The sequence below is a fragment of the Dermatophagoides farinae genome, chromosome 4 (genome assembly GCF_024713945.1).
Source record: "Dermatophagoides farinae isolate YC_2012a chromosome 4, ASM2471394v1, whole genome shotgun sequence".
Lineage (NCBI taxonomy): Eukaryota > Metazoa > Arthropoda > Arachnida > Sarcoptiformes > Pyroglyphidae > Dermatophagoides > Dermatophagoides farinae.
The window spans coordinates 3,104,021-3,319,930 of NC_134680.1; the positions used below are offsets into that span (position 1 = coordinate 3,104,021).

Below are 215,910 nucleotides of genomic sequence, written 5' to 3' on the forward strand. Positions count from 1 at the left end.
AGTTGGAAAAAAAAGTTTCAACAACAACACTAACAAAAAATGAAATTTCATTTAATCTATGGATTATTGACAACAAATTAAAAAATATCATCATGAATATCTAGATATTAATTTAAAATTTAAAACTTGTGGTGATTGTATGATGAATAAACTAGATCTAATGACTTCTTTTCGTAGAATCCGGTACATGAAATTTCTCACAGTAATAGTGTTAATCTCCGTTCATTTAAAGTTTAAGGGAACAAGCCATTTTCTACGTTTTTGTTTTCGGGGTTTTTGTTTTCGGGGTAATTTTTTTTCGGGGTTTTTGTTTTCGGGATAATTTTTTTTCGGGATAATTTTTTTTCGGGGTTTTTGTTTTCGGGGTTTTTGTTTTCGGGATAATTTTTTTCGGTCATTTGGTTTCGGCGTTTCGGTTTTCGGGGTTTTTGTTTTCGGGATTTTGACCTACAACCGTTTAATTGATCAGTATTTTGAGGGAATTGGTCAGTTTTATATGAGATTGATCAGTTCTTTGGAGGATATTATTGACCAGTTATTTTTTGTTGAAAAAGAAAACTTCAACTATTACACAGAGCTTGTAGTAAAGTTCAAGTTCTTTTATATTCATATTTTCAAGCTTATATAAAAGCAAAATTGTTATTTGTTCATGACTTCTGATTTGTCATTCAATGCAAATGTTTCATTGATTTAATAAAACATAAACATTTTTCTGAACATTTTTTGTGTTAACAAAAATTTGTTACATTTTCTTTGAACAGATCTTTTAAAAAAGAAAAAGCACGTTGTTTGTTTTTTTGCTTTTTTATGTTTAGACACAATTTCCCGATTCCGGTTCTGTAGGGAACCGAACCGGTTCTCAAAAAAATTATCAAAAAAAATTTTTTTTTTTGTTAATTGTTGTTATTAAAAATTATTATTAAGAAAATCTTGTTCTTTTCGAATCTCATAATCTTGAACCAAAAATCAATGAAAATTTCGACTCTATTCTGGTGAGAAAAATCTCATGTCTTATGGGTGAAAACTGTTCGAATCGTTTAATGCAAATCATCAATAATGAATCTAATTTTGCTATATTTCGAAACAAAACATTATAATTTGGGCGTAAAAACTTTAATACCATTTAAAGTACTTGAATATATCGGCGAATATAGGGAAGAGATAAAATCAATCAACGCTGAATCTGGCTACAATATGAAACAAAAGCTTTTTTGAAGAACAAAAAGCGCATATTTAAACTGAAGTGAGCATCTTTGAACAAAATTAAAAATTTTCTCAGTTACATCAAGAAATAAAAATTTGTACCATCTAACATTAGTCTTGGTGAACTTGAAAATTGGTGTTTGCAGCATGATAAAATTCCAGATAATGATCATAAACCATTTGTTGTATCTTATATTGAATCATTTAAATTAGTTATAAATTTTTAATCGATGATACATTAATAAAATTGAATAAAAAATTAATAAAAATGACTTATTTTGAATTTTCACTGATTATTTTTCTTATTTTACCAAACCGACCGGTTTTCATTTTAAAACATTTATAAATTAACTGATCAATCACATAAAAAACTGACCGAAATTCATATATTTTCTGATCTTTTTCAAATAACCAAAACTTTTAAAAAATTACTGACCAACCCCTTATAATACTGACCGAAAAAATGGCAACCAAAAAAAAAATTACCTATAATCAAATCTTTTGATTGAACAAAAAAAAAAGAATTCAAACGAATGAATATGGTTAAAACTTGTCGTCGACAATAACAACAACAACAACAACAACAATACACATGAAACATGCACTTTTTTCATTAGATGGAATCATTTTGTGTGCCTGTGTGAGTGTGTATTTGATGATGAAATCTTGCCTGAAGACTGTATTCATTTGAATGATTTTTTCTGTTTTTTGTTCCCGTGATCTATGATCTACTCATCGTTTGGCAAGTTATTTCGGTTATTTAACCTGATTATACCTAAAATACAAGATAACTTTTTTCATTTAACATAAAGAAAATGGAGCATTTACGATATCACCATAAGCCACAGCGGTTGACGATTCAATGTTGAGTGTCTTCATGCGATGAACCCACAAGGTTATCCTATAGGATCTATAGACACAAACTTGGATTAAACATTGGATCGATTATCATGTTCAGTCGCAATATTGAACCACAAAGTGGTTTGCTCAATGGCACGCGTTTATCCGTAAATAGACGCAGCATTGATGCTTGAATATTGACAAGGAGGCTATGATTCATTTTGCAGCAAAACGATCGAGATCTTAAGCTACCATTTAAATTGGTTCGTGGACGATTTCCTGTCGTATTGGCTTTTGCTCTGACAATTAATTAATGTTTTAAGGAAAATCTTTCGATAAAATAAGTGTGTACCTTCCTACACCAGTATTGCAACATGGAATGATTTATGTGGCTTTTTGCCGCTGCAAAAATCCTAATAATCTGAAGATTTTTGTTCATGAAATTGAGGAAAATATCAACAATGACCACAGTATCTATACCAAAAATATTGTATTTCTTCAACTTTTTGATTAGCAATAATAATTATGCTGTTCGGTGTACGCAACTTTTTCAACGGTATCAGGTGCAATGCACAAGTGATGGCTGACCCTGCGGTACCAAACCGAAGGCCGGAAGCAACACGCCGTGCATAGAAACCCACCGTCAGGCACGAAGCGTTAAAATTGACACCTTTGGCTGGGTACCAAGCAGGGGGGGCGGCGCAGCCGCCACACCTGCGGGTATCCAGCTATATTGACCGTCAAGGATTGATACCTTTGACTGGATACCAAGCAGGGGGGCGGCGCAGCCGCCACACCTGCGGGTATCCAGTTATATTGACCGTCAAGGATCAGCCCCGCAGGGCCAGACCAGGACAGGCGCGAAGCGCCTGTTCTCGGGCTGGTTTTACTATATGTTTATCGTAAAGGTACAGTCCAAAGTTCAATACGTTTCCAAGATGTAACCGTTATCCAAATATTCAAATTTCCAAGGTTCGGGATCAAATCAATTCCGATGATACAATACCAAAAAACCAAATTTTCAAAAATTCGCGATACGAGTACCACGATCCGAATCAATTTCAATATATTCGCAACCACAAATTGATCACGATCTAAATACAAATCAATTGTCGTAACCAATGTATTACGTCTTAGTCCAAATTTTTCGCAACAATTTAGCTACGTCCAAAAAACGGGAAAACGATAATCGTAACCAATATTACGTCCAAGTCTTAGTCCAAATTTTCGTAATGATTGAGCTACGTCCGAATCGAGTCCACGATAATCGTAACCAATATGTCACGTCCAAAACAATATTCGCAACCAATGAATGATCACGATCCAAAATTTTCGTAATACTTGAATTACGTCAAAATCAATATTCGAAATCAATATATGATCACGATCACAGTACAAATCATTTAATAAATGTGAAGAAATAACCAAGACAACTTTCTTAGTTAAATAAACGTAGTTTATTAAATGATTGTATCTTAATACAATTCAAAAAGCAAAAACTAAACAATAAATACAAAAATTTTGACAACAAAACACATGTACAATTTTCTTGCTAATACAGGCTCGCTCACTCTTTTTTAGTAGAATTTGCGCCAATTGCTTGGCCCGTTCATCGAGGACGACCCACTTCACGACAAACAACAACAACAATAACGGTAATTTTTTGCTATAAATCTTTTTTCATGTAACCAGATGTCGTTTATTAACTGATTGAATGAAATGCAAAAAAAATATGATAATCTACTCTTATTTGAATGAATTTTAGATTTTTTTTTTCTTTCTCTCTCACTATCCAATTACAATCGATTGGATTATTTTTATTGTTTAAAACGAAATGATGAATATAGAATATATATTTGATGATGATGAGAAAACACATGAACACAATGAGAGATGTGAAAATTCAATTAACAACAATATGCCATAAGTCTCTCTCTCATGTACATCATCATATACGTAATATAATGTGTTTGATTCCATTGTTTTCAATGTGATAAAACATTTGATCCAATATTTCATTCATTTGGCATCGATAGGCTAAACAATCAACTTTCATAATCATTATAATGATCGTTAGAGAAAATTAAATTGAATATTACATGGCTTGAAGGCTTGTTGCCATCATAGCGAATAGAAAAAAAAAATATCTCTGATCATTATCATTTACTGAATTGAGTTGAATTGATCAATCCACTTTGATATATGATGATAAAATGATAACAATAACCATAAAAGATCCAAGATTATTATATCACAAACAGTAGTAGATTGTTAGTTATTTTTGATTAGATATAATCAAAACTTTTCATCGAATCTTTTATATAGGTGGTTATATTCGAAGAAGGGATAAAAAATCAAATAATCATTCCATGAATTTTTAGTAATTTTTCATCCATAATAATGATCAAAGATTATAATTTTGTTACCATATTTTGTTGTTGTTGTTGTTGATGATGATGATAGAAAGAGAAAAATTCCCAATGGAATGGAATTTATCAAATTTCGAATCCAAAAATTCTTTGCTAGCTCATATTACGACAATTGCTACACGCACGAAAAAATCATACCACATTTTCGTTGTTGTTAACACTTTTAGAGCTGTACCACTGTTTCTTTCATCTGTGGCATGATTTTCGTGTGTGTGTGTACTACTACTTTTGCTACTACTATTACTAAAACTAAACAATAATTTGTATACAACTATAGTCATCCACGCTCGATTTTACTGCGACAACAATTGAAGTAGTAGTAGTAGTGAGTAACCATATTATAAATATTGTAACCATTTTATATTTTGGACAATTTAGTCAAATTTGAATTTTGTTTTTTCGCTCTCATAATCTGGTATAATCGGAATAATTTTCATATATCTTCTTGGATCAAATCATATATCATTTTCTTGTTGAAGCAAGGACACATTACAATATGGATGATGGTGAATTTATGGTCACATCTATCACAGAGATGGCATCTAATAATTATTCAGAAAATGATCCAATCACCGAAACTAATTATGATCAAACAGCAGTTACAGCTATCTTGAGTTTGTCGGACCAAAAACAGTCATTATCTGCATATGATGAAACATTACCATTGGCCGAACGAAATCTTTACATAATGGACAAGAATAATCAGATTGTATGTATTGAAATAGCTTTTTATTTGGGACATTGTCATTGTAGTTTTTTCCTCTTTCACACAAAAAAGGTTCCACTTGCCTCAATTCGTCAAATCTTGTCTAATGAATCATTAAAACACAATATACATGGACCAATAATACTGGAAAGTCTGCATCATGAACAACAACTGAATATTAATGGAGAAATTGGTGGTACAACCCTTCCGGATAAAGAAATGAATGAATTTACACGTATTATATGTGATTATATTATCGTATTATTTAGCGAATATCCGGTTCCAAACCATTTGGTATTGTTCGCTCGTATGATAGCGGAAGAATTTCCGAGGCTTGGACCCGAAGAATTATGGTTTTGTCGTGCGGATCATAAAGCCGGTATAATGAAACATTCAGGAAAGCTTTCTACACGGCTTGAAAATCAACGTAAACCTTATACGTATAAAAAACGACGTTTACGAATTATGGGACCAGATGGACAGCCCACCATTGAACATTTGCAACCAGTACGGCCATCAAAAGTGAAATTACGTTTTTTCAACTCTCAAGGACAATCTGTACATATCGAAGGTTTAAGTATGCAGGAATGTACTTCAAATAATAATAATAATTCCAAAACCGAAACTGTAAGTAGTAAACGTTTAAACAATCGTAATAAACAACTGAACAATCAACATCATCAACGTGTAACCCGTAATCAATCACAAAACGGAAGCGCAGAAAAAGCCATTGTAGTAGGAGGAGATGAAGGAGTAGTCACTGGTGGAACATCCGTTACAATGTCTTCCATACAAGATGATAATAATGATGAAAACGGGGCAAATGATGTTTTTGAAATCTACGATGATAATCATTTGAATTTGGAATCACAAATAACAATTGATGGTTCTAATGATAATATTAATGATAAATCAAATCATCAGGGATCATCAAAAAAAAATGACAAAAATGGACATTATTTTCATATGAATGATAAACCATTCGAAATTCATGTAAAACGCCCAACATCAAGTCGATATGCTGATGATAGTAATGATGATGATGATGATGATGAAGAAAGAGGTGATAGTGATTGCTGTGAAAAATGTGGTGCTCGTCGTCATTCGAATCAATCGGAACACGATTCTGCAAAACCAAAAAAGAAGAAACGTGGACGTGGTGGTGGTTTCAAAATTGTTCTCTATTGTTATCCACTTGATGATTGATTTCTATCAATTGTAAATTCATAATTGTGATGAAATAACAAAAACAAATCCAATAAGTTATTTTAAAGTTGGTTTATTAAATGATTGTATATTCATAATTCAAAAAGAAAACAAAAACATATACCTTCTTTAATTTACAAAACAAAAACATAATTCGGTATCATTTCATGACACATAATGGCCTTGTTATTAATTACATTTAAGTTTTATTATCTCTCCCATATTTGAATAAAAATATCATGTTTTTTAGAAATTTTTTTATTTTTCGAATTTTGGATTCCAAAAATTGACATTCATAAATAAAATTATTATTATTATTATTATTATCATTACATATCTATATTTTATGATTTCTTTCTTTTCGGCCGTGATCACAGAAAAAAAAACCATTCATCTCATCGTTTGTCATGTTTGCCCTATAATCATCATCATCATTATTATTATTCCAGAATATAAATTTCAATTACGCATTCCTTATCAATTTCTTTTTGTTGAATTGAATAATCAAAATAAAAAAAATTTCATAAAAGTAGATTTTATTATTATTTTGTTGTTGTTGTTGTTGTTGTTGTCGTTATTATTCATTTTCAATTTATTTTTTTTTCATTCAACATTCCACAAATAAAGCGTGTAGTGAATCAAAAACAACAACAACAACAACAACAACGACGAAAAAAAATCTCAATAGAAAAGTCTGATTTGTGGAACGAATAAAATGCAAAAAAAAAAACGTTTCTGTGTTTCTAACCTTTTTTCCTTTGAGTCTAGTAATAAAAACAACTTTTTTTGGTTTGATTAAAAAAAAAATTCATCAAAATTCAAATAATATTCTTATTAAACAACGGTAACAACAACAATCATGATCATCATCGAACAATAACAATAATAATAACAACAACATAGAATATATGTTCCAAACATAGAAGCGATTGTAGCAAAAAAAAAAAAAAAAAAAGAATTCGGAATAAAAGTATCAGATGTTTGTATGTGCAAATTATGATTATGATTATTATAATTATATGAAACTATATAAGATGTATTGAAAGATGAAATTGTTTTCATGTTGTTTTTTTATATTGGTTTAGTTATATTTAAAGCTCATTTTTTATCAAAAAAAAAATTGGCAAGAATTCCGAATCGAGTTGATTTTTTTCACTTTTTTTCGTTTCAATTCATCAAACATCAAATGAAGAATTCTGTTGCTTGATCATCGTCGTCTTCATTGATGTTGCAGATGTATCAGATTTACATTGATTATGATGATTATGATTGTGGTTTTGATTTGGATTGTACAAATTTCGATTTAAAGCCAAATTAATATTTGGATCGGAAGACATTTGTCGATGATGATGATGATGTGGTGATTCGGCTATAAGAGTTGTATCAATTTTTCTATCTAATTTTGTTGTCGAATAACAATGATCAAATGAATATGAATTATAAAGTTGTTGATTATTATAATTTCGTTGTCGATGATGATGATGATAATATTGTCGATTTGATTGTCGTTTCACTGTTGATTGTTCATTCGATTTTCTTGATTTATCTACTTTATTCTGTAGATTAATAATATTATTATTGTCTAGTTTTTCATCATTATCATCTTCATCATCAATGTGTTTAGTATCCACATTTGAACTTTGGCTATGACCATTTGATTTTAATGTCATATCAGACGATGATGATTGTTGTGTTTCAATGTTTTGTTTTTTATCATTGTTATTTGATAATGTATGATGGCTATTATGATCCAATGATTGGTGGAGAATCAATGAAGAATTAGCTTTCTTTCCCAATATTTGTTGTTCATATTGATTCGATTGTAATTGAAGTGAATGACGATCAATTCTATCGTCTCTAAAACAGTCGCCAGCTTCTTGATCAACATTTATTGATGCCATTTTTGTCCTCATTAATGTTGATGATTGTCGATTTTTACCCATCGATGAACATGAATTCTGACAAATTCGATTACATGTTTGTGACATATCCGAACTGAAAACATAACGTACAAGAATTCTTCGAAATGCCTCACGAAATTCTGTGTTAAATATACTGAATATACCCAAAAAAACAAAGACATTTTACAATGATAATCTACTGTGGAATAGGCGGTTATTACCTGTAAATTGCCGGATTAAGACAACTATTGAAATAACCAAGCCAGGTGAGTAATTTAAACACTGATGCGGGTATACAAGTTTTACAGAATGCAGCAACAATATTCATGAAAAAGAATGGCATCCAACAAGCTATAATGGAGAAAGTGAAAAAAAACGTATCCTTTATTTTATCTTCTGTCGCTCATTCATTCATTCATTCGTTTCACTTACCCAAGAATGTTCCCATTATAATACCCAACGTAATGGCAGCTTTATGTTCAGATACATGACTTTGTTGTTGTTGTTGTTGATGTTGAAATTGATTCGAATGATGATGATTCAAAGTCCCTGGATTTGTCGTTGTTGATGAATGACGTTTATTTTGTCCATCTGTAACAATTTGATTATTATTATGATTGATTGTCATTTTGATTGAATCAGTTAATAATGGATTTTGTTGTTGTTGTTGATTACGTATTTCAGCTGTCATAACGGTATTAGTAGTGGTAATAAATCCCGGCTGTGGACATGGTGCAATCATTTTTGTCATTGATTTTATGGTCTTAACATGTTGTTTACATATTGAATATAGTCGAGCATATAGGCACAACATTATTAAACATGGTAAATAAAAACTAATACATGAACTAATCACAGCATATGTTGGTGTTAAATCTAATGCACATTGTGGCAAATCTTGTATTTGTGGTATTATCGTTGTTGATTCAACATTCGTATCACAATCATTTATACAATTCGAGGATGATGATGATGTTGATATTGAATTTTTATGGCCGATTTTATCGGATTTTTTTTCTTGTTTTTCATAATGATGAATTTGATCATTTATTTGATTTGAATAAACAGTGGAATAATGTCTTGAATGGCGTAGTGTAGCAAAAATCACTTGTTGTTCTTTGAGTTGATTATCATCTCTATCTATTTCATCCTCTATGCTTTCCGTTTCCGAATGAATTTGTTCATTCTCAGCGAAAATAGGTACGGGGAGATAAAATGAAGGAGCACGACCAATCGTAGCCATTGTTGAAATATTTTGCTGACGAAACATTGTAAAGAATAATGGGCGATAATCGAATTCAGATACTGGCTGCTGGCGATCAATTGATCGTTTTTGTCGTTGTTGTTCAATTATTTCCGGTGATTGAGAAAATGAGAATCGTTTATCTATTCGACGATGATGATCATAGCCACGATTTAATTCGATGATAGTCATCATTGTTGATGGCGAAATAAGATTGGATGTATTATTCATTCGATTCACAATAGTTGTCGCTGATGATGATGGTAAAGGTTTATGCCAGCCCAAAGAAATGGGTAAAAATGAAATCAGACCGGAAAGAATCCATATGATTGATACGGCAGCAATAACAATACGTTTATTCATCCAACGATTATAAAGCATTGGATCTTTAATATGAGCAAATCTATCTAATGCAATGGCGCATAAATTAATAATAGAACAGGTGCCTGAATGAGTAAAAATTCAAGAATGAGAATAAAAAAAAATGAAAAATTCAATCAAAAATCAGAATAATACGAAAAAAAATCACCATAATACTCACTGCAACTGATGTCAAATGCGATCCATATTTCACATAATTGTGGCCAGAATGGCCAATATTCCATAAGGTCATTAGCAAGTGCAAATGTCATGACTAATGCACCAACACATAGATCAGCAATAGCTATATGCAATAGTTTTTTGGTTTCATATCATTTTCATAACGGTAATTATTTATGGATTTATATCCGAAAACAACAACAACAAAAAATAAATAAAAATAATAGAAATCCAAAAAAAAACTTACCCAATGAAACAAGAAAAAGATTACCAAGACGTCTAAGCCTTCTATCCGATGCTATGGCAACGCAAACAAGTATGTTACCAAATATTGAAATCAATATAACGATAACTAATATAATTCCGATTATAATCTTCAGATATATTGATAATGAATCCGTTGATAGGAACGTTAATGATGATGATGATGATGATTTTTCTTCAATAGACGGTGATGATGATGATGATGAAGAAATATATTCATCAATCGATGTTGCCAATAAAGTCGATATAGTCGACAATGATTGTTCTTCAAATTCCATAATAATATATCATTCATCACAACAATCATTCGGAAAAAAATCATCAAAAACCAAAAAAAATAAAAAATAAAAAATAAATAAATAAAAAAAACTAATGGAAACCGAAAAAAATCCAATACGAAATCCAAAAAAGAAAAAACAATCCACGAAACGATAAGAATTCTAGATATCTGGAAATGAAATAAATATAAAAAAAAGAAAAAAATTAAGAATCGATCATCAATATTTATGAAATATATTTTCCCAAAAGAATTTCAAGCAATAAATTTCAGTTCATGTTTGTTTGGTTTTCAAAGAATTTATTTTTTTTTTAAACTTCTTTGTCATATTTTATTGGATTGGACAAGAATCTGGATGTATGGTGTGTTTATTTGGTTCAGAGTGATACAAATTCCATTCACAATTCCGGTTATATTTGTTTTCTTCTCATGGGTTAAGTTGATTAACCCCTTCCATGTCAACCTTATACGAACGAACAGAACAAAAACCAAACAAAGTTTTTTTTTATTGTTTTTTTTTTGGTATATTGGATTTTGATCGATTCCCTTTTTGTAGTCCATTCATTTCGGTTAATTCGATTCATTTTTCTCACTCATCATTATTCGCTCTTTCTACTATCCATTTTTTCTACTTTTCATTGTTTGTTATAGATCAATGTTATAAATCATTACCAGTGTAGTATATGAATTTATTGTGACCATTATTCGTTTGCTCGTAAACATTTGAGAATCAAGCCATACATCAAATTTATACAGACACACACACACAAACGCATTCATCTCAATCCAAGTTAGCTAACCAGCCATTCAATCGAATACGAAAAAAAAACTCAAATAATAATAAAATAAACATAAAATACCAACATGTAGGGCAGTAACCAAAAAAAAAAAAAAAAAAAAAAAAAATGCTTAGGATATATTTATATAACCGGAATTCGAAAACAAAAACAACAGCAATAACAAAAAAAAGAGAAAATAAAAATTTTTCTCTCCAGTTTTTTCAGTGTTTAATCAATCGCCCTTATCATCATTACGATCGTTTAATCATATATGATAAATCCAGAATAATCTATGAATGAAATGTGCTTATTACGAGCTCTAGGAATTAATTATCAACCACATGATAATAATGATATTAATAATGAGCCAAAAAAAATTATTCCGTGGATTCATCACACACACACACATTATTGCCAGAATGATTACGACTTTTATTGGCAAAAAGTCCAGTTTTGTTTGAATTTTGGAAAAAAAATCCTTAATTAGGCTTTTGTTTATTTTTGGTCAACTTTTCTTTTTCACGATCCATTATCACCAGAACCATCAATTTGTGTTTGTTTAAGTCTTTAATGATGCCTCATTATTTATTACACTATTCCGATTGGCCAAATTTCAATCCAAACAATCCCAGTAACCATTCTTGAATTTTCTTTTAAGCATAAATTCTAGTCCAATTGGGATATCGAATTCTAATAATTTTTTTTTTGCTTTTTGTTTTTTCCATGGAAAAATACAATATCAATTTATCGACAGTGAAAAGAAAAAAAATTTTTTTTTGAGACCATTTTGTTATTTGATATGAATATTTTCCATACCACAGTGTTTACTCGATTAACGGATGACAATTTTTACACCCCTTGTTTAAAAAAACAGTGGTTATTGCCATAACCCATAAAAACACATCTTTATTCAAAGCACGACATTACATTATTCTATAGCCAAACACAAAAACAAAAAAAAACTATTACATATGAAAAAGTGTAAAATATCATTACATAAAGGATCATACATACAGTTACGTTAAATTGAAATTCGTTAACGGTGCAATCACTGTGTAAATAATGATAATAATAATAATAATACAGGAATTTCTATTGTTTTTTTTCCAGCTCTTTCCACCAAACTCTAATTATATGACATTAAAACAAAAAAAAAAAAAAAACAAAAAAAACGAAAAATTTCAGATTTTTTTTCTCTTTTTCTATATTGAATTACATAATGGAATCAAATTCTATTCAAAAAAAAAAAAAATAAAAATAAAAAATTCACAAACAATAAATCTTTGATCGAAAAATATATGACTAATCTAATATAGTTTTTTCTTTGGATCGATTTATTTTTCTTTATTTGGAAATAAAAATTTTTTTTTCTTTCATTCCCTTCATTTCAATGTTTTTCATTTAAAAAAGATTAAAGATTTTCCCTTTTTTTCCAATTTTATATCGTTAAAAGCAGCAAATCATTCACATTCGAATTCATTTATCATGCACGAACAAACAAAGAAAAATTACAGCAGCTTTTCTTTTATGTGGATGAATGAATCATCACACATCCAAACCATCCAAATGTAATGCATCATTATTCTTAGATTTATTATAGAAAAAAAAGAATAAAAAACGGCGGTTATATTGTTATGCTATTTAGTTCAGGTAATTTTGTTTTGTTTTGTTCATTTCTGTCCTGTCTGGTTGTCTATTTGTATATCTGTATTTTTATATAAAAGAAACATCTGGCTATTTTATCATTTGACTATGGTCATAAATTCTCATCATCATCAACATCAAGGGTTTGTTTTTATAGAACCTGGAAAAAAAATCAGAAGCTAAAAAATTTTCTTTCCGTATAATAATAGCCATTGCCTATGTCCATTACCAGCAAAAAAAAAAGTCATATAGCCATAGGTATTATTTGATTATAATCATCAACATGTGTAGCCAAGAAACGAAACAAAAATCTTATATGGCCATCCTATATACCTGAAAGATTAATGATTGTATTTTGGCTGAACAAGGTAAATAAAGATTTTTTTCTATCAAATTTATGAGAATACATTCCATATTTCATAATAATCATCATGGAATAAATCAATCAACTAAACTTAATGAACAAAAAAGTAATGCTTTCAAACAGCTTATTTTTTTCATAAGTATAACCTCAATATATTCTCCTATTTTTACATTAATACATCGCAATGATTTTTGACTTAATGAAAAAAAAACTCGAGAATAACACGCCGAGTATATTAACACAAAAAAAAAATTTGATTAGAACATTTGGAATATTGACAAATTCTTCAACACTCAAAAAATTTAATTATGAATTATGTAAATTTTCTGAAGCTCATCTCATTATGAATGCACCATAAACACACACACACACACATACAAATTAACTTTTAACAATTTTAAATTTTAAATTATGAATGATAAAAATTTTGCTAAATGAACCGGTACATCATCTCAAAGTTGGTAGGCGAATTCTGTAAGAGGGTAAAAAAAGAAAAAGTGTTAAAATAAACACCACAACTACGTTGTGATCATAATTCTAAATCACTATCGTTTATTTATGGTTAAATTATCCATATTTTTTTCAGGACTATTGCACAATTATTGGAATTATGCAGCAATAACGTTGTGGTATAACCAAAAAAAAAAAAAAAATAAAATAAAAGAAGAGATGAAGAAGAAAAAAAACTCATTTTCATTTTAATATAGAAAAAAATGGTTCATTGTAGTATAAACTTAAAATAATAAATGATCAACAAAAACAAAAACAACGACAAAATCCAATGAAGACAGATGAATTTACGATGCTAATTTGAATATATTTGAATTTTTTTTAATTGCACTGTTGTTGTTGTTGTTGTCTATTATTAGTTGAAAGCGCAACAAATATAGCAAACAGACAAACAAAAAAAAAAAAAAAAAAAAATACGAGATTTGGATATTTTTAATTCTTGATGATTTGCCAGAATATCAAACACATTTTACATTCATTCATTTGGAATTTGATTTCAAAATGAACGATTTTAGTAATCAAACATAAACGAAAGGAAAATGAATCTACTGTAATAGTATAGTTTTTTTTAAACTAATTAAGTGTAATGGATATATATGAGCCTGTTGGCTATTATTTGATGTGACATTACCACGTCACAGATGATTATTTTTTTCAATAGAAATAATCAACATATATATATCATTCATATAAAGATGTATAAGAAACGTATTTGTTGATGATGATTTTCAGGAGAATTTTTTTTTTATTTTAAAAACTGAATTGTTGACAAAGAAAAATTTCGGCATTTCGACTTTGGACATAATAATGTATAAATATATATTACACATACGTGAAACGAATGAACGGATGGTGGAAGGATGGAAAAAAAACTACCTACAATAAATGGTCAAAAGATTATTATTAAATGATAGAAGAATGTGTCACCAAGTGAAAACTTTAAACTACATGAATTTTGTACAGAAAAAAAAGAATAATTCTTTTACGCCATTCACTCAGTGCATTTTTGTCAAGAGTACTACACAGTTGATGCAATATATTTATTCTACGAATATTATAATTCTACCATAGTTTTGTTGTTATTGTTATTTGTCAACATTAACCGGTACCGGCGGAAATTGTGCGATATAATGTTTAATATGGTCATACATACATTTTTTCCTTTTAAATGTCATCACCATGCAATTCAGCTATTTAATATTAAGAAATACGGGTTTTTTTTAAAAAAAACTGGGATCTAATTTCGTTATACATTCTGTATGTTTGTAATAATTTATTTTAAATTATGATTATTACCTGTCATCATTATCAGTATTTTTTACTGTTGTGATTTTTTTCAATTTCAATCGTCTGTTATGGTATAGTGAAATGAGTTTAAAAAAAATAGACAAAGACACAACTATGTCCGTAACAATAACGGATATATCATTATCATCATGAACAAAAAAAAAGAAAGAATGAGGATGAGCAAGTTGTTAAGAATTGAATCATTAATTTCATTTTTGTTTTCGTTTTTTTTTCTCATGCTTCATTGCCATGTTAATGAGGATAATATTAGCCGTTGTGCCCGTAGTGAATGGATGAGATTTAAAAGTTTATTTCAAGAGAAAAAGGAAACTTTTACAATACAGTTTTTAGCAGTCAAGTTTCTGCGATCTAAAAACAAAAAAAAAAGAAGCAGAAATAAAAGTTTTCAATGTTTTTTTTCATCTTTTCACAAAAATTTCTGGTTTGTTTACAATGATTCCAAACACCAAGAACAGCATAGAAATAGAAATAGTAAATTTATGTCCATCAAAATGTAAACACAAAAATCTAAATGAATTGCAAATAGTCTAATTGGCGCCCTATATCATTGCAAATTTTTTATCAAATAAAATCTATGTATGCAATAGAATATGCAGATTCTAAGCTGAATTGATATGGTATTTTATCGCTTTTTTCTCTTTATTTTTATGATAATATTAATGTGGAAAAAATATGAAAACAAAACAAAAAAAAAGAGATGACAAAAAGAAAAAAATTGAATCCTTATTGGAAAAAAATAGGGTGAGAATACAACAGAATAATAATAATAATGCCATTGTTATTTTTATTATTATTATTATTATTTGCAACTGGTAACCAGATGTGCTGTGATGATTTTGAAAAAGAACCAGAATACAGAGACAGTGAGAAAATGGAGCCTTAAATTGAATAATGTTTTCGTAAATTCAAGATCAATTAAATTATTTCAATGCAATATGATTGCATGTGTGTGTGTGTGTGTGTTAGTTATCTGGAATTGGAATCCAAAACAGAATAACAAAATTAAAATAAGACTAAAGAAAATAGTAAAGAATTTTAAATGACAAATATTCTTATTATAATTCTTTCATTTATTCTATCCCATAATAAATCAACTTTTAATTGTTTACAACCAAAAATCATTGATAAAAGATAAAACAAATTACAAAGATAAAGATTTCATTATTATTTTCGACAAAATTTCATTTGATCGGAATCATCAACGATAATGATGATGATAATAATAATGGAGAAAACAAGCAAAAAAAAAAACATTGATTGTCATTGATTGTTTCTCTATGTTCACTTACCAATGATTATTATCATTATTTAATCTCAATCTTTTGATAAGGTAATAATAATTGGATTAGATTCACATTGATTTCTTTCTTTTTTTTTTGTCGTTGACATTTTACTTTTTCTATTCAATTTGTATTTGAAATGACAATGTTTCATATGTGTGTGGGTGTTTGCGTCTTGATGCGTTTGGCGTCAATTTTAATTTTATATATACATTTATATAGATTCACTGAGAGGGGCAGCCTTTGTCTATGAATTCTAAAATCCCATAGATGGTGATTTCAAAAAAGAAGAAGAAGAAGAAGAGAAAAAAGTTTGGCTTTTGTTTTTTATATATATCTGGTTTAATGTTATTTCTTTCTCGATTAGAAAAATTGACTTTTTTCTTGATGACTTTTAATTTTTTTTTCTATTTTTGCTGTTCTGATTCAATTTTATTAAATTAAATCGATGATTGTTGAACATTGCTATGAACTTTAAAATTTTTAATAATAAATTCTGTAACCTCAAAACAAAAAAAAACAGTCATATCATGTCATGTCATGTCATATTATGTTTTGTATTGTCTTGTATTAGACATATTTGAAATGATAACCGTTAAGTTACCGGGTGGTCATCATAGTTTGTAAACCATACGCGCAGTCAAAAAAAAAACATAATATACATCCATTAATGGTCACATACTTTTTTTCAAGTCGCTGCTGCTGCTTTTGTTGTTTTTTTCATCCTTACATATCTTTAGTTCAGAGTACAGAAAAAAAAACAGGAACAGAAAAAAATTCCAGAATATTCTTTTTTTTCATACATTTATTCATTCTACATTTGAAATATTCCAGTTATAGTGTTGTTCAATTTATATTTTGAAATAATAATATAAAAAAATTGTCTTGGTTCGGATATTTTTTCTGTTCTTTTCTCTTATTTTTAAAGTTAGAGTTCTCGTTAATAGTACACGAAGTAAAAGTGTAAGATGAGATATTGAGAATTTGTTTATAGCTTCAAATCTCCGGTCAAACACACACACACACACACAAACAAACTCACTGACAAAGACATTTGGCCATCATTTCATGTGTTAGTGCGTGGGTGTGTGTATGTGTCGAAAAAAACTGGCTAGGTGTGTGAGAGAAAAAAAAAGCGAATCATTTTTTTCATGAAATATACACCAAAAAAAAAACGGACAAACAAAAAAAAAGTGAAAAATGGAAAAGATTCATATCTATCCCCTGTGTATAGAAATGGTCAAAAATTGTACATATTGCCATTCTTTTATTTTTTTCGCTATTTTGTTTTTCATTTCTGAGTTGTTGTTTTTGTGAACCAAAATAAAAAAAAACGTTAAATTTAAAAAATTTGCAATCACAAATCATTATTATTCAGATGGCAAAAAATTATCATTTTTTTTTAATCGGAATGCAATTGTTTGCATCAAATCCTCTGGTCATCATTATGCTCAAGGCATATATAAAAATAATATCATTCAAGTGTGAACAAACAAAAACGACAATAAACAAATGGATAATGAATAAAATCAAAAAGTTTTTTTAAAGCTAAATAAAGTTAAGTTTTTCAATCTTTTGCATCACCAAGGTTTTTGATTTCGCAAAAAATTCAATAATATAATAACGATATATATTATAATATAATCATCGTCTATTTGATAGCGTATTATAAATATAATAGAAATTCTCTCTCTCTCTCTTTTCGTTTTCTCCACCCATTTTATTATTTAGAGTAAAAGATGTGTGTATGGAACTGAGATTCTTTGAACCGTGTATATCAAAATGGTGATGATGATGAGATTTCAACAACAACAACAACAACAAAAATCACTATCATCGTCATCGTAGAAGAATTCATTTTGCTTACGTTGACAGAAATTAAATGTAAGGACAATGGCTATCTAAACAATTGTATAGTAGTTATATATAACTGAAATGAAATTGACAGGATGACGATATATAAAGTAATAACTAAACCAGAAAATAAAATTAGTGTTCCTTAGAAAGAGAGAAAGAACAAGAAATTCTGTCATATCACATAGAAATGGTAAAGAAAAAACAACAACAACAACAACAACAGACGTGTATCGTTGTCGAAAAATTTTGAATCATCATCATATAAATGGCGAATAAGCAAATTTATGATGGTTTAATATAAATACATACATTTTTGGTTATTTTAATTCGAAATAATGATGATGATGTCCAAATGCAAAAATCAAAATTGACATAACATGACATCCAGGTTTTTCCTCTCTTTTTTTTGGTGAAAAAAAAGAAATTATTAATTTTCAAAATATATGTGGAACACAAATTTTATTAATATTAATAAAAGCTACAAAAAAAAGAAAGAAAAACATTTGTCCCATGTCATCACATATATTGTAGAATTTCAAAGGGGAATAATTTTTCCGCCAAAAATCATTTCCAAAATATTATGACAAATTCTCATGTAAATTGGTATGTGTGTGCATGTCAATCTCGAGAGAGAGAGGGAGAGAGGGAGAGAGAATAATGATAAGTGAGAAAGAGAAAAAAGAAGAAAAATCAACTGAATGAGAATTTAATTTAAAAATTAAATTTTCTTTTTTTTCATTACAAACCATCATCATCATCATCATCATCATCATCATCATCATCATTATCATCAGCCATAACTAAAAAAATTAAAGTAATAACAGAAACCAACCAATGTTAATCATTCATTCATTCGGGTATGTGTGTGTGTGTGTATTTAGTTTCGATTATTATTTGCCTTTATATTTGTCTTTGATATTAACCAAAAATCAAATTGAAATTTCCATTAATGTGAGGGTAGTGAGAAAAAAATGATGGCATTTTAACCAAAAAAAACAAAGTTCATTTCAAAGTTATTCGTTTTATTCACGCTATCCTGGTTATGGATATATATGATTCTCATGCCATAGATTCATCATATCGATTTAGAATATGAAAAATATATACATATCTATTTCGGCAATCACAAACTACTAAATGTAATGTAATCAAATCAAAACCCATAATATAGAATATAATATACAAGAAACATAGAGATTTCCGTTTCGTTTTCGGTAACCGATCCATACGCACACACACAGACACACGGCATTAGCCTAATTTTTTTTATTTCAAATTCAAAGGAAAAATTTAATGAAAATTTTGAATATTCATCCAATTTTCGTGGCTAATTTATTATATTCGCCTAGAAAAATTTGCAGCGAAAAAAAATTAATAAAAATAAAAAACGGAAAATTCATTCATTTTTTCGAATTCATGAATAAAAATAAAAAAAAACTAGAAAAAATTCTGAATAAAAAAGTGGAAACAAAAAAGTTTTCGGAGAAAAAAATTACAAAAATAGTATTTTGCGAAAATTATAATTGGCTCTTGTTGGAATTTTGATAATGAATTTTTTTCATGTCATTATTTTTACTGTTCACACCTATGAAATAGCTGATGTATAGATGTGGTCATCTGTCATTGACATGATGATCATTCACTCACAGCAATTTGTGACTGAATGTCATAAAGTCATTATTATTTCATTGATCCTTTTTGTACGTTGATAATCATCATTTTTGCCTGACATACACACGCGCAAAGTTTTTGTTTTGTTTTGTTTTTTCATTTGCCATCATCATCATCATGGGGTTTTATTGATAGTGAAAAAATAAACAAAAACATCAAAAGTTTCATCACTTTTGAAATTCATCGATCAACAACAACAAACAACAAACAACACGCATGGGGCAACTAATAAGAAAAAAAAATTTGTTACGAATAAAAGTTTTTTTTTCGATTGTTCGTTTGTTCAATTTTTCATATTTGTCATACGATGACGATGAGCAAAATATTTGAAGAATTGACTTGCATACACACACACACACACACGAATAGACATGAAAAATTGTCCAAACTCAGCAGGTATTTTTTTCTACCCAAAAAAAAAACAAAAACAAAAAACAACTTTTCCATCATTTCCATAATATAACGAATGTGAAAAGAAAAATTCTGAAAAAAACCAGAGGCCAAAAAATCAATTTTGAATGATGAATATGACAATCAAAAACAGAAAAAGAGAGAGAGAGAGAGAGAGGTGGAAAAAAGTTTGTCACCAAAACAACAAAAACAACAACAATCAGAAAAAAAAACTTTACATTAGATTTCTATAACCAAACAATCTATCTTGTCCCATGAAAGTAGAATCAAAAAATCTTGAGATTTTTTTTTATTATTATTATTATTTTGCCCATAGCTTTTGAAACAATTCAACTGTTTTGTCGTGTCTTAAAAATGTTTACTTTTCCTACTTCCTTTTCATCATCATCATCATCATCATCATCAAATACGTGTGATGGCTGCAAAAATCGTTTTATACTTTCTTTCATTCTCTATTTCTTCTGCAAAAAAAACTTGACAATCATCATCATCATCATCATCATTATCAAACGAAACAAAATCAAAAGAAAAGACAAAAAGACTATTAACTAACTAACTAACAAACTACACATACATAAACACATGGGAAAAAGATGAAGAATTTTCTTTTTCCCAATTTTAAAACATTTTCTTTTACTAACATCTCAATAAATTAAAGATTCTATTGAGTAAAAAGGAACTTGAATAAAATTAATTGTCATCAATTGACACAAACACAGTGTTTATCAACCATTTGTTTTTGTTTTTTTTAGGTGTTTGATTTTGAAAAAAAATTTCGTATAAAACAATAAAAATCGATGAATTTTAAATGAGAAAAAAGAATTATTATTTTTTTTGAAGAAATTCAAATAAAACAACAGAATATTCCTGAATCTTAACATCGTTCATTATGAACAACAACAACAACAGCAATGACAATGAAATAAACTTAATACGAAATAAACAAACAAAAATGAAAATGCAATCAAATTTAATGATGGTGAAATCAAAAAAAAAAAAAAAAATCAAACAACCGGCAATTGATGTTCAATAAAAGTAGGAAAAAAAACTTGGGTTTCCACCACCCACCACCGACCATTAATGATGATGATGCAAGTTTATGCTCATAGTTTAACAGATGTAAAAACAAAACTGGAAAAAAATTACAATTTCCAAAAAAAAAACATCAAACATTCATGTGTGTGTGTGTGGCAGATTTTCTCAACGACCTACCTACTACTATTCTATATGATTCTTTTCAATTGATGAAAATCTAGCCAAACAACCAACCAACCAGTTATTATAGTGAATGTTTAAAATGTTTTGTGTACCAATGTGTGTGTGTGTGTGTATGCTTTCGTCAAATATTCATTGTGTACATTTATTCTTGTGAGATAAAAAAAACACCGGCTGAGCCGTGAAACAAAAAAAATATAAATCTCAATCGTCAATTTTAGGATCTAAAAATTATAACCAATCAACTATAGCTCTCTCTCTCTCTAGATTCCTATAGTAAATTAATGTCAGATTTTTTTTAACATGATAACAAAAAACGCTTAACATCGTTTATTAATATCGTTGATAATTGAAAACACCGATTCATCATCAATCAATGATGATGAATCGGTGATAAATAAAAAAAAATGTGAATTTATTATCATGAAAAAAAAATTTATTTACACATCCAGTTAGGACAACGTGTCTGTATGTGTGTGTGTTTTTTTTTTTTTTTTTTGTATGTGTGTGTGTGTGCGTGGGTGTGTCGGTGGGGAAAAACAGAAAATCTGGAAACGTAAAAAAAATTATTCATATCAATTTATTAGACATTCAAATTGATAAAAATTCTTCCTCTTTTAACATTTACGTCAAACATTTATAAAATGTTTGTGTGTGTGTGTGTATGAGCTACATTTATCTATACATTCAAGTTATATATTCTGTTTATTTTGTTTTATTAGATTTTTTTTCTGTTCTCTCATACAATTTCAGGTGCAGTTATTACACACCAACACAGTATATTGTTAGCATTTTTTTTTTGTAATAAATAAATGAATTATGAATTCCACTGAAAACAAAACAGAATTAAATAAATGACAATGATAGTACAGTATAAAAAAAAATTTCTGCATAATCTTTTTCTTGAAATGCATTATTTCTCATGAATGAATGGAAAAAATATCACTGAATTTGATGGCTACACAGACACACACACACACACAGTACTGGGTTCTATCGTTTTCGATATGAAATGATTTTAGCAACATCCCATTCTATGATAAATTCTGTTTAATTATTCAAACAAACCAAAAAAAAAAATAAAATAAAATTCCATTTTCCATTACAATTAGCTATACATTAAAATTTGATTTTCATTGTTGTTATAATTTTTATTGTTAACCTTACATAATATATATGCACATAATAAGATGCTAATAAATTAAATTTGAAACTTGAACTTTGTGGCCCAAACAAATTATATTTATTTAGAAAGTGAAATCTTGCCAAATAATAAATTATGCAAAAGAATAATGAAAAAAAATAAAATAAAATTATTCTTAAAAAATTCTATATGTGAATTTTGTTCATTGTTGATAATTTTCATTTATATATATAAAAAAGAAGAAATTTCAACATAAACAACTAAGCAGAGAAAAAAAATATGATATCATCATTGATTACTTATGTAAACTCAAAGATTCCCATGTGAATATTCTGTTTCATGTAATTTACATACAAACAACAACAACAACAACAACAAAAACAATGAATGAACGAACGAAAAATTAAATTTTAAAATCAATGCAAAAACTATGCAAAAATCCAGAAAAATTAATGAAGTAAAGTCAACATTGAAGGGGCTGTAGAAATTTTTTTCTGATTTTTTTTTTGATATCACTACCATACACAGCACACACACACACACACCAACCGCTCGATTGGAATTTCTCATCCTTTTTTTTCTATACGCGTTCGATTAATGCCTCGAAGCGGCTGACATTTTTATTTTGTTCATTGATGTTTGCGTAAATACAAAATCAATGAACTGGAAGATGAAAAAAAAAATAGAAAAATCATTTTAAATTTTTCGTTGTTTTTGTCACTGCTTGATTGTATAGAAGAAAAAAAAATATCACAAACAACATCTACACACATAAAATAAACAAAAAAAAATTAATTTTCTTTGGACAAAAAGTATGCTTTGATTTTCACAAAAAAAAATCGATTGCATTACATTCTAGTGATTCCGAAAAAGGAAAACTTTCATTTTTATGTTTTTTTTGCGCGCAAACAAAATAAAATAAAATAAAAACCTTGTTACGAAATAAATCAATAATCAATTACCAGGTAAATGAAAAAAAAAATATTTATCAACAAAATATCGATAGAGTTCCAAAAAAAAGTGCGAAAAACCTTTGGTCATCATTTTATTCAAAATCGATCGATCCATTGATCGTCTAGCAGCACAATGAGTAACATTAAATTGCTTACAAAAACCAGATCAATCGTTGTTGTTGTTGTTGTTATTATTGTTATCCCCAATCTGATGACGAAAAAAAAATTGAAAAAAAATTTTGATGTGACAAATACAGAAATTTGATTCTTTCAAATTCTGACACTCATTCCTTCTTCCCATAGAAATTCAACATTCACACACACATACTCACACAGAAAAACAGTATGTATGTCTGCGATGGTCTTTTACCCATTTTCATCGGTAAAATGTTATCAGTAAAAAAAAATGACATCACACAGACAGTGTTGTTGTGTTTGTAAGTAAAATGTGTGCTTTTTTATCAATCAATCGATCGATCGATCTACATGAATGACTATGGAACAACAACAACGATTGATGGGATGCAAATTGATAAATTGATTGACCCCAATTTTTTTTTAGACCATTTTATCGTCATCATCTGCTTTTATTTTCACTATATATATTTTTGTATATCTTTTTTCTTGCCATCAACATCATCATCATCATCATCATCACTTCACTTGTCACCGCCTAAGCTAATTTAGTATTCATATGAGCATACAAATAGATTGTGTATACAAGAAAAAAAAACTTAACAACCTGACAATAATAAAAACAAGAATGTGAATATACCACCTCCTTGTTTTTTTCTTTTTCATTCTCCTAGCGAGAAAAGAAAAACAAAAAAAAAATTTTTCTTGTAAAAAGTTTTTTATTCACATAAAAAAAATTATTCTAAGAATCTTGATTTACAACATCATCATCATCATCATCATTTAGTATAAACCCAGTTACAACTTATCCACTATTCTCTATTCTCTTTAATATTACGACAAGAATATTTTTCATTATCATGATGGAGTATATAACTAATAATTTCAGCCAGAGTAAGTCAGCAAATGTAGAATCAACTAACTAACTAACTAACTACATACGATACAGCAGTAAAAATGTCGAAAAGATGTGTGAAAGTCAAAAAACAATGATGACGACAGTTATTGATGATGATTATTGATTATCACTCTCGACACACACACACACACACACACACACACACACGCACTCATTCATTCATTCAAAATTACTAAGAAAGAATATGTCGTCATTCACAGCTGCTAATTTTCACTTCATGAATAAATATATTAGCATACATGAACTATATATGTATTTGATATCCATCAAAGAAAAAAAATTCACAATTTTTTTAGCCAATATATATGATCGGTGATAAATAGTGTGAAATGAAAAGATGTGAAAAAAATATATAATAAATTGAAAGAAATGATGAATGAAATTATAATAATAATAATGAACGAAAAATTCTTTAATTTCTATATTATTATCAAGACATACTAATCATGAATTTAGAGAATCAAAAAATCATACACACACACTCACACACTATATGGAATAGCAAGAAAAAGCTCAAAAACCAACAACAACAACAACAATAACTACAACAACAAAAATAATAATCGATTAAATTCGAGAAGCCCCTGCACCTTTTTATGTTTAAGCTTTCAAAAAAAAAAGATTTCAAATAAATTAATGCCCATACAAATATATAAAATATATATCGTGATCGTTATAATAACAATTTCTATTTAGTATTAATCGATTGATTTTGAATAGAATATCGATCGATTAATAAATCCAACAAAAAAGAGTGAAAGAGAAAAAAGCTAAAACCATAGAATATATGTAGAGGTTCATATAATATTGAAAATTCTATTGAAAATTTCTACTCTAGCAATTTTCAAAGCAAAGCAAGAAAAAAACACTTTCTTCTTATCACAACGACACATTGAACAAACTAACAAAAGCAACAACAACAACAACAACAAAAAATCGATTCATTTATTCATTCAAAACCAATCAATCAATCAATCAACCGGTGTGTGTGTGTGTATGGTGAATCAACTTTTTTTTCACTGCACTATTTAAACGAAGAATTCGACACACCCCATTCCATATTAGAAGCATGACCCGAATTTCATTGTCGAAAATCTTTGTCGATTGATTGATATAGAAAAAGTGAAGCCATCCATATAAAAAAGGATGTCAACAACAACAACAATCAACGACAAGATAACGCTTCAAAAAAAAAAAAAAAAAATAGTTGGGCAATTGAAAATGAATGAAAAATGGCTCAAATAACATGGAAAAAAAACTGAGCAAAAAGAGTCGAATGTAAAAAAAAAATCTTTTAAAAAATAGCCTGTCAATTTAAATGTAAATTCTTGAAATAAACATCATTATCGGTGAATTTTTTCCATTTCATTTCATTTTCACAGCAATTCAATTTGCTTATGACAACCAAGGGTTCTGTCACAAATTGTCGAAAATAAAAATGTCGAATACAAAATGATCGAAAATATTTGATCGAAAATAATAAAGTCGAAATGACAAAAATGTCGAACAGACAAAAATGTCGAAAATAAAAAAGTCGAAAATTGAAATGTCGAAATGGCTTGAGCCCTTATCCCTTAAAATTATCACTAACGAAAAAGACTCAAATATTATTTTTTCATTTTAATTCTGGATACACAGTGGCGACTTTTCCCTTATTTAATGCAGAGAACGTCAGTGTTGACTTTACTTATTATTGTCAAAGACAAGGAAATTTTCTGAGACAAAAGTGTAAAACATCGATGAACCGATTTATAGTATTTTAGACTTTGATCTCTATTCTAGATTGTTTGTCAATACAATAGTTTTATCCAAACCTCACCGAAGGTGAGGTTTGTATTAATCTAATGAACCGAGACCACCTAACCTAACCTAACCTAAACTAGAAAAAAATAAACATTTTTGGCCCTGTGAAGACCGTTCATAACATTGAATGCTCCTTTTATCACCCACTCTTCAATAATTACTTAAAGATAATTTTGATGCTGTAGTAAATCGATAAACAATCAAATAATAATCACAAACAAATTTGAATGAAAATATAAAGTGAATTGATAATAATATGAATCCAAATAGTTCGAATAAAAATAAAATTTTATCATCTTAATGTGTGATTATCCAGAATTGAAATGAAAAAATAATATTTGAGTCTTTTTCGTTAGTGATAATTTTAAGGGATAAGGGCTCAAGCCATTTTCGACATTTCAATCTTCGACTTTTTTATTTTCGACATTTTTGTCTGTTCGACGTTTTTGTCGTTTCGACTTTATTATTTTCGATCAAATATTTTCGACCATTTTGCATTCGACATTTTTATTTTCGACAATTTGTGACACAACCACAACCAAGTGAAAACAAAATAAAATTAATAGGCTAAATGAAAGAAAAAATAAGACAAACAAAACACTATAACCATGTATACGTGTACCAATGTGAATAACCAACAAAAACGAAAAAAAAAATACATGCAAATCAATAATGTTGTCGTTGTTTTTCCAAAATAGATCTTGACAAAAATAAAGCAACCAGATTCTGGTCAACCATCAACGTGAATTAACAAAAAAAAATCAAGAATAGAAAAGGCAAACAGAAAACACACAAAGAAATCGGAACCCCAATACAAACGAAGTAAAAAAAAAGACAGAAAAAAACCACTGGTGAAAAAATATGAGGAATCAAGTAGCCAACCAATGTCAACATGGATATCCGAAACCGAAAAACAAACGCTGGCTCGTCAATATCAAACAAAACAAAATGGCGTGAAAAATGTCACGGCCATTTGAATTTAGAATGAATTTCGATGTTCTTTCATCATCATTATTATTATTATGTATCACCATAAAAAAAATATGACGAAACAAAAAAAACCAATTTTGATGGCAAAGACAAACTAAAAAAAACCATGAAAAATGTGTAAACAAACGGCAAGAAAGTTTTCACTTGAGAACAACGAATTTCTATTGATTGGTCAAATAGAAATCTTCAAAATGGAAAAAAAAAGAATATTCACAACCGAAAAAAAAGACTAAAGAAAAAATTGACGCTATGACATAAATGAATATACATGAATAACCAACAAAACAAACAAATGGAAAATGAAATCGAATCAGGATTGAAAGACAAATACGAATAAAATGGGAAAAAAAAGAATTTAATAACCCGAATCAGAATGATAATAATAACAATAAAAACAATATATATACCAAAAAATGAAAAATGCAAACAAATTGAGCAAACAATAATAATAATCATCAAGAAATAAAAACTGGATTCAACAACAACGAATGAATAAATAAATTCCATTGAAAGATTGACAAGAACAACATTCGATGAGTTTCTTGTTGTTGTTTTTTTTCTTTGTGTTTTATTCTCTTTTCACACGTTTTTTTTTCTTCACGAAAATGATTTTTTTTATGATGAGACAAACGATGAAAAATAAAAGAAATTCTTGACGTAATAAATATTAGAACAAAAGGCAAATATTTTGATAACGATCCATTAAATGATAAGGATGATGGTGATAGCCCATTGTATGATGAATGAATGAATGAAAGAATGACATGTCATAATTTTGGAACTTGAACACACACACACACACACACAGACAAACACTGTAGTAATATTGAAAAATTGGTTTCAGGAAAAAAAACAAATTCTCAATAAAATAATCAAGTGTACAAGTGTTATAGTAACCGGAACCATCATTATATCTGTTATAATGGAACATAAAATTTCAATTAATCATTTTTGCTCATTCCGTCTGTGTGTGTGTGTCATTTCTCAATCTAGTAGTGTTTTCTATTACTACTGCTGCTGTCGCTGCTATTGTTGTTGTTAAAGTATAAATTATTTAGATTATTTCCTATCATACATACAGTGTTTGATTGTCATTTTCGTATTTTATTTTCGTTTTTTTTCAATAAAAACAACATGCACACACACACTTATATTGATTATATAAAGAGACACTTATGTGGTAACCATGTAACGATAGTAATTTTGAATGGAAATGGAAATGATTTTTTATTTTCTTATTTTATAATGAAAAAAAAAACAAATAGCATAATGAATTTGTAAATGAATATTCAAGAATAAATAAAGGAAATCAACATCATCAAGGATGGAATTTTATTTCCGAAATGAATTCACAAAGAAATGATGTTGTAATGATATAATCATCGATCAATCGAATGAGTATATATTATATATGTGTAATATTAAAAAAAAAGAAAAAACTTTTAATTTCCGAATTGATTGTATGTGGATAGAAATTTTATGATGATGATTAAATCGATTACAATTGCAATAATAATAATAATCATTATCATCATAATGGTTATAAAAAGCTTTTTCATCATCGATATTGATTGATTCTTACCGATAATGATGATAATCATCATCATCATAACCATTGAATTGGAACAACAAAATACCCGGAAAAAAATTAATCGTCTTGAAACAAATTTTTTCGTTATTATGAAAAAAAAATATTCACTAATGTAACCAGCATTTTTTTATTATCACCAGATAAAAAGAAAAACGAAAATTCTTTTTCATTTTTTCTACAAGAAAAAAAAATATTCCATTTTTGTATTTCAAGTTATTATGTCATCATCAGATTTTTAGCTGTTTGTTTTCATGATTATAATTATCGAGGATTAAATTTAATGGCGGAAAAAACTGATTTTTTTGTGGTGCATCAAAAGAAATTGTATTTTTTTTTTTTTGGGCAGCTTTCAAGCTCGAGATAACTCGAGATGAAAATTGGAATATTTTTTTACGATTTAATTCAATGTGCAAATTCATTCCTGTATGATGATGAATGTATTTCTGGTGAAAAAAATTAGGAAAATTAAAAAATCCGAGAATGAAATGAAAAAAAGAACAGGAAAAAAAAGGTGGAAACCAATGAATGAATGAATGAATATATTCTATCATATATGATGAATGAATGAATGGTACCAAATTAATCGACTAATAACTATAGCTTGTCAACAAAAAAAAGGAAGAACGGAAAACAACCAAAACAATGATGATTCGGCGATGATGTTGGTGATGGACTGTTTTTTTTTTGTTTTGTTCAATCTAATCCATCTTTGAAAAGAATTCACATACTCATTGTATAATAATAATAATAATAGATACACAAAGTATGTTCGTATTGAATCATATATGAAATCAATTATTCCTATCACGTCAATTAAAATCATATTTCTAGTTGTTGGTAGCCTATACTATCAGGAAAACCCTGGAATATAACAGTGGAAATAATAATATATAATAATTTTCATAATGTTGATATTATCATTATATTGATTATTATTATTATTATTATCAGCCATCATTAGGAAAAATATTAGTATTCGGATGATGATGATAATGATAATGATAATGATAATGATGGCTGATATCAGAATAAAGGACAATAATTACCTTCCATTATTATTGATCAAATATTTGATTAGCCAGGTGGTGATTGATTGTTGATAGAAATTTAGAATTCTATTGAATTTGATTGATTGATTAATTTATTGTTTTTTTTTATTTGGAAAGAAAATCAAAGATTGATTATCAGAGTAAATCAAATTCGAGAAAAACAACCGGAAAAGTAACGAAACCAATTGGAAAAAAAAGAAAAAACAGGATACATTTGATACAAACGATAGATAAGAAAAATGTACCGAATGTTTAGAACAAAAAAAAAGAGTTAGCATTTTTCGTTCATGTCAATTTATTACCACCATCATCATCACTATATTTATCAGGAATGTTGTACTTGGTCAGTCAAAAGTCTTCAGTGGTGGTTTTTGTGTGTGTGTCTGTGTCTGATGAATAATTTAATTGAAGATGAAGTAAATGTGAAACAAAAATTGATGCAAATATGCCCGGGAAAATAAGATCTCCAATCAACAAAATAAGATCTAATAGGACGCAATAGTTTGGTTGGTTATCATCGTGGCTAGCCAGACCGATCTGAAAAAAAATTCGGTTGTTGTTTAGTTTGTTGTAGACAAATTAGGTTTTCGCATAGGCAAAGAAAATTAAGAATGAAAGAACGAAAACGAAAAAAAAAAGAAACGATCTCTGGTGATATGTGTGTGTGTATGTTGTTAATTGAAAATGAAATTGAAGAGATACTCAAAGACCAAGACAAGTGCAATAAATATTCCATTATCTTTTTCTCTCTTTTTCTTTGAGTTAGTGCGTGTGCTATTCCAATTGGAATTTTTTTTTCAAACAAAACGTCAATGTGAACGATGGTCACAAGAAACAAGTTTATCGAATTATATCGGAATTACAAAGAAAAAAAAATCGTATCAGGTAACATAAAAAAAAGTTTGCATTTGTCTTGAATTCATTCATGAAACTGTTTATAGGCCGGTATTACATATATTGAAATTGTTGATAATGAATTTTGTCTTTGTTTTGTTTTTGTCAACGAAAGTTACAATCGAATCAAAAATTTTTTTTCTTTATTTCAGCTGTAGCAAAGAAAAAAAACGCTTGAATGATGATGATGATGATAATATTGTGGAAATCAAATTGAAAAAAAAGATAAAAAAGTATTATTTTGCTATGCAAAACTTGTCGATAGATAACTTCTTGTGTGTGTGCGTGAGTGTGAGTTTGTTTCTGAGCCCCTGATAACGGTTGATAAGAATTTTATTCACTTAAACACACAGCACTAAATATATCATTATTATCAGGTAAGAAAAAAAAAACAAAACCAAAAGATATAAGCCTTTCGCAAATCAATAAAATGATCAATTTAAAGCCAAAAAGAAAAGAATATTTTCCAATGGAATTTTGGTTTTGTTTTTTTTTTGCTATATTGACAGATATTAACACTGAAAATTCATTTCATTCGATTTTTTTTTCCTTAATCCAAAGTTCTTAAAGTCTTAACACACACACACACACACACACACACATGGGCATATTCTTGTTGAATTATAATTTGCGGGTTACTTAGTTGTGATAATAATAGCCGGTAGTATATATTTTCAATTTGTTAGTTGTTTGGCTAGTTGGTTTGGATAGAGAAAAAAAAACACATGAGACTTGTTTTTATTTTGTCTCGAATTTTTTTTTTTATTGTTTTTTCCTTTTTCACATTTTTTTTATTGCAAAAAAAAGAAGGAAATGAATTTTTATTATCATTATCATCATAATCATCATTGCTATTAATAATAGAGAATTTTTAGCCGTTGTTGATGTTAAACCAAAAAAAAAAAAAAATAAGAACTTGATTTTGTTTTTAATGGAAATTCAGAAATAAAGAGAAAACAACGATAATAAAAAAAATGACACCCAAAACAACAACAACAACAACAACAAATGAACAAGGATTATAGTATCTTTTTGTACAACAAATTACTTTCACTTTTTTTTCTTACACTTGGTTTCATTTTTTCTTCATTATTATTATTACTATTTTCATCAATTCTTAGGTCTTTGAGTTTTCTTGTCTTGTGTTGTGTTGTAATGTGTTGTGTTGTGAAACAAATAATGATAGAAAAAAAAAATATTCATTTACCTATAGGCATTACCCATTGCCCTTTACAGAAAAAAATATTGCCCCTTTGGCTTTGATTTTTATACGTTTTTTTTCAATATCATTTTGGTACTTGGTTTTTTTTTCATTTTCACAATTTTGAATACCACCGTAGATTGGTTTTGTTTATTAATATGTCAAAGTATTAAATAACGACCCAAACAAAGGAAGTAATTATCATTTCATGTCATTGAAAATAGAGAGAAAGAGAAAAAAAAAACAAATGAGCAATAGAAAATTTGAATTTCCGTTGGAATTTCCGAGAAGAAAAAACAATGAAAACAAAACAAAACAAAAATGAATTTTCGCCTACTGAGAAAAAACTCAACATAATAATGTCATGGTTTTTATTTGCAATAATTTAAATCTAAAATCAACAAAAATTCAAATGAATGAATGTATAAAAGCAAATCATCACTACCTGAATTTTGATGATTCAATCCGGTATTGTATCAATGGTGATGATTGTCAATTAACACTGTGTATTGCTTCTATATTCTTCACTCGATTTTATTGTCACTTTTTTTTGCTATCGAATATCAAAAAAAAAAAAAAAATGAAAAATTGTCACATTTCAATCATCAAGAGTTATATAGTTTTGTCATTTCGATTGTGAATGTTGATAATGTTCAAATGATTCTGAGGTAAAAATGTGGTAGCATCAAAAAAGTGATGCTAAATGAAAAAAAAATATATTTGTAGTGTACACAGCTAATTATTATTATGAACAAAACAAAACAAACGTCAAAGAAATAAAAAAAAAAAAAAATTTTGACAAACATTTATTTCACTTGTAACTGAATAATGAAAAATGAAATAATGTTGTCGGAAACGAAATAATGTTAATGTTGTTGTTGTTGTTGTCGTCTTTGTTGTTACGATTTATTCATAAATAAACAGACACACACACACACAAACACAAAAAATAATAATTCTTTTTGAAAGAAAAGTTTGGCGATTCTCCAGATGAAAAAAAAGATGATTATTATTTTCTAAATTTTTTTTCTGCTTGTACTCAAAAAAAAAAAAAAAATACCCAAAATCTAAAAAAAGAGAGAATTATTATTATCCAAGATGTTGTTTGAAAAACCAAATTGGCTTTGTGAATGTGTGTGTGTGTTTAGTGTATGGTCGTTAGTTTCAAAAAAAAAAAAAAAAAAAACACCACACACGATCGAAAAACCATACTTTTATACAAACACACAATGATGATGACACACGTTGGTTTCCGATTCCGAAGAAAAATTTCAGTTTCATCACACAGTGAATATAACAACAACAAAAAAAAATTTGGATTTAAACACGGAGAAACTCTTCAAAACAAAACAAAACAAAAAAAAGTTTGTTGAACAAACTCAGTTGAAAACACACATTCAACCATAAAAATTAAAAAAAAAAATGTTCGTGGTTCGTGGTTTATGAAACAAGGGTTTCTGGATCGTGCTTGAATCTTTTTTTTCAGTGAATGTTTCTGTGTATTTTCACTACAAAGGAGTTAGAATGATTAAAGTATATATATATGAAATTAATGCCGAAAAATGGCACGAACATAAAACACACATACAACACACAAATTAATTGAGTGATGAAAATGAGTTTGAAATGGTAGAAAAAAAATTGAAAATTAATAAATTCTTGAATTGGAATAATTTTTTCTCCTAAAATAAATTCACCATTAAACAAAAACAATGTGAATATAATAATGAAGTATTTTATCCAGTAATACAAGACAAAAAAATTGTCATTTCAATTATATCGACAATGTGTATGTGTGTATGCAAGTGAACAGAACCTAAAAAAAAACTGACTACCATGATCCATTTGGATCATAGTTATATATATGTCAGTATGTGTGGTACCATTTTTACTAACCAACATTTGAATCTTCTTGTTTTTGCAATACATGATGACGATGCGTAGATTCGATTCAGTTATGAAAACGTTAAGTATTTTACCATTATTTATCCGGGCGCGCGCAAACATACAAACGGGAATTTCATTCATCCATTGATCCAAATCAATGATGATTCGTTGTATTTTTTTTTCCACCAGTAATTCAATCACTAACAATCAAAAAAATAAAAAAATAATAAAATAAAAAAAATTGTAATGGTTACATATAATAAAATAAATCGCCAATAGCAAAACATCCATATATCTTGTAGGAAACATCAGAAAAACAGAAGAAATTTGTAGAAAATGAAAAATTGTTGAGACATTTTAAATGATAAATGACGAATGACAATTAGTGATAATGGCAAATAGAAATAGTTCCATTTTTTTTTTTGAATCGAATTCAAAACGATGATGATTAATGAATTTTTATTCATACGCCATCTATCAATGGTGATTGAAATCATTATAGATATATTTATTGTACCTGTTGATCTTTAGACTTTTGTTTGATAATGAGATATAAAAAAAACCCGGATTTAGATTAGTAAAGAAAAGTGATTGATAGATTCATTGATTGATCACCAATGTAGATAATGGATTAAATTAGTTCGTTCTAGTTTTTTCCAGTTAGTTTTATTGATAACAAGTGATTTTTTTTTTCTTAATTAATAACTAAATCTCAAATACCTTGATATTAGAATTCAGATTGTATTTAAGTTGAGTTCAAATTTTATGAAAGACACGATTGATTGAATTTGATTTTTTTTCATTTGAGTTTTTCTTGTTTTTTTTTAAAAATGATGAAATTAGCATTCGTCACTGTTTTGCTGTTGATCGGTTCATCATTAGCCGTCAAGGTAGGTAAATTTTTCGAGGTTTTTTCTTAAATATTAATTTACAACCCATTCTATGTTAACAGAAAGTAAATGTTCATCTGTTCTATGAGACAATATGTCCGGGTTGTCAACAGGAATTTGTGCGAAGTGTTGTACCGGCACAAAAAGCTATTGGACAATATCTGAATTTTGATCTTGTACCATGGGGTAATGCACGAATTTTCAAGAATGAATATGTTTTCGGTATCATTTGTCAACATGGTGAGGCTGAATGTTGGGGCAATGCATTCCATGCATGTGTTATTGATAAATATGATTATGAAAAGGCATTCGATTTTGTTGCTTGCTTTTTCCGTACCTACGAAAATATCAAAGATGTTAAAGGCAAATGTGAATCGGTAAAAATATTGTTGTTTATGGTCAATTTTTTCAAGATAATAATATTTTTTTTTTGTTTTAATTATCAGTGTTCCAAAGAGATGAATTTTGATTTTGCCAAAATGAAACAATGTGCCGAAGGTGATGAAGGACAAAAATTGGTGCTTGGTATGCATAATCGAACAGTTGCAATTGCTAAAGGAAAAACCGGTGTACCATGGACAGTGATTGAAAATGTTGCTACCGGGGATGATATTACTGAATATGCATGTAAAGAATTTCTTAAAGCACAAGGTGTTGAATATTGTCAAAAATATTAATAATAAAAATTTTTAACTAAATAAAATTTAAATGGAAAAATTCTGTTTCAGTTATAAATACTCTTTATTGCTCTTTACTTACGAACCAATTGAGTTCCAAAAGAACCCACTATAGATAAATAAATTAATCGCAGGAAACAGTTTGTAAAGGAGGGATAAACAAAAAAGAAAACAGCAAAAAAAGGAATATTTGAAAAAACTATTTCGACAAAAGTATGGCAGATATTGTGTAAATAGTATCATTATAACGCGTGAATTGTGACTGTGTCTCCCTCTCTCTCTCTCTCTCTATCTCTATTTGTGTGTGTGTGCGTTTGTGAGAAGAGCTCATATGAAAAAAGTTTTGTCTTTCAGTTGAATATTTTAAGGTGTTTTTTTCTATTTACTTTATCACTCACAATCCACACGTGTGTGTTTGTCTGTTTTGTTCTTATCGATTATTTTTTATTTTATTATTATTATGAAATATTAAGAATTTATTGATGACTAATTAAGAAATTTTTTTTATTTGAAATTGAAAAATTTTCTTCTGTTTTTCGTTTGTGTGTGTGTAGCTCTTTATTATTTGATACGGTATTTTTTTTTAAATTTTTTAATTTCCAAATAAAATTTGTTATTTGACTTGATTGAACATCGACATTTTTGATCTGTATTTGTCTTTATCTTTGGTTTTACTAACTGTCTGTCTGTCTTATTATCTACGGATGTGATAATGCATAATTTTGTCAATTGTGAATCCTGTAAAGATCATGGTAAATATAAAACGACAACCATTGTTTATTTGATTTGACCATTGATGTTGATTTTTTTTTCTAAAAAAGAATTCCATATTGCTGAAGAAATCCAAATTGATTGTCATCTGGATCCAAAATGTGTAAATGAAGCAATTCATGATTTAGATGAAATTATCTATTCTAAACGTTGTAATAATAATAAAGATAAATCGAAAAATATGTCATCATCATCATCATCAACAATAACAACTTCGACTACCACGACGGCTGCAGCAACGACTGTACCATCAGTTGTTGTTGATGCATTTCAAACGGCAACAGCACAAGCTGCGACAACATTAATGCCTCCAACAACAACAAGTACAAAGAAAATTTCCAATTTTTTTCATTATGGTCATCATAATAATGGTTCGGGTAATAATAATAACAATAATGGGATTACTGTAACAACAACGACGACGACCACAACAACCGGAACTTGTTATATAAAAACAACGGCATCATCATCATCATCAACAGCGAATATTCGTGCCAATAATGTTAAAATACGTTTGAAAGAGAAAACAAAGAAAAAATTAGAAGAAAAAACTGCTGGATCAGCAGCAGCAGCTGCATGTATTTCCGGTATCGTTCAAGAAACAATAACAACGACAACATTTTCAAAAATTCATGATCAAATGGCAGCTATGGCAACGGCTGATCCGGCATTAACAATGGAATTACTTGGTGCATCATTGAATATGAATCCAGCCGTAGCTGATCAATTTCATAATCATCATCACCATCATCATCATCATCATTTTCATAATCCACATCAATCATCAACATCAAAAACCGGTAGTTGTGGAACATCGCCATCACGTAATAATAATATTACCACATCCACAACGAGTACAAATAAATCTCAACAACAACAAAGGCAACCCTTGACAATGAAATTAAAAAAATTATGTAATCCATCAACAACGAATAATAGTAATCGATCACAAGAAGAATGTTGTACGAAAAAAGATGACTGCCATTGCCAAGCATGTATTCAGAGGCAAAAAATTGCCGAAGAATTAATTGCTGAAGAGGAAAGTTCCAAGAAGAAAAAACAGAAAAAGAAAAAGAATAAAAGTAATAGACAGAAAAAAGAAGATAATAAAAAAGATGATGATGTTGAACAAGAGAAAATGCACGATAATGATGGAGAGAAATCTGTGATTCGAATTAAAAAAAATTCGAAATCTGAACCTCTGAAATTGTCAAATGTCGAATCACCGGTGACTACTACTAATATTACCACCAACACCACCGCCACCGTATCGGAACAACAGTCAACGACAACAAATAAACAACAACAATCATCAAAGACATCAACTACATCGAAAAAGAATAAGAAAAATAAATCAAATCAATCGGTTGAAACGGAATTGACAGTTGCCAAAACAACTTTACAATCGACTGTAATGGCATCAAAAGAAGACCGTAAATCATCGGATGTAAATAATTCAAGTTCAAATGTTGTTAATGATTCAAATGGTGATCCAACATCGGTCGATATACAACAATGGATTAAAGTGAAAAATAAAAATAAACAACAACAGAATTCTGGAAATTCAAATACTAATACCGATTGGATTGTCGATGATGATATGACCATAGCCGGTATTGATTCTATCGATAATGACGATTATTTTAATCATAATTATAATAATAAGGATGTGTATGATTCACCAGATCAAAATGGATTCAAAGTGATACAAAGTGACAAATCACGTAAATCAATTAATACGAATGATAATGATAGCTCATCAATAACTCAAACAAATAATAATAATAGCAATAATGATAATGTTGGTGGAAGTGGTGGTGGTAGCGGTGGCCTAGGTCTTGGATCACGTACATCCTTTGGATTGAATTCGGCTGCTGCAGCATCGAAAGGTAATAATTGATGATTGAAAATGATGAAATCGTTTGATATTTATTTGACCCTTTTTTATTATTTAATATCCAAATTTATAGCAAAATTATTGGCAATAGAAGCACAGATTGCACATAGTAATAATGAATTGAAAGGTGCGGTTCAATACATAAGTGAAGCATTGGAAATTGATTCAAAGAACCCTGTTTATTATATCAATCGAGCATATTATCATGAACGGTAAGTTTGTGAATTATTGAATGATAATATATTAACGATATATTCCATTTCATTTTTTTTATATATAGTTTGAATGAATTTGAACATGCCCTTAGTGATACAGAATCAGCATTACGTTTTGACGAATGTCGTGATCATCTGGATCATGCCCTTTGTCTTAAAGCTCGTTGTTTAATCGGTTTAGAACAATATGAACAAGCGGAACAATTACTTTGTCGTATTAAAACGTTACCACATAAACCGAAATTTATACCATTCCTTGAAAAAGATTTGCTATTGTTACGTATGAAAAAACTTGTATCATGTAGCTATACGATACCATTGGCACGAATCTATGCTACTCGATATAGTATGATTGCCGATTCAATAGCTGCAATTGAACAGAATTGTCAGATTTTAATGGATAAAAAATTGAATGAATCTGACCCAAAATTACATTTATGGCTTATCAATCATCATCAACAACAACAGCAAAATTCTTCTGCATCCACAACAACAACAACAACAGATTTATTAGATTCTCTAAATGAATCGAAATGTCTATCCTCTAAAACGATGCAATATTTTTTAACAGAATCACAAAAATTCTATACAATCAATCAAAATGATTATGATGATGATGAGATATATTTCAGTGAAGAAGATGAACGTAAACAATGGTATGGTCATCCAGATCAATGGAATCGACCAAAAGATATTCTCCAACAATTGCCCGTTCATTTCGAAGATGCAAAAGAGTATGTAATTTAATTTTTCATGATGATTTTTATTTTCAATTTTTTATTCCAAAAACAAAACTATAGACCACCAAATTCAAAGGGACAGAAAGCCTTATGGATCGGAAATGTATCACCCAGTTGTTCATTGACATTTGTTACGAATTTATTCATGAAATTTGGTAATGTTACATTCTGTAAGATATTTCCAAATGAACAAAGATCACCGGATGTGGCCTATCTATTATTACATTATGATAATGATATATCTCCTCGTTTAGTCATGTCTTATTTCAAGGTAAATTCATTCGATCTTAATCTAATTCGAAACTTTGATTAACTATTAGGAAATTTAGAAAATACTGTCGTTTTTTTGTATAACATTTTTGAACGACTGTTACAAAAATATGGTAAAGGTTTCGACATCGGGCATGACCTCGATTTATTCTTTGATGACCATGCTTTAATTTAAGAATAAATTTTTTCCAACTTTGACCACCGAAAGTGGTGGCTGGCCTCTGTTTTTCGACCCATTAAAAATCGAAATTTTAGCCATTTTGATTTTTGCTCGTGGTGACCCCGACCAAAGAGTTAAAATTCATCTGACCACTCAATGCGAATTCCACATGTCCTGGGAGTTGAAAAAAATTATGGGCATAATTCTTCCTCAACTCATCCTTTCTCAAGAGCGGATCAAAATCCGGTCGACCGCTATCAACATTCAGTATAGACTGCTAGCAATTTCAATGGGCAATGCCATTGGCAGAGTGGCTGACGGCACATGAATTGCATTGACGGTTATGCGATTTTCAAAATTGGAAAGAATTTGGAATTTTTGGTCAACCAAATTTTTTTGTTGACTTTTTGGTTAGCGGAAAACGTGTCGTGCGATAATTGATCAAAATTTTTTAAAAATTTCATTTTGACGCATATTTTTCCTATGGCTGAATAACACAGTGGGTGATAGCGGCCGACCGGATTTTGATCCGCTCTTGAGAAAGGATGAGTTGAGGAAAAATTACGCCCATAATTTTTTACAACTCTCAGGACATGTGGAATTTGCATTGAGTGGTCAGATGAATTTTAACTCTTTGGTCGGGGTCACCACGAGCAAAAATCAAAATGGCTAAAATTTCGATTTTTAATGGGTCGAAAAACAGAGGCCGGCCACCACTTCCGGTGGTCAAAGTTGGAAAAAATTTATTTTTAAATTAAAGTATGGTTATCGAAGAATAAATCGAGGTCATGCCCGATGTCGAAACCTTTACCATATTTTTGTGACAGTCGATCAAAAATGTTATACAAAAAAACGACAGTATTTTCTAAATTTCCTAATATATTTTTTACTTTAGGATAAAATCGTTCCCGGAATTTCCAAAGATGACAACTGCCCATTATTGATTCGTTTCCGTAATAAAAATGACAAGATTGATGATGCATCGAATGATTCGAATTCATTACCAACTACAACATCGGCTAATGGTTCAAATGCGGCTATCGCTGCATCCACTAGCGGTTCAAATTCTCCATCATCGAAAACAGTATCCGAATGTTATTATTATCGTACGACTGGTTGTGATCGTCAACATTGTACGTTTCGTCATGTTTTAGGTAATAAAGGAATCGACAAACAAACATGGATGAGGAAGAAAAATTAATCTCCACACAGCAGATACACCTAAATATTCTTCATACCAATCATTTAACGCATTGACTACCAAGTGGCTCATATATGACATATGAGTGGTGAATATATTGTTGAATTAAAAACACACATATAATACCTACAAAATCTATTCTATTATTCTATTATATAATATAATTATTTAATACATTAATCGCTGTATTTTGAATAATTCTATATTTTTCAATAACGAAATGAATTTCATGAAAAAAAGAAAAATTTAACATTTATATGTCATTTATGAATGGTGTTGTGGCTTATAAATCGGCGCGTTTGGTAAATGGTAGTAGTAGTGGTTTGACTTTGATGTAAAAAAAAAAATTTTGTTTTTGTTTATTATTATTTCGACAAATGTTCACATTTTAGCTATTGTGGTGGCAGTGGGCTAAAAGGAAAAGAAAAATGTAGGCGTTATTTTTTCTGGTTATAATTTTACAATGAAACAAAAAAAAGGTAGTAGTATTTATTAATGTTGATTTTATTTTTAATTAATAACACTTGTAATGTTATTGTTAACAATTGTTGTGGTGGTGGTACAATGTCCAATACAGATGGCTGACATTGTGGTTGTATCCCTCTCCTCCACTTCATCAACATACTTATTTTTTTTTTTATTCTCCCCAACAATCGATCACATTTTGCGCTTCTTGGTTTGATGATGTATCTGATAATTCAGTGAATGATTGATTTGACTCGGGTCTTATTCTTGTGTTTGTGTTGTTGTTTTTGTTGTTGCTGTTGTTTCGTGACCAGATTTTATATTTTCAGCTGAAAATTTTTTTCGCAGTTTTTTTTCACTACCTACCTGTATGAAAAAAAATAATGGTTTCTGATGACGAAAGATGTGTTGATCACAATTGATAGTTGATTTTAATTTTTATTTATAACTATCTTTCTTATTTAAATTCTTGAGAATCTTTCATCATTATCACTATCATTGCTGTTATCATTTGATTGTCTGAATTATTTAAAATCAAAGATGGCTTCATCATCATCAAATCATGTTGGGACCATCATCATCCACAGGCAATCGTCTTATGCCATCATTATCCAATCCGGGTGATATTGCTGTATGGTTACATAATAAATTATCTTCCGATGATATTTGGTCAGGTATGTCTGTCAAGATGATTAATCCAATTCAACAAATTTTCAACCTTTCTTTCTCCACCATCATAATCACCAACAAACAGACAAAAGTAGTATCATTTCACAACTAAATGCTGACATGTTAACGACGATTAAATCCTGTTTTACCGAATTACAATTAAATGTTAAGCTGAAATTATTGTTATCATTTTTGCATTTACCGAAACGAAATCTCGATGATGTATGATTTATTTGTTGAATAAATAAAAATTTTTTCAAATAAAAATACTTTTTTTTAAACTTTCTTAAAAAAAACTCATAGTGGAAAAATGAACTAGAAGATCTGATTCGTATCGCTACCGATGATTCCGATCCATGGGTATCAGTCGTTGCTGAATTATTGGAAAATTATCCACGTCATGGATCAATTGATTTAGATCCAACATCATCGTCATTTTCTGAATTGAGTAGTGAACTTAAAAAACTGGGTATGTAAATTACATCCACACGCACACATTTTTTAAATCATAGCTATTCTTTTTTATTTTGTCTTCAAAAAAGTGAAAAAACAAGATCAAAAAATTCTCCCATTAGAAAGTCTTTTCCTAAATCGTTGGGCATTCCATAGTCAATTTGGACAGCCCGCACAACCTGTTAAACATTTTCAATTAAAACGTAAAGCTAAATCAGCTACATTACGTGCCGAATTATTACAAAAAGGTAACACAATACTAATCATTTTATTCATTTAGAAAAAATTTTAAAACTGGAATTTTTTTTCTCATATATAGCTACTGATCTATCAAGTGGAAGACGGCCATCTACCGGTCCAACTGTACCGATACGATGTCGTGGATTAAATTCTAGCGATTCAAGTAAAAAGAATTCATATATTTTTTCAGTATCTTATATTCTATATTTATTTTATCTTTATAGCTCCTTATAAAGGAATACCTAGTCGCAATAATTTTGGTTCATATTCGAATTCATCATTTAAATCGGGTTTAAGTCGTTTATCATCTACACCAGGTGGCTATGCCGGTGGTAGTCGTTCAGCACGATTAGCTGCATCTAATATAGGCAGTTCTGGTATGAAACGTGATGGTGGAATCGTTTTATTGGATATTTATGAAGCACCATCGGCGACCAATCAACGTGATCTAAAACGGCAACGTAAAGATAAAGAAAAAGAGAAACAACAGGAAAAATCGGAAAAACAGCAACAACAAGCATCTTCATCAGCGACCTCATCGACTACGCCTACGGTTACCTTATCCTCTTCGAATATTAGTTTATCGAAAACAAAACTAACATCAACATCATCGATAGATGATGATCATTTTGTGGAACGGCAATCATTTCAACAAAAATCTGATGATTCAACCACGAAGACCAACATTACAACAACACCATTACAAGCATCAAGAAATTCATTGCTTAACCGAAATGATTCAGTAGATAATGGAAATGAATCAACAGTAATTAGAACTGCAACCATTCAAAGTGTGGTTCAAGAAAATCTGTCCAAATTTCAAAATACCAAAAATGTTGATAACATAATTCCATCTCAACAATCGCATTCACAACCACAGAATTCTCTTATGAGCAATACGAGTAATCAACTACCGTCATTTAATCAACAACGACAAATATTAGCATCAAAATCAACACCAGATTATGCTGCTGGTTTAACCCCTGTACAATCGACATCTGTTATAACCACAGCGCCAACGAATCTTAAAATGACCGATTCACGTATCAATCAACAAATGTCTTCGATTGAATCAACACCCGTACAATCTCTAACACAATCATCATCATCATTATACCATGAACAACAGCCGCAGCAGCAACAACAACAATCTTCGCCATTGAAAACGACTACTCAATCGATGTATCAACAAAATCAAAATTCATCCAATCAATTCAATAATAATCAACAACAGCAGCAGCAGCAACCTCAAATTACCAATATTCGAACACCAGCAGGATCTTCTCAATTCACCATGTTGAATCAATCATTGATGGCACAACGATCACAATCTAAACAACAGCAACAACCACAACAATCGGATATTCGAGTTCCTTTACAACAACAAATGCTTGCCTATCAACAACAGCAACAAAATCGAAATAGCAATTTCACAAGTAACGTTCAACAATTACAACAAAATCCGTATCGAAATTTACCACAACAATCACAAACATCACCATCAACGCAACAATTTGCACAACAGGGACGACCTACACCTAGCTCTTTTGGTCAACAAAATCGTCCTCAATCACAACAGCAAGCATTCCAGACATCATTTGGAATGTATGATGGACCACCACCACCCTCACAACAGCAGCAACAACAGCCAAGATTACCACAATCAACATTATCTTTACAAGGGCTATCACCATCGGCTGAACAACTAATGCGAGAAATAACCAATAAATTCCCTCACTTGAATCCTCAAATCCTTAAGACTATTTATGATTTTTTAAATGGCTGTCCAAATCCATCACCAGAATTGGGACCACAACGACAATTTCGACTTGGTGAAACAATCGAATTAAGAAAACGTTTGCCCGATCAACCGGAAACGCGGTTAATTGTCGAAACACAACTCCTTATCGATTATGATAAAAAAACATGTAAAAAATTGGAAAATCTCAAAACATTGCCGGATTTTCGAACAGTCGGAATTGTGGGCAATCCACATCAGCAACAACAATTCAATTTACAATCTGGTCAAGGAGGAGGGATGCCCATTCGAATGTTTCAAACGGTTGGACCAAGAGGAGGACTATCGACCGTGGTTGGTACACCACGTATGATGATGACATCTAATCGTGCTGGGGTTCCAGTCACATTCATGGCTATAAATCCATCGTTTTTACAGCAATCACAACAACAGCATCAACAGCAGCAGCAGCAACAACAACAAGTGCCATCAACAACAGGAAATCAATCACCAACAACACCGGCAATGCAATATTCACATCTACAGCAAAGAGTTTAACTATTTAACGCACACACACACACACACACACATCCATCTTGAATATAGCTTTCTCATCAATCGCAACAAGAACCCATAAAATGTTGGACCTGAATACTATTGACTTATATTTTTCTTATAATAATATATAACAATTTATATTTCTTAACGACCACCAAATGAGCGCATCATGCATATAAATAATTGGTCTTTTTGTATAAAATTAATTCATTGACCACAAACAACAAACATGTTATACCGCAGATTTCGGTAATTTTATTCTTTTTAAGATTATAATAAATTTTTCTCAATAAAAATATGGCCACGAATAAGACGTTTAAATAAATAGAAAAACCTTTATGACACAAATGAATTGTTTTTTAATTCCATTATTTGGAATCGATAAAAATCGTTATAATCCAACCTATAAAAAACAAATGATAAATTTGAAAAAAAATCCACCTCTTCTAAGATATGTACACAAACCTTGCAACAAATGGAAACATCATATGATATTCACAATTATCGGAATAAATCTTTTTCAACAGCTGGCTTACTAATGAATCAAATTCGGTGTTTGCTTTGTCAATGATATCTTTGATCGTAAACGATCTATTAGTATTAGTAGTAGTTTGTCCTCCTACTTTGGTTTGATGATTATCTGATAAACCGCCAAATATTCGATTAGAAAAATAAAGTTTATTCAATTTTTCATGAATTAAATCTTCATCTACTTCGGAATTAGCAGCCGAATCGAATTCACGTGCAAGATTTTTGCTAATGCTGCTTGACGTTGTTGTTGGCTTTGTGGGTGATTGATTGGAAGACTTTAAAGATTGACCAAAAAAACAACTACTTTCCATCATTGTTGATTGATCTTCAGCATCGATTGAATCCTATTTGAAAACGATTAATTAATGTCATTAGACCATAGATTAGATATATACAAAATATTGATAAAAAATATTTCTAAACATACTTTCAATAAATGAGATAATTCAATACAAAGTGTAAATATCTTGATAATGATGGTCGTAATCTCCAATGATGTCAGAAAACAACTACTGAAACAGTGTTCAAGAAATTTTTCATGACATTCAATCACCGAATCAAGACTTGAGCCACGTTTAGTGATTTGACTAATGAATTGTGAAAATGATGGATCGATTACTTCGAATGCATAGAAATAATGAAAATTTCGAACAAAAGCAATCATTTTATAACGTAATGCAAATGCTTTCTTATGGATAGATTTGAATGATTTAGCCAATAATCGGGCATGATTTGTTTGATCTTGTTGTTGATCCGTTTTACCACTACTGTTGGTCAATTGATTCAACAACGTAAGCGTATCACAACGTTTTAGCTGAACATTCAAAATATTATCTTTCCATGTTTCTTCAAGTTCCATTTCAGCATAACGACATAGGAAAATATAACGGAAAAGTAATTCATAGCAAACGACAGATTTCTGCGTGAAAATCAATGATAATGGGAATGGTACATCGAATTTGAGCATTAATGATTCGTAACAAAATAATTTTGATGATTCACAAGCATTCATTTCGTTCATAACAATGGACTTTTTTTTCAACGTCGAAGTGTTAGACTTGTTATCCATTGATTTGGAATTGGGTGAATTATTTTTGTTGTTCAAATATCTTGGTGGTCGGCGAATAATTGAATCAATTGAATCGTCGTTCGCGTTGAATTCTTGATCTTCAATTACAGAACTTATAATTGAACGATTAAGAGCAACATCATCATCATCATCTTCGGCATCTTCATCACATCGAAGTAGATACGATGATGATGGCGAAGGATCATTTGCGAATGATGTATTAAAAGAATTATCCTCTTGAGTTGCAAATGGTTTCATAATCTGATAGATTTGTTTTAGAAACGATTTTCCAACAAATTCAACATGTGGATCATCTTTTAGATATTGTCTATCGGAATGACAAACCGATATACCTAATGCCATACCCATCATTGAATCTAAACGATGTTGAACCACAGAATCCGTACGTTTACAAAGATCTTTAGAGGCGAATTTCATAAAATGTACAATAAAATCACCCATTGATAGAAGCATATAATGCCGCACAGCATTGAATGTTTCGACCAATTGAGATTCATGAACAAGGATATGCAATAGTTGGGAACTGGCTTCTTCATAAGCTGATTGTATCGGTGCTAAATAAGTGGATTCATCGAATGAATAATAAATCTCTTCTGGTTTCGGAGTAAAAATGGCGGCCATTGTACTGGCAGGTTGTGCGGGTGCACCACCACCACCACCCGAATGATTTGATGCATTCGATGAAGATGATGAAGCCATCGAATATGCAAAAGATGTATTATCAGTCATCATTGGGTTGGTCGAATGATGTTGGTGATGACCATAATAATTATTATTAGCATTAGGATTATTCATGAACATGAACGGACTATTTCCTCCTCCAATCGTATTCATAACGGCATTCGATCCATAATGTTTTGGAACAAACGATGATGCAGCATCACTTTGAAGAACACTGCTGCCTACCGTCGTTGTTGCACCTAGATTATGCATTTGATGCTGTTGTTGTTGATTTTGTTGTTGGAATATCGATTGAGGTATCGGAATGACTTTAGAAGATTTCAGGAACAGTTGTTTTACCTTATTGATGATCGATACATATTTACCAGTTTTATAAATGACTTGTTCGTATTTACGAAGAAAACATGGTGTTTTTGAGGAATTTATACGATAACGAACATCCCAATATTTACTATATGTTTTGAGAGATATATTATTATAAACAAAAATCACAATAGTTAATTGCTTCTTATAACTTACTCATTAAATTTGCCAAAATCATCATCATATTCGTCATCAGATTCGACAAGATCCGTATCATTATGATGATGTGATTGATTCTGTGATTGAATACTGCTGCTATTATTCAAACCATCAGTTGCCGATCGGCCATTTTGATGGCTGTTGCCAGATGTTCCAGCGTAGTAAGTACCACCACCCATCACACCGACACTTTGATGGCTATGTGTATCTTCAATAAAAAATTCTTTACGTGGATCACCAATCTCTCCATAGTAGATCCATGTTTTCATTATATCAAAATAAGGTATGGCAGCTGATTTAGTGAGCATTAGACAAAGCTCAAGAGCATTATTATCCATTCCTTGTATGGATTTAGTTTTTTCATGTAACAAAGTGAGAACAGCACCACCGACACTTTTGTTTTTATAAAGTTTGGCACAAATTTCTTTCAATAGGGCAAATGTTGAAAAATAAGGAAGTAAAATGAAAAACATTTTCTGTAGGAATAGGTCATTTTTCATCAAAGAATCTTCCATCTGACATATGGTCATATTATAATCATAAAGATGTTGATGAATACTAGCTACTAATGCCTGATTGACCAGACCATATACACGAGATTCAACAAAACTAATAATAGTCGAATAATGATAACAGATTTTAAGAATTCTTTGCGTAGTTACGGCGAAAAAATGATCCGTACTAGGATCAAGTATTAACTTATAATGGCTTGAATCTTGTGACCGTAGAAGACGAATGAAACGGCCCTCGATACCCTGTGATTTAAATTAAAATGATTAAAACATCTAAAAAAGTTACGAAACTTACAATTAGAACAAAAAGGAGATCCCTGAGTAAAAGCTGTTCTTGTTCTTGTACCGGATACGTTCCGAGTGTATTGAAACAATCATTCTCTTTAGGCCAATCACATGGATGAAAATCTCGAGATAAATATGGCGGTATCTTGCGACTTTGATTATGATTATGTTGATGATTTGAAATGGTTTTCTTCGAATTCAAAACTGTCGTTGACGTCTGTGATTTAAATGATATATCATTTGTATCATCTTGACCGTTTTGTCCACTATCAACATTAGTGATCATTGGTGATGCCAAAAGACTTGGATTATGACCACCTTTCGGTGTTTGTAATGATCGTAGTGGACTTTTTGCCTCTATTGATCTTGCTCCAAGTGTTTTTGATTTGACTATATTATTCGAATGTTCAGCAGCGGACATTTGATATTTGAGTGGATTAAAATCTTGTTGATTGACCATATTCAACAAAGCAGATGTGGCTGATGATGGCCTTGACACACGTGGTGATGTTTGATTCGTTCGACGATAAATCTGTGTAGAAATTTGGTTATTTTTTGTCGTCGAATTTGGACAGAATTTACTCTTGCTCTGTACGATATCATTGTAATTGTTCATAAAGTTGCTCATCTATAATCAACAATCAAATCAATCAATAAATTGTTTTTTGACAGAATAAATCCTTACATTTTTATCTTCACGAACTCGAACCATAAATCTAACGAATGGATCAACTTCTCTGGAGCTATATCATTGGAATTAAACATGGTCATTTTTAATTTTAAATGACAGTAGCATTTTTCAACAAAAAAAAACTTACTTTTGGCATTTCAATGGATTATATTGTTCAACAAATTTTGGATTATCACTTAAACGATTATAGAATATGGAAAACGGTTTTGATGATTGCCGATTGAGACCTTTTTCAAAACGTTCGGCGATTGTTTCACGATTAAAATTTTTAGCTTCTGAAACACTAAATGATGATGATTGTGTTGGTGGGAGAAAAAAATTCGATAATTCAATAAACAAAATAGAAAGTTTTCGAACTTACTTAAACAAACGAAACAATTCGGATACAGAATTTTCAAGCTCATATTTATTCATATTTGATGATGATGATTGATGAATTGTAGCTGTCGATGATGATGTAGGTGATTGGGATGATAATGTTGAATATCGTTGTTGTTGATGACTGTTGAATTTTCGATTCATATTCGATGGCTGTTGTTGTTGTTGTTGTTGTTGATGCTGTTGTCGTCGGTGATCCATTTTTTTCATTTATAAATCAAATTAATCAACAAATTTTCTTTTTCGAATTTTCATTTCAAAAACACAAACAAAAACAAAAAAAAATCCAGGACATAGATATGAACACAATGAACTTAATCACGAAATATATATAATTTAACGGTGAAAATCGCGTGAATAAAGCAACGAAAAACATTTACATTATACTCACATCCAAACGTGTGCTTTTCTCTTTTACTCGAATTGTGTTTATTTGTTTCATTTCTCTTCCCCCGCCGCTAAATAATATTGAAGATGATGGAGTCGATCTTATTCTCCTTGTATGTCAATTGTGCGCATGACATTTGTATTTTTTTTCACATGAATTTTGTTGAAAAAAATTCGAATTAAAGAATTATTACATTACATACATATTCTGAAAATAACAACAGCATTTTTTCATTTTGTTGTCGTTTCACCCACACACATAATACAATAATCATCATTCTTCATCACTTGAATCATTACTACTGCTTTTTATGACATTTTACAAAATTGAAATACTGTTTGATGATGATGATGATGATGATGATGATGACAACAATCATTTCTCATTCATTCATTCAGTTGTTGTTGTTGTTGTTAATTTCTTCCTCGTGATAAAAAAATCGTCAAGAGAAAAACTTTATTTTCATTTTTAATCGTTAAAAAATGTTATGTATGTGGGCGGAAATATGGAAATCTTGTCTTTAACTATAGTATACTAATAGCTAAATGACGCCTGGGTAGACGTCAAAATTGTGACAAAAAAAAAATTTTTTTTTTTGTAATTCGTTATCAGAAAATAACAGCGGTAACAATTAACGACACACCCCTTTAAAATTAAATTTAAGAAAATGATTTGAAGAAAATTTTTAATTAAATTAGTGATTCAAATTTTAAAATATGTGGAAAAAAAACATTCGATTTGATTTGTAATCAACGAACGAACGTTTCACATAATCGTGAATGCATTACTGGCGGTTATGGTTGTCAGTTCTTTGGATTAGGTAATAACAAAAAAAAACAATCCGGCTATTTATTAATAGCTCATCTTTTCTTTTATTTTCTTTTTTAAATTTATTTTCACTTCCGTATTCATATCCGATTACTAATATCATATACTACATCCAGTGGCAGCATTGATCAATTACATTGCTGGTTAGCCATGGCTATGATGATAACACAACAAGATAATAAAGAAACAATTGAAAAAATTGATAATATTCATTCAAAATTGAATAAATCAAAACAAATGTGTCTTACGAATGTACATCGACAGATTCAGTTGAATAATAAGATTGCTACATCAATCAGACAATGTTGTCATCATATGCATTTCAATGATTGTATGGAGAAACAATGTATCAATTATAACAAAGGTGCTATCGATAAATCAATAATAGATAATTGTTCACAAATATTTCTTACAATAACCGATCCAATATGTTTACCTGTCGTACGACAACCTAAACAATATTGTGATATAAATGTTGGGTAAGTGTTTATTAATTAATTAATTAATTATTTGTAATTCATTTTTTTTGTGTCACTCTCTTATGTTGATTGAATATTTTTCAATTTTTTTTATTCATCAGTGTATTTGGTCTAACAATGATTCATTATAGTAATTGTCGTTTGCAAATGGTCGAATTTCTTCGAGAATTTTATGGTCCACCACAACAATGGCTTTATGGTGATGATGGTGGTGGTGGAGATGTTATTCAACAACAATCATTATATAAAAAACAATGTTGTCTAACATATACTGCATGTCATTGTTTTGAACGACAATTTAAACAAAAATGTCAACAACGATTGATGAAACAATTTCAAAAATTATCCGATAAAATGGCCGATTATCATTGTCGTTGTCCAGGTTTAGAACAAATCGATCATCATCAACAACAACAAACAAATGGTAGAAAATCTTCTGATCGACAAAAACAACAAAAAAATTGTACAAAAATAATTGAAGATGAATGTCAATGGATGATACCAGAAAATCGTCGATTGTTATTGGAATATCAGAATTTTCTTTCATATTCAATATTTATTGCTATTGTGACGATCATCACAACCATATTGTTTTGTACATTCTGTTCATCATATGGTATCATCGATTTTTTCCTACGAAAACTTCAACCAAAACGATGGCGATTCGGTAATGATAATTTGGCCGACTCACAACCATTATTTCGACGACCAATCATTGGTGGTGGTTTTAGATTTCAATTTATTCCGATTCCATTAATCAGATATCAATCACCATCTACAAGAAGTGGTGCTAGTCGTTATAACGATGATTCACCATCATCATCATCATCATCATCGTACATTTCTTCTACACCGAGTTCCAGTATAACAGCGATTACCAATTCACGTATCATTGATTCTAAACGTAAAACATTCGCACGAACTAGATCGATTCAATCAAGTTTAGTAAGCATTCGACGATCACCAATGTCATCATCATCGTCATCATCATCATATAGTTCTTCACCATTCTCACCAAAAATCATTGGAAATTTAAAACATCGAAAAACTATTGATGGACGTACCACCAAAAAAACTAAACACCATCATCGTCATCGAAAACGTAAAACATTTTCTGTATAAGCGAAAAAAAAATTTCCCAATAATATAAGAGAAAATGAGGTGTAATATATTTATTATTGTTTTGATTTTATTTTTATTCTCATCATCAAAACTCACATTCATTTTTAATAATAATAATAATAAATAACAATAATCATAGAATGTGGAAGGGGGATGTACAATCAATAAGAGATGAAGAATTTTGAAATTTAAAATCGAAAAAACAACCAAACAATAAATTAAGAAAAAAAGAAAGGATGGTAATGTTGGGTAGTAGAGGATTAAAATCAATCAAACACCATAAACTTTTTTCAGTTAATTGGATAAAATTCTACACCTTATTTATAAATTATATAAGCATGTTTAGTATGTAATGGATTGGATTTTGTTGACTAGAGTTTATTTTTATTTGTAACAAATAATTATGAAGAATTAAGAAGCGAGAGAGAGAGAAAAAAAATTCCAAAACAATCCACTGTTGTCATGTTGGTTCAACATAATTTCCAGGAAATGTTCCAAATTTACCCGTTAATGTTGAACGGCCTAAAAACCAACCATCATCACATTGAATAGTGACCGTTAATAGATCACCATATTGTAATTCTAATTCATCCGGTTGTTGTGGTTGATAAGGATAAAGTACACGATAGATTTTCGGCTTTGGTAAACAAAAACGTTCGACATTAGTACCTGGTTGTGAACGGCTTGCATCCGGTGCTCGTCGTATTTGATGCATTAAATTCGAAGTAGAATAACCGCCACCACCGCCACTACCCGATGTTGTTGAACCTGCTGGTTCTGATCTTGTTGAACTGAAATAAATTTGACTACCACCACCAGTGGTTGAAGAAGAATCACCAGTTAGGGGTGGTTGTGATTCATGATGGGCGTGTTGATGATGATGATTATGGATGTGTGGATGATGGCCATATACAACACTACTATTACCACCACTGCTGCTGCCAGTTTCAGTTGGTAATTGTGGCATTGATGCCATCGGTTGTATCGATGTTAATGGATGATGATGATGTTGAGGCAATGATGAGTTAGCACCAGAAATTGGAAGATTTAACAAAAGCATCGATGATAATGACGATGATGATGATGTTTCTAAACCTTCTTGGTTTTTTTCATTGGAACTATTCGATGTTGCTACCGTTGCCGTAATGATTGATGATGACTGTTGATCAAGAAATGATAACGAAGCACGAATAGCTGAAGCTAATGGCCATCCACAACGAAACGAAAGCAAATTGTATGCACGTGCAAACAAATGGTTGGTGATTATGGACCGAAGAGAAGCAGCAAACGCACGCACACACACGTGATAGCGCGTGATATTTCAACATTTGTAACATTAGAAAAGTAGCATCAGCAGAAGCAGCATTTAAAAATTGAACAAATTTAAGAAAAAGCAAACAAATAAAAAAAATGGACAATGGACAACCATAGATTAGTGATGTGATTCGATAAGCAAAGCACATTATAAGCAAAAAAAAGGTTAAACGGAAACTGGGGAAAAAAATAGACATTCTCAAATTGAAACAAAAAACAAAATTTGATTTATGAAACGAAATAAAATTTATTATTATAAATAGTCTAAACAGTGCTCTTTGTATATTTGTTTGTTTGTTTTTTTTTTTGAAAAAAGATTAGATGATTTGAGAATTTTTTTTCGTTTGTAAAATGAAAAACACGAAAAATAAAACGAACGACTAGATTGACCAGAGATAGAGAGAGAGAACGAAAAAACATTGAAGAACTTATAATCAGGATAGAACAAAGGAAAATTAAAAAAAAAAAAAACAGAAAATTGATGAATAAAAACATAACGGGGAGAGTAGTACCGCACACAATCAATCAATTAACGTTTATTAACTATTTTGATAATATATCGGTGTAAAAATGGTTTTTTAAGGAAAAAATAAAAAAAAAATAAAAATAAAAAAGGAAATCAGTCAATGAATTTTTTTTTCATGGGGAAACCAAAATACCCAAATGAAATAATAAAAGTATTATAATCCATAATGCACTTACCATTGGCAACTTGTTTCATCACTTCAACATAAGAAACGGGGAATATTCCCACATCTTGCCGTTCGTTCATGCCTTCATACCAATTTTCATCAACTCGTCGTAATAGTGTTAATTTTTCTCCCTATTTTAATACAATAAAAAAAATTATTTACAATACTAGGTTATTATTGTAGGTGTTGAAAAAAACCATACCTTTTTAAATGAAATCTCAACATTAGTTTTGGCATTGAAATCAAATTTGGCACGTGCAACGCCATTCGGTGATGATGTTTCATCAATGTCCAGATACGTACGTGGTACAAATCCCTTTGATAAAAAAAAGAGCAAAAAATCCTCATTAAAATTTTTCCATTCGAGTGATTGATCAATACAAACCACTAATCCACTGGAACAATCTTCTACTTCCATCCATTGCTGATTAATCTGTTTTCTTATGGTGACTAGATCGCCTTTTTTAACTGCCAATTCATTACGGGCCATTGCCTGGAAATCATACATTACTCGAGCCATTTTACCTGTTGGTTCTAATCGTTCAAGTACGAGAGAAAAAATTTGATTAGATAAAAAAGAAAGCCAAATTAAGCAAAAAAATGATTTAAAAATCCATCAATCTCCGAAAAATCTTCAATAAACAACATCAGTATCATTGACGATGATGAATAAGTGGCTGTTGCTATTTGATTATGAATTTAGATTAGTCATTTTGCAGCTGCTATAATATCATTATCACTAAATTAACTGCCAAATGGATTTGTTTATTTCATTCCATCGATTGATAACTCATGGCATATGATGTGACATTTCATTCATTCATTTGACTGACCATTATCATTGAAATCGATTTAATGAATGAATTTACCTTTGGTTGTGTATAATGGCCGACGATCATAACGATCTAATGCAACGACCGGTGGTGACATTGGTTGAGGAACATAATGATGTCGTTGTAGGCTATAAGTATTAGATGAGGTATTAACAACAGTTGTCACTGGTTTCAATGATGTACCCGGTAATGGACCACCACATGGTCCAATATAATGACGGCCATACTATTTTTTTCGATAAAAAATTTCAATAAGTATCCATAAACAAATTATAAACTCATAAACTTACCGATCGATTTGGTGTGGCTGAACTTGAAAATGAACTATCCTCTTCAGTAACAGTACTACCGGGTATTCGGTAATGAACATTCAATCCGACCGAATCCGGTGTCGCTGTTGATGATCCGCATGGCTGTTGACCCATCATCATTGTACTCCTGACTATAAATTAAATGAGAACAGAGACAATTTTTTTGAATTTTAATACTGATTCAATATAAGAAAGAAAAAAATTCTTTGGGCTTAAATCGAAGAAATAGGTCAACAAATTTGTATTCTATCTAACCTGGACTAATTGGGTCAATAGTAGCTGGTACAACAGAGACCGCTACTGTTGGGTCATCAATGATAATATTGGGACTATGAAAATAACTTTTCGGTACAGCTGATGATAATTTAGGTGGTGATGTAAATGTATCAGTTGAGAATATTTTCTTTGTCGTGGTTGTAGTTAAATAATCTGATTCTGTTTCCGAATCGGAAATCAAGCCACTATTTCCACTACGTATAGGTGGTGTTCTACCAGCACTACCCATTCGGGCTTTTTGTGGTGATCGTGTTTTTCGTGTTTTCGATTTAATCACACAAATTCGATCTTGTGGATCTTTCATTCTTGCCACTTTATTGATCAGATCCGGCTGTGTATTGAGAAAATGTTCAAATGAATGTGCTTTATCGCTAGGACGATGTGAACCGGGTCGTAATAAGCCACCATAAGCATATTCTGCTTCTTCTTCCGCTACTGCTCTACATTCATCATCATCATCATCATCCATGGTGATATCTTCTTCATAGAATTCATCCGATTCATCCGCATCGATTAATTGTACTTCGTCCACTGCTTCGAATGCAACAGATTTCTGTTTCTTTTGGTTACTGGTATTCGATTTTTTTGATGGAGCTGCATTGGTGGACACTGATCGTAATGTTTCATAGATATAATCAAAATCATTCGTTATTTGTGTTTGCCATTCATCAAGATTATCCCAATCTTCGCCACCAGGTTTTTTGGATAGGCTAAAATCTACACCGCTATCCGTATCAGTAGTCTGGTCAACTATATTTATATAAGGATTCGATGAAAGATCAAAATCGATAAATTTTTGAGGATAGATGAATACAATTTTGAAAATATTTTAAGCATGATCATTCATTCATGCAAATCTTGATTCATTTTGTGAAAGCATTAAGAATGTTAAACATTTTGTTTTGTATTTGGAATTTTCATCAGCAGCAAAAATTGTGTTAAATATCGATTAGGCAATAATATAACCCATAATAAAGCCCCATGCATCAATTAATTAATTTTGTAGAATAATTATCACTTACATTTTGTTCGACTACCATTTCCAGATGATAGTTGTCTCATTGGTGCTGTACGTTGCAAACCTTGAAATGGTATATCTTCACCACGTTGTACAGCACGATATACTGATGGTGATGCTGGTTGTGGTGCTACAGCAATGTCATAGAAAATAAAATTCAAATAAATAAAATGTACATTACACACATTCCAACCACTTACCAATTTTTCCTTTATTTTTACGTATAATGTATGATGAATCTGAATCATAGCCAGAACCACCGGATATACTATTTGTACCAGTTGGTTGATTTATACCCGTAGCTGGCGGTGATGTTAATTGATTAAAAACACAATTCTCATGATAAAAGAATTTTTTTTCCATTTTTGATGTCGTTGGTGATTGTTGTTGTTGTTGTTGTTGATCAATAAGACCATTCTCTTTTGGCGACAATGCATTTCCATTCGTATGTTTAGCATTCTATTATCAATGAAAAATTATAAAAACAAATGTTTACAAAAAAAACTAACAAGGAATTTATTTTTAAAAAAGTAAAAAAAAGAGAAAAAAGCAGAGCAAGAAAGCAAAGCAAAATAATTTAAAAAAACAGACAAAAACCCGAATAAAAAGAAAAAAAACGGATACACCCACAAAAACAACAATATCAATGAATAAAACACAAAAAATTAAATCCGAAATCAAATTACTAAATTGTTAAGAAAGAAAAACCGACCTCATGATGATGGATATCATCATCATCATCATCATCATCGGATACTTCATCATCACCATCATGTTCATCGTCATGGCTATCTTTATGTTTTGAATTACAAGGTCCATTTCCACTACCATCATCCTCATCATAATTATCGTAGGATCGATGATGGTCATCGGATTCTTCTTCTTCTTCCTCTTCATCATCATCATCATCATCATTATCCTCATCATCACCGTCTTTCTTATCAGTTGATAATTTTCGCCGCTTTTTCGATGTTTTTCGACGACGTCGAATGGTTCCAATTGGTGTTGGATCAGTGGAATGGCGACGTAAACTTGAAGATCGTGATCTACCACGACGTGATGATGATCCAGATCGTTTAATGGTGGCAGTAGTAGTAGCTTCGAGAAATGTAGCTAATAATTGTTGTTTAGTTTGTTCCAATAACCGTTGTTGTTGTTGATCGGTCATCAATGATGGCAATGAACGGCTTGATAATTTTGGTGATTCAGAATAACGTTGTGTTTGTTGATGATATCGTTGTGAATCGGATCTCTTTCGTGCCGATGATAATGATCTTGATGACATTCGTGAAAGACTTTGTGCACGTTTGCGTAGTTTAGATTGTAATTTCTTTGTTTTTTTACAAAAAAATTCAATTTTTGATTTTTTGGTGGAAAAATAAACAGAATCAACATATATATAGATAGATAAATAGACAGATAGAATGGAAACTAAAAACAACCAACCAAGCCAACACACAACACAAAACAACTATACATATATTGCTAATAAATAATGAACTGAGGATTCGATTACCTGATTAGCGGAAACGGCCGTTGTGGCCAATACTTCGGCAAATATTGAATCAATATAGTTGAAGATGTCATTGTAAAACTATTGATTGATTGAATTTTTAACAAACAAACATTACCACCACAATAACACATACAAAAATTGATTTTTTTTTTGCACAAAGAATATTTTGAGAAATAATATTACGATGTAATTACAATAGATGACGATGTAGAAAGAAAGAAGAGAGAAGAACAAATTTTTGGGCAGCAGCAGCAGAAATAGCAGGAAATGAGTGTGGAATGGATTTGGAAAAAATAGCATCATTGTTCGAAGCATATATTTGTATATATTTTGGCAGTAAAGTAGATGATGCGTAATAGAAAAAAAAAGAATCAATGAGAGAATGAGAAAAAAAATTGTTGTTTTCATTCAGTTAGTATCTTTACGGATAATTTATACTTTGTTTTTTTTTTTTTTTTGTAAAACGACAATCAAAATGCTTGTTTCTTTCTGATGTATTGTTTGTTATTTCCTTTCACAGGAAATGAATTTCGAAAACTTACCATCTGTCGTTCACGTTCAAATATACTATTACGTATACCAGGTTCATAATCTTCAATATGACCAATAGGAACATTTGATTGTTGTTGTTGTTGTAATGTTTGTATTGGTTTATTATCAATTGTAAGATGATAATCTGCAAAAAACATTTCGGCGATTGATTGTCATAGTGATTATCATCATCCACAATATGGGTCATTAAAATCGAATGAATAACGGTTGAAGGTCGATGTTGTTATGTTGATTGAATGATAATAATAATAATAATAAATGTGAAAAGTCAGATATCAATGGAAAACTATTTGATTCGATTTTTTTTGATTAATAATAATACTTACCGGTTCCTTTGAAACGTGGTTGTTTTACTTTAACACATATGGACTGATTGGCAAACATTGATCGTCGATCACCATTATTATTATTATTATTATTATTATTATTATTAATATCACCACCACTATGTATTTGCATTTCATTTTGCATATCACGTATAAACGCTTTATAACGTTCAGATCTATGTTGGATCGATGATGATTCGCATGATGGTTGCTGTTGTTGTGGTTGTTTATATTCCGGTTTGATCATGCTCTATAGATTTTGTTTGTTTGATTTATTAATAGCGTATATAATGATGAAAATAGGATAAGGAAACCGAATAAGAAAGAAATGCAACAAATTTTTTTTTGTTTATTTGTTAGATTCAGGCATTAATTTGAAGCATTGGGATTGGGAAACAGAGGGATTACGAAAAAAAAACAATGTTAAATAGTAGACCACTGGTTTCATTTGTTGTTCTAATACATTCAATTCAATTTCAATTTGATTGTTTCGGATGAAAATTATCAATTCAAACAAAAACAAATTCACAATTGACAAGAATGACAATTTCAAAGAAAAAAAAACTCACTTCACATACACAATTTAAATTAATCATGGCTCCAAATAAACAAACCAATCGAATTATAATGTCGTCTTCATGTTGTAAGAACATATATAAAAAAACAAACAAAAAACTATGTTTTCTTGAAAGATACAGATTGTCAAATTGAAAATTTAGTTGTTGTTGTTGTTCAATTTTTTTTCTGTACTCCGAAAAAAATAGAAAAACTAAACCCATATCCATTTTCATTCACTTTTCTAACACTTTTTTGTCTACACATACAATTGATATCCATTCTAGTTGATGATATTTTCCAATGGCATTATATATATACATATCAATCTATACATCCATTCATTCACAAACCAGAACATCTCAAACACAAAACATGCACATACTACACTTTTTTTTACTGACAATTTTATTTATTATCATCATCATGATCACCATCGTGATCGGCAACAAAAAGAAAATGAGAAAAGGAAAGAAAAGGCCTCATTGGGTGGTATATATAATATACATCATCGGGTAGAAAAAAAAGCAGGCAACTTGGCCAATAACCAAACAAACAAACAACCATAATGGCTGACAACAACAACAACAACAACAAAATGTGGCAATTGTTATTTCTAATATCTTGCGCCATACAAAGTGTTAGTGAAGAATAATACAAACACATCATATCATATAATACCAAAGAATCGATGAAGATATTTATTTTTAGTTAATGGATTCTTTACAAACAAACACATATACGTGTGCGTTGTTTATCCATGGTGTTTTTTATTTTGTGGTTTGTTTGAATTAAATTATTAAAACTATTATTATTGCTACTACTACGATATAATTTATCAGTCATCATCATTGTTTTAACCGTTAATTCACATTTAAATCATTTCAATCCATAAACTACAGTTATGCAATTAATTTTTTTTTTATTCTCTTTTTTTCTTGCTCATATACATATTTCAAACACACAGAAATAAAATGACTTCTAAACAGAGCGGCAAAAAAAACAAAACAAAAATTACATAACAAGCTAAGCAAGTTGGGATTTTTTTCATTTGTTTGTAATGATGAAAAATGTATAATAGTGTAACGAGGAAGAATTCAATTTTTTTTTAAATCCAAAATCAAAAGAACAAAAATTAAAAGGCAAGTGGTTACAAGGACATTTGATTCATTCATTCATTTAAAATGGATATTGTATCCACTGTATGTATAAACACACAAACAAAACGTATACCATTATTTGATATATATTGCCTTGAAAATATATTGTCAGTAGTCATCACTCACACAATGACATCTTTTTTTGTACATAACAATACAATTCATTGAAAACTAAAATGCTCATCAAATCAATCAACATTGACAAAACAAAAGAAAGAAAGATCGACAAGCAAGCAAGCCAGACAGCCAATAAATGAATAATAAACTGGTATTCATTTACATCGTGAAACATTAATTTTACGAATGACCACACTGTTGATTACTTTGTCCTATTGGCTATATCTTTTTTGGGCAATAATTATTGATTTGATTGTGACTAAATCAAGTTTTTGTTTCTATTCTTTCAATGTGTAAAAGCTCCAATGCCAGTAATCTGATATAATTTGAAATGATATAAAATGTAAGGATTTACTCACCGTTTTATCTTGTTGCTGTGTTGAAGACGATGAAGGTAGTGGTGGTGGAGGTGGCGGTTTTTTAATCGGTGCTGCATATGTTGATCCATTCTTCTGTATGGGTAGAATTTTTTCCGAATCACCATTCGTTATCATTGGTTGTGGTAATGGTGGTGGTGGTGGACTAAGAACCGATTCTTCACCTGTTGTATAATATTCTGTTTCATAAACATAATGTTGTTTTTGAGCAATTGTTGTGGACGATGATACGTCTGGTTTCATTTGTTGTTGTGCAGGAAAATGCCGTTCTATTTCTGTTGGTGCCATATTCGATGTAGTATATTCAACACCTAAACCAGTACCAGTAGCAATAGATCTTGGTAATGTCCAATATTTATGTACCGGATGTTGCCGAGGTTCATATACATCAGCTACATGATGATATTGTTGTTGTTGTTGTTCGGTTGATGGATGATCCATGATGGCCATATTACGTGGTAATGTTAATGATGATAATCCACTTGCAATAGATGTCGATATTGTTGTACCTAAATAATCGATTGGCGGTGTAATTGTTTGTTGTGGATCAATTGATACAGGTGATGATTTAAACTCAGCATATGTTCGTGATGAAAATGGTGGTGGAAATGAAACCGTAGCTGTTTCATTCAAACTTTTGCCATCAATACATGTTGTCGTCTGCTGCTGCTGCTGCAGTTGTGGCTGTCTACTTGAATCTACTTGTTGATCTTGAGCCTGAACCGTTGTACCTAATGATGACGTCTGCTGATGATGTTGTTTTAGGTGATTCTTGATTGGTTGCTGTTGATGTTGTTGATGATGATGACCGTTAGATAATGAAGATTTCGATGAAGCTTGAGGCAATAAAGTGTTATCAACTTGTTGTTGCTGCTGCTTTCGTTGTTGTTGTAGTAGTTGAGCTTTTGATTTTAAATTATCTAAATTTTCACCGGTTATTGATCGATGTTGATGAAGTGATAGTAGTTGACGTTGATCATGACCATGATCATAATCATCATCATAATCGGCTATTGAACGAGAAGTTGTTGCTGCTGATATTGATGTTGATGATGGTGACGTTGATAGTGATGATGTTGTTGTTGTCGCTGCTATTGTCGATGATATTGTTGTCGTTGTTGATGGACTCCAAACTAGATTTTTATAATTAAAATGAAATTTAGAAAAAAAAATCAGATCATTAATATCATATCATAATCATTATTATTATTATGTTATGTGGATCAATCCACATACGGAAGTCTAGCCTAGTCTAGACTATTGATGGTTATTTTGTTTTGCTGAATATTAATCGATTGGTCAACCAAGTCATTTGCTATATAGGAGTTTGTCTAAAATGAAAAAAATTTCAATACAAAATTCTTACAAACAACAATAATGGCAATTTTAATTACAAATTACAAAGTCATTAAAAACCACCCACGCAAACAAACAAACACATTTACACACTTTACTCTTTTCATCATTCATTGTGATAACATCTTTTCATTCAAACTCTCAGGTACTTGTAATGCATATGAGATGATTGAGATATGTGAAACATTAATTATGTAATCAGACCTATTTTCACTTCTAGAAATCAAATCATGTCCGGCGATGATAATGATGATGATTTTGGCAAATTACCAAGATTTGAATAGCTATATCCTCTACTTGTGAATGGATGAAGAAATATTTTCAAATAAATCTGTTTCTTCTCGATTATTCAATGCTCTAATTATTCGTGACATATTTTTTTTTGGTTGAGACAAACAAACAAACAAGAAACAAGAATTTAATAAGGGGAAATATTTTTTTTTCACTTTTGTCATGCAGGCGTAGGCGGTTTATTTGTGTGTGTGTGCGAAAAATCGAAATTGGTGCCGAAAAAAATTCGGCCGGATTTTTCATTTTCACCATCAACACATAGACAGGAAAAGAGCAAAAAACAAAACAAAAAAATCAACATGATGCATTTGATTTCTATTTTTACCCAGACACAATCCAAACAACATTCATTGCATCAATGAAGAAATTTTTTGAAGATTTTTATTCATTACCTAATCTAAATTCAGCTTATTATTACAACAATAACATTTGCTGATGAACTTTGAAATAGTGTCGAAAATGGTGATGATGATGATGATCTAAATCTAATCAAAATTAATAAAAATATATCAAATAACCAAATCAAAATAGTGGAAATAAAAAGAAAAAGCCGAAAATTTTTCATACAATTTTGAGATTAATTAATCATAATGATGACAAAATACCGGAAAAATCCATATACAAATTTTAATGTTATATATGAATAAAACACCTAAGTGATCAATGACGATAAATCCAAGCTAAGAAAGAAATGACAAATTTTTTTTTCTCCTGCAGCACAAACAAACAAGCGATTACAACAAACCATTAATGAATTGGGAACTACATAAAAATCTGACCTAAATTGACTAAGTATTTAAAAACAGGAAAAATGTTTAGAAAAAAAATTGTAAAAATAAATTTACAGTATAAACAGGATGTCATCGAGCATCAACAATAATAACCGAATATCGATTCGGCCAGTTTAATAACCCATCAAGAGAACGAAAAATGAGAAAAAAAATGAATTCCCATCAAATCCGTGATCGATGATCGAAAAGAAGATGAAAAAAAATTCAACATGAGAAAAAGACAAAAAAAAATTCACACCTCTAAATAGAGACATATTTTAAGCAAATATAGATAGATAGATCAATGGTCAAATATTTTTTTGTAGAAAACAAAAATTAAGAGGGATGAACTTTGAACTTTCATGACCTCATTCGCATACCACACACATACATGCACACCAATAGACAATGGATACCATTTGGTGTTAAATTTCGAAGAAAAAAAAATTTAATTCAAATTTCAAGTGGAAAAGCAAAAAAAAACTTACCCAAATTTTTATACAGAAAATTTAAAAAAAAAACCAATTTAACAAGAAAATTTCAAATTTTCAACATCCAACAGAAACATTCACCATTACAAATTGACAAATTGCAGAATTCAAACAACTGAAAATTATTGACGAAAAAACAAACTAAAAAAATTCTTTATATCACACACACACAAAACACACTGTGTCCGAATATAGTATATATGGAATAATGATTTAATTTGATTTGATGACAAAAAAAAGTGAAATTTTCTTGTTTACTATGAAAAAAAATGAATAAATGAATGAATAAATAAATTAGAAGCTAGAAGCTTAAAAAATTGACAACAACAACAAAAATTGTAAACCTACAATAAACTTCATTCTACTTTGGCGACAGAATTCAAATTTCAATATGTGACACAGACAAACAGTGTGTGTGTGTGTGTGTGTGCGTAAGATAATAATAGAATCGAAGAAGGAAAGAATCTAATGGCAATATTTTTTTTTTTTGGTTGCCAATTGGCTAAGTGAATGCAGTAACAATTTTTTCGTGTGGGTGTCATTCTCTTTTTCTATGTGTTGAATGAAATGAGTTCGACAGCAATTCAGTCATCATCATCACCATCATAGAAAGAAATGAATCGTAAATTCCGAATTTAGAATTCAAGTTGCAATTCATATACACACAAGTCCTCACAAATAACGGTTAGAAATGAGCAAAAACGAAAGCCTTCATCCCTATACACTTTTCCGCTTCTGAAAAAACTTACAACGATTATCCGTTATGATGTGATAATTATTGCAATATAATGGATAATTTGGATTTATCTTCAAACAACAACAACAACAATTATATCGATACAATGACATCTGGTCATCATCATCATCATAATCATCAGCATCTATTTTGCCATCGATAAGTTTTAATGACATTGTTGTCGTTGATGATGATGATGATGAAGATGGTGGTGGTGATGATGATAATGACTCTTTATGGTAACCGGAAGATAATGATGATTGAAGTTGATGTCGATGTTGGCGAGGTAAACATGAACTTTGATGGCAAAAATAACATTCACTGTGTTGATGATTATTATTATTATTATGACGATGGCCATCATCGAAAGTAATCAGTTTAGGTTGTTGTAGAAAAAATTTACGCCCAACAAAACGACAAATCTGATCGATTAATTTAAATTGTTCATTACGGTGGCGGCTATTTTCATCCGATTGTTTATCAATATCATGATTATCATTATCGTTTCGTTCTTTCAAACAACATTTCACATTGTTTAGATTACAACGGCGAATTTCAAGCAGTTCAATGTCCATTTCTATAATTTCAATTCTCAAAACAATATCAAAAATTGAAAAAATCACAGACAGGTAAAACTTTCACCACCAACACTGCGGACATCCAAAACAAAATAGTAAATAAATGCAAATATCAAAGATCTAAAGACAAATATGCACAGGTGTGTATGTATGCAACAGGTCATATATTGTAAATGATCATATCTACAACCACAGACAGCAAACAGAAAAAAATTTAGCTAAAATGAATCACTCAAAACGACTGTAGCCGCCTCTCTTTAACTCACTATCACACACACATCGATTGAACGTAAAAGAAAATCTCAATATAAATTTCAAATAAGAGAAAAGTCGGAAAAGTTCAAATATGAACAACCAAAGATAGTTTGATCATGTGATGTTTAGTTATTACTTTGGTCAAATGGAAACGACAACTATTCTGACTATATCTATTGTAAAGTGATTTCAAATTCTACTCACTATTTTTAGTTTTCGATGATGATGATGAGGACATTGATTTTGCCATTGTTGTTGATGTCGCTGTTTCTGTTGTCGCAGCTGTTGTTGTGATCATCTGATCACCATCGATTGGTTGATGTTGTGTATCTGGTCGAATACGTACCGTTTCAATATCATCATCATCTTCGTCCGTATAGTCATCATCATCATCGATATTTCTATCAAGATCATCATCCGGATCTAGTGATGATGATCGTGTGGAAATAGATCGTGTTTTATTACGTCGTTGTCGTATAGTTGTTACTTTAGATAATGATGATGGTGATGATGTTGTCGATCCAGATGATGTAAGTAATGAACCACCACTTGCTGATCCACCATTACCATCTGGTGATAGAACTAATTGTCCAATGTCATCGGATTGTTCTTCTTCCTGTCCATGACGATGACGATAAGTGCCATCTATCGATCGTGTTCGAATCGATCGAGTATATCGTCTTTGATGATTGGATAATCGTCGCCGTTGACTTTGACGGCCTGGATCATCGATTCGATTATCATCATCATCGAAATCAATATCACCATCAGAAGTAAAATCGGCTTTATTCAAACATTCAACATCACCATTGCTTTCGAAAGCTGTTGGCCTTTGTAATAGCGGTGAATGATCTGGAGCTTGTGGCCCAGTAAGACCACAATGACAATAATGATGACAATAACTACGATCACTATACATACAGGTGGGACATGATGATGATGTTGTAGTTTGATCATTCGTGGTTGTAGTTGCCGTTGTAATTGAACTTGTATATGACGATTGTTGAAGGGCTGGACATTCGGTTCTTGATTCGGCTTCTTTTTGCATTTCTCTCAGTGAATGATGTGAAACTAAACATCCGGTTGTTGTTGTCGATGTTGATGTTGAATCATTCATTGTTGTTGCCGTTGTTGTTGAATATGATGATGAATTATCATCACCACGTATTGCACGTGTTGAATCATCTGGATCTATGACACTACCGGGATGATGTAAATGATAAGATGGTGGCGGTGGTGGTGGATGATGATGAAATTGTTCATGTGGATGATAAAATGCAAATGGTGGCGTGCTTGGATCATAAAACAAATGTTGTGGTGGTGGATGATGATGAACGAAACCACCGGAATAAGGATAATGGCTACTCATCGAAAGAATTTTTCTATGTGCATTTCGTGATTCTGGTCCAAAATCTTCATTTGGTGATAAAAGTTCTTCTTCACTTTGATGTAATGGACCTATTCAAACAGAAAAAATGAAAAAAAAAATGTTAGATAATTGCTACAAATTTTATGAAGGAATGAAAACATCCGTATGTGTCTGTCATTCACGTTAACGGACCTTCTAAATTCGAATCTTTCGTTTCATCTAATCCCGAATCTTTATCCGGACTATTGCTACCATTTTCATTATTATTATTATTAACAATTATTTTTTCCGGGTTATTTTTTTCTATAGTTGAATTCAAATTATCAGCTACAAGGGATTGTTCACAATCTAATGAAATTATATCATGCATTAAATTATCATCATGAATCGTAGGGCCATGACTATCAAAACCATTGACTAATGTATTTGGAGTTTGTGGTGCATCAATTTCAATCGAAGTATTTGGTTCATCTTCTTCTGGTATTGGATATAAATGCCACCAATATTGTACAGGGAAATCATATACAATATGATAACGTTCATTATCCACATGATCTTCATCATTATCACCATCAACAATGTCATCATTATCATCATCATCTGAATTGTGGTTGATTTGATTCATAAAATAATCAACAATTGAGTCTGATTGTTTTGATTGAATTCGTGGAGGTAATGGTGGTGATTTATCATCAAGATCAATTGAATCTTCTTCTTCATGTAAAACATTATTTGTTGCTGATCGATGTATGACAATATAATCATGATCATCACTACTTTCATTATCAGTACTATTCAATGGTCCATTACGTGCAATAATTGCAGATTGATGTGTAGTAATCGACAACAATGATAATGATGATGCACATGATGATGATGGTGATGTGGATGATGATCGAAGTATATCCGGCAATGGTTCTTCAGCCGTTATATTAACAAAAGAATCTGCTTCATCTATATCATCGATTATATCAAAATAGCCTTTCGATTCCTTTGAATTCGTTTTTATTTGTTGTTGATGCGGCTGCTGTTGTTGTTGCTGTTTCATTGGTTTAATTTTAGCCATTTTTCTTTTTTCAAAATTATTATTATCAATATTCATTGATGATGATAACAGATTTGAACCAATCAATGTTGGAATCATTGTTGTTGTTTTCGATACGAATGTCGATGATGATGACATGTTTTGTCAAAAATAATCAAATCAAATAATAATGATGGACTGAACAAAACAAACAATATATCAAACACACACGCAGACACAGACAAACACACACACACAATATCAAGATTAGGCGTCAACCAATCAACCAACCAAAATATTCATTTAGTCACGAACATCGAAAACAACAAAACCAAGTGTAAAATCAATGAACAAATTCAAAAAAGCATAATCGATCCACACATGATCAAAAATCAAGGTATATCATCATCGTCGTTTGTGGTAGTTAAAAAAAAATTTCAATCATTCAAAACATGAAGATCACACATTAGATTTTCTTATTTATTTCAATTCTGGTGAAATAATAATGTTTTTTCTTTTTTTTTTTTTGGTATAGTAGAATGCTATCAACATTCTACCATTTGTAACTGGTTGTTGTGTTGGTTCAAATCGGGAAATATATTTTGTTGTCGCTATTCGGGTTAATACACAGACACAGACAACAAACAAATTACTGTATATTTAAATATACAGAAACCGATCATCAATATTATTATAGCAACAAAATAGCAACAAAATATCCGAATACATCTTCATCACCATCAACGGGTAATCAATGGTTTGTTGTGTTTATAATCATCATGTCATAACACATAACATAACATATACAAAAAACACACACATTGCAAAAATTCAAAATGTTTTTTTTTATATAAATCACTGTTTCAATTAGAAAAAAAAATGAAAATAAAAACAAACATAGAACAGCCAATACACATAGATACACCCATATACGTATATTTAATTCTCACACCATATTCTCTGCGTCTAGATGATCGATGATAGTGATGATGATGATGATGACATGAAGCATATGCAACAATTTTTGGACTGAAAATTTCTTTTGTCGAATAATAATTTCGTTACATCGTTTCACCAAAATGACCGAATGTCATCATCACCATAGACACTAATGGTGAATGATAGTCATAAAGAAAATGAATATGATATATGTAAAATAAAACAGGAAGAGATGACACAAAATATGGTGATGAAACGAAGAAATAAACATATGGCTACAATTTTTGATGACTACTATTAAAACAAAAAGTAATGGGCGTGTATGTGTATGTGTGTGTATTGTATATTTGGATCTAAATTTAGAATTTATGTGTTAAGCGAATAACCCGAATTGAATTCGAAGCCAAAATCCTATAAATGAATCAACAATTATCATCATCATCATCAAATATTCAAAAATTCAAAGGAATTATACAATCATTATGATGATGATGTTGACGGTTGATGGGTGTGTCGAGGGGTGATGTTGGTAAAAAATTTGTGTCAAACATCAAATCAATTATTCGATAATTAATATTGAATTATTGAATGAAAAAAAAGAGGCCGCGATTAACATCATCATAATCATGATGAATGAAACTAAAAAAAAAAAAAAAAAAATTGAAACAGTCAAACACCATCATAAAAACAATTCAAAATCAATGTGATGTGATAGGAAATTCATGTCAACCAAAAGTTTATCAGCAGTTTCATCATCATCATCATCACTGTTGTTGCCAAAAATTTATTCACTTAAAATTGAGTTAAGGATTGTTTCTGTCTATATTTATTATCTTTGTTGTTGTTGTTGATAAATTTATTTTTTTTTTGATTTCAATTTGCATCAATAGTTCATCGTTGTTTTCATCACATATCAAACTATAACACAAAAATCAAAACCCGACATGACAATTTATTTTAATCGTGTGAAATATATTTTTGAATTTTATTTTCCATCATCATCATTATCCTTTCAACCGCAAATGGCATTAAAATACGGAATTTAATTAACCAACAACAGTAGTAACAGTGATGGTGATGATGATGAACCGGTTTATTGTTCTAGTTTCAACAAACCGAAGTAATTTTTTTTTCATTTATAACATTCTAATGATGAGAACGGAACGATCACAGATGAAAATAATCTTGTAATTTTCATAATCATCAACATTCAGTACACAACAAGATAAGATAAGAAAACATTTTAACGATTATCGATCAGCATCATAATAATGTATGTAATATGGTGTGATCATTGCAAGAGTAATGTTGAAAATGGCAATGAATTTTTTCATTGTGTGTGTGTGTATGTCAATGTGATATGATTTCAGAAAATTGTCCTGAATCAACAATGAGAAAAAAAAGAACATTTGACGACCCTATTCGAATGCCATCGTGCAATGCAAGTTTTCGTGCATTTAGACACGTGCGCACAGACTATCTTCAGAAAAAGGCCAGATGGCCATGGACATATGATGTTTGCATAAAATTTGACGAGATAATTTATTAGATCTTTCTCTCTATCTTTACACATTCACATATAATATGACCTCAACGATCATATAACCAGAACACATTCAATCGACCAGATGCTCATTTATAGAACTAATGAACATGACACGTGCCTTAGAATAACAAAACAATAAAAAAAATATTATTAGGGTCTATCAATATCCTCACATGTAATATTAAACACTTTTAGGTCACACCAAACAATATATATCAGCGTGAAAAATAGAATCGGGTTTAACTTTTATTTGAATTTGTAAGTAGTATTAAGCTAAATAATCTCTGAGAATAGACAGACAAACAGAAAAAGTGAACATTTTTTTTCGTGGCACTTACCTTCACTATCTTCGGCTACCATAGACATTGCCGGTGTTGATATACCACCGGTTATTGTTTTACGTGTTGATCCAATAGATGATTGTTGACCAATTGATGCAGCAGAAATTGGTAAAAATATTGATGGTGCCAATTCCCAATCACTATGCCATCGTCGTACGGTTAATTGTAGCTGTCGATTCAATGTATGTTTAATAAGTTGATAGGTAAAATCTAACTTGGTCAATTCTAATTCATCCATTCCACCGAATGTAAAAGCACCGGTTGATGAATCATCTGTTTGTTGTTCTATTTGATTATTATTGACAATATTACTAGTTCCGTTATTGTTGTTGTTATTATTATTATCAGCATTTTGATTATTTGTTGGCGTTCGTGGCATCGATGAGGTTACGGAACCAGCCGTTCCAACATGATCTAAATGATGAACAACAGAACCAGTGGTTGTTGATGTTTGTTGTTCCTGTTGTGCATTTGTTGTTACATTTGTTGCCGTGATATTTGTTAATGATGTTGATGCTGTAGGCTGTCGATGTAATGTCAATGGATGATTGTCTAATTCAAAATTGTTCACTACAATAAAATTTAAATGGTTGTTGTTTGTGTTCGATGCAAAAGAGAAAAGAAAAGAAATTTAAAACTTATACAAAATATACAAATTATTATTATTAGGAAAAATTACATACCAGCCATAATTTCATCATGGACACGTAATCCACCTTTATGTCCACGTCCTCCACAGTTTACCTGATAATCGTTACGAAAAAAAACCATGTGAAAAAAATGAGAAAAAAGGTGATTAATTTATATATATTCTAATCATAAATAGAAACAAGGTTGTCATATATTTTAAAAGGTATGACACTTGAAATAATGTTTACCGATAAATATTGACATAACATATCATCAACATCATTAGCATGGTTACATGCAACATATTTACATATTTGTCCATTACCGTGAGAGGATTGGTGTTGTTGTTGTTTTCGAATCAATGATTGTGATTCATCATCAACAACAACACCATCTCCACCACCTAGATAACGGCAAAATATTTGCCATGATATAAATAGTTCCATTTGGAAAGATGTTTATTAGATGATGAATGAATGATGTCGATTATTAACATTTAAAAATGTTTGCATTACAAATTATCAAAAGTGGGTGAGAAAAAAAAGTTGACAAAATTCATGCCATTGATGATGATAGTGAAATAATCAATCAATCAGCTACGTTCGATTCGAACACACACACACACATTATCTTATAATAATCGTTATTCATTTCGAAATATAATCGATATAATCGATTAATGCAAACAAATCAACAAATCATCATTCAAATAAACAAATACATCATACCTTACTAATGAATACATTTCCATTACGTTGTTTAATACGAAAACCCCATGGTGGTCCACCTTTTAATATAAAATTTAATACTTCAACATGTTTGGCACAAGATCGACTCATTAATAATCCTCCTATTCGATTTTTAGTCGGTATTGATGATTTATTTGTTGTTTTTGTATTCAATGTTTGTATTTGATTCATTTGCTGTAAATGTTTGGCAGTGGTTGTTGTTGTTTCAATTGGCAGTATTTTTTGCGATTGTTGTTGTTGTTGTTGTTGAAGCATACACATCATCGATGGTATTACCTGATGATTATGATGTTGATGTTGTTGTATCCGATAAGGGCCATGATAATGTTGTTGTGGATGATTATGTTGTGGATAATGTGTATGATGATGAGCATTTATAATTGGCGCTGTTGTTATTGATGAAGAATCAAATTTTGATGATTTTTTCAATGATGATTTTTGTGGTAAAATCTGTTGCGATGTCTGTGTTGATGGTGGTGGTGGTGGATGATTGTGATGAAGATGTTGTTGTTGTTGTTGCGGACATTGTGAAGCATATGGACATCCAATTAGATTATAACTATAGTTGTTGTTGTTGTTCGTATCACCATCAATCGGATATAATGCCGAAGGATACGGCAATTGCTGATGATGATGATGGTGATGATGATTAGGATTAGAATTGACAGGATTTAAATGTGGATGATGGCCATACATTTGTCTATGATGAATAATCGTTGTTGGATCATGATGATGATGATTCATCATAACCATATCATCATTACCATTTTGATGATCATCATCATCACCATTACCACCAAGATTATCACCATCATTATCTGTATCATATAGACCAGCACCACTGGCCAATACACCGGTTATTATATCCATCCCAAAAAAATATGTGATTTATTATTGATCTTAGTAGTCAACTGATCATTGTCTCGAATATTATTTTGTTAAGATTCAAAAAATAATTTAGCTTTTCAAATCAAGAAAAAAATGAATTCCAAAATTTTCCAAATGAGCAATGAGCAATAATAAAAATAAAATGAAGGAGATATTGAAGACAAATGATGATGTTGATGATGAGGTTCTTTAGTTTGGTTAACTGGAACAATTTTTTTTTCGTTTACTATAGAATCAATCTCTGTGTATGTGTGTGTGTGTGTGTGTATGGAACATCGGTTAAGTTCGTTTCTTGGAACAGTAGACATAATACTCGGGAGTTTGCTCCGAATATCACATTCGGGTATCATCATCATTGGATGTTGTTTGGTAAAGATGTGGACGAAAGAGAGAATCATTACTATATATTAAAAAAAAACCAAATCCAATTCCATAAACACAAGGACAATTATGTTACAACCAAAAAAAAAAATTCCAATGGATAGAAAAAAAGACACTTATTTGGAACCTATAGTTTTTTTTTATTCTGTGAATCAATTCTCATCAAATTCATTATCCTCACTATAGATGGAGACAAAATCGTCTAAAACGATTGATGCGTTAATCCACTGTAACTGTAACTGTAACTGTTAATTATGCTGCTATCATCATTTTTTCACACACCCACACCATGAGATGCACATTGGATTTATGCAACTACTTGAATTTAAAAAGTAGTAGGAGCATACATCGATAGAATGAAAGAATATATCCCGTTGTAAACACATATAAATTGTGGCGCCTATTCGAATCCTTGAATCTTGTAAAATGAAAAAAAATATATTAACACAATATACACACACACACGCCATGGAAACATTTTTGATAATATACACTGTATATATTATACAGTTATCACTCAACACCAAACACACACTTGAATATGAATGTTTTTCTTACAAAAATGAAACTCCAAAATTTATTTGATTCTAATCCATCACACATTTGAAATTGTCGACATTTTTTTTTATTTTGTTCAATCTAAATGATATGTAATAATTTTTTCGATGAATCTAACATCAAAGAATTTAGGCATCATTTTCAAAATTATTTCACCGGTGGTTTTTTTTTATTCATCAAAGTATGTATGACTGTATATAAATGATGATGATCGAATGTTATACATGTTTTTTTTTGTTATCATTGATATGATCAATTTTTTTCTTTTGTGGTTATTCAATGTAAATGTAATATAAATGATATATTTTAAAAGTGCAATAATGATAATGATGTTTAAATTAAAAGAAAAATCCGACACAACTGACAATGAAGACACAATCCAAATCATCATATCACGTCGAAGACGCGCGCGCCAATCCTTGTAAATTATTTTTTATTTTATTTCGATGAATGAATGATATTCAACCACAGAAACACATTATTATAAACGGGTCGTCATCGATGTCTTTGTCTGTGTTGTTGTTGGTTTTTTTTGTTTGTTTACAGTTGGTTTATGAGAAAATTCTCATACACATAACATAACATTCAATTATATATAGTAGTTTTTCTCTTCGAAATTTAAATTCTATTAATAAAAAAAGTTTTCGTTTTACCCTCCCGCCCAACTATTATTATTCTATTCTGTGATGATCCAAATTTTTTTCCTAGCTCTCTTTTTAATAGAAAACCAAAAAAGGAAAACACATACACAAAAAAAGCCTTCTACATTCAAATATTCTGTTTCGATTATACAACTTTCACATAAAATTCTCATTTAATTTGTTTTGTTTTCCAGTGATTCCAACTTTTTATTTCTGGTTCCTAGTGTCTTGTTTTGTTTTTGTATGAATACAATTTGGTAAGCAGGCCTTCTGTTTTTTTTTTGGTTTGTCAATTCTTTTTTCGCTTGCTTGAATGAATGGGGTATCCAAGAATGTCAGTGTGTGTGTGTTCCAACATAAAATATACCATACATTATTCAATAGAACCTTCATTTTTTTTTGTAATGCTTGCAAATAGTCTCCTTGTTTCGAGAAAAAAATTTTTCGTTCTTGGAATTTTGATGATGACGATGATGTTTGTTCAAACACACTACTACTGGGAATGACAAAACTCATCGCTGTTTTTTTTTCTTCAACAGAACTAGCAGACAAACAATCATCATTGATGCTGAAGCATCATCATCATCATCCATGGAAATTTTCGTAGAAAAAAATCCATTTTCAATGCTTCGTTGAATCCTATCATTTGATTTTTTTTTGGTTCCATTATGAATCTGTAAATCATTTCTGGATAAATAGACGAGATACACGCAAACACACACACAGAAAGAAAGAGAAAGAGCGAGAGAGAGTGATCCGGGCACCAGGTAAACTGAATTCTAATCAAGAACTACTTATGAATGGAAGAAAATTTTGCTGATTAATTCTACAACCAGTACTGAATCAAGTATTTTTATATTATATACCACACCAAAGTAAAGTAAATATTTTCTGTTTGTTTTGTTGTTTTCATTCCATCATCATCATCATTATCAATCATGTTTTTTAGACATTATCGAATGTTGATGATGATGAGTTGTCTCCGTCTGTCTTGTTCTGTTTGTTTGTTTTTCCTTTGATTGTATGTAAAAGGTTGTTGCATTAAATGCTTTTTCAAATAATTCATTTTTTTTAAATTTCAGAAATTCTTTATATTGATTTTTTTGTGTCTTGCTTTTCCTTTTCATTTTTTTTTTATTTACTTTTTTTCTAATTAGCATATCATCATGTCGAATCATGTTAAAACAAATAACAACAACGAAAATCGAACCGGATATTATTAGTGAAATCTGTGTGTTTTATACACACATACACAAGCCATATGTGACCAGATGATCAACGTTTTTGAGATGAAACACAACAAAGAAAAAATCAACAAAATTCAATTTTAATTATGAATCTATTAAATCATCGTTATATAGGTTATATTATCATTAGAAATATTGATAATATTATCTGGTCATCATCATCATCATCATCATCATCAATGTTATCAAAATATCAAAACCAATTTAGAAAATGGCCATCCAATTATCATGGTGATGACCAAATATTATTTTCCAATTCACATTGCTCAACTAGTCAATTTATAAAATTTTCCATACCGCATCAGACATTCTTAAACAATTATAATTATTCTAGTGATACTTTGAAATTTAAACCAACGACAACCGTATTTGATATACGTTCGGTAAATATGAACATTCGAACAGAATATTTTACCACTTAATTCAATTCTGTTTCCGTTTTTGTCAAAATAGATTCGAACATTAATGAATAATAATAATAGCTACCTGTGTTCAATCATTGATTTCCGTCGACATTATCATTTAGTACGTGGCCACAGTACTTTATCATCATCGAAAACGGAAAACGATTTAGTATCCTGTACTCATTCTTCATCCAATCCACCATTGACCATTACGATACGATTATCTATCTCATTTTCAAATGGCTATTTTTCCGTTCGTTTCGCATCACGTGAATGTTTATTTCATTTTTGGTCACCAATAGAATTAGTATTAAAAATGTTACAGGAAGAACTTGTGTCCGCTTCACATGCAACGGCTATACATTGTATGAATATTGGTTCACAAACAACTATTCCATTCGTTGATGAACATAATGATTTTCTTGATCAATTGCTCATTGAATTCGATACACAATGTAATAGTGGTCAATCATTTCCACTTCGATTTGATCATATAAAATTTGGCCGTATTGAAATGGTTGCCGAACATTTGGATAATGAAATGGATGATACTAGTACTAGTAGCGAAAATACAAGCAGTAGTAGTAGTACCGACACTGAATCCAACACTTTTAATTCTGAATCTAGTCATCATCAAAATCAAACTACATTTCGATCATCAGCATCATCTTCGGCTAAACATAGATATCGATTAGCTCGTCTAATGCCATTCGGTTATGCATTACTTGGCTGTGATCTAGATGAAATCTACTTTCTTGGTACTGGTACCGGCACAATACAAGCAACCGGCCCAGATGGATATCGGCCACATGTTGAACGACCATTAAAGATTCATTTCAAGCTAATAGATAAAACACAGAAATTAAAAATCGATCTCGAACAATGGCATCATCATAATCCATTGGATGCACAGACAATGTTATTCAAATCTAAAACCATTGATCCAAATCTTTTTGAACAAAATGAATTGGTGGTACGTGTATTGTTACAATTTTATTCCAATTATAATTATTATTATCGATCTCCATCATCGATCTCATTTTCGCGATTTGAAAATGGTCGAAAAAAAACTATGGTTAGAAAATTTATATTTCAGGTACACGCCCCAGTTTGTTCCTTTGCACAGAACCTAAACCTAAACCTTTTTGAAAAAAACTAATTATTGTAATTGTCGTCCTCTATCTATCTATATATGTTGATCTATACTATTTTTGGCTTTTTTTTACTACTTCATCTGATTCATTTGTATGAAATTTTCATGTTAATTTCCATTTGTCACTATTGATTTTTTCAAGTATTCAAATTTTAATTTTTTTCTTATGTCTTAATATTATTTCAGTTCTTACAGCAAGAACATCAATCACTTTTGGAACGTTTTCAACCATTACAACAAGAATTTACCGAACTTATCGATTCAGCAAGAAAAGAATCACGACGACGTTTTAAATTTGGTGGCCTATTTTTACTTAGTGCTCAACTTGGTTTCGTTGGACGATTAACTTATTTTGAATATTCCTGGGATATAATGGAACCGGTTACATGGATAATGACCTATACGACTATGGTTGGGTAATTTTTTTTCAAAAGAATCATATATAACAATACTATTATCATAATAATTTTATTTCCCAAATAATAGATCATTTGCATATTATATAATAACATCGGAAGAATATGTTGTACCAGGTGTAGAAAAACGTATGATAGCATCGAAATTCTGGAAATTGGCTAAAAGTCGTCAATTTGATGTTAAGCAATATAAACAATTGAAAGAAGAGATTAAACAATTGGAGAAGCGTATTGGAAAACTACGTGCCAGATTCTGAGCTGAAAAGCCTAAAATTCGACCTTACTATCTTTAACTAATATTAATGATGGGGACCATTGTTTTTTTTTCCTTTTTTTTGCTTTGATTATAAAACTAATTGTTATTTTTTTTTGTTATTGTTATCTTTATGTATGTGTGTGTCTGTTTGGGTTTATTGAATTGTGTTAAATTGTTGCCTCATTGTCTTTTTTTTTGAAATTTCAAAATATAAAGTGTATATTATGGACAAAACTTTTCTCTCATTTAATCGATTCAAATGTATCGATATTAGTCGTCCGTCATTCAAACAGGAATTCGAACGTTTCGGATGTTTTTTTTATTATTATTATATTTATAATAATTAAAGTGTTTGATTAGCAAAAATTTTGTAAATTTGAAAACTTAGAATGATTGATCCGGCATTAATTTATTGTTCCGTTTGTTATCGATCAAAATTGGAACCGGATAATCAAAACTTATCCTATTATGTAAGTGCATGTGCACGAATTTTATGTAATGATTGTCACCAACAGCAATTATTACAAAATATCGCCTGTACCAAATGTTCACGATCAAATTGCCAAAAAGAACTAATTTCCGATCAATTAATTCCAAATGTTCGGGCAATTTTCACACCAAACGTAAATGAACATTGTCAACATAAACAAATTGTTCAATTTCAACAAACGCAACTCAAATCGTTTGAACAATATCTTCGTCAACAATTTATGGAATTTAGTCGACAATGGAATAATGGTGGACAAAGTATTGGTCAATTGAAAGCAATCGAAGACGAACGAATAAAACGATCGATAGAATTACAAAATACCATCAATGTTTGCTACCAAAAACGGCAAAAACAACAACAGTTTAGCCAGGTGAGCAATAATTATTACCAGAATCATGAAGAATCGCAGGCATTGAAGACCCGTCATCATCATCATCATCCTACCAATCAGAATCATCATCATCAACCGAACATTTTCGAAACATCATTGTTACAAACATCTTCATCGAATTCGATACCAATGAATCGAGCCTTGAATATATCAAGATCATCATCATCAACAAATAAGCTCTATCCCATGAAGACAGGAACAAAATCAGGAATTTCAAGGTTACCATCATTAACATCGCATATGCCTAATCTAAGTGTAGATCTGAAATCAAATTCCATTCACGATCGATTATATCGAAAGACATCACCATCCATTTACTCAGCAATGACTGCAGTGTTTCGTGATAAAATGAATCCATATGCAGCTTCTAGACTATCGAAGCAATCATACAGGTGGCCTGAACGCCGAACATTCGGCAATAATATACAGTCGTTAGCTCATATTAAGAAAAAATAATTGAAAATTGTTACAAAATTTAATTTTAAAAAATTAAAAATAATTTAATTTCCAAATAAATTCTGTTTAAAAAGCGTTGCTCAAAAAAAATTCTCGCTATTCGATTCTACTTGTTTTATTTATCAAAAAAAAACTAACGTTTAGCAACCAAGAAAAAATGACCCATTCAACCAAATCATCACATCATCATATTAATCTTCTATTCATGAATATCAATTTTGATTCCAATTATACTTGTAATGCATTGGCCAGTACTAATCAAACGATGCTTAAAATTGATGATGGCTGGGAAACGATACCCGAATCTATAATAATAGATTTGATTTTTGCGCTGGTATGTGTGTGTGTGTGTGTGTTTTGTTTTTCTGTTTCAACCAGCTGCCGCTCATCCCTTTTTCTCAGAATATTAATTTTCATTTTTTTCCATACAAATTCTTTCTCATCATCAGATATTATTCATACCGTATTATTATCTTCCACGATTAATACGTTCATTTGGTTGGCATCAAGAATATTCCAGTTTTTCATGGATAAATTATTTTGGTAAAAATAATTTGTTTAATCTAAAAGATGTTACCAATGATGATATGGATAATACGAACGATTTGATCATCAATTCGGACACATTAAAACTAATAGAAACTTATCTACAACAATTAGATAATGATGATAAAGATGATGATGATGATTCTGATCAAAATGTATCTAAAAATTCGGAATCAAATAACATCATTACGACTGCAGCTTTTCTACCTAAACATTTTGAACCGGAAAAATGTCCAAGACGTGATAGATCGGATAATGATTGTACGAATGGATTCACTGGGAAGAATCGTGATGAATCGACGTCGATTCCATTCGATTCCGAAACAACCGATATGACAACGAATGAATCATCACTTTGTTCGAAAATTTTACGACAAAATTCTATATGGCGAAAAATGGTAATCTATTTTTAGCTTTCTGATATTTGTATGGTTTTTGATTGTTTTCACTTTTTTTTCTAACTTAAAGTGTGATGATTTCTGGACAATGGGCATTTCTGATGAACGAATCCGACAAGAACGTGGCATCGATGCTTATCAATATCTATTATTTCAAAAATATCTAATCTGTCTTTTGGGAATTATGACTATAATTTCGATTTTTGTGATACTTCCTGTAAATATTTACAGTAATTCAAGTGAGTTTTAATCACATCATCATCATCATAATTATTAATTTGCGATTAATGGCATAATTTTTTTCCACAGATTGTAATGGATTTGCTTGTACATCGATGAATAATCTACCACATGGTTCATGGCTTTGTTGGTTTCATGCAAATCTATCGGTTATTGTCGTTTTAATCGCATTATTTTTGATGAATCGTTTTGCGCAAGAATTACGGCTACCATGTCAATTAAGTTTGGATCAAAATGACGTGAAAGAAGCTTTCGCATTTGATGAAGATCAACAGCAGAAAATTCTTCTAATACGACCATCATTAAATCAGTTATCTTCGCTGCGACAATCTGAAAAAATTCCGTTGAATAATCAATCTGTTTTTGCCCTATCCAAAATATCCGATGAACCAGAATCATCTCATCATCAACCGAATAAATTCGATATATTAGAACGATTACGATCAAATTTGAATCATTCATACCCATTTGCGAAACTTAATGGTATTCAACTTATAATGGATAATCGTCGCTTGAATGATCTACAGCAAAAATATCATCGTTCATGGCTTGCATTGCAATGGTTACAAAGTACAGTGAGTAATGTAACTCAGAATAAAATTCAAATATGTCCCTATGGACAAATTTGTTGCTGCATGTCCGTTTCAACTGATTCACCAAAAGAATTCTATAGCAAAGAATTAGCCAATTTTCGACGAGAAATTAATTACGAACTACAAAATCTAACGAAACTCCAAAATCAATCTATACGTGGTATTTTTGTCGAATTTGAATCCGAACAGATTGCATCGAGCGTCTATAAACGCATCAAACGCCGTTCAAATATGTCCAAACGTCGAATAGGTAGTCCAAATCTAATGGATCACATTGAAACGGATCTGACTCGACTCATTCATGACCGATGTCATTATCCGGCACCCAGACCGGATGATATCAATTGGAGAAATCTTGGCGTTGAAACGAAACGAAAATGGGCATGGAAATGTCTTTGTACATTCATCTTATTCATAATATTTTTTTTCCTTTCGACACCAACTTATGTATTTAAATTATTGGATCTTTATGCTTTAAAGCATTTACATGATCAGAATATCCTAGGACCAATATCACTTTTAGTCGACTATTTAAATCCAATGCTCATGGTCATGTTGGTATCATCGATGCCAACTATCGTACAACATGTTCTTGAAATGATACCATATCAAACCATTTCTGGTCTGAATTATGCCATCATGACACATCTTTATTCATTTATGGTCCTTACAATCATCATATTACCTTCGGCAGGATTTTTAACGTAAAAATATTTTCTAATTTTTTTTTTGCTTTGAACAACTGATTTAACAATTTCATATTTTTTTCAAAAACACTACACATAGGATGAACGCCATGTTGGACAGTATTTTTGGTGTGAATACAACGATCATAAGTAATGTACCAGAGATAGAACAATCACATTCATCATCAAAATCATTTCATTGGCAATGTCTATTCCCTGTTGATAATGGAGCATTCTTTCTGATCTACATAATTCATGCAGCCATATTGGGCAATCTTATTGAATTGTTACGTATAACAGATGCTTATATCTATATGTTCTACTATTTGGTATTCATACGTTCACCTGCCGAATATAAAACGGCTCGTATGATGGTTTCACAAGAATTTCCATTAGGCGTTTTCTATTCACAATTTCTACTCATATTTACAATGACCATTATATTTAGTTTTGCATCACCATTGATCGTTCCTTGTGGCCTAGCATACATGACCGGAAAACATTTGGTTGATCGTTACAACATTTATCATGTTTATGTTCCGACAAAAATTAATTCACAAATTCATTTAACGGCCATAAATTATGTACATATTGGTCTGGTGTTGATGATTTTACAGCTATTCTCGGTGATGTTGATCAAAACAGAATATTCACTTGTATCACGTTATATACTATTCGTATTCATCTGTGCATTAATATTTTCATTGATACGATGTTTCTGTCCAGGTTTTCTCGATAGACGTCGTCAACCGAAACGTGAACTTGGTGAACAACAAACAGCTATTGAAATCTCTCGACAACAACAACAACAACAACAACGAACATCAACATTATCATTATCATCGAAATCGAAATCATTACATCAGAAACAACATTCAAAAGATGAAATTTGTATCTGTTCTTATACATGGCCAGTGTTTGTCAATTTACTTCGGAATAAATTTTTTTCTTCTTTCTCTTCATCATCTTCTAAGCCCTTAAAATCTAAGGAATGATAATTGAATAAAAAGAAAAATTTTTTAATTCGAATTTTTTTCCATACGTTGTTAATGAATGGTAACCACCGTGTGTTTGTGTGTGCGTGCGTTGTCCTCTCTCATCTCATTCATTTGATGTTGAACCATTGTTTTCAATTTGAAATTGTGCCATCAATTTTATTCATAATATTTTGATTTATATTGTACATTCATTACACAAAAATGGATGTTACAAATTCATCGAATATGGTATCAGCGTCATTGGAACAACCTCGTAGAAGTAGTCGATTGCAGAAATTAAAATCACCCTTAAAACGAAAAATAATTCATTTGAAACATATTGATACAAGCGATGATGATGATGATGATGACGAAATGAAGTTTGAAAACAATGACTTTTCATCTTTAAATCGAAGCCAATCGTTTGACATGTCCGATATTTCATTCGGTAATCAATCTTTTCAAAGTCAAATATCTTTTTCACAGCTAACACAAAACTCGCTACAATTGGGTCAATTTACCTATCTGAATTTATCACCACCATCATCATTAGTTTCGAATATCATTATTGACCATTTTTATAATGATGTCGATTTGGATAAAATCAATGAATTATTTTTCATTTCAATACAAAACATTCGAAACAAGCATGAACTATTGATCAATACGGTCGGTTCATCATTGGATTATTTGCGACATCCACAGCCCAAAATTGTCGATTTTCTTTGCGATTTTCTTAATTTATATTCAAAACTATCATTCGATGAAAGTTTAGATTCTAGCACTGAAATCGCTCATCAATATTGTCATGTTGTTGAACAAGTATTCGATAAACTTGATCGTTCACGAATGAATTGGACAAGAATGAATTTACTCAATTTGTTTAAATCAGATTCAAGAGTTAACATTTCAACAGTCATTTCCAATAATGATCATAGCTATCTATTTGATTTAATTGAATTCATTAACGATTGTTTTGGCAGCGTTCAACATCAATTAATAACAACAGTAAAGACTGAGAAAAAAGCTAAGAAAAATTACAGAAATCAAAGATTAAATGCTATCAATGTTTCTGTACGATTATTTAAAATTATCATCGAATTTTTGGCCATTGATTTTGAAAGATTCTTACATGCTTCTTTTGATTTTCATAACGATATCCAAGGCCAAGATCGTCCGTTATTGGTTCGAATGTTATGGTCAAATAATAAATATCCGGAATACATGTCCAGCATAGTTAGATATTTCCTATTCCTAGTGGCTAAATCCTTTCGAACATTTGCTAAAATCAATACATCAATTCAAACATCGATCGATCAGTTACGACAATCGAATACTTTCATTCAATCAATCAATAAAATGTTGTTCATAATAGCCGAATCATTGCGTATGGGTTCGGGTAATGTACGACCATATTTATCTGTAACATCTAACCGTAATCTTGTTGCTGCCGATCTTTGGTGTCAAATCGAACGATGCAAATTGAATGAAGATTTTACTATCTTACGATTTTTGTCCAAAGAATTCCGGTCGCTACCATGGTTTAATGTTCAATTTATACTGCAAATAATGAACCATTTGTTTGCCGATCTCAAGCATACGCTGCCAATGATACTCGGTCAGAATAATGGTAATCGACTTCGAAAGACACGTATCACATTACGGCTACTTGTAACTGCATTTCTAACCGGCGATCTAGATGAATTTCGAGTCACACATTTTAGAATGATGCAACGTAAACGAATTGGTTCATATCAGGATGAAATCCGAGAAAAAATTGAACGATTTAAAGATGTAATAAAATCATCATTCATTGATCACGATGAAAATGATGCGGGTGATAATCAGCTATCATATCAAATGTAAGTAGCTTTGTGTGTATATGTATGGGTTGTAAAACTTTAAAAAAAATTTTAAATTTCTTTATTATGCTTAAAAATCTAAGGTATCTAACACGTAAAACTAGCTATGGCGGTAATGCCTTACACATGGCTTGTCGGCAGAATGATACGGATGCTATTGAAAAATTTTTCGATCAAACACAACCAAATCAACAGGATCGTAATGGCCATACACCAATGATTGATTGTATCCGTTATAAACATTACAAATGTCTCCAAACATTAATTGATATAAGTAATCGTTCGAATAATCCATTAAATTATGAGATAGCTGTAGCGAAAGAAAATGGCTATACAGCCTTACATTATGCCATAATTCAGCGGTAATAGAGAATCGATTCGATTATTATTGGAAAATGGTGGCCGTCATCTGCTATACATTGAATCAAAAGATGGTTATTCACCCGAAACAATGATCAACTGTATCATCGACCAACAATCGAATGACAATGAAATGAATGAAAATTTAAGTGAATTTATTTCGAAAATCGAATCGAAAAAAATGTCTAATCATCTGCCATTGTTTGAGGAATTATCTCGAAATTTCCAAATGGATCTTGATCAATTATTATCCTATTATTGTGATATGATAACAATCTTATTCGATTGTTATCTTCAAACAATTCGTATTCATCAATTCAATTTCGATGATATTTTTATTGATCAACAAGCTGATTATGACAAATGTTTTGTCAAACAAAGTCTTTGTCTACGATTATCGCATGAATATCAACGAATATTTCGACGAAATCCATCCGAATTGGAATTAGATATGCTTATTGATGATTTAAAAATCATTGGACGATTTCGTTACTATTTGGAACAATTTATGAATCAATTGAAACAAGAACAAAATCTTCAAGATATCAAGATTGATCTAAGAATTAAATTTCAATCATTACAATCATCAATGAATTTGATTCAAACAAAATTGGGTGATTTTCTTGTGGAAAAACTTTATTCATGTTAAAATGAAATGAAAACATAAACAACATATATAAAATCAATGATTTTTTAATAATTTAATTATCTAATGTACATATTTTTTTTTTGGTATAAAAACTTTGTTTTTTCCATTCATGTTGAATAAAGAAATATTTGAAAGAGAAAAAAAATTTGTATTCTGAGTTTTGAAATTGAATTGTTTTTTGTTTGCCTCTATTCTAAAAATGACCACTAGATCAATGACTACGGCACAGAAATATAAGCTAACAAATCCATATTATGGGGGATATCGTTGCCGCATAAGTAGCGATTGTAATGATGATGATAATAATGATGAAATCGGTGATCGTGTTGATCAACTAGCATATATTATATTACAAAGTTCACGTACAATAAATCGTTTATCATCGATTCATGGTGAAAGAATTATCGATCGTTTCATTTGTCAACCACCAGCTGTTGAGAAACGGATTCGTAAAGTGTCCTATCCAAATCCGGTGACCAATTTGATCAATTCGAATGAAACTTGTTCGGCTATATTTCAGGCTAATCATATGAATCCAAATCAACAAGACCAACAACAACAAAAACAGAAACATCCAGCATCTGTTATAACGTTAGAAAATGCATCCAAATTTGATATAACGAAAAACCATAGAACAAATGCAAATGATAATGTTGATAATGATAATATTCTATTCATACGAAATGAAAACTGTATTCAACAACAACAGGAACCAAATGAAAAGAAATTAACTCGTTCATTGGTGAATATGTCATCCATTTCCTATTTGTTCAAATGGGGTTGGTAGCGGTGGTCAATCCTCATCATCGATAATTAGTGGTCATCGTCGTCGATTACAAATTGATTTGGATACGACAACATTTTTTACATTTACAAATTAAATTTGAAAATAAAAAAAGAAAATCTTTTTTTTCGTGTTTCTAAATTGAATTCTTAAATTAAATTTTAAAGCAATTACATTGTTAATGAATGAATACACTCACAGCGAATGGGATAAAATAAAACGGTCCAAGTGGCGCCTTTATTTGTTCGATTTGTGTATGCAGTTTTACGTGTGTTTGTGTGATTGTAGAAAAGTGATTGCATTTGTAATACTAGTCATTTTTTTCGAGTGAAAGTTTCTTATTGTTTGTTAATTTTTTTTTGTTTTTTTTTCAAAACTTTGAAAAAACCAGATTATTAAAAAATCATTATTTTGCTTTTTCATCAAAAAATTAATCATGTCTCAATCAAATTTTGTCAATTTTAAACGAAAACAATTGATTGCTATCGAAATTAATTGGCGTGCCGATCCATCATTGAAAGTACAAGATTTTCATGATAAATGGTTGAAAAAATTTGGCAACACTGAAGTTATTGACCGTAATTTGGCTGTAAATTTTCTACAAAAATTAAATACTGGTGAATATGATGATGCAATGAATGTTCCGTTGGAACAAATAACACCAAAACCGATACAAGCCAGTAATGATGCAATGAATGGTGACGATGATGAAACTAATGGTGGTAATGATGCATTATCGGAAAATGTAGCTACGGCTGCAAATGATGAAAAAGAAGTAAAAATTACCAAACGTAAAAATCAAAAAATGGCTGTTGGTAAAACACAAAAGGCTGCAGTGTTAAAAGCTGTAAAAGAATCGAATGAAAAAGTTGAAGAGGCTCAACAACCACAATTACAAGAAAAATCGAACAAACGACCTAAACGTAATAATGCTATTGTTGAACATGATGAAACCGAAACAGCTTCTACTTCCGTTAATGAACAACCGGAACAACAACAACAATCATCAAACGCAAAAGGTCTGAGACGTTTACGAAAAGAAGCGAAAAATAGCGCCGTTGATGTAATTGTTGCTGGTGATACACAGACTGAAAATCGTAAACTTCGTGGTAAAAAAAAGCAACAACAACAGGAAGCTGAAGTAGTTGCCCAAGATGAAGAAGAAATAGTCAAAGAGCCGGCTGTAGCTCGTCGTGGTCGTCCACCACGTAAACCACGAAATTGAATCAAACTTTTTGTACTTTCCTTTTTTTTGGAACAAAACTTATTTCCGATTCATATAATACACACAAACACGCACACACACACACACACATCAACGCCACTTTTTGTGTTCACTTTATATCGATAGTCATGATGCCATTTTTGACAATATGAGGAAAAAACACCCATTCATTACCTAAACATATAATCAAATAAACAAATTGTTTCAACAACAACTAACACACACACACACACAAACATTACATTGAATTTAACATTTGAATACAAGTTTTAAATTAAGATTTTTCTTTTTATTATTATAATAATAATTAAACTTTAATCCTTTTTTCCTTAAATAAAAAAAAACCAATATTTTTTTATGTTAAAGCATTGCGCTATGTTATTGTTCCAGGAACAACAACAACAACAAAAAATTGATGCGGCTTACGCGCGTGAGTAATCCAAAAAACATTTCGTCTATATCAGTTGTTATTGTTATTAGAGAATTTATTCATATGGATATTTTTTTTTGAGTTTATTAGTTAATAAACTGATCAAAAACAATGTCACATCGGATGAAATATACGTTGAAACAGAAAATATCCATATTGAATGAATATGATCACGGTAAAGCAACAAAACGTATTGCTGAAGAATATCAGATGCCAATTTCAACGGTTTTATATTTTATAAGAAATCGTTCAAGATTTGAATTTGAAATTACTGAAAGTCAAGATGATGATAATGGTATGGATTATCGATTAAATTTATCCAATAAACAACAACATGATAAACGAATTCATCGTATAATACAACGAAAAAATGATTCATCGAACGATCATCAACATTCATTGAAACGTAAACGATTGACTAAATTATTGAAATCAGAATCGGCAAGTTCGAGTGATGATAATGATAATGATGATGATCAACAACAAAAACGACAGAGCCAATCTTCAATACAACAGATAAGAATACGAAAAATTCCATATGAAATGAAATTGAAGATAATTAAAGCATGGGAAAATCGTGATCAAATTACCGGCTGCATTGATAATGGTGGTGGTGGTGTGGGCTGGTCAATGCGTAAAATTGCCGAACGTTTTGGTGTTTCTTCACGTAGTGTTAGCCGTTGTATTGCTAAAAGAAATGATTTGAAATTATCAATGTCATCATTGAACACTGATACCGCCGGTGGTGGTAGTGGTAGTAATAATCATAATTCTGATGAATATCGTAATCACCATATTGATGATGAATTTGACATCATTGAAGATGATGACGATGAAGATACTGATTCAATAGCGATTCAACCAAATGCTAGTGGCACCATTGATCATCATTCCAACATTGATGATTCAATTGATCAGCGACCTCATTCTTCTTCTCTTAATTTCTCTATGATGATTCCAAATTCGAATCCTGAGATTATGTTTGAAAATAAAGCTCAAACTGAAGTGGTCAACAGACAATCTATAGTTTCGAATCTAATATCACTACCAGAATGGATTGATTCAGGTAGTAATAATGGTTATCATTCATTGGATGAAGAACTTGTCATTTCGATTAATGAAATTTTCGATCATCTTAAACATATCCGTATCATTTCTAAACGGCTATCATCACCATTAAATTCATATGCTTTAGAATTTACGGAAACAATGTTGAATACTGCTAATAATTATGTTGATCGTCTTTTTCGTTCAGACAAATCGAATAATAATTGTAATGAAAACGGTAGTATCGATTCCAATGATAATCATCGATCGAAAAGATCTATTTCATTGGATTCGAATTCGTAATATTAGAATGTTTTCAAATTTTTTCTTATCTAGAGAATTTTGATTAGGCGTGTGCAATGTTTATTTAGACATTTTTTTTCTGATCATTTGATTATTTGGCAATAAATTTTTTTTTTTTGAAAAAAATTTCACCGTTACATTAGTTCTATATAGCAAGGGAATACGAATCTAAACAGTATGATTTTTTCATTGAATTGAGCAAACTATTCTGGTAATGTTTTTGGGAAATTCCATTCGAACAGAAAACAATCCAATGTTCCAGGAAATCGATTAACACTGTCGTTTTTCGTTGTTGTTATTGTCATTAACTCAATTTCAAAGATGGGACGTGCCAAAACTATACGTTTGGATGTTAAATTAAAATTACTTCGTGATCATCAAAATGGTGATACGGCCGTCATTCTTGCAGAGCGATATTCAATGCATCCAAATACAGTGATGCGTATCATCAAAAATAAAATTCAATATGAATCATTGTTGAAGAAATCTTTATCGTCTGAACATGATGATAACCATGGCCAAAATATTCTACCTGAAATGATACAAAAAGATGTGGAACAAAAACCAGAAATTATGGATAATCAAACATACCCGGTAATATTTCCAACTAGCTCTGACCAATCTGAATTACATCAACCAAAACGTAAACGTAGGAAGTTGTTGAAATCCAATGATTTAAATCTTAAAGAATCAATGGCTCAAAACGGGGAAAAATTGTCGTCCATATCTCGGCAAAAACAACAACGTTTTCAAGGTCGAAATGGACGTATATCATCTTGGAATTCGGCTAATGAAACACGACGAATTATGGCATTCAAGCGATTTTTAGATTATGTTGATCGTATTGAAGAGATTGTTCTCACTCATGATCATGATTATAATCAAGCATTCCAGTTTACTCGAGATTTAAATCAAGCATCATTACGATATCGATTTCTGCTTTATGAACTTGAAAAGAAGCAATTGATGCGACTTAATCAATGGCAATCATCATCAATTAACGGCCATGGAAAACGTATTAATAACAACGAAGATATTTCGAAAGAATTTTGGTATGCATAATGAATGTTTTTTATTTAAATTTTCAAACAAAATTCCTAATCATTTCAGCGAATTGATCCGTACGGGAATCGGTCGGGCATCCTAAAGACAAAATATCATTTTACTCACTCGGAATTCTGGTTATCTAGTTTTATGTGAAAAATCGAAATTTTGATTTTTTATGAATAATAAAAATTTGTTTAAAATTAGAATTTTTTAAAAAATAATTAAAAAATAAAAAAATAAATTCACCATGTCCCGTTGTTTATGAATGGTAATATCAAATTGTTCATTTTTTTTTTATTTCGAGTCTCAACGTAATATTGGCGCTTTTTCTTTGATTTTTGTTCGATGTTGAAAATTGTGAACATATCGACTTAATATATTTGCTATGGATGCTATGGATTCTGATACTAGTAAGTATAATTTTATTTTATTGTTGAAATTTATTCGACTCACGTGTGATTGATATATGAAATCCATCACTAGGACGATCAAAGCGAGCATTAAGCCGTCAAGCAGCTAAAAAACAAGAAGCATTGGAACGACTTCGTTCGTTGAAAAATTCTGGCCAAAAAAATCGTCTAGTTAATCTGGAAGAAGCCTGTGTCTATGAAGAGGTGGATGAAGAATCATATGCCCAATTGGTTTCAAAACGTCAACGTGATGATTGGATTGTTGATGATGATGGGGGTGGTTATGCTGAACATGGCCGTGAAATATTCGATGATGAATATGATTCATTTGAGGATGATGCTGAATCTGGTAATAATAGTGATCGCACAAAAATACGAAATAAATACAAATTACAAGGAAATGGTTCGAAAGAATGTAAAGAAGATAAAAAAGGAGATATTCGAAACATGTTCAATAAATGGAAAAATACGAAGCCTAAACACTCACCTATGGCCGTCTCTTTGGCACCCGTGAAAAAATCTTTGAATGAAGTTCGTATCGATAATACTGAGATTGATAATCTGGTCGATTCTATCACATCGACATCCAAATTTCCATTGGTAGCTGGAAACAGTTTTCAACCACTGAAATTGCAGCGTAAACAAACTGGCATCGGAACACCAAATAGTGCAAAAAAACGGAAAACATTTGAATCATCGAAAATTGGTCAATCTACTTTACAACAGTTTTTACCACCGTTTAAACGTCGTTCGAATATTAATACGGATTTGGATTTCGATCAAATCATCGATAAAGATGAAATTTATAGAAACCAACAGCAAACAATTGATGATGCAAACATTAAGATTTCGATCAAACAAGAACCATTGGACGATTTTTCCTTGAATGATTCGGATTTCACGCTTCCTGATCATAATAGCGATGATTTTGATGATATCGATTCTTCAAATCAGATTTCAATGAAATTGAAAGTGGAAAAATTTCCAGAAGAAGAATGGATCGTTTCGAATAGTAATGTTGATGTAGCTGATTCGAATGAAACATCAACTGTGACGAAAACTACACCACATTACATCTTACCAAAAGATATACAATTCGAATTCGATCAGGATCAAAATAAGTTATTGAAATTCTATTGGTTCGATGCATTCCATGATCCGAATTCTCATTCAGATAGAATTTTTCTGTTTGGTAAAATTTATGCTGATTCTTCACACAAACAACATGTTAGTTGTTGTTTGCAAGTAAAAAATCTTGAACGACGAATATTCATTTTACCACGGGAACATTTTCGTGAAGATCGAGCTCGTCGTGTTCAAATGGACGATGTACGTGAAGAATTTGAACAACAAATTGCACCACAATTAAAATTGCGACAATTCCGTTCTCGTAAAGTAATCAAAAGATATGCATTCGAATTGGATCAGATTCCTGATGAAGCTGAATATTTGGAAATCCTATATCCTGCCTCTTATCCGCCTTTTCCGACGAAATTTGCTCAAGGAAATACGTATCGACATGTTTTTGGTACGCAAGCTTCAATTCTTGAGAATTTTATTCTTGATAAAAACCTAATGGGTCCAGGATGGTTGTTGATAAAAAATCCTGAAATTACCGAACAACCAGTCAGCTGGTGTAAGTTGGAATTGGCCATATCTAAACCAAAAGAACAGTTATCGGTTCTGGAAGGAACCACTCTACCGGCAACACCTGATTTTACTCTACTTAGTCTTTGTTTCAAAACATTTGTCCACGTAGAAACTAAAACGACCGAAATTGTAGCCATTAGTTGTCTAGTGAATCGTCAATTCAATTTTGAACAGAATAATCAACCACAAAAACAGAAAAAATTTGATCATCATTTTTGTATTATCACCAAATTGGGTGGCCGAAATGGTAAAGATCTTCCTGTTGATTTCAATCATAAAATGGCTCTAAAAGACTATGGAAAAACCAGAGTTGAAATCATGATGAATGAACGAGAATTGCTGACTTATTTCATGGCTAAATTTCAACAAATCGATCCTGATATAATAATTGGCCATGATATCTATAACTTTGATTATGATATTCTATTGCAAAGATTTGGTCATCATAAAATTCCATTACAATGGTCCAAATTAGGGCGGCTTAAATGTTCAGGTATACCTGCAACAAATCGATCAACGAATAAAGATAAACATCTTCTACATGGTCGTTTGGTATGTGATGTAAAATTAATGAGCCGTGAACTATTGACACGTGCTAAAAGTTATGACCTTACTGAATTGTCAAGTCAATTATTACGAAAAGGTCGTTTTGAGATAGAACCACATCGATTGCCACAATATTATGAAGATTCAACTCGTCTTATTCGTTTAATCGAATTTCTTATGAAAGATAATGATCTCATATTGTCCATTGCATATGAATTGAATTGCCTACCACTTTGTAAGCAAATAACTAATATTGCTGGAAATTTGCTATCACGAACATTGCTTGGTGGCCGATCCGAACGTAATGAATATTTATTGTTACATGCATTTAATCAACGTGGTTATATTGTGCCGGATAAAGCAGATCGAACAACATCAAAATCAGAAAACAAACAACAACAAATAGTTAAACAAGAGGAGACGAAACAAACAACAGAAACGGATGATAAATGGGCCGATAATAAAAAATCATCATATACCGGTGGTTTGGTTTTAGAACCAAAAATAGGCTTTTATGATCGTTTCATTCTATTGATGGATTTCAATTCACTTTATCCATCGATTATACAAGAATATAATATTTGTTTCACAACAATCCGTCGTCTTTCGAAAAATGATGATAATTTAATTGACTTGGAATCGTCCATCGAAAAAGATGTTGAAGGTGTACTACCGGTCGAAATTCGTAAATTAGTCGAATCTAGACGTGAAGTTAAACGACAATTAATCGATCCAGCCATTTCAAACGATCAACGGTCACAATTGGACATTAAACAAAAAGCATTGAAAATTACAGCAAATTCAATGTATGGTTGTTTGGGTTATGGCCGTTCACGTTTTTATGCTAAACATTTGGCTTCAATGGTAACACTAAAAGGCCGTGAAATTCTTTTACATACAAAAGAAATGGTCGAAAAAATGGGTTTTGAAGTTATCTATGGTGATACAGATTCTATAATGATATTGACGTCTTGTACCAAATATGAAGAAGTTCGTGAAATCGGACGTAAAATCCAAGCCGAAGTTAATAAACTATATCGGCGGCTTGAAATCGATATTGATGGCGTGTTTCGATCGATGTTGTTGTTGAAGAAAAAAAAATATGCCGCTTTGACGGTCATTCCACCACGTTCGAGTAATCAATCAGAATTGCAATATGAACGCGAAATCAAAGGTCTAGATATTATTCGACGTGATTGGTCATCATTAGCTAAAATGGCCGGTGAAGCAGTTTTGGATCATATTCTTAAACCTGATCAAAATTCCGAATTGATTGCCGATCAAATTCATCAATATATAAAACAATTGGCTGAACAAATTCGTAGTGGACAATTGGAATTGGAATTGTTTGTTATAAATAAAGCGTTGGCCAAACGACCCGAAGAATATGGTGAACAAGGCAAAAATTTAACACATGTTATGGTTGCCCTTCGATATAATCAATTGAATTTAGGTAAGTCTAATTTGATCTTAAATTATTTGATCAAAATTTTTTTCTTGTTACGAAAAGGAAAAAAATTGGGCTCAGGTGATACGGTCCCATTTATCATTTGTGTGGATGGTACGAAAAATTCGCCCACACAACGTGGATATCATTTGGATGAGGTTCGACAAAAACTTGTTAAGCAGGAAGATTCAAAGAAGGAGAATCAAGAGAAAACTCCGTTTCATATTGATATTGATTATTACCTTAGTCAACAAGTATTTCCAATCGTTTCGCGTATATGTGAACCACTTGATGGTACTGATGCCGTTATATTGGCCGAATTTCTTGGTATTAATTACCATCGTCATGTTGATCGTGGTGTATCTGGTGATCATCAATCGCGAAAAGAAATGGATCCAACTTTTTCTGTTGCTTGTGGTGATGAAAAATATGATTGCTATGATTCATTATTTCTTCGTTGTCCCTTTGACAATTGTGGTAAATCTTTGGAAATTCGCGATCTATTCCGTTTATGGTCAGATCGAAAAATTCGTGGATTAGATCTGAAAGAAGTGTTGAAAAATTATAAATCAGATAGTCTATTTGAATTAACATTGGCCGGTTGTTTAAATTGTCATCGAAGATTTGATACAAAATTCGTTGAATTTTATTTCGATCTAGAATTAAGGCGACAAATAGATTATCATGTAAGTCAAAGATTCGGTCAACGATGGATGCATTGTGATGATCGTGGCTGTTCACATCGGACTCGTTACCTATCCGGTTTGACTACACAAAAACACATTGTTTGTCCACGATGTGGTAACGGAAATCTTCAGCCAAAGGTTTGTTATAAAAGTTTTTTGAAAAAATTTTGACAAAATTCTCTTTTTCTTAGGATTCTGAACATTTCCTCTATGAACAGCTTACATTTTTTCATCGTATATTTGATTTTGATCGCACTATACAACGATTTAATCTGCTTTCACTTCCGGATGAATATGAATGGAATTGTGAGTAAACTTACTCAATGTTGGTTGATCTTAATGTAATTTTTATTTTTTCATTTTAATTATAGCTCGTCGAAATAAACTCAAAAAAGAATATGGTGATCTATTTAATCGTCTGCGACGTACCGTACAATATTATCTGGATAAAAGTTCATACAATGAATTTGATTTGGGATTTTTGTTTCACAAATTTCGTTATAATACCAACAACAAATCTGTTGCTTCTAACAAGACCATTCATTCATCTTGATCTCTATTATATATATTGATTATTCTTTATAATAGCTTACCACACATATTGTCATTGTAGCCTTTGTATTTTTTCTCTCTAATCAGGTCTATTGTTATTCATTAAAGCTTATTTCATTATTTTCTATTGAATTTCGCGCGCTCTTCAATATCGCGATTAATCGATATTTTTCTTTTGCTTGAATTATCGTTCATCACTTGTTGAGTGATATTTTTGACATAACTAAATAGTCATTCATTAGAATGTTGAAATGTCCGGAATAATTTCAAATCGTCCATCTATCTTTATCATTTGGTCCGAAGATATTCTTCGTCGATCCATACGACGAGCATTAAAATTTATGATTAGAGTATGTGTTGCAAAAATTTTTTCAAAATTTATTTTCAAACGAATTTTTCTTTTCATAAAATAGTTTCTTTCATCGAATGATTTAAAATTTCATAATTTGGAAAGAAATTTTGATGAATATTTTCTACTATTCGATCTGATTTTACAGTGGTCATATCTTCATCGATGGCAGGCTTCGTTTACCGAACATTATTTTTCACTAAAACGATCGCCATTTGGCCAGCAATCTGATATGTTGAAATCTCTTTTACAGCTTTGCCTGGTGCCATATGCAATGGAAAAATTGGATAATTATTACGAAAAAATTCACGAACATCATATGTTGACTAAATATTTGAATAATGGTCAACACAAAATCATTCTTCAATATTATCCATTCGTCCGAAAATTTGTGCAATTAATACGTCTGTTTGTTTGGCTATCATATGCAACCGATGGTGACCATTATGCACATTGTCCTTCGTTTGTTTTCTTTTGGCCCGTTACTGCTGGCCGTATGAAACTTGTACATTCAATGTTCAAAGATGAAATTCCTGCCACTAATTTTCTATCCAAACTTTCATACTTGATGAGCAGTATTTTTAGTCTAACTTTTCGTTCCGGTGCTTTTGCTATACAATTTCTTGATTATTGGAATACACGTACCGATTTAAGGCAAATGTTTAACTTTCAACATTCACCGGATTTACCACCACCCATTTCGGATAATAAAAATCTTAGTCGAAATCATTCTATGTCATCGGTGAGATTTTTCTCTATTCAATGACATTATTTATCTTCAATAATTTTTATATTTTTGCTCTGAATATACATATAGGATCTATGTCCGATTTGTGGCCTTAAACGACAAAATGAAACGGCCCTTACATCCAGTGGTTATGTATTCTGTTATACTTGTATTCATTCTTATCTAAACAAAAATCATCGCTGTCCAATAACGGGATTTCCATCCGAGCTTGAACAATTGGTACGAATTTTTTCATAATGCAACGTATTAATTTGGCACTCGATAATATTTGTGGGTGTATACGTTGAAGTGAGCCGCTCGTTTTTTTTACAAATTCTATACGAATTATTGGTTCTCTTTTCGCTTGGAGGAGATTGGTAAATTATATTTAAACAATTTCGACAAAATAAATATTTATTAGTATTTTTTATTATTATTCCCTACAATTGTGATATTTAATTGTGGATAAAATAAAATAGAAATCAAAATATTTATTAAAAAAAATTAACAGTCAAATAACCAACAAAAAAAACATGTCAACACTAACTTCGAATCAGATGACAACTTCAACTATCGAATTGAATCCAACAATACAATGCAATGGTTTGATTCTGTGTTTGTGTTTAATTTACATGCCGTTTTTTAAGATAACTATTGTATCTTTTTTTAGATTTAAAAGCTTTCGAACGTCGACTTATGGAAACGATATTGCAACAAAAACCACGCGAACGTTTATGGCGTATCGTTTTGGCTATTAGCCTTACATCCACTGCAATTAGTTCATATTTTTGGCTACAAGATTCAATGAATCCATCCAGTAATCATGATAAACATTTTCAGTCAAAAAATTCAATGATATCGATATCGGATGATAGTCAGACATTAGTCGAACATCATGAGCTTATTCATGTTGAAGAATTGACATTTATTCAATCACTTGCCAAACATTATTTTTTCACTATTAATTGTGTGATTCTAATCGCTCTGTTTGTTTTCGGTATTCATCAACGAGTCATACAGACAAATATGTAAGTTATTAGATTTTTGTCTATATATAAACAAAATGTTTTTCGTTAATTTTTAAAATAGAATCGTAAATCGGATACGTGAAGTTCTTTACGATTTTGCCTTATCTTGTGATGATCAAGGAAAATTGATAGTGAAACAAAAATATTCCCGCCCATTATCAACGACTTCTTTAATGTTTTCATCAAATAATAGTTTCAATCATTCAGCTTTTCATCTGAATTCAAGTCCGGTAACACAAGTGATGCCCAATTCAAATATTCAACGTAGACCTTAGCCTGTACAAATTATCAATACAACTATGACGATCTCCAATTTTTTTCTTATTTTTGTCCCATGTGTTATATGTTCATATATGAAACAAACAACTGTTCAATCAATCTTCATACTAAATGAATCCTCGAAGCCGGAATTAATCTCCAATATCTGACACAATATATACCTCAAGTCACATTTCTTTCATTTCCGAATCGACGTCGAAATTAAGCAAAAATATTCTTAACAATATAACCATGTATATTATTTTTTCCTATAATAAGCGATATGAAAATTATATAAAGTTAATATTTTCAAGTTATTAATACGTAGATTGATAATAAATTAAAAATACGAAAATTATTTTCATAATTTTTTTTATCAAAAGTTCATACGTTGCTAGTACAATGATCACAGCAAAAAAAGTAACGTGGAGACTGGTCTCCAAATTTGAAGATTTACGCAATACTCTGAATTTGAAGACTTCTCTCCAAATTTGGAGACCAGTCTCCATCAAAATTTTGAGTGAACGATTTAACGATTTGACTATCGATAGTATCGTCCATCACGATTGTTGCAGCAATTTGTCCCCCTTCTATTCTTTTTATCCCCCATATTAATTTAATCGATATATTGAAATTCAAATGATAAATGATTTTATTGTTATATTAATTGATTAAAATATTTGAAATAATAAAATGCATTCATATTTCACACCCCAATTACGCCATTCAACGTTAATTGCCTCGTTTGAAATAAATCCGTAATTCGCGGTCCAAGTTCCAAGTCAATGACCAAATTCAATCCATGATTCGAGATTCAATTTCCAAATTGTTCACCGGTGATCCTAAACGAAAATAAATATTAGTTGTTTTTTCAATTAATCCATTCATTTGCTTACCATTATCAGTTTCGAGTGTATGTTCCAGTTCGTGAATCTTCGACTATTAATCGTAATTGTCAATCGCTTCATTGATTCCAAAGTTTCAATCAGCATCGAATTCAATAGGAAATAGCTCAGATCATGTTCCTAAGCCTAATCTAACCCTAGCCTAACCTATTATCAAGTGTTGAACATTGCCAAACTATTCTTGAATTGGATGCTGATGAACAATGGAAACGCCGAATTGATCTTGAACATAATCATAAGTCGAATTTCAACTTGTTGATCGTAAAATTTTAGCGAATCTAATAAGAAAAAATAGACGAATCTTTATCAGATATGAAAAATGAATATGTCGACTTACTAAATAAGTTGTTCCGACAATTCAACCAAAAGCAGGCATGTTCTGAATAGACTTTTGAGAAATGTAAGTGTTAGAATTATTGATTGGTAGCGAAATTCCAAAGTTACCTGATGCTGAACATGTTTCATTGGACATCGTACCATGTTAGTGACCAGATATCCGCCAATAAATTTGTACTGTTCGGCATCATTACCATGATCGTTTTTCTAAAGACGACACCAATTATATGTCTAATGATCATTGATCATCAATGAAAATTTTATGCTTCAAAAGACAAGGAAAATTGTTAGCATTTTCAATCTAAGGCAAAATGTAAATTACCTTATTGACCATGTTTTTATATATTAATCCGAATTCCAATTATCAAGTATAATGGACTCTGAAAAAGAAAACTTAAAAAGGATGTGATTGAATACAATTTGATGAAAAACAAAATGTGATAAATACATTTGAAAGTCATCGAAAATGGAATTTTTTCGCCAACTTGTATCATTATTACATGATGACCGAACTAAACGATCTTCATTGATTTTGAGGCCAATTTTCTAGACCACAATAACTTTGAACAACGATAATCTTGAATTGATTAAATTCTTTGTTCCAAAATTTAGTGCAAAAATTTTCACGATTAAAATAGAAAAAAATGCAAGTCATCAAAAAAATAATTCAAATTCGTATGGGGAATAGAAGGGCACAACATTTGTATTGAAAATAGTTAGCTGCACTATCTCTATATGACTATGCGCAGTTGCTCATTAGTTGGACTTGTAGAAATTTTAAAGTTTTTAAAGTTTTCAACTAACAATCGAAAAACAATCGAAATTTTTTTAGCACTCATTTTTGGAGACTGGTCTCCAAATTTGCTGTCTGTTTCTCCAAATTTGAAGACTAGTCTCCATTTTTGTAGAGTAGTCGGCAATATTGGAGACCAGTCTCCAAATTTGGAGAAACAGTCAGCAAATTTGGAGACCAGTCTCCACACTTTCTTTTCTGTGGATACTGTTGCAATCCACGAGGTTTTATTTATGTGGAGATTTGTGTATATATGAAATTTGCTGATCCATTAATTGATTGATTATAAATTATCAATTTAAAAATGAATTCAACATTCGAAGTCCTGATAAAAGGTTAGTTTAATCAATTGTTTGTAGTATGTGTACAATCGAATACAATTTATCAAATTTAAATAGCGATCATGGCAAATGATGATCTGGAAAAGCGGGAAAAATTCATTCGTCGTAATAGTGCCAAAATTGTTCCATTGGTTCACTGGCTTTGCAAAACGATTTGTTCGTTAGAAACAAATGATTGCAATGATCCGGAAAGAAAAAAGTCTCATAATGAAGATGAATCGAATTCAAATGATTTAATTCGATTTTCATTGGACTGTGTGCTAATTATAAGTTCGGCTGCAGCTTCTACGATGGACAGTGATAAACAAACTTCTGAACAAATATCTCAAGCTGTAATGAGCGAAACGGATTTTCTTCATCATCTAAACGATCATATAACCAATGAGCAGATTACAGATCTTGATCGTCATCTAGGAATTCTTGTCAATTTTACTCGCCACATTTCATTTGTTCAATCACTAGTTACGAATGTTCTAAACCCATTTCCCTTGGACAAATTTATTTCTGGATTTCAGACAAAATTTCAATCTAAAGAATGTCAGAAATCACGTCCATTAATGGTTGCATATCTAAATAATCTTTGTCAATGTGAAGAAATTCGTAATCGATTAATTGATGGAAAAGTTTTACATTCATTAATGATAATCTATGATTATCATCAAGAAGATACCAATGATCATATCGAATTGCGATTATCGATCATTGAATTAATACGAAATTGTTGTATAGATTATCGTTACCATGAACGAATAATTTCTGAAGAAGATCCTGAATTACTTGTACGTTTAGTCATGCCATTAGCTGGTGGTGAAGTACTTACTGATGAAGAAATGGAATCATTACCATTGGATCTACAATATCTGCCTGATGATAAACAACGTGAACTAAATGCAGATATTCGTCGTTTACTAATCGAAGCTATACATCAATTTTGTTCGACTAAATATGGTCGTGAAATAATTCGTTCGACAAATATTTATTATCATCTTCGTGAATACTATCGATGGGAACAACGAGAAGATCTTAGAGAGGTATTAATGCGATTGATTGATGTTATTATTAAAAAAGAGGATGAAATCAATGTAGATAATCTTCGTGAGCTGGAAATTCCCGACGATTTGATGGAAAAATTCGAACGTTTAGATCATGGTGATCAATGATATAAACTATCTATACGTTTGATTAAGATTTAATGAAAGTTTTTTTTTATTTTTCAATAAATAAATATTTACATGGGTTTTTTAAGAAAAAAAATCGGCTAGAAATGAAATGACAATGTGAATTCTACAAGCAACAACAAACAAACGAATGTTGATTGATTCGATGGTCCTTCGAAGTGGTGTTTTGACTGGTATCCGATCCATCAAGTCTCTGGCATATAATATATGAAATTTATATGACAATATATTTAATTTGATATAAATGATATCGTATTAAACATTATTACGTCCAGTCTGTGAGCTTAATGCATTCACAATGGTTCGTATGATGGGCATATTAAGTATAAAACCAACGACAGGCACACGTGATAGGAATGCAATTGTAGCCGGAATAAATCCACGGAATAATAGTAAAAATCCATATGATTCGAGTATCATGCCGATGATTGGCCAACCAAATAAAACGATTATAATGCCGGAAAAAAATGATGTCGATGCTTTCCATTTGTGGCGTTGAAAAAAGAACCAAAATGTGCGTTCAAGACCAATGATGAATGCAAGACCAGATATGAATAGAAGATTACCGACGGCCAATAAACCTTTATCGAATAACATTAATGTTCCCAGCATAAGGAATGCGATACCAAAACCGGAAAGACCAAGGCCAATTTTTTGTGTATCGGATAACATTTTCAAATAAAAAAAAATGAAGTTTTTGAAATTCAAATGTACAAAAAAACACCAGGTTTGTTGACCTTGTTGAATATTTATGTTCGTTTAGTGTTCACCCTTCACAACAAACTAGGTCAATTATATACACACAAACACAGACAAACAAGAGAAAATTGGGTACAAAAATTCAGATGTATTTCATTAAAAAATCAATTGAATGAGGAAAATTATTGAAAATACAAAAAAATTAAATTGAATGAAAAAAAATCACATCTCTTTACCACTCGCAATATATCGGCGTATATATGCAACGTTGAATTATTTGTGTTTATTGACGAACCGACTAAGTCGATATAGAAAAATATATTTGAAAAATTTTAGAGGTCTATTTAGTTGAAATTATAATTATCATCAATAAAATTGTCCAATTGAAAACAATTGAATCGAATTATTTCATCACATAAAAAACTTGTGGTTTTTTACAATTACTTTTTATAGCACAGGTCATAGGTTTTAGATCGGCTGTAAAACACATTCGAATCTCGAATAGATATGGTTGTTTATAGGAATTTTTACATTGTATCACAAACATATCGGACCGTAGACCACTGGCTTCAAGTGCACGACGAATATCAGCCACATTGATTAGGCTACCATAATTTATGCCATTGTTTTTCAGCATTCGATTCACATCATAACGTTCAAATAATGACAATGTTTTATTGAAATAGTCATATTGGCTATAGCCAGTTGCACAGGTTCCATGTTTTTGCCATTCATGTTTCCAAAAAGCATCATTACCAGATTTTTTAACCGATAACCACTGTTCATCCATACGTGTTTTCAACATTCGTATCTGATTTGAGTCATATTTTTCTGATGTACAATCGAAAATCATTGAATTATCAAGTCCATTTGGCCAAAGACCATGAATGGTCCAACGATTCGGTAACGGTCTAATACATGATTTTGTTGCATTCACACAAACGGTAAATGGCCAATTAATGGATAAAACATTATAATAATTCACTTTAGCATTGATGGAACGTATCTCAATACTATTATTAGATTGTTTATAAAAACCGTACCATATACCAATACCAAGATTAATAATGATAACAGCGATGGTAGTAAATGCTACAATTTTCAAATTCATCGTTCGATTTTTCAATTCAATCAAAAATCAGCCAAAAAAATATAAAACGACCAACGATTATTTGTGGTGAAAAAATAAAACAATGACGATTTGCTGGGACGATCTACATTTTTATAAAATGCAACAAATTTACAGTGACATTATGATCACCATCCGTTATTAACAATAAAATAAATCGCACAAATTTTTTTTTGGCGATTACATCTAATCAAAAAATAAATGATTTTTTGATGTTTAATTTGTATGTTTTTTAGATACATTTTTCATGATGAAATTGACTATTAAATTTAAAACTTTTTTTTTATTTCTTTAAATTAGATATATGATAATTCTACAGATTATTTAACAGAAGAACATAAAGATCAATTAGAAGAAGAAGATAATAGATTGATTATGGCGAATTTAGAAAGAAAAACAAGAATAAATTGAATAAATTAAAAAAAAAATAAAAAATAAATAAAAACAAAGCAACAAAAAAAAATAATCAATGAATTTTTTAAAATGATTTTAAAATGCATTTGGATATCTGACCGATTGTTGACCAAAACAACCGTATGGCGATTCAATGCCATATGATGAACGATCAAAACATTCGATCGGTTTATGCACTTGTTTTTTCTTGTCACCATCATCATTGGTCATGGCACCAAAACACATACGTATCTCTTCAAGTAGATATAAATGTTGTCCTTGTTCATCATCATTTTTATTTGTATTTATAACCAGTTTACATACAAATTCAAACATTGACTCATCCCATTTTTGTTCATTTTTTTTATTGAAATATTCAGCCAATGTTTTGGCCAATGTATTCAATTCGATCAATGCCGTTGTGTTTGGTATTATTTTTTCCGAAATTTTTGCTTCTTTTAATAAATATGTTTTATCTAATTCCATAATGGTTTGAAAATAATCGGCTTGTTTTCCATCATAACAGGTACCATATTGTTTCCATTCTTTTGACCATTGTTTTTCATTGTGTTTATCATCATCAGGTTTATCATCAGGTTTTTTTGTTGTACTACTACTAATACTCACAGTAGTGGTCTTTACTGTGGAAGTTGCAGTTGTAGTCGGTTTTTCCGTCGGTTCCTTAATTGTGAGTGTGTGAGGTAATGGATCCAAATTTGGCCATCTTGTTGCAAAATAATCTTTTTCATCTTTCACAGATTCCGGTTTGAAATCATTTTCTTCATGTTCACAATTCTTTAATGGTTTTTCACCGGCAATACGTGATTGTAACCCGTTTATCAACCATTCTTGTTGATCACGATATTTTTCATCACATTGCCGTGCTATACATACGGTAATTGGCCATTGTCGTGAAAGTATTAAATAATGATCCTGTTCAGGTGCATGTTTCCATAATCCAGCAGCTAAACCAATCAAAATGAATATAATCATAAAACCAATGAATACGAATAGACCGAGAAAAAACCAACGTGCACGTCTAGATTCACCGTTATATGATGGTGGACAACATATATCATTCAAACTATAACTAGGCATCGTTGTATAAAGGAAATTATTATTTCTTGGTGGCAAAACAAACAACAACAAGTTCTGAGATTCAAAATGATGAGTTTTTAGGTTTAAAAAAATTAAATTTTTACATAGATTTAAAATGCAGAAAAACTTTGATGAACACTCGATGAAGATAATTATAATGATCAATATACAATAATGTTTTATTCCTTTAACACCGTATATATGGTTATAATAATAAAAAAAAAACCAACAGCAATTTTTTCCGTTCAATTTTACAGCACTAAAATACAAATAATTTTAATGTTTCATACATAGATTCTATTGGTTACAGAAAATTTTTTTTGATCTCATTGATAAATGAGTGTGTGTGTGTGTGTTTGGTGTTACTAGTGGATTATCAGCATTCAAGATATTAAGATACTAATAATAATCCGATTGCAATGAAAATGGATCAAAACCAATTAAACAATCGTTGTTTTTACTATAATTTTGTTGTTGCAACCATGGTAATTGTGGTTGGTTGATATATAATAATCAACTCTCCATTTTGTGATTATTGTTCTAGATTTAAATGTTTAAAACTGATGATTTCTTGTTGTTGTTGTTGTCGTTGTTCTCATTGGCTTGTAGCATTCAAATCAATCAATCAATCGTAATGTAATCGATCTACTATCATCAATATATAAACTTACTCAACCGATTGGAATGTCATATTTCAAATATTGAACAGTGATCGACCTTTAATATAACAAGTATGGTTTTATTAGATTTTTTTTCTGAAAATAGATATAAGATATATTATATGACAAAAGGAAATGTCGAATATTTTTCAATTAAATCAATTTAAAAAAAATGATTGGATTAAATGATGATGATGTAATGACAATTTTTTATCCATTATTATAATTCATATAAAATATTTTCTCAAATTGTTTTATAAATCAAATTGTCGATTAAGAATCAATAAAAAATTGAATCAATGGACACTTTTTTAGAATCCGGTATAATAAAAACTATTCGGACATGATGATTCCATTGTACAATATGATGGTTGATCTGGACGATGAAATGAGACACAAAGCCAAATCTCTTCTAAATATGAATCATTTTCATGTTCTTTACAATTAAGAATATAATTTCGAGGATCATTTAATTGAAAATCTTTCCTATTGATTGATTCATGTAATGCGTGTTCGAATAGTTCACGAGAATATTTTCTATCTGATCGTGGCACGATATTAGCTTCAATTAAAGCTCGATCCAAATCAAATTCCTCATATAGATTGAGCGTTTGATTAAAATATTCAAATTGTGTCATTTTTGCACAAGTTCCATGTTTACGCCATTCATGTTTCCAAAGAGAATTTTCCGTTTTACCTTGTAATAAATTTGGCCATATGTTTAACATACGTTCATGTATTGGATTCAATACTGTTTGATTTAACGGTTGATTAGAACAGAATTGATCCCAAGTATTGTCGGCATTTTCTGGCCAAAGACCATGAATAACCCAACGTTCAAATTGTTTAGAATCTGGACGGCAAACATTATGATCACGACAAACGGTTGGTGGCCATCGACGTACAAACAGTAAGTATTTAAAATCTTGTGAATATGTTATAAACATAGACATAAACATGACAAAAAGACCGGCCAATAGAATAATCATAACAATGTATAGGAAAAGATTTATTAAACGACGACGTCTTGAACCTACACTAGGAAATACATAGATATATTCGGGTCTTATAGTTAAAATATTTCGACCACTAGATGTACGATTATCGGCAATCAATGGTGTAACATCATTATAAATCGGTGGTGGCATATATTCAGCTGTTCGATAGACATAATCATTGTTTGCTTGTTGGCCATTGTTGGTGTTATTGTTCATCATTTTCGGACAATTATTAATATGATGATAATTTTAAAATATCCACAAAATTTATCACAATCAGGTGTGTCGACAACTTGTAAAATGATTGGATTACAACAAAAAAAATGACGACTCACAAAACAAAAAGGATAATAATATTGCTATAACAACAAAAACATGATCAATGTCAGCTCCGATTAATTTGGTGCATACAAATAAAATGATCACGTGAAATTCTTTCTTGTTGTATGATACAAATATAGGCTCCGCCCAGATAAAATCTAAACAAAATATTTGATTGTTGTCGTTGTCGATATTTACCCTTTTTTCTTATTTTTTTATCATCCATAAGTCAGCTGGTTTCAGTGTTATTTTAATTTTTTGGTTGAATGAATCATCATTTGTTTTTTTTTGGATGGGATTAGAACTGGAATTATTTGTGTTAATTTTTTTCTTTTCGGATTGAATTCATTGTTGTTTAAATGGTTATTTAACTGTGTCTGTGTTTGCTTCTGCATTTGTGTGAGTGTTTGTCAAAGATAATTTCAAGGTTCATCCATCTATCCATCGATATTGTAATTAGGATTTTGAAAATAATCCAATTCATTTCGGGTAAGTATCGATTAAATCATCAAAGATATGAAATCACATTTAAAATGTAAATGAAACATTTTTTTCTTTGCCAAAATACAGGGAAAAAATTGCTCAATAATTCAATTCGATGGTTGTGTGTGTATGTATGTTAAACGTGTCGTGAGTGAATAAAGAATCGAATTTTTGTAATAATAAATTTCACCTCTCAAACAAACAAGCGAACAGAAGAAAAAATGCCAATCATTGTTCATTATTTTATTTCATTGAAAACAAATTAATTCCCGTATAAATTCTTTTCTACTCAATCATACAATTCATCAACGTGTGAATGTTTTGTTGGTTGTACACGCCATACAATTAGTCATTCAGGAAGTTTTCAAGAAAAAGCATCGAAAACGTTAAATCTCTCAACGAAAAAAAACGAAAAGAGGAAATAGTAGTACGACGTTGTCGTGAAACTTGGTTTCCAAATTTCATCTCGATTAAAAAAATTGAATGAAAACACACACACACCAACTACGCACCACCATTTTGAAGTTGAAAATTTTTGTTTTCTGTTTTGTTTGCATGTGAGAAAAAACCTTTGGATTTTGAACCAGATAAACAACAAAATTGTTTTGTATGTGTGTGTGTGTGTGTGTGTTGAAATCGTATCTTCAGCATTGTGATAATTTATGTTGAACTAATCAAGAAAAATCGATCGAAAAAAATTTTATTTTCTTATCGAATTAAATTGAAAAAAATATTGAACAACAGCAACGTCATCATCGATAATGTTTAATTGATAGTTTTATTTGATCATCATCATTTTTCAATATTATTGTGCTTGTGTTTGTGTGTAAATGGTGTGATTTATGGTTATGTAGTGTGTTACTGGCTAATTTTTATATAATTTACATTAATTTGTACTCAAAAATTTCGAATAATATAACAAAGAAAAAACTTCGATTCGACTTTTTGTTTTAAATTTTCTTTTATCTCGTTGAACAAATAAATGTCAATAAAACCGGCTGCCATTGCTGGCGATCCAGAATCGTTAGCTGAATTATCACGTTGTGATTATTCTATACGTATTACATTGGATTCTGCACGAGCTGGTCATATACCGTCGGATCGTAAAATTCGTATCTATGCCGATGGTATTTATGATCTATTCCATGCTGGTCATGCTAGACAATTGATGCAAGCTAAAAGTGCATTTCCAAATGTCTATCTTATTGTTGGCGGTTTGTTAATCCCTATTATTTATATGTTCATAATATAATTTGATTTTTCTTTTGAATTTTTCCATTGATTTTATTATTATAGTGAATGGTGATTATTTAACTAATAAATTCAAAGGTAAAACAGTAATGAATGAAACCGAACGTTATGAAGCGGTACGACATTGTCGTTATGTGGATGAAGTTGTCCGTGATGCACCATGGATATTGACAGATGAATTTTTATCCGAACATAAAATTGATTTTGTGGCACATGATGATATACCATATACATCGAATGATTCGGATGACGTGTATACTATTATTAAAGAACGTGGAATGTTTCTTGCCACAAAACGTACGGAAGGTATCTCTACATCTGATCTTGTTGCACGTATTGTACGTGATTATGATGTTTATGTACGACGTAATCTGGCACGTGGTTACACAGCTAAAGAGTTGAATGTTTCATTTTTGAATGTAAGTTTTTTTCGAATGAATAAATTCTGTTTATCACATCAATAAATGTTGTCCATTTATGTTTTTTTAGGAAAAAAAATTTTTATTACAAAACAAAATGGATGAATTAAAAGATAAAGGAAAAATGTTGGTCGAAAATTTGGGCCAAAAACGACATGAATTCATACAAAAATGGGAGGATAAATCGATTGAATTTATCAATAGTTTTATCGAACTATTTGGACCGGATGGAACACTGGTTAGTTGAATTTGTTTTGTTTTTTATTTATTTATTCATTTTTTTTGTTCTCAAATATAGAATACAATATGGAATCAATCGACAGGTCGAATAAAACGTGCCTTATCACCATCACCATCACCTTCGAACTCTAGTCCGGAACATCGTCTCGGTGATGATTCATCATTACCTCATGGTATGAATACTGGATTTTCTGGTTTTTCCGAAGAAGACGATTATTTGAATACAACTGGATCATCACATTCAATGAATCGATATGTATCGACCACAAAACGATCAAGAAATGGCCCAAAATCGAATAAATTATCACGAAGATCAATTACAACAAGATCGGTTAGTTCAATGGACGAATATTCAGATGATGAAGATAATAATGATGATTTGAATGTTTCGAAAAATAATAATCATGAAAATTCTTCAAGTAATAATCGTAGTAGCATCAGTAGTAACAATAATAATAGTAATAGAAATATTAACAAAATTTCCACAAACGGGGCAAAGGAAACAAATCGAACTTCAACAAACAACCAACGGAGAATGAAACAAAAATAAGAATATCAACAACAATCTTTAAATCCTACACACACACATTTATTGGAAACAAACAAACAAAAATTATCTATTCTTCAAGATCTTTACAAATTCAAATAATTTCTCTCTTTTTTTGGATGATTAATAAATTCTATTCTGACGTTATTTTTTTTTTGTTGGAACATTACATATGAACATCACTCAATTTCAATTTTATTTTATTAAATCTTCAATCGAAATAATGAATTTATCTACTTCCGAAAAGAGTATTTTCAAAGAAAACACCACTCACATTTTGTGTAAAACATATGCCCTAGAAAAATGGTCGCGATTAAATAAATGTGAATAAAATGAATGAATTATCAATAAAATAAAGGGCAATAGGTCACATTTCCAACGAAATTTAACGATGATAATAATAATAATCGATTCGATAGAAAATTTTTTTTAAAATCAATGATTTTGTTGTTGTTATGTGTATTCGGCGAAAATGAAAAAAAAGAAAGTTTTTATTACTTTTTTTCTGAATTACTAAAAATAGAATAACTAAAATGAACATTCATTAATTTAGGGAACAAGCTGTCGGACGAAACGATCGATTATATCGATTTGGAAAATAATAATAAAAAAAAGAAATATAAAAAAAAATTAATCATTTTGTTTAGAAAATAAAAATAAAAATTGATTTTGTTCCATCATGATGATTATAATCATAATAACCATGATGATGATGGAACATAATCATCATTCATTGAATGATGACTCAGCGTTTTTATGCAAACGCAAACACGCAAACACACCAATCATCAATATATGTGACATATTTGTTCGAAATCATTTTTTATTCGGTTCATTTCAATTCTTTAAGAATATTTTATCAATGAAAAATATTAATCATCTAAAATAAGAAATAAAGCCCCTCCACACACAGTAATCAATTGATTAATTCTGGACTGGTTGATGTGTGTGTGTGTAAAGTGGGTGAACAAATGTAAAATATTCATCTCCCTTTAGAAGTAATCAATCATTTTTTTTTTTTTTGGCTACCAGAATCTTAGGATAATGTGGATGGAACTTTTCAAAATTGAAAAAATTCATTCAATCAGTTTTACAGGAATTAAACTTTATTCCTCTTTCCAACGATGATTGATGATAAACATATCGATATAGACATGTGTGAACATCGTGTGTTTCCGGATTGAACAACAACAACAACAATAATTATTTTTGTCAATTTTATCTGATCAGGGTTGTGGTTTTTTTTTGTTGCCTCTTTCTCTTTCTCTTGAAAATGAATGAATCCTAAATTGGGTTGAAACTGGTTTTATAAAATGATCCATTTTAATTGAATAGTGAACAACAACAACAAAACATGACAAAATTGAAACTCATTCAACCAGCCTTCAACGAAACATTGGATGCGGAAGAAATGAATGTGTCAGGATTTACATGACAAACGAACAAAGAAACAAAAAATGTTTGCATCCAGAAAATAAAACAAAAATTTCTTTTGATTGACATCCAAGCTATAAATATGCGCTAGACAATGGATGAATGAAGCTATTCATTAGTAAATTTATTACAAAAAAAAAGGAATGAAATGACCAAAATCACCTTGTGTGTGTGTGTGTGTGTTTTTGATTTTTTGTGGCAATTCCATTACCACCAAAGAAAGAAAGAGATGTATCGAATTAGTCACCACACGAATGAATTGAATTATCATGATGATGATGATAATAATATCATTAACCGATGAAAAAAAAAAATTTCAAAAACACTGACCAATATGGTAATCACACAATATGTGACATGTTTTTTGTATTTTAATGAATGAATGAATTTTACTGAAAATTTTCTTCCGCTTCACGAACATGCATTCATATGAAGATGTGTTCGTGTGTGTGTGTGTATGCGAATTCATAATTTGGAATTTATTCTCTGTTGTTGTTTTTTCAAGGATATATATACACATTCGTCAATTATCAGAAAAAAGGATGATGAAGATTTGATTTCATATTTTCAAATAACAATAGAGCTTATATGTGACACATTTTTTTTCTTGTAAATGTCCACCACTGGTTGTTATAATCATTATTTATTTATAATTTATGTTGTCAATGATCATCAAAGCGCAACCATCATCATTATCATCTTCATCATCGTTATAGCAGCAATGATGATGATGGCAAACATTGATCATTTCAGTTATGATCATGATGAAGACGACGACGATGCTGATGAGAATGATAATAATGATGACCATCAAGACAAACAAAACAAACAAATAATAATTAATTGAATTGAATCAAAAAAAAAAAAATAAGAAAACATTTTGATAATGTGAGATGTCATTTGAATGAATTAAAAAAAAATAAATAAATCAAGAAATTCAAATCAAGAAAGAAAACAAAAAGAAATGAAAATGATCATTATAACAATGATTATTAAATTATTATTCCATTTGTGTTCATTTGGTATAATAATTATATTAATTAATCTATGTGTTGCCGCCGATCAATATTCAAATCAATATCAACAAACAACAACGAATCCAACATTAACAATCGAATGTCGTCAACAACAATCAAATTGTACGGATAATATATATCCATATCTTAATGATCCACAATACATGTTTCCAACTAGTTTGGAACATGTGAATGAAATGTGCAAGTTAGTATATATTGTATATATGAGTATCATTTTCCTGTTTCTATTTTCCGTTTCATTGAATTGAAATTGTTTTTCTTTTTCACATAGTCGTTTCATAGATAAACAAATTATTGTTATTGTTTTTTTTTGTTGTTGTTGTTGTTGTTTCCCATTAACATTTGATTATTTATTTTTGTTTTTATCTAATTTGTTAATAGAATGTGGAGCCGTTTTGTTGATTGCATACGACGTTATATAAGCCATTGTTTCGAAGAGAATCGTCGACAATTATTTCATAAATCCGTTGAGAATTCTATCGATACTGTACATGCAATTTGTAGTTCTAAATTATATCAAACAGAATATTTAGCAAGGGCAAATTGTTTTAAACAAATATCAATGGATCATTGTGGCGTACCGTATCAACATCTAGTGAATAATATTGCCAATCCAATGGCCAAAGATGAACATATCTGCTGGTATTTTTATTTTTTTTTTTTTTTTGATTTCAAAATCTGTGTGCGATACAGATACTTCTTGTCATTTTAATTAAATTTGTTTTTCATTTCAATTTGATTTTTTCACAAAAATAGCACTTATGCTCAATTCAAACGATGCGTAAATCGTCCATTATTGGAAGAATGTGGCCGTAAAGCTAAAAATCTAATGGATCATTCAATGAGTTTTCTGATTTCACGTTGTCAACATTATACCGATAATTTTGATAGGTATGTTTGTGTATCTTGGGACAAACAAAATTTAATTAGAAAAAAAATCTTCACTGTTTACCCAAAAAAATCGATTTTCAATTTTCTTTGTTTCATTGTTTGGTTAGCCAAATTGAATGTTCATCACCATCATCAAAGATGGCGTCTATTGAATCAATCGATTCGAAAACAAAAATTACGATCGATAATGAAAATCATCATTCGAATTCAATTGATCAACCATTGCTCGGCCATCATCATCATCAATCACCACTATTGCCACCAGTTCATCCGGAAAGTAGAGAATGGCCCGAATCATTCAATTCGGATAAAAGTAGCAGTAGCAGTAGTGACAGCACCGATAGCAACATCAACGGTATGATCGAATCAATCGAGCATAATGTCAATAATAAACGTGAATTAATACATGCACATATTGGCAATGTTCATAAAACATTCGATAACGATGATGATAATGATTATCGAAAAGAATCATCATTAATCGATACATCAACAATAATTGATCCAGATATGATTATTTATACGATGAAACCTGAATCACAGATACAATTTTCATCATCAACATCATCAACGACATTATCGAATGCCAAATGGTTAATCATCATCATCACATATACAGCCATTATATCACCATTTTTTATTTCACCATTCGAAGAAGATTATATTCGGATTCCAATTTTGATTTAATCAAGTCTTTTTTAGTCCACATCAACAGAGTATGGAGTTATCTCCAAAATCATCTTGGTTTATTATGGTTTTTTACATTGAATTTGGTACAAACACACACAAACATACACATATAGCTAATCAAATAAATTGAATAATTCATCGAAAAATTATATCCACATGTTTTTTTTTGTGGTAATTATTAATTCCTTTAGTTTTTGGAATGGAATTTTTTGCCCGTATCTCATTATGAACTGAATAAGTTGGTACAAAACATTCATATACACCTATTCCCATTCGATACGAATCCCAATGGAAAAATCCGTAAATAGAATTCAGTGGAATAAAATAAAATATGCATTGACTAAATGAAATTATTGCCCATAATTATCATCATCATAATGGAGAAAAAAAACAAATGTTTGTTTTTTTCTTCTTTGATACTAATTAATGACATATACAGGGTGTCATTTTGACATCTTTTTTTTCTTATTCTATTTTTCATCTCAATGTTTTGTTCATGGTTGATTTGTCTGAAAGAATCCACAGAATCCGGCCATCCATAAGTACATGATAATATTATATATTAATAATATTGATTCCATCAGAAATGTTGGATTCATCCATTCATCATCATCAGGGCCATAGGGAGAATTTTTCTTGATGGTGGAATAGTTAGTTGTGGTGGTAATGTTGTTATAAAAGACAAGACAAATGAATTAATAAAGAATGAAAAGGAAAAAAAACAATTTAGAAACTTTTTTTTCGAAAACTAAAATTTTTCTTCATGAAGAAAAATTATTATTACACACTGTGCTTGTGTTGGTTGTTTGGAGAGGGACAGAGCGAGAAAATAATGTTATTTTTTTCAATTTTCCGGTTGGTTTGCTTTTTTTTTCTTTTTTATATTTATTTGATTCTTCGACCACCAAATCATAAAAAAAACTTGATATATTCACGACGGGACAATCGAACCGGATGGTGAAAATATCGTTGCCTTGCGTTGTTATTATCCAAACATTGGCATCATTTTTTTTCTAACTGATGATGATGAAAATTTATTTTGGTAGTTCGACCAAAACGATAGCTAAGAACAGAAAAAGAACAAGAAAAAAAAAGAAGAGGAAGAAGAAATTTTTCACATTTGACGTTGATGAATTTATGATGACTATAGAACAACGACAACGGCTACTAAATCATAACAATAGCACATAACACATCAACGACTTTGAGAAAATTGTTTTGAAATCACTATTCGTTAAAAAACTTTTTCTTACTACCCCTTGTTGTTGTTGTTGTTGTTGTTGGACACAACAAGGAGATCTGAAATTGAATTAGAACAAAGAGAAACGAAAGGCCAAGAATAAGGAATTTATTTATTTTTTTTTTGCAAAATTGCATTTCATTATCATCAACAACATCATTAATACACACACACACACACAAGACATAATATACAGCAAATGTGATATAGTATTTACTTTCCTTTTTAGTTTCTTATTTTCAATGAATGTTGTTGTTGTTGATGATGATGAAATTATTCCAGGTTTCAATCAATAGAGAATAGAGGCGAGGAAATTGTTGTTGTTGTTGTTTTTTTTTCTTTTTTGACTCTTGATTTATGATAAGGCTTTTATGATACCATGTGTGTGTGTGTGTGAAGAAAAAAAACTTTCGTTTTTTCTTAAGAAAAAAAAAATTTCAAAGGTTTTCTATTCGTTGCTAATGTGTGAATCAAGCGAATCTAAAATGAAAAACCTGTGATTCATTCATTCATTTATTCCGTCGGTCGTTTGATTTTTTGTTTAATCGTATTCTGAAAATCTGTTGTGTGCTTTGTAAATGTGTATGTGTGTGTGTTTATTGCATCAATGAATTTATGGAATTTTTTTTATTCTACATTTTTTTCCTACATGTTTCTACAAATATATCAAGAAAGAGAGAGAGAACCTAGGGCCCTTAGAAGAAAGGAAAATTTTTCCATTTTTTTCAAGTGACTGTTGTTGTTATTGTTGTCAATGTATGAAAAGTTTGCTACGGGTTTATAATCATCAAAAAAAAAAATTGAATTCATTCATATGTATATTCGGTGGTCTACTGTGTGTGTTGTATGTATTTAGATTGTCAAAAAAGCATTTTCATGTTAAATACCACAGTTTTCATGGGTATTTATGATGTCTTGATTTCAAAGAATATATTATATATATAGTTTAAAGATGATGAAGAAGAATGTAAATTAAAATAATGTATATAATTATTTTTTTTTTTTTTTTGCTTTGGCTTGATTGTGCGCATCGCATAGGTGAAATTAGTTAAAAAGAATGATGAAGTATAATAATATAATATAATAGTGTCTGCTATAATTAAATATAGAAGTGCGTGTGGGTGTGTATTGTTGTATATTTAATTGAAAATTTTTAAAAGTGAAATTTTTTTGTTTTGTTTTTTTTTTTTGTTGAAAAAAATACTATGTTTTCTTTTCGAATGTGGTTTCGGTAGTCATTGTTTTTGATTTACGATTCTGTTGAAATCCACGATATGATGATTGAATTTTTTGTGCTGCACGTTCTACATCCGGATCATTTAGGTCAATTTCCGCCTGGTTTTTTATTTTTATTTTTATTTTGGTAGAAAAAGAAACAAAGTTTTTTTTCATTATTGTAAACGGCTATAAAAATTTTCTTGGAAAAAAATGATATAAAATCATTACTCCTTACTTACTAACGCTTCGTCAATTGCTTTTGACTTGTCATCGTCATCACCATTGCCACCACAATCATTGGAATTAGGTTTTTTATCGCTACTTGTTTTGGAACTTTGTTGTTGTTGCTGCTGTTCCTTTGATGGCTCAGTTTTATTTTTATTTTTGCTAGCCATAAAAGTTTTAAAACCAGCCTGTATTTTTACAGCTGCTTTTCCTACCTCTGGATCATTAAGATCAATATCAACCTATATATATTATTATATCATAGGATTGGTGTGTGTGTGTGTTCCAGAACGGCCATTATTATAGAGAGAAAAAAAATATATTACATTTTATGACAATTGAATTGAAATTGTCTATTTTTACCTCTTCTTCGGCCATTTTATTATTGTTGTTAGTATTGTTATTATTATTAGTATTGCTGCTAAAAGTAATGGTTTCAGTTATCGTTTGATTGTCGTTTTCATCAATTATTGTTGTCATAGATGTTGTAGTCGTTTTGTTGACAATTTCTAAACCAAAGAAAATATGTTAAAGTTTTGAGTTCAATTAATACCTTTATCTTATATAAAAAAATGTGAAAATATCTTGTGAAAAAAAAATAAAATCATATTGATTCTAGTATTGATGGCATTTCATTTCATTTAATTTTCTCTTTTATTTGTGGTAAATTTATTTATTTTTTCCAGGCAAAATCAAATGAAACCACAAATCAATATCGATATTAAAAGGTAAGAATGGATCGATATGGAAAATGCACCCAAATATTCAATATGTAGGCGGTGTTTGATTGCCATCCATTTTTTTTCTTCTATAAGCCCCTACATTTTAACCATTTTCATTCAGTTTTCAATTCAAACCTTTTTAATATAGTAGTGAATATTGTAAAATTACCGGCTAACAAAAAAATAAAAAAAAATAGAAATATACGGACAAGGTTCATTTAATTCTATTATCATCATCATCATCATCATCATAATCATGAGCATGATAATAATAATAATAATAATAATGAAAATTTGCAGAAAAAAAGCCAGAAAAATATCCAAAAGAGAATATAATGAAAAGTAAAAAAGCCATGAAAAATGTGGGCCAATTCAATTTTGTGTTCGTATACAGTAGCTATCGGGCTAAATTACCTGGAAATTTTTTTTGTTTATTGTTTATTCGTTATAATTCACATACACTCCATCGCATACGTCACACACACACACACACACCCATAACATCATCTTTTATTATGTGCCTTTTTATCTGTTCAGATCTAATCACACATGAGTTTCTTTTTTTTTGTTTGGATGAAACAACAAACATGAAATGGTTTAATTTTTTTTTGTTCAAATGATTGTCGGAAATCATATTCTTTGTTTGTTTGTTCATTAATAATAATTAGGTTTTATTCTATATTCCAAAAAAAATAAATAAGAGAGGAAGTTGTTATATAAGATATGGTAGTTTTAATGTCGACAAACGTTAGAAAAACAAATTTCCATCATGATTCATGATTCAGCTTTTTTTGTCATCATTATGTTTTAATCAAGGAAAATGGAATTTGGACTCGAAACATCAACAACAAGAATAATTCAAGAAAAAAAAATCCTATCTATGTTTGTGTATGTATGTAAAAAAATGGCCACACAAAAACAATGGCTAATAAGACATCTACAACGCAAATAGAACAAAAAACAAATGATGACGATGATTATTGTATTTTTTTCTTTCTACCATAGTCAGTTTTAATCATTCATAAGAAGAAAAAAATAGGAATAAAAATTCAAATGACATGATAGAATATATGAATTGTGAATCTTCATTTGACAGTTAGTACTAAGAGCTAAAAAATATATAAAAATAACGCCCAAATATTGAATGTTGAGAAACAACTTAATGACTGAATGAATGACAATGATATTATCGATTAAGGTTATCGCTATTCATGCATGTAAAATACAGTGACCATGGTCATGCTTTTGATTATTATTTGATTAGATTAGATTATAATTCTCATCAATCGAACAATAAAAAACAACAATTATCAATGATTATTCGATTGTCATTTAATAATTGATCACAATATACAAAAAACAAATGTATGTTTTGTTTCGTTTCGTTTCGTTTTTTTTTTGGAAATGAATATTATAATATTAAGGGATTCTTTCTTTCTCTCTCCGCTCATCATTGTCATTGTCGTTAATATTCGATGAAATGGAAAAATTATACGAAAAGCAAGCAGAATTAAAGACTATAATAATAATAAATGATGATTCTAGAATCTAGATTATCATTTGTTTGTATTGCTGCATACATTCAGTATTTATGTATGCATATCAGAATAAAATGATCAAGAATCATACAAAATTCTAACGAAAAACAAAACGTCCAAAATCCATTTATATTTAATTCCAAATGATGATGATGACAAAAATGGATCAGATAGCTACACCATATGTGGTGGTGGTGGTATCCGATTGTTGTTGATATTTTGAAATAAACTTTTTTTTCACCAAAGTGATAAACCAAATGAAAACCCGGAAATGATTTTCACAATAAAACAGAAATGAAAGTCTTCTTTCAACAAACAAAAGTTTATGGAATTCACTGGATGATGGAATAAAGAAAAAGAGAAAGAAAAAATAAAAATGTTGAAAAATGCTGTGCATGTGTCGAATATCAGTGAGAGAAAAAAAAATTCGATTTCGGCAAAAATCATAGCTACAAAATTTCAAATTTAAATTTTGAAAAATTCGATTTCGGAGACCAGAAAAAAAAGACAAACAAAAAAATGTTAAATTCAATTTCAAATAAAAAGGAATTGTTCATTACAAAAATATGTAAAAGTAAAAATACTATGAAAAAGTCTGACAATTGGATAATAATCGAATCGAATGAAACAAAAGTATTTTCTTTTGGACGAAACAAAAAATATAAAAAAAAAATTCCATTCTGTCAATGGATTTAAAATAAAAAAAAAAGAAATGCAATGAAGTGAAGCTAACATTCAAAAAAAACAAAACAAAACAAAAAATTTACCAGATTCTTTAGATGGGCGTGGATGAATGAATGAATGATGGGCGTATTATTATGAGAAAAAGTGTGCGAAAAGAATGTGTCAAATATTATTTAAAAATTATTATGATTAGAAAATAAAAGAAATGAAATTAATGAAAACAGACATTCATTTTTTTTTTCATTCACATCACGCTCGATTCAATTGAATTGCTTTTGTTTTGTTATGGACAATTGAATCAATTTTTTTTCACATTTCAATTTTGAAACAAAAAAAATCCGCATTCATTCATTTTTTTTAAAGACCAAACACACACACACAAAATTCCAAAAAAATTGTGGTCGCTCAAATTCAAAGAAAAAAAAAACAGATGATTCCTAGTGAGTTTTTGGCCTTCATTGGAGAAACATAAAGATACAAAAACTCGCAATGCTGGGAATCATCATCATCATCATCATCATCATAATGATGATCACGATGGTCGCAAAGAAACAAAAAAAAAATTAATGGAAATTTTCAAATGGAAAAAAAATTTGTCCAATTTGTTTTCCTCTTCTTTTTTGTCTAAGAAAAAATTCCCAATAGTGACATAGCCAGATATGAAAAAAAAATTTAAAAGAAAAACCATTTATAAATGATTCTTTGTGCAACAAGATTGTGGCCAAAAATCGAAACAAGATGTTTCCTTGGACCAGAAAGTAACAAGACAATTTTTTTTGTTATTGTTTTTTTTTGTTTACTTTGTCGCTGTTGTTGTTGTTGTTGTAATTTTTTTTCGTGTTGTATATCTAGAAAATTTTGTTTATACTATATGTTTCTGTTTCATTTTGCAACTTATAATTTACCACTTATGGCAATTCTGCAAATAACAATATTGATATGACAAAAAAAAACGTTGTTGTATTTACTTGATGGTTTGTAGTTATCACACTCGTTGTTGTTGTCGTTGTCGTTTTTGTTGCCACTTGATTGTGTAAGAAGCAGAAAAAAATGGAATTTTTAATAAATTTTTTAAAACACATAAAACATTAAAGTACAATCGCTATGATGCAACACCGTAATGTTAGTTGCCGTGAATATGGAGTTCAGTTTTTAACCAAAAAAAAAAACACGTTGATTAGACACGTTGATAGTGTTTGTATGTTTTAATTAAGACGTATGGCACACACTCAATTGAAAACGAGAATTTTTTTTCATCTTTATTTTCCAAATATGTATAATCAGATTATGAAAATGAAAAAAAAGAAGAAAATGAATCTTTTAAAACTACCACCGTCATCGACAAAACGCAACGACAGAATGAATGTAAAATGGAAAGAATTTTTATTCATTCAAAAAATTCTTGACTACATTATATATTGATGATGGTTATATATAGGCTTCTTCTTCTTTTTTTTTCTTTAGCAGAATACAAAAGGAAAAGCAAAAAAAAAAGAAAAAAAATCAGATAACCATAGATAGTGAATATCTGGCAATTGCGCATTTTGTAAAATATAATAGTTTAGTTTTGTAAATAGGAAAATATTCAGGCTACAATCCATATATATATATTACACAACATATTCAAGTCTCGTTCACTGTAGTGTGATAATTTTTTTGAATGTTTTTAACATTCACAGATCGAATATAATAAGAGACACACACACACATTCATTCAATTAAGCATTCTGGTCACTCGAAACAACCAGGTTGACAACTAAAGAAAAAAAAATAACGTTTGACTGATACTAGAAAAAGCTCTTTTTTCTGTCATAAAACTTTGAGATCAGGTGATGGGTTGATTTTTCTATGACAGGAAGGACTATGTGTCTTTGATATTTTGAATCAATTTTTTCTATTGTTTGTTTTACCTGTCAAATGTATTTTTTCTGTTTTTTTTATTGACATGAAAAATTTAAAAAAAAATGAATAAAAATGAAGTGGTAATTTTAACGAGTGGAAAAAAAATGTAGACAGAAAAAAAAGTTGAACATCAAAAAAAACAGAAAACAGAAAATCTGGTCTTCTGGGCCTAAAGGATTCACTGTTTTTATGTTTGTTTGCTTGTTTTATTCTCGATCATCCGAACAAAAGGTGAAACATCTGCCTATCAGATTCTCAACATCTGTATTGTTCAGATCAAAAAAAAAAAATTTTTTTTTTTTGGTTGATATCCACAGATGGAGATCTATATATTAGATTTATACGGCAGTCAAGTGTAAAAATTAGAAATTCTGAATCTCACTTGGTATGATGGTGACAATCAGTATAGTCAACTATTCATGCATACAAAAGTCAAATGCTAAATGAACATTTTTTCTTTTTTACGGAATTGATTGATCTTTGAATTTTCGTGTTCTATATTTTATATGTTTAGGTAGTTAATATATTTATATGCTTTTACAAAAGGCGTCAATATCGAATGAGTGTTTGTGTGTGTGTGTAGAGGGTGGTTTGACACATATCAAGATTAATTATCTTTTTTTTTTTTACTGGACAATATGTTCTATAATCAGTGCGAAAAAAAAAATTATTTCTTTAGTCGTAAAGTCACGCTTTGTATACATGTAATGCAACCGTTTTTATCATCATCATCATCAGTAATCTATAGAACAAAATTGATGGAAAATAAATGATGACTTTCACCGATTGAAAAAGATATGAAAGGAAAAGAGAGATGAAGAAGGTGAACCATTAAAATGCAATTTACACTTTATGTTTTGTTGAACATTCTTATTTCATTCAAAAAAAAAATGGTATTTGCTTTTCAATGACAGAAATGTTAGGAACACCGGGGCAATTAATTTTAGATTTAAATTTAGAAACAAAAGAATATATAATAAAAAAAAATTACAATATAACATACACACACACACACATCGATTTTTATAGACAATCAGAATTTGAATAAGATTAAATGCTACAGTAACGTCATCTATGAATGGTGAGTAGAAATATTACAGGAATTTATATTTACTTTTTTGTTCACGATGTTCAGCAGCGATAGCTGCCGCTGTTGCTTGTTGTAGATCATTAATCGACATTAATGGTCTTGTACTAGCACGATCATCCATATCATCATTTGGATCTAATTCAAATATGGTCGATGTTGTTGCTGATGATGGCGGTGGTTGCTGTATATTTGCCAATTGTTTATGAATATATGGACTTGGATGTTTATGATGATGATAAATTGATGTGCATGAAGAATGGCCATCATCATCATTATTATCATTGATATCAAAACTCATTATTGATGATGATGAATTCATTATGATTTCATCATCATCATTAGCAATCAATGTATTGGCTGTACCAATTGTAGCTACATCACTTTTCATTGATTCATTTGGTTCTTTAATGATTGATTTATCATCACCACCAAAACCACCGAAATTATCATTAATATGATCCGTTTGATTTGTGGATGGACAACCGATATCGGATATTGTTCGTTTATCACCATTATTATTTTGCATCAATTGTGTTGATGTTGTGCATCCCATTATTACATAAGGATAGAAATTTGTATCACTGAATCGATGAATGGTGATGATGATCAAAACAGTGAAAAAAAATCAGAATAAAGAAAAATCCAATGAACTGAAAATGAAACAAACAAGGTGAAATTGAAAAAATTGATCAAAAAATCGAATCGAACGTATTTTGTTTGATCGATTCGAACACTAAAACACCGTGGAGTAATAACAGAAAAAAGTGTGTTCTTTTTTTACGTTGTTGTTGTTGTTGTTTGAACACACAAATCTTATTCGATTCTATTTCCACCACGATTCCATTCTTTGGTTGCTGTGAGCTTCATTTTTTTTTCGTTTTTAGTGATTTGAGTTTTTCTCTTTCGCTTTTCCTGATGGATTTTACATTATTATTCAGTGGTTAGTTATTCTTATCATCATCATCATCATCGACAACGACGATGATGATGACAAAAACCAATAACTGCAGCGAACCAAAAAAAACAAAAAACAAAACAATTTCCTTTTTGCGGTAATTTTGGTTTCGGGATTTTCATTGTCGTTGCTGTTGCAATTGGGTGTTTTGTTTATGTGGTCGTTACTCCTATCCATCCGACAAACCAAACCGACCGACCGAACAACAATAACCGTATATTACAATCAACATTTCATAATTGTTTGTTGATCAATGGTGTATTTTTTTTTTGTTTTCCTTTTTGAATGATGAATAGTATCATCTGTATTCACAGACAACGAAAAATGACCTTGGAATCGAAAAAAAAATCATACAATAATCCACGATCCAGAATTTCGTCATTGTTGTTATTGGTAACCGTCATTCGTTTGTTTCATATATATATTATTACGTATATGAGTAAAGTGTGTGTGTTATATGATTCAAGTTTAATCAATCAAACATTCGAATTCATAATTCATATTGCCACAAATGGATAAAAAAAACAACAACGAAAATTCTATACAATAAAATCAATCAATCAATACTTTAGAATAAAGAAATAAAATCAAAGACGAAAATCTAATCAAATGGTCAAAAAAGATATAAAAAAAATTCACAAATCTCATTCACATAATTAAAACTGAAATTTTAAATAAATTCTTTTCACTGATAAAAATTTTTTTTGTAAAATTTAAAATTTTCAAATCTCGCGCTTTGTATACTGAATACACACAAACACACACACATAGACACACACACATAGACAAACACAACGAGAGATAGACAAATTCAAGCGTTTTGAATCATTTGGCGTCTATTTCCACACAATAAGGAATATAATAACTTGAATGTGTGTTATCCATCCACAAACTCACACACTAAATCCAACATCATTGAATTTAGTGTGTGAGTTGAGGATCCATCTATAACAACAACAACATCAACATCCAAAAGAAGAAGAAACACACAAAACGTTTGTTGTTGTTGTCGTCGTCGTCGTCATCGCGCGTTGCTCACATTTTTTTCTTATTATATTTCTTATTATTTTTTAATATTTCTATTTGCAAAAAAATATTCCTTTTTCTTTTTCATCCTCCACATACAAGTCATTCTCTCTCTCTCTCTCTCTCTCTCATCAGCATCATCATCATCAACATTATTATAATTTTGTTGAAAAAAGTGGATTTTTAGCCTGAATTTTTTTTCATGTGTGTGTGTGTGTGCATGGAATTATTCATTCAATGATCATTGAATTTTTTTTTTTTTTTTTTTTGGCCATCGAATCATATTTGTTTTGTTTTTTTTTAAACAAGTACATTCTAATCTTTTGTTTTTTTCTTCTTAATTGCGTTTGATTGATTGATTTGATTTGATGATTTGCATACAAACGGTTATTTTTGTGTTGGCAAAGAGAACAAAACATTGAATTTTTGATTTTTTTTTGTGAGAAATTCTTTGAAATTTTTTTTTTGTTTTGTATTTTTATTCTGCTATTGGTATGTGCCATGTATGTGTTTATATGGATGAAATTGGATTCCAATTTAACAAAAAATCGAAATCAACAACAGTTTGATATTCCTAAGATTCGAATGATGATTCACAATTATTATAGATCATATTTCGATTGTGTTCTGATTATTTTTTTTTCTTTTAAATTCGCTTTATTAATTCTATTCTTTTCATTTTATTTAGCCTGATACAAAATTCATCATTTTTGGAATTGTGAAAACCTGAAATAACGAATTACGGAACCTTAAATAGGCAAGAGAAAGACTGTGAGAGGAAGTGATCAAATTGATTTATGATAATGTTGACGGAAGTAGCCAATATAACGACAAATAAAACTATTGAATCTTCATCAACATCCTCATCAACGATAAATAAAATGGAATCGGCTACAATTATGAATCAATCCTCATCATCATCGACAATAAATAATAATTCTACATCATCTCCATTAACATCGGCCGCTGCTGCTGTAAATGCTACTGGATCATTGATGAATGATACATCTTCATTATCATCATCGTCGATGCTATCGAATCTTGTACCAGGATCTGGGAGATTTTCAAACGGTTCGAATATGATGAAAAGTAATCTGATGATGATGAGCGGTGTTGGTGGTCATCACCACCACCAACAACAACATACCAATAATCAAACCGGTGTCGATTCATTTGATTATAATTCATCTATTTTGTTTGATCAATTATCGACAACATCTAAAAATCTATTTGGACAACCACAATTGCAGCAACAACAACAACAACAACAACAATTTGGTCATAATTCAAATCAATCAACTTTCAATATGGTTGGTAATTATTTTCAACAACAACCAACAAATCATCTTTATATGCAACAACAACAACAACAACAACAAGTTATGAATAAAATTGTTCAACAACACCCACAACGGACACCAATTGGTTCACCATCATCGAATGGTTCGAAAATAAGGAAAACATCAACATCGGTTACATCGACAGCAACAACAACATCTTCATCAACACCATCACAGAATGTGAATAAATCACCATCAAAAACAATGCCAAATCAATCCCCTATTATTGGAGTTGGTAGTGGTGTTGGAAGTAAAAATGTGTGGAAATCTAATGGTAATCAATCGACAATGACAAATGGCCTATTTCATACGAATCAATCAATATCATGGCTACAATCAACGCCAAAAGATAGTGATCATATACTTCAACAAATGTTTACTGATCTTCAACAACAGCAACAACAACAACAACGATTTAATACAGCTGTTGGCGGTAAATTTACCGGTTTAATGGCCAATGGTCATAATGATCATATAATAGTTGATACAAACAATTTTGGCCTTTCAACCACATCAACATCATCATCATCATCACCGGCAACAATGCGTGATATTTATAATTCATTTGTTGATACAAACAATTCGAATGATACTATTATTAGTAGTGTTGGTGGTAATAATAGTAATTATCAATCAACTATAACAACACCGAATTCAACCGCATCATCATCTTGGACTGGTAGTGGACAACATTGGTCAGATCAACAATCTCATTCTAATACCATAAATATACAAATGAATCGACCATCATCAACAACGAATCATAATCAACAGGAATCTAATGGACTATTCAATGTATGGAATGTTGGTAATACAGCTGTTGTTGATTCAATTAATGAACATTTGAATACAATTCTTGGTCATCAATCTATTAATAACAATAATAATAATAATCATCATCATGTTCATCATACACCGAATGATTCATCCATTATATGGTCATCTGATCAATGGTTACGGCAAAAAAACAATAATGTTGATAATCTAATGATGCCAATATTATCATCGACATCATCGTTATATGGTTCGATTTCGAATAATAGCAATTCATCGATTTCATCCAATAACAATATCAACAAAGATTCAATATTTAGATCACAACAACAATCAAAATTATTGTTGGATTTTTATCACGATAATCTTGAGGTATTTTTTCATTATTTCATTTTTTTACATTCTTTCGTTCTGATTTTGCCTTTTTTCATTTTTCTTAGTATTTCATGAAAGAAGATCTACATGTAACGAAAACAATGTTGGATTTTTATATGGAAAATTTTTCACTTCGATCAACGAATATATCAACACCTACAACATCACAGCAATCGAATCCATTATCATCAAGTCTTGAAATGGAACAAATCATTTTGAATCGTTTATTGTCACGTAAATCAGATACGAATCCGGCATCCGGTGATTCGATGGATTCTGATTGGGATGAATTTGCCAATGTTTATTATGATCTGCAGGAAAATGAACGACGTTTACAATATCTGGATAAAGTATTGATACAATCAAAGTTGGAAGAAATGAAAAAACTTTATACATTATGGTTTATGAGTGCTATGCAATTATCATCTAATAATTCAATGAATTCTATAAATATTGAATCTGATTCTGGCACAACGAAAACAGTTGGATCATCAACAACAACATCATCATCATCATCATTGGAACAAAATAATAACAATAATCAATCAATACAAAATTATCAACAATGTATGGCAAACGTACAGGATAAATTGAAACAATTACAAATGGATTTAAAAATGTTACAGCAAGATAGTGGTTTAAAACAATTTCAGATAACCGTATTACGATTACTGAAATATTATAGAAAATTATTCAATATGATACCGAAAGAAATTTTATTGAATTTATCAATTATAAATCAATTACAGCATAACAACAACAATAATATTGATGATGATAGTAAAATATTGAAAAATGCAAAAAATTCGTCAATTAATGATCAAAGTAGTGATGATGATGATGATGATAATAATGATGGTAATAATAGCGATGAAGCATTCAGCGATGTTGATCAGGAATCTGAATCCAGTCGATCGATCGATTGTATTAGCAGCAGCAATACAACAACAACAACAACAATAGCTGATCAACGAAAACTACAACATTCATATCGACAATTTTTAAAACGTGTACGTTGTCTATCGGCCAATCAACAACATTTATTATATTCGAATGATATGGAATTGAAAAAAAGTAAGAAAAAATTATTATTAGTTGATAATTAATCAATTAATTTTTTTTGCTTGTGTTTATAGATAATCGAAAGAATCGGAAAACAAGTTCAGCTAGTTTGATGGCGATAAACAAGAATAATAATAGTAGCAATTCAATGATGAATGGTTGTAAAACTACTATTGGTGGTGGTGGTGGTGTTAGTGGTAATGATGATGATGTTGCTGCTACAATAACACCGAATAAGAATAAAAATAAATCAAAATCATATCCACAAATTGTACGACTACGAATGGAGCAATCACTATATTTTCCTTATTATTATCCAATGTCAGCCGATAGTCTAAATATTCATGGACCAATAACGGTTGTTTATAATCGGCCACCAAAAACAGGTCAACGTATGATCATTGGACATTTGACACATAATTGGAATCTAATTGAAACAATTGAACAAGAAACACATCGTTCCGGTACGACAGGTACACTGGTATTGGAACCAAAGTTTTCCGTATCCATATCGGATTCTATGGGTAACAATAATTTGATAATCTCACAGGATTCACAAGCAACAGTTCCAACATCAATGTTGAAATTAATCAACAGGTTACGCACATTGTTTCCAAATGTGCCAATGTAAGTCTGATATTTTTTTTAAGGAATTGGTTGACTCATCATTGATTGTTTTATATTTAGAAATCAATTGGTCGAAATCATACGGCAAGCAAAATATATATTAGTAAAACGATATAAAATTCAATACGGATTTTCTGGATTTAAAATGGGACAATTAGTAAAATTTATCAGTGATTTAATTGTTGAAATGGTGAATATCAGTGAGAGAAAAAAACCAAATTTTTCATATTTAATTTTTTTTCTCGGTTCAGGGCGTTCAATCAGCAACACCATCACAATCGATCGATACAATGTGTTTGAATTCGAATAATCCTTTGTCTGTTGCCAAAATAGTGAATGGTTCGACTGTTACAACAACAACAACTACAACGATAGCATCTAAAGGTGGAATATCTTGGTCGAAAATAGCCGCACAAAATAGTTCATCATCATCGATACCATCAACACCGACAGTTAAAGATTTTGGTTGTGCATCATCATTAACATCATCTACATCGACAGCAACAACAAATACGATGACAGGAACATCCGGTATATTAATATCATCAGCAACGACACCTATCGGAATGATATCACCAATAATGATGATGTCGAAACCAACACCATCATCAACACCATTATCATCGACATCGTCATCATCATTAATATCGACTACATCGTTGACCGGCAATAATAATAATAATAATAGTTTTGGATTAAATAATCAATTTCAATCCTTATCGGTAAATTCAAATCATATGAATATGATGAATACATCATTTACATCGTCATCATTGTCATCATTGATGGCTGATAATAATAATAGCAATAACAACAATAATAATGGTAGCAGTGGTAATCATCATAATTGTGCCTTATGTCATAAAACAATGATGGCTCCAACTATTAATAATAATAGTGTTACAAGTTTAGCAACAAAACTTGGTGGTGGTGGATTCCGTTATATGCCACATTGTAAACATTTATTTCATAAAGAGGTGAGTGAGAGAAATTATTGTACGATTTTTAAACTAATGGATTTTCTTTCTTTTTGTTTTACATTCCTAATAACAATAGTGTTTTGAAAGTATCCAATCGACAACGACAGCAGCAGCAGCAGCAAATTCTTCGATATTAAATAACAATACCAACAACAGCAACATTAACATCAGTAATAACAATATCAATGTCAATTGTCCATTATGTGAGAAATTATTTGTATTACGTAAAGATGAATTCCCATCACTTAATTGATGCATTAATTAATTGAATGATTCTTGTTGGATGAATTGTTTTGCAAAAAAAAGAATATTCTTTTTTCTTTGCCTAAATCTTTTTATTTTTATCGATGATATTTCATTATTACTATTCACATGAAATTTAAAATCTAACAAACACACATAAATTCATACAAATATTCATATGCAATATACAACACACACACACACACACGTACAATGATCATCGTTTTCGATGCAGATTCGTGGGTGGAATTGAAAACATCCGTTATTTTTGGGAGAAAAAACAATACAACAAATTCTTTTTACCATTTATGGATGAAATTAATGTTGAAGCAGCAAAAAAAAACAAAAATAATCAATCAATTTATATTGGTAATATATGATAATAATAATAATAATAACGAGAAAAAAAAATAATGATAAATCTTTAATTTTTTTGAAATTTTTGAAAAAATTCTTTTTCGAAAAAAAAATATTCAAACACTACCCGTACTGCCATCTACTAATCTGTGACCACAATATGAGCATTGAGTGGAAAAATTGATTGAATTTGAAATGAACATGGTTGTTGATGATGATGATGATCAAAAGAATGTTTCAATTGATCAATATGGATGAAATTATCAAATAAAGATTCATCATGAGATTATGAAATGATCATCATCATCATCATCAGATGATGATGATGATGATGAAAACAAAAACAAACAATAGTCAACAATAAAACAAAACAAGCAAACAGATAAGTATTTTTTTCCTTTTGATCGAATAAAAGAATTTAGGTCAAACACGATTTAGATCGTGATCATTATCATCATAATCATAGTTTTTTTTATGAACATGGAATAAATAATGGCGAAAAAAAAATTGAGGATAATTTTTTTATAGTGTGTAAAAAAAAATTTCGATATAATAATTTCATCTCATCATTGTTTATTTTCATTAGGCCAAATAGATATTTGTCAATGTCCATTGTGGTTGATGGTGGTTAGGAGGTTTAGTGGTGGATTTTTTTTTTTTTTTTCGTTGTTGTTATTGTATTTGCATGGAAAAAACGATTTTCGATTTGGAGATTCGATTTAAATTTTTGAAAGAATTTGATTCGATTTAATATTCAATATTCTGAATTATATTTGTTTTTGTGGTTTGGTTGGCCACAATTGTGATAAAAATCATTTCAAAATCGTCTATCTCTCTCTCTCTAGTCACACAAACACACACACAACATAATCATTGGTGTAACAATTTTATGTACCGTTAGCATTTGTTTCTATTCACCTAATAGTTTAACCACTGCTACAAAAAAGCAGTAACATTAACAACGACAATCGAATAAAAACACAGAATCGAACGCAAAAAGCGCGAACACATTTGTCGAATGATCGCTTGGACGTGGATAACCGTCATTCTATCATCATCATCATCATCAATGGTTTCATCTTTTTTTTTTTGTTGAAACAGTTTTTATTTACAAAAAAAAATGATTTGATCATTATGAATTTCCGTTTCTGTTATTCATTCATTCATCAAATCCATTTCAAATGATGATATGTGATATGATGATAATGATGGACGACGTCATTACAAATGACTTTCCGCCATCCAACTATCAATATATCTCAAACAAAAATGTATGAAACGAAAGTTTTTACCATAATAAAATGTATTTTTAAAAAAAAATCCACATGAAAAATTGAACTGTCAAAAAAGCATTCGAATCGAATGAAAGAAACAAACGAAGAACCACAAAAAAACCATTTCATTTCATCATTATCATCGATTGGCTAATCAATGGTATTTTTTGGTGCCTTTTTCTATTTATCTATCACTCACTCGAAAAAAAATTCTTATCCATTGACAAATCTGGTGATTTCTGGTTAGTTGATTCCGTGGAGTGAGAAAAAACCAAATAAAATTCATATGTCAAACTGTCACAAATCGACGAAAAAGAGAAGAAAAAACATTTATAAAACGATCCATCCAAAATTTTCAATCATTTCAATCCATCCATCCATCCGCCAACACCATAAAATAACGGTTTGTTAATTTTTTTTTCTGCTATTTTTTCTGGTTTCTCTTGTTGTTAACTTTTGAATATAAAATCGACAAAAAAAATTGAAATTCCATTGAAAACATCATCAATATGTAGTCGCACATCTGTGCAGCAAAAAAAATGAAGCAGAAATTTTTTTTTCTTCAATTTACCAGTCTATAGTTTATGAAAAATTTTTTTTTCATTCAAAAGTTAGTCAATCATTATGTGTGCGAAATTGATCGATCAAAATATTTTGGCTATATATAATAAATGGCCTTGCCATTATTAATTTAATGATAACGACGAATGAATGAATAAATTCAATTTGTTTAATCGAATCCAAACATCACCATCATCATCATTATCTGCAGCAATATAGATTCAAATTGAATTCTGTATTGGTGTTTGTGTGTGTGTGTGTGTGTGTAGGTTGATTCACATCTCTGAATATGAAAATAATAAAAAATTATAATCCGTTATGTTCAGATTCATAATCATTATCATATGAAAATGTCATCATCAACATCGTTTTTTTTTCTATTTGTTTGTTTGTCTATTTCTTTGATGTTTGAAAATATTTAACTATTAATTCTATTTGTCTGGTTTCATTGCTCGTTTAGTTAGTGAAAGAATGTGTGAATGAACGACGTTTGAAAAACAGTGAAAAGTATGAAAGCGGCCAATTATCATCAATTATATTATGATGATGATGATGTTTTAAAAAAAACATCCACACACACACACACACACTCAAACCATTCCATTGGATCGTCGTTGTGATTAAAGAGAACGGGCCTCCGGTATTTGTTTTTTTTTCGATGGCTAAAATTAGCTTAAATGAATTGCGTTGAAAAAGAAGAAAAAAATTCATGCCATTTTCATCATCATACAATCTTTCATTTAATTCCATTCATCATTGTCTTCGTTCGTCTGAAATTTTTTTTTTTTTTTTTTTGTGATGATGATGATGATGAAATATGCCAACCAACCAAAGAATTTTGAATAAAATTGAATGAAAAATGAAACAAAGTGTCATTGTGTGTGTGTTTGTGAATGAATAATGAATTAATTTCACAAATCAACCATATCCACATAGACTTACACACACACACACGTACACTTGAAACCTGATTCGGAAATTTTCTTTTTTTTCGCACTTGATTCGAATGTTGTTTTTTTTTTTTTTTTTTTTTTTGGTTACTTGTCGAAAGATTTAATTTCCTTGTTTTTTTTTATTTATTCTCAGATTTCAAACGGGAAAAATTCCGTATAGTGAATAATTCTGGTAATGGAGTCGTCAACGACAATAAAAAAAGTGACAAATTCAGAAATTTCTTGGAAATTCGCTGATAATAATAATAATAATGATGATGATGATGATGATGATGGTAATAATAAGCCAACGACATCAAACAACCGACAGTTTCTAATATCGTCATCATCATCAAAATCATTATCAATCATAATTGTCATCATCATTATCATCATTATTGTTGTGAATATTGCCCGGGTAAATGGCAATCAAAATCATACGGCAACTAATTTATCAACGACAATCATCGAAAATTCTATCGATTATGATAGCAACAGAAATGATAGTCATTCATCGATGTCTCAAAATTCATCATCAACAATGGAGTTCCCACATTCATTAAGAATTATTGCTTCGTCTGTTTGTGCAGCCGTTCTAATGTTCGGCGTAGTTGGTAATCTATTTGTTCCATTAGTTGTCTGTAGACAACGTGATACTCTATCGAATAATTCAACAAACATATTCCTTATAAATCTAAGCATAGCAGATTTGCTTGTACTTATTGTGTGTACACCAACCGTATTGATTGAATTACATTCAAAACCGGAAATTTGGACGCTGGGTGAATTTATGTGTAAGTAATCGCGTATATTTCTTTTTCCGGTTATTATATTATAAAATTATAAAAACTAACCAAGTAAAACGATATCTGTTGGTTTATGTTTTTCTTATAAATCATCTTTATGTTGAGTTAATTTATCGATAAATAGGACCAAGGCTTGACCACCATCTTCAAAAGACTAACAAAAGTTTAATCATGATGAAATTTTTGTTAAATGAACCCAATTGAATTTTGTCTGTTGTATCCGAGTTTCAGGATAACTTTTCCATTAATTTTGACGCCTTTTGAATTCCTATTCATAGTAACAACATTAAAAACAACATCAAAAAAAAACAGAATTAAGAATCAAAGATAATAGAATAGAGAAAGAAAAGTGCAATTTAGGATTTTATTCCTGTTGTCTCGCCAGCTTAAATACTTTAACCAGGAAATTCAGAAAAAGTCAATTTAAAACACAGAATATTTTGTGAGTTTGTGTGTGTGTGTGTTGGAATTGATGGAATCAATTTTTATTTTTATGTTTTTCCAGTACTTTTTTCTCGTCCTTTTTTTGTACGGAAAATTTTTTTTCTGTTCCGGTATTCTTAATACATACATCATACAAACCAGACAAACAAATTAAATGATTTGTAAATCATCAAACATCATTGTCGACTCTCGTCAAAACAATTGTTTAGTTTTCTTTCGTTAAAATTATTGTTTTATTTTGTTTTTAATGTTTGTGCGATTCTGATTCTATAATAATAATAATGATAATAATGGGTGATTAGCACAAACATGTCTATGTCGATGTTTTGCCACACACACACACACAGAATCTGTCAACACAAAACAATAAACAATTCTGCCAAGTCAAGTTAAATCTATTCACATTTTTTCTTTGTTGTTGTATTTAGTGGTGATGATTCTTTGAATTCATATGAATCACAAATAGACTCTGATGTTGTTGTTTTATGGAAAAAAAATTTTCGTGTTCGGTTCAACGATTATGTGTGTGTGTGTGAGTGGGCGTTTGTTGTAAAGGAGTTTTGCATTTTTTTCAAAAAAAACAAAGAATTTTTTCCTTTTATTCAATGATGAGTTCAAGAAATTGCAAGTAGTTTTCTTTTTTAAAAAAAATGACATGAATATAAGTATATAGTGTGTGTGTGTGCATAAGAATAAATCATTTTTTTCTCAATATTTTTTTTTGTTCATTTGTTAACAATACTAAAATGATGATAGGGCAATGAATTCCATCATTTTATTCTTTGTTTTTCTTGTTTATCGTTTTTCTGAAACGTGATAAATTTTCACTCGCAAGAATAAATTCTTTTAGATCGAACTTTTCATGTTGGTAGTTTTTTCTTTCTTTCTCTGACTTTGTCGATGATGATGACGATGATCATAACTTTTCGATTTGATGATTTTGATGTTTAAGTTATTGCTGAATTAGTGTGTGTGTGTGTTGTATTCGCGAAGGATAATAAATCAAATCTAACACTTTAAATTGACTATACAACAATATTATCAACATCATAAATTTAAACAACAAGAATTGAGAGAGAATAAAAACAAAAAAAAAACAAAAAATTCAATTCATCATCCAATGAATGTCCGATGCATATCTTGATGTTGATGATACATGATTGGATCCGTTTTTTTTAAATTTCCGATTGAAAGAAAAGGGAGGGAGGGTGTTTTTCATTTTTTTCCTACACAGTTTTTTGTCCCTAAAATTTTGGTGTGCGTGTATGTGCAAGTATTTGGAATTTTTTTAAAAATGGAAAATTCCATTTCCACTTTTTAGTATTATTCATTCATTCAAAAAGGATTGTTGTTTATTGTAAAGAAACCAGAAAAATGATCTGTCCATCATCTTTATATCATGCGTGTGTGTGTGTTTGTCTGGTCTTATCTTGTTATTTTTTTTATAATAAAACATTTTGTTTTTGTTGTTGTTATTTCTTGAAACGAATCGACGTCATTATTCGTTGTTGAAAAAAGTAAAATTTTTTTTCTTTTGTTGACAAAGAATTTTCCAGTTTTTGTTGTTTTTTGCGACAAAAACGACGATAGCAGTGAAGAAGAAAAAAATGAATATGAAAATATGAAGAAAAAAGCTAAATAAATTCTTCACATGGAAAAAAGAATTTATTTATTTTATTCTTTTCTGAATCAGTTTGTCTGATTTTTTATTGGTGATGGCTGTTGTTGTTGTTGTTGTGACTGGAACTGTTTTTTTTCTTTCCTTTTTTTTGTTGTCATCATTCCATTTACCCGTTCATATAAGATCCAAAATGATGATGATGATGATGATGATAATGATGATGGTGAGATGATGAGGAGGATAAAAAATGAAACCGAGAAAAAGTGATAATATTTCCGCTTTTTCTATTTTCCATCATCATTTTTTTGTTGTTGTCGAATGTCATTCACATCAAAAAAAACAAATGAATAAACAACATCTTGAATTCAACCAACCAACCACAACAGACAACAACAACAACAACAATAATAACAAGAACTAGCTAAAACGTTCTTAAAAAGACGATATATATGGATCATCATCATATTTTTTTTATTATTATTCTTTGATGATTCTTTGTTATAGAAGAGAGCAGATGAAAAGGTTGTCGATTTGAATCGAAATCGAAAAGAATCGTATTAGTGTGTTGTTTATGTGAATGAAAGAATATTGAATGAATGTAACATTTTTTTTTCTTTCATTCATATAACAACAATCTTTTAATGAATGAATTGAATGATGATGATTTGTTTGAAGTATAGTGAGAATTTGACAAAACAAAAACAAAAGAAAAAATCGAATTGAATAGAAATATACATACAGAAAGCGTCATAATGAATTATTATATATACTCCTTACTAACTTACACAATTTCTATCGATTCTTTTTTTTTCCTGTTTTGTGGTTATTTTTATATCCAAACATCTATGATGATGATTTGTAATAGGAATTATTATTTTTTTTTCCATTACCAAGTTGATATTATTAATAAGCAAAAAGAATCAATGAATAACACATTTACAGAAAAAGAGAGAGAGAGAGAGAGAGAGAGAGAGAGAGAGAGAGAGAGAGAGAGAATAAAAAAGAATCGAATGTTTGTTTGTTCATCCATCGACAGGCAGAATGACGATTCGATGCTTTTGTTGTCTGTTTGTTTGTTTGTTGTTGAATGATTATAAGAAAAGGATATTGATCTTTGACTTTTTCTTTTTGTCGTCGTCGTCGTTGTCGTTGTTGTTGTTAATGTTCAAATACAATAATCATTGAGGATGATGATGACAAATATAAGTTCGATCTGTTTTTCAATTCCTTTTTGGATAAATCGATTGATGATTGGTGATGATTTTATTGATGGTGACAAAAATATGTTATCTGTCGTAGGATTCTTCTCTTCATTTATTTTCTGTTGTTGTTGTTGTTGTTTATTGATTTTTGCCCCCACCCCTTGGTTCTGTTTTTTTAGATCTTATTTTTCTTTTGTTGCTTTTTTGTTCATTTTATCCATTTTTTTTCTTTGATTCTTCATCTTTCGCATTCACAATCGTTTGTGTTTATTATGTTTGATGACAGATGATGTCCCATTATTGAATCGTAATCATTTTTTTTTTTTTTTTTTTTTTTTTTTGGTCTCGAATTTATTCATTCAAGTGAATGTTTTTCATGCGTGGATATTGAAAGAATCCACATATTTTTATTCATCGTTATATCGTGGTTTATTTTTAATGGTGTTACCCCCACCCATCCCCCACACAATATATATCCAAAATCCAAGGTTACAGGATTTTTTATTTGTTTTATTTTTTCTTTCTTTGTCTTCATGTATTTCACTAGAATTCACCATTATCATTATTATTTTGGGGATGTAATTCAATTTACTACAGACAATAACAACCCACACATGCATGCACACACAAACCCACAATTCTTAATTCCAATGACCTAAATATAGTGTGACTTAATTGATACTTCAGTTACATTTTGTGGGTGGTGGTGATGGTAATGATGATGGAGGAGATGGGATATTCTAGAAAAATTGTACAAAAAAAAAATATGAGGAAATTTGAGAAACCACGAATATTCTTGCTTCAAAACGCCACAAAACAAGCAAAACAAAATATCAAATTCTTAATGTCACCATTTTTCTTAAGTTTTTTTTCCGGATAGTGAGAATTTGTTGCAGACTAACGATTTGAAAGGAAAGGGAATTAATTTCCATCATTTTCCTGTGTGTCTAGCTATTTATGGATGTTCAATCGTGCGATAAGGATAAATATTTATATATATGTGTCCATTATAAATAGCTCCCGATAAGAGTGGCCATTTAGTTTTATTTTTTTTTTACAACATTTGTCTATTCGAATGAAATCATATCATCATTTTGAAAGAGAAAAATTTCTTATAAAAAAAACAAAGAAAAAAGTCAAAAATATCAAATGACACAGACAACAACAATAATCAGAAATTGATAGCATTGTTAAATTTATTGGATTTAAGTATAGAAAACAAACCAGATAATGATAATGATGGTAGCTTTAATCTTTTTTTTCTTGATGATGGGGACAGTAATAGTGATAGAGTTGGCTTTTGATTTCGAATATATATACAGATTTCATTCATTCACAATCAAATTGATTCAATACAATTGGACAATGGAGATTAAATGACCATGGTGTTAGATGTAGTAGGAAATGTTATTCATTTTATAAAATTTATAAGATAAGAAAGTGTAAGAGTGTGTCTGGTGGGTATGTATGTAATTCGCTTAATTATTTCCGTTTATTTATCTTTAATTTTCCGCGTTTTCTTTTTGTTCTTAATCATTTGTTGTTGTTTTTGTGCTAATTCACGTATGGCTTGTTCTCTGTTCGTAAAAAAATATGTTCAATTTACATTTCATTTTCGGACAATAAACTAAAGCATTTTCTTACCTTTTCAATATTTCATCATATTCGATTTCAGATTTTAAAATTTCACTTATAATATCTTTCCTAATCAATGATTCATGATTATCGCATATTAAAAATTTTACCAATTCGTAGTTATTAGGAAAACGATTAGTTTTAATACGATTATCATGAATCATCATATGTTGCATACTTATTTGTTGACAACGATCAAACGGTTTTGAACGAACGGTACGAAAAATGGCTAGATTTTTCAATGCCTTTTTTATATCATAATCGAATGCATGTAGAAAACAATGGGATTGATCCAAGGTCCAATCATTTGTTTCTTTGGCAACAGCGATAAATTCATCCAATTCATTATCATCAACAAGATTCGGTATCCAAACAAGTTGATCATGATTATGATTATAGGTTGGTTCCTTATAATCGATGATTGGTGGTGGTTCATAATTCGGTATATCTGTAATCCAATTTTTTTCCTTTGTAGTGTCTTTGTTAACTACACTTATTCGAGGCATCATAAAATTGAGGAAATACTATTTCGAACTGATGTGTGAGCCTATCATACACGTTTTTTAGTATATACTCTATGAACCTAGCATTGATTGTAAATCGAATTTAGAAGTATAGAGGCGCACATATACAGCTTTGGGAATCATTTCATTCAGAAGTGACTTTTTTTATCAAAAATTCTTAGAAAATTTTATTTAAAAAATTATTTTTTTTCTTCGACATCCGAATCCAGGTAAAACAGTACCATTCGTCGAGTTGGTTGTAGCACATGGTTCAGTTTTGACCATATTGGCAATTTCGTTTGAAAGGGTAAGTTTTTTTGCCATTTTTTGAATTTTAATCGATAATTATTCATTCATTCAATGCTAATTATGTTACAAAAAATAGTATTATGCTATTTGTAAGCCATTGAAAGCGAATTATAAATGTACAAATCGTCGTGCTATTATGACAATATGTGGCTTATGGACCGTGGCCATTATTGCTACAATACCGATATTATTCGGTACTGAATTAGTCGATGCAATATATGTGGATGGTTCGATTGTGTCGGCTTGCATAACGAAAGCAAATACAACATGGCAACGACTTTATTTTATCGTATCGATTATCGGTTTTTTTGCCTTACCATTGGTCATATTGATCGTCGTTTATTGTATTATTACTAAACGTTTGGTTCGTGATGATCGACGTTTATTGATTGCATCTATTCATTCAACACTTGCTACATCCGGTTCGATAATGGCTGATGGTAGTGATTGTAAAAAATTACGTTCCGGTTCATTACCACAACAATTTATACAACAATCATCATTAAGTAATGAATCTACGTGCGGCACTACAATCACAATGAATCAATCATCATCAATATGGCATCATCCGGCCGCAATGTTTCTATTTCGTGGATCAATTGCATCATTAGGCGCGAATAGCCGTCGGGGTTCTACATCTGTACCTGTTGCTTCAAATCTGAATCAACAGCAACAACAACAACAACCACGACGAAATTCATCTGTAATTGCAGCACGTTCAGTAGCACGATCACGACGACAAGTGATTATAATGTTGGCCGCTGTGGTCATATGTTTTTTTCTTTGTCTATTACCATTTCGGTTATTTACATTATGGTTAGTGTTGGTCACTGAGGAAGAGATTCGTGCCCTATCAATGGAACGTTTCTATCAATTGTTATATTTCTGTCGCGTAATGATTTATGTAAATTCAATGTTGAATCCATTATTATATGCGGTTGTATCGAGTAAATTTCGTCGTGCATTTGTCGATACAATAAAGCAATTATTTAATAACTGTTGCTTTTGTGATTTTTGTGGTTGTTGTTGGTGGTCATGGTGGTGGTGTGCGTTGTGGTGCTGCTGCTGCTGTTTCCATTCTGAATCTATTGATTCATCATCATTGGATACAATTGAAAAACAACAAGAACATCAACAATCAAATCAATCAAAATTTCATCATAATCATCATCATCATTATAATAGAATAAATCGACGACAACCACAAAAACATCGAACAGCAACCGGTACTGTTAGTCAATTGCTTAATTTTAATCAACGTCGACAAAGACTTTTTCTTATGCGACAATCAACAACATTGACAACAACAACAACAACAACTACAGCATCATCGTCGGTTGGTGATGGTTCATTAAAACAAAATAGTTCAATTCGTTCAACAGCAACTAATTGTTTTGTACCTGTCGATTCTAATGTTGCTAACGTTGCCATCATGCCACATCATCCTTTTTCAAACGTCATAATGAACAATTGTCAACAAATAGCACAGAATTCATTCGATTCAATACAATCATCAAGATCCGGCTCATCTAGTCAATATCAAAATCGTTCATGTGAAAATTCATCATCTGATGCAACTGGATCGGTAATAATAGTAGCAACAAAAAAGGAATCACCACCACCATTTTCATCATCATCATCATCACGGCTAATGAATAAAATATATTCATCAGAACATACAGCCGAATATCGACGTAAACGAATGATGAAACGTTCTTCAAGAGTATCAATAATCGATGATCAACCAATGAATCATCATCATCAACAACAACAAACGCAACAAATAGTAATGAATGGTACTGATGATAATGAAAAAATGCAGGAAACAATAAGCACCGAATCAACATCGATCATTGAAGAAATATTGAATGATCCAAAATTTGTTACATATGAATCCTATGTTTAAACCTATGCTGGAAATCGAGAAAAAAAATTTCCGTTCGTTTTTCTATTTTTTTTTTTTTTTTGTTGGAAAAAATAATTTATCATGACTACAATTATACTTTATATTTATTTATTATCATATATTTACACACAAATCTCATTTGGAATCATATTTAGAATTTTTTGTTTCTCTCAAAAATTTTTTTTTTTGGAATTACAAATTGATCAAAAAAAATTACTAAATAAATATTTGATCCATGATCTTGATGTCCAAAAGTTTGGGTTTTTTTTTCTTTCCTCCGATCATTTCCATTAACATCATTTAATCATTTTAGTCTTCTGATCTCCATACACATGCTAACTTGAACTTCGAAACAGTTTGAAAAAAAATGTCGTAGAACTTGTATTTCTATTCAGTGTGTGTGTGTGTGTATGAATAAACCGATCTTACTGCAAAAAAAAATACTTGTCATACTTGTTGAACATTGATTTTTTTGTATATTTGTATGATTGTGTGATTTTAAGAAATTTACGATATAATCATAATAATTATATATATGACCATGTGAAAAGAAAATGTTTAGATTTCCATTTTACATACAAACTTTGAGATAGAAACACGCGATTAAATTGATTATCAGAAAAAAAGTAGCAAAATGAAATGCCAAAAAAAGCAAATATTCAGATCAAAAAAAAAAAAAAAAAAAACATATACCGAAGTTCAGGTTCTCGATGTGTGTGTGTGTGTGTGTGTGTTTGATAAGATTCGTGTGTATGTGTGTGTATTTAATCAAAAAGAAAAAGAAAGAAAAACGGATCCATAACGAACTTTAAAAAAAACGAGTTTGTCTTCGTCACATCATCGTCATCGATCGATCGATCCGACTAACAACCATCCAACCAGAAATCACATTTCTTTTTTTGAATGAATGAATAATGTCACAGTATATACCATATATATAAAAAACATTTCGTTGTCTTTCGATTTGAATTTGATTTTTTTTTTTGATTAAAGTTTTTTCTTTTCTGCAACCGAATTATATGTATTTGGAACTTTCAAAGATCATTTGACTAAACAATTTCCGTAATCAACATCGTCATCAATCGATTGTGATTTTTTTCAATTACATTCATTTTTCATCAATTATGACTTTTGGATTTGTTCGAAGTTTTTTCAATCACTATATAAAAGTGTTTGATTGAACATATTTTTATCCAAGTGACAAATATCGATTTACTAAATGTAGAAAATTTTCATTAACTTGAAGTTTGTGTGTGTGTGTATTTGTCGAGAGAAATTGATCGAAAAAAAGTTTCCATAATCCATAAATAAATAAATAATTCAGAGAATTCAACAACGAAACAAAAACAAATGGCTACAAGAATTATTTGTCAGAAAAATCTATGGAATCATTATCGTTATATACGACAATTGTATTCGACAAAAAATCCGAATCTTCGTCAATATATTCGCAAAACCTCATCATTATCTTCAACAACGATTAACGGTCAATCAACACAGCTACAATCGACGGTGACAAATAATGGACACTCAACGACAGCCAATATTGTACGAGAATCATTTGCAAATCGTAGTGAATTGCGACGAGCACAACGTGTTATAATAAAATTAGGTTCGGCTGTTATAACACGTGATGATGAATGTGGCCTAGCACTTGGAAGATTAGCATCAATCGTTGAACAGGTATCTGAATTACATAAAGAAGGTCGTGATGTACTTATGGTTACAAGTGGGGCGGTTGCATTCGGTAAACAAAAATTAGCATCCGAATTACGAATGTCAATGTCAATGCGTGAAACATTATCACGTGCAAATGATCATCTTCAAGCACGTGGTTTGACATTATTAGAACCACGTGCAGCCGCTGCTGTTGGTCAATCCGGTTTAATGGCATTATATGATGCTATGTTTGCACAATATGGTATAACTATTGCACAAATCTTAATTAACAAAACAGATTTTGGTAATCCAACATCACGTCAGAATCTTGCATCTACTGTGTTTGAATTACTTAAATTCGATATTATACCAATAATCAATACAAATGATGCTGTCGTTTCACCGGCATTGCCTGATGTAGACCTTGAAGGTGTTATCAGTGTAAACGATAATGATATTCTTGCCGCACATCTAGCTGTCGAAGTAAATTCCGATGCATTATTCTTATTATCCGATGTAAATGGTATTTATACGAAACCACCAAGTCAAGATGGAGCACGATTATTGCATACATATGATCCAAGTATATCTCAAAGTATAACATTTGGTGAAGGATCACGTGTAGGTACCGGTGGTATGGAATCCAAAGTCAATTCAGCTGTATGGGCATTAAATCGTGGTGTATCCGTTGTCATTTGTAATGGTATGCAGGATGATGCCATTGCCAATATAATGGCCGGTAAACGTGTTGGAACCTTTTTTACACAGATACCGGAACAGATTGAATCTACACAGGCAATAATTCAGAATGGTAAGTGTTTTTATTTGTAAAATTATTACGAATTATTATTATCGTTTTAAACAAAATGAAATAAAAAGAAAAGTTTAGCTAAAAATAGATTTTTAAAAGAAAAAAGAAAGCTATGCTAACAAATGTTGTTGTTAACCAAATACATTTTGTTCATTGCCAGTGAAATTTAAAAAAATTTACGATCTTATCTTAACTTCTTTTTTTTATTCAAAAGATGTGATATTCAAAGTGTGTCATAATTCATTGTGATGATAATTTTTTAAATTTTTCCTTGTTGTTTCATGAATAATTTTTTTTTCTTCCAAATATATGATGATATGATTGATAGCGCGACAAAGTAGCCGTTTATTACAAAAATTAAATGGCCATGAACGTGGTGCCATCATTCATAAATTAGCAAATTTATTGGAAGAACGATCAAAATCGATATTAGAATCGAATGAACGCGATATGATCAAGGCTCGTGCATCAGGTAAGCATCATCATTAAAGGGATGATTTATGTGAATTGAGTTCAATGTGAATTTATCATTATTTCATTTTTGAATATATCATTTTTGTCAAGATTTGGCTAAACCATTGCTTGATCGTTTAGCATTGACTGAATCGAAATTAAAATCCTTATCCACTGGTTTAAGACAAATAGCCGATAGTTCAGAAACAGTGTTAGGTCGTATACGAAGACGTACACGTATTTCAAATGGTCTTGATCTTTGCCAGATAACCGTACCATTAGGAGTATTGTTGGTCATTTTTGAATCACGTCCTGATTGTCTACCACAAATTGCTGCTTTATCCATTGCAAGTGGAAATGGTCTATTGGCTAAAGGTGGTAAAGAAGCGCAGGAAACAAATCAAACATTACATCAATTAATACAGGAAGCCTTATCATCGATTTCGGATGGTGTTCGAAATGCTGTGAATTTGGTTGGAACACGCGAAGATGTTGCCGAATTAATTCAAGCTGATTATGGCATTGATTTGATTATACCACGTGGTTCAAGTGAATTAGTTCGTTCAATACAGGAACAAAGTCAACATGTACCAGTGCTTGGTCATTCGGAAGGTGTTTGTCATATATATGTTGACGATCGTGCCGATATGGAAAAAGCCATTCGAATTGGTAAAAAAGTTTCATTGATAAATAATTATGATCGATGGATTTTAATAATAATTTTTTTTTGAATTTAGTTCGTGATTCAAAATGTGATTATCCATCCGCTTGTAATGCCGTCGAAACATTGTTGATTCATCGTGATCTTGTTGATCATGATGATTTTTTCGTACGACTTTGTAATTCATTGAAACAAGAATCGGTAAAATTATATTCTGGCCCTCGTTTACATCAATTATTGACATTTGGACCGCCCAAAGCAAAAAATCTTACAACCGAATATGGTGGCCTAGAGATGGCTATCGAAATTGTTGATGATTATCTTCAAGCAATCGATCATATTAATTTTCATGGTAGTGGCCATACTGAATGTATTGTTACCAATGATGGTAAGTGATCAATGAGTTGTTTTTTTTCATGTTTGCCATTATCACACACACATATATACATATAGTTTTGATGATAAAATGATAGATTCAGTATCATTTGAATGAATTAGGTCGAAACAGTGTGTATGTGTGTGTGTGTGTGGGTTTCCGTTGACACAACGGTAAAAAAAAAATTCGCATAAATGATGTTCACATCATTCATTCTTTCAGTCATGGACAATTTGATTTTATTGCCAAACATATATTTATATATACTATAAATATAATACATAATGGACAACAATGAAGCCAATGCAAACAGATGATGATGATGATGATCCTAAAAATCCAAATGGATTATTGTCTATTTGGATCAGAGTGTATTATATATATTATTATCTACAGCATTTATAGTTAGTTATATTTATATATATACCAATGTCGAATGTCGAAAAAAAAACGATTGACAATTAGACAAATGGCTTTATTGAGATAGCTATGATGATGATGATGATGATGACTGTTTTATATTACCAGTGGCCTTGGTCCGGTTTTTTTCTCTTTCTTCCGGTTTGTCTTCTGGTAATATTAGATGATGATGACATAAAAGATAAACATTAAGTACCAATGGAAAGAAAGATGAATATGGAGAATGAGAGTGAGAAAATGCAAACGGCGAAAGGAAATCCAAAAATTCGGATTGGATAAGCTTCAAAATACAAACACACAAATATAAATCCATTAACATAATTTTCTTTCTTTATTGTTTTTTTTCTTTTTTTTGGTTGTTGTCAATTCACATCATAATAATAAAGAAAATCGTGCAAAAGAATTTTTACGAGATGTCGATTCAGCTTGTGTATTCCATAATTGTTCAACAAGATTTGCCGATGGTTATCGTTTTGGTTTGGGTGCTGAAGTCGGTATATCAACGGGTCGTATACATGCTCGTGGTCCTGTTGGTATTGAAGGATTATTAACAACTAAATGGCAATTGATTGGACAAGGCCATGTCGTACAGGATTTTGAAAAAGATGGCTTCTGTCAATATGAACATATCTCGATCCCGGTCGAACCGGAAACAAAACAACAACAACAACAACAAAATTCAAACAAATTGAATGATGAGATCGATTCCTAAAGTCACATAAATCTTGAAATGACATTTTCTTATTATCTTTTTTTATCATTATGTTCATTGATTATTTCTTCTATTAAAATTGCTGTAACTGTGCGAATAACTTTCGTAATTTTTCTTTATTATCTGTTGAATCGATGTCAGCATCATCATTTTCCATTTCTTCATCATCATCATCTTCTTCTTCTTCTTGATATTTCATTTTGAATGAATCTGGAACACTTAGATCAAGCTGAATTAACGATGATGATGTAGATGGAAATTGTTCGGATACTGATTTAGCCTTTGGTAATTTGGTGACTGGAATCTGAACGTCATCGGATGGTTGATCTTCAACCACGGACACGGGTTGTAAAAATTTCCGACAATAAACTTGTTGTAGACGATCTTCCAATAGTTTTCTTTGTTGTGATAGCTCATTTAGAATTACATCGATTGTTTCCAATTCTTTCTTTAATTTGCGTCGTTTATTTCGTTTGGAAATCATCATGTTCGAGAAAAAACGTGAACAACTTGAAAACAAACGAAATTCTTCACACAGCGACTATTTTAACCATAACACCAGCGATTCAAAAATCGAAATTGAAAAAAAATTCAAAAATTTTGATTTTATTCAGAAAAAATTCAATTTTTTTTACTAACATAATATCATATAACAAATTCAAAACAATATCTTATCAAAAATAATAGTATGGACAATGTCTATTGACAATTTATATAAAAAAAACAAAATTTCTATGATTTTCTATGATGTTTTGTTTTGCTGCTGTTGATTCTCCTGTTGTGAATTTGGTGGCGGTTTTTGTTCATCATTCGAGCCCAATACATCTTTATCCAATTGTAATAGGTCAATATTCTGTCGTTTGATTGCATCACGAACACAATTCTGGTAAAGTGTAAAAATTTTATCACACATTGATGAACGATGATCACCTTTAAGAAATTTTTCGGCAAACCAAACATTGAAACATTGATCATATTCACGTTTAAGTTCGGTACATTCTTTCCCAATCGATTCCATTGTCCACACTTTCTATTTCAATCTGATATGGTGTCAACGAAAAAAAATCAAAGATTTTAGGTCTAAAAATCAAAGAAAAATTCATTTAGACCATGCTGAAAGCATATCGCTGTAATCAAATTGATCAGTTTTAGATCATTCGGTTGAAATAGCCATTATAGAATCAAATCATCTGTTTTGTTCAGTTATTTTCTTTTTGACAATTTTGATAAAAAAAAATGGTTTGTTATTTTTTTCTCCATTTTTATGATTCTCATTAATAAAATTGTTCGTAATTTTTTTCAGGATAAATCAATCGATCTTTTATCATTACGTTTGGCTGATATTGAACAACGGCTTTATGGTTTCAATCCAGATTTTTCAACCAAAATATCTGCCGAACATCAAAATGCAATACATGCCGTAGCACCACATAACGTAAATCTTATAGGAATGATTGCCGAAATCGAAGCTAAATTGAAATCTTTAACCATGGGTAAAGATCGATTTAATCAATGTTATAATGAACTACTACGGTTGCAAAAATGGCTTCGAGAAGATGATCAAATGGATTTATTGATTCGAACATTTGGTAGTCATGCATCTGTGGTGAAATTTGAACAAGTTCTTGCATTTGAAGATGAAATCCGTTCTGATTTTGAACGTATTGGTCAAATTGAACGATTAAAGCCGACACTGGATCAGACACATCTGAGTCGAATGGCTGAACTTGAACCAAAATTAGTTCGATTAAAATTACAACTATTGGCCGCTCAACAACAATCCAAAGAATTGGATCACGAAACAAAAGAATTGATTGAACGATTCAAAATTTGGTACGGTGATTTAATGGGCAATTTTCAGCGAATTCATGAAAATCTTTGCCAATTGGAACGTCAACATGATGCAACTAAATACGATCTATAAAATCAAAAAATCTACTTGAATAATTTATTAATTTTTTTAAAAAATTATAATTTACATTTTGTAATAAAACACAAAAATCACATGATGTCAACAAAAGCAACTTTGTTTTTTCATGTCTAAAAGATATGCATAGAATTGATCCAATGCTTGCATCTGTTTCCGATGCAATAGAATTTGATGACGAAATTTTCGTAATTCTTTCACAGCTTCGGCTGGTGTTTGATTATATTGTTTTATGAGATAACAGGCAACTAATGTTGCACTTCGCGTACGACCAGCCTTACAATGTATATAAGTGGTTGGAGGAATATTGGTAACATCATTATTATCGATTACATCGATAATTCGTTTATTGTTTTTGATTGGCCAATTCACAAGTAATGGTTTATGATTGTAAAGAATTTTTTGAATCGATTTCTGTTCTTGAAAAGATTCAGATTTCAATTTCGTTTTATCAATGTTGATATCATTAGCCATCATGATGAATTCAACACCATCAATCAATTGTTTCAATGTTGGTGCATGAAATATATCGGCTGTATTTAATTGAAGATATCGAACATTCAATAATCGCCATTCATAATGATTGGTGACGGCAAATAATAATTCGAAATTTTCATTCATCGATATAACTGCACGTACATTTTCACCATTATATAGCTGGTTAGTAACTGCACCGTGAAATGGTAATGCACCAAGAATGACCCGATTATCTATACGATCGAACCAATTCCATGATGACCAACGATTCCTAATGAGGTTATATGCTAATGATGGTATGAATGTTGCCTTTGCAAAGATTGACATTGTTGTTGTTTTTTCTCAAAAACATCTACCAATACTCGTTTTCGTCGTCATCAACCATTATGGTTGATCAGACCTATTTACTTTTCATGTATTTTATTTTTTTTGTGGACACAAGAAGAGACCAGTTTGATCTGAACTTTTTTCCTGTAAATGAATGAACAAGTTTTAAATCAATATTTTCATAACGCCATCTTTCATGCTTTCAATGAACTATTCAGTTCACTTTGAATTTTTTATTTTCCTTTTTATCAATCAATATATTATTGAACCAGGAAAAAAAACTAAATCAATATGTCACGAATTTTTTCTTCAAATTCAGTGCATCGATTCGAAAATTATCTGCTTTGGTTTTTCATCGAGGAAAAACAACAGTAATGATGATGAGATAAGGAAACGAAGAGGAAAAAAATCAATCTGAGAATCAGAAAAAGATTCGAACAACAAACATTTCTTTTGAATGTTAGCATTCGAATCGAATACTTTTAAAAATTGAAGATTTTTCTATTTTGTTTTCGTTGTAGTGATCCAAAATACATACATCATCATCGGTGATAGAAAATGTGGTGGAAATTATCACAATTGGATTTTCTATTCGAATATGTCGGCATGACACCGGATTATCGTATCAAACATTTTCTTTGGATAAATGTATCACCAGTATTATCCATATGGGCCATCATTAATTTCGTCGTATTCGCCAAAGTTTTGGGACCCGAATTAATGCGTGGATTACCAGCATTCGATGTTCGTTGGCTAATGTTTATATACAATGTAACCATGTCTATCTGTAATTGTTTTGCTGTTTATAAAACCATTACATTATCGGATTATTTCCGTGTCCTTTGGAATTTTGATTATCCCAATCGAATGGATAGTTCAACGAAAACATTGTATCTAATACATCTTGGCTATCTGTATTGGTTATCAAAATTATTGGATCTATGGGATACAAGTTTTTTTGTAATTCGAAAAAAATTCTCCCAGGTAACTCTGTTACACGTATATCATCATACAGTCGTTCCATTATTTGGTTTTATATTGATGCGCGTTAATCCTGTATTACCGTGTGTTTTTCTATTCTCTTGTAAGTATTATATTTTCCCTTGATAATCTTTTTATTAATTAGCATTGAATCTAATTTCTGTAACAATAATAGTGGTCAATTCAACCATACATGTTATCATGTATTCATATTATGGACTAGCCGCTTTAGGACCATGGATACAGCCATTTTTATGGTGGAAAAAATATATAACCATTCTACAGCTTTATCAATTTGTTCTGTATGGTTTTTATGGTATGGCCATTTGGATATTCGGTCAAAATTATCCAGTATATTGGCTATATATAGGCCTTACACAGCCACCATTATTTTTTTGGCTATTTTTGGATTTTTACATGAAAGCTTATAATCGTAATGCTATGGATATATGGCGTGCATTATTAATGTATCGTCGTCGTCATCATCATCATCATCGTCGTCGTCAACGACAACAAGATCAAATATTACATGAAAAATCAATGAAAAGAACACATGATCACAGCGCCGTTATGAATGACAAAAATGATGATGATGATGATGATTTGTATCTAAAAAAAGACAAATCTAATCATCAAAATATGATCGAAAATAATGGCCTTAAACAAAGAATAATAAGAAATTAGAAAATTTATTTTGAAAAGAAAAAATATTAATCAAATTTTGTTAAGCATTATCAAATGCAAAATAATTATCAAACTTTTGATATAAAAACAAGGAATAAGAAAAATTAAAAAATAATCATTAAAATTATTTCATTTTCCTATTGAATTTGATCAATTCAATTAGGATATTCACACCAATCAATCCGATACTGATGAAGGCACCAAGACGCCAAATGGTTCGAATACCATAATGTCTGGTTACATAGCCACCGATCAATGATCCAATGCCAAGGCCAATACCTTCATAACATGCTGACATTAATGCCTGCATTGTTGCACTTGGTTTGATTTTTTTATCATTGATTGATTGACGATGTTGTTGTTTTTGATCTTTTTCACATTTATCCGCATAATAATTAGCTACATGTGTCATTACAGAATAGAAAAGTGAAAATGTTAAACCTTGTAATATTTCCACCAATAAAATATCCCAATAAAGGCCATTATTTTGTTCAAGCCAATAACCATAGGCAAGATAACGTAAGGCAAATGCAGCTAATGCTAAACATAATGACCAAATCGGACCAAAACGATTGATGATATGATGTGCAATATAGAATATAGGAATTTCACCAAGAAAACTTTCGACAAAAATACAAAGACCCATAAGTAGTGCATCTTTACCACGTAAATCTTCCAGATACCAGAAAAAGAATGACCAATGAAACGCGGTTAGTATGCCGAAAAAGAATACTACCAAAGAAAGCTGTATCAAAGTTGGATAATGACGAAATAATTGGCCTATTTGACAGAAAATTTCAATAACCGACATTATTATGCCACTTTTAGACGATTTTTCTTCCGTCTGAAATTCCAATTCATTCGGAAAAGACGATGTTTTTCCGGATTCAGCATTAAGATTTGGTTCAACAATACGTCGATGATAAAATTTCCATATAGTAATAAGATCCAAGGATTCAATGATAACAAACATAATTAGACCGGGTACTAGATATGGTAGATCACCTGGATGATCATTAATTATACCGGATAATATTCCTACAATTGAAAAAACGTAAATTTAAAAATGTCAATCTATACAAATAATAACGCTAATACCAAAAATTCCAAATCCGATTGTACCCCAAATTCGATAATTTCCATAACTGGTATGATTATCACCATTATTACGTTGTAATTGGACAACTTCATTGATGACCAGACAATCGGTGAGTGAAATAGCGGCACCCATAGCCGTATTTGCAATCAATGTTAATAGACAGAAAAACCACCAAAGAATTTCCGTTGAAATCCATCGTAATAACCATGGTAATGTTAATAGTAAACCATAACCCAAAATAGTTGATATTTGTGATAGAATCAATGTAAGGGAATAACATTCATAGCGATCGGCAATCGAACATACTAATGGTTTAACAATAGAAACGACGAATGGTAGAATGAAGAATAAAATACCGACAGCATCGGCTGATATTTGTAAATGTTCACGGGCAAAAATCGATACATATGGCAGTATTCCACTAAGCGATCCAAACCAAAGAAGATAATGGGCTTTTAATGGCCAAGTTGCCATTATTTTTGTAAAAAATACTATAATTCTATTTGATTATATTCACAACAAGCAAAAAATGAAAAATGATCCACACATCATCCATAAATGGTGATGCTGATCACATATAAAACAAGCCATATAAATCTAACATTTTTGCTTGCTTGATTGCTTGCATGTACTATGATCATTTGTTTGAAAATGAAAAAAAAAATGTTAGCATCATAAAATCATTACACAATCATTAATTTGATTAATTAATGCCAAATTCAGTCATGTATTTATGATCTGTTTATACGTACATGATTGATGTCTATGTGTGCAGGTGTGTGTGTGTGAGTTTTTACAATGTATCAAAACAACAACCAAAACAACATAACCGAAAGAAAAAAATTTCGTTTGGATCGCTTAATGCATGAATAAAATGCGTGTGATTAGAATCCGTGTGCTATAGAATTTTTCATATATAGACTATTTTATAATTCTCATCAATAGATGACGTCAGTGTACTCGTTATGAATATATTGTTCGTTAGAATTCGAATATTTTTTTTGTGAAACCATGTAGATGTAGATAATATTTGGATTCTTTTTTTCTGAAAATTCTTTGTCGGCAAATATAAAACAAACAGAATATTTATATAAACGGCGCCCGGCATATAGATAGATAGATAGATATATATAACTAAGCCCCCTTTATATCTTATGGTACCCAACAACAATCCCCTCCTACTGTGGTATCTAAAAATCATAGAATTTGTCTTCGTCATCATCATCATTATCATTGGTTTTCAAAATGGGGATAGAATTCAACGACAGCGAAAAAAAAACAACTAGCTATAAAAAGCGGGTCCCAATTTATTTTGAGCATTCGAAACATTGTTTTGGGGGAAAATCGGAAATCAACTACAACAATCGTCAACGAATATGAAAATCCATAGTTTTTTAGTTTCGAATGTGGGGAAGCAAATGATGAATAAATTTTTTGTTGGTCAAAAAAAAATTATCACTCACCGCATATAAAACATCAAACACTCACACACACACACACTGTGATTATTGATTTACCAATGTTATGTTGTGATGAACAAAGCAATTGTGATTAATTATCATCATCAATGAATAAAATCTTCACAAAATTGATTGTCGTTTCGAAAATTGATCAAAATTTTTCCCAATCGATTGATCGATATTATTTTCCCACGATTAAGTGACTCAATAAATAATAAGAAAAAAAAACATTTGGACATTTGCAAAATTATCGAGAAATTGATTTTATTTTTACTGAAATTATTCAAAATAAAATCGTCCAAACTCATGCAATTTACATGCAATACATTATCATTGGCGCCATTATAATGATATGATGTAATTTTTTTTCCTTTGTTTAATTCTCAACGATATCCATGATGTAATCATCATCATCATCATGAACACCATAGTCATTGATGATGATCATCATCATTTCCTTCAAAGGTCATCAGGAAAAGACCTGTTGTTTCTATTATTATTATTATCTTTTGTCATTAATTTCATGATGATCATCATCATCATCATCATGAACCCAACGACATTATGTCAAATAAATTGTGTACGTGTTTGTGTGTTTTTTGTTTTGTTGTTGTTCTTAATCTCAATGGTGTTTTGATCTTGATTTAGAAAAATTCAATTCTTTTCATCACCAAAATCATCAACAGCGACCAACTAACCAACCACAATCTATTTATCTATTAATATATAATGCACGTATGAAGTACCGGAAATATGTCAGAAAAAAATTCAACAAATTATTGATGATAATTGGTTTTTATTATTCTCACTGCATGAATGTTTTATTCCAAAACATGTGATAAGAACTCCCAATAAATAATCAAATTTCTCTCCTTCTCTTTCGCCATACAAATAATCATTTGATTAATCAATGATTATCAGTGTTTTATCTTAATTTCGCGTTATTATTTTTAATTTTGCCTGCGGCTTTCTTTCTTTCTTTTTTATTCAAAAAAAGAGATACGTAATTAGCCATACCCAATTATGTCAATGTTGTTCTTGTTAAACATTAAAATGTCCATTAATTTGGCTCAACTCCAAATCCAAAACAAACAAAAACTCTACTGCTGCTGCTGCTGCTGGTTGGCTGATTTGGTATTAATAATGTGAATATGGCGCCCAATCAGTCTTCATTTCAATTCATTATTTCTGACACTATAATGAAACGAAGACTAGTTATATATGGGAAAATTATTAAATATTAGAGTGATGTTTTTCAATGTTTTTGTTCTCTTTGTTTTTTTTTTGGTTTTGGTTTTTGTTTTGATTTTAATTGGGCGTCAATGTCTAAATGAATGGCGGATATGAACTGAATGAACATGAAAATCATGAAGATAAAGCCATATAAAATAGAGATAACAAAAAAAAGAGGTAAATGGCCTAGTTACTAAGCACTAAAGTAATAGTAGATGTTTGAAGAGCAGCAGCAGCAGCAGCTGGCAGAACCAAATCTCATTCAGTCTTTATGATAGAATTTATTTTTATTTTTTTAAAATAACAATAACCATATCACATTGACGATGGTTGAAATATATTTGTACAATGAATAAAAAAAAACTAAAGAATATGATCCATCCATATGAGTATAATTGGAAGAGGATTAATAACAATTAATTAAAATTATGGCATGCCATAATAATAATAATAATTTAAATTTGTTCATTTCGTGCCATTATTATACTTTGATCCAGAATATACATTATACAGATGGTCACATCACATACAATACACCCCCGCCATCATCCTCATCATCATTTACATTGTAAATTGGATTATGTATCCACTTTAGAATTTATATTGACTAATATATAATGAAAGAGGGGGTGTGGTGATGGTGGTGGTGGTGATGGTGGTGTGCATCTCAATTCGATCGTTTAGATGCAACGACCAGAATTAATTAGCATTATTGTTATGACCAGAATTAATATATTTTTGTAACATTTTTTTTTTATTTCGGGAAAAAGAAACAAAAAAAAACAGTAATTTTATCTATCATTTTCTATGCAAAATGGAAAAAAAAGTGATCCAAAATGTGTATGGCCTTTCATTATTTATTTATTTATTCCAGTTACTAATTCTATTAATTGTCGTTTTTGAAGCTCAGCATTTTTTCATTCATTCTATTAGTGCTTTTTTTTTGGTTTAATTGCTTTAAAAAAAAATTTCAAGTGTTGCAAAGTTTGAAATGGTCTTCTCATCTTCTCATCAACGTGTTACAAATGAACGTAAACAAAATGTGAAAAAAAAGTTTATTTTAAAAACTCATTCTGATCCAGAACAAAAGAGAAAGAGAGATACTATTATAATAATAATTTAAAAATTTAGTCACCAATTTAGTTAATTGGTTTTTATTTAGAAAAGGATTGGATTTCCTTCACCATATGATGATGACGGTGATATATATTCTCATTTCGAACGTTTCCGCATATCGATTCTTGATAATCGATGTTTATAATCGATTGTTGTTATTCGAATGTTTCTTTTGAAGGTACAATTTTTATTTTTATTTTTTTTTTCAAGTCCATAAATATCTTGAAGATTTACATCTCTTGAAGAAAATTTTTTTTCGGTTTCTTTTTGTGTTGAAAAACATTAACAACATGACTTAGTGTGAATTATGGCCATCATCATCATCATAATGAAGTTTCGATCGTATATATGTGTTTTGTTTTAATGGTCTTGACCGAATCATCATCCAAAAAAACATTGAAAAACATTCCTTGGAAAAAAATAACGAATAACGAAAACGATATTTGGTTGTTGTTGAAAATATATCGGATATTCGACAATATAATTTTTGTGTGTGTGTGTGTCTTCAATGTGGTCATGGTGTAGTAACCGTTGATAATCATGTTTGTGGCCAAAAAGAAAACACAAAGTAAGAAACAAAAAAAATGGCAAAACAAATATCTTTATGGTCCATGCAAAAAAAAGCAATGAATGTGTTTTTTTTTTTTGGTTTCCAAAGAATCCATCAAAATTCAATGATCACATTCTTTTTTCTTTTTTTCGTTTGTTTGTTAGTCCCCGAACAAAAACAAAAACACATGGTCAATTGAAACAATGATGATGATGGTCAAAAATGAAGAAGAAAAAAAACTTAAAACAAAAAACCATCCCGACCAACAAACATCAATGGATGGACAAAGAAGGATTTCAACGGAATTTCACCATTTGGGGTATAATAATAATAACTTGCATCTTGCATAAGACACACACACACACACACACCATTCTGATCAAAAACAACAAAATGACGGCCAAGATCAAGGTAAATATCGTTGAATGTAAGCGTGTGTAAGAGTGAGTGTTGACCTTGACAATTGATCTAATAAGAAATTTGAATGAATAAATGAACATCAAATGAAATTGATGTTCATTGTGTTAATTGACCTTTTTCTATGATTTTTTTTGCTCGTTATGGCCAATTGGATTTCTTTCTTGGATTTCCATTGTTTGTGTCACTGTGTGTGTGTGTGTGTGTGGGGCCTAATCAAATCATTCACATTGTGAGCGTACATACACACGAAATATAACTTGAAAAACAAAGGAAATAAAAAAAAAACATCACTAGCAAATGTAAATTAATAAATCGCCTTTGCCCCGAAGGTTAAATGTCAAGAGCAAGATAGAGTGGGAGAGGGAATGCTCCATGCTGTTGTTCTTTTTTTTTTTGTTCAACCATTTTTTTTGCTATGTTTGATTTTTTTTTCTTTTATTTAATAATTTTATTCATCAACTAGAATCAGAATTACGTAAAACACACATCAATTAAATTGTAACTCTTTCACAACCAATTCATATCAAATATTGTTGTTGTTGTTGTTTATTTAGTTAGTGTTAGTTAGTAGCAGAAACAACAACAAAGTAGTAAGGAAAATTTTATATTTGACAACAAAAAAAAAAAAAAAAAACAAAAGGAACTACGCTTTGATAATGAACTTTATATATTTTTTTCTGGTTTTTCAGAGAAAAAAAAACAATCTGCTTGTTGAAAAAAAATCAAATTGGCCAAGGTAAATGAATGTGAAATGAAATGATGATGAAGAAGAATAAAAAGAAAACAACATCTGTTTTTTGGATTTTTTTTTGTTTGTTTGTTTGTTCATGTTAAATTTCATCATTTCATCATGATTATGATGATCAAAAGAACAGAAACGAATTTGTTGTTGTTGTTGTTGTTTTCTGATCATGGTTCATTGTAAACACCGTTTATGCAAAGAATAATTTTTTATTTTTTATTTTTTTGGATAAAAAAATACTCGGGAATTTAAAAGTTTTCTGTCGTTTTTTTTTTGGTTCTGGATCATAAAAAATGAATAATCAAACATATACACAAACACAGACTGACAAGCAGAAACTATGTGAATAAATAAATAAATAAATAAATAAAAAATTCGTTGAATATCCCCACCATTCCTGAATGATGAAATGAAGACACGTGGATAGCTTTGGAACTCTTTTATTATTATTATTATTATGTGAACGTCGTCATCATCGTCGTCGTCGTCATGATATTATGAATGGAAAGAAATTGCAAGATATGCTTTATATGACATAATTTACGATTATAATAATAGTTATCATCATCATAAAATAATAATCGAACAACAACAGCAACTGAACTTTATTGAATTGAGAAGCCATTAAATTTCATTTCATTTTTTTTTTCATTTCTATATTTGTGTTTTGTTTTTTTTTTGATCAAGAATTTTTTTTTCTCTCTCTCTCTTTTAGAATATTCATATTTGTTGCTGCAACTGGAATAATTTCCAGGAACTTTGAAGTAAAATATTTAAAAAAAATACAATTGAAAACAATGAAAATTTTCGAAGCAAACTATCATCATCATCATCATTGGTAATATAATAACAAGCCATTATCATCATCATCAACGTTTATCGATAATTTAAAATATTCCTTTTCGAATTTCTTGCCACCGTGTTTGTTCGTTTGTTCACCAAAACCAATGAAAAACGCACAATTATTATTATTATTTGAACCATAAACACATCAATATGGTTGGTTGCTTTTTTTTAATTTAAATTTTATTTAAATTATAAACACAGTATGGGCTATAAATTATAATTTTTCATCATTTTCTCTTCTCTCAATGAGATTCTATGACGCTGATGATGATGAAAAAGAATTTTTATGATGATGATGATGATGATGGTTAACTACTACTACTACTACCACCACCACCACCAACACTCTAAATTATATTTTAGGAATTCCTTTTTTTCTGGGTATATCTGGGGGTATTGAGAGATTCATGTTTCCCTTTTTTTTCTGTGAAAAAAAAAACAAACACATTGTTATCATCATTCAAGTTGTGGCCATTAAAAATTGAATCATTTTCATGGCTTCTTCATTATCATCATGGTATATTTGATTGTTACTTTAACTTTTTTTTTTTGATGATAATCATTTTAAATGAGGTCACGTATAGGGTTAAACTATCTCTATTTTTCTATCTTTCTTTATTTCGCACACACACACACACACACATAGATAGACACTAACATAGTGTTAACTGCTTCACTGACTGACAGCATTCTTTTTTAATTTAAAAATGAATGAGGAGAAAAAGACTAATTTTTTTGTGTGTGTGTGTGAAAGGCCAATGAACCAAACTGAAATTTCGTTCGTTTGTGGTCATAAAAATAGCCCATACAAACGGTCGGTTCAAAATAATCACACACACACACACACATGCACACACTAAAGATTCTCAAAATTGTATGTATGTGACAAGTGTGTGTGTATATCTGGTAAGTGTATATTATCGATGATCTTGGCTTAGTTTTTTTGTGGTAGACAAATTTTATGTAATAATAAAAGGAAGGAAGTGAAAGGGAGAAATTAATTTTAATGGTAGTGGTGATGGTTAGACTTTAAAAAAAAAATTTGAAAAATAAAAATAAAAATAAAAATGATGATTTACATGGATTAACGAAAATCATCTTGGCATACAAACAAACCAAATACAATACGATCTTATCCATTATTATAATGGTTATATGGAGATTTGGCAAATCATTTCATCATACAAATCGATCATTATCATTGAAATCATAAAAATGCCACAAAATTATATAATGACCATAAGGAAGTAGTAAGTAATAATAAAAAAAAAAATAAAATAAAATTGCGAAATTTTAATCATTGAAAATGTCTTTTTAAAAAAATCAGATTTACATATCATCATTCAATATAATTTTGAATATTCATCCCGTTGCAAGGAATAACAATCAATCGATAACGATGGCAATGAAAATGGAAAAAAAACGATACGGCTCATCGAACATTATTGAGCACTTGTCCTTGTCGATGTTCAACGATCATCGTCGAACATTATGATCTCACAAGTATGTATTGTCGTTTGAACATTCCATATAGGTTGTTTCGGTTGTTGTTTATGGATCTACAGATGATCACAAACAAACAGACACACACACAACAAACAATCGAACGATCAACCCATAATAACATTGTGTATAAAATTTATTTGTCGAAAACATATGTAAAAAGTTGTTGTTGTTGTTGTTGTTGTGATCCAAATTTATTTATTTTCTTTTTTTTTACTTTTATAAACCAAATTGTATATTGTACCATTGAATAACTGTATAATAATAATCATAAATTTTCAGCTCATAAGAACTTTGAAGCAATGGATAACTTTTTAGCTTTTTTTTCTGATTGTGATTTCCAATTTGAGTTTTTTCTCTCTCTCTCTCTCTCTCAATTTCTGTATGTATAGAATTTCCTTTCCTCGTCATCTTGTGTGTGTTTGTGATGTGATGATGATCATCATCATCACGGTCCATGATTCTTTTTTTTTGTTTAGAAAATAAGAAATTTACGACCAAAATGTCCATTCTCGTGGATGTTGTCGATGAGAATGATGTTGATGATGATGATGATGTTTTTCCACATCTTGATATTTGATAAGTTCACATAGACACACACACACACATACACAAATTCATTCGAATCAAACACTGTATGTGAACTTTGACAATGTAAAAAGTTGTTGGCCAGAAATGAAAAATGTTAAATGAATAAGGCCTCTACCACATTTATCCAATATAATAAATAAATATCCATAATAATAATTATCATTGGATGTGACATACAAAAAAAAAATAAACACACACACACACACACACACACACACACACACACACACCATACGATTGTGACATTCATACAAATGATTTGTTAGTTTCAAATTTTGATATAATAAAAGAATATTATAACAAACATATATTGATTGACCTAACTGAGCAACCATTACCATTGACTACTGAATATTAGAATCATAAAATCTTCAAAATAATTTTTTTTCTGTTATTTCTGATTCTCTGGTTCCTGTTCGATTCGGTTATATGATTATTATATCTTTGAATTATGATGACGTTTAGTTTTTTTTCTGTTTTTTTTTTGGTTTGGTTTGTTTCAAGAATCCATTGTGTTTAATGATGGTAGAGAATAATAATAATAATAAAAAAAATTTCTTATTTTCTCGATTCATTTCTTTCAGGCTAGTTTTTGTTGGTGGTATATATTCTGTATAGATAATGTTGTGTAAACCCCGAAATAGAAAAAAAGAAACAAACCCGTGAATGGGTGTTTGTCGCTGATGTTTGTCTGAATCAGCAAATGGTGAACAAAAAATCGATTCTGAAATTCGTTGCTCTCCAATTCCTGGAATTATTTACTTTTTTTTATTTCGGAATATTATCGAAAATCGAATCGAATTGAATGCACACACACACACGTTGTTTATGGATGGACAAATCGCGTTAGAACAAGACCGCAGAACATCATCATCATCATCATCGTAGATAAAAATATCCCGGGATCCGTATCATTTTCAAATTCAAAATAACACTTTGTGTGAATTCACATTGAATTCGTCAAAAAAAAACTTTAGTCTTTGGTTTCTGACTGAATGCCTCATTCACTGCCATTCCCGACCCACGGACACACAACAAAGACGACGAAACCTTATGAGAGACAATACCAAACATACCATAATCAGTATGTTGATTGATGTGTTCCAGGAAAAAAACCCGAACCCAAACCTAAATACCCTGAACTATGAACGAAACGCTGTATGTGTGTGTAAGTGAAACAAATACAATCTCAAGCTCATCAAACACACACACACACACACACACAGAGAGAGAGAGTGAGAAAGAGACAATGTGGAAAAAAACATGATTTTTAAATTTTTGTTTTTTATTCGCAAACATCCCTCATTCCCTAAGCTGATTCTTGTTCTGTTTAATTTTATCCGATTCTTGGTATTTTTGGCTCCTGAGATGTTGGAAAATTCTTGTGGAACAAAAAAAAAATTCCTAGTAATTGGCTCAAAATACTCTAATGAATTGAACCCGTTTATTTCTCTCTATTTCTTTTTTCCTTCTCATAGAATAAAAGATTTGAATATATTAGATTTATTTTAAAAAAAACTTTTTTTTTATTTAGCGAAGAAAAAAACTAAAATTTTGATTTTGGAAATCTAATTTCTTCAATTCCATTCTCATCACCACCAAACCCTGAAGCAATTTTTCAGCATCGAAAAAATTTTGAATTCACCCAGAAAAAAAGATTTTTTCCGCTCAAATATAACCGAAAATCATTTTGAAGATAAATGGATTGATGATGACAACGGGACATGTTGTTGATGATCATCGTCATCATCATCATCATCATCATCAACATCATCATTGGGATTGAAAGCCAAAAAAAAACAATGTTATCGATAGAATGAATAAGGGAGAAGAAAAATTCCTGGAAACTATTATCATTTGGATTAGATTTTTTTCTGCAGCACTAACTGTAACCATCATCATCATCATCATCATCATCATCATTCGTCTTGCTTTTTGGTTGACATATGACAACGAAAAAGAGAAAGAGAGAAAGAATAAAATATATGAGGACAACGAACGGATGGTTAGCCATTGATCTGGTACTTTTATATTTGATTAGTGTTTGTTTAATAATAATACCAAAATACAGTATCCATCCACATATCACAGCATCGATTCGAAAATGTTTGCTTCCTCAATTGTTTTTGTGTATAGATAGTCCATATGAAATGAATGAGGGATGTGGGGAAACAAAACAAAACAAAAATATTACAAAGCGATTAAGCAAGCAAGTATAAGCTAAACATGAATTGAATATCGGTGTTTCTATTATTAGCCCAGAAAAAAAACTCGATTCCCAATCATCATCGATAATGATGATGTTAATCCTGAGCATCATTTTTCGCCCAAAAAAAGAAAATTTACATTTCACATCCCCAGAAAATCAGATTCACTGCAATAATAATGGCCAGTTATTATCGGAAATTTTAAATTTTACTACCGCAAAATTTAAAATTTTTTCTTCTTGATAATTTGATATTATAGTGACATCAAGGACATCAAGAAAAACAAAAAATAATGGCCAAAGTCAGCAGCTTGTACATTTTCATATTTAATCTAGTTTGATTTGATTTGTATTGGGATAGAAATGGATATTTATGGAAAAGTTTGTCAAGTTGTTTCATTTAAAAACCAGAAACAATTTGAATATGTTTCGTTGGACTTTGGAAAAAAAACCCGTAAACGTCAAAAACGTTTTTGGTCGTCAATAAATTTATGGTGTTTTTTTGTTTGTTTTCGGTTACGGGTGACAGGAAAAGAAAAAGAAGCAGAATTTTCATTTTTTACGATCATTGGCCAGTAACATTGAATTATTAGTCGATCCAACCAACCAGCTTAAATTGAATCAAACCAAATTCATAGATATGATATGGATCCCGAATTACGAGATTTCAATCCAAAAATGTACATAAAATTGTATAATTACACATTTTGGTTACTACGCAAATATGTTGATTTAACCCTTTTTTTCCCATTCTTTGTCATGTGGAAAAAAGTAACAAAAACAACAGAACGGAAATTGTAGGAAAAAAAACATAAAAATGTTTGCCATTTAAATATAAAAAAAAACTTTTTTATTTTGTCACAATAACCATATACCAATGAGTCATTCAAATTTGAATTTTTTTATTCGCTGCAAGCTGAATTGGATGACAACTTTTTTTTTTTTCATTTCTTTCATTACATTGTCACAGGTATACCATTTGAATTTCAGTTTTTTTTATTGTGTATATATTAACCCTTTTTCTTCGGAACACACCAACATTTAATCTATTGAAAAAAAAATGACGGACGAAGTGAAATAGAGAAAAAAACAAATTAAAACACACACACACATCCACATTGGACAGATGGTTTATATCCAGATCCATTCATTCATCCATCCATCCATCCAAAACTAGCCTTTTAACTACCAAAAACTGTCAGATTTTTTTCTGTATTGAATTCATTTCATTTCATTCATTCATTCATTCATTGCATCCATTTCATTCAAATAATTTTAATGTCAAATAAAACGACGATAAGATGACAGGTGGACACACACATTAACATTAGTGACACTAACACTAACACTACTACCTATCCTGAAAAATAGATCCCATTTCATTGAAAAAAAAAATTTTAATGTCATAAAATTCTAAAATAAAATATTTAAATAATAAATAAACAGCCGTAAGATTGATACATTTCCATGTAATTTTGAAACAAATGATGTAACAAACGAAAAAAAAACATTCCAATTACTTTTTTCCACATTTTTATACCTGGATCGTATTCAAACACCTTGAATTCGGAAAATTTTTTTCTTTTTTTTGCGAAAGATAACCACAGCAGCAGCCACAAAGTTTTTTTTTATTGTTGAAAACCATCTGTTCATGAAACAACTTTATTTTTCTTCTTCACTCCATTCAGGTCGGTTGATTAGCTCTTTAAATAGGAAAAAAATGAAATTTTTCTATCCACTCAATCAATTTCCGTAAACATTGAAGCAACCATAAGAAGAAAATAAAACAGATGATTGGGATGATGTGATGAATGTACCACCACAACAATCAACACACGATGCATCACAATCGATTGCAAATCATCATCATCATCATCATCATCATCAAATTATCTCCATCATCATCATTATTACAGGATTTTTCAAATGGACAATTTAAATGATGATGATGACAGTGGTCACATGTCACATGCTGTGTCTGTCCATGTGTGTGTGTGTGTGTGCCTGTGTGTTTTGATCCAGATTTTTCTTTCATTTCTCACTCATGGGCCATTGTCCTTTAATTTTTTCTGATTCTGATATTTTCTCAATTCAATTCAGTTCAGTTCAATTCAGATCGCTAGTATTATTATCATTATTATTATTTTTTTTTTTTTTTTTTGGTTGTTGATCGTTGAAACAATTTCCTTGTTACTTGGAAATTCAAATGGATTTTTATTTTTTGTTTCGGCTACGCGCCGGATCCTTTGTGCTGGGTTTTTTTTTGTTGTTGTTGTTGTTATTATTATGTTTGATCGTGATGATGATGATGAAAAATGAATGATCTCTAGTTTTTGATGATGATGATGATGGTCACAGGATCGAGAGTGAAAGAAAGAGAAAATTCCTGGAATTTTCAAATGATTCGTAAATTTCCAACTTGTACACACACACACACATACAAGCACAACATACTACTTATCATTAATCTTACTTTTATACTTACCAAATATCGATGACGATGACGATGAGAAGCGAAAAAAATGACGTTTTTTTCTTTTCTTTTTGATTCAATGGATTTTCATCACCGCCCCACCCAGGAAACCAGAACAACAACAACAACAACAAAAAAAAAGAAAAGAAAATATGTTCACTTGTTCCAGGGGGGTGGATGAGTGAGTGAGTGGGTGGGTGGGTGATGGAAGAAAGAAAAATACTTATTTTCAGGACCATTATCATTGTGATGATCAGGATGTGTTTGGTGTGTGGGAGAAAATTCTCGAGAAATTTCTTTTTTTTAGTTGTATTTGTCACACACACACACACAATCATTGATCGAAATGAATTAGCATAGCGGGTTCAACTTGTTATCGTTTAATATCATCACCAAAAAAAAAACACACAAGCAATTCGTTCTTTTACTGTGTTGGTCGGTCTATATCTTTTTGTACATACAATTCAGGAATATTTTTTTTCCAAACATCTCACTAATTTGATTTGATTCACACACACACACACACAATATATCTCATCATCATTCTTTTGTTTGACGTTTTGTTAAACATTTTTGTTCGTCATTTATGAATATAGAATACAAAAACACAGAATCGGAATATTTTTCTAGGAAATTCATCATCATCATTATAACAAAGGCTTTATATAATATATGTTCATCATTTTTATTTTTGATAACAGAAACAAAATTCCATGTTAACCCCATACAGAACAAGAGAAAATGTTAATGGATTCCAAGGAAATTTTCATTTGTAATTCATTGTGAGTGTGTGTGTGTGTTTGCATATACGATTCATTTCATTTCGTATCGAATCAAATGAATGAAATGTGTGCATCATTCACCATCATCGAAATTGAATCGAATGAATTCAAATTGAATTGATTATTTGACAGAAATCTATCCATTTGATGATGATATTTTTGGCAATTTTCATTAGAATTTTTTTTTCACATAACCATTAATTCAAGAATTCATATAGCGAGAGAGAAAGAAATGTACACAAAAATGTTAGTTTTTTTTTAATTTAGAAAAAAAAACAATTTTTTTTATTCATCAAAATTACATTGAAAATAGTATTTAAAAATTTTCAAGGATAACCAAATAGCAAAAAGAAAAGGAAAAAAAAGACCTTGAACCAGAAAAATCCATTCAAGATTATGGGTAGTATGAAATGAAAAATGGAATCGTCTGGTTTAGGGAGAAAAAAAATGCAACAACAAATGCTTTTGTCTGGGTTACTAGGATAGCTGTAGATAGTAGGCATTTTGTGTTTTTTTTTTTTTTTTTGGTTTGTAAAACTGCTTTTATTTCGGTTATTATGATTCTTTTGGGAAAATGATTGGCGCCCAAAATGAAACCAGATTCTTGCCAACCAAATAAATACACAGGCGCAATGAAACTGTCAGTATATAGCCATTACTGAATGGACGATAGTAGATTTGATGGTGGATCGATGTTAAATGACTGCCTTATTTTTTGCTCCCCAGAAGATGCCTGATTTTGTTTTATTTTTTTCAGGCACCTGGTGGAGTACAAAAGCAGGACAGCTTTGATCAATTGAATATTCGCATTCGAATGAATTTTTCTAGATTATAAAGACAAGAAAAAACAAAACAAAAATGTTAATCAAACGTTAAAATGAAACGAATAGATACTTACAAACTTACCTACGATAATCATTGATCGAATCATGATCTCTCTCTATCTATGTGTGTTGTTGGCTAATAGGATCATCTTTCTAAAAAAAAATCAAAGTCCAAATGAGTTGTATCAAACAAAATTTGTTTCATTTGATTGATACAAATGATGATGATGATGATGAGAAGGAAAGCTTTTCAGCTTCAAAAGTTTTCACTTTTGAATGACAATCAAAAACGATGAAATCGGTCGAATTTATATGCCACTGGCGAACATCATCACCATCATCATCATCGCAATTCGATTCGAATGTTTGTATAGCGCAAATATTGTAAAAAATGGCTAGTTCATCCATTCATTCAATGATAGATAACGTTTAAATATATATAAAAAAGGCGTGCCCTTCTCACCAATTGGTTTATTCTATCCACCAATAAAGAATGAACATTAAGAATGAATTCTTCAAATAAGGATAAAATGGAATAAATAGGCGGAGTAAAATAATTAAATGAATAGAAGATAGCAATATGATTATGTTTTATATAGAATGGATGAGAGAGAGAGAGAGAGAGATTATAAACTATGTGCTCCTAGAATTACTAAAAAAAAATAATAATACCACTACCCCTATTCTTCCTTACAACAAATAACAACAAAATTGTAAAATTTATTTTTTTTAAATTCAATTTTTTTTTAAATTTAATGATGATGATGATGATTATGATGACCAATATGATCATGGCCAGAAATTTCCGTATCATATCCGACGCTGATGAAGATGATGATAATCAAAGAGGAAAATCAAATAAAGGTAACTCATTTACAATGTCCTTGACCATTACAAATGATATGTGATTAGGAAGTAAGTTATTATTATTGTACACAGTATTTCCTACCATGACCTTCGACCCATCTGCATACGATGATGATGATGACGATAATGGCCTTGGATCGATGGAAATTTGTTTCGTAATGAATGTGTCATGTTTGTATTTGTTTTGTGACCTTCACTATTACCGTATTTATATTTTCAATTCAATCATGAACGGTGCCTCTTTCAGTTTTGGTTTCGGTTTTGGTTTTTAGTTTGGTATCTCGGTCGATTTGAATAGGGCTAGGTCTAATTTGAGTTATAATAATAACAATAATAACAAATGATACCTGACACGAACATGCAAATTTCTTTTTTTTCCATTTTATATGTGTGTTTGTGTGTTTCGTGGCCCAAAAAAAATGAAAAATATTTTCATTTCAGTGTCAAAAAATTTACCAATGATAATAAATCTTGGCTGGCCAACGACCAGTATACCAGAAATCATAATCAGTGCAATGATTTCAAGAAGAAGAATTTGTTCTACAACATCATTCATATTGGCCAAAATCCCAACAATTTGGGTACCACATACGCAAAAAAAAAAACAAATACCATTCCCCCACACTACATTTGTACATGATGATGATAATAAAAATTCGATTAAAAATCAGCAATCAGTTTCTGTCAATTTTTTTTCTTTGGTTACAATTGACGATAATGATGAAGATTATCATTTCGATTTTGTTGTTGTTGTTATTATTATTGTTTTTTTTCATCGGAAATTCATTCCATACATCGATGGATAAATGTGTGTGTGTATGTGGAGATAGTTTTTGAAGATGGAAATAGTAATGAGCATAATGATGAACTCATATTATGGGCAAAAAAAATCCATATAACCCCCAACTAATTCAATACCAATTCCCAAACCAATCATGTTTATGATGATCATTTTTTTTTCTTTTTTTTTTTTGTTTGTTTTTTATTGTTTCGTTTTTCAAATAGCAAGAATGAGAAAGAATGGAAAATGGAAATCAAACTCGATTGAGAGATGATTCGAATTTTTTTGTTTGTCTTGTTTTCGATGAAACATTCAAAACTTTTTTTTTGTTTTGTTTTAGAGCTTTGTCTCGATGATGATGATGTCGACGACGACGACGACGGCAATACTGACGATGATGATAATGATGATGAGGTTTTTTTTTATCTATAACTGAATTTTCATGAATCCATCCATTATTTTTTATCATTATTATACTGCTACCACATTTTTGGAACAATTTCCAAATCCAGTAAAATGTACAAAGTTTTTTATATTCGAAATAAAGTTTTATTCACTTTATGTGTTATATCTGTAAAAAGAGGGGCTATGGATATATGAAAAGGAAGACAGGACATACAAACATCATGGTAATTTGAGACAGATGTGATGATGATGATGATGATGAAGGAGGGGAAGGAAGGATTTTAATTTTCTCCTTCATTTAATTTTATTTTTTTTTTGTTTTTTTTTGGTGTTTTAAGCTTGGTTTGTTTTCTCACCAATCATTCTATCAACCAACCAACCAACCAATCATTTCAATTGTGAATGACTTTATTTACTTAGATATTTTTCGCATTATACTTTTGTGTGCTTAGTTAAAATAACATTCTTTATTTAATTTTTTTTTTCATAAAACAAAGGTGGTAGCGGGGGACGGAAGGTGGATGTTTTGTTAAATATTAAAATTAATGAAAGTGGAAAAAAATAATGATAATTTAAATAAATATATTGAGATCACAATAATAATGAATCCACAATCACTACTTCTTCCCACCCCCACCCCTTCACAAAAAAAACTCTAAATATTTTCATTGTTATTATTTTTGGATCTGGATAATGATGAAGATTTTTGCCTATGTGTGTGTATGCGCGCGAGTGTTCCAGGATCAATTAGATTTATGATGATGATGCCCAATTTGATTCCACCATCATTCCAAACAGGATCATTTCTTTCAATTTCTTTTTCTTCTCATTCAACTAATGTTTGATGCAAGTTTCAATTAAACTAAATGGTCCATATTATTATTTTATTATTATTATTATTATTTTTGATCTTCTGGTTTTTGGCTTTTAACTAGGACTAAACCAAAAAAAAACAACAACAACGAAATAAAATTGATGATGAAGAGGATTGGGATGTTTATTTCAATTTTTTACAGCTCAAGGTTCAAAGTTCTAAAAAAGTGAAAAGAAGAAAATTAGAAGTTAGAAATAATAATAATAAAAAAGTTTTTCCTAGGGGTGAGGGGAGGTAATGTTGAAAATTCAAATCCAAAAAAAAAAAAAAAAAAAAAATTTTAGGAACAAAAAAAAATTCTGTCGAATGGAAAAAACAAACAAACTTGCTTACTACAATTGGAATAACAATTGTCGCCAAACTCAAACAAAATAAATAAAAAACGTGATCATTTAAATTGAGAAAAATTGCACACAGAACAAATACTAATATAATCGCTATAAAAGAATTTTCTTCCATGGACGGACCCAGAGAGAGAGAGAGAGTTCATAAATCTTGAAATTATTATTATGATATGATGATCATACCATATACAAAGACGGCGACCATCGTTCATGATTATGAATGAATCACAAATTTTTTTTTCTTCACTTTTCTCTTTTCATTAACAATAACAGTGTATATAATAATTCTTCACAATGAAACAATTTGTATGTTTGTCATAATCAGAATTATCATCATCATCATCATCATTGTTTGACCTCCCATTGATTTTGTTGTTGGATGATCAAAATGAATTGGATTTTCATTTCAGCATTTCATAACCAAAATAAAAAAAAAAAAATTGTCGTTGTTGACCAATAACAATCAAATAATGTGCAACAATTTCTTCGTTTTTTTTCTAGATCCCTTGACAATAATAATATTAATAATCAGAATCAGAGCAGTTTTTTTTCGGTGTGTGGGGGGGGAGAAAAATTGGTTGAAAGCAATAAAAATAAAAATACCATTGTATATGATTACATTTTGGATTCTTATTATTTCACATTCTCGTTATTCATTTCACAAACAGATGCCACAATACAATGAATCGTCATGGACATAACTAAATTATTATTATTGGTCGATTGCCAAGTGGTACCTCGAACCAAAAAAAAAAAAAAAAAAATGAATCCAAATTTAAAGATACAATGTGGACATACTTGAACAAAGAATGAATTCGTCATCATCATCAGTTTTGTGACAACATTGGATCTTAATAGAAATCGATAATTTCAAATCTCAAAATCAAATTACATGGATCTGATGTATGAATTAAAAAAAAAAAATAAAAAAACTCGAAACTATATTAAAAAACACATATATGGCGGCATCTATCAGTAGAAATGAGAAAGAATTTTTAAATAACCTTGGATTCTAATCGATTTTAACAAACAAATAAAAAAAAATTGCAACATTTACTGATTCATTCGACTACGAAAGCAGCAGCAGCAATAACAATAACAAAAACCAACGCCAAAAAATTTCCATCACCGCTCACAATAAACATTCAATGATGTTGATGTTGTTGTTGTTGTTGTTGACAACTATCAAACAATCATTAAATAAAAAATGATATTCGTTTTTTTGAGTTTGATTATTGTTTCTATTTTTGATTGATTGATTCATAAAATTGGATTCGATATTGGTTACCATTGGGAGTTATCTGTGTTTGTGTTTATGCGATCATAATCAATAATAAATGAAATTATGTTTACACGATATATATATAAATAGCAGCATTATAAGATTGAAAACAAAATTGTGTTTGATTTTCCATTCACATAACGAGCCAAAAAATAAAAAATCAACTTTCAAACATCAAACAATCGATATTTACGAAAAAAAACAATATGTCAACAAAACCAAAACATCCTGATTTAGGCCCAATTTGTGGTGGCTTAGCACCAGAATCGTCCGAAATCGATGATAAAATCCGTGCAATGGTGAAAAAATTTCAGCCAAAAGTTGAGGAAAAATTGGGCCGAAAATTGAGCCGATTTGAGCCGGTAAAAATTCGTACACAATTAGTTGCCGGTATAAATTATTATGTTAAATGTCATATCGGTGATGATCAATATGTTCATCTACGAATCTATGAACCATTACCATGTATGGCTAAAGAACCAGAATTGACAGCTATTCATCCGGATATTAAAAAATTGGATGATCCATTGGAATATTTTCAGGAATAATTTTTTTCTTTTTGATTTTTTTCTTACTCAGTTTTGTTTTGAAAAAACAAGCATTTTTATTTGAAATAAATTGACAAAATAAAATTTTTATTTTTTCCCTGAAATTTCTATAAATTTCCTATATCTCATTCGGAATTGTGGTTGTGTAAAGTGACTAATTGTTTTGATTATGTTGAAGAACTTGATCAACGGCAGCGGCTAGATTATCGACAATGCCATCCGGACGAACGATTGGATGATTTTCATTAATTGGCATATATTTACCGGTACGAACTAATATTCCACGAATACCGAAATTCTGTGCACCTTGTACATCGCCAATAATATCATCACCAATCATAATGATATTATCTTTACATAATAATGATGATGATGATGATGGATCAATGAATGTTTGAATGGCTGTTTGAAAATATTCGGCCGATGGTTTACCAATGATCAACGCTTCCAGATCACATGCATATTCCAATGCAACGGTAAAACCACCAAGATCCATTTTTAATTCATTACGTTCACGATAATATTTGTTTCGTCCTAATGATATTAATAAATTTTTTTTTCGATTCAATTCACGTTCTTTCAATGACATTAAAAGCCGAAAACAAGTGTTCATTGATTCGAATGTAAAATAACGATCAGCATCACCTATTACCACACAATTTGGATCAGTACGATCTAAACCATCGAATTCTGGTTCAAGATCTGGAATAAAAAAATCATGAAATCATTTTCTTTCAATCAATCAAATCAATTATTTACTTGGAGTGATTAGAAAATGAGGTCGAAGACCATTGTCATGGAGATATTTGCAACAAATCATTCCGGGTGTAATAATCTCATGTTTTTGAAAATCATAGCCAAAATTATTCAATTTTTCAATTATTTTTGGCGTAATTTTCTGTGTTTCATTTGTTACCAATCGAAATGGTAAGCCAGCATGGCGTAATCTTTGAGAATGAGTGAGTGCGAGAAAGAGAAATTAAAAAAAACAATACTTAAACAATCGTCGAAACTTTGTGGATAAATTCTCAAAAAAAACACTTACTTTGAAATAGCTTCCACTGAGCCAGGTATTGCAACGGAGGTTCCACTTTCATATAGAACACCGGTTATATCCAATAATAATCCTTTGATTGGTTTCGATAGCCATGATGATGTAACGGCTGCTGATGAGGATAATGAAGTTGGTGACATTCAAAAACGTTTCAACAACTCTAAACTGACTAATGTGTTGATGTAAATATATGATGATCAATCAATCAAATGACATCATTCAATGTCAACATCAACAACAACGAAAAATAATATCACTGATGGTCTCATTTTATTCGATAAAAGATGGCGATAGTGAAGTTTTTTTTCTGGTTGTCGAATCTCACATTAATTTCTCACATCGCTAACAACAAATAAATCGATCATATATTTTGATTCGGAATTTGGAATGACACTGTTTTGATCATTACGATCGACAGTAACATTAAATTTTTTTTCGATAATCATGAACGATCGTCCACAAACTATTCAGACAGGAGAATTAGTGTTAAACAACGTTACGTTGGAAACACAAAAAGCTTCGGGAGAATTTGTCAACAATAAATATCTGGTTGAAAATATTTGTTCGATTATCAATACATTACGTGCTCATCAGACTAAAAAATTGACCAAAGATCATTTCCTTGGAATGACCAGTAAGTGAAAATTAAAACAAAATAATTTTCCATAAACCCATATATAACAAATCTCTGTTTTGTTTTTTTTTTTTTTTTTTTTTTGATTGTATAGTTCAATTTTCTGATCATTATTATAAAATAGATCTTTCCAAAGGAGATGATCGATTCATCATTGAACGTTATACGATTACACGAGAACATTCATCATTATCATCTGAACATGCTTAATTGAAAACGTAGATGGATGGTTGATTTTGAATTGTTTATTTTTTATATTTATTGTTTAATGTATTCAATGATCAATGATACAATAAGGATGTTTTTGAAAAAATTAATAAATAAATCACATTATCAATAATGATTATAAACGGCTGCAATAACATTATTATGATGTTTTACATTGATATAATGATCGACACAATCTATTCTAATGGCCATTGATTCCTGTTTAGTTTCATCCAATTTATTAGCCGATTGAATTATTTTAAGTAATGTTGGAGCCAAATTTTTATCACCACAACCATCGGTAGCCAGACAAAGACCATTCGTATCGGCAACAATGATACCTAATTTTGATTCCGATGATAGCCTGAGAGAAAGAGAGAGGAATAATTATTATTGAAAATTGTCGCGATTTTCATCATTTTATATTTATTTACGTTTCTTTACAGATTTTGGCAATTTTTCTTTCCATTTTTTTTCTGTTTGCTCACAATAATTTTCGCATGTAACGAATGATCATGATATGAATAAATTTTTGGATAGAAAAAACACCCAGATTCATATGATATGTGTAAGTGGTGCCATCTATTTGGTGACATTTCAATCTAATAATTCGTTTTCAATCACTCAATCAATTCAAAAATGACAAATTTCCATTAAATGATAATGATTGATATAATCATTTTTAATCAATTAATATTTATAATAATAATAATAAGGATATAAGAAATAATGTGAAAGTGATAAAAAGAGAGAGAGATTAATGTGTGTGTGTGCATGCATTTGAAAAAATTTTATAAAGAATTGGATGTCAATAATCGGGGCCGATGTGTGTGTGTGTGTATGTGTTTTAGTGTTTAAATCATATCCATCCATATATGATAATAAAATTGAAATATTACGATTTTCGTTAATTAATTGATTGAATTATTAATTTTAATGAAAGATTAATGTATTTGTTTTTTTATGTGTGTGTGTGTATAATAATAATAAAAGATAATGTGCTTGTGTGTGTGTGTGTGTGCATGATGGAGATTTTGTTTTTTTTCGAAAGAAGAATTTTTTTCCAATCATTCTTTGAATGATTTCAATCTCATCATCATAAATTAATCAAACGAAAAAAAATTGATTTTTAGAAATGAACAACAAATTTAAATTTTGGGTTGTGTTTATATATGAATATAATATAATATTTAACAGAAAAAAAAATTTACAAACAATGTGTATAGTGGTGGTGGTGTGGTGGATAAAGATTGTGTAGGGATGATTTTCATTTGAAATAATTTTGATTGAATAAAAACTGTGGCAGGAAATTCAAAAAAAAATAATAATAATTTAGAAATAACAACACTATACATGTTTTGGAGAAAGAAAGAGAGAGAGAGAACAAAGAATTTTCAAGAATAGATAATGGTAGGTGGTTTTAAAAATTTTTGAAATTGAAAACAACAATTTTGTTACTCGGGGTTGGTGATGATGGTAGTGGTTTTTGTATAGCCGTAGTCGATTGATAATGAAGATTGATGGATTTGATGATGAAGATCAATTTTTTCAAGCTTTTTTTTGTGTGTGAGTGAAAATTTTAAAAATGAACAACAAACGAAAAAAAAATTATGTTCATTTTTCGAGGTAACTTTGATTTGATTTTTGTTTTCATAATTGTGTGTGTGTGTGTGTTTGTGTTATGTACAGCAATAGCAGCAGAAAAAAAATTTAAAACCAAAATAATGGATTGTGGTATCATACATGGGGAGTGTGTGTTTTTGTCTGTCCTGTATACATATTCAAACGGAAAAAAAACTGAAAAGGAAAATCAAAATAAAAATTGTACAGATCAGTTTGTCCATAAAACAAAGGGGTAGAGTTAGTGTTTAAAACACGCACAAACACAAACATATCAAACGAATGAATGAGACAAAAAAAACTATATCATGATGGAAGAAGAAAATTTACAAACTTCACCTTGGATTTGGTGTGTTTCAGTAATAGAAACATTCACATTTGTCTTAATGTGTGTGTGTGTGGGTGTGTGCCATATATCACAAAATTGTACAAAAAAAAATCCCGAAATTGAAAAACGGAAAACAGAATCCTTTCATGGGCCATGTGATGTTATTGTCGATGATGATGGGAAGGAAAAAAACAAGCAACAGTTCGGCAAAAGAATATAATTTACACAATTAAAAAAAAATTTACACAGGAAAAAGGAAAACGTAGACAAGACGGATGATTTGATGATATATATGAAGATGGTGGTTGTTGAGAACATTTTTTGAGTTATTCTTTTTTTTTGTTTTGTTTAAATATTTATACGAAAAAAAATATCACAGATCCAGAATCATTCTTCTTTGTTTTTTTAGATTAATAATCAATTTCATTTTGTTTTCGTTGTTTAATATACCAAATGTCGAGGCTGATGTTTGCATTTTTGCCTGTTATATTTTGAATGAATGAAATATTGGCATAGGATCTTGAAATCATCATCAACATAGTTCATCATTATCATCGATAATCATCCCAATAAAGTTCGGCTGGTGGTAGATGTAAATATCATACAAATTCTGCGATGGCTGGCTGACTTACACCACTAGTGTGTGTGTGTATGTGTGTGTGTGTGTGTGTGTGTGCGTGTGTTTGTATTCAGGAATTTGGTTTTGTTTTTGCTAAAAAAAAAAATTTAAAAAAAATCCATTCTTGTGTATGTGAGTGTAAATTAAAGTAGTGATCATCATCATCATTGGTCATAAATCATCAATATATTAGAAGCATGTATGTTTAAGTTGTCCAGTATTAATCGAAAGACTTTTTGGCTGTTTATGAACATGAATGAGTGAGGATATATTAATTCTTATCAACACAAACACCAAAAAGAATCATTGTTGTTTGTTGTCTATTTCAGAATCAATTTTTTTCATTGATTGATTGATTTGATTCGATAAAATCATCAGCAAAAAAAAGAGGAAAAAAATTCTCCATCAAATCAATGTGTGGGTGTGTGTTTGAGGATGCGTGTGAATGAAATATCTTATCAAAAATCTATTTAAAAATTGTAATATAGTTTTTTCGCTTATTATTCAAAACTAAAAGAAAATGAAATGAAAAACAAAGAAAATCAAATGATGAATTGATGAAAGAAAAAAAAATGGATGAATTATGGATTAAAATATATTTAATAGATGTGTGATTGTTTAAAATTGATAAATTGACAAAACGTGTGTTTAGTGTGTGTATGAAGGAAAAAAATTGAATTGAACATATTTATAAATGTCTTGAATATAAATCTCTCTGTTTGTAAGTGTTTATGTTTAAATGAAATGGTTTTTCTTCAAGAATTTTAGTAGTTTAGTTAGACAATAATAGCAATAAAATTATCATTAACTTCAAAAATTTTGGTCTCAAAATTTTACTATATCTAGGTAGGTGTGGTGTGGATGTGTATGTATATTATCGTAACACTAGTGGTGTACCAGCAGTTGTAGCTGTTGCTGCTGTAGCAGCCACGCTAACACCTCCACCTGTAACAGTTGATGATGTCGATGATGATGATGTTTGGCCAATACCCGGTGATACGGATGATGATCCAGTACGACGATCTTTCATTGATGTTGCTGTTGATGATGGTGAACCATTTGTTGATTCAATACCGAAACCTAGAATGACATAAAATTTCAAAGATATGTAAAAATTAATCGTTCTTACTGTTAGCCAACGATGATGGTGTGAATGGTTGAGCCGAAAGATTAAATTGTGAGTATAAGTAATTTGCACGTGGTACAAATACCGGTGCATTTGGATTCGCACCATTTGCTGTCACTGAATTCGATCCGACTGGATTTGAATTGGCTCCATTGCCGCTCATTAGGCCACCATTGGTTAATAGGCCAGCAGCATTCGAATTGGTTTGACTATTCGATTTGACTGCTACATTCGTTGGTGTCGTTGCTGATGATGATGTTTGTACACGATTCGTACCAAAACCTCCGGATGTTAATGATGATACTACACCACCCAATGAAGCAGCACGTGATTGACCAATAACTGATGTTGTTGGCGGGGTCGATGATGATGCGGGATGTGCTTGTTGTTGTGGTGAACCAGCACCACCGCCTGTCATTCCGGTTAGAAATTTACTTGCCGAATTAGCGGCACCAAACAAACCGGAAGCGGGGGACCATGATCCTTGATGTTGTATGGCAGCAGCGGCAGCCATTTGCTGTTGTTGTTGTTGTTGCTGAAAATTGACATGTTGTTGTTGATGGAAAAAATATTGTGCCGCTGATTGATAAGGTTGAAATGGTCCAGGTGGTGCGCCTGCTGGTCCACCAGGTTGTTGATTCGTAGTTTGAGAACCGGTAGCACCGGCTGCTCCAGGAAATAATGGTCCAGCTGATGCAGAACCAGAACCAGGTCCACCGGTACTAACTGGACCAAATACTGGACCAAGACCATTAACAGTGGCACCAAGTGCCGATGCGTATGCATGATGATCAACACCACTAAAACCATTGGTCAATGATGCAGCGCCACCAACTGGTGATGCTCCGATTCCATGATGAGAATTAGGTGTAGAACCAGCAGCAGCGAGTGCTCCATTTGCTACACCGGCACCACCATTTCCGTTCATTGCATGATAAGAAGCGACACTATTATTTACAAAGCTTGCCGATGTTGTCGAAATGAATTGATTCATCAGACTGGCTGCAGGTGATTGTTGACGATTTTGTTGTTTAGTCGATGAAACACCAGCTGATCCAGCCAAGTGGGCAGCAACAGCCAAATGATTACCAACAGCCATCGATGCCAAATGTCTTTGATGTTGTGCCAGATGAGATAGGGATTTCATTTTCATACGTGAAGAATTTTCAAACGCCTATGGAAACAAAATGGAAAAAAATAAAATGAGTTAAAATCCACAAATAAAGAGTTAAACATACCGTTTTCGATCGATGTTCGATAGATCGTTGTTCCAATTCATCAATATTGATTGAATCAACAAAATTCTCTTTACGACCATCGCCCAATTTGGCCACTATACAATATGATCCTTTATTCTCACCAAATCTGATTGAAAACGGTTAGATTTTTAGCAATTTGTTACAATTCAAGGATGTCTCATCTTACCGGCAAGTAACTTCGGATGGATCGATCCACAATGTCAATTCGACTGGCAAACGTAATGCATCATAACTAATACCCGCATGTTGACAGGCCATTTCAATGGAATAATCAACACGACAGTTTTGATTAATCCGTATACAACGATACCCTTGTCCTTTGGACGGATTATTCGGATACCAATGATTCTGGAAACGTTGTGTTAAGATTTCTATTAATTTTTGTGAGAATTTTTTGATTTTCTCTTCATTTAATTGTTGACTATTATTCGTTGTTGTTGTCGCTGTTGATGTTTGATGAGAATCTTGTGTCGATATTTTTGAATCTCCACATTTTGAAGTCGTTGTATTATTATTATTATTATTATTATTATTATTGGTATTAGATGTTAACGAACCATTTGACGTCCCACTATTAACAGCACTACCACCGGATCCACCAGGATCCGGATTACTTTTAGTGGCCAAAAGCCTAGTCAAAAATGTAACAGCCGCTTCAATCTCTTCACGCATAATAATCGTTTGTATAATAAAACGTTGCGTTGTCGTTGTGGTCGCAATGATGATGATTTTTTAAATAAAATTTTTTTCAATATTAATGTTTTTCTATGACGACAATGATGATAATGACGATGATGATAATGATTTGATGATGATGATGATAAACACACAATTTTATACAAAATTAAATCATTTTGTAGCTTTGATTGTTGTTTTTGTTGTCGTCGTTGTTTAATTTCAAAATTTTTATTGAAATCAATTAGTTTATTAATCGTATGTTTTAGTTTCGAATTTGTTCGTAGTTGTCGTTGTTCGTACATCGATAATCGTCGTTTTATTTACGATTAATGATGTACAATATATGAAAAACACAAACAATTTACACACCTAATTTTTACACAAGGTATTTTGAAGCTTTTTTGTTATTATGACAAAAAAAGCTTCAAAATATTCAAACAAAAGAATATTCACCATCACCACACCAATGACGATGCAATATGAATTGAGAAATCGGAACATTAACAAAGAATTTCAAGGCAATAATACACCCATCATCATCATCATAATTGATGAAATGAAACCAAACTTTCTTAACATAAAGGTATAAAATAACCACTAACGATATACAAGTTGTTGTTTCACACTTGGCAAAAAAAAAAATTTGTTGATTGAATAATCCAACCACATACACACACACACACACACATATGCTCAAAAAACGAGCACCACCACCACAATCACAAAACAAACACAGACACAGAGTGTTGAGAAACTTTCTTCGTCAATGAAAGTTGATTGTTGATTTTTTCTTCTCCAATTATAAGGATGTATATTTTTCGTTGCTTGTTTGATGTAAATTTTTTTTGTGTGATGTACGCAGAGTTTGCGCGATTCGAACAAAAAAAAAAATGAAAAAATTTTGTCCGTTTCTTCGTTATGTTGTTAGTATTGTTCTTTCTGGTTGTTTCAAAAACAAGACAAAAAAAAATTAAATTTTTAATTAATAAATAAAAAACAAAAAAAAAGAAAAACTGATTATAAAAAAATTCTTTAATTTTTCGCATTATTTATTTATTAGATCATCATCATCAAGGTAAATATTCTACCTAAAACTTGAGAGAAAAAAAATGGCAAAAATCTAAAATCATCAACTAATTTCACTAAGTGAAACACGAAACATGAACACACACACACATCACACAAACAAAAACACCAGACAAAAACAATTCTTCATAATCTAATCAGAATCAAATTACATAAACAAAGTGGAAAAAACATCCTACACCCAGGATCATCCTCCACTACACGTGTAATTCCAGGTAACGATATGAAAAAAAAATTCTCGAGAAAAGTTTATCATGTAATTTCTAATAATTCGCGAAAATTTCAAAGTACAACTAGAAAAAAACCACTTTGAAGATCAAATATTCGATTCATAATGGTTCGATAAATATTAAGGAAAAACAAAAAAAAATTAATCAACCAAAAATCATTACCAAAACAAAAATTGGCAAAATAAAATTTAGCCTCGCATTACAAAAACTGTGTATGTGTGTGTGCATGGAGTGTTTTCTATCACCAAATAATATCATCGTTGAATGTAAAATGTCATATGACAATATCAAAAATGCATTCACTATTTGTATATGGATACCATCCATTCATCATCGACAATATACATCGATCAATGAGATCAACGGATACAACCACCATCAACCTATCAAACAAAAACAAACACACGTGATAAGTTTGATTGTTGACGATGTCTATTGATTGATTGAGGATGTTAAACAAATGAAATTTAAAAAACAATAAAATCTAAGCCGATCAAACATTTTTTGCATTTTCAAATGGTCATTTCATCATTATCATCATCATCTTGTCAAATATATGTTATATGGATCTAATCAACAATGAAAAAAATGAACCTTGGCACTTTTCATTAGAATGATAATTTGATCCTTGAAATTAGTCGCAAAGGGTGAGAAAAAGAAATAAAAAACACTATCACAATTTAGATAACAGAAACAGCAACGAAAAAAAGCAGAAAAATGACGAAATTAACACCGTTTAGATTTGGTCAATTGATTTTCTGGTAAATACAAATTGTTTTGTTTTTCCTGATAACATAAATATCAACAATAGCGAATTTCAATTTGTGAAAACATTTATGATCAGAAAACAGGCAATTTTTTTTGTCTGGTACAATTTATTCAAAAAATCGAAATTCGTTACCTTTGTCTAATAATGTAGTTGTTGCTGAAGTCGAATCAAAACTCCTAGATACAAAAATCAAAAAGAACATTCCAACATTTCAATAATTCTAAGCTCATTACTATAGTAAAATGGTACATACCTTCTCTCAAGATTTTCTGGAGATTTGATATGGCGAAAAAAACGATTGATTTGCGATTTGTAGTTGTTGGCAATAATCAAATACCAACACAAACAGATAGAAAGGAGACAGCAAAAAAATACACTTTATTTTAGGTGATGTTAATCTTTTTTTTCTTTCAAAACTATTGTTATGGTTTAATAATTCTTGAACAACAATTTTCAATGATAATCAAATCGAATATAATGATAATAATCGTCGTTTTTTTTGTGTATGCTGATTAATATTATGGGCGAGTGAAAATAATGATGAGCCGAGCAGTGATCAGATCAAAACTTGTGAATAATGACGACAACATGCAACCAACAAAACATACAGATGTACACATACTTTACACAAAGAGACTGAAATATTCGAAAGAACAAAAGATGTGGGAAAAAAGGGAAATCCTCGATAAATTTGGTAGTAGCATAAAGATTGTCAATCATTAAGAATTGTAGTAGTCAACAACTTTGTTAATATTTGATATGTGTGGGTGTTTTGTAGTAGTTTCAATATTCATAAGGAAAGAGATAATAATCATTCAAGGGTCTATTCATGAAAACCATGCGAAAAGGGATAGAAATATTAAAAATTGATAGCAGCATAATTTAATGATAGATTTTATTTGTTGTTAGCAACAAAAAAACTAATACTCAATAATAATTACATGCGCACAACCACAGAAAGACGACGTCATCGTAAAATTTATATTGTCACATTCTTTATGAATTAATCCAAAATAATGATGATTACATTGCCATCTTTTGATCAATAATCAAAATATAATCATAGAATTGGATTTTGTTTCAATGTTCCAAAACTAAATGTGAATATAATACATACATCTCTGACAAAAAAAAAAAAAAAACAAAAAATTATCAAATTATCTCGAAAGACCTTCCAAAAAAAAGATAGAGAAAAAAATATCGACAACAACAACAATAATAATAAAATAAAAATATATCAATGTACAAATCTACAATTCAAGGATCCAATCATCACCATCATATCAAGATCGTATAATAATAGAAATAAAATAGAAAAAAATTGTCCTTTAAAGTTTATTGTTTGGCCACAAAAAAAACCTTGTGTCAATAAAAAAAAACAATATAGCTTTTTTCAGAATTTCAATTCTAAATGTGTAAGTATAAGTATACAGTATTTGTATGTATTAAGGAAATAATAACTGATGATAGAAAGAGAGCAATGAAGCTATGATCCAGAATCTTCTGCTCATCATCATCACATTCACATTAATGTGTTTTATTATTTGTTTGGCCTAAAATCTATCTATATAAATGTTCTAGCTAATTCCATGTCATTCTACATTTGATCGAAAGAATATTTATTTCATCGTATATCAACAAATTTGGTCATTTTTTTCGAATTATTTACTAATTCAATCCATGTTTCACATTTCACAACATTTTTGATGTATGTATGTATGTATTTTTGTATTTTTCATCGAAAAAATCACAAAATTTTCCATTTTTATTCAATCCTTTGATTTTTTTTTTTTGGAAAATTTTTCTTTGTGTGTATACAACAAACATTCATATATATCTCTGTTTGTTTACTCTGATGACAACGAATGTATCATCATATTCATTGAGTTGCTTGTAATCTACTAAAGCTAAAAGTGGAAAAGTTAAATGTTTTTCGGTTTTTCATTTACCACATATAATTATGATCATCATTCATCATTGATTTTTTTGATTTGTTTGAAAATTTCCTTCAAAATAAGAAAAATCATCAAATATATGTTTTATGTTTATACGTTGATGATGATTGCGAGTGAGGGAAAAAACCAGATAGAAAACGTTCGATATTCAATAAAAACAACAGACAGACTTATCAAATATTCACAATCGAAATATCGATTGATTCGTTTTGGATTTTTTCCCTTCATTTCCAATTTATTATTATTATTATCAATTTTTCTTTTTTTTTGATTGATTGATTGAATCCATTTGATTCATTGAAAAACAATTACATCCGGTATATAGTAGATGTAATTTTTCATATATTTTATATAGATAATAAAACTGTTTGTAACCATTGATTCCTTTTTCAATTCAAAATTTAGATTTGAAAATGTTGAAAAAATCAAATAAAAAACGTCAAAAGAAGAATTTGAACCCTCCAATAGTCGTAATTTGTGATAATAATAGAAATGAATTGGTTTGATAGATGAATGGATGGAAAAATCCTTGTAAATTTGATAACAAATTGATCGATTGATGATGTCAATGATGATGATGTCGATGGTCTGATATACACGCTACTGTTGCTGCTGTTATTATTATCATCAACAGTGTTGCTGTTGTTGTTGTTGTTGTTTTTGTTGGGTCAAGTTCCAAAGGTTTACCAAATATAATAATTGACATATCAAGTACAATTGATGTGGGGAAAAAAACATAATCCATATATTGTACACAAAATAATATAAAATCCAATTGTTTCATTCTGGAACAAATTTCTTGTTGTTGTTGTTGTTGTTGTTGTTATTATTGTTCTTGTTTTCAATCAATTTGATCGATTGAATGGATTGATTGATTTAATCAACAATAAAAATAATAATAACAACAACATCGATTGATAAGTTTTTTTTTTATCAAACAAAAAAAAACGATTTTTTTTTTGGTCAGACATTCGATCGTAAAAAAATATCTATCACGACCACCGTTTTTTTCTATTTTTTTTTTTGGCTGGTTTGTAATCGATGATGATTTTTTTTTTTGGAATGAGAAATTTCAACAATTTTTTTAGCTTGATTTATTTCTTTATCCATTCTTATGTCTTGCCGGTTAGTAACAAGCCGGTTGATTGAAATGAAATGATTCGAATCGAATGATTTTGATTTTTTTTTTGTGCTGTCAAAATTTTTTTTTTTTGTTGTTGTTGTTGTTGTTGGTATTGGTGATGAATTTATTTTCAAGTAATAATTATATTTTCATTCATGACACACACACACACGCACACGCACTCATACACTGATAAACACTGATTCAACATTATGAATTTCATATTTTGTTGTTGTTGTTATTGTCATCATTATCAATTGATTTGATGGCCATTCTAAATTTAGCCACGAGAAAAAAAATATTCAAATTGCAATTTTGTTAATTATTTATCCATACACACACACACACACACACAAAGTAACGAAAAAAGATCAAAGACACACATTTTTAGTTCAAATTCGAATGTTTTTTTTCCAGTTTTACTAAACTGGTTCGATTTTCCAATTTCTTTCATTCATTCATTTTGACAATTCACGAAATGTCCATTTTTGTTTTCAAGAATTTTTCATGAATATCGTTGATCTGTTTGTTTTTATTTATGAAAATTTCCTAAAATTTCATTATTCATTTACCATCTAGGTGGCTGATGGACTGGCTGGCTAGCTAGCTAGCTAGCTGTCAATCAAAGCCTTGTTGTTTGATTGATAATTATTATTATATAATATAATTTTTTATATTTCTTAAATCATTTGATTGATTGAAAATTAATTTCAATCGGAAATCAATTTCGAATGGCCATCACCATCTTCTTCATTATCATCCATCATGATAATGATTATATATCAATTATTGTTGCATCTTTGATCTGATTTTTTTTTCATCATTTCGTTGAAAATAATAATAAAAAAAACATCGAAAAAACTAAACCGATAAAAGCTTAAAAAAAACCACTACTACTACATTGTTTTTGATGATAAATTTTTTTCCAAAAAAAAAGAAAGAAAATAGAATGTGAATGTTGATGGCCTATATTGTAAGTAGTGGTAGAATGGAAAAATACACACAACATCATTAATGTTGTTTTTTTTTCAATGTATGGTCGTTTTATGATAAACATCATCATCATCATCATCATCATCATTTGCTGTCGTCTTGAATTTTGTTTTTTTTATAGTATCGTTGTTTATATGTCAAGAAAAGATTTGTCAACATTTTAAACGATGTTTAAATGCAAATTATATATCACCAAATAACAATCAGATTATGACTTGAATATGAATTGAATCAGATCAACACATACCACATGCACATACACACACTGACATTCCATGACAAAATTTTTTCTCTGTTGACAATTTTTTTATATTCATAATCATAATTATTATTATCGAATTGATATTTTTTTGTTTTAACTTTTTTCCAAAAAAAAAAAAAAAAAATCTTAAATCATCATCATCATTATGTCGATACATAATTCTTTGAAAGCGGTAAAATTTTTTCGACAAGATTCTACAAATAGAATCACCGATTATCATCGACAACAATATACTACTGATCATATTGTTGATTATCATGTACCACAATTGTTAAAGATTATAATTGAAAAACGACATGATAATAATAATAATAATAATCACAACAAGAATCAATCATTAACAAATTTATCGAAATTAAAATTACATCTCGATCCACAAGTGTTAAATTATCAAGTCCTACAAACATTGATTGTCAAAGGATTTCAGATTGAATGGTTCGCGATTTTTTGTTTTGTTTTGTTTTGTTTTTCGTTATAATTTTTTTGAAATTATTAAATTTTTGCTAACAAAAAAAAAATTTATTTTTTTTATCATTTTTTTCAATAGTGATTTTTTCCTGTATTATCTGCTGGATGAACAATTTCATCATATTCATTTTGGTCAACGTCGCCGTAATTCATCCTGTTCATCATCATTATCATCATCACCAACTTCATCTTCGTCATCATCATCGACTACATCGTTATCTCCAAAATATTTAGCCATCAAAAATGATGATGATTTAATCCAAGCATTGGATTATTCATTACAATCACGAAGCCCATTATATCTTGTTATCGATCTCGTTGATTTCAGACAATTATTACGGATGAGTTTCAAACAACATCATAATAATCATTCGAAGAAGAAAAATGATAAACAAAAAGAAGATTCTTCCAATAATAATAATAATGACGATGGTAATCAATCAACAATGGATAACGTCAGTTCACGATTACTCAAATATAAAGTCTTATCCGAATGGGATATTGTTACATCATCGGATATTATACTTGCTCAAACAATGACCAAAACTAATTCATTCATATTGAATCAGATTGAAAAACTAAAACAACGTGCCATCGTACAGCATGCACGTTTACAGGCTGAATTAGTCTCTACGACAAATGTTAAACGTAAGGCCATGTTAACGGCAACCAATTCATGGTTATTAGCTGAAGCCATCTATCAATATTTAATGTCAAACGATGATACTAATCGACCAGTACATGGACCAATACATGATATATGGCCATTTCTTGATTCTGAAGGACGTGTTCGCTGTCAACGTGATTTTCGTATAGCCATCTATCGTCGCGGTATGGATCCAAACCTTCGACGTATTGGTTGGAAACATTTATTGAATGTATATCCAGATGATTATACTGGGCAAGAACGAATAGATTTTATACGGATACGATCAGAAACTTATTGTCAGATGCGTGATCTATGGCAACGAAATCGTATGACAGATCCAGAAGTTAGAAATGTTTGTAATATGGTCAGAAAAGATGTACGTCGTACGGATCGTCATCATAATTTTTATTATGGTCCAGATGGTGGTGAGGATGATTGTGATGATTGTCAAACAGATTCGGATGTTCCACATTTCGATAATGATAGTAATGATAGTGAGAATCATAAATCTAGTTCAACCAAATCAAAATTAAAAACTAATCCAAATGTTGTTAGCCTGTTCAACATTTTGGTCACCTATGCATTGAATCATTGTTATCGTTATTGTCAAGGTATGAGTGATCTTGCATCACCATTATTGTATGTAATGAAAGATGAATCACATGCATATATTGCATTCTGTGCATTGATGCAACGATTGGGCGAGAATTTCTCCACCGATGGTGGTGCTATATCGAGAAAATTTCGTAATCTAAAACATTTACTGCAACATTATGATCGAGAATTTTATCGTTATCTACAAAGAGAAAATGCCGAAGAATTATTGTTCTGTTATCGATGGATCCTCCTGGATTTGAAACGTGAATTTCCATTTGATGATGTGCTGGAAGTATTGGAAGTACTTTGGGCATCTATACCACCACAATCATCATCCGGTCCCAAATCAAGCAATTCTAAAACATCAAATTTGATGAATCTATTTGATTCGGATTTTCTTTACGTGCCGAATCGTAATTCCAGTGATAACCGTGAACGACAACAAGAAACAGATATATTGGAGAAAATTACCGAATCACAATCGGTTGAACAAAAAAAATTATCGACAAAACCATTACAACGACCTAAATTAAGGACAATAAAATTTATGCCAAATATGTTGAGTACTGATTCACAAACAACCGCACAGGCAATGGATTCACCATCATCTTTAACAGATATGGATTTTCAGATTCAATCATCAACATCCGGCCGAACATCAGCACCACTTCCTTGGGATAGTCCAAATTTAATTTCAAAATCCCAACATCAATCGGACAAATTTGAACAAATTCAATCATCTAGTCAACAACAATTTTTCAGATATGATATTGATTCATTCAGTGGTGATTCAAATTATGATGGTGATGGTGAAGATGATGAAGATCTAATGGCCAATAAATCGATGATTTTGATGATGGAACAGGATGCTGAGGATTCTGATTCAAAAAAGCCACCAACAGATGATGTATCGTCTACATGTTCAACATTTGATTCCGGTATTCAACGTTCGAATACGATAACATCGTATCAAGGTATGATGATTTATATTGGTTTGAATTTAATGTTATTGCAATTGATCATTTTTGATTAATAGATCTAACTCAAAGCCTTCGTAAAGAATCGACAAATATTCGTCATGCTTATCCGATCTCCAGTTCTCATTGTAATGGTGATTGTTCTGATGATAATGATGAAGAGATTTCCACACCTGTTAATAATCGTATTGAAATTCTATCGAATCTTTCTGTCGATCATGGATATCTAACCGACGGTCATCCACAAAATCGATGCTATCATTCTCAACAATCGCCATCAAGATTACGATCACAATCAACACCGATTTGTCAGCCTCGTTTGATACAATTTCCACCTAAAGCAAAACAATTACTTGGATATGATCCAAGCTATGATGATGATTATTCTGATGGTTCCAAAACGATCGTTTCATCAACTAGTTCACCATTACAGCAGCTTCAGCAACAACCACCTGAAGTACAAGTAATCGAAGCAATTAATGAACAATTTAACAATCTATCGGCGAAATCTGTATCGGAAGAGATGCTTAATTCTACTATCAGACAAATGGAAACATTAAAAGTTGATTCAATGACAACATCTGATCATTCATCATGTAGTTCATCATCGATAGAATTATTACCGACACCGTCTGAAGTACTACTCATGGAACAACAGGATCAATTGCAACGACAAAAGCAACCAGAAGAGGAAATAAATGAGGAAGATTTTCCTCTGATATCACCGGAACAACTTGGCTCGAATGATGCATTCATGTTGTTTATTTGTTTAACACTATTACTACAAAATCGTGATCATATCATAAGAAATCATTTGGATCGAAATGATATACAAATGTATTTTGATGGCCTTGTACGAAAACATAATGTTCGATCGGTATTGCAAGATGCACGTCATTTATTTCATACATATTTGGCTGAATGGCGTCGTCACCATAATCATCATCAAAAACAGTCATCATCGGTTGCAGCTGCTGAACGTAATGAACGAGCATAATCTTTATATTTGTTTTCATGTGTTTTTTCTTTTGATTCATTTTTTATTCATTAATTTTTTTTTAAATTCTCATTCATTAATGTGTTTGAAAAAATTTTATTAAAGACAAATAAAATTTAAAAAAAAACGAATATATTAGAGCTATGTTTCTTGTGTCTGTTCCGGTTGTGATTTGGATGCTGATGATGATATCCGTTCGAACATGACAATCAATTCACAGCGTTCAGTATGTGGAAATAGATCAACGGCTACCGTTTCCACTGGTATAAATGGAGCTTTGTGATATGCACGTGATATAGGTCGACATAAGCTATATAATCAATTAATTAACCAAAATGAGTAAAGAATCAAACAAAATAAACATACTCTATGAAATTATTACGGGCGGCCATTGCTTCACAAGCGACATAGATAACACGACGGATCTTTTGATTATTTCGCAGACATTTGATTATGTTTGCAGCTAATTTTCAAAGAGTAATTCAAAATTAGTTTGAAAATTTAATTACAATTAAATACAGGCAAAAAAAAACATACGCAATCCATTTCTTGGTGGATCCAATATGGCAACGAAATCTGCATCACGTTCTTTTGAACTAATTTGATCCAATATAGGACCAACTAATTTTTCTGCACGGCCACAATGAAATTCTACATTAACGATACCATTATGTTTGACATTAAATCGAGCATCTTCAACAGCCTCTTCATTCAATTCAAATCCAAAAACACTTTTCACACGTTTAGCGATAGAAAGTCCAATGGTTCCAGTACCACAACAGATATCTAAAACAATTGTTTCCGGTCCACAACTAGCAAGTTCGACAATTTTTCCATACAGCAATTCAGCTGCTGAAACATTTACCTGAAAAAATGATGTCGAACTGATACGAAATTCAAGATGTTCTTCATCTTGCGGAAGTTTTAATCGTTCGTAAATATGTGTCTCTCCACAAAGAAAACGACTATGATCACATTGATTCGAATATCTATCTTCGATTATTTCAACATAAACAGATCGAACACCGATTTTTGGTTCCTGTTCAAAATGTTCTCGCAATTTTTGACATTCACATTCAAGTTCTGTATCCGTCATCGTTGGCTGTCTGGTAAGTCGTATCGATATTAATGCTTCATTTTGTCGATTTAATCGTACAAGAATTTGTCGCCAGTAACCTTCATGTGTAACCGGATCATAACCATCTAGAGTGGTTCGTTCCCGTAGATAATGTTGAAAATGTTCCAAAATACATCGTGCTTGTGGATTAATAATTGGACAATTTTCCGGTGGGCTAACTACACGTACGGAACCTTCACGATAAAGACCAAGACGAAATCCAACTTGTCGATCGGCACCGATACTAAATTCATATTTATTCCTATAACCATTGATTATTGGTGATCGAAGAAAATTCGTTTTCAAACGTTCCGGAGCATGATTTCGAAACCAATCCATTGTCGGTTGAAGTTCGGGTCCTGGTCTAGTATATTTAAAATCCGTTGCACATCGTTGCCACATTGATTTCAATAATTTAATTTTTCGATTAATTTGTTCATCATATGGAACATTCCACAATGAACACACTTGATCATTTACAATTTTATCTCTCTCTTCGGCCGTCGTCGAATTACTATAATTTAAATCAACGTTATTCTTATTGCCATCATTATTATTGTTTGTTTTATCGTCATTGTCGATCGATTTCAATTTTTGCATTCGATGTTCGATTTGTCTCTGTATCAATGGATCGGGTAATGGTGCCGATTCACGGCAGGTTAATTGACGGCCACGAAATTCGATATTATTAAGCATGTTTAATGCTTGCGATCGTTCTTTTTCATTTCTGAACGTTACATATGCATGTGATTTATTCGATGATTTCAAGGACATTAATTTCATTTTACGATATATGATTTGTTTTTTTCGTAAAAATTTAAGGAATGCCTTATGTCAAAACAAAAACAAAAAAATAAAAAATAATGGAAATAAAAGTAAACTGTAGTGTCTCAAGACATTGTTATTGATTGATGGGTTGGGTCGTGGAATGGAAATTTTCACCTACCTGATATTTTATATTTACCGGCAGATTGTTGATTTCAATTTTAAATATTTCACTTGTTTGTGATTGTTGTTGTGTATAGCCTAATGGATCGAGTGATTGTTCGGATCTTTGTTTTTGTTGTTGTTTATTATCATCATTTTCATTAGGTTTATTATGAATAGAATTTACTTCTTCCATCTTTTTTTCCAACAAAAAAAACACTCGCGGTAAATGTACACTGAAATTGTCAAATTCAAGTTATTCTAAAGGATCCCAAAATCAATCGAATGCGCACGTGTTAATAATGTTTGTATGTTTTGGATGATGGCCAAATCTACCTGATCGATCCAATCGAAGCCGAAATGGTTGAATTTAAATTGTGAAACTTTCGGTAACTTTTATAAATGATCATACGAATCGATTAAATTTTTTTTTTGTCAGAATCGAACCACCATATACCATTTTAAATCAAACGAAAGAAAATGGCAACAAAAAAAATTCAACATAATTATCTTTCTATATATATCATTATCATTATTATGATGAAAACGAGGGAAAAATGTGAATTTTTCTTTCAAATTTTTCAATCATTATTCATTGAAAAACATGATCGATTCACGTTTCTCCCTTTTTCTCTTTTCTCAAATATTTCATTTGAATTCAGTTCGAAAACAAAACAAAAAAAATTCAAATAATACTCATTTATATTACAAAAATTGTCATTAATATTACAAAACTTTCGAGAGAATATATTGTTGAAGTTATATATAATTTTTTTAAACAAACAACCAGAAAATTTTCTCTTCTCATCATTTTTTTTCTCCGCCATTGTTTATACAATTTCTTCTCGTATTGGACAACTTAATTATAATTATTCGATGATCATCATTTAAGTTCAAGATCCACATATACTTTAAATACTGGCAATCATAATGTTTGTATTGAAAATCATTAATCATTTCTATCCAATTCTGAAACAACCAAATCTATCTAATTATGGAACATCATCATTAATATGTGTTAAAAATCCAACGGATAGAATTAAATTCTGGTCATTTGTTCGCCGTGAACTTATATCATTCAAAGGTGTCGAATATTATCATAAGCTAACATGGTTTATGTATCATACCAATGTATTAGGTGATCATTGTTGTCGTAAATGGGTATATTGGATTCTCTGGCTACAATATCTAGCATTCATACGTATATTATTTCTATATTTTTATCCATTATCACATCTTCAACGAATCGAATGGGCCGATGCTGCCTATATTTATTTTGATGATAATCTTATGAATTTATTATATTCAGCATTTATAATGTGCGTATTTATTGAGAAAAATGTTTATTTCAATAGTGATCGTCGTTTATTTGCCATATTGAATGGTATTATTAATCATCCATCGATTTGTCCTGAATTGACATATAATCCATTTGATGATGATAAATGGTTATTCACCTTACGACAATTAATGATAGTGTTATTAAATAGTCTACAAATTATAGTCAATTCAATGATAGCCATTAATATATTTTATTTACATTGGACAACATATACGATAATACAAAAAGATTGGCCAAAATCATCATTGTTATTTGAATTTGAATTTCAAAATTTGACAAATTTTATCATCACAACAATAATCATCTATTGTCAATGGCTATTTAGAATATTCATCAAAATCATATGGTTCGAATTGAATACATTCATATTTATGGTGGATATAATGTTAAAATCACGAACATTAATAACTGGTGCAACCTATATACTTGCATATACAATATTATTCTATGTTGAATTGAAACAAATTGCTCAAATTCTTTATCATAATCATTATGATCAACAATTACAATTATCGATGAACAATATAACAATACGTATAAATCGTTTTATGTATAAACATAATCGTCTTTTTGAACGTATTATGATGGTTGATCGTGTTATGTCGAAAACATTTTTCTGGTTTATGATGGCATCATTGCCAATCAACATATATCTATCGGCATGGATTCTAGCACATTTTAAAAATATAATGATAAATTTTCGTCCATTATTAATGCATTATATAGTGGCCATATTAATCGTTTTTGGTACTTTGTTGGGCGTATTTTTTGTTCATTATATTCTGGCATTATATCCAACAGCTATACATAGTAAATCTGGTATTAAACATTTATTACATTTAGAAGCATGTCGACTACAACAACAACGGCCATTAAATAATAATCATTCACAATTTAAAAAAAGAATAATGAATTGTCGAATATTGATTCTACGAACACATTTAAAACAAGTTAATTATATTGCAAAATTTCATGTGAAAAATCGTTATGGATTCACCTATTGTAATACAGGATTGATTACATTGAATTCATTTTTTCGTGTAAGTATTCATTTGTTTGATTTGATGATTTTGTATATTACTGAAATGACTAATAATGATATTTCCATTTCAATTCCATTCCATTCCATTCCATTGTTCTATATATAGTCATTGATGATTTATCTAAAAGTTTTACTTTTAGTTTATAAACTACATTCAATATGATTTTTTGTTTTTTCATTGATTTTTCAAATTGATTACAATAACGATTTTGATTTTACCATTTTGATTTCGTCATTTATTTCTTTATTTTTATCCATTAACATTAGCGTGAATTGCCCCTTCCCCTTTGAAAAATCATCATTAGAATTCAAAATTCTAGTGATTAGAATAGAATAATTTTCAAGTTTCATCAAATACATGTTTCATCTATCTGATAACAGATGTCCCTATTATGAATTGGTTTTGGTGTATTCGAATACAAACCAAAATGAAAACTTTTTGCAATCATCAATGGTTCAAATGTATACATTGGATGGGATCTTGCTCATGAGTCGTTTTATATTTCGAGTTGATCCAAAAAGACGGAGAAGAAGGCATTGAAAAATGTGTATAGTTTGGCCATGTTTTATGTGGTGTGGCCAATTTGTTTCAATACTGCTGATGAGGAGAAATTATTTTTGTTTTTTTTTATGTCAAAAAGGAAAAAAAACAATTTCAACATATTTTTTTTCACACAACCAAAAAAAAAAGTCACCACCACCATCAACATCACATCACTTCATCTTCATCTCCATAAAATAACAAACAAAATTAAAATATTGCCATATTTGAATGTTAACACATTAGGAATTTTTTTTTACGGAAAAATAGTTTTCAATTAATTATTAACTGAATGAATGAAACTAGCAGCAAAGCTGAACAAGAAAAAAAAATTCAATTTTCAAATGCTATTAGCAATTTATATATATAGCACATCACATTATTATTCATCATCATCACTATATATACCGTATCTGTGTTGCATTTTTTTTTTCGTTTCGTTTTTAATGTCCTATATATTTTAGCAACCAAAAATAATAAAAAGTCTTTATTATTCAATCATCATCATACACATTCTGTTATTCTATATACAACCTATATACAATTCTTACATTCAATTTCGAGGATATAACCACGTGGTTCAGACGTGGTTTCTTCACGCTCTTTTTCTTAATTTTTTTTTGTGTATGTGTGTGTGTGTGTGTGTGTATGTGTGACAACCCTAACAGCTTAGCTTTTATTACGAATTCAACTTTTTTAAATTCAAGGAAAAAAAACATGGTATTCAAAACCAACAACGAAAATGATGATAATTTTAACTTTGATGATGTATCAGACACATTACCTGTCGATCGTCAACGAATCGAAATGATAAATGACAGAATGGCCGATTATGTTGATGATGATGATGAAGATGGTAAGTAATTTTTGTTTTGATAACAAATAATTTGATATGATAAATTTTTTTTATGAAAAAAATAAAAATGTTTTGGGATTTTTAATGTTTTTTTTTTGCTTGATTTATACTGAATCTGTAGTTTTTGATGGTTTGTTTATTGAAATATTGTCGGATGTGTGTGTGTATGTGTGTGTAAACATTTGTGGACACATGAAACATTAACACGGATTTTACTAGGAAATTGTTGATTTTTTTTCGATATCCATTTCATGATTTAGTAAATATATAGAGTTATTTATGATTATCGAGAACATCGATGAATTTGAATGAATGAATGACTATAGTGTTTCAATAATTATTTGGGGCGTTTTTACACTCCATCATCATCATCATTATGACTTTTATTATTTTCATTTATCACTCGCTGTATGAGTTGAATTTGAATCTGAATATAAAAACATTCATCATTAAATTCAAATGTCAATTAACCTCCTCCTCCCCCCTAGCAATGACATGTACACAATGAACAGTCATTTATTCAAATAATCAAGAATCGATATACAATTTTTTTTGTTAAATTAATTCTGTTCTTGTTTTATATTTTTCCATTGGCTTGGCATAATCAATTGATTTTGTTTTTGCTCTGATCTTTTTTTTCTTCTATTGACAACAGAGATTAATATCGCAATTGGGAAAAAACATTAATTCAGAATATATATATTGCCTGTAAATGGTTAGGATTTGCAAAGTTTGTAAAAAAAAAATTGATGAATTTGGCAAACACAGCATATATATAGTATATAGGAGAAATGTCATGTGCGATGTGTGAATTATTTCGAATAAATATAAATATTTACAATCAATCATTTTGCTTCGGTTGTAGGTTTTTGACCAAAATTTTCAGAAACAATCAAAAAAAAAAAAAAAAATCAAAGAACAAATATCACACACACACACACACACACATACATATAGGGTTAATGTTTTCTTGATCATCATCAAAGAGAGATATGCCTAAAACGCCGCCATTTTTCATATCATATCTCATCATATATTTATATCATTGGTATATTCAAACTATTCATATATCTTCAATCGATTGATTGATTGGATGAGGTCGTCAAAGATTCATCAGGTTTCATGCATTAAATATATACAGTGGCAAAAAAAGCATTACGTTAATCATGTTCGATGTTATTGATCGATGTTGTATTTGATTCGAATGAATGTTCGAATTGGAAAAATAAAAATTTCCAATTCATTTTATATTGTGGTGGCGGCGGAGGCGGCGGGCAATTTTTTTCGAATTATTTTATTTTATTTTTTGTTTTCATTTTCAATTTTTTCTTTTCAATTTAGTCATTTTTTTTCTATTTGAAATATTTAAAAAAAAATATTGTCTTGCAGCTGTGATCCTGATTTTTATTGATCTCAAAAATTTTTCCCCATTTCTGGTTATTTTATAATTATTCTCCTATATATCGTAGAAAATAAACGAATATTTGCCGATTCATTGAATGGTCATATAGTCAAAATGGACAATACTACAAATAATCAATTAAATGGCAAAGTAATCAATCAAATGAATAAACAGCCACCATCACCAGCATCGAATAATTCTAATCTCATTGATCGATATAATTTTGTCTATATCGTATTACTATTACATGGTATTGCTATGCTAATGCCATGGAATATGTTCATCAATGCTACCGAGGTAGGTGAACACATTTTATAATTTTTTTTCTGATTTATTTTGTGTATTTATGATTTTTATTCAACAGTATTTCACTGATTATAAACTTACAATTCAATTGAATAATGGTACAAAAATTGAATCAAAATATAAGGAATATTTTCTTAGTAATTTGGGTATAGCATCACAAGTGCCGAATGTTTTGTTCAATATACTCAATATTTTCTTTCAATTTGGGTAAGTTGTTTTTTTTTTGTTAATTGTATAATATATACCCATCAAAATGTTCTAAATCGATTTTGATCTGTTGATTGATCCAGAAACAAAAGTGATCCTACTGGTGGATTTAATATTCGAATATTGGGAGCAATTTTCATCGAATTAATCTTCATCATCATTACTGTATTATTGGCATGGATTGATACAAACGATTGGGTGACAACATTTTTCTATCTTACAATGGTTACCGTTATCATATTGAACATGGTGAATGCTATCTATCAGAATTCTTTTTATGGTCTCGGTTCTCGTTTACCGATGAGATATACGAATGCCATTGTAACCGGTACAAATGTATGTGGTACATTTACATCGTTGATCAACATTGCCACCATAGCAATGTCACCGAATAAACGTATTGCAGCAATTTATTTCTTCACTTCCGCTATTGTTGTCCTATTTCTTGCTTTCACATCGTTTTTTATGTTGAAGAAAAATGTAAGTTTGAAAACTCAAAAAATTTTTTTGACTGTATTTTTTTCAATTTACAAAATTATAGAAATATTTCCTGTATTATCTACGAAACACTCATCTTCAACAACAACCAACAACAACGATAACGATAGATGGCACAACAGAAACAGAAATGAAAACAAAAACAACTACGGAAAATCAAAATCTTTTGACCACCACTACCGATTCTGACCGTGATTTAGAATCAAAAGAAAAAATTTCCGATAAACAACAACCGAAATCAGAACGGCCACCATATCTATACGTATTTCGATTCGTTTGGAAACAATGTTTGAATGTATTCCTCGTGTTTTTCGTTACACTTGCCACGTTTCCTGTCATTCAATCCGATATCCGACCCATAAATCCGGAATATTTTGGATCAAAAGAATTGACCGACAAATACTATGTAGCTGTCGCCTGTTTTCTAGTTTTCAATTCTTGTGCATTGTTTGGTAATTTGGTGCCCAATTTTGTTATTTTTCCCGGTCCTGATAAATTATGGATACCGGTAGTGTCACGATTTTTATTCATACCATTTTTTATGCTTTGTAATTATGCACCGAATCGACGACAATGGCCAGTATTGATACAATCAGATCTACTTTATCTCTTTGGCAGCATTCTGATGGGTTTTAGTTCCGGTTATTATAGCTCATTATGTATGATGTATACACCACAATCAGTACCGGATCCAAAATTGGCCGGTACAGCCGGTATGATGGCAGCCGCATCATTAATATGTGGTATATTTTTAGGTGTAAATTTTTCATCCGTACTTGCTTGGTTTATTCGACAATAATTTTTTTCAAATTATTAGTTTTTATTTTATTAGACATTTTATTATTGAATTTTATTTTAAATTCTAATCATTTTTAAAGAAAAAAATGAATTAAATTCTATTTAAAATGACCAATACATCAGTAAATTATTTTTTTGTGTTTCATCGGGAATTCAATTTTCGAAAAATTCCCTTGTCACCGACCAAAAAAAAAATTTCGATGAAACGTTTGACACGATTGATGATGATCACGATGAAATTAATCATAATAATACGATGTCAATCACCGGTAACTAATTATGATCCATTATTAGTTCGAAATGATAATCAAAAAATTCGTCATTGTCGCCAACAAACAATGGCAAATTATGCATATGGCCGATTATATTTTCTTATCGATCTTGGTGAACATGGTATATTGGTCTATTTCGAACGTTCCGATCGACAATGTAATTTTGAATGTTGGCATACGATTACAAGAAATCTAATGCCAGAAATGATGAATCCTAAATCCGTTTGTTATGAAATTGGCCATATTCTATGTCATAGATTTTTACAAAAACCATCATTTTTTAAAATGATTGTAATAATTTTGGATTCAATTTATTATCTACCGGCAAAAACCAATTCAAATCAATTAGCATTTCGTGTACAACATATGCCAGAATTGAAACGTCTTGCACAGATTAATGCCGAATTTGCTAAGATAAATTTTGCCGATCTTATTCAATATACATTTCGTCAAGAATTAACGAATATACGTTCGGTGAGCATTTTTTGGTCACATAAATCTTCAACATCAAAATATCCATCATTTTTTGTTCTCTATAATAATCCACGTTTTGATTATATTGCTCATACTTCGGCTGTTAATAGTAATAGTCATCGTAAGTGTAATTGATTTAATTGATTGTTCAAATTTCTCAATTTGTTTTGTTGATTTGATTGCAGTCATTATGACAATAGATATTGAGAATTATGGTCATTTGGATGCAATATATCGACCGGATATCTGGTGGATTCAGGCCAATCGATTGGTAATGCAATTATATCTGTTCCGCGCCGGATATTATATGCCCGAAATTTTTTGCCTACGCTGTCCGGTGATCTCATGGGAAATGACGTTTCCGACGATTCCATTACAATCATTATTCGATTGCCCGGTTAATCCTTGCCTATGGCCATTGATTGATGCTGTTTATTATGATCCACGAACTAAATTATATTATCTATTCCAAGGCCGTTGGATTTTTGTTTATAACCATAAAACAGATACTGGTGGCTTTGATGTCGGTAACACGGAGAAGGTTTTCCATTTTTGGAATCTAAATTTTCATGTTCGCTTTGCCACTGGTTTATCACAAGATAGCAAAGAATTATTATTTATTGGTTATAATCGGACAATAATTCGATCATTACAAACAGCAGTGTTGAATTTGGCGGAGAATAAACTTGATAACCCAAAGAAAGATCAACACCGTATATTTGAATCAATTAATTTTGATCGTCAAATTCGAGATTCAACAAAATTCGATGTAATTGCCGGACTTTTCACTATGGATTATGAAAATGGTCGAAATTATCTTTGGCTAATAATCAGTCACAATGATCGTATCATAGTAAGTGTCATCAATAATTGTAAGCAAAAAAAATTGAATTTCTTTTGGTCATTATTCGAAGCTTCAAATTTATATATCAGATGCAAATAATAATGGTAGTGTTGGTCCTTTTCGTCTCAAGCAATCGGAAACATTTTTCCAGATTCCATTCATCAATGCCATGTTCATTGTGAATCGACATTTTCATCTAATAATCGGTTATTTTGGATTCATATTCGAGATTGATCAAAAATTTAATTGGACAGAAAATTCGCTTACCAAAAGTCGTTGTAGACGAATTGTGATTCGAGATTATTTCCATTGTTCTGAATCTTATTTCAACTTAGGTCAAATAGATCGATTCGAAATAGATAAGAATGTTGCCCGTTGGTTTCGAACCTATTTGGATGAACCGGTATTGACCTCCGATATGGATCGAACTTTGTTTCGTCGTTGTCCACCTGTTGACCGCTGGTATACGAACAGTACGGTCGATACGATTGATTTTAATTATGATCCAAATATTGAAAACATGAATTATTGGTTACCGTGGACATTTTTTGATTTCGTCCAAATACAATCAATGTTATGGGTTATTGTTATAATTATTGTTGCCATAACATTCGTAGCTTGCATTATGATAATCTATTGTCCAATCATATGTCGATATATCACACGATCGGATCTTGAAAAACGAACACCATACCCAGAGATTGTTGATCCACAACTTTGGCGAGAAATGTTACACCATCAAAAACAATCAATACGACAGCGGCCATTTCAGCCAAATCTTCATCGATCGGTAGCAAAATATTTCGCTACCGACAAATACAAACGTCATAATAAGGATAATAGTTCGATGAAACAACGAAATAGTCCTCCTACTGATCCATTTTCAATTATCATGTCTAAACGACATAGTCGTAGATCATCAGCATATAGAACAACGAGTAAATGTAAAAAGTCTAACAGTCCAGCACAACAACAACGACGACGACAAAGAGGGTCATCATCATCACAATCATCAACATCATCACCATCACCGCCATCACCATCATCACCACCATTATCAACAACGAAACCTTCGACAATCATGAAAAAAAACCCTTCACTGTCAGGATTGATGCCCATATCATGGTCAAGACGTACAACAATGGCAGCGCCTACTCAACAACATTTTAATAATAATTATAAGACACAATCACCACCTGATCAACAACAACAACCAACATTCGATTCATCACGAATTTAAATAATAATAAATTAAAAATAATCACACTAGATGACACCTGATGCTTTTCTCTTTTTCTTATCACGTGATCTTAAATTAGGAGGAGTTAATGGATCATTCATTGTCATCAAGAATGAAATGAAGAACCCGCCCCTGATATAAATTAACAAGTGTTATGTGAATGTGTGTGTCGTCTGCAGTTGTTTTTAAACTGAATTAACGGTTGAATTTTTTTTTCAAATTTATTTTTTAATTTTTTTACTTTTAAAATTATAATATTTGTGATACAGAATTCAAACAGTGAGAGAAATAAAACACCACAATGACAACCGAATTTGTCAAAGGTTGGCTGTTGCTCGATACACTGGGCGAAGGTCGTTTTGGCGAGTAAGTTTTTTTTAGACACGATTTTTTTTAAAATCAAATTTAATTTTTTTTTTTTTAATATTCAAAGAGTTAAATTATTAATGAACAAAGATAGCCGTGATATGGTTGCCGTCAAAGTATTGGCCGTTAAAAACATTGAACACGATAAACAGATTAAAAAGGAAATCTGCATCCATAAAAATCTTCGACATGAGAATATCATAAGTTTTTATGGTACTCGTCGTGATGAACAATCACAAATTGAATATATATTCTTGGAATATGCTCAAAATGGTGAACTATTCGAACATATTGAACCAGATGTCGGAATGGAACGAATAAAAGCAGCAAAAATTTTTATTCAACTATTGAACGGTGTTGAATATATACATCAACGTGGAATCGTACATCGTGATTTAAAACCGGAAAACTTATTGCTTGATAAGAATTATATGTTGAAAATTGCAGATTTTGGTATGGCTACATTGTTTCGTCACAATGGAAAGGAACGATTATTGACACAAATGTGTGGTTCCATACCGTATATTGCACCCGAAGTTCTTCGTAATCAACCACATTATGCGGAACCATTGGATATGTAATTTATAATTATTATTATTTTTTTGCTGAATTGATTTTATATAAAATTTTTCAATTAGATGGAGTTGTGGTATCATACTGGTAGCAATGTTATCTGGTGAATTACCATGGCTAGAAGCTACCGAAAAGAATGAACATTATCAAAAATGGATCCGTGGCCGTTATAGTTTACATTTGAACCCATGGTTAAAAATCGATACGATAACCATTGCATTATTGAAGACAATTTTTGAATCTGATCCATCGAAACGAGCACGTTTTGATCGAATTCGTTCACATCGTGCTTATATTAATTTGAAAAATCTTATCGATTATGATAAAGATTCCGGACGAAAATCATCATTATATAAACGTCATGTTCCTTCTGTTGACAGTTTTGCATCACAACCACAACCAAAACTTGTTGCAAGCCAAGCAATGATGACTTGTCAAAAGGATGATGATTGTGATCGAGAAAATATGACAGATGAAACCGATTACGATTATTGTGGCAACAGTTGGACATCATTTTCGCAACCAAATCGTATTCAAGACATGTTTCTATCGACTCAGACACAGATGGAATTAGGTGGTGGTACTTCACAAGGAATCACTCCCCCAGAAATGACCATATATTTTCGTGTCGTACGTCGTATGACAAGATTTATGTCGATGAAAAATTTCTCAGCCACAATTAAAGCATTGGAACGAGCATTCGATGATTTACAATGGTCTTGGAAACGGCAAATGATTGGACAGTATAAAATACAGATTATCTGTAATCGACGAAATCAAATACCATTGATATTTCGATCAACTGTAAATGATATGTCAAAGGGTAAAATTCTTGTCGATTTTCGTCTTGCCAAAGGTGATGGTATTGAATTTAAACGACAATTTTTAACCATAAAAAATCTACTTAAACCAATCATACAATCATATGGACACAATGTTCTACAGGAAGATATTCTCAATGATGATTCTAACTTGGATTAATGAATGATTGAATTAGGAATTATTTTATTGTGGAAAATTATTTTTGTTATTTGTATAATGTAAAATTTCATAAATAAAAAAAATTATATTTTATCGCGATTCACTTGTCGTAACTGTAGCCATGTACGAATCCGTTGCATTTCTTGCCATGATCCAGTAAGATTTTTCGAACTTTGCCATTGTTCTTTACATTCGTTTAATAATCGTTTTAAATGTTGATAAGATTCTGGATGATTTTGTATAGTGAAATTCTGGCCAAGGATTTCCATGATTTCTTGTTGAAATTTTCGAGTATTTTCCAATAAATTTTCATCAGATAAAGATTGATAGGATTGTATAATATCTAAAAAGTTTTTTTCAATAATAAAATTATAATTGATTTTAGAATAATAATCAACCTTACATACCAGATAATGTTCGTATAATGGTTTCATCATCTTCGATTGGAATTTTTTGCTCTGTACATTGGTGTTGTAATTCAATTGCAAATTTTTCTACATTTTCAGCTTGCATTAATGTTTCTGATAATAATCGATATCTTCGTATTTGTTGTTTCAATTTAACATGTTCATCATGAATTTTTTCATAATTCGTTTTCAATTCATCAAGTCGATGTAAATTTGTCGATAATTCTTGTTCTTTCAATTTGAGCCGTGATTGTTTTTCACGAATATCAGTCAATTCCAGAATGGCAAATCGATCATGGATCAAATCAGTGATTTTTTCCAGATCAAAATCATTTGTATTATCGATGGATGATAGCTGATTGGCTGGAAATAAACGTGGATTGATTGTTTTACGTCGATTCATTATGACAATTTCGAATTAATTTTTCAAACGGCTCGACAAAAAAAAATATCACATGATCAAATACAAAACAAACGTTTTGGTGTGAGCTACCATCTATGTGTAACAAACCGAAATGTATTCACCAATTATGATCATTTGGTGAAATGAAATTTTTCCTTTAACCTTCAATTATAACCAGGATTTTATTTGCCATTCTATTCTATGGTTTTGTGCAAAATGAATAAATATCGAAATTCAATCAATCGATCATAGACGTTCAATGTCATTGTTTTTATTGTTCAGTGAAGCGTTATATCGATTATTGCTAACTAATATATTATCATCATCCATATCATATAATCGTTGTTATTGGAAATATAATGACGACATTATCGTCATTGATATATGGAATTTGAAGAATAAAAATGGTAATCATCATCTATATTATCAATAACGAGTGATAATTTTAAATAAATTTTATTGTAGATGATAATTTTAAATTGGAACTGAAAAAAAAATCTAACGATGACAACAATAACCAATTTGCTTGATCATATCAATTAATTCATCTATCAATCGTTATTGTCGCTAATGGTTCACTTGTTGCCATTTTATATTCTCCAATCACCTTTTACTCACAGATAAATAAAAATACTCTTTTAAAGGTTAGTGTGTGATTCATTTTTTTTTGTTGTTTTTGCAATAATGAAATATGTATTTAATCTGAATGATCAGATCATGATTTGATTCTATTGTGTATATTTTTTCTTTTTTTTCCAAAATTCAAAAATCTAAAAAAATTTCTGAAATGATGATAAACACATTATTTAATTTTTCTCAACATTCATGGTTATCGATATTTTTGTTAATTTTTTGTATTTTTGATGGTAATTTTTCTTGAATACCTGTAGATAATTATAATTTGGTTCCGCTTAGGTTATTCGATTTTTTTTTTATAAATAAAACATTCGAATCTTGTGTGTGAGAGTGTATTGTTTGTATGCATGCATGTATATCACGTATACATGAAAATTTTGTTTGTGTGTGTATGTTTATAGCGAGCCACTGATCACTTTTCTTTCAATTTCATCCATCATTGCTCAAAGGACCATTTTCAACAATTATCATTGGAATGAATTCAACATTTTTGATTGCCATTCAGGTAAATACATGCAAAATTGTTGTTTTTTTTGTTTTAATCAAACATGTTCTCATTCATACAGATTAGATTTTTTTTTCATAAATGGATGATCAAATGATTATTAATAGACAAAACCAAAAATTTGAAACCAAAAAAAGATGATTATCGATGATCATCATAATCATAATAATGAATGAAATGACAACATTTCCGTTCAATGAACAAACGAATATTTTACAACAACAACAATCGAATGAGCAAAATTTCTTCGCATTACGAAATAATCGTATTGTTCATTCACCTGTCATTAATGATAATCATCTATTAAGCAACAATAATAATAATAATAATGGTCGACTTAATCGAAAGACATTAATATTACGTTGGATAATAATTCTTATATCGATCTTATCAATATCAGTGATTACGATTGCAGTCGCTTACTGTATGCATAATAGGAAATGAGGAAAAAAATTACAATATTAGCATCTTTCTCTTTATACGTTTTTCCCTTTTTTTTTAATTGTTATCGGCCATTGTGATTAATTTTGTCATTTTTTTATTTCCTTTTAAAACAACAATACAGTCATCTTATACGATACTAATAATAACAATATTGTCAATGCTCGTCATCATCATCAAGGGATCAATATGAATTGTAAAAAATCATTTTCTGAAATTGATTCACAGGAATCAAATAAACGTGAACAAGAATTAGTAAATAGTGGCAATTATTTAAGCATCTATTTTGTTACTTATAATGTTGCATCCAAAGAGCCGAGTGGATCTTTTGCTGAATTATTCGCTTTATATCATCGCCGTTATGATGCCTATGCAATTGTTTTGGAAGAAATGCCAATGAAAACATTTTTATACATCGATGGATGGCGTACATCATTTGAACAATTATTTCGACAAATTGATTATGTTCTTCTTCGAAAAGAATCCTCTATCTTTACGGGTGTGTTTCTATTCGTACGTCGTCGTGATATTGACCGTTATTCATATGTTCAGGTATATTCTTTAGATATTTTTCCAAGTGAAATCATTAATAACCTTTTTTAATTTCAAGACTTATCCAGTAAAAATACAAAGCGATAGAGCATTTGCATTCAAAGGTGCTGTTGGTCTACGATTCATCTATAATAAAGTTCAGATAGCCATTATTGGTGCACATCTAACACCACATGATGAAAATTATCAAAAACGTATTAAAGATATAATGACAATCATGTCAGAAGTTTATTTTAGCAATTATAGCGATACTGTCTCTAATCAAGAGTATGTATGATGAAACATGCAAATGTGTCCGTAATTTATCAGAATTTAATTTAATTTAATTTTATAGCATTACATTTTTATTTGGTGATCTCAATTTTCGCCTTAATCCAATGAACGAACCAAATGAATCATATAATGAAGCGCACGAATTTGAATCGATCACACAGTTTATTCGTGAAAATCAAAATAATTCCGATCATCCAGATCGTTATGAATCGTTGCTGAAATATGATCAAATTCGTTATGCCATACATAAAGGTGAAGCCATTAAGGATTATGAAGAATCGCCCATAACATTTGCACCAACGTTTAAATTTGTCTTGGATTCATGTGATCAATATGATCGTAAACGTCGTCCGGCGTGGACTGATCGAATTTTATGGCGTAATCTTTTAAAAATTCAAAGCAATTTGCAAAAAATTGACCCTTCAAAAGTGGCAAAAATTGAACCTATAGTAATGTATTACGATTCAATACCACAATATACGTTAAGTGATCATAAACCTGTCAGGCAATTGGTATGGATACCAATTATGGAAATGAAACAACTGAAAAAAGATCTAGCACGACAACGTCGTGATCGACGCCGTCTTACATTACCGTCAGCATTTGATAAACCACCAGTCCCTCATCGACGTTTACGATCCGATTCGGCTACATCTTTTGTTCCACGAACAATGAATGAATTTCATATAGGTCAAGAACCAATGGCTATGTTATCTAATGAAATATCAACTGCTAGTTCATTGTTGAAATTCGAAATTGACAAAGATTGGTGGCCTAATGTTGATGATCCAGGATTATTTGAACCAAGTTATCGAATTGAATTTTATCATATACCAGATTGGAATCAAACTAAAAAGTTTTATGTGCATTTTCGAATTTTAAGCAATAATGATGATGATGATCACGATCGAAGACCAGTATCGATTCGTGATCCATCTGTTAAACGTTTCCTTAACCCTTGGGATTGGGTCGGCCTTTTCCCTGAAAATTTCACTTCGTTAGATGATTTCTTAACGTTTTCTTATCCAAAATTCGGAAATGCTTTACCAACGGAACAAGCAGCCGATGCTTTGTCCATGTTAAATATTGACGATGATAATCACGATGAAACCAGAGATTCTGATCCTGTTTCACAACAAGGTGATCAACAATTGAATAGAGATTCCGACAAAGAAACTTCGAGCTTAACTGCGGATACAGATGCAGAACCAGAGTCAGCCAATCATACGGATGAAGTATTTCCCGTCTATTTCGATGAAAGCATACCCATTTTAGCTGGACGTTACTTATTGGTTTATGTTCGACACAATGGTGATGTTATTGGAATATCAGAACCATTTCAAATTGAAAGAGATATTGATATGTCTAGTGATATTCAATAATAATGAAAAGAAACAATAATGATTTTTCTTTTGGCCAAAACTTTTTTTTCTTTGTTTATTCGCCTTCACCAGACTTATATCCCGAATATACACGCACGTGCTTATTTTATTACTTAATTATTATTATAATTCTTAATTTGTTAAACATTGAAAAATAATAATCTGTGGTTGTTGTTTTTATATATTAACGAAACAATTTTAAAAAAAGTAAAAATTTTCTGTCCTTATGTCTATGAATGGATTCTGGTATAGTATTATACAATAGTCTCTTGTATATTCATTTATTGTGTGTGTGTGTGTGTGTGTGTGTTTGAGTAACCATGCTCTGTGTGGATCTTTGTTGTTCAACCATTTGAATTTTTTTTTTGTTTCAAACCCAAATTCTTTATATCAATATATACCTGCAGGTTAAGAGTTTGCGCCAAGTTTCTTCACAGCACACCAAATCATTTCAATCGATCCTGTTTTTTTTCTTGTTAGTTTTTGTCATCATGTCATCATCATGAATGAAATGTATGCCAGTGTGCTATTGCATCATGTCGATTGACATTTAATTTTTTTCAAATTTGATTCAATCTGTTTAGGATTAAAATTATGTAATCAAATGAAAATGGCTGATTCTTCATCATCGACTACAGATAATCCCAATATCGATTCGACATTGGCCTTACGTCGTCAACGTCGGTCGACATCAAATCCATTTTATCAGCAACAACAATCGTCATCATCAACGACAACTAGAAAATCATCAACCGTCGATAATGTATCGATATCAAAATCAATGATCAAATCTGACAGTAATATCTCAAAAGATTGTGATGACGATTTCAAGGACGAAACGGCCATTCCTGAACAATTACAACAGAATTGCCGTTGGTCATTGACCGAACCATTAGAAGCATGTGACATTCAAGGAAATTGGTATCCTGCTAAGATTGTTGAAATTAAAAATGATAAAATAAAGATACATTTTTTACGTTGGAAGTAAGTAATCTTTTCTTTTAATGCTAAAATACACACAATAATGACAATGAATAACAAAAATGTCCGGTATCATTATTTGGTGCGTGTAGATATCCTGTAGCATGCAATGCCGCATCTTTCGCATGCATGTGTGTATGTCGTAATAATCGATGTATTCGTCCATTTCATACAAAAATAATAAGCTATATAGACAAACAGGCAGGCATTTGATTCGAATGTGTTTATTTTCCTTATTATTTGAATTTCCTTATTGAAAAAAAAAATTTTGTTTATCAAATTCATCTATTTATTTGATTGTAATATATACTTTATATAGAAAACGGTATGATCAATGGTTTCCTATGGATACGGATTTGATTCGTCCACGTAGTGATCCAAATGATCCAAATCGTCAAATGGTACAAAAAGCGTTGAAATTCGAAGTGAATGAAGAAATTTTAGCCCGTTGGACAGATCAGAAATTCTATCCGGCACGAATAACAACATTCTATAGTAAAGGACAATATTGTCAGGTGTTATTCTATGATGGATATCGTAAAAAAGTTAAAGTTAGTTCATTACAAAAAATGCCTGATGATTATGATGGTGAACAGGTTCCACCACCTATTCAACCGTTAAAACCAGCTTTTCCAACATCTCCAACGATACCATTAAATCTTGAAACACCGGAATCGATGCAGAAAAATAATTCATTTGTTTGCGATATATGTCAGAAAGGTTTTCGAAAGGAAAGTCTTTTACTTCAACATAAAAAACATTTTCATAAGACCGAATTGGATGATGTACCATCATTGGTTCCACCACAGCTACGGATACACAAAACAAATCGTCATGAAAAACAAAAATCACATGATTCTGGTGATGATGTTAAAATGTCTAAAATTAAAACTGAAACAGATGTGGCAGAAGATGGGACAGCAGCCATAAACACAACCAACGAGTTGGTAGATCGAGGAAAACGTAAAAATGAATCAACACCATCACCACAATCAAGTGATTCTATAAATGTTAGTAAAAAAATCAAACAAGAACAAGATCATGATTCAGAATCAGTGGATTCACCGAAAACTGGTCAAACATCCTCGAAATCATCAATGAAATCATTGACCGTAATCCTACCAGCATGGTCATCACGAAGATCAACAAAACCGAATACAACATTGCTATTTAAAGATGCACGACTTGAAGCTGAGGAACATGAAAATGATAATATTGAAGAATTTGTCAAATGTATCTGTCCACTGGATGAAGAAAGTGGTCTTATGGTCCAATGTGAGGTAAGCACATTTTAATATATGCAATCTTTGAACAGTTAAAAAATTTTTCTTTTTTCCATAGCTATGTCTTGCATGGCAGCATGGATCATGTGCCGGTTTTCACAGTGAAAATGATGTTCCGCCCAGCGGTTATGTAAGTTGTTTCAAATATTTTTCTTTTGGATTGAAAATTTATTTTTTTTTTCATCCTTTGCGAATAGTTTTGTCAATTTTGTCGACAAGCACCGAAAAGTGTACGGACACAACAAAATTCCTATCAGCTAAATCATTGGCTTAAGAATGGACAGCCACCACAATTCACACCAGCTATGTTTGTACCTATCGATGGTACAATTGGGATTAGAAATGATTCTGTTAATAAATTTATGAATCCAATGATGAATTATATAAATGGCCAACAACAACGGAAACATGAATCATTAAATCAAGGTTTGTAATGATATCTTCGAGAGAACAAATCAGGAATTTTAGTTATTTTGATTTTTTTCCGACCGAATACCCTTTTTACTCTTGATTATTCAAATTTGATAAACCAGAATTATCACAACGAAAATCATTCACATTACATGATCTTACATTACAATCTACGACGACGTCAATCACACATAATTTAACAAATGATTCCTCACCTACAGGTCATTTGATATCCACAGGAATAAAAAAATCCGAAATGATGGACAATGAATTTTTCGGTTCGGAAATGGGTATTGTTCTTCATCACCATCATAGGCCAATGGATTCAGATCTGGAAGATAATGACGATGAAGAAGATCTACAACATCTTCGTGCAACGAATCAATTATCATCGGCCCTGTATGATTGTATGATCAATCTTCATGCATTGAATTATAAAATTCAGCAACAACGGTAAATCTAGATTAACCATTCGAATATCTTTTCATTTTATTTAATTTTTTTAACTATATAGAAAAAAATTTAATAATGATGAAATAGTCGAAATTGAACAGCAACAACGTCAATTATTATCGAACATGGATCTAATCCAACAGAAATTGGAAAAAATTGAAAAAGATGTCGAACAAAAAGATTCGTATGCCATCCATACATCAAGTTCAACATTATCTGCCACATCGCCGGAAAATTTTGGCATCTCTTCTGATGTTGTAATGCCTAGTTTACTTCCACCTCCGCCACAAATGACGACACCAATTAAATCATCTAATTTATTTGGAATGTCTAATAGTAATTCTGCTGGTGTTTGTGCTGAATCGAATGATTCATCCATTCAAAATCAGCCTACATTGTCGGCATTGAATTCATCAGATGCCATCAATAATTCTGATAACGATCATGGTTTAATGTTGAAATCATTAAATGGTTCTGGTTCCAGTGGCGCTGGTGATCTTTCTCAATCACAAAAACAATTATCCAATGATCAATCACCATCACAGCCACCTTTAGCACGATTATTACTGTCAACGACTAATACAACAGTAAATACGGGAAATTCATCTTGTTCGTCATCATCACATCCACAAAATACAAGTCATCATCATAGCCATCCATCGATGACACATGATTTTCTGCCGGTTAATCTAACCGATGGTGAAATGAAATTAGAATTATCTTATCATTATCGTGATTTACAGATTGCCCGTGAACTTGTTCTATTATGTAGTAGATAATCGATATCATCATAGCCGTCATAATTTTTGCACCAGATTTTTTTTATTTTCCATCTACAAGTATCGCCCAAACACCCATTCAGACACTCGATCAATCGATCAAAAAAATTCATTTATACATACATGCCACACCTGCGTTTATATTGTTTGATTCTTCATTTTTTTATTTGAATTATTCCATTTTGTAGCTGTTTTTTCTGTTCTGTTTTTTTTTGTCATTTTTTCCCTCTCATTGTCAACCTTTATTGATGAATGAATGTTTGTATGTAGTTGTTTAATTTTTTTCTAGTTATTTCTATATAAAAAAACAAAGAAAAAGAAAAAAAAATGGCAACAACCCGCTATATGTTTGAAACATGACGAATGACGGACCGTGAATAAATAAAGAATACACGTCAAGACATTTAATTTTTTTCTTCAAATAAAAATTGTTGAAATTGAGAATTTTCGAGAAAATAAATTGTTTAATTTTTTTGCAAAATGTTCAAAGCGAATATGTTTGTTTAAAATTATTACGTATTAATTTTTGTTTCTTTTCCCAGTTTCATTATCGGGAAAAGAAAACGGATCAAATCGGTTCGATCAAATGATGACCGATTAGATTCATCCAATACCAACATGACAAACACATACACACACACACACGCAAACATTGTATTGGCTATATTATAATTGAATTTAAGATAAAGAAACACCTTTTTTAACATCGTTAAAGAATTATCATCAAAGATAATACCGCCCTTTATGTACACAAACACACACACACACACACACACGCGAACCAACTGTGAAACGAAAATCAAATGAATTCAAAATAAGACAACGTGGCCAAAGTTTAAATTATATTCCATTCATATCGTTTGAATTATCATCTCGTCAGATATAGATAGACACCAGAAAAAAAGATTAGAATATTCTAAATGCGGAAATTGATTTTTTTTTCTATTCATTCAATATTTGTTTGTTTGTCATTTATATCATCATTTCAATTGTGGGAATATTCAATAAATATCTGGAGGATATAGTTGAATTTATTTTTGGATTGAATTTCCTGCCTGGCTGGTTGCAAAATGGCTCATCATAAAAAAAAGTAAAATTGTATCTATGTTGCGTGGGTGGTTTCGTACAATGATAATTACTTTTTTTTGCTTTTTATATTTATATTCGTCATATCGATTGTATCCAATGATGTCGATCACACCACAGGAGCTAAATAAATGAATGAATGTTTAACTGATCAGTAATAATGACGATGACGATGATGATAATGATTTAATTAAAATCCGTTTATTTTCACGATAATCAGATGGCTGGGTTTATTATTATTATTAGATTTTATAAATAATACTTATTAAATACACACATACCCGCTTAGGGTGAAGAAAAAAAATGAACATTTATATGTATATTCAAAGAGGATCTATGGATTGATGAATGAAAAGGATTTTCCAGCTACCAAAAAATTCTTTTTTTCCTTCAGATTGTGAATTGTCATATGTGTGCGTGGGTGGATGTTATATGAATAATTTTTTTTTTGTTTTGTTCTTTTCGTTTATTTCAATAAATCTAACTTGGTTTCCACACTACTTGGTTGGTAACTGAAAAATTCTTTGAAATGTAAAACAAAAACCTACACACCAACATAGAATACCCAAAAAAGAAAGAGGCGACGAAATTTTTTTTTCAATTTTTCTTTTCGATGTCTTCATATATTTCCTTTATCACAAACAACAAAAAAAAATCAATGCAAAGGGGTTGCTAGTGTGAACAACCAATGTGATATGTGATCGACAAACAAAAAAAAATGAAATAACAAAAGGAATTAAATAAACGAAACAAACATCGCTGATTTCAGAAATCAATCTGAATTAATAATATTATTATTGTATCCTGAACCAGTGGATTTAATTCTTGTTACCGGTCATTACTAATTTACTGTCATGATATTACGTTTTTGATAGTAAGCGGCTAATAAATGAAGCTTTTTTTCATCAAACTTTTTGGATTATTCGATTATTATTATTATTATAATCATACATTGAGTATTTGTGGAAAAATTCGTTGTTATTATTTACTATTATTACACATAAAAGGAAAAATTAAATTAACCGGAATCACCCAAAGAAAGGAAGGAAGACAGGGAAAACATTTAACCTTGAAAATAAAACACAGACACATTGTATGACCGGATATGGTGATGAATGAAAAAATGATAATGTTGAAATATATAAATTATTATTATTCAAAGTTTATTTTGAAAAGGTTATTTGTCAATGTCAGGGATAAAACCGTGGGCTTGTATTCGTGTTTAGATGTTTAGAAACATTCGAAATGTTTACTATTCACTGATGACGTGTCTCTCCCATCCAAAAAAGTAATTATCCGATATCCGGTACAATTCTAAACCGAATAGACAGAAAAAAGAATGATAGAAAAATTTGTTAGGCCATCATCATTCATTTAACATCGGTCATTATCAGTGTTATTACCATTACCATTATTCAAATAGCCATCAAACTGGCTATTCAGAAATTTGAAATAATTCATATTTACCAGAACTTCCTCTATGGGTATGTGTATGTGTATGCTCATCGATGAAATGTGTTCGATATTTTTTTTTATTTCAGTTAAAATTTTTTTTCTTTTTATTTTGTAGTCGTTATACATGTGAGGAGATAAACATTGTTTCGTTCGACAATTGTACATCAATCAATATTATTATTGATCAAACATAATCAATCCAATCAATCATCACGAGTGAATCTCATGAGTGTGTGTGTGTGTGTGATCATAAGTGATTATGGTTATGACAATCCGGTCATTTATTTATTTGATCAATTTGATTTTTTTTATATTGATTATTGATCTTGTTTCAATTTCGATTGTTTATTTACTTTACATTCATTCATTTTTCACAACATAAATTTCACATTTGATTTCATTTCAAATCATTACAAGTGTATGTATACAATAAATATATCAATTGAGAGAATGTTTTATGGAAATTTTCGATCATCCAGTTTTGATTGATCGATGTCGACGACACATCGTTGTAAAACAGATTATTATTATGAAGATAATGATGATTGTCCATGGCCATTATTTAATATGAAATTCAATTAAAAAAATTTTTGGCTTACAAGAATGATGATCATCATTGAATGATTATGAATAAACATACAATAAACAATGTAATACGTTATTTAGATCACGTTTTTATGAATAATGTAGAAGGTCTTGACTGACTTGATTTGACATTTATTTTATTTTTGTTATTGTTGGAATCCAATTT

At 30.4% G+C, this 215,910-nt stretch overlaps 49 protein-coding genes and 2 long non-coding RNA genes across 107 annotated transcripts; 32 read left to right on the forward strand and 19 right to left on the reverse strand.

Moving 5' to 3' along the window:
* The first annotated feature begins 4,362 nt into the window (after positions 1 to 4,362).
* Positions 4,363 to 6,637, forward strand: LOC124489987 (uncharacterized). Its single transcript, XM_047052441.2, has 2 exons — positions 4,363 to 5,181; positions 5,251 to 6,637. The coding sequence occupies exons 1-2, from the start codon at positions 4,969 to 4,971 to the stop codon at positions 6,382 to 6,384; spliced, it is 1,347 nt and encodes a 448-aa protein (XP_046908397.1). The 5' UTR covers positions 4,363 to 4,968; the 3' UTR covers positions 6,385 to 6,637.
* A 727-nt stretch (positions 6,638 to 7,364) lies between these two features.
* Positions 7,365 to 34,166, reverse strand: LOC124489931 (tyramine/octopamine receptor). The gene is made up of 6 exons (XM_075730039.1): positions 32,773 to 34,166; positions 10,316 to 10,780; positions 10,070 to 10,192; positions 8,718 to 9,974; positions 8,507 to 8,636; positions 7,365 to 8,439 (listed from the first exon to the last, which is right to left on the reverse strand). Exons 2-6 carry the CDS (start codon positions 10,608 to 10,610, stop codon positions 7,560 to 7,562), a joined length of 2,685 nt encoding a protein of 894 aa, XP_075586154.1. The 5' UTR covers positions 10,611 to 10,780; positions 32,773 to 34,166; the 3' UTR covers positions 7,365 to 7,559.
* A 778-nt stretch (positions 34,167 to 34,944) lies between these two features.
* LOC124490063 (gamma-interferon-inducible lysosomal thiol reductase) lies at positions 34,945 to 35,839 on the forward strand. Its single transcript, XM_047052535.2, has 3 exons — positions 34,945 to 35,104; positions 35,167 to 35,481; positions 35,551 to 35,839. The coding sequence occupies exons 1-3, from the start codon at positions 35,045 to 35,047 to the stop codon at positions 35,779 to 35,781; spliced, it is 606 nt and encodes a 201-aa protein (XP_046908491.2). The 5' UTR covers positions 34,945 to 35,044; the 3' UTR covers positions 35,782 to 35,839.
* Positions 35,840 to 36,081: 242 nt separating this feature from the next.
* LOC124489920 (uncharacterized) lies at positions 36,082 to 41,280 on the forward strand. 4 transcript variants are annotated; one of them, XM_047052343.2, is made up of 6 exons: positions 36,082 to 36,533; positions 36,603 to 38,441; positions 38,523 to 38,661; positions 38,730 to 39,398; positions 39,465 to 39,675; positions 40,730 to 41,280. In XM_047052343.2, exons 1-6 carry the CDS (start codon positions 36,494 to 36,496, stop codon positions 41,033 to 41,035), a joined length of 3,204 nt encoding a protein of 1,067 aa, XP_046908299.2. In that variant the 5' UTR covers positions 36,082 to 36,493; the 3' UTR covers positions 41,036 to 41,280. The 4 variants fall into 4 exon arrangements, with proteins under 4 accessions (XP_046908299.2, XP_075586784.1, XP_075586785.1 ...); XM_075730669.1 differs by having other exon boundaries at positions 36,603 to 38,346; positions 38,494 to 38,661; XM_075730670.1 differs by lacking the exon at positions 40,730 to 41,280 and adding an exon at positions 39,734 to 40,723.
* Positions 41,281 to 41,413: 133 nt separating this feature from the next.
* On the forward strand, positions 41,414 to 45,466 carry LOC124489929 (uncharacterized). The gene is made up of 6 exons (XM_047052354.2): positions 41,414 to 42,174; positions 42,255 to 42,391; positions 42,473 to 42,638; positions 42,712 to 42,870; positions 42,942 to 43,025; positions 43,087 to 45,466. Exons 1-6 carry the CDS (start codon positions 42,063 to 42,065, stop codon positions 45,156 to 45,158), a joined length of 2,730 nt encoding a protein of 909 aa, XP_046908310.2. The 5' UTR covers positions 41,414 to 42,062; the 3' UTR covers positions 45,159 to 45,466.
* Positions 45,389 to 50,536, reverse strand: LOC124489914 (uncharacterized). Its single transcript, XM_047052335.2, has 8 exons — positions 49,832 to 50,536; positions 49,598 to 49,753; positions 49,465 to 49,522; positions 48,790 to 49,407; positions 47,980 to 48,737; positions 46,117 to 47,911; positions 45,624 to 46,033; positions 45,389 to 45,561 (listed from the first exon to the last, which is right to left on the reverse strand). Exons 1-8 carry the CDS (start codon positions 50,056 to 50,058, stop codon positions 45,495 to 45,497), a joined length of 4,089 nt encoding a protein of 1,362 aa, XP_046908291.2. The 5' UTR covers positions 50,059 to 50,536; the 3' UTR covers positions 45,389 to 45,494.
* Positions 50,537 to 50,690: 154 nt separating this feature from the next.
* On the forward strand, positions 50,691 to 52,804 carry LOC124489981 (uncharacterized). Its single transcript, XM_047052431.2, has 3 exons — positions 50,691 to 51,056; positions 51,181 to 51,543; positions 51,645 to 52,804. The coding sequence occupies exons 1-3, from the start codon at positions 51,016 to 51,018 to the stop codon at positions 52,663 to 52,665; spliced, it is 1,425 nt and encodes a 474-aa protein (XP_046908387.2). The 5' UTR covers positions 50,691 to 51,015; the 3' UTR covers positions 52,666 to 52,804.
* On the reverse strand, positions 52,715 to 73,817 carry LOC124489911 (uncharacterized). Of its 12 annotated transcripts, none has more exons than XM_075730501.1 (18): positions 72,767 to 73,817; positions 72,092 to 72,152; positions 71,406 to 71,978; positions 66,394 to 67,647; positions 61,695 to 62,845; positions 59,504 to 59,753; positions 59,168 to 59,301; positions 58,626 to 58,703; positions 57,822 to 58,439; positions 57,310 to 57,568; positions 57,114 to 57,239; positions 56,071 to 56,841; positions 55,795 to 55,946; positions 55,541 to 55,730; positions 55,057 to 55,205; positions 54,874 to 54,987; positions 54,682 to 54,802; positions 52,715 to 53,865 (listed from the first exon to the last, which is right to left on the reverse strand). In XM_075730501.1, the coding sequence occupies exons 1-18, from the start codon at positions 73,655 to 73,657 to the stop codon at positions 53,126 to 53,128; spliced, it is 7,632 nt and encodes a 2,543-aa protein (XP_075586616.1). In that variant the 5' UTR covers positions 73,658 to 73,817; the 3' UTR covers positions 52,715 to 53,125. The 12 variants fall into 12 exon arrangements, with proteins under 12 accessions (XP_075586616.1, XP_075586620.1, XP_075586618.1 ...); XM_075730505.1 differs by having other exon boundaries at positions 52,715 to 54,522; XM_075730503.1 differs by lacking the exon at positions 72,767 to 73,817 and adding an exon at positions 72,287 to 72,638.
* A 743-nt stretch (positions 73,818 to 74,560) lies between these two features.
* On the forward strand, positions 74,561 to 79,097 carry MCU (mitochondrial calcium uniporter). Of its 18 annotated transcripts, XM_075730531.1 has the most exons (7): positions 74,900 to 75,035; positions 75,450 to 75,512; positions 76,205 to 76,276; positions 76,413 to 76,885; positions 76,956 to 77,879; positions 78,246 to 78,475; positions 78,546 to 79,097. In XM_075730531.1, the coding sequence occupies exons 4-7, from the start codon at positions 76,589 to 76,591 to the stop codon at positions 78,730 to 78,732; spliced, it is 1,638 nt and encodes a 545-aa protein (XP_075586646.1). In that variant the 5' UTR covers positions 74,900 to 75,035; positions 75,450 to 75,512; positions 76,205 to 76,276; positions 76,413 to 76,588; the 3' UTR covers positions 78,733 to 79,097. The 18 variants fall into 18 exon arrangements, with proteins under 18 accessions (XP_075586642.1, XP_046908361.1, XP_075586633.1 ...); XM_075730518.1 differs by lacking the exon at positions 76,205 to 76,276 and adding an exon at positions 75,795 to 76,135 and having other exon boundaries at positions 74,881 to 75,512; positions 76,956 to 78,002; XM_075730521.1 differs by lacking the exon at positions 76,205 to 76,276 and adding an exon at positions 75,795 to 76,130 and having other exon boundaries at positions 74,881 to 75,512; positions 76,956 to 78,002.
* Positions 79,098 to 79,120: 23 nt separating this feature from the next.
* Positions 79,121 to 80,068, forward strand: LOC124500539 (uncharacterized). The gene has a single exon (XM_047064624.2). The coding sequence runs from the start codon at positions 79,121 to 79,123 to the stop codon at positions 80,066 to 80,068; it is 948 nt and encodes a 315-aa protein (XP_046920580.2).
* Positions 80,069 to 80,205: 137 nt separating this feature from the next.
* LOC124500540 (mechanosensitive cation channel TMEM63B) lies at positions 80,206 to 83,560 on the forward strand. The gene is made up of 5 exons (XM_047064625.2): positions 80,206 to 80,402; positions 80,518 to 81,012; positions 81,083 to 81,251; positions 81,322 to 82,549; positions 82,632 to 83,560. The coding sequence occupies exons 1-5, from the start codon at positions 80,226 to 80,228 to the stop codon at positions 83,524 to 83,526; spliced, it is 2,964 nt and encodes a 987-aa protein (XP_046920581.2). The 5' UTR covers positions 80,206 to 80,225; the 3' UTR covers positions 83,527 to 83,560.
* A 65-nt stretch (positions 83,561 to 83,625) lies between these two features.
* LOC124489933 (uncharacterized) lies at positions 83,626 to 86,524 on the forward strand. Its single transcript, XM_047052360.2, is given in 3 exon segments — positions 83,626 to 85,370; positions 85,454 to 85,727; positions 85,729 to 86,524. Coding segments are annotated over 3 exon segments (2,565 nt in total). The 5' UTR covers positions 83,626 to 83,730; the 3' UTR covers positions 86,380 to 86,524.
* Positions 86,525 to 87,319: 795 nt separating this feature from the next.
* On the forward strand, positions 87,320 to 88,753 carry LOC124490042 (uncharacterized). Its single transcript, XM_047052512.2, has one exon. It carries the CDS (start codon positions 87,600 to 87,602, stop codon positions 88,386 to 88,388), a length of 789 nt encoding a protein of 262 aa, XP_046908468.1. The 5' UTR covers positions 87,320 to 87,599; the 3' UTR covers positions 88,389 to 88,753.
* LOC124490004 (uncharacterized) lies at positions 88,741 to 90,193 on the forward strand. Its single transcript, XM_047052466.2, has 2 exons — positions 88,741 to 88,818; positions 88,909 to 90,193. Exon 2 carries the CDS (start codon positions 88,930 to 88,932, stop codon positions 90,166 to 90,168), a length of 1,239 nt encoding a protein of 412 aa, XP_046908422.1. The 5' UTR covers positions 88,741 to 88,818; positions 88,909 to 88,929; the 3' UTR covers positions 90,169 to 90,193.
* Positions 90,194 to 90,320: 127 nt separating this feature from the next.
* LOC124490043 (uncharacterized) lies at positions 90,321 to 91,484 on the forward strand. Its single transcript, XM_047052513.2, has 2 exons — positions 90,321 to 91,220; positions 91,279 to 91,484. Exons 1-2 carry the CDS (start codon positions 90,490 to 90,492, stop codon positions 91,313 to 91,315), a joined length of 768 nt encoding a protein of 255 aa, XP_046908469.1. The 5' UTR covers positions 90,321 to 90,489; the 3' UTR covers positions 91,316 to 91,484.
* A 21-nt stretch (positions 91,485 to 91,505) lies between these two features.
* On the forward strand, positions 91,506 to 96,638 carry PolA1 (DNA polymerase alpha catalytic subunit). 2 transcript variants are annotated; one of them, XM_047052314.2, is made up of 5 exons: positions 91,506 to 91,625; positions 91,699 to 95,274; positions 95,332 to 96,092; positions 96,146 to 96,260; positions 96,326 to 96,638. In XM_047052314.2, exons 1-5 carry the CDS (start codon positions 91,601 to 91,603, stop codon positions 96,505 to 96,507), a joined length of 4,659 nt encoding a protein of 1,552 aa, XP_046908270.2. In that variant the 5' UTR covers positions 91,506 to 91,600; the 3' UTR covers positions 96,508 to 96,638. The 2 variants fall into 2 exon arrangements, with proteins under 2 accessions (XP_046908270.2, XP_075586095.1); XM_075729980.1 differs by having other exon boundaries at positions 91,699 to 96,092.
* A 67-nt stretch (positions 96,639 to 96,705) lies between these two features.
* Positions 96,706 to 98,086, forward strand: Pex12 (peroxisomal biogenesis factor 12). The gene is made up of 3 exons (XM_047052497.2): positions 96,706 to 96,856; positions 96,920 to 97,597; positions 97,673 to 98,086. Exons 1-3 carry the CDS (start codon positions 96,758 to 96,760, stop codon positions 97,838 to 97,840), a joined length of 945 nt encoding a protein of 314 aa, XP_046908453.2. The 5' UTR covers positions 96,706 to 96,757; the 3' UTR covers positions 97,841 to 98,086.
* LOC124490057 (nuclear envelope phosphatase-regulatory subunit 1) lies at positions 97,923 to 99,223 on the forward strand. The gene is made up of 3 exons (XM_075729981.1): positions 97,923 to 98,185; positions 98,253 to 98,610; positions 98,672 to 99,223. The coding sequence occupies exons 1-3, from the start codon at positions 98,116 to 98,118 to the stop codon at positions 98,883 to 98,885; spliced, it is 642 nt and encodes a 213-aa protein (XP_075586096.1). The 5' UTR covers positions 97,923 to 98,115; the 3' UTR covers positions 98,886 to 99,223.
* Positions 99,224 to 99,502: 279 nt separating this feature from the next.
* LOC124498605 (uncharacterized) lies at positions 99,503 to 101,120 on the reverse strand. The gene is made up of 6 exons (XR_012832171.1): positions 100,558 to 101,120; positions 100,432 to 100,502; positions 100,218 to 100,374; positions 100,111 to 100,161; positions 99,765 to 100,051; positions 99,503 to 99,710 (listed from the first exon to the last, which is right to left on the reverse strand). It is a non-coding gene; the product is annotated as an uncharacterized LOC124498605 (long non-coding RNA).
* Positions 101,107 to 102,497, forward strand: LOC124490008 (protein HGH1 homolog). The gene is made up of 2 exons (XM_047052470.2): positions 101,107 to 101,237; positions 101,301 to 102,497. Exons 1-2 carry the CDS (start codon positions 101,207 to 101,209, stop codon positions 102,401 to 102,403), a joined length of 1,134 nt encoding a protein of 377 aa, XP_046908426.1. The 5' UTR covers positions 101,107 to 101,206; the 3' UTR covers positions 102,404 to 102,497.
* Positions 102,207 to 103,433, reverse strand: LOC124490075 (vesicle transport protein GOT1B). 2 transcript variants are annotated; one of them, XM_047052547.2, is made up of 3 exons: positions 102,691 to 103,433; positions 102,476 to 102,614; positions 102,207 to 102,413 (listed from the first exon to the last, which is right to left on the reverse strand). In XM_047052547.2, the coding sequence occupies exons 1-2, from the start codon at positions 103,091 to 103,093 to the stop codon at positions 102,607 to 102,609; spliced, it is 411 nt and encodes a 136-aa protein (XP_046908503.1). In that variant the 5' UTR covers positions 103,094 to 103,433; the 3' UTR covers positions 102,207 to 102,413; positions 102,476 to 102,606. The 2 variants fall into 2 exon arrangements, with proteins under 2 accessions (XP_046908503.1, XP_075586097.1); XM_075729982.1 differs by having other exon boundaries at positions 102,476 to 103,419.
* LOC124490049 (ribonuclease Phyb) lies at positions 103,249 to 104,450 on the reverse strand. Its single transcript, XM_047052518.2, has one exon. It carries the CDS (start codon positions 104,229 to 104,231, stop codon positions 103,524 to 103,526), a length of 708 nt encoding a protein of 235 aa, XP_046908474.1. The 5' UTR covers positions 104,232 to 104,450; the 3' UTR covers positions 103,249 to 103,523.
* Positions 104,451 to 104,512: 62 nt separating this feature from the next.
* Positions 104,513 to 105,740, reverse strand: LOC124490019 (uncharacterized). Its single transcript, XM_047052485.2, has one exon. The coding sequence runs from the start codon at positions 105,738 to 105,740 to the stop codon at positions 104,739 to 104,741; it is 1,002 nt and encodes a 333-aa protein (XP_046908441.2). The 3' UTR covers positions 104,513 to 104,738.
* Positions 105,741 to 106,458: 718 nt separating this feature from the next.
* LOC124490034 (uncharacterized) lies at positions 106,459 to 107,616 on the reverse strand. The gene has a single exon (XM_047052501.2). It carries the CDS (start codon positions 107,614 to 107,616, stop codon positions 106,711 to 106,713), a length of 906 nt encoding a protein of 301 aa, XP_046908457.1. The 3' UTR covers positions 106,459 to 106,710.
* A 320-nt stretch (positions 107,617 to 107,936) lies between these two features.
* On the forward strand, positions 107,937 to 110,884 carry LOC124490000 (choline-phosphate cytidylyltransferase A). Its single transcript, XM_047052460.2, has 5 exons — positions 107,937 to 108,207; positions 108,289 to 109,415; positions 109,498 to 109,871; positions 109,942 to 110,109; positions 110,170 to 110,884. Exons 2-5 carry the CDS (start codon positions 109,184 to 109,186, stop codon positions 110,659 to 110,661), a joined length of 1,266 nt encoding a protein of 421 aa, XP_046908416.1. The 5' UTR covers positions 107,937 to 108,207; positions 108,289 to 109,183; the 3' UTR covers positions 110,662 to 110,884.
* Positions 110,885 to 112,866: 1,982 nt separating this feature from the next.
* Positions 112,867 to 115,057, forward strand: LOC124500544 (uncharacterized). The gene is made up of 4 exons (XM_075730551.1): positions 112,867 to 113,313; positions 113,511 to 113,771; positions 113,886 to 114,020; positions 114,128 to 115,057. The coding sequence occupies exons 1-4, from the start codon at positions 113,057 to 113,059 to the stop codon at positions 114,705 to 114,707; spliced, it is 1,233 nt and encodes a 410-aa protein (XP_075586666.1). The 5' UTR covers positions 112,867 to 113,056; the 3' UTR covers positions 114,708 to 115,057.
* Positions 115,058 to 116,033: 976 nt separating this feature from the next.
* Positions 116,034 to 124,499, reverse strand: LOC124490016 (uncharacterized). Of its 3 annotated transcripts, none has more exons than XM_047052482.2 (4): positions 123,354 to 124,499; positions 117,757 to 117,902; positions 117,404 to 117,635; positions 116,034 to 117,285 (listed from the first exon to the last, which is right to left on the reverse strand). In XM_047052482.2, the coding sequence occupies exons 1-4, from the start codon at positions 123,880 to 123,882 to the stop codon at positions 117,275 to 117,277; spliced, it is 918 nt and encodes a 305-aa protein (XP_046908438.1). In that variant the 5' UTR covers positions 123,883 to 124,499; the 3' UTR covers positions 116,034 to 117,274. The 3 variants fall into 3 exon arrangements, with proteins under 3 accessions (XP_046908438.1, XP_075586109.1, XP_046908437.1); XM_075729994.1 differs by having other exon boundaries at positions 116,034 to 117,295; positions 117,502 to 117,635; positions 123,354 to 124,132; XM_047052481.2 differs by having other exon boundaries at positions 117,408 to 117,635; positions 123,354 to 124,132.
* A 665-nt stretch (positions 124,500 to 125,164) lies between these two features.
* Positions 125,165 to 148,662, forward strand: LOC124500555 (uncharacterized). 7 transcript variants are annotated; one of them, XM_075729989.1, is made up of 8 exons: positions 125,165 to 125,602; positions 125,999 to 127,796; positions 127,865 to 128,873; positions 128,936 to 129,488; positions 129,549 to 129,678; positions 129,740 to 130,465; positions 130,545 to 130,577; positions 148,506 to 148,662. In XM_075729989.1, exons 2-8 carry the CDS (start codon positions 126,108 to 126,110, stop codon positions 148,521 to 148,523), a joined length of 4,158 nt encoding a protein of 1,385 aa, XP_075586104.1. In that variant the 5' UTR covers positions 125,165 to 125,602; positions 125,999 to 126,107; the 3' UTR covers positions 148,524 to 148,662. The 7 variants fall into 7 exon arrangements, with proteins under 7 accessions (XP_075586104.1, XP_075586102.1, XP_075586098.1 ...); XM_075729987.1 differs by having other exon boundaries at positions 125,173 to 125,802; XM_075729988.1 differs by having other exon boundaries at positions 125,175 to 125,618.
* LOC124500556 (uncharacterized) lies at positions 132,109 to 142,391 on the forward strand. Of its 2 annotated transcripts, XM_075729992.1 has the most exons (4): positions 132,109 to 132,745; positions 133,990 to 134,629; positions 140,277 to 140,353; positions 140,432 to 142,391. In XM_075729992.1, the coding sequence occupies exons 2-4, from the start codon at positions 134,032 to 134,034 to the stop codon at positions 142,259 to 142,261; spliced, it is 2,505 nt and encodes an 834-aa protein (XP_075586107.1). In that variant the 5' UTR covers positions 132,109 to 132,745; positions 133,990 to 134,031; the 3' UTR covers positions 142,262 to 142,391. The 2 variants fall into 2 exon arrangements, with proteins under 2 accessions (XP_075586107.1, XP_075586106.1); XM_075729991.1 differs by lacking the exon at positions 132,109 to 132,745 and having other exon boundaries at positions 133,723 to 134,629.
* Positions 139,081 to 140,053, reverse strand: LOC142597445 (uncharacterized). Its single transcript, XM_075729996.1, has 2 exons — positions 139,553 to 140,053; positions 139,081 to 139,485 (listed from the first exon to the last, which is right to left on the reverse strand). Exons 1-2 carry the CDS (start codon positions 140,050 to 140,052, stop codon positions 139,401 to 139,403), a joined length of 585 nt encoding a protein of 194 aa, XP_075586111.1. The 5' UTR covers position 140,053; the 3' UTR covers positions 139,081 to 139,400.
* P5CS (Delta[1]-pyrroline-5-carboxylate synthase) lies at positions 143,088 to 147,450 on the forward strand. Its single transcript, XM_047052361.2, has 5 exons — positions 143,088 to 144,731; positions 145,060 to 145,203; positions 145,296 to 145,853; positions 145,922 to 146,233; positions 147,028 to 147,450. The coding sequence occupies exons 1-5, from the start codon at positions 143,612 to 143,614 to the stop codon at positions 147,351 to 147,353; spliced, it is 2,460 nt and encodes an 819-aa protein (XP_046908317.2). The 5' UTR covers positions 143,088 to 143,611; the 3' UTR covers positions 147,354 to 147,450.
* On the reverse strand, positions 148,057 to 148,474 carry LOC124490088 (TP53-regulated inhibitor of apoptosis 1). Its single transcript, XM_047052562.2, has one exon. The coding sequence runs from the start codon at positions 148,369 to 148,371 to the stop codon at positions 148,096 to 148,098; it is 276 nt and encodes a 91-aa protein (XP_046908518.1). The 5' UTR covers positions 148,372 to 148,474; the 3' UTR covers positions 148,057 to 148,095.
* On the forward strand, positions 148,514 to 149,373 carry LOC124490061 (dynactin subunit 3). Its single transcript, XM_047052532.2, has 2 exons — positions 148,514 to 148,592; positions 148,657 to 149,373. Exons 1-2 carry the CDS (start codon positions 148,590 to 148,592, stop codon positions 149,275 to 149,277), a joined length of 624 nt encoding a protein of 207 aa, XP_046908488.1. The 5' UTR covers positions 148,514 to 148,589; the 3' UTR covers positions 149,278 to 149,373.
* Positions 149,289 to 150,084, reverse strand: LOC124490045 (phosphatidylglycerophosphatase and protein-tyrosine phosphatase 1). The gene has a single exon (XM_047052515.2). The coding sequence runs from the start codon at positions 150,082 to 150,084 to the stop codon at positions 149,365 to 149,367; it is 720 nt and encodes a 239-aa protein (XP_046908471.1). The 3' UTR covers positions 149,289 to 149,364.
* A 453-nt stretch (positions 150,085 to 150,537) lies between these two features.
* LOC124500558 (very long chain fatty acid elongase 1) lies at positions 150,538 to 151,850 on the forward strand. Its single transcript, XM_047064643.2, has 2 exons — positions 150,538 to 151,168; positions 151,241 to 151,850. The coding sequence occupies exons 1-2, from the start codon at positions 150,643 to 150,645 to the stop codon at positions 151,747 to 151,749; spliced, it is 1,035 nt and encodes a 344-aa protein (XP_046920599.2). The 5' UTR covers positions 150,538 to 150,642; the 3' UTR covers positions 151,750 to 151,850.
* Positions 151,848 to 153,613, reverse strand: LOC124489983 (maltose permease). The gene is made up of 3 exons (XM_075729993.1): positions 153,601 to 153,613; positions 152,848 to 153,479; positions 151,848 to 152,787 (listed from the first exon to the last, which is right to left on the reverse strand). Exons 2-3 carry the CDS (start codon positions 153,320 to 153,322, stop codon positions 151,874 to 151,876), a joined length of 1,389 nt encoding a protein of 462 aa, XP_075586108.1. The 5' UTR covers positions 153,323 to 153,479; positions 153,601 to 153,613; the 3' UTR covers positions 151,848 to 151,873.
* A 16,712-nt stretch (positions 153,614 to 170,325) lies between these two features.
* On the reverse strand, positions 170,326 to 171,752 carry LOC124490100 (uncharacterized). Its single transcript, XR_006958843.2, has 3 exons — positions 171,664 to 171,752; positions 171,469 to 171,602; positions 170,326 to 170,679 (listed from the first exon to the last, which is right to left on the reverse strand). It is a non-coding gene; the product is annotated as an uncharacterized LOC124490100 (long non-coding RNA).
* A 237-nt stretch (positions 171,753 to 171,989) lies between these two features.
* LOC124490079 (cystatin-B) lies at positions 171,990 to 172,799 on the forward strand. The gene has a single exon (XM_047052552.2). The coding sequence runs from the start codon at positions 172,354 to 172,356 to the stop codon at positions 172,693 to 172,695; it is 342 nt and encodes a 113-aa protein (XP_046908508.1). The 5' UTR covers positions 171,990 to 172,353; the 3' UTR covers positions 172,696 to 172,799.
* On the reverse strand, positions 172,749 to 174,002 carry LOC124490035 (phospholysine phosphohistidine inorganic pyrophosphate phosphatase). Its single transcript, XM_047052502.2, has 3 exons — positions 173,741 to 174,002; positions 173,455 to 173,642; positions 172,749 to 173,397 (listed from the first exon to the last, which is right to left on the reverse strand). Exons 1-3 carry the CDS (start codon positions 173,887 to 173,889, stop codon positions 172,850 to 172,852), a joined length of 885 nt encoding a protein of 294 aa, XP_046908458.2. The 5' UTR covers positions 173,890 to 174,002; the 3' UTR covers positions 172,749 to 172,849.
* Positions 174,003 to 174,055: 53 nt separating this feature from the next.
* LOC124490086 (uncharacterized) lies at positions 174,056 to 174,733 on the forward strand. The gene is made up of 2 exons (XM_047052559.2): positions 174,056 to 174,383; positions 174,478 to 174,733. The coding sequence occupies exons 1-2, from the start codon at positions 174,194 to 174,196 to the stop codon at positions 174,591 to 174,593; spliced, it is 306 nt and encodes a 101-aa protein (XP_046908515.1). The 5' UTR covers positions 174,056 to 174,193; the 3' UTR covers positions 174,594 to 174,733.
* On the reverse strand, positions 174,710 to 175,161 carry Lamtor5 (Late endosomal/lysosomal adaptor, MAPK and MTOR activator 5). Its single transcript, XM_047052563.2, has 2 exons — positions 175,025 to 175,161; positions 174,710 to 174,954 (listed from the first exon to the last, which is right to left on the reverse strand). The coding sequence occupies exons 1-2, from the start codon at positions 175,057 to 175,059 to the stop codon at positions 174,717 to 174,719; spliced, it is 273 nt and encodes a 90-aa protein (XP_046908519.1). The 5' UTR covers positions 175,060 to 175,161; the 3' UTR covers positions 174,710 to 174,716.
* An 82-nt stretch (positions 175,162 to 175,243) lies between these two features.
* Positions 175,244 to 182,923, reverse strand: LOC124489955 (uncharacterized). 7 transcript variants are annotated; one of them, XM_075729874.1, is made up of 7 exons: positions 182,559 to 182,876; positions 182,438 to 182,481; positions 180,674 to 181,159; positions 179,709 to 180,402; positions 179,522 to 179,648; positions 178,287 to 179,457; positions 175,244 to 178,237 (listed from the first exon to the last, which is right to left on the reverse strand). In XM_075729874.1, exons 4-7 carry the CDS (start codon positions 180,212 to 180,214, stop codon positions 178,032 to 178,034), a joined length of 2,010 nt encoding a protein of 669 aa, XP_075585989.1. In that variant the 5' UTR covers positions 180,215 to 180,402; positions 180,674 to 181,159; positions 182,438 to 182,481; positions 182,559 to 182,876; the 3' UTR covers positions 175,244 to 178,031. The 7 variants fall into 7 exon arrangements, with proteins under 7 accessions (XP_075585989.1, XP_075585990.1, XP_046908350.2 ...); XM_075729875.1 differs by having other exon boundaries at positions 179,709 to 180,027; positions 180,100 to 181,159; XM_047052394.2 differs by lacking the exons at positions 182,438 to 182,481; positions 182,559 to 182,876 and adding an exon at positions 181,699 to 181,814 and having other exon boundaries at positions 179,709 to 180,027; positions 180,100 to 181,159.
* Positions 182,924 to 183,444: 521 nt separating this feature from the next.
* On the forward strand, positions 183,445 to 190,453 carry LOC124490090 (uncharacterized). Of its 4 annotated transcripts, none has more exons than XM_075729881.1 (4): positions 183,445 to 183,720; positions 183,887 to 184,017; positions 187,186 to 189,326; positions 189,389 to 190,453. In XM_075729881.1, exons 3-4 carry the CDS (start codon positions 187,448 to 187,450, stop codon positions 190,324 to 190,326), a joined length of 2,817 nt encoding a protein of 938 aa, XP_075585996.1. In that variant the 5' UTR covers positions 183,445 to 183,720; positions 183,887 to 184,017; positions 187,186 to 187,447; the 3' UTR covers positions 190,327 to 190,453. The 4 variants fall into 4 exon arrangements, with proteins under 4 accessions (XP_075585996.1, XP_075585994.1, XP_075585993.1 ...); XM_075729879.1 differs by having other exon boundaries at positions 183,887 to 184,013; XM_075729878.1 differs by lacking the exon at positions 183,887 to 184,017.
* On the reverse strand, positions 190,349 to 192,704 carry LOC124489961 (tRNA (uracil-5-)-methyltransferase homolog A). Of its 2 annotated transcripts, none has more exons than XM_047052400.2 (4): positions 192,390 to 192,704; positions 190,864 to 192,271; positions 190,693 to 190,789; positions 190,349 to 190,636 (listed from the first exon to the last, which is right to left on the reverse strand). In XM_047052400.2, exons 1-4 carry the CDS (start codon positions 192,564 to 192,566, stop codon positions 190,468 to 190,470), a joined length of 1,851 nt encoding a protein of 616 aa, XP_046908356.1. In that variant the 5' UTR covers positions 192,567 to 192,704; the 3' UTR covers positions 190,349 to 190,467. The 2 variants fall into 2 exon arrangements, with proteins under 2 accessions (XP_046908356.1, XP_046908357.1); XM_047052401.2 differs by having other exon boundaries at positions 192,408 to 192,674.
* A 660-nt stretch (positions 192,705 to 193,364) lies between these two features.
* On the forward strand, positions 193,365 to 194,917 carry LOC124500559 (uncharacterized). The gene is given in 3 exon segments (XM_075729964.1): positions 193,365 to 193,389; positions 193,431 to 194,752; positions 194,861 to 194,917. Coding segments are annotated over 3 exon segments (1,404 nt in total).
* A 245-nt stretch (positions 194,918 to 195,162) lies between these two features.
* Positions 195,163 to 199,477, forward strand: LOC124489966 (equilibrative nucleoside transporter 1). 2 transcript variants are annotated; one of them, XM_047052414.2, is made up of 5 exons: positions 195,163 to 196,151; positions 197,621 to 197,850; positions 197,918 to 198,066; positions 198,150 to 198,546; positions 198,608 to 199,477. In XM_047052414.2, exons 1-5 carry the CDS (start codon positions 195,944 to 195,946, stop codon positions 199,361 to 199,363), a joined length of 1,740 nt encoding a protein of 579 aa, XP_046908370.2. In that variant the 5' UTR covers positions 195,163 to 195,943; the 3' UTR covers positions 199,364 to 199,477. The 2 variants fall into 2 exon arrangements, with proteins under 2 accessions (XP_046908370.2, XP_046908371.2); XM_047052415.2 differs by having other exon boundaries at positions 195,164 to 196,151; positions 197,493 to 197,850.
* Positions 199,478 to 199,505: 28 nt separating this feature from the next.
* On the forward strand, positions 199,506 to 202,219 carry LOC124500560 (uncharacterized). The gene is made up of 3 exons (XM_075730512.1): positions 199,506 to 200,229; positions 200,294 to 200,961; positions 201,023 to 202,219. Exons 1-3 carry the CDS (start codon positions 199,563 to 199,565, stop codon positions 202,190 to 202,192), a joined length of 2,505 nt encoding a protein of 834 aa, XP_075586627.1. The 5' UTR covers positions 199,506 to 199,562; the 3' UTR covers positions 202,193 to 202,219.
* Positions 202,220 to 202,369: 150 nt separating this feature from the next.
* On the forward strand, positions 202,370 to 204,205 carry grp (serine/threonine-protein kinase grp). Its single transcript, XM_047052429.2, has 3 exons — positions 202,370 to 202,558; positions 202,626 to 203,135; positions 203,197 to 204,205. The coding sequence occupies exons 1-3, from the start codon at positions 202,494 to 202,496 to the stop codon at positions 204,110 to 204,112; spliced, it is 1,491 nt and encodes a 496-aa protein (XP_046908385.1). The 5' UTR covers positions 202,370 to 202,493; the 3' UTR covers positions 204,113 to 204,205.
* Positions 204,120 to 205,009, reverse strand: LOC124490054 (uncharacterized). Its single transcript, XM_047052524.2, has 2 exons — positions 204,520 to 205,009; positions 204,120 to 204,455 (listed from the first exon to the last, which is right to left on the reverse strand). Exons 1-2 carry the CDS (start codon positions 204,920 to 204,922, stop codon positions 204,196 to 204,198), a joined length of 663 nt encoding a protein of 220 aa, XP_046908480.1. The 5' UTR covers positions 204,923 to 205,009; the 3' UTR covers positions 204,120 to 204,195.
* A 36-nt stretch (positions 205,010 to 205,045) lies between these two features.
* On the forward strand, positions 205,046 to 208,938 carry LOC124489945 (uncharacterized). 3 transcript variants are annotated; one of them, XM_075729882.1, is made up of 6 exons: positions 205,388 to 205,566; positions 206,008 to 206,063; positions 206,125 to 206,487; positions 206,629 to 207,056; positions 207,115 to 207,323; positions 207,391 to 208,938. In XM_075729882.1, the coding sequence occupies exons 3-6, from the start codon at positions 206,211 to 206,213 to the stop codon at positions 208,709 to 208,711; spliced, it is 2,235 nt and encodes a 744-aa protein (XP_075585997.1). In that variant the 5' UTR covers positions 205,388 to 205,566; positions 206,008 to 206,063; positions 206,125 to 206,210; the 3' UTR covers positions 208,712 to 208,938. The 3 variants fall into 3 exon arrangements, with proteins under 3 accessions (XP_046908333.1, XP_075585997.1, XP_075585998.1); XM_047052377.2 differs by lacking the exons at positions 206,008 to 206,063; positions 206,125 to 206,487 and adding an exon at positions 205,046 to 205,329; XM_075729883.1 differs by lacking the exons at positions 206,008 to 206,063; positions 206,125 to 206,487 and having other exon boundaries at positions 205,539 to 205,788.
* A 56-nt stretch (positions 208,939 to 208,994) lies between these two features.
* Positions 208,995 to 213,099, forward strand: MBD-R2 (PHD finger protein MBD-R2). Of its 2 annotated transcripts, none has more exons than XM_047052355.2 (7): positions 208,995 to 209,224; positions 209,296 to 209,695; positions 210,012 to 210,972; positions 211,034 to 211,105; positions 211,173 to 211,401; positions 211,509 to 211,839; positions 211,901 to 213,099. In XM_047052355.2, exons 2-7 carry the CDS (start codon positions 209,316 to 209,318, stop codon positions 212,616 to 212,618), a joined length of 2,691 nt encoding a protein of 896 aa, XP_046908311.1. In that variant the 5' UTR covers positions 208,995 to 209,224; positions 209,296 to 209,315; the 3' UTR covers positions 212,619 to 213,099. The 2 variants fall into 2 exon arrangements, with proteins under 2 accessions (XP_046908311.1, XP_046908313.1); XM_047052357.2 differs by having other exon boundaries at positions 211,608 to 211,839.
* Positions 213,100 to 215,910: the final 2,811 nt, after the last annotated feature.

Excerpts from the sequence above, each read along its gene's own strand:
- LOC124490000 (XM_047052460.2), top strand. The coding sequence starts at position 109,184 with ATGTCAATAAAACCGGCTGCCATTGCTGGCGATCCAGAATCGTTAGCT. Across the intron at positions 109,416-109,497 it reads TGTCTATCTTATTGTTGGCG|TGAATGGTGATTATTTAACT; the intron begins GTTTGTTAATCC and ends TTATTATTATAG. Across the intron at positions 109,872-109,941 it reads TGAATGTTTCATTTTTGAAT|GAAAAAAAATTTTTATTACA; the intron begins GTAAGTTTTTTT and ends ATGTTTTTTTAG.
- P5CS (XM_047052361.2), top strand. The coding sequence starts at position 143,612 with ATGGCTACAAGAATTATTTGTCAGAAAAATCTATGGAATCATTATCGT. Across the intron at positions 145,204-145,295 it reads GATCAAGGCTCGTGCATCAG|ATTTGGCTAAACCATTGCTT; the intron begins GTAAGCATCATC and ends ATTTTTGTCAAG. Across the intron at positions 146,234-147,027 it reads ATGTATTGTTACCAATGATG|AAAATCGTGCAAAAGAATTT; the intron begins GTAAGTGATCAA and ends ATAATAATAAAG.
- PolA1 (XM_075729980.1), top strand. The coding sequence starts at position 91,601 with ATGGATGCTATGGATTCTGATACTA. Across the intron at positions 96,093-96,145 it reads ACGGAAATCTTCAGCCAAAG|GATTCTGAACATTTCCTCTA; the intron begins GTTTGTTATAAA and ends TCTTTTTCTTAG. Across the intron at positions 96,261-96,325 it reads GGATGAATATGAATGGAATT|CTCGTCGAAATAAACTCAAA; the intron begins GTGAGTAAACTT and ends TTTTAATTATAG.
- LOC124490045 (XM_047052515.2), bottom strand. The coding sequence starts at position 150,084 with ATGTCAATCTTTGCAAAGGCAACATTCATACCATCATTAGCATATAAC.
- LOC124490049 (XM_047052518.2), bottom strand. The coding sequence starts at position 104,231 with ATGAATTTGAAAATTGTAGCATTTACTACCATCGCTGTTATCATTATT.
- LOC124489931 (XM_075730039.1), bottom strand. The coding sequence starts at position 10,610 with ATGGAATTTGAAGAACAATCATTGTCGACTATATCGACTTTATTGGCA. Across the intron at positions 9,975-10,069 it reads CGCATTTGACATCAGTTGCA|GCACCTGTTCTATTATTAAT; the intron begins GTGAGTATTATG and ends TTACTCATTCAG. Across the intron at positions 8,440-8,506 it reads CTTAATCCGGCAATTTACAG|TATATTTAACACAGAATTTC; the intron begins GTAATAACCGCC and ends GGGTATATTCAG.
- LOC124490079 (XM_047052552.2), top strand. The coding sequence starts at position 172,354 with ATGTCAACAAAACCAAAACATCCTGATTTAGGCCCAATTTGTGGTGGC.
- LOC124490016 (XM_047052481.2), bottom strand. The coding sequence starts at position 123,882 with ATGGGATGCACAACATCAACACAATTGATGCAAAATAATAATGGTGAT. Across the intron at positions 117,903-123,353 it reads TGAACATCGTGAACAAAAAA|AAATTGTCAACAAAACGACT; the intron begins GTAAATATAAAT and ends TCTTTGGTTTAG. Across the intron at positions 117,636-117,756 it reads ATAAAATGGCCGAAGAAGAG|GTTGATATTGATCTTAATGA; the intron begins GTAAAAATAGAC and ends TAATATATATAG.
- LOC124489955 (XM_075729871.1), bottom strand. The coding sequence starts at position 180,214 with ATGCGTGAAGAGATTGAAGCGGCTGTTACATTTTTGACTAGGCTTTTG. Across the intron at positions 179,649-179,708 it reads CCATCCGAAGTTACTTGCCG|ATTTGGTGAGAATAAAGGAT; the intron begins GTAAGATGAGAC and ends GTTTTCAATCAG. Across the intron at positions 178,238-178,286 it reads ACCATCATCGTTGGCTAACA|GTTTCGGTATTGAATCAACA; the intron begins GTAAGAACGATT and ends ATGTCATTCTAG.
- LOC124490008 (XM_047052470.2), top strand. The coding sequence starts at position 101,207 with ATGAATTCAACATTCGAAGTCCTGATAAAAG. Across the intron at positions 101,238-101,300 it reads ATTCGAAGTCCTGATAAAAG|CGATCATGGCAAATGATGAT; the intron begins GTTAGTTTAATC and ends AAATTTAAATAG.
- MBD-R2 (XM_047052355.2), top strand. The coding sequence starts at position 209,316 with ATGAAAATGGCTGATTCTTCATCATCGACTACAGATAATCCCAATATC. Across the intron at positions 211,106-211,172 it reads ATGTTCCGCCCAGCGGTTAT|TTTTGTCAATTTTGTCGACA; the intron begins GTAAGTTGTTTC and ends CTTTGCGAATAG. Across the intron at positions 211,840-211,900 it reads TATAAAATTCAGCAACAACG|AAAAAAATTTAATAATGATG; the intron begins GTAAATCTAGAT and ends TTAACTATATAG.
- LOC124489945 (XM_075729882.1), top strand. The coding sequence starts at position 206,211 with ATGATCATCATAATCATAATAATGAATGAAATGACAACATTTCCGTTC. Across the intron at positions 206,488-206,628 it reads TACGATTGCAGTCGCTTACT|TCATCTTATACGATACTAAT; the intron begins GTATGCATAATA and ends ACAACAATACAG. Across the intron at positions 207,324-207,390 it reads GATACTGTCTCTAATCAAGA|CATTACATTTTTATTTGGTG; the intron begins GTATGTATGATG and ends TTAATTTTATAG.
- LOC124489966 (XM_047052414.2), top strand. The coding sequence starts at position 195,944 with ATGTGTGACAACCCTAACAGCTTAGCTTTTATTACGAATTCAACTTTT. Across the intron at positions 196,152-197,620 it reads TGATGATGATGATGAAGATG|AAAATAAACGAATATTTGCC; the intron begins GTAAGTAATTTT and ends TATATATCGTAG. Across the intron at positions 198,547-198,607 it reads TTTTTATGTTGAAGAAAAAT|AAATATTTCCTGTATTATCT; the intron begins GTAAGTTTGAAA and ends ACAAAATTATAG.
- LOC124490043 (XM_047052513.2), top strand. The coding sequence starts at position 90,490 with ATGGGACGTGCCAAAACTATACGTTTGGATGTTAAATTAAAATTACTT. Across the intron at positions 91,221-91,278 it reads GATATTTCGAAAGAATTTTG|CGAATTGATCCGTACGGGAA; the intron begins GTATGCATAATG and ends TAATCATTTCAG.
- LOC124490035 (XM_047052502.2), bottom strand. The coding sequence starts at position 173,889 with ATGTCACCAACTTCATTATCCTCATCAGCAGCCGTTACATCATCATGG. Across the intron at positions 173,643-173,740 it reads TCAGTGGAAGCTATTTCAAA|ATTACGCCATGCTGGCTTAC; the intron begins GTAAGTGTTTTT and ends TCATTCTCAAAG. Across the intron at positions 173,398-173,454 it reads TCATTTTCTAATCACTCCAA|ATCTTGAACCAGAATTCGAT; the intron begins GTAAATAATTGA and ends TTTTTATTCCAG.
- LOC124490019 (XM_047052485.2), bottom strand. The coding sequence starts at position 105,740 with ATGCCTAGTTATAGTTTGAATGATATATGTTGTCCACCATCATATAAC.
- LOC124500555 (XM_075729983.1), top strand. The coding sequence starts at position 126,108 with ATGATAATGTTGACGGAAGTAGCCAATATAACGACAAATAAAACTATT. Across the intron at positions 129,679-129,739 it reads GTGATTTAATTGTTGAAATG|GGCGTTCAATCAGCAACACC; the intron begins GTGAATATCAGT and ends TTCTCGGTTCAG. Across the intron at positions 130,466-130,544 it reads AACATTTATTTCATAAAGAG|TGTTTTGAAAGTATCCAATC; the intron begins GTGAGTGAGAGA and ends TAATAACAATAG.
- LOC142597445 (XM_075729996.1), bottom strand. The coding sequence starts at position 140,052 with ATGATGCCTCGAATAAGTGTAGTTAACAAAGACACTACAAAGGAAAAA. Across the intron at positions 139,486-139,552 it reads TATGATGAAATATTGAAAAG|AGAACAAGCCATACGTGAAT; the intron begins GTAAGAAAATGC and ends TTTTACGAACAG.
- LOC124489911 (XM_075730501.1), bottom strand. The coding sequence starts at position 73,657 with ATGGATATAATAACCGGTGTATTGGCCAGTGGTGCTGGTCTATATGAT. Across the intron at positions 59,754-61,694 it reads CACAGCAACAAGATAAAACG|AGCATGATCAAACCGGAATA; the intron begins GTGAGTAAATCC and ends CAAAATCTATAG. Across the intron at positions 55,731-55,794 it reads CAGCCACACCAAATCGATCG|TATGGCCGTCATTATATTGG; the intron begins GTAAGTTTATGA and ends CGAAAAAAATAG.
- MCU (XM_047052405.2), top strand. The coding sequence starts at position 76,589 with ATGAATCTATTAAATCATCGTTATATAGGTTATATTATCATTAGAAAT. Across the intron at positions 78,003-78,245 it reads TTAGAAAATTTATATTTCAG|TTCTTACAGCAAGAACATCA; the intron begins GTACACGCCCCA and ends ATATTATTTCAG. Across the intron at positions 78,476-78,545 it reads ACCTATACGACTATGGTTGG|ATCATTTGCATATTATATAA; the intron begins GTAATTTTTTTT and ends CCCAAATAATAG.
- LOC124489920 (XM_047052343.2), top strand. The coding sequence starts at position 36,494 with ATGCATAATTTTGTCAATTGTGAATCCTGTAAAGATCATG. Across the intron at positions 39,399-39,464 it reads CATTTCGAAGATGCAAAAGA|ACCACCAAATTCAAAGGGAC; the intron begins GTATGTAATTTA and ends ACAAAACTATAG. Across the intron at positions 39,676-40,729 it reads TAGTCATGTCTTATTTCAAG|GATAAAATCGTTCCCGGAAT; the intron begins GTAAATTCATTC and ends TTTTTACTTTAG.
- LOC124490075 (XM_075729982.1), bottom strand. The coding sequence starts at position 103,093 with ATGTTATCCGATACACAAAAAATTGGCCTTGGTCTTTCCGGTTTTGGT.
- LOC124490057 (XM_075729981.1), top strand. The coding sequence starts at position 98,116 with ATGTCAACACTAACTTCGAATCAGATGACAACTTCAACTATCGAATTG. Across the intron at positions 98,186-98,252 it reads TCCAACAATACAATGCAATG|ATTTAAAAGCTTTCGAACGT; the intron begins GTTTGATTCTGT and ends ATCTTTTTTTAG. Across the intron at positions 98,611-98,671 it reads CGAGTCATACAGACAAATAT|AATCGTAAATCGGATACGTG; the intron begins GTAAGTTATTAG and ends TTTTTAAAATAG.
- LOC124490004 (XM_047052466.2), top strand. The coding sequence starts at position 88,930 with ATGTCACATCGGATGAAATATACGTTGAAACAGAAAATATCCATATTG.
- LOC124490034 (XM_047052501.2), bottom strand. The coding sequence starts at position 107,616 with ATGATGAACAATAACACCAACAATGGCCAACAAGCAAACAATGATTAT.
- LOC124490088 (XM_047052562.2), bottom strand. The coding sequence starts at position 148,371 with ATGGAATCGATTGGGAAAGAATGTACCGAACTTAAACGTGAATATGAT.
- grp (XM_047052429.2), top strand. The coding sequence starts at position 202,494 with ATGACAACCGAATTTGTCAAAGGTTGGCTGTTGCTCGATACACTGGGC. Across the intron at positions 202,559-202,625 it reads GGCGAAGGTCGTTTTGGCGA|AGTTAAATTATTAATGAACA; the intron begins GTAAGTTTTTTT and ends TAATATTCAAAG. Across the intron at positions 203,136-203,196 it reads TATGCGGAACCATTGGATAT|ATGGAGTTGTGGTATCATAC; the intron begins GTAATTTATAAT and ends TTTTTCAATTAG.
- LOC124500544 (XM_075730551.1), top strand. The coding sequence starts at position 113,057 with ATGAAAATGATCATTATAACAATGATTATTAAATTATTATTCCATTTG. Across the intron at positions 113,772-113,885 it reads AAAGATGAACATATCTGCTG|CACTTATGCTCAATTCAAAC; the intron begins GTATTTTTATTT and ends TCACAAAAATAG. Across the intron at positions 114,021-114,127 it reads TATACCGATAATTTTGATAG|CCAAATTGAATGTTCATCAC; the intron begins GTATGTTTGTGT and ends TTGTTTGGTTAG.
- LOC124500560 (XM_075730512.1), top strand. The coding sequence starts at position 199,563 with ATGAAACGTTTGACACGATTGATGATGATCACGATGAAATTAATCATA. Across the intron at positions 200,230-200,293 it reads TGTTAATAGTAATAGTCATC|TCATTATGACAATAGATATT; the intron begins GTAAGTGTAATT and ends ATTTGATTGCAG. Across the intron at positions 200,962-201,022 it reads GTCACAATGATCGTATCATA|CTTCAAATTTATATATCAGA; the intron begins GTAAGTGTCATC and ends CATTATTCGAAG.
- LOC124500539 (XM_047064624.2), top strand. The coding sequence starts at position 79,121 with ATGATTGATCCGGCATTAATTTATTGTTCCGTTTGTTATCGATCAAAA.
- LOC124500556 (XM_075729992.1), top strand. The coding sequence starts at position 134,032 with ATGGAGTCGTCAACGACAATAAAAAAAGTGACAAATTCAGAAATTTCT. Across the intron at positions 134,630-140,276 it reads GACGCTGGGTGAATTTATGT|GTAAAACAGTACCATTCGTC; the intron begins GTAAGTAATCGC and ends ATCCGAATCCAG. Across the intron at positions 140,354-140,431 it reads TGGCAATTTCGTTTGAAAGG|TATTATGCTATTTGTAAGCC; the intron begins GTAAGTTTTTTT and ends TACAAAAAATAG.
- LOC124490086 (XM_047052559.2), top strand. The coding sequence starts at position 174,194 with ATGAACGATCGTCCACAAACTATTCAGACAGGAGAATTAGTGTTAAAC. Across the intron at positions 174,384-174,477 it reads TCATTTCCTTGGAATGACCA|TTCAATTTTCTGATCATTAT; the intron begins GTAAGTGAAAAT and ends TTGATTGTATAG.
- LOC124489929 (XM_047052354.2), top strand. The coding sequence starts at position 42,063 with ATGTTGGGACCATCATCATCCACAGGCAATCGTCTTATGCCATCATTA. Across the intron at positions 42,871-42,941 it reads TGCCGAATTATTACAAAAAG|CTACTGATCTATCAAGTGGA; the intron begins GTAACACAATAC and ends TCTCATATATAG. Across the intron at positions 43,026-43,086 it reads ATTAAATTCTAGCGATTCAA|CTCCTTATAAAGGAATACCT; the intron begins GTAAAAAGAATT and ends TTATCTTTATAG.
- Lamtor5 (XM_047052563.2), bottom strand. The coding sequence starts at position 175,059 with ATGGAAAGAAAAATTGCCAAAATCTGTAAAGAAAC. Across the intron at positions 174,955-175,024 it reads GCCAAAATCTGTAAAGAAAC|GCTATCATCGGAATCAAAAT; the intron begins GTAAATAAATAT and ends TCTTTCTCTCAG.
- LOC124490090 (XM_047052565.2), top strand. The coding sequence starts at position 186,784 with ATGTCGATACATAATTCTTTGAAAGCGGTAAAATTTTTTCGACAAGAT. Across the intron at positions 187,074-187,185 it reads AAAGGATTTCAGATTGAATG|TGATTTTTTCCTGTATTATC; the intron begins GTTCGCGATTTT and ends TTTTTTCAATAG. Across the intron at positions 189,327-189,388 it reads TACGATAACATCGTATCAAG|ATCTAACTCAAAGCCTTCGT; the intron begins GTATGATGATTT and ends TTTGATTAATAG.
- LOC124500540 (XM_047064625.2), top strand. The coding sequence starts at position 80,226 with ATGACCCATTCAACCAAATCATCACATCATCATATTAATCTTCTATTC. Across the intron at positions 80,403-80,517 it reads TAGATTTGATTTTTGCGCTG|ATATTATTCATACCGTATTA; the intron begins GTATGTGTGTGT and ends TCTCATCATCAG. Across the intron at positions 81,013-81,082 it reads ATTCTATATGGCGAAAAATG|TGTGATGATTTCTGGACAAT; the intron begins GTAATCTATTTT and ends TCTAACTTAAAG.
- LOC124489981 (XM_047052431.2), top strand. The coding sequence starts at position 51,016 with ATGCATTACTGGCGGTTATGGTTGTCAGTTCTTTGGATTAG. Across the intron at positions 51,057-51,180 it reads TTGTCAGTTCTTTGGATTAG|TGGCAGCATTGATCAATTAC; the intron begins GTAATAACAAAA and ends TACTACATCCAG. Across the intron at positions 51,544-51,644 it reads TATTGTGATATAAATGTTGG|TGTATTTGGTCTAACAATGA; the intron begins GTAAGTGTTTAT and ends TTTATTCATCAG.
- Pex12 (XM_047052497.2), top strand. The coding sequence starts at position 96,758 with ATGTCCGGAATAATTTCAAATCGTCCATCTATCTTTATCATTTGGTCC. Across the intron at positions 96,857-96,919 it reads CATTAAAATTTATGATTAGA|TTTCTTTCATCGAATGATTT; the intron begins GTATGTGTTGCA and ends TTCATAAAATAG. Across the intron at positions 97,598-97,672 it reads GAAATCATTCTATGTCATCG|GATCTATGTCCGATTTGTGG; the intron begins GTGAGATTTTTC and ends ATATACATATAG.
- LOC124500558 (XM_047064643.2), top strand. The coding sequence starts at position 150,643 with ATGTGGTGGAAATTATCACAATTGGATTTTCTATTCGAATATGTCGGC. Across the intron at positions 151,169-151,240 it reads GTGTGTTTTTCTATTCTCTT|TGGTCAATTCAACCATACAT; the intron begins GTAAGTATTATA and ends TAACAATAATAG.
- LOC124489987 (XM_047052441.2), top strand. The coding sequence starts at position 4,969 with ATGGATGATGGTGAATTTATGGTCACATCTATCACAGAGATGGCATCT. Across the intron at positions 5,182-5,250 it reads TGGACAAGAATAATCAGATT|GTTCCACTTGCCTCAATTCG; the intron begins GTATGTATTGAA and ends CACACAAAAAAG.
- LOC124490042 (XM_047052512.2), top strand. The coding sequence starts at position 87,600 with ATGTCTCAATCAAATTTTGTCAATTTTAAACGAAAACAATTGATTGCT.
- LOC124490054 (XM_047052524.2), bottom strand. The coding sequence starts at position 204,922 with ATGAATCGACGTAAAACAATCAATCCACGTTTATTTCCAGCCAATCAG. Across the intron at positions 204,456-204,519 it reads CATTATACGAACATTATCTG|ATATTATACAATCCTATCAA; the intron begins GTATGTAAGGTT and ends AAAACTTTTTAG.
- LOC124490063 (XM_047052535.2), top strand. The coding sequence starts at position 35,045 with ATGATGAAATTAGCATTCGTCACTGTTTTGCTGTTGATCGGTTCATCA. Across the intron at positions 35,105-35,166 it reads GTTCATCATTAGCCGTCAAG|AAAGTAAATGTTCATCTGTT; the intron begins GTAGGTAAATTT and ends CTATGTTAACAG. Across the intron at positions 35,482-35,550 it reads TTAAAGGCAAATGTGAATCG|TGTTCCAAAGAGATGAATTT; the intron begins GTAAAAATATTG and ends TTTAATTATCAG.
- LOC124489983 (XM_075729993.1), bottom strand. The coding sequence starts at position 153,322 with ATGGCAACTTGGCCATTAAAAGCCCATTATCTTCTTTGGTTTGGATCG. Across the intron at positions 152,788-152,847 it reads AATCGGATTTGGAATTTTTG|GAATATTATCCGGTATAATT; the intron begins GTATTAGCGTTA and ends TTTCAATTGTAG.
- LOC124489961 (XM_047052400.2), bottom strand. The coding sequence starts at position 192,566 with ATGGAAGAAGTAAATTCTATTCATAATAAACCTAATGAAAATGATGAT. Across the intron at positions 190,790-190,863 it reads TCCACCAAGAAATGGATTGC|CTGCAAACATAATCAAATGT; the intron begins GTATGTTTTTTT and ends TTTGAAAATTAG. Across the intron at positions 190,637-190,692 it reads GCCCGTAATAATTTCATAGA|CTTATGTCGACCTATATCAC; the intron begins GTATGTTTATTT and ends TTGATTATATAG.
- LOC124489914 (XM_047052335.2), bottom strand. The coding sequence starts at position 50,058 with ATGAAAAAAATGGATCACCGACGACAACAGCATCAACAACAACAACAA. Across the intron at positions 49,408-49,464 it reads GAGTTCGTGAAGATAAAAAT|ATGAGCAACTTTATGAACAA; the intron begins GTAAGGATTTAT and ends TGTTGATTATAG. Across the intron at positions 46,034-46,116 it reads AATTATCTCATTTATTGAAA|GATTCAATCGATGCTGAAGA; the intron begins GTATGTTTAGAA and ends GTTTTCAAATAG.